Raw genomic sequence first — 202,127 nt, forward strand, 5'->3', positions numbered from 1 at the left:
GCACTTTGGGAGGCCGAGACGGGCAGATCACGAGGTCAGGAGATCATAGACCATCCTGGCTAACACGGTAAAACCCCGTCTCTACTAAAAAATACAAAAAACTAGCCGGGCGAGGTGGCTGGCGCCTGTAGTCCCAGCTACTCCGGAGGCTGAGGCAGGAGAATGGCGTAAACCCGGGAGGCGGAGCTTGCAGTGAGGTGAGATCCGGCCACTGCACTCCAGCCCGGGCCACAGAGCAAGGCTGTGTCTCAAAAAAAAAAAAAAAAATTAATTAATTTTACCTATTTCTTTTTAATTTTTAAAGTGACTACTAGAAAATTTGAAATTACACATTTGGCTCACATTTTTCCATTTGTCTACACTACTCTATGGTTTAAAATATGTGTCTTTGATTTATTATAATCTACTTTTAAATGTTGTAATGATATTTCACATATAATTTGAAACGCTTAAAGTAGTATTTTATTCCCCATTCTGTCCCTTGTGCTATTGTTGTCATACATTTTATTTCTGCATGTTATGAACCACACACTAAATTATTTTGATCTTAGAATTAAATTGTCCATTAAAGATCTTAAAAATGAGGGGAATAGTCTTTTTTATGTACCCACATACATACGATTTGCAGTACTCTTCATTCGTTTGTGTAGATAGAAGTTTGCAAGTTACACCATTTTCCTTATGTCTGGAGAACTTCGTTTAACATTTCTTGTAATGTAGACCTGCTTCTGCTTAATTTTCTCAGCTTTTGTTGATCTGAAGAAAAAGTTTTGATTTAGTATTCGTTTTTATCTTTTATTTTGATTTTTATTTTACTTTAAGTTCTGGGAATATGTACAGAACATGCAGATTTGTTACACAGGTATACCTGTGCCATGGTAGTTTGCTGCACCTATTGACCTGTCCTCTAAGTTCCCTCCCCTCACCTCCCAACTCCCAACAGGCCCTGGTGTGTGTCATTCCCCTCCCTGTGTCCATCTGTTCTCATTGTTCAACTCCCACTTCTGAGTGAGAACATGCGGTGTTTGGTTTTCTGTTCTTGTGTTAGTTTGCTGAGGATGATCGCTTCCAGCCTCATCCATGTCACTGCAAAGGACATAATCTCATTCCTTTTTATAACTGTATAGTATTCCACGGTGTATATGTACCACATTTTCTTTATCTAGTCTATCATTGATGGGCATTTGGGAGTTCCATGACTTTGCTATTATAAATAGTGCTGTAATAAACATACGTGTGCATGTGTCTTTATAGCAGAATGATTTATATTCCTTTGGGTATATACCCAGTAATGGAATTGCTGGGTCAAATGGTATTTCTGGTTCTAGATCCTTGAGGAATCGCCTTACTGTCTTCCACAATGGTTGAACTAATTTACATTCCCGCCAAGAGTGTAAAAGTGTTCCTATTTCTCCACAGCCTCGCCAGCATCTATTGTTTGTTGACTTTTTAATAATCCTCATTCTGACTGGCATGAGATGGTATCTCATTGTGGTTTTGACTTGCATTACTCTAATGATCAGAGATGTTGAACCTTTTTTCATATGTGAGTTGGCCCTGTAAATGCTTTCTTTTGAGAAGTATCTGTTCATGTACTTGACCTAGTTTTTGATGGAGTTGTTTCTTTTTGTAAATTTGTTTAAGTTCCTTGTAAATTCTAGATATTAGCCCTTCATCAGATGGGTAGGTTGCAAAAAATTTCAACCATTCTGTAGGTTGCCTGTTCACTCGTGATAGTTTCTTTTGCTGTGCAGAAACTGTAGTTCAATTAGATCCCATTTGTCAATTTTAGCTTTTGTTGCAATTGCTTTTAGTGATTTCATCATAAAATCTTTGACCATGCCTATGTCCTGAATGGTGTTGCCTAGATTTTCTTGCCCTTGTCTTGTTTCAGTTTTCAAAGGGAATGCTTCCACCTTTTGCACATTCAGTATGATATTGGCTGTGGGTTTGTCATAAATAGCTCTTAGTATTTTGAGACATGTTTCTTCAATACCTAGTTTATTGAGAGTTGTAAACATAAAGGAATGTTGAATTTTATCAAATGCCTTTTCTGCATCCATTGAGATAATCACGTAGTTTTTGTCTTTGGGTCTGTTTATGTGATGGATTACATTTATTGATTTGTGTGTGTTGAACCAGCCTTGCATCTCAGCAATGAAGCTGACTTGTTCGTGGTGGATATGTTTTTTGATGTGCTACTCGATTTGGTTTGTCAGTATTTTATTGAAGATTTTTGCATCGATATTCATCAGGAATATTGGCCTGAAGTTTTCTTTTTTTGTTGTGTCTCTGCCAGGCTTTGGTATCAGGATGATGCTGGCCTCATAAAATGAGTTAGGAAGGAGTCCCTCCTTTTCAATTGTTTGGAATAGTTTCAGAAGAAAAGGTACCAGCTCCTATTTGAACCTCTGGTAGAATTTGGATGTGGATCCATCTGGTCGTGGGCTTTTTTTGGTTGGCAGGCTATTAATTACTGCTTCAATTTCATAACTTGTTATTGATCTATTCAAGGATTTTACCTCTTCCTGGTTTATTCTTGGGAGGGTGTATGTGTCCAGGAATTTCTCCATTTCTTCTAGATTTTCTAGTTCATTTGCGTAGAGGTGTTTATGGTATTCTCTGAAGGTAGTTTGTATTTCTGTGGGGTCAGCAATGATACCACCTTTATCATTTTTTATTGTGTCTATTTGATTCTTCTGTCTTTTCTTTTTTATCAGTCGAGTTAGTGGTCTATTTTGTTAATTTTTTCAAAAAACAAAAACAGCTCCTGGATTCATTGATTTTTTTTGAAGGGCTTTTCGTGTTTCTATCGCCTTCACTTCTGCTCTGATGTTAGTTATTTCTTGTGTTCTGCTGGTTTTTTAATTAATTTGCTCTTGTTTCTCTAGCTCTTTTAATGATGAAGTTAGGTTGTCAATTTGAGATTTCTAGCTTTTTGATATGGACATTTAGTGCTATAAATCTCCCTCTTAACAGTGCTGTAGCTGTATCCTAGAGATTCTGGTACATTCTCTCTTTGTTCTCATTGGTTTCAAAGAACTTCTGGATTTCTGCCTTAATTTTGTTATTTACCCAGGAGTCATTCAGGAGAAGGTTGTTCAATTTCCATGTAATTTTGTGGTTTTGAGTTAATTTCTTAATCCTGAGTTCTAAATAGATTGCACTATGGTCTAAGAGACTTTTGTTATGATTTCAGTTTTTCCATTTGCTGAGGAGTGTTTTACTTCTAATTATGTGGTCTGTTTTAAAGTAAGTGCTACGTGGTGCTGAGAAGAATGTATATTCTGTTGATTTGGGGTGGAGAGTTCTGTAGATGTCTGTTAGGTTCACTTGATCCAGAGCTGAGTTCAAGTCCTGAATATCCTTGTTGATTTTCTGTCACATTGATCTAATATTGACAGTGGGGTGTTAAAGTCTCCCGCTATTATTGTGTGAGAGTCTAAGTCTCTTTGTAGGTCTCTAAGAACTTGTTTTATGAATCTGTGTGCTCCTGTATTGGGTGCATATATATTTAGGATAGTTAGCTCTTCTTGTTGAATTGATCCCTTTACCATTATGTAGTGCCCTTTTTTGTCTTTTTTTTAAATTTTATTTTATTTCACATTCCGGGATACATGTGCAGAATGTGTAGCTTTGTGTCATAGGTAAACATATGCCATAGTGGTTTGCTGTACCTATCAACCCATCACCTAGGTATTAAGCTGCACATGCATTAGCTATTTATCCTGATGCTCTCCTTTCTCCCACCCCCCATAGGCTCCAGTATGTGTTGTTCCCTTTCCTGTGTCCATGTTTTCTCATTGTTCAGCTCCCACTTATGAGTGAGAACATGCAGTGTTTGGAAAACTTTCAAACTCCAAAGCCATTATTTTCTACCACAACTCAGAAGAAGCTTTAATGAACAGTGAAGTGGCTTCTTGTTGTTGACTGTGAAATTTTGATCTTCCATCACTAATTACATACCACTTAAATATATTTTATTAGGTAGGTCAAACCCATTACAAGTACTATTTCTTAGACATTTAAAGTAGTATACATTTTTGCTAAATGGTGAAAAATTAAGTAATCACCTGAATGGCCTTCAGATTCCATGTGTCATTTTTTTCATGTTTTCACTATTGTTTTCCCCAAATTATTTCCTTTCAGCATTCCCATAAATGCAGCTGGCATGTTTTCAGATCCTTCAATGATATATTCCTGGTACTGTATTTGCCCCTCTGAGATCCATTTCAGCAAGTCCTTTAGAGCTTTTTGGTGGGCATCTCCTTGCCAACAGGTCACGATGAACCCTTCCATGTGAAGCTCCTGATAGATAACAATCTCTGGTGTTGGGCCTGGGGGAAGTGGGCTGGTGCCACCATGCCTGGCTAATTTTTGTATTTTTAGTAGAGAAGGGGGTTTCACCGTGTTGGCCAGGCCAGTCTCAAACTCCTGACCTCAGGTGATCCACCTGCCTCAGCCTCCCAAAGTGCTGGGATTACAGGCATTATATGTAGATATGCATATGTTATGTGTAGAGATAGCTCTATATATGGCAATTCTTCCAAATTTCTTCATCTGGGAGATAACAGTGTTTGAAAACTCTCCACTTACATTATCAAAATAACAATTATAACCATCAGGAAAGGCTTTCTTTAAATTCAAAGTTTCTTCAAAGACTCTACTGTCTTGTAGTTAAAGACAACATCAAATCCAAGCTTTTTAAGGTAGGCAATCTTTTCGTCAGACGCTACTGCTCCAACTATTTTGCAGCCCTTGAGCTTTGCAGTCTTCCCCAAAACAGAGCCCACAGCTCCAGCTGCTGCGTTAACCATCACTGTTTCTCCACCCTTCACACCACAGATGTCAAGTAGGCCAAAGTAGGCAGTCAGGCCTGTCATGCTAACTGTCCCCAGAGTCAGAGACAGTGGTACTGTGTCAGGCCACTCTGTTGGCAGCTTTTCCAGATCTTTTCCATCAGAAATGGAGTGTGCTGTTTACCCTGAAGGAGCCAGTACAATGTTCCTGTTGGTAAGGCTGCGTTTTCACTTTCCACAAATCTAGCCACTTGCTGACCCATCATTGTATCACCTTCAGTCTTTTGGCTGCCACTCTCGTGTAAGGGTCCACAGTGAGGAACAAAGCTTCAAGCAGGACATCTCTATTTTTTAAGGGTGAGAGCTCAGCGATCTTCAACTCAAAGTCACCATTAGTAGGATTGCCAACAAAGTGCTTCTTCAGGGTCCATCTCTTAACATGAACCATCCTGAAGCTCAGGAGCCCGAGGAGTCCACCGTCTGGGGATGGCGGCTGGGACTGCCTTCTTTGTCTTTTTTGATCTTTGTTGGTTTAAAGTCTGTTTTGTCAGAGACTAGGATTGCGACCCCTCCTTTTTTTTTTTTTTTTTTTTTTTTTTATCTTTCCATTTGGTTGGTAAATTTTACTCCATCCTTTTATTTTGAGCCAATATGTGTCTTTGCATGTGAGATGGGTCTCCTAAATACAGCACACTGATGGGTCTTGACTCTTTATCCAATTTGCCAGTCTGTGTCTTTTAGTTGGAGCATTTAGCCCCTTTGCATTTAAGGTTCATTTCTTTGTTTTGTTTTGGACAAGGTTTCACTCTTGTTGTCCAGGCTGGAGTGCAATGGTGTGATCTCAACTCACTGTAACCTCTGCCTCCTGGGTTCAAGCAATTCTCCTGCCTAAGCCTCCCAAGTAGCTGGGATTACAGGTGCCCACCACCATGTCCAGCTAATTTTTGTATTTTTAGTAGAGACAGGGCTTTCACAATGTTGGCCTGGCTGCTCTCAAACTCCTGACCTCAGGTGATCCACCTGCCTTGGCCTCCCAAAGTGCTGGGATTACAGGCGTGAGCCACCACTCCCAGCCAAGGTTAGTATTGTTATGTGTGAATTTGATACTGTCATTGTGATGCTAGCTGCTTATTTTGCACACTAGTTGATGCAGTTTCTTCATAGTGTCATTGGTCTTTATATTTTGGTGTGTTTTTTGCAGTGACTGGTACCAGTTTTTCCTTCCCATATTTAGTGTCTCCTTCAGGAGCTCCTGCAAGGCAGGTCTGGTGGTGACAAAATCCCCAGCATTTGCTTGTCTGGAAAGGATTTTATTTCTCCTTCGCTTATGAAGCTTAGTTTGGCCAGCTATGAAACTCTGGGTTGGAAATTCTTTTCTTTAAGAATGTTTGATATTGGCTACCAATCTCTTCTGGCTTGTAGGGTTTCTGCTGAAAGGTCTGCTGTTAGTCTGATGGGCTTCCCTTTCTAGGTGACCTGACCTTTCTCTCTGGCTGGCCTTAACAATTTTTCCTTCATTTCACCTTGGTGAATCTGACAGTTATGTGTCTTAGGGTTGATTTTCTCATGGAGTATCTTAGTGGTGTTCTCTGTATTTTCTGAATTTGCATGTTGGCCTGTCTTGCTAGGTTGGGGAAGTTCTCCTGGATGATATCCTGAAGTGTGTTTTCCAGCTTGTTTCTATTCTCCCCATCTCCTTCAGGTACTCCAGTCAATCATAGGCTTGGTCTTTTTACATAGTCCCATATTTCTTGGAGGCTTCATGTGCTCCTTTTTATTCTTTCTTTCTCTAATCTTTTCTGCATGCCTTATTTCAGCAAGGTGGTCTTCAAACTCTGATATCCTTTATTCCACTTGGTCGATTTGGCTGTTGATTCTTGTCTATGCTTCACGAAGTTCTCATGTTGTGTTTTTCAGCTACATCAGGTCATTTATGTTCCTTTTTAAACTGGTTATTCTAGTTAGCAGCTCCTCTAATCTTTTATAAAGGTTTTTTGCTTCTTTGCATTGGCTCAGATCATGGTCCTTCAGCTCAGCAGAGGTTTTTTTATCACCCATCTTCTGAAGCCTAGTTCTATCAATTCATCCATCTCATCCTCTGTCTAATTCTGTGCCCTTGCTAGAGAGGCACTGCAATCATTTGAAGGAGAAGGGGCACATTGGCCTTTTGGGTTTTCAGCATTTTTTCATTGATTTTTTTCTTATCACCATGAGTTTGTCTAGTTTCGATCTTTGAAGCTGCTGACTCTTGGATGGGGTTTTTGTGGGGACTTTTTTGTTGTTGATGATGCTGTTGTTGTTGCTTTTGTTTTTCTTTCAATGGTAAGGTCCCTCTTCTGTAGGGCTGCTGCAGTTTGCTGGGATTTCATTTCAGACTGTATTCCTCTGGTTCACTCCTGTGCCTGCAGATGTCACTCAAGAAGGCTGGAGAACAGCAAAGATAAGTGCCTCCTCCTTATTCTGGGACCTCTGACCTCAAGGGGCACCAGCCTGATGCCAGTAGGATCGCTCCTGTATCGGATGTCTGACAACCCGTTTCAGGGTCTCACCTTGTTGGGTGGCACAGGGAACAAGACCTGTTTAACCAAGCACTTTGTCCCTTGGTGGAGAGGGTGTGCTTTGCTGGGGGAAACCCACTCATCTGGGCTGCTGGGATGACTCAGAACTACCAGGAGGAAAGGTTAAGTCTGCTGGTCAACAGAGACTATGGCCACCCCTACCCCAAGGGGGTCAGGCCCAGGGAGATCAGGGTCCTGTCCTGGAGTCTCTGGCTGGAGTTGTTAGAGTTCCTGCAGGGGGACCCCACCCAGGCCTGAAGAGGCACTCTGGCCACAGTCTGCCACACCCAGTGTGTTGAGCTGTGGGAGACACCTCTTGGGACCAAGCTGTCCTGCCTCACTGGCTCCAGCAGTGGACAAGTGCAGCCTGGAGCTATAGAGATGGATGCTGCCCTTCTGCCACCCAGGGAGCTTAGTGTGATAAGCAGTTATGAGTCCTAGTGCTGGCTGCTGCCCCTTCCCCAAGGAGCTCAAATGGTGTAGACAGCAGGCAGCTGCAACTGTGGTGCTGGTCACCCCTCTTCCCTGTAACTTGGCAGGCTTAAGCAGATTCTAGCTGAGAGGGACCCTAGGCCCCAGTGGTGTGGGTTCGCGAGTGGGATCTTCCAATCCATGGACTGCACTGTTCCATGGAAAAAGCCGTTTCCCCAGCCGGGTAGCACTCTCACTTACCTCCACCCTTGGCTTGGGGCGTGGGGTCTCCCCTGCCCCGTGTGGCTCTCGGCTGTGCAGTCATACCACACTGCTCTTCCTTCCTTTCCATGGATCACACCAGCCCCTTAGTTCTGGTGAGACATCCTGTATACCTTGTTTGCTGGTGCAGGATTCACATGCTATTATGGTTCTTTCGTTGGGAGCCTCTGATCGCTGCTGCTTCTAGTTGGCCATCTTGTCCCCCAACTTAGTATTCATTTCTGAGCGATAATTTCACTGGATAGAAAATTGTGGGTAGACAAGGGTTTTGTTTTGTTTTGTTTTGTTGTTTTTGTTGTTTTGCGGGGGGTTGTTCTGTTTTGTTACCAGTACTTAAAAGTCACTGTCCCATTGTTTTTATATGTAAGTAATTTCTTATAAGAAATCCATACTAATCTTTTTCCTATGTGTATGCAATGTCTTTTTCTAGTTGTTCTGATATATGTAAAGTATCTTTTTTTAGTCAACCAGTTTTCTAGTTTTCAATAACTTGATTGTTGTATGCTTTGGAGTGGTTTGGGGTGTGTGTGTATGTGTGTCTCTTTCTTGAAGATTAGATTTTTTATTCTCTGTATTTATAACTTTCAAAAAAATTAGAAACTGTTGAGCCATTATTTTTCTGCCCCAGTCTGTCTCATCTCTTCTGAGACACCAAATATGTGTATACCATGTGCTTTAATATCCCCACAAGTCACTGAGACTTTATCAGTCTTCTTTTTCTCTTTGATGCATTTTGGATATATTCTATTGCTATGTCTTTAATATTTTCTTCTACAGTCTCTGACATGCCATTAGTCTTATCCAGTAAATTTTTTATCCTGGTGTTTTGTTACCTCTAGGAGTTCTACTGTGTCCATATTTATATCTTCCATTTATCTCATTATGTTCATGTTTATTTTATATTTTTGAACATATGAACATATTTATAGTATCTGTTTTAACATCCTTATCTACTAGTTCTATCATCTTTTTCATTTCTGAGTCTGTTTCTATTGTCTGCATGTTCTCTGGGTGACACGGTTTAGCTGTGTCCCTATCCAAATCTCATCTTGAATTGTAACTCTCACAATTCCCACATGTCATAGGAGGAGCCTGGTGGGAAGTTATTGAATCATGGGGGTGGGTCTTTCCTGTGCTGTTCTCATGATAGTGAATAAATCTCACGAGATCTGATGGTTTTAAAAACAGGAGTTTCTCTGCACAAGCACTCTTCTCTTGACTGTTACCATGTGAGACGTGCCTTTCACCTTCCACCATGATTGTGAGGCCTCCAAAGCCAAGTGAGACTGTAAGTCCAATAAACCTCTTTCTTTTGTAAATTGCCCAGGCTCGGGTATGTCTTTATCAGCAGTGTGAAAACGGACTAATACACCTGGTTATGGCCTTATTTTTCTGCCTAATGTTTAACACTTTTTATTAGACGTTGGACATTGTAAATTATATATGGCTGGTTGCTGGATTTTTTTTTTTTTTTGCATTAAAAAAAAAAGATTGTTGGAGTTTGTTCTCTCCAGCAGTTAAATTACTTGTGTTGTTTTATTCTTTTGAAAGTTGTTTTTAAGTTCTTTCAGGGTAAGTCTATAGTCTTCTTTATTCTAGGGCTAACTTGGCCCCACTTCCAAGGCATGGCCTTTCTGGGTTCTCTACTAAATGCTCTATATACTCAATGTGGTCTGTCTATCTTTCCAGTCTGGCTACTGGGAACTATAATAATCTCTAGCTCAGTGTGATATCTAGGAATATGTTTGTCTCCTTCCTAGCAGCTATTTTTTTTCCCACTGTTCTTGCCCAGCCTCATGGTGGTTTACCCTACCATTCACAGATTTCTATTGTTATTGATTCATAGAGACAACTATACATATATCTGGAAGTCTTCCTTCCTCTCTTTCTGCCTCCTCTTGGTTACTCTATGCCGAAATCCAAGCCCCCTTGAACTGTGGTCTCTCCTTTACTTAACTCAACAGTTTGTCATGATTTGTCTGGGTTCCCTGCTGGTGCCACAGTCCAAAAATTGTCTGTGAGAATAAAGCTTTGGTGCCTAAGGCTCACTATGTTTATTTCACTTCTTTCAGGTGTTATAGTTCTGAGCTTTCCATTTTCCAATACTTAAAAGCATTTTTTTCCTTGTTGTTTATTGGTCCAGTTTTCTAATAGTCTATAGTGGAAGCATAATTCTGGCCTCAATTACTTCCTCATGTCCAGAAGCAGAAGACACTTTACAATCTGCAAGCCATTTCTCATAAAGCCCACCCAACAATTTTCACCTACCCATCATTAGCTATAACTTAGTGACATGGCCACTGCTAGCAGCAAACATAGCTGGAATGTGTCATTGTTTAACTGGATACATTACACACACACACTAACAAACATCAGGGTCTTGTTTCATACTGGGGAAGAATAGATATCATGCTGCCAACTAGCACTTTCTGCTACAATTTTGTTTATCTTGTTTTTATCCATTACAATCAAACTTCTAAATGGATACAAAATGGTTTATGTAATATGGATGTATTATTTATTTATTTATTTATTTATTTATTTATTTATTATACTTTAAGTTCTAGGGTACATGTGCATAACGTGCAGGTTTGTTACATATGTATACTTGTGCCATGCTGGTGTGCTGCACCCATCAACTCGTCAGCACCCATCAATTCATCATTTATATCAGGTATAACTCCCAATGCAATCCCTTCCCCCTCCCCCCTCCCCATGATAGGCCCCAATGTGTGATGTTCCCCTTCCAGAGTCCAAGTGATCTCATTGTTCAGTTTCCACCTATGAGTGAGAACATGCGGTGTTTGGTTTTCTGTTCTTGGGATAGTTTGCTAAGAATGATGGTTTCCAGCTGCATCCATGTCCCTACAAAGGACGCAAACTCATCCTTTTTTATGGCTGCATAATATTCCATGGTGTATATGTGCCACATTTTCTTAATCCAGTCTGTCACAGATGGACATTTGGGTTGATTCCAAGTCTTTGCTATTGTGAATAGTGCCGCAATAAACATACGTGTGCATGTGTCTTTATAGCAGCATGATTTATAATCCTTTGGGTATATACCCAGTAGTGGGATGGCTGGGTCATATGGTACATCTAGTTCTAGATCCTTGAGGAATTGCCATACTGTTTTCCAGAATGGTTGAACTAGTTTACAATCCCACCAACAGTGTAAAAGTGTTCCTATTTCTCCACATCCTCTCCAACACCTGTTGTTTCCTGACTTTTTAATGATTGCCATTCCAACTGGTGTGAGATGGTATCTCATTGTGGTTTTGATTTGCATTTCTCTGATGGCGAGTGATGATGAGCATTTTTTCATGTGTCGGCTGTATGAATGTCTTCTTTTGAGAAATGTCTGTTCATATCCTTTGCCCACTTTTTGATGGGGTTGTTTTTTTCTTGTAAATTTGTTTGAGTTCTTTGTAGGTTCTGCCCTTTGTCAGATGAGTAGATTGCAAAAATTTTCTCCCATTCTGTAGCTTGCCTGTTCACGCTGATGGTAGTTTCTTTTGCTGTGCAGAAGCTCTTTAGTTTAATTAGATCCCATTTGTCAATTTTGGCTTTTGCTGCCATTGCTTTTGGTGTTTTAGACATGAACTCCTTGCCCATGCCTACGTCCTGAATGGTACTACCTAGGTTTTCTTCTAGGGTTTTTATGGTATTAGGTCTAACATTTAAGTCTCTAATCCATCTTGAATTAATTTTCGTATAAGGCGTAAGGAAAGGATCCAGTTTCAGCTTTCTACTTATGGCTAGCCAATTTTCCCAGCACCATTTATTAAATAGGGAACCCTTTCCCCATTTCTTGTTCCTCTCAGGTTTGTCAAAGATCAGATGGCTGTAGATGTGTGGTATTATTTCTGAGGACTCTGTTCTGTTCCATTGGTCTATATCTCTGTTTTGGTACCAGTACCATGCTGTTTTGGTTACTGTAGACTTGTAGTATAGTTTGAAGTCAGGTAGCGTGATGCCTCCAGCTTTGTTCTTCTGACTTAGGATTGCCTTGGCAATGCAGGCTCTTTTTTGGTTCCATATGAACGTTAAAGCAGTTTTCTCCAATTCTGTGAAGAAAGTCATTGGTAGCTTGATGGGGATGGCATTGAATCTATAAATTACCTTGGGCAGTATGGCCATTTTCACGATATTGATTCTTCCTATCCATGAGCATGGTATGTTCTTCCATTTGTTTGTGTCTTCTTTTATTTCACTGAGCAGTGGTTTGTAGTTCTCCTTGAAGAGGTCCTTTACCTACAAGATCCCTTGTAAGTTGGATTCCTAGGTATTTTATTCTCTTTGAAGCAATTGTGAATGGGAGTTCATTCCTGATTTGGCTCTCTGTTTGTCTGTTACTGGTGTATAAGAATGCTTGTGATTTTTGCACATTAATTTTGTATCCTGAGACTTTGCTGAAGTTGCTTATCAGCTTAAGGAGATTTTGGGCTGAGACGATGGGGTTTTCTAAATATACAATCATGTCATCTGCAAACAGGGACAATTTGACTTCTTCTTTTCCTAACTGGATACCTTTATTTCTTTCTCTTGCCTGATTGCCCTAGCCAGAACTTCCAACACTATGTTGAATAGGAGTGGTGAGAGAGGGCATCCCTGTCTTGTGCCAGTTTTCAAAGGGAATTTTTCCAGTTTTTACCCATTCAGTATAATATTGGCTGTGGTTTTGTCATAAATAGCTCTTATTATTTTGAGGTACGTTCCATCAGTACAGAATTTATTGAGAGTTTTTAGCATGAAGGGCTGTTGAATTTTGTCAAAAGCCTTTTCTGCATCTATTGAGATAATCATGTGGTTCTTGTCTTTGGTTCTGTTTATATGCTGGATTACGTTTATTGATTTGCGAATGTTGAGCCAGCCTTGCATCCCAGGGATGAAGCCCACTTGATCATGGTGGATAAGCTTTTTGATGTGCTCCTGGATTCAGTTTGCCAGTATTTTATTGAGGATTTTTGCATGGATGTTCATCAGGGATATTGGTCTAAAATTCTCTTTTTTTGCTGTGTCTCTGCCAGGCTTTGGTATCAGGATGATGTTGGCCTCATAAAATGAGTTAGGGAGGATTCCCTCTTTTTCTATTGATTGGAATAGTTTCAGAAGGAATGGTACCAGCTCCTCCTTGTACCTCTGGTAGAATTCAGCTGTGAATCCATCTGGTCCTGGACTTTTTTTGGTTGGTAGGCTGTTAATTATTGCCTCAATTTCAGAGCCTACTATTGGTCTATTCAGGGATTCAACTTCTTCCTGGTTTAGTCTTGGGAGAGTGTAGGTGTCCAGGAAATTATCCGTTTCTTCTAGATTTTCTAGTTTATTTGCGTAGAGGTGTTTATAGTATTCTCTGATGGTAGTTTGTATTTCTGTGGGGTGGGTGGTGATATCCCCTTTATCATTTTTTATTGCATCTATTTGATTCTTCTCTCTTTTCTTCTTTATTAGTCTTGCTAGCGGTCTATCAATTTTGTTGATCTTTTCAAAAAACCAACTCCTGGATTCATTGATTTTTTGGAGGGTTTTTTGTGTCTCTATCTCCTTCAGTTCTGCTCTGATCTTAGTTATTTCTTGCCTTCTGCTGGCTTTTGAATGTGTTTGCTCTTGCCTCTCCAGTTCTTTTAATTGTGATGTTAGAGTGTCAATTTTAGATGTTGCCAGCTTTCTCTTGTGGGCATTTAGTGCTATAAATTTCCCTATACACACTGCTTTAAATGTGTCCCAGAGATTCTGGTATGTTGTATCTTTGTTCTCATTGGTTTCAAAGAACATCTTTATTTCTGCCTTCATTTCATTATGTACCCAGTAGTCATTCAGGAGCAGGTTGTTCAGTTTCCATGTAGTTGAGCGGTTTTGATTGAGTTTCTTAGTCCTGAGTTCTAGTTTGATTGCACTGTGGTCTGAGAGACAGTTTGTTATAATTTCTGTTCTTTTACATTTGCTAAGGAGTGCTTTACTTCCAATTATGTGGTCAATTTTGGAATAAGTGCGATGTGGTGCTGAGAAGAATGTATATTCTGTTGATTTGGGGTGGAGAGTTCTATGGATGTCTATTAGGTCAGCTTGGTGCAGAGATGAGTTCAATTCCTGGATGTCCTTGTTAACTTTCTGTCTCGTTGATCTGTCTAATGTTGACAGTGGAGTGTTGAAGTCTCCCATTATTATTGTATGGGAGTCTAAGTCTCTTTGTAAGTCTCTAAGACTTGCTTTATGAATCTGGGTGCTCCTGTATTGGGTGCATATATATTTAGGATAGTTAGCTCTTCCTGTTGAATGGATCCCTTTACCATTATGTAATGGCCTTCTTTGTCTCTTTTGATCTTTGATGGTTTAAAGTCTGTTTTATCAGAGACTAGGATTGCAACCCTGCTTTTTTTTGTTCTCCATTTGCTTGGTAGATCTTCCTCCATCCCTTTATTTTGAGCCTATGTATGTCTCTGCATGTGAGATGGGTCTCCTGAATACAGCAGACTGATGGGTCTTGACTCTTTATCCAGTTTGCCAGTCTGTGGCTTTTAATTGGAGCATTTAGTCCATTTACATTTAAGGTTAATGTTGTGTGTGAATTTGATCCTGCCATTATGATATTAACTGGTTATTTTGCTCGTTAGTTGATGCAGTTTCTTCCTAGCCTTGATGGTCTTTACATTTTGGCATGTTTTTGCAATGGCTGGTACCGGTTGTTCCTTTCCATGTTTAGGGCTTCCTTCAGGGTCTCTTGTAAGGCAGGCCTGGTGGTGACAAAATCTCTAAGCATTTGCTTATCTGTAAAGGATTTTATTTCTCCTTCACTTATGAAACTCAGTTTGGCTGGATATGATATTCTGGGTTTAAAATTCTTTTCTTTAAGAATGTTGAATATTGGTCCCCCCCTCCCCCCGCCACTCTCTTCTGGCTTGTAGAGTTTCTGCGAAGAGGTCTGCTGTTAGTCTGATGGGCTTCCCTTTGTGGGTAACCCGACCTTTCTCTCTGGCTGCCCTTAACATTTTTTCCTTCATTTCAACTTTGGTGAATCTGGCAATTATGTGTCTTGGAGTTGCTCTTCTCGAGGAGTATCTTTGTGGCGTTCTCTGTTTTTCCTGAATTTGAATGTTGGCCGGCCCTACTAGGTTGGAGAAGTTCTCCTGGATGATATCCTGAAGAGTGTTTTCCAACTTGGTTCCATTTTCCCCCTCACTTTCAGGCACCCCAATCAGACGTAGATGTGGTCTTTTTACATAATCCCATACATCTTGCAGGCTTTGTTCATTTCTTTTTCCTCTTTTTTCTTTAGACTTCTCTTCTTGCTTCATTTCATTCATTTGATCCTCAATCGCTGATACTCTTTCTTCCAATTGATCGAGTCGGTTACTGAAGCTTGTGGATTTGTCACGCATTTCTCGTGTCATGGTTTTCATCTCTGTCATTTCGTTTATGACCTTCTCTGCATTAATTAGTCTAGCTATCAATTCTTCCACTCTTTTTTCAAGATTTTTAGTTTCTTTGCGCTGGGTACATAATTCCTCCTTTAGCTCTGAGAAGTTTGATGGACTGAAGCCTTCTTCTCTCATCTTGTCAAAGTCATTCTCTGACCAGCTTTGATCCATTGCTGGCGATGAGCTGCGCTCCTTTGCAGGGGGAGAGGCGCTCTTATTTTTTGAATTTCCAGCTTTTCTGCCCTGCTTTTTCCCCATCTTTGTGGTTTTATCTGCCTCTGGTCTTTGATGATGGTGATGTACTGATGGGGTTTTGGTATAGGTGTTCTTCCTGTTTGACAGTTTTCCTTCTAATAGTCAGGACCATCAGCTGTAGGTCTGTTGGAGATTGCTTGAGGTCCACTCCAGACACTGTTTGCCTGGGTATCAGCAGCAGAGGTTGCAGAAGATAGAATATTGCTGAACAGCGAGTGTACCTGTCTGATTCTTACTTTGGAAGCTTCCTCTCAGGGGTGTACTCCACCCTGTGAGGTGTGTGGTGTCGGTCTGCCCCTAGTGGGGGATGTCTCCCAGTTAGGCTACTCAGGGGTCAGGGACCCACTTGAGCAGGCAGTCTGTCCCTTCTCAGATCTCAACCTCCATGTGGGGAGATCCACTGCTCTCTTCAAAGCTGTCAGACAGAGTCGTTTGCATCTGCACAGGGTTCTGCTGCTTTTTTTGTTGTTGTTGTTTAGCTGTGCCCTGTCCCCAGAGGTGGAGTCTACAGAGACAGGCAGGTTTCCTTGAGCTGCTGTGAGCTCCACCAAGTTTGAGCTTCCCAGCGGCTTTGTTTACCTACTTAAGCCTCAGCAATGGCGGGCGCCCCTCCCCCAGCCTCGCTGCTGCCTTGCGGTTAGATCGCAGACTGTTGAGCTAGTAATGAGGGAGGTTCCGTGGCCGTGGGACCCTCCCGGTGTGGGTATAATCTCCTGGTGTGTCCATTTGCTTAAAGCACAGTATTGGGGTGGGAGTTATCTGATTTTCCAGGTGTTGTGTGTCTCAGTTCCCCTGGCTAGGAAAAGGGATTCCCTTCCCCCTTGCGCTTCCCAGGTGAGGCGATGCCTCGCCCTGCTTCAGCTCTCGCTGGTCGGGCTGCAGCAGCTGACCAGCACCGATTGTCCGGCACTCCCTAGTGAGATGACCCCAGTACCTCAGTTGAAAATGCAGAAATCACCAGTCTTCTGTGTCGCTCACGCTGGGAGTTGGAGACTGGAGCTGTTCCTATTTGGCCATCTTGCTCCGCCCCTCCTGTATCATTTATTTAAACATTTATCCTCTGTTAATGAACATTTAACTTGTCTAAAATTTTATTTATTTATTTATTTTTTTGCCACTACAAACCATACACTCATACGTACATAGACATATATATCTATTACATACTGGAGTGATATTAAAAATACCAGTAAGCAGTATGACGTGGAACTCAACCAAGCAGAAGTTTTGCTGGTTCAAATAGGACAAATGTTTACCATCTGTAAACAAATGGTATGGTCAGTCTGGTATTTAGTAATGAAAATCAGCTGTGCATACATCTGGCTAAGCATATCATTTACATACTTCTGCTTTTGTATCTATGTGATAGATTTCCAGAATTGGGAACACGTGGTGGAAGGGTATGTGTAGTTTAAATTTTAACAAATACTGTCAGATGGCCTTTTAAAAAGGCTGTAATACCTCATATTTCTATCAAAAATGTATAAAAGTAGCCCATCACCATCAACAGATTTTTGTCACTCTAAATTTTGTCAGTTTAAAGGTGAGAAGTGTACATTGTTACTTTAATATGCATCCTTCACTGCAAATGAAGCATAGCGACTGTTTATCTATTAGCCCTTTCTCCTCTCTCCTCCCTTTCTGCTCCTTTTTGCTCGCTTGCTCTCTGTTTTTCAAAGTTTATGGTGATGGGCGGAGCAAGATGGCTGAATAGGAGCAGCTCCAGTCTCCAGCTCCGAGTGCCAGCGACACAGAAGACGGGTGATTTCTCCATTTTCAACTGAGGAACGCAGTTCATCGCCAGCAACACATCAAAGCTGGATGGAGAATGACTTTGACGAGTTGAGAGAAGAAGGCTTCAGTCCATCAAACTTCTCAGAACTAAAGGAGGATTACGTACCCAGCACAAAGAAACTAAACATCTTGAAAAAAGAACGGAAGAATGGATAACTAGAATAATCAATGCAGAGAAGGCCATAAACAAACTGACAGAGATAAAAACCATGACACGAGAAATACATGACAAATGCACAAGCTTCCGTAACTGACTCGATCAACTGGAAGAAAGAGTATCAGTGATTGAGGATCAAATGAATGAAATGAAGCAAGAAGAGAAGTCTAAAGAAAAAAGAGGAAAAAGAAATGAACAAAGCCTTCAAGAAGTATGGGATTATGTGAAAAGACGAAATCTATGTCTGATTGGGGTGCCTGAAAGTGAGGGGGAAAATGGAACCAAGTTGGAAAACACTCTTCAGGATATCATCCAGGAGAACTTCCCCAACCTAGTAGGGCAGGCCAACATTCAAATTCAGGAAATACAGAGAACGCCACAAAGATACTCCTCCAGAAGAGCAACTCCAAGACACATAATTGCCAGATTCACCAAAGTTGAAATGAAGGAAAAAATGTTAAGGGCAGCCAGAGAGAAAGGTCGGGTTACCCACAAAGGAAAGCCCATCAGACTAACAGCAGATCTCTCGGAAGAAACTCTACAAGCCAGAAGAGAGTGGGGGCCAATATTCAACATTCTTAAAAAAAAGAATTGTCAACCCAGAATTTCATATCCAGCCAAACTAAGTTTCATAAGTGAAGGAGAAATAAAATCCTTTACAGACAAGCAAATGCTGAGAGATTTTGTCACCACCAGGCCTGCCTTAAAAGAGACCCTGAAGGAAGCACTAAACCTGGAAAGGAACAATTGGTACCAGCCATTGCAAAATCATGCCAAATGTAAAGACCATCAATGCTAGGAAGAAACCGCATCAACTAACGAGCAAAATAACCAGTTAATATCATAATGACAGGATCAAGTTCACACATAACAATATTAAGTTTAAATGTAAATGGACTAAATGCTCCAATTAAAAGACACAGACTGGCAAACTGGATAAAGAGTCAAGACCCATCAGTCTGCTGTATTCAGGAGACCCATCTCACATGCAGAGACATACATAGGCTCAAAATAAAGGGATGGAGGAAGATCTACCAAGCAAATGGAGAACAAAAAAAAGCAGGGGTTGCAATCCTAGTCTCTGATAAAACAGACTTTAAACCATCAAAGATCAAAAGAGACAAAGAAGGCCATTACATAATGGTCAAGGGATCAATACATCAGGAAGAGCTAACTATCCTAAATATATATGCACCCAATACAGGAGTACCCAGATTCATAAAGCAAGTCCTTAGAGACTTACAAAGAGACTTAGACTCCCATACAATAATAATGGGAGACTTCAACAACCCACTGTCAATATTAGACAGATCAATGAGACAGAAAGTTAACAAGGATATCCAGGAATTGAACTCATCTCTGCACCAAGTGTACCTAATAGACATCTACAGAACTCTCCACCCCAAATCAACAGAATATACATTCTTCTCAGCACCACATCGCACTTATTCCAAAACTGATCACATAGTTAGAAGTAAAGCACTCCTCAGAAAATGTAAAAGAACAGAAATTATAACAAACTGTCTCTCAGACCACAGGGCAATCAAACTAGAACTCAGGACTAAGAAACTCAAACAAAACCACTCAACTACATGAAAACTGAACAACCTGCTCCTGAATGACTACTGGGTACATAACAAAATGAAAGCAGAAATAAAGATGTTCTTTGAAACCAATGAGAACAAAGATACAACATACCAGAATCTCTGGGACATATTTAAAGCAGTGTGTAGAGGGAAATTTATAGCACTAAATGCCCACAAGAGAAAGCTGGCAACATCTAAAATTGACACTCTAACATCACAATTAAAAGAACTAGAGAGGCAAGAGCAAACACATTCAAAAGCCAGCAGAAGGCAAGAAATAACTAAGATCAGGGCAGAACTGAAGGAGATAGAGACACAAAAAACGCTCCAAAAAATCAATGAATCCAGGAGTTGGTTTTTTGAAAAGATCAACAAAATTGATAGACCGCTAGCAAGACTAATAAAGAAAAGAGAGAAGAATCAACTAGATGCAATAAAAAATGATAAAGGGGATTTCACCACCGACCCCACAGAACTACAAACGACCATCAGAGAATACTATAAACACCTCTACGCAAATAAACTAGAAAATCTAGAAGAAACGGATAATTTCCTGGACACTTAAACACTCTCCCAAGACTAAACCAGGAAGAAGTTGAATCCCTGAATAGACCAATAGCAGGCTCTGAAATTGAGGCAATAATTAATAGCCTACCAACCAAAAAAGTCCAGGACCAGATGGATACACAGCTGAATTCTACCAGAGGTACAAGGAGGAGCTGGTACCATTCCTTCTGAAACTATTCCAATCAATAGAAAAAGAGGGAATCCTCCCTAACTCATTTTACGAGGCCAACATCATCCTGATACCAAAGCCTGACAGAGACACAACAAAAAAACAGAATTTTAGACCAATATCCCTGATGAACATCGATGCAAAAATCCTCAATAAAATACTGGCAAACCGAATCCAGGAGCACATCAAAAAGCTTATCCACCATGATGAAGGGGGCTTCATCCCTGGGATACAAGGCTGGTTCCACACACGCAAATCAATAAACGTTATCCAGCATATAAACAGAACCAAAGACAAAAACCACATGATTATCTCAATAGATGCAGAAAAGGCCTTTGACAAAATTCAGCAGCCCTTCATGCTAAAAACTCTCAATAAATTCGGTACTGATGGAACATATCTCAAAATAATAAGAGCTATTTATGACAAAACCACAGCCAATATCATACTGAATGGGCAAAAACTGGAAGCATACCCTTTGAAAACGGGCACAAGACAGGGATGCCCTCTCTCACCACTCCTATTCAACATAGTGTTGGAAGTTCTGGCTAGGGCAATCAGGCAAGAGAAAGAAATAAAGGGTATTCAGTTAGGGAAAGAAGAAGTCAAATTGTCCCTGTTTGCAGATGACATGATTGTATATTTAGAAAACCCCATCGTCTCAGCCCAAAATCTCCTTAAGCTGATAAGCAACTTCAGCAAAGTCTCAGGATACAAAATCAATGTGCAAAAATCACAAGCATTCTTATACACCAGTAACAGACAAACAGAGAGCCAAATCATGAATGAACTCCCATTCTCAATTGCTTCAAAGAGAATAAAATACCTAGGAATCCAACTTACAAGGGATGTAAAGGACTTCTTCAAGGAGAACTGCAAACCACTGCTCAGTGAAATAAAAGAGGACACAAACAAATGGAAGAACATACCATGCTTATGGATAGGAAGAATCAATATCGTGAAAATGGCCATACTGCCCAAGGTAATTTATAGATTAAATGCCATGACCATCAAGCTACCAATGAGTTTCTTCAGAGAATTGGAAAAAACTGCTTTAACGTTCATATGGAACCAAAAAAGAGCCTGCATTGCCAAGACAATCCTAAGTCAAAAGAACAAAGCTGGACGCATCACGCTACCTGACTTCAAACTATACTACAAGGCTACAGTAACCAAAACAGCATGGTACTGGTACCAAAACAGAGATATAGACCAATGGAACAGAACAGAGTCCTCAGAAATAATACCACACATCTACAGCCATCTGATCTTTGACAAACCTGACAAAAACAAGAAATGGGGAAAGGATTCCGTATTTAATAAATGGTGCTGGGAAAACTGGCTAGCCATAAGTAGAAAGCTGAAACTGGATCATTTCCTTACTCCTTATATGAAAATTAATTCAAGATGGATCAGAGACTTAAATGTTAGACCTAAAACCATAAAAACCCTAGAAGAAAACCATCAGGACATAGGCATGTGCATGGACTTCACGTCTAAAACACCAAAAGTAATGGCAACAAAAGCCAAAATTGACAAATGGGATCTAATTAAACTAAAGAGCTTCTGCACAGCAAAAGAAACTACCATCAGAGTGAACAGGCAACCTACAGAATGGGAGAAAATTTTTGCAATCTACTCATCTGACAAAGGTCTAATATCCAGAACCTACAAAGAACTCAAATTTACAAGAAAAAAACCAACAACCCCATCAAAATGTGGGCAAGGGATATGAACAGACATTTCTTAAAAGAAGACATTCATACAGCCAACAGACACATGAAAAAATGCTCGTCATTGCTGGCCATCAGAGAAATGCAAATCAAAACCACAATGAGATATCATCTCACACCAGTTAGAATGGCAATCATTAAAAAGTCAAGAAACAACAGCTGCTGGAGAGGATGTGGAGAAATAGGGGCACTTTTACACTGTTGGTGGGATTGTAAACTAGTTCAACCATTCTGGAAAACAGTATGGCAATTCCTCAAGGATCTAGAACTAGAAGTACCATGACCCAGCCGTCCCATTACTGGGTATATACCCAAAGGATTATAAATCATGCTGCTATAAAGACACATGCACACGTATGTTCATTGCGGACTATTCACAATAGCAAAGACTTGGAATCAACCCAAATGTCCATCAGTGACAGACTGGATTAAGAAAATGTGGCACATATACACCATGGAATACTATGCAGCCATAAAAAAGGATGAGTTTGTGTCCTTCGTAGGGACATGGATGCAGCTGGAAACCATCATTCTCAGCAAACCATCCCAAGGACAGAAAACCAAACACCGCATGTTCTCACTCATAGGTGGGAACTGAACAATGAGATCACTTGGACTCGGGAAGGGGATATCACACACCGGGGCCTATTATGAGGAGGGGGAAAGGGGGAGGGGGGAGGCATTGCATTGGGAGTTATACCTGATGTAAAGGACGAGTTGATGGGTGTTGACGTGTTGATGGGTGCAGCACACCAACATGGCACAAGTATGCATATGTAACAAACCTGCACGTTATGCACATGTACCCTAGAACTTAAAGTATAATAATAATAATAATAATAATAATAATAATAATAAATTAAAAAAAGAAAACTGATACTAATACTTGTTAGATTACATTCTAAGACTTAGAATAATATTTTAATTTCAAAAATTATTTATTCTTGGGTGGCTATTAGGAGACAAAAATAACCAGATGTCTAAACAGAATATAAATGCACAGCTCTGTACCTAAAGAGTTCCATGTTTAACTAGACAATGCATTTTTGTATATATTTTAGTTTTTTGAATTTTTTGTTTGTTTTTGCTTTGTTGACACTATAGTCAAGATTGAAAAGGAAAAGTTGAAAGTTTTGCTTTTATGAATTTGGTAGGCAATGGAAATGACAAGTGTTGCTTAGAAACCTAAGTAACAATTGTTGCAGGGTGGTGTGGAAAGGTCTGTTCCAGTAAGCACGACATGCAGTCCAGCACTGCCCTCTCTCCTGAGCATGGCAGATTTAAGAGAATTCAGACAGAGCACACTTGTCGTGGAGCTGGGGTTTAATGAGGGACACTATTAGCAGTGTCTTCTCAGAAAGTCTTTCAGGCAGCCTCTGAGGGGTAGGCATCAGTCACAGAAGGTGACTAGCAAAAGCATCATGGCAGAGACCACAGGGTTAATGTAGTGAACATGGTGGATGGCAAGCTGGAATGAGTCATCCCAAGGGACCATCCGAAAGTAAGAAGTGGTGGCAGTGCCAAGAAACAAAATTCATGCTGGTGGAAATGCCATTTCATATAAATTAAAATACAGTAATTAAATTTAAGTTAAATATAGTTTATTTGAGCATTAAAAGAAAAGTAATTTCATACACATAGATTTTGATAACAGGACATGTAAAATCCATGTATAAGTGTGACTATGTAATATTTTCCATGAAAATAATATTTTTCTGTATACTATTTCATTACCTCCTTTTATTTTGCTTAGTAATATAATGTGAATATTATGCCAAATCATTAAATCTTTGAAAATTTAAATGCAAAAAAAACACTTTTTTTTTTTTGTCATACTCCCTTTATCTGAGACTCTGTTATCATTTTCTTTCATTTCAAAAGAAGACCAGACATTGGCTATAAATTTCAGTTTCCTCTTCTTACAAGATGTACAGTAGTCATATTCCTATTTTGAAATTTGCTGAGCTCATCCAAAATAGCCAGCAGTTACCTCCCTGCCTCTCAGGGCATCTTTCTCCTAGCGGTGGATATGTTTCTAAGGAAAGGGCAAGATATGTGTCAGCTCTCAGTAATTTAGTATCACAACCTGGTATATTTTTTTTCCATCAAAAGAGATTCATTTATTGAATTGTTTCTTAAACTGTAAATGTATACATGGATGTGCCAGGGAATAATAGAAGTCATAGGTTAAAGCTGGTGCAATTGTTTGGGTCATCCATTGTAATTTTGGTTGGTAATAAGAGGGTAGAGGAAAATAAAAAGGATACTTACAAAAAAAAAAAAAAGTTTATGGCTCCCTCTGGAGTCAATTACATAATCAATTTTTATAAATGTCTCATGGTATATAAAAAACTTGTATATTCTTTTTTAAGGTATGTTAAGTTCTATATATTATCTCTTAAGCCAAATTTTATTGTATTGCTCAATTTCTCCAAGTTCTTCTTTATCCATTAGCTGTAGCTAATTCTAAAAGACTTTTTTTTAAAATACACTTTAAGTTCTAGGATACATGTGCAGAATGTGCAGGTTTGTTACATAGGTATACACGTGCCATAGTGATTTGCTGCACCCATCAACCCGTCATCTACATTAGGTATTTCTCCTAATGCAATCCATCCCCTGGCCCTGCAACCCCCCAACAGGCCCTGGTGTATGATGTTCCCCTCCATGTGTCCATGTGTTCTTACTGTTCAACTCCCACTTATGGGAGTGAGAACATGCGGTGTTTGATTTTCTGTTCCTGTGTTAGTTTGCTGAGAATGATGGTTTCCAGCTTCATCCATGCCCCTGCAAAGGACATGAACTCATCCGTTTTATTTTGGATGCACAGTATTCCATGGTGTATGTGTGCCACATTTTTTAAATCCAGTCTATCATTGATGGGCATTTGGGTTGGTTCCAAGTCTTTGCTATTGTGAACAGTGCTGCAGTAAGCATACACGTGCATGAGTCTTTATAGAATGATTTATAATAATTGGGGTATATACCCAGTAATGGGGTTGCTGGATCAAATGGTATTTCTGGTTCTAGATCCTTGAGGAATCACCACACCGTCTTTGACAACGGTTGAACTAATTTACACTCCCACCAACAGTGTAAAAGCATTCCTTTTCCTCCACATCCTCTCCTTATGCTCCCACCAGCAGTGTAAAAGCTTCCTATTTCTCCACATCCTCTCCAGCATCTGTTGTTTCGTGACTTTTTAATTATTGCCATTTTAACTGGCCTGAGTGGTATCTCATTGTGGTTTTGATTTGCATTTCTCTAATGACCAGTGATGATGAGCTTTTTTTCATGTTTTTTGGCCGCATAAGTGTCCTCTTTTGAGAAGTATCTGTTCATATCCTTCACCCACTTTTTGATGGGGTTGTTTTTTTCTTGTAAATTTATTTAAGTTCTTTGTAGATTCTGGATATTAGCCCTTTGTCAGATGGATAGATTGCAAAAATGTTCTCCCATTCTGTAGGTTGCCTGTTCATTCTGATGATAGTTTATTTTGCTGTTCAGAAGCTCTTTAAATAGATCCCATTTGTGAATTCTGGCTTTTGTTGCCATTGCTTTTGGTGTTTTAGTCATGAAGTCTTTGCCCATGCCTGTGTCCTGAATGGTATTGCCTAGGTTTTCTTTAAGGGTTTTTATGGTTTTAGGTCTTACATTTAAGTCTTTAATCCACTTTGAGTTAATTTTCATATAAGGTGTAAGGAAGGGGTCCAGTTTCAGTTTTCAGGATATGGCTAGCCAATTTTCCCAACACCATTTATTAAATAGGGAAGCCTTTCCCCATTGCTTGTTTTTGTCAGGTTTGTCAAAGATCAGATGGTTGTAGATGTGTGGTGTTATTTCTGAGGCCTCTCTTCTGTTCTATTGGTATATATCTGTTTTGGTACTATATATTGGTATATATCTGTTTTGATACCAGTACTGTACTGTTTTGGTTACTGTAGTCTTGTAGTATAGTTTGAAGTCAGGTAGCATGATGCCTCCAGCTTTGTTCTTTTTGCTTAGGGTTGTCTTAGCTATACAGGATACAGGATATCATTGAATCTATAAATTACTTTGAGCAGTATGGCCATTTTCACGATATTGATTCTTCCTATCCATGAGGATGGAATGTTTTTCCATTTGTTTGTGTTCTCTCTTATTGCCTTGAGCAGTGGTTTGTAGTTCTCCTTGAAGAGGTCCTTCGCATATCTTGTAAGTCGTACTGCTGCATATTTAATTCTTTTTGTAGCAAATGTGAATGGAAGTTCCCTCATGATTTGGCTCTCTGTTTGTCTATTATCGGTGTATAGGAATGCTTGTGATTTTTGCACATTGATTTTGTATCCTGAGACTTTGCCGAAGTGGTTTATCAGCTTAAGGAGTTCTGGGGCTGCGACGATGGGGTTTTCTTTTTTTTTTTTTTTTTTTCCTTTGAGACAGAGTCTCGCTCTGTCACCAGGCTGGAGTGCAGTGGCACAATCTCCGCTCACTGCAACCTCCGCCTCCTGGGTTCAAGCGATTCTCCTGCCTCAGCCTCCCGAGTAGCTGGGACTACAGGTGCACACTACCACACCCAGCTAATTTTTGTATTTTTAGTAGAGATAGGGTTTCACCATGTTGGCCAGGATGTTCTTAATCTCTTGACCTTGTGATCCACCCACCTCAGCCTCCCAAAGTGCTGGGGATTACAGGCATGAGCCACTGCACTCAGCCGACAATGGGGTTTTCTAAATATACAATCATGTCAACTGCAAACAAAGACAATTTGACTTCCTCCCTTCCGATTTGAATAACCTCTATTTTTTTCTCTTGCCTAATTGCCCTGGCCAGAACTTCCAATACTATGTTGAATAGGAGTGGTGAGAGAGGACATCCTTGTCTTGTGCTGGTTTTCAAAGGGAATGCTTCCAGCTTTTGCCCATTCAGTATACTTATTGGCTGTGGGTTTCTCATAAATAGATCTTATTATTTTGAGATATGTTCCATCAATACCTAGTTTATTGTTTTTAGCATGAAGGGGTGTTGAATTTCATCAAAGGCCTTTTCTTCTATTGAGATAATCATGTGGTTTTTGTCATTGGTTCTGTTTATGTGATGGATTATGATGATTGATTTGTGTATGTTGAACCAGCCTTGCATCCTAGGGATGAAGCTGACTTGATCATAGTGGATAAGCTTTTTAATGTGCTGCTGGATTCGATTTGCCAGTATTTTATTGGGGATATTCGCATTGATGTTCATCAGGGATATTGGCCTGAAATTTTCTTTTTTTGTTGTGTCTCTGCCAGGTTTTGATATCAGCATGATGCTGGCCTCATAAAATGAGAGGGAGAAGTCCCTCTTTTTCTATTGTTTGGAATAGTTACAGAAGGAATGGTATCAGCTCCTCTTTGTACCTCTGGTAGAGTTCAGCTGTGAATCCATCTGGACCTGGGCCTTTTCTGGTTGGTAGGCTATTAATTACTGCCTCAATTTCAGAAATTGTTATTGGTCTGTTCAGGGATTTGACTTCTTCCTGGTTTAGTCTTGGGAGGGTATATACATCCAGGAATTTATCCATTTCTTCTAGATTTTCTAGTTTATTTGCATAGAGATGTTTATAGTAGTCTCTGATGGTAGTTTGTATTTCTGTGGGATCAGTGGTGATCTCCCCTTTATCATTTTTTATTGTGTCTATTTGATTCTTCTCTCTTTCCTTTATTGTTCTGGCTAGTGGTCTATTTTGTTAATGTTTCCAAAAAACCAGCTCCTGGATTCACTGATTTTTTGAAGGGTTTTTCATGTCTCTATCTCCTTCAGTTCTGCTTTGATCTTAGTTATTTCTTGTATTCTGCTAGCTTTTGAATGTGTTTGCTCTTGCTTCTCTAGTTCTTTTAATTGTGACATTAGGGTGTCAATTTTAGAACTTTCCTGCTTTCTCCTGTGGGCATTTAGTGCTGTAAATTTTGCTCTAAACACTGCTTTAGCTGTGTCCCAGAGATTCCGTTATGTTGTGTCTTTGTTCTCATTGGTTTCAAAGAACTTACTTATTTCTGCCTTAATTTCGTTATTTACCCAGTAGTAAATTTTTCTCTAAACACTGCTTCAGCTGTGTCCCAGAGATTCTGTTATGTTGTGTCTTTGTTCTCATTCGTTTCAAAGAACTTATTTATTTCTGCCTTAATTTCGTTACTTACCCAGTAGTAAATTTTGCTCTAAACACTGCTTCAGCTGTGTCCCAGAGATTCTGTTATGTTGTATCTTTGTTCTCATTCGTTTCAAAGAACTTATTTATTTCTGCCTTAATTTCGTTATTTACCCAGTAGTCACTCAGGAACAGGTTATTCAGTTTCCATGTAGTTGTGCAGTTTTGAGTGAGTTTCTTAATCCTGAGTTCTAATTTGATTGCACTGTGGTCTCAGAGACTACTATGATTTCCATTCTTTTGCATTTGCTGAGGAGTATTTTACTTCCAATTATGTGGTCAATTTAAGAATAAGTGTGATGTGGTGCTGAGAAGAATGTATATTCTGTTGATTTGGGGTGGACAGTTCTGTAGATAACTATTAGGTCCACTTGGTTCAGAGCTGAGTTCAAGTCCCAGATATCCTTGTTAATTTTCTGTCTTGCTGATCTAATATTGACAGTAGGGTGTTAAAGTCTCCCATTATTATTGTGTACGAGTCTACATCTCTGTAGATCTCTAAGAACTTGCTTTATGAATCTGGGTGCTCCTGTGTTGTATATATTTCGGAGAGTTAGCTCTTCTTGTTGCATTGATCTCTTTACCATTATGTAATGCCCTTCTTTGTCTTTTTTTATCTTTGTTGGTTTAAAGTCTGTTTTATCAGAGACTAGGATTGCAATCCCTGCTTCTTTTGCTTTCTATTTGATTGGCAAATATTCCCTCATCCCTTTATTTTGAGCCTATGAGTCTTTGCATGTGAGATGGGTCTCCTGAATACGGCACACTGATGGGTCTTGATTCTTTATCCAATTTGCCAGTCTGTGTCTTTCAATTGGGGCATTTAGCCCATTTACATTTAAGGTTAATATTGTTATGTGTGAATCTGATCCTGTTCTCATGATGTTAACTGGTTATTTTGCACATTAGTTGATGCAGTTTCTTCATAGTGTCATTGGTCTTTATATTTTGGCATGTTTTTGCAGTGGCTGGTACTGATTTTTCCTTTCCATATTTAGTGCTTCCTTCAGGGTCTCTTGTAAGGCAGGCCTGGTGGTGACAAAATCCCTCAGCATTTGCTTGTCTGGAAAGGATTTTATTTCTCCTTCACTTATGAAGTTTAGTTTGGCTGGATAAGAAATTGTGCATTGAAAGTTATTTTCTTTAAGAATGTTGAATACTGGCCCCCACTCTCTTCTGGCTTGTAGGGTCTCCACAGAGAGATCTGCTGTTAGTCTGATGGGCTTCCCTTTGTGGGTAACCTGACCTTTCTCTCCGGCTGCCCTTAACATTTTTTCTTCATTTCAACCTTGGTGAATCTCACAATTATGTGTCTTGGGGTTGCTCTTCTCGAGGAGTATCTTTGTGGTGTTCTTTGTATTTCCTGAATTTGAATGTTGGCCTGTGTCACTAGTTTGGGGAAGTTCTCCTGGATAATATCCTGAAGTGTTTTCCAACTTGGTTCCATTCTCCCTGTCACTTTCAGGTACACCAATCAATTGTAGATTTACTCTTTTCACATAGTCTCGTATGTCTTGGAGGCTTTGTTCATTCCTTTTCATTTTTTTTTTCTCTAATCTTGTTTTCACACTTTATTTAACTAACTTGATCTTCAATCTCTGATATCCTTTCTTCCGCTTGATCAATTCAGCTATTGATACTTGTGTATGCTTCACGAAACTCTCGTGCTGTGTTTTTCAGTTCCATCGGGTCATTTACAGGCTTCTCTAAACTAGTTATTCTAGTTAGCATTTCCTGTAACCTTTTATCAAGGTTTCTTAGCTTCCTTGCATTGGATTAGAACATGCTCCTTTAGCTCAGAGGAGTTTGTTATTACCCACCTTCTGAAGCCTACTTCTCTCAATTTTTTTTTTTTGAGACGGAGTCTCGCTCTATCGCCCAGGCTGGAGTGCAGTGGCCGGATCTCAGCTCACTGCAAGCTCCGCCTCCCGGGTTTACGCCATTCTCCTGCCTCAGCCTCCCGAGTAGCTGGGACTACAGGCGCCTGCCACCTCGCCCGGCTAGTTTTTTGTATTTTTTAGTAGAGACGGGGTTTCACGGTGTTAGCCAGGATACTTCTCTCAATTTATCAAACTCATTCTCTATCCAGTTTTGTTCCCTTGCTGGTGAGGAGTTGTGATCCTTTCAAAGAGAAGAGGCATCTGGTTTTTGGAATTTTCAGCATTTCTGCACTGGTTTTTCCTTATCTTCATGGATTTATCTACCTTTGATGTTTGATGCTGAGGACCTTTGGATGGGGTTTTTGCATGGGCATCTTTTTGGTTGATGTTGATATTATTGCTTTCTGTTTTATAGTTTTCCTTCTAACAGGCCCCTCTTCTGCAGGTCTGCTGGAGTTTGCTGGAGGTCCATTCCAGACCCTGTTTGCCTGGGTATCACCAGCAGAGCCTGCAGAACAGCAAAGATTGCTGCCTGTCCTTCCTCTCAAAGCTTCATCCCAGAGGGGCATGAGCCTTATTGTGAATACTGCTGTAATAAACATGTGAATGCAGGTTTTCCTTTGATGTATTGCTTTATTTTCCTTTGAGTAGATACCTAGTAGTGGGACTGCTAGATTAAATGGTAATTCTATTTGAGTTTTTTGAGAAATCTCCATACTGTTTTCCATAGTGGTTGTACTAGTTTACATTCCCAACCATAGTGAATAAGAGTTCCCTTTTCTCTGCATTCTTGCCAGTATCTTTTTTTTTTTTTTTTTTTTTTTTTTTTTTGTCTTTTTAATGGTAGACATTCTGACTAGGGTAAGATATTATCTCATTGTGGTTTTGATTTGCATCTACCTGATGATTAGTGATGTTAAGCTTTTTTTTTTTTTTTTTTTTTTTTTTTTTTTTTTTTTTTTTTTACCTCTTGACCATTTGTATGTCTTCTTTTGAGAGTTGTCTATTATGTCCTTTGCCCACTTTTTTATTCTTTTGTTAACTGTTGAGTTGTTCAAGGTCCTTGTGTATTCTGGATATTAGTCACCTGTCAAATGAATAGTTTGCAAATATTTTCTCCCATTTAATAGGTTGTCTCTTCACTCTGTTATTTGTTTTGCTATAAAGAACCTTTTTAGTTTAATTAAGTCCCATTTTTGTTTTTGGTTTTGTTGCCTGTGCTTTTGAGGTCTTAAGTCATACATTCTTTGCCTAGAACAATATCCAAGAGAGTGTTTTCCCTAAAATTGCTTCTAGTATTTTTATAGTTTTGGGTCTTATGTTTACAGTCTTTAATGCATTTTGAATTTACTTTATGTATGATGAGAGGTAAGGAGTCCAGTTTCATTCTTCTGCATCTGGCTATCCAATTTTCCCAGAACTATTTGTTGAAGATAGTGTTTCTTCCCCAGTGTAAGGTCTTGTTGGCTTTGTTGAAGATCAGCTGGCTGCAAATGCATGGCTTTATGTCTGGATCCTCTATTCTGCTCCACTGGTCTATGTGTTTATTTTTATACTAATACCATGCTGTTTTGGTTACTATAGCTTTGTAATATATTTTGAAGTCAGGTTATGTGATGTCTCCAGTTTTGTTCTTTTTTTAAATTATACTTTAAGTTCTAGAGTACATGTGCACAACGTGCAGGTTTGTTACATATCTATACATGTGCCATGTTGGTGTGCTACACCCATCAACTCGTCAGCACCCATCAACTCGTCATTTACATCAGGTATAACTCCCAATGCCATCCCTCCCCACTCCCTTCTCCCCACAATAGGCCCCAGTGTGTGATGTTCCCCTTCCCATGTCCAACTGATTTCATTGTTCAATTCCCACCTATGAGTGAGAACATGCGGTGTTTGGTTTTCTGTTCTTGGGATAGTTTGCTGAGAATGATGGTTTCCAGCTGCATCCATGTCCCTACAAAGGACACGAACTCATCCTTTTTTATGGCTGCATAGTATTCCATGGTGTATATGTGCCACATTTTCTTAATCCAGTCTGTCACAGATGGACATTTGGGTTGATTCCAAGTCTTTGCTATTGTGAATAGTGCCGCAATAAACATACGTGTGCATGTGTCTTTATAGCAGCATGATTTAAAAGGTATATACCCAGTAATGGGATGGCTGGGCCATATGGTATTTCTAGTTCTAGATCCTTGAGGAATTGCCATACTGTTTTCCACAATGGTTGAACTAGTTTACAATCCCACCAACAGTGTAAAAATGTCCCTATTTCTCCACATCCTCTCCAGCAGCTGTTGTTTCCTGACTTTTTAATGATTGCCATTCTAACTGGTGTGAGATGGTATCTCATTGTGGTTTTGATTTGCATTTCTCTGATGAGCAGTGACAATGAGCATTTTTTCGTGAGTCTGTTGGCTGTATGAAAGTCTTCTTTTGAGAAATGTCTGTTCATATCCTTTGCCCACTTTTTGATGGGGTTGTTTTTTTCTTGTAAATTTGTTTGAGTTCTTTGTAGGTTCTGGATATTAGACCTTTGTCAGATGAGTAGATTGCAAAAATTTTCTCCCATTCTGTAGGTTGCCTGTTTACTCTGATGGTAGTTTTTTTTTGCTGTGCAGAAGCTCTTTAATTAGATCCCATTTGTCAATTTTGGCTTTTGCTGCCGTTGCTTTTGGTGTTTTAGACATGAAGTCCTTGCCAGTGCCTATGTCCTGAATGGTATTACCTAGGTTTTCTTCTAGGGTTTTTATGGTATTAGGTCTAACATTTAAGTCTCTAACCCATCTTGAATTAATTTTCATATAAGGAGTAAGGAAAGGATCCAGTTTCAGCTTTCTACTTATGGCTAGCCAATTTTCCCAGCACCATTTATTAAATAGGGAATCCTTTCCCCATTTCTTGTTTTTCTCAGGTTTGTCAAAGATCAGATGGCTGTAGATGTGTGGTATTATTTCTGAGGGTTCTGTTCTGTTCCATTGGTCTATATCTCTGTTTTGGTACCACAGTTTTGTTCTTTTTGCTCAGGATTGCTGGAAAATAACTTTGAAACAAATTTTATATTTAGCCAATAATTTATTCAAATGTGTATGAATAGTAAAAAGATTCTGAGCTACACTAAGTTCCTAAAGTGGGGTGAAGGAGTGAGACATGTTAGCAAGGTAGTAAAGTGGTCCAGGCCAGCATCTGCTGGTTCTACTTCTCTTATTTAAATAGTTCCTCCAAAAATGTTTTTAAAATGAGTCCTTTGTGGCAAAACGGCTGAGACTTTTGGAGATGTCATTATATGTCTAGGTATGGGTTCTCACCTCTTCTACTTAGTACTCTCTGAACACTGTCAATTTGAAGCAGTTTATCTTTCTTTAATGAGAAATTTGTCTCCAATATTTATTCTAATAATTTTTCATCTCCATTTTAATCTTTCTGTCCTGTACAATGCTATTATCCAGATGTTATCATGTCTATCCTCCTATATATGCATTTTTTTATTTTCCTTTTCAAATTTGTTTAACTTGACATATAAAATTGTATTTATCATGTACAACATGATGTTCTTAAGTATATATACATTGCAGAATGGTTAAATCTAGATAATTAACAAATGCATTATCTCATATATTTGTGATGACAACACACCATCCATTCTAAACATTTTTCGATACATCATTAATGTCATCTTATTGTACATTAGCAAGATAATGCTGTACATTAGATGTCTTGAACTTATTTCTCCTAATTGTAAATATGTACTCATTGCCAACATCTCCCCAACTCCCCAAGCCCACTAACCACCCAAGCCTCTGGTAACCACCATTCTAGTCTCTACTTCAGAGATCAAATTCTTAAGATTCCATATATGAGGGAAATCACATGGTATTTTTCTGTGTCTGGTTTATTTTGCTAAACATACATCCTCCATGTTCATCTGTGTTGTCACAAATTACAGGCTGAACAGTAAGTATTGCATTGTGTATACATATATTTTCTTTATCTATTTAGCCACTGATGAACACTTAGCTTCCATATCTTAGCTACTGTGCATAATGCTGCAGTGAACAAGGGAGAACAGATATCTTCAGCATACTGATTTCATTTTCTTTGGATATAGACCCAGTAGTGGGATTGCTCAATCATATGCTGTCATATGGTAGTTTCGTTTTTAATTTTCTGAGGCACTTCCATACTGTTTTCCATAATGGCTGTACTAATTTATATTCCTACTTAATGGTGTGTAAGGGTTCCCTTTACTTCATATCCTTGCCAACACTTATCTTTTTTTGATAACAGCAATTCTAACAGGAGGTGATATTTCATTGTAGTTTTGATATGTATTTCCCTTATGATTAGTGATGTTGAGCATTTTTTTCATATACCTGTTGGTCATTTGTATGTCTTCTTTGAGAAATGTCTATTGAGATTTTTGGCCCATTTAAAATACCCAGTTATTTGATTCTTTCTATTGCATTATTTCAGTTCCTTATGTATTTTGGATATTAATCCCTTATCAGATACATACTTCGCAAACATTTTCTCCCATTTTGTAGGGTATGTCTTCACTCTGTTGATTGCTTGCTGTGCAGAAGGTTTGCAGTGTGATGTAATACCATTTGTCTATTTTTGCTTTTGTTACTTATGCTATTTAGGTCATATCATTGCCTGGACCAATGTCATGAAGCTCTTCCCCTACATTTTCTTTTAGGAGTTTCACAGTTTCAGGTCTTTAATCCATTTTGAATTGATTTTTTTTTTCTTATAAAAGATGAGAGAGAAGAGTTTAATTTCATTCTTCTGCATGTGGTATCCAGTTTTTCCAGCATCATTTATTGAAGACATGTCCTTTCCTCATTGTGTATTCTTGGTGCCTTTGTAAAGAATCCATTTACTGTAAATGCGTGAATTTATTTTTCATCTCTCTATTCCGTTTCATTGATCTGTGTCTGTTCTTATGCCAGTACCATGCTGTTTGAGTTAGTACAGCTTTGTAGTACATTTTGAAGTCAGATAATGTGGTATTTCCAGCTTTGTTCTTTATGCTCAAGACTGCTTTGGCTATTCAGGATCTTCTGTGGTTCAATACAAATTTAGCATTTTTTTCTATTTCACTTTGTTAGGGATTGCACTCAATCTATATATAGATTGCTTTGGGTAGTATAGACATTTTATAACAATATTAATTTTTCCAATCTGTGAACAAAGATTATCTTTATTGTATTTTCTTTAATTTATTAATGTTTTACAGTCTTTAGTGTAGAAATCTTTCACCTCCTTGGTTAAATTTCTTCCTATTTTTTGGTAGCTATTGCAAATGGATTGTTTTCTTAATTTTTTAGATAAGTTTGCTGTTACTGCATAGAAATTCTATTGATTTTTGTATCCCTCACCTTTACTGAATTTATTAGTCCTAACAGTTTTTTTGATGGAGAGTTTAGGGTTTCTTATATAAGATCGTGTCTCTGCAAACAGGGACAATTTAACTTCTTCCTTTCCAATTTCAATTACTTTTCTTTCTCTTGCTAGCACTTTTAGTACCATGTTGAATAGAAGTGGCCAACGTGAGCATACTTGTCTTGTTCCAGATCTTAGCATAAAGGGTTTCAACTTTTCCCCATTCGGTATGATGTTAGCTATGGGTTTGTCATATATGGTCTTTATTGTTTTGAGGTACAATCCTTCTATACATAATTTGTTTAGAGTTTTTATCATAAAGGATTTTTGAATTTTGTCAAATGCCTTTTCTACATCTATTGAAATGATTATAAGGTTTTTGTCTGTCATTCTGTTAACACTGTGTATCATTTATTGATTTGTGTGAATGGAACCACCCTCAAATTCCTGGGATGAATTGCACTTGATCGTGATGGATGACCCTTTTCATGGGTTGTTGAATTTGGTTTGCTAAATTTTGTTGTTGTTGAAGATTTTTACACCTATGTTCATCAGGGATATTGGCCTGTAGTTCTTTTTTTTTTTTTTTTTTTTTTTTGTTATATCCTTGTTTGGTTTTGGTATGTTTGACTTTTGGTATTGGGATAATGCTGACCTTGTAGGATAAGTTTGGAAGTATTCCATTTTCTTAATTTTTGGTACTAATTCTTTATAAATATCTGTTAGAATTCAAGAGTGAAGCCATCTGTTCCTGGGCTTTTCTTTCCTGGGAGGCTTTTTATTACTGGTTTAATCGCCTTGTTTTTTATTGGTCTGTTCAGATTTTTTTTTTTTTTTTTTTTTTTTTTTGAGACAGTGTCTTGCTCTGTTGCCCAGGCTGGAGTGTTCTGGTGTGATCATAGCTCACTGCAGCCTCAAACTCCTGGGCTCAAGCAGTCCTCCCTCAGCCTCCTGCGTAGCTGGCACCACAGGTGCGAACCACCACACCCAACTAATTTTTCATTTTATTTTTAGTAGAAACAGGGTCTTATTCTGTTGTCCAGGCCAGTCTCTCACTTCTAGGCTCAAGTGATCCACCCACCTCAGCCTCCCAAAATGCTCAGATTACAGGTGTGAACCACTACACCTGGCCTCTAATCAGATTTTTTGTTTCTTTATAATTCAGTTTTGGTAGATTGGATGTGTCCAAGAATTTGCCTATTTCTTCATTGGCATATAATTATTCATAATAGTTTCTTATGAGCCCTTTTTTTTTTTTTTTTTTTTTTTTTTTTTTTTTTTTTTTTTTTTTTTTTTTTTTTTTTGAGATGGAGTTTTGCTCTGTTGCCCAGGTTGGAGTACAGTGGTGCAATCTCGGCTCACTGCAACCTCTGCCTCCCAGGTTCAAGCAATTCTTCTGCCTCAGCCTCCCAAGTAGCTGGGATTACAGGTACCGACCTCTATTTTTAGTAGAGATGGGGTTTCAGCATGTTGGCCAGGCTGTTCTTGAACTCCTGACCTCAAGCGGATCTGCCTGCCTCAGCCTCCCAAAGTGCTGGGACTATAGGCATGAGCCACCACGCCCAGCCTGATCCCTTATATTTCTGTAGAATCAGTTGCAATGTCTCCTGCATCTCTGATTTGGAGTCTTTTTTCTCAGTCCAGCTAAAGATTTATCTTTTCAAAAACCAACTCTTCATCTTGTTGATCTTTTATAATTTTATTTTTGTTTTTTGAGATGGAGTCTTGCTCTGTCACCCAGACAATCTTGGCTCACTGCAAGCTCCGCCTCCTGGGTTCAAGCCATTCTCTTGCCTCGGCCTCCCAAGTAGCTGGGACTACAGGCGCCTGCCACCACGCCTGGCTAATTTTTTGTATTTTTAGTAGAGACAGGGTTTCACTGTGTTAGTCAGGATGGTCTCAATCTCCTGACCTCGTGATCCACCTGCCTTGGCCTCCCAAAGTGCTGGGATTACAGGCATGAGCCACCGCACCCGGCCAATCTTTTGTAATTTTTTAAGTCTCTATTCCATTTATTTCTGCTCTGATCTTTATTATTTCCTTTCTTCTACTAATTTTGTGTTTAGTTTGTTCTTTTTTCTAGTTCCTTGAGGTATAATACAATATTACATTGCTGGAGATCTTCCTTCTTTTATGATTAGGCACTTACTGCTATACATGTACCACTAAGAACTGCTTTTGCTGTTATTCCATGGGTTTTAGTGTGTGTTCATTTTCATTTGTCTCAAGAAATTCATTCCTCTTTATTTCATTCCAGCCTAGGAAACAGAGTGAGACTCTATCTCAAAAAAAAAGGGGGAGGAGGGGGCAGGCGTGGTGGCTCATGCCTGTAATCCCAGCAGTTTGGGAGGCCAAGGCGGGTGGATCACAAGGTCAAGAGATCGACTATCCTGACCAACATGGTAAAACCCTGTCTGTACTAAAAATACAGAAATTAGCTGGGGATGATGGCACATGCCTGTAGTCCCAGCTACTTGGAAGGCTGAGGCAGGACAATTGCTTGAACCTGGGAGGCAGAGGTTGCAGTGAGCCGAGATCGCACCACTGCACTCCAGCCTGGTGACAGAGTGAGACTCCATCTCAAAAAAATGAATAAATAAAAGGGGGCAACTGCTAGTCTGACACCACGAAAATGTTTTTTTCCATATTCTCATTTTAAGATTTAAACTATAATTAAGATTAGAGTTTATTATAGTCCCCAAATTGATAGCCAGTTATTTCCATACAATTTCAACTCAACAAAGATTTGAGTGTCAGCTTATTGGTTTGAAATTTTTCTAAGTATAGACTCATATTTTCTTGACTTTTAATACATTTTTCTTTACCTTGTAACAAGCCTACAACTTCTTTTATTTTTTGGCCCCCAAAAAACTATTTTCTATTAAGTTAATTAACCCTTTAAAAATATAGCTTCAATCAGTCCTTTTTTCTCAAAGACCTCGCTGTCTAGGCGAGGGTTAAGTAAATACACTGATGAGAACATAGGGAGCTATGTAAGTGCTATAAACCCAGGTATCATTGGTAGCCCTGCGAGATTACAATTTAGTGGGAATGTAGAAAATGCCTTTTTCTGGGTTATTAAAGACTAGATTTGATAGGGGATGATGGATGCTGGGAAAATAATTTAGAGGAGTAAGGCAGTCGAGGAAGAGGCACCAGCATAAGGAGACACACCAGCATGAGCCCAAATGAGAAACTGCAGATGTCTTTTGGAAACAAGAAGGCAGACTGTGTTGAAAAGTAAGTAATGCTAGAGTGAGTTTACACAGTCAGCCCTCTGTATCTGTAGCATCTACATCTATGGATTAAACCAACTGTGGATGAAAAATATTTTTTAAAAATTACATCTGTGCTGACCATGTACAGACTGTTTTCCTTGTCATTATTTTCTAAACAATACAACTATTTACATAGCATTTACATCTTATTAGGTATTATAAGTAATCTAGAGGTGATTTAAAGTATACAGGAGGATGTGAGGTTATATGCAAATACTATGCCATTTTGTATTTAGGATTTGAGCATCCCCAGATCTTGGTATCCATGGGAGGTCCTGGAACCAATTCGCCATGGATACTGCTTCAGTTAGTCAATGGGAAAACAGAAAACACAGATGTAGAAATAGTTTGGGGCTCAAAAATGGCTGATTCAAGCTGTATTTTTAAAGGGTTAATTAATACAGTTTTTATGGGGCAAAAAATGAAGTTGTAGGCTTGTTATAAGACAAATGTATTAAAAGTCAAGAAAATACGAGCCTATACTAACAGAAAAATTTCAGCAGACTTAAGGTCCTCACTGTCTCAATAAGTGGGATTTTTATGCTCATGGTTAGGATGCACAAAAGCTGATGTTTAGTCTACAAAAGTTCATTGGTGAATAAAAACTGGTATCATCCTCCTGGCTCCATCCTCAGAGGGGACAATGAGATGGCATCAAAGATATGGTGTGGAAGAAAGAGAACAAGCCCTTGGGGTAAATAGAATAGATAGCTTCTCTCATTTTACCTTCCCAGAGAATGATACCTCTTTGATAGAAAGAATGGATTATAAAAAAAATAGGACAGATTTCTGAATACGTAGTAGGACAGTGTTTTTGACTCTGAAGAGTTAAGAGAGGTGGGCAAGCAAATCAGGGCACTGCCACTGAGAAGTGACCCCACACTGAAGGGAGAATGTGCTACATGGGTTTTCTGATCTTCCTCCGTATTGTTTATGCCCAGCTTACCAAAAGACCAAGGTTCATGGGTCAGGGACTACATCCAGAGAAAAATCCCACATGACTGGAGCATGGTAGACAGAATAGGGGGGGTTCTAATCTTGCTTCCAGTTGTAGGCAAGACTTAAGATACAAATCTTAAGATAAAATCTTAAAGTTGTTATAATAATCTACATGTTAAGGATGGTGGAAATAGTAGTGGATAGGAGGCAGTTAAAATCGATGCAAGTTTTGGGAGAAAAAAATTTAAGGAATGCTGAATTTTCGATGAAATAGGTCTTCAGCACGATGCTATATTACTGAAGGGTGAATATGTGAGAAGAGAGTCAGAACAGGAAAATGCAGGTACCACCTTCCTTAGAAGACCATGGTCCTGGCTGTGAGTCCAACAGCCAGGGTTCCCCACATCAAAGCCCAGGACTGAGACTTCTCATGAGGTTTCCATAGCACTCTAGGTGTTGATGGCCTCAAGTCAGCAGAAATGATGCTGGGTGAGGACACTCAGCCAAGACTGAGACACACACAAGTGTGAAAAGCCACGATTTAGAGTCTTCCCTCCATGACTCCTTCTCTGTTGGTTCTTGGTCTCCTGCCCTCCCCAGTATCATCAGTCATGCTGTGATGGGATTGCACCCTTTTCACAATTCCCTTATTCCTTGAAGCTGAATTGGATTTGGTGGCTAGGAGAAAAAAGATCCTATGGTTTTTCTGAAGTCACATTTGACAAGCTCTAGATCAATGTATTTTTTCTAGATCTTGATGTTGTGCAGTGCAAAAAGGAGAAGGAGGTACACTATTTGTCTGGATAAAGAATCTCACTTCTCAGTCTCTCTTCCTGGGTCCTTTCTTTTTGAAGGCATGAACTGGCTGAAGGTGCTTCCTGCTCCCAGAGCCACTCTGTTCTGTGACCTTTCATGTCTCCTTAATCCATACAGCCTTTCCCTCTATAAAGTAATCATTCTGGTAGAGGAGAAGAAAACTAGATATAGGGGGAAAGAAAGCAATAAAACCATTAGGAATAGGTAATTTATTATTATGCAACTAGCAAGCTGGGGTCAAAGGGCTTTCCCAAAAAAGTTGTGTTTCCCTATATTACAAGTGCCAAAACAGAGCAAAACATCCAGGAGAACCACATTGAAACTCAGAAAAGAGACAATTTTTGAGGCCCACCAGATCCTGATTCCATTTTGAAATATTCTATTGCAGTAGTTCTGGGTAAATATTAGCTGGTTGCTAAAGACAGGATCTGAGGCTGGGCCAATTGTTAAGGCACCAGCTGTCTTGAGGAGGAAGATGAGGACTGTGAATGAAGGACGACAGACTTGCTTCTAGGAAAATAATATCTGATAAGGATGGTCAAGGAAGATACATGTCATCACTTTAAAACTAACTTTACCAAAACAACTAGTTCTCTAGTAATCATTGAAATAACTGTTCTAGAAGTAGTACGCTTTAATTCTCTTTCACGATATCATAAATACTTTCAATATTGTTAGTACTTATTGCTGCTATTGTTTTCGGGGTACTAAAACTCTTTACGTACTGCTCGAATTGTGCAAGCACATAAAAGCTGGCTTCTCTACTAAGTTTTTATAGTGATTTAAATATCTTGAAGACCATCACTGAGTGAATTTCAGTCAAATATCTAAGTAAAAAGATGGAGTTTCTGTGTGATTATAGCACTTGGGGGTCAATTCTGCTTTATCTAGTAATTTTGGGACTCAGTAAAATAGTTCAAAATATGCTAACTTATATAGCAAGGAGGTCACTAGAGGAAAACACTAGTCTAACTAAAGTAGATCATGACTTCATGGTTAAAATAAATGTCATACTGCCTTTTAATAATACATCAAAAAAGTTCAGGAATAAAATAGTTCACTTATTTGTTTGCTTAACTATTCATTAAAATGAGCAGTGTGAAGTTCTTAGAATTATGCCTTGTTCCACAGACCTGAAGGATCTCTAGAGAAGTCATGTGACTCAATATGTTACCAAATTAACAATTGCTCAATTAATTCTCCCCTTCATGTATCTTTTAATTTATCTGCTAGCATCCAGAAATGCTTGGATGTGTTGATCTTGTTGGGTATTCATATTTGATATACACAAGTTAGAAAGCGCTACTTACTTTGTCTCACTGAAGAGGGGGAGAGTAAAGACTGTGGCAAGAAGAAACTTGGCCTTGGATTAAGTAGTGACACCAGAAAATGAACACATTTTCCCTCTTGGTTTGGGAGAACACACAATTAAGATCCCAAAAGGAGGTTTTGGGAGCAAGATGGCCGAATAGGAACAGCTCCAGTCTCCAACTCCCAGCGCGAGCGACACAGAAGACCGGTGATTTCTGCATTTTCAACTGAGCTTTGAAGAGAGCAGTGGATCTCCCAACACAGAGGTTGAAATCTGAGAACGGACAGACTGCCTGCTCAAGTGGGTCTCTGACCCCTGAGTAGCCTAACTGGGAGACATCCCCCATTAGGGGCAGTCTGACACACCACACCTCACAGGGTGGAGTACACCCCTGAGAGGAAGCTTCCAAAGTAAGAATCAGACAGGTACACTCGCTGTTCAGCAATATTCTATCTTCTGCAACCTCTGCTGCTGATACCCAGGCAAACAGGGTCTGGAGTGGACCTCAAGCAATCTCCAACAGACCTACAGCTGAGGGTCCTGACTGTCAGAAGGAAAACTATCAAACAGGAAGGAGACCTATACCAAAACCCCATCAGTACGTCACCATCATGAAAGACCAGAGACAGATAAAACCACAAAGATGGGGAAAAAGCAGGGCAGAAAAGCTGGAAATTCAAAAAATAAGAGCGCATCTCCCCCTGCAAAGGAGCGCAGCCCATCACCAGCAACGGATCGAAGCTGGTCAGAGAATGACTTTGACGAGATGAGAGAAGAAGGCTTCAGTCCACCAAACTTCTCAGAGCTAAAGGAGGAATTACGTACCCAGCGCAAAGAAACTAAAAATCTTGAAAAAAGAGTGGAAGAATTGACAGCTAGACTAATTAATGCAGAGAAGGTCATAAACGAAATGACAGAGATGAAAACCATGACACGAGAAATACGTGACAAATGCACAAGCTTCAGTAACCAACTCGATCAACTGGAAGAAAGAGTATCAGCGACTGAGGATCAAATGAATGAAATGAAGCAAGAAGAGAAACCAAAAGAAAAAAGAAGAAAAAGAAATGAACAAAGCCTGCAAGAAGTATGGGATTATGTAAAAAGACCAAATCTACGTCTGATTGGGGTGCCTGAAAGTGAGGGGGAAAACGGAACCAAGTTGGAAAACACTCTTCAGGATATCATCCAGGAGAACTTCCCCAACCTATTAGAGCAGGCCAACATTCAAATTCAGGAAATACAGAGAACGCCACAAAGATACTCCTCCAGAAGAGCAACTCCAAGACACATAATTGCCAGATTCACCAAAGTTGAAATGAAGGAAAAAATCTTAAGGGCAGCCAGAGAGAAAGGTCGGGTTACCCACAAAGGGAAGCCCATCAGACGAACAGCAGACCTCTCAGCAGAAACTCTAGAAGCCAGAAGAGAGTGGGGGCCAATATTCAACGTTCTTAAAGAAAAGAATTTTAAACCCAGAATTTCATATCCAGCCAAACTAAGATTCATAAGTGAAAGAGAAATAAAATCCTTTACAGATAAGCAAATGCTTAGAGATTTTGTCACCACCAGGCCTGCCTTACAAGAGACCCTGAAGGAAGCACTAAACCTGGAAAGGAACAACCGGTACCAGCCATTGCAAAAACATGCCAAAATGTAAAGACCATCAAGGCTAGGAAGAAACTGCATCAACTAACGAGCAAAATAACCAGTTAATATCATAATGGCAGGATCAAATTCACACACAACATTAACCTTAAATGTAAATGGACTAAATGCTCCAATGAAAAGACACAGACTGGCAAACTGGATAAAGAGTCAAGACCCATCAGTCTGCTGTATTCAGGAGACCCATCTCACATGCAGAGACATACATAGGCTCAAAATAAAGGGATGGAGGAAGATCTACTAAGCAAATGGAGAACAAAAAAAAAGCAGGGATTGCAATCCTAGTCTCTGATAAAACAGACTTTAAACCATCAAAGATCAAAAGAGACAAAGAAGGCCATTACATAATGGTAAAGGGATCCATTCAACAGGAAGAGCTAACTATCCTAAATATATATGCACCCAATACAGGAGCACCCAGATTCATAAAGCAAGTCCTTAGAGACTTACAAAGAGACTTAGACTCCCATACAATAATAATGGGAGACTTCAACACTCCACTGTCAACATTAGACAGATCAACGAGACAGAAAGTTAACAAGGATATCCGGGAATTGAACTCATCTCTGCACCAAGCGGACCTAATAGACATCTATAGAACTCTCCACCCCAAATCAACAGAATATACATTCTTCTCAGCACCACATCGCACTTACTCCAAAACTGACCACATAATTGGAAGTAAAACACTCCTCAGCAAATGTAAAAGAACAGAAATTATAACAAACTGTCTCTCAGACCACAGTGCAATCAAACTAGAACTCAGGACTAAGAAACTCAATCAAAACTGCTCAACTACATGGAAACTGAACAACCTGCTCCTGAAAGACTACTGGGTACATAACAAAATGAAAGCAGAAATAAAGATGTTCTTTGAAACCAATGAGAACAAAGATACAACATACCAGAATCTCTGGGACACACTTAAAGCAGTGTGTAGAGGGAAATTCATAGCACTAAATGCCCACAAGAGAAAGCAGGAAAGATCTAAAATTGACACTCTAACATCACAATTAAAAGAACTAGAGAGGCAAGAGCAAACACATTCAAAAGCTAGCAGAAGGCAAGAAATAACTAAGATCAGAGCAGAACTGAAGGAGATAGAGACACAAAAAACCCTCCAAAAAATCAATGAATCTAGGAGTTGGTTTTTTGAAAAGATCAACAAAATTGACAGACCGCTAGCAAGACTAATAAAGAAGAAAAGAGAGAGGAATCAAATAGACACAATAAAAAATGATAAAGGGGATATCACCACCGACCCCACAGAAATACAAACTACCATCAGAGAATACTATAAACACCTCTACGCAAATAAACTAGAAAATCTAGAAGAAATAGATAATTTCCTGGACACTTACACTCTCCCAAGACTAAACCAGGAAGAAGTTGAATCCCTGAATAGACCAATAGCAGGCTCTGAAATTGAGGCAATAATTAATAGCCTACCCACCAAAAAAAGTCCAGGACCAGATGGATTCACAGCTGAATTCTACCAGAGGTACAAGGAGGAGCTGGTACCATTCCTTCTGAAACTATTCCAATCAATAGAAAAAGAGGGAATCCTCCCTAACTCATTTTATGAGGCCAACATCATCCTGATACCAAAGCCTGGCAGAGACACAGCAAAAAAAGAGAATTTTAGACCAATATCCCTGATGAACATCGATGCAAAAATCCTCAATAAAATACTGGCAAACCGGATTCAGCAGCACATCAAAAAGCTTACCCACCATGATCAAGTGGGCTTCACCCCTGGGATGCAAGGCTGGTTCAACATTCGCAAATCAATAAACGTAATCCAGCATATAAACAGAACCAAAGACAAGAACCACATGATTATCTCAATAGATGCCAAAAAGGCTTTTGACAAAATTCAACAGCCTTTCATGCTAAAAATGCTCAATAAATTCGGTATTGATGGAACGTACCTCAAAATAATAAGAGCTATTTATGACAAACCCACAGCTAATATCATACTGAATGGGCAAAAACTGGAAAAATTCCCTTTGAAAACTGGCACAAGACAGGGATGCCCTCTCTCACCACTCCTATTCAACATAGTCTTGCAAGTTCTGGCTAGGGCAATCAGGCAAGAGAAAGAAATCAAGGGTATTCAGTTAGGAAAAGAAGAACTCAAATTGTCCCTGTTTGCAGATGACATGATTGTGTATTTAGAAAACCCCATTGTCTCAGCCCAAAATCTCCTTAAGCTGATAAGCAACTTCAGCAAAGTCTCAGGATACAAAATTAATGTGCAAAAATCACAAGCATTCTTATACACCAGTAACAGACAAACAGAGAGCCAAATCATGAATGAACTTCCATTCACAATTGCTTCAAAGAGAATAAAATACCTAGGAATCCAACTTACAAGGGATGTCAAGGACCTCTTCAAGGAGAACTACAAACCACTGCTCAGTGAAATAAAAGAGGACACAAACAAATGGAAGAACATACCATGCTCATGGATAGGAAGAATCAATATCGTGAAAATGGCCATACTACCCAAGGTTATTTATAGATTCAATGCCATCCCCATCAAGCTACCAATGAGTTTCTTCACAGAATTGGAAAAAACTGCTTTAAAGTTCATACGGCACCAAAAAAGAGCCCGCATTGCCAAGACAATCCTAAGTCAAAAGGACAAAGCTGGAGGCGTCACACTACCTGACTTCAAACTATACTACAAGGCTACAGTAACCAAAACAGCATGGTACTGGTACCAAAACAGAGCTATAGACGAATGGAACAGAACTGAGTCCTCAGAAATAATACCACACATCTACAGCCATCTGATCTTTGACAAACCTGAGAGAAACAAGAAATGGGGAAGGATTCCCTATTTAATAAATGGTGCTGGGAAAATTGGCTAGCCATAAGTAGAAAGCTGAAACTGGATCCTTTCCTTACTCCTTATACGAAGATTAATTCAAGATGGATTAGAGACTTAAATGTTAGACCTAATACCATAAAAACCCTAGAAGAAAATCTAGGTAGTACCATTCAGGACATAGGCATGGGCAAGGACTTCATGTCTAAAACACCAAAAGCAACGGCAGCAAAAGCCAAAATTGACAAATGGGATCTAATTAAACTAAAGAGCTTCTGCACAGCAAAAGAAACTACCATCAGAGTGAACAGGCAACCTACAGAATGGGAGAAAATTTTTGCAATCTACTCATCTGACAAAAGGCTAATATCCAGAATCTACAAAGAACTCAAACAAATATACAAGAAAAAACAACCCCATCAAAAAGTGGGCAAAGGATATGAACAGACATTTCTCAAAAGAAGACATTCATACAGCCAACAGACACATGAAAAAATGCTCATCATCACTCGCCATCAGAGAAATGCAAATCAAAACCACAATGAGATACCATCTCACACCAGTTAGAATGGCAATCATTAAAAAGTCAGGAAACAACAGGTGTTGGAGAGGATGTGGAGAAATAGGAACACTTTTACACTGTTGGTGGGATTGTAAACTAGTTCAACCATTATGGAAAACAGTATGGCAATTCCTCAAGGATCTAGAACTAGATGTACCATATGACCCAGCCATCCCACTACTGGGTATATACCCGAAGGATTATAAATTATTCTACTACAAAGACACATGCACATGTATGTTTACTGCGGCACTATTCACAATAGCAAAGACTTGGAATCAACCCAAATGTCCATCTGTGACAGACTGGATTAAGAAAATGTGGCACATATACACCATGGAATACTATGCAGCCATAAAAAAGGATGAGTTTGCGTCCTTTGTAGGGACATGGATGCAGCTGGAAACCATCATTCTTAGCAAACCATCACAAGAACAGAAAACCAAACACCGCATGTTCTCACTCATAGGTGGGAACTGAACAAAGAGATCACTTGGACTCGGGAAGGGGAACATCACACACTGGGGCCTATCATGGGAAGGGGGGAGAGGGGAGGGATTGCATTGGGAGTTATACATGATATAAATGATGAATTGATGGGTGCTGATGAGTTGATGGGTGCAGCACACCAACATGGGACAAGTATACATATGTAACAAACCTGCACGTTATGCACATGTACCCTAGAACTTAAAGTATAATAAAAAAAAAAAAAGAAAGAAAAAAAAAAAAAGATCACAAAAGGATACATGTAAGTTGGGATGCCTCTTGCAGCCAGATGTTTCCGAATAAGTCGCTCAGTACCATACCAGTTAAAACCTTTCGTGGCATGTCCAATACGTGGAAGATGAACACTTGCTATTATGAAGAGAAGAACAGATGTCTTCACTCATCAAAAATTGATTGATGGGTATAAAATATACATGGGAGAAAATAATTATTGACTATCTCACTCAAAGCACATAATTATAATGTCAAAAATATTCTGCGGGAAGAATTGTAATAAGAAAAATTAAATTATTCTGTTGAACACAAGGACCCACAAGTTCTAGAAATACATACAATGGAAATAGATTACGATTGGTGGAGGCAAAATTAAAATAAGCAAAGATTCTCTAACAAGCCAACCAATTCAATAAGCTCTGAGACACACTAGGTTTGGAAACAAAACTAAATTCAATTTTTGTTGAAGAACTGTCTGTTACTGGGAACTGTGATTAAATAAACAGCATTTACCAACTACATATGACCAAGTTGCTTCATGTCTAGTCCTCTGCCTCCTCATCTGTAAAATCATGATAAAAATACCCAGGGAATGGAGACGGCCTATAGAGATAACCAACATTAAAAGTGTTTTGGAAAGGACGGCCATATGACTACAAGATGGTGGGGTGATCACTTCTGTGGTTTGCCTTTGCCATGCATATTAAGTGGGGTCTTGAAAAGTCCTATCAAAAGTCATATCACATGCCTAGAAACAAATTCATCTACTCTTGAGCACAGGTGAAAGAGCCTACCTTTCTTCTTCTTTGCTGCTAAAAATATCTTCTTCAGGCCCTCTTCTAGTGCTGCCATCTTAATGCCAGACAGGACATTGGAGCGATCACGATGCTGAGCCACAATCAAGGCCAACTGGAAAGAACCTCCATCAGATGACCAACCCGACATGAGACAGCCATACCATCAACCAAGTGACTGCCCATGGAGGCGGCACAGCCCTTGATGGGTCACTGGGCCTTGGCTCTGTCTCTTTCAGATGCTGTGTCTGAACAGCAATGTCCTAACTGTGTGTGTGACTTCACATGCCATCGTAATTCTCACTTGGTGGTCACTTTATACAGGCATTTCTTCTTCTTTTTAAAGTATGTTAAAACCAGAGAATGAGTCCAAAACATATACTTTCCAAAAGTTCTCAAGGGTAAAAAAAAAAAAAAAGAATTTTTCTGAATTGTAGGCATGGAAAAGATCTTAGAGGCTCCTGTATCCCAGCCCTTTGATGCCTGAGTCAGCTCCACAACCCCCAGGACAAGCAGTCATTCCATCTCTGTTTGAACAATTCCCATGAGGACAAAATGCCAAGTATCTCTCAACCATCCTAACCTAAGTGGGCAGAGCTGGAGAGTGTCAAGGGAGCTTCCGGGATAACATCATCACAGTCGTATCATAGACATGGTGCTCTACTCACTGTAAACAGTTTTCCTGAATCACTGGATTCTGAGTTTCTCATGAACAGACACTTTACTTTTCTCCTTTTTTAGCATTTTAGAAGTTACTGAAGGAATGACTCTACAGGAACCACTTTGCTGTTAGTCACTGTGTAGTTTGGATGTTTGTCCCCCTCCAAATCTCATGTTGGGATGTAATTCCCAGTGTTGGAGGTGGGGCCAAGTGGGAGGTATTGGATCATAGGGTGGATCCCTCATAGATGGCTTAGTGCCATACCCTTGGTGATGAGTTCCTGCTCTGGTAGTTCACATGAGATCTAGTTATTTAAAGCAGTGTGGCACCTTCTCCCACTCTCTCTTGATCCTGCTCTTGCCATGTGTAATACACTAGCTCCCCCTTTGCCTTCAACCATGACTGTGAGCTTCCTGAAGCCTCCACCAGGAGCAGATGTCAGTACCACACTTCCTGTACGGCATCAGAACCATGAGCAAATAAATCTCTTTTCTTTATAAATTACCCAGTCTCAGGGAATTCTTTTATCACAATGCAAAAACAGCCTAACACAGTCACACAGACAGCAACCTCAAAAGGATGAGTCTCTCTTTTGGCCTGGTTTTGAAATTTCTTCTTAATTCTGGCTTAAAATTTGAATGTGAATTCAGGCCTTGGAGAAAGCCAGTTAGGTGGGGTAAATCAAACTCACTACAGGCATCCCAAGATGCCTAAGATGCAGAAGGATTCTGAGGTGGGCACAGAATACATGTATTAGTTCCTCTCCCCTGCTTTATTATGGCTGACTAGAAAACACAATCTTTAACAGAAATTTTCACATAATAAGAAATGAAACCCTCAGAGTTCTGAGTCATGCCTTCTTACTCATGCAGTAAATGTTTATGGAGCATTTCTTACGAGCTAGTACTATGTAGGGTACTGAGGATAAAAACACAAACAGAAACCCTGTACTTAGTTGGGGTCTACTGTCTGGACAGTGCTCCGGGGACGGATGGATGGAAGCCTGGGGACACGGGAAGTGCAGTGAAGGCTACAGCCCAATCTGCTTGTTATGGGCTGAACTGTGTCCCCACCAAATTCATACACTTGAAGCCCTAACCTGTGGTACCTCATGTTGACTGTATTTAGAGACAGGGTCTTTAAAGGGGCAGTGAAGTTAAAACAAGGGTTTAGGGTGGCGCCTGATCCATTGTGAGTGCTATCCTTATAAGAAAGGAAATCTGGACACACAGACACCAGGGCTGTGCATGCACAGCAAGACAACCGCCATCTGCAAGCCAAGGAGAGAATCCTTGGGAGAAACCAAACCTGCCGACACCTTGATCTTGGACTTTCAGCCTCCAGAATTGTGAGGAAATACATTTCTGCTGGTTAAGCTACCTAGTCTGTGGCTTTTTGTTATGGCAGCCCTAACAAACTAATACACTAGTAGAGAGGCCAATGGGGGCAGGGGACACTTCAAGAGAAGTTGATGTGAGTCCACTTTTAGTTCTGAAAAGAGATGGGTTTTACTTACCAAATCTTGCCCTTTGTTTCTTGATTCTTTATCATCAACAGGAAATAAAAGGACACCTCCCAAACTCAAGTCTGAGGTAAAACAGAAAGGAGAAACATAAAGAACACCAAGTTCACTAAGGAATGAATCCTCCTTGTATCTTGCCTTCATCAAATTCAGTTGAGTTTCAGGACCCACCTTCCTACATAGCCCTTTCTCACTTTCCTGGCCTCAGTCAACCTCTTAGCTGGGTACTCACCTGCTTCACTCCTGAATTTTTATGATCTCCTAATTTAATGCTCCTCAAACGTTAACAACAAAGTACCCCTATAGACATCAGAAAGTGAATACAAAACCCAGAGGCAGCTGGGGGGCTTTGGGGAGGGAGCATTATGAGCTTGAAACTCCTTTGGTAGTTTTGTGCTTGTCTTAAATCATTCAAATTATTACATTCTACTTTATCTGTATCTGTTTGTATATTTTCCTACTCCATCCAAATCAAATAAAACTGATAGTGAAGAAAAATGCGCTAATTTAATTCTATGGCTTTACATAAGCTGATGTGAAAGCAGTTAGAATCAAAATAGAGATACTTGTGTTAAAAACTCTAACAAATATGGCTGGGCACAGTGACTCACGACTATAATCCCAGTGCTCTGGGAGGCTGAGGTGGGAGGACTGCTGGAAGCCAGGGGTTCCAGACTAACCTGGGCAACAAGGCAAGACCCAGTCTCTACAAAAAATAAGAAAAAATTAGTTAGGTTTGGTGTTGTGAACCTGTAGTCTTAGCTACCTAGGAGGCTGAGGCGGGAGGATCGCCTGAGCCTGGGAGGTGGAAATTGCAGTGAGCCAAGATTGTGCCACTGCACTCCAGACAGTGAGACTCCATCTCAAAAACAAAACAAAACAAAACCTTTGTTTTTTACAGACACTGTCTATTGGTTAGGTTGATACCAGTTTGAACGTTTTGTTCAGTCATTCTAAAATACTGGTTGTGCTATGCCATCCTTTTGATCAAATACCCCAAAAACGACCAATTAGATAAGGTTCTGCTCAGAATGGCATCTCCCTGGACAAATCATATGAGGTCTTCAGGCCCAAGCCTCCGGTGAAAACAAAACTCTCCTCTATTCTTCTGCCTCAACCCTCCACTCTGGCCCGCCTGGCCTGTACACCATCCTCCACACAAAGGAACGGGGTAACTGCCGAGGTCCTTCAATATCCACACACGAGGAATAGTAGGTGTGGTAATGAGCAGTTGGGAACCCTCTTGCCATTTCACTCCACCTACTCAAATTCGACCCACCTTTCCAGGCCCAGGACCTCCACGAAGCCTTCCCTGGGAATTCTAGTCTACAGTTTCATCTACTTTGCTGCACCCTGCTTCAATCCTTCTTCAGAGAAAACTGCACACTCCCATCTCCATTTCCTTACTGAGCACTCAGGCCTTAAGTCCGAGCTTCCCACTCTCCTCAAAGTGCTCCAAGGTGAGCAACCTTGGGTCAAATCCATGGCCTTTTCCCAATTCATCCTCACTTCAGTGTCTGACACCATGAACTTCTTTGCCTTCTTGACATACTTTCCTCCCTTGTACCTCAAAATACTACACAAGGTTCCCTAATTTTCTGACAATTCCTTCTGTCAGAAATTCCATCTTCTTGTCTCAAGTCCTAAGTGGAGGTGTTTTCCAGGTCTGTTCTCTGCCTCTCATTTCTCCACCCTCTCTCCCACATGGTTTCAAACACAGACTCTAAACAGGGACTCCTCAATCTGCACCACCAGGTCTGACCTTTCCTAGGTTTTGCTTTGCCAGCTGCCCAATCAGCATCTAGATCTAGATTGACTATTTCAACACACATTAAACCCTTCTTTCAGTAACTTGTTTTACTAGAAAAAGTAGTCATTCTAAGTTCTTATATCCCTTTCCACCATAGAGAACTGGGCAGAATTAGGATAAAACAATCTCTAAGGAATCTGGGGGGCCCTTCTCTATCAGACAAGGTCCTTCAATCTCCAGAAAATAACCACAACAATAATTTTATTCCTCTTGTCACTTTTTTATTTCCGGATGTAAAAGGAGGTGCCTTTTTCCCTTCTCCATGCCAAGGGACAATATTGTTCAGGCTTCTAAGTTCCCCTGGCACCAAACAGCTTTATTTCTGTCTCCAGGGAGTGTTATACCCCAGGTTGTGCTGACCTCGAAAAACATCTTCATTCCCCTCAGCACCAAACCAAAGCTCTTGTCAGTATTTTAATGGTATGTCTGATTTCTCTCCCACAGGTCTTTTTCTTGAGACAGTCTTGCTCAGTCACCCAGGCTGGAGTGCAATGGCATATCTCAGCTCATTGCAACCTCCACCTCCCAGGTTCAAGTGATTCTTTTGCCTCAGCCTCCTCCTGAGTAGCCGGGATTACAGGCATGTGCCACCACGCCTGGCTAATTCTGTATTTTTTTTGTAAAGACAGGGTTTTGCCATGTTGGAGAAGCTGGTTTTGAATTCCTTGCCTCATCTCAGCCTTCCAAAGGGCTGAGATTACAGGCATGAGCCACCACACCCAGCTTCCCATAGATCTTTGATGTTTCCATGACATATTCCTTCATCTTTATTCCAATACTTTTTTTTATGAGACAGGGTCTCACTCTCACTCAAGCTGTAGTACAGTGGTGCAATCACAGCTCACTGCAACCTCAATCTCTTAGGCTCAAGTGATCCTCCCACCTTGGCCTCCCAAGTAGCTGCAACTACAGGCGTGCACCACCACATCCAGCCAATTTTTAAATTTTTGGTAGAGACAGGATCTCACTATGTTGCCCAAGCTGGTCTCAAACTCCTGGCCTCAAGCAATCCTCCTGCCTCGGCCTCCCCAAGTCTGGGATTACAGGCATGGGCCACTGCGTCCGGCCCATTCCAATATTTTAACATGTATGCAGGGATGGACATTTTTCAGAATACACACATTCATTATGCTCACTACAGTTCCATGAAGTAGGCAGAACAAGTATTATTCACAAATCACAGATGAGGAAACAGGTACAGAAAAGGTAAGGGAATGACTTGAAGTCACAGAACAAGTAGCTAATTTATGACAGAATTCAGTTCCCAATCAGTTATTCTGATTCCTTATCTAGTGCTATGTAACCCTCACGATACAGTCTTAGGCGTCCTCTCCTCTCTTACTCCACCCGTAACCTTTCCCTCTGCTTTGCTTCTTACCTTTCATTTTCCCAGCCAGCTCATATATTTTTCTTGGCTCAGCAGATCGTTTTTCCAGAGCTGTAAATAAACCACCTCTGCCCCAATGGCCAGAGTCATCTGATTGAAGAAAGAGAAGATTTTCATCTATAGGAGGTAAAGTCCAGTCCCCAATTTAGAACAACAAAGGCACACAAAAGGGACTTGTGGAAGAATGATTTTTCAAAGGGAAGAAACAAAATATCTTATCTCCTAGGAATATCACAGGTTGGACTTCCCAAATATGTTTATGCTTTCTGGAAGATATAGCTGGGGCCATTATAATAGGAAAGCATCTCAAAAATTAGTGTTCTCAATGAGCAAAATCTCTGTGGTGCATCTGTGATTCCTGGGAGATGACTGCGGAAGGACAGAGAGTAGATGGAACATTACAGAGAGAGTAGAAGCAATGGTTATGCAACAGCACACAGGCAAGGTTATAAAACAGCATACAGGAAAGGTTAAATGATTTATTCAAGCTGGTACTAACAAAGCTGCTTAGTATCTTAGCATTTATAGGCGTTCATTCACACTACAAACGTTGGGTAGCATGTATTACATGTAAGGCATTGTTCTAGGCACCAGAGTCATAGCAGCGAACAAGAAAAAACCCCTGCTTCCATGAAGTGTATTTTTAATGCAATGCAACAGTCAAATAAACAAATATGTAGGTAATATGTCAGGTGGGACACGTGTGATACAGGAAAATATGGGAGAAGGGACAGAGAATAACAGAGGGAGGATGGGGCCTGTTTTATATGAGGTAATCACACAAGACCTCTCTGAGAAACAGACATTTGAACAACATTTGATGTGGTTATTTGGGAAGAAACGGTTTTAGGCAGATGAAGTAAAAAGCACAAAAGTCAAGCAAGGGAACAAGCTTGAAGTTTTGCTTTTTCTCAAAGGATTTGTTTGTCTTGTCAATGCTGCTTCACTTCACCCTCTTAAAAACCTTGTGCAGAGGTTAAGGCAGATACTGTCCCATTCTATGGATAAGGAAGTTGAAGTTGAGAGACTGGGTAACTAAACCAGGTAAACGAGAGAGCCAAGAGTGAAATGATTCTGGAATGTCTCCTGACTTTAAAATTCACACTTTTTTGACCACGCAATACTACACTGGGACCACCACCCCCGGGTCAGGGTTCTGCCCCATCCTCCCCAGCTCTTGGCACCATAAGGATTGAGGCCCCCATCCTCAGCCCATACCACTTCTCGTACCTACGCAGTGCACGATGAGAGCATCCTCGGCCCCAGCCTGAGGGTGGGTGACATCACCACTAACGTACTTGAGGGAGGTAGCATCTGGGTCTTGGTAATCCAGCTCAGCAGAGCTCTCATCTTCCCCATTCTCAAGGTCCTCTGGCTCGCTCTCCTCAGAGGGCAGGCAGAAGGACTGGTAATGGTTGGATTCCCACCAGGCCATCCTTTAGCAGGCCAGAAAGAAAAGGAAATTAACCCAGACAATCACAATTTCCCTTGGAGCACATTTTATACTGCTGTTCACAAACAATATCTGCCAAGTAGAAATGCAATTAGAAACTCACTCTGATTGAAGTTTTCTACCTATTTGTAAACAAACAAGTCTTACTGATTAGGCTAACTGCTTCCCGACTACAGTTCAATAATGAGCACTCACTGAATGTTCCTGTTTTTAAGAACATGACTAAAAGAGACTGTTCAAGTAAACTACTCGTTGTCAGACAGCTACAATAAAATCTTAAAATTTTCTGGTTTTGGCCAGGCATAGTAGCTCATGCCTATAATCCCAGCACTTTGGAGGTCAAGGCAGAAAGATAGGTTGGGCCCAGGATCTTGAGACCAGCCTGGGCAACACAGTGAAACTCTGTCTTTACAAATAATAAAAAAAAATTAGCCAGGCATGGTGGCACACACCTGTGTTCCCAGCTACTAGGGAGGTTATAGTGGGGAGATCACTGAGCATGGGAGGTTGAGGCTGCAATGAGCTGTGACCGTACCACTGTACTCCAGCCTAGGTGACAGAGCAAGAACCCATCTCAAAAAAAATAATTTCTGGTTTCAATGGAATGCATCTTCCCTGCCTTACGCACTGTGACTTTTCACTTACATAGAGGAAATGTTTTTTAAAAGTATTCTGTTACCAATAGGAACCAGCTTAAAAGACATTTTCTGTATTTTTAAAGTGATGTTCAGCTGTAGTCTCACTATACAATAGTGACTCCTTCAACTGTGGTCCCCAGCTTGGTTAACGCAGACATACTTTTTCTTATGTTCAGCCTCTTCCTTTTGCCTCTTCTTCTCCTCTATCAGTCTCCTTCTCTTGGCAGCAGCTTCTTGTCTTTTCTTCTGTCTGTCCTCCAGCTCTTCTGAACTCAGAACCTGCTTCCTTTTGTTAGATCCCTCCACAAGGCCTGGGATGAGAACCTAGAGGAGGAACAAGATCCATCACCAGGGTCAAGAAGATTCCTCCCCAAGTTTCATTATCTCTAACGCACACTGTACATTAGCGACATGCTTAATATTCCACAGAACACTGCATCTCCACCCACCCTGCATGGTGGGAACTGGAGGGAAAGCACTTGGAGGCACTGTTCATACTACACACTTCACAGGCACAGTGGTCAGGATACCATGCTGAAAACTCAGCCATAGCATTGGCATGGTTGAAACAGTCATTCTGATTCATTTCATTAGGAATAAGGTACTTCAGAAAAGTAACTTTTTTCCTTGACTAAAAGCATACCCTACAGGATGCCACTTCACTCATTTTTAATGGAAATCTTTCTGCAATGTATTATATAGTTTTTTAAGACTATATTTCAACATCATGATTATCTTAGTGATAGTTAGCATTTAATGAACACACATCTGCCAAACACTGTGAACACTACATGTATCATTTATGATTGCCATCCTCTTATTGCCATAGGGTCATCATTACCAACAGCAGGATATGGTATTTTGGTATAATATAGGGATGCCTTTAGGGGTGACTTAGATGGACAAGGCTGCTTTCCCCTGCATTAAATCGTACAATATATTCTCTCCTTTGTAATGTTTTTTATGCTGACTTTCTGACATAGTTTTTATACTAGGGTATAGTTATTATATTAACATTTCAACAAACACATACTTATTTCTTGACAAATCATCCTAAGAGAACAAAATGACGCCAGCATCATTTTTTTGTTTGTTTTGTTTTTTTCGAATGAGAGTTTGGAAGAACAACTTTTAAATAAATTAACAGTTCTTACACTGCCTTTATTTCGGAGTGATCGGCCCTCTTGACTAGTTTTCTCCAAAAGGGTTTTCTGAAGGTTTATCAGTTGTTCAAATGATTTTCTGTCTTCCTTACTGGGCTCTTTAGAATAATCTTTACCTTCAAATAAGTACATATGATTTTCTAACAACATAAAACACAAAGAGAGAAATGTTAGATACCAAGGAAAAATAGATTAATGCTATTCAAAACAATAACTAGAGTGGACAAGAGAACAGCCTATATTCTAAATGGGCTAAGTCTGGATGAAGGTTATTTCATTTCCCATCCCACTGACACTGAAGAATGTGGGTTCTACATGGGGATCCCATGTGTTTACTTTTCCAAGGGGAAAGCATGCCTTAAGGCCCTTTCGTTCATCCCTAGATGGTTTGTGAATCTCTGCTGGATTCCTCCATTCATTGCTCATTCATTCATTCCCAACTATTCCTCAGCACAAGTCTCATTGACATTAAGATCATCTAATAAAATCTATACTTTTTTTATTCCAAACACACTTTTAATATTCAACTCAGCAAATCTATGAGAGAATGAAGAATCACAAGAATAATCCCTTGGATTTACAATATTCTTTACAGATCTCAGCAAGCATCTTCATCATGATCCTCACCACAATCCTGGTATAACTAATCCTACTTTTGAAAGGGAAAACTTTCTGCTCAGGCAGAAATTAAGGGACTCTGTAATTCTCACTAGAAGAGGCGGGATCTTCTGATTCTAAGGCCAGTGTGCTCTTTTCAGTATATAACTGTGTCTCTAGAAGAGTGGAGAGATAGGCTAGCAAATAATAATTGTGGTAATAACAATAACAGTGAAAACAATAGTGTCATCTTGAATAGTACTTCATGCTGTCAGATCAGTTTCACAACTATTATCGTGTCTGATTGTTTCAACTGTGTAAAAGAGTAAAGCAGGCATTAATAGGACCATTTTACAGATGAGAACACAAAGGCTCAATGAGGTGGAGTGATCTGCCAAGATCATGAATCAAGTGATTAAGAAAAGTTAGGACCAGCCAAGACTAGCAACCACAGATAGGTAAGATAAATGATTCAATAGGGAAGCGTCTTTAGTAGCACATGTTACCAAATAACGTATTTTCACAACATTTGTGAAATCCGCTATAAGTATGTTTTCCCTAGAGAGTATGAAAGCAAAACATTTTCATTCTCAAGAGATCAATTGCTTCACACTTGTACCCAGATCTAACCAGCTGTAATTCTAATTGGCATTTGCTAATTAAATCAGCAGGGGGCTTTCAATGAGGCACTCTATCAACAAGCAGAAAAAAATAGAGCTGAGAAGTGTCAAACATGATCAACATATGTAGCTTCATACTGCATGTGAGTCTCAACTTCCAAACATGCTTTTTTAAAAAAAACCCTGGCATTCAAGATAAAGCAACCCTGTTTTTTATTTAATTCTGACTGGGGCCACGTTAATTACCAGTCTTTCCTATCCACTTACATTCTTAGTAATCATGCTCCCTATCTTCATTCTACCATCACAAGCCTAGACACGCATCTCTGTTCTACCAGGAGAATCATTTACCACAGAGCAGACCCATACCCATTCATCAAAGAGAAAATTCCAAAGTTTAATACAACTGGGGATTTTTCCTGGCAGTTGGACTGTCTAAAAAAAGTAAAATTATTTTGGGCAGTTGGATTGACTGAGAAATATAATTATCTTTCCGGAAAAGAGTGTGACTTTATTTTGTTCTAGTAAACGTTAGGAAAATAAGCTGAAATTATCCAGATCAGTACAGAACTGAGTGTAAGTGTTGCTATTTAATATAATCAATTATAACTTAAAAATATGATCACATGCATCTATTTCTTCTCTCACTTGAAACCACCAAGTGACAGTTAAAGGAAATTTAAAAAAGATATATGAGGCAATGGTGGATGAAAAAGTTCAATAACCTTTTGGAAAATGCAAAGTAGCTGGAGGGATAATGACAGATTAAGAAGAGCCATGGAAACAAAACACAGGTGCCTAGCCAAGGGCTCATTAGGAGTCTAGAGACCCTCTCAATCCCCGAAGAGCTTAGGACTTATAAGCACAGAGTACTGCAAAGGGGGGAACTGAGAGAAGATGTGCACCCCAGGGAGCAGGAGTGCCATGAGCCCTTGACTCACCCTGCCTTTTCAGTTTGAGCAACCAGATGAACTCCATTCTCACCTCTCCCAGGGAAAATACTAGAGGATTGGTCTAAGGAGAAAATGGGCTGCCCAGTGAAAAGATGTCAAATATGGATCAGGGAAGGTGCCCTCCACGTAAAAGCTGACTCGCCAACCAGGAATAAGGCCCCAGGGCCCATGCACCTGCCCATGCCAGAGCAGCCATCAGCTTTGTGGCACTTCATCAGCACATGTGATCAGACAGCCAGGGAATACCAGACGGTTGGGGAAACTATCGATGAGAATAAGAGACCCCCAAACAAGTTTTCTTTTTTAGAAAAAGAGGTACCATGGTGACTATAGCTAATGATGACATATTGTATTCTTGAGAAATACTAGGAGGGTGGATGTTAAGTGTTCTCACCACAAATGTATAACCATACGAAGTGATGTATGTTCATTAACTAGATTTACGATTCCACAATGTACATGTGCTTCAAGAAATCATGTTGTACATGATAAATACAATTTTATCTGCAAATTTCAATGAATAAACAAATATATATATGTGGTTTTTTTTAAAAAAAAAAAAAGAAGGAGAAGTAAAACTCAATGCAGTGGGAAGAAAAATATTTTTTAAAAAGATATAATAAATATCCTCCCTGGAATACATATTAAAAAGCCATAATAAATGTCCCCAGAGAAGACAGTATGTCCTTGAAATGAGAACAGAGTACAATTAAAACAATAAGCAGAGAACAAGAAAGAGTTCTTGAAGAATATGAACAAGATATTTTTATAAAGAATTTTAAAAACATAAAAAAAGTCAAAAAGCAGTTTCCTATAAAACAATGCCAGCTGCCCAAATTCCAACTTTTCCACCTATCCTACAAAAACTATACAGATCAACAAGGAGAACAAAGCCGCCCCAATCCATGCCTACTACACTAGGAGTCAGAAAATACTACACACTTCAACTTATGGAAGTAAGAGAAATGAACCCCCAAAACTAGCTGAGCCAGCTCCAAAGCCCACACTAGAGTAGACAGTCAGGCAGAGACTATGCAGAGGAGAGGGCAGGGGGGTTCTGGAAAGGTCAGAGATAAAATTTACCCACAAAAGAGGGTCACATTCCAAGTGGCAAGATGATGAGGATAGGTCTGAGACCTGGTGGATCACAGAAGTGGCTACTGAGAAACTGAACAGAAGGGAAGGTATGAAAACACATGCAGCCAGGAATTTGGGAAGGCATTGCTTCTGGCAGGGAGAGAGAGACAACTTAGAAGTGGGGAGACATCCTTTGACAAGTTTGTGGTAAAACGAAAGAGAAAGCAAGTGATGGAAATTCAAAAGAGAAACAAAAGAGAACTGCAAAACCAGAAATCATGCCACTACCACTACCCAACATGAAAAGGAGCTACCATCTAGTCAAGAAACAGCACTACTCTCTATTATTGAAAGAAAGCACTGGTGAATTAAGAAGCCTAGTAAGACTCCCAAACCTCTCACCCCAGTCCATACTGAATCTCTGCTGCAGCTGGTCCAGAAAAATAAGTCATTTCAAAATAACTACAAGATGCCAGGGAATGCCTCTACAAAGTTACCATGTGAAAAATTACTTCAAGTCAGAAATTTAAATACTCAGAATAGAAAAGAAGAAAATGACAAATGCTGACCAAATTCAGAAAAGAAAATTTAAGAGAAAGGCAACCATCTCCTACATCTCATGGCGTATTGTGGAAATTAAATGGAGAAAGCACATGACAAAGTCCACACTGTTGATGAACACAAAGTAAATGCTCAGTGTTAGCTGCAATGTAACAAACAAGTAATTCTCCTGTTTAGAAGAGGAATGACTATGTGCAGAGCATCATACCAAGGATGGTAGAGGCTTTACTAACAAAGGAGAAGATGCTTGCAACCAAGGGAGGAGAGCAACAAATTCAAAGCCTTAAGATTGATACTATCATAAACATTAATACTATGATTTTGGTTCACAGTTCAGCTACAAGGGTAGAGCTACACAAATTTCCAGTTAGTCTGGGTACAGTTCTTGCATCAAGCAAGTCTTAAACAGTGTTGACAATAGGGTAGGGTAGAAAAAAGATGCCCCAGAGAGCAGCATCCAAAACTTTCCATGGGGACGTGAGCTCTAGCTTGGGGTGGTTGTGCCATTTGCTCTGCTCTAACCTCTGACTTACTTCCTTCCTCTTGCTCTCTTATCCCTCCTTCTGCTGCAGGCAAGGCATCAGAGACCCACTGGCCATCTTTTGTTTCTCCTAGGATGGACTCCAGGTCTATTTCATCCATGGTACTCCCCTCAGAGGCAAGCAGTTTATCCAAACCGAATTTGAGTATCTCACTCAACTTGAATAGAGGAAACAAAAAAGTCCAGTAAGTTCTCATGAAAAGAAACATTAGGATATCAGTGATTGGCTAAGTGGATTAATGACACCAGGCACAGTCCTTCTCTAATGAACAAGCAGCCTTTCTGCTGTCCCCATCATAGATGGTAGCAGCCAGGGACATTTCATAGTTGGAGGATGGGTAAGCAGAGAGGTGATAAATGATTATCGGAGGTACTTTGACAATTCTGCATAAAAACAAAAAAATATATATAAGCCTCCAATTTTTTTGAAGAATAACAGTAACTTCCTGCATTTTCTACAGCACCTCTCACTGATTCTTTTTCATAAGCATTCCCAGCAGCCACTTGAGGTCAGAGACCCTGTTAGCTACTTTCCGACCTCTCCACTGCCAGACTCCTTAGAAAGGGAAGGTTACACTGGGAACTTTACCTCTACCATGAACTGACTCCTTTTCTTTGGCAATTTGTTTTCCTAATGCAGTGGTCTATGGAAAACACCTTGGCAAAGACCAGTAACAACTTCTGACCACCAGACTCGAAGGCCTTTTCTCTGTTTGAATTTTTCTGGATGTTCCTCTGGCATTGCACTATCCTGCTTCTCTTCTCTCGTCCCTCTCTGGAGTACTGTCAGCCTATTGCCTATGGCTATAGGAACCACACAGAAAGCATAGACCATTTTTCCTGGCTTTCACTTGCTACTTTCAACTTTGCACCTCCCTAAGTACTAACTCTGAGATCCTGACCCAAGGTGGATTCCAACCTTGGGCCCTTGTTCTCATCTTGCCCTTTTAGACTGGGTTAATTATCTCTAGATCGTCTATTTTGTGAGTAACTTGGAAATCTTAAGGTATTCTGTAATAGCTTGAAAAAACAATAGACAGCTCACTTAAGTATGAATGTACCTAGATGTATTTATATTTACCCTCCATATACATAACCAGGATGACTGGCTTTGGCAGCTGGTACCAAGAATAGTAGGAAGTCAACTATTTATGGTAAGAATTAGTCCATACTGGGACTCTCCCTTCAACCCCCTTGTACTTATGCTCACCTCCTGGCTCTCCCTTATTATTGCTCACTTGCAATGTGTCTTAGTCATTAAGGAAATTACATGTGTTTTTATGAGAAGCTGTATATTACAGTAATTAAGGGCATGTGCTCGGAGGTTAGAGAGTGCTTGGATAGGAATCCTAAATCTGAATAACCTTGGGCAAATTACTTAAGATGGGGATAAAGGTAGTGTCTATCTCATCCTGCTATTATTCTTATTTACTGAAACAACTGGAAAAGAGCACTTCAGACAACACTCAGCACACAGCATCCAATAAGTGTTCACTATACCTGCATGTGCCTGCCTGCAGGTGTCCTCCCTGCAGGATAAAAAACCTGTTTCCTTTCAGGACTTCAGAACTCCACACCTACTGCTTAGATTTACCAAATCAGAACCACATCTTTTATTTTTGGTTTTCTGGTATTCAAAAAAAAAAAATTCCGCCAGGCACAGTGGCTCATGCCTGTAATCCCAGCACTTTCGGAGGCCAAGGCGGACAGATCACGAGGTCAGGAGATCAAGACCATTCTGGCCAACATGGTGAAACCCCATCTCTACTAAAAATGCAAAAATTAGCTAGGTGTGGTGGTGCATGCCTGTAGTCCCAGCTACTCAGGAGGCTGAGGCAGAATTGCTTGAACCTGGAAGGCGGAGGTTGCAGTGAGCTGACATCGCGCCACTGTACTCCAGCCTGGAGACAGAGCAAGACTCCATTGCAAAAGAAAAAAAAAAAATCCCCTGCTTTCCTTCTAGGCAAGGGCATCGGGTTATTACCTTTGCTTTTGGCAACCACAAATAACTCATAGCATCTGCTTGGGGAAGAGATAAATCTGACATTAGAGTCAGAAAGTAACTTTCTGATAACTATGAGCTGGGCAAGAAGTCCAATAGAGTCCCTCTCAGCCAACAGTCCATGTTCCCACTAGTATGTGGCCCCATGGGGTGGAAGTATGTCTACACCTTTCACAGTGATGTGTCCAGCAGCCCACATCACAAGATACCCCGCACTGGACCCCTGGAGCTCCCTCCATTGGGAGAGTGCAAACAACCTAAGACATCCTTCCTCCTCTAACAAGAGAATGTGGGCCTTCTGAGGCTCTGTCATTTATCCCTTCACCATGCCCAGCAGTGCCCTTCTCTCTCTTAAGGTTCTATGAAGAACTGTTCTGTGGAAAACTGCATTTAAGGGTGTCTACAGCATATCTCTACCTCTCTCTCAAGCTTTCATCTCACATTTGCAATTGTCTCTTAGACAATGTGAAAACAAAACGTACAGCCTGCCCTATCACCATTATGGTTAATTAAGCATGCATGTGACATGGAGTCAGCAACAAAAGGAAAGTCAGAAAAAGAAAAAAGTCACACTTACCCCCTAAGATAAACAAAGAACAAACAAATAAATAAAACCCAGGGTTACTCTTTCTAGTTCTAGTCCCAAAATTAATAAAACCTTGAGCCTTTCCTGTAATTACTGACTACCTAATAAAAACAACAGGATCCCTGACTTTTGCAACACTGATATGTAGAGATATGCATTGCCTTTGCAGATATGGTAACCATGTGAGAAAACTGCTGTTTTTAAACCCATGCTCAGACTAATTACAAACTTAGTAACTGCTTCTAATATTGTGTAATTTTTTCTCTCTTAAACACTTAAATTTTTTGATAGTCTAGTCCTTTCCAAGCCTAGTCTATCTTGCAAACTTTTGCAAATAAAATTCTTTCCTTTTGTCTGAGTCTGCCTCTAACGATAGTTTATGTTTATATTGTATTGTTACTGCACACTCTGACTAAAGCCTAAATTATCTTTATCTTCCTAAAACTCTGCCCTACCTCCTATTTTCCTTTCTACTCTCCTCATCATAGGGGCTTAAAACCTCACAGACATCTTTGAGTTTTCTATCTCCCTACTGTTGAGACCCACCTCTAAACAGTAGCCAACTCCTGTCCTTCCTTCTTTTGCAATGTTTCTAACACCAGACTCTCCCACTGATGCTGCCCTTGACAGACATTTATTACTCCCTTCATACCTGCATCTTTCTAGTATCCTGGGAGTTGGTTTCTTTGCATCCAGCCCCTCATCCTTAGGGCAAAAACAAAGGATCCAGGAAATATTATGAGTTCTAATTTTAACCCAAGGGCTGCTACAGAATAACTCTAAGTCCTCTTCCAAAAGAGAGCTCTAAAATTTTCCAATCCAGTGTCTGTCTCCCATCCAGTATTCCCTTCTTCAAGCAAATTACCTCCAGTTCTTTCCCCCATTTTTTTCTATGGCACAATTTTGAATTCCTGATCTCATTCGCCCTCTTGTGAGTATGAAGTAATGGAAGTCACTGATCAAAGGGTCTGGGATTAAGAAGGAAGTACAGAATTAATTGTTATTGACTATGCTGAGTTATTTTAACTAATTCTCTTAATAGCCCTCTGATGTAACCCGTGGTGTCTTTATTTTTAGAAATGCAAAAAGAGTAGATCTAAGAGGCTAAGAAAGCTGCTCAAACACAAACAGCCAAGAAGTGATGAGGCTTGGATCTGAATTCTTAAGTTCCTACAGACCCTGCACACAGCCAGCACTGTGGCAGGTGTGAGGGAGGCCAAGGAACAAATGTGTAGCTGGGGAGAGTGGCTGATGAGTGCTGGTTCTTTTCATTTACATTCTTCTCTACAAAGGGTACTGGCATATTCCAAAGTGAAGAACAATATATCATATCATACCTGGAGGTCAGCATCAGCAGAGGGTTTCTGGGCTCCCAGAGTAAAATGGCCTCCTTCTATGATCATGTTGGTGAGCTGCAGTTTGGAGGCTGCTTTCCTATACACTATTTCTTCCACAGTGTCTCGGCCAATCAGTCGAATAACTTTAACAGACCTGGACATAATTCAAACGAGGGTAGTGTGCTATAAAGGTCTGCAAAGCTGGGCAAAAGTATGCAAGGTAAATACATCTAAAAGCAAACAAAACCAAATACCATATTCAGGGTACGATGAAAGGGAGATTGGTTCATTTGGACCTGAGCACTTGTTAGAGGAACTTGCCTGAAATTCTCTCTGAACCATTTCAAGAGAGTCCAGGAAAGAATGATGGGGTAACCATGACTGGGACTCCTTATGTGTGGCCAAGGAAAATCTCTGGAAGATCAAATTATCCTCAAAGGGTAACATCTATTTTTTATTTTTTAGCTAAGCTCCATAGCCCCATAACCCCATTTTTTAACTGAGTTAGACCTAACTCAAGAAGGATGAGTTAAATGACTTCTAAAGTTTCCTTCTAATCCTTTCACGGTTTGATTTTGCTCTTTCCCATAAAGTCAGTCCGGACTGATAATGTGACCCACCCAATACTACCCTAGGAGTCAATAGCACAGACGGGCTAAAACCTGTCGCCAGGACTATATTCTTCACCTTTCTCACAACCCGGAACTGCTGCTGGGCAAGCCAAGGAAGCAGAAAAAAAAATCACTTACTTGTTTTGGCCAATTCGATGAGCCCTGGCAGCTGCTTGCAAGTCATTCTGAGGATTAAAGTCACTGTCAACAAAAATCACAGTATCTGCCGCTGTTAAGTTCATGCCAACTCCACCTGAAAACAATGCAAAAAGGAACGTAATCAGCAGCACACAGACGAGGAGCTAGAAAATAAGCCTAAGACTAGAGTGGGTCAGACTGATAAACTGAAATCAGTCAAAACAATTGGCTTCATCCTCCAAATGGACCCACACCCCCAACTCCAGAGCCCTGTTCTAGCAGTGGGAAGTGCTACCTGACCTCTTATTGCCTGAAGGGAAAATTTTTATGACTGAATGAAACAGAATGAGTGGAGCAGGGGCAAGTGGCAAAAGTGGATACTTAAATCAGTGCCATGGAGCCACTTTATCTCTTCTGCTTAAAAACCTTGATTAGGTTTTGATTAGAGTAGTCTGAGGAAAAGGACACATGCTCTTCCAGAAAACAGATCTAAATATGAGAAGTCTGCAGTGTGCACTGTCAAGAGAAGAGCACCAAATGTCTCTTGCAAGTTACAACTAGGAAGAAAGATCTCTGATAAAAAGTTAATGAGAAGAGGGGATGATATTATCCTCACGAGCAGAGTGGGAAACCACCTCCCTCTGATTAGGGAAAACTCCAGTGAGTCTTTTTTGTACTTGTTTCCACATTAATCAAAGAGAAAGTAACAAAACCAACAGCAAGACAAGAACACTCCATGGAACAACTTGCTGGTCTTTCTTCAGTGCTGCAGGAAGAGAGCTGAGGAGGTACCTTGAGTTACAGGAATTAATTAAGAGAACCATGAAGGTAAATTGCAGCCTTCTCTTTGATTAATGTGAAAACAAGTACAAAACAGACTCCCTCTTGCCAGGGTCGTTAGAGCTTGTTGCCGAAACAAGCAAGTCTGAAAGGGCTTGTTCCATGAACCTGAATTAAGGACTAACTTTTGAGAAGGACTACTGACCATAAGCTGGATCTCCAGACAAATCAGGGAGGAATATTCTAATTAAAGTCTTCATATCAAGTTGAAGTTGGAACAAGGAGGTAATCATGACCGATTACCGAGAGATGCTAAATTATACCTAATAATAATGATAATGTCACTTATGCTATGCTTACTACTTGCCAGGCATTATTCTAAGCACTCTCTCTATATTAACTCCTTTAACCCTCACAACAACTCTGTCGGGAAGTTGAGTAGTTGCTACGATTATCCCCACTTTATAGATGTTGCAAGGGAGGGTAAGGGACTTCTCTGAAGTTGCAAGGCTAGAAGGTGAAGGAGCCAGGATTCATTCCCTTGCAGTCTGGGTCCAGAGCCCATGATTTTATCCACTGTACTGTAATACTTTTCAAGCGCTTATTTCATTTTAAAATGTGTTCCATAAAATTATCTTCTTGAATTCATGTTGTCTAAGTGCAGCTCTTCTTCACTGAGGGGTGAGATTTTTATAAATAAGCTACACCCACATCCATGAATAGGAACATACACATGAGCTATCACTGCCATCTGGTGGCAATATGATTCAATCACAGAAATACTTGAAAGTTGGAAGGAAACCTGTTAAATAAATGAAAATACTGCAAAACTACAGCAAAACTGTGATAGCAAACACGACAGTCAGTGTTTGGAAAAGGCTAATATCCAGGACAGCTTCAGCCCCCAGAAGATCTACTCTGAGTCCTCCAAGGAGATTAACTGAAAAGCAGAGATGTCTTTTTTCCTAATTTTAGACATTTCAGACATAATGCTGCTCTCTGAAGATGACGAAATCATTAAAGCATAAATAAAACTGTCTTCCTGACAGTGATGATGCACTGCCTGATTCTTTCAGTTTCTCCTGAGACTAACCCCGAGGCAACTGATCACATAAGAAAATGGCTGAGATTCTGTGTGCAGTCTATGATCTTGGAAGACTGAGGCCAAATGAGTATGTTATTAATTTTATTAGCGAGATAAACACAGGTGAAATAATCTCCTTATAATCAAAAATTGTATCTAACACTTCTTTCACATACCCTTATAGTACTAGGCATTTATAAAGCTTTCTAAATAAGACTGAACTCTCTTTTTAGAAAAATATCAATCTGTCTTTAACAGTGGACACACATCCCTTTCATGTTACTGCATGTACTCCATCCAGATTTATGTCTACAAAACTAAGATAATGAAACTAGGATCCTATGAGTTCAAAACTAAGGTCAGCTTACTCCAGGACATGAGAATAATTTCTTATTTTATTTTTAAGATACAGTCTCATTCTGTCACCCATGCTGGAGTGCAGTGGTGGTGTCTTGGCTCGCTGCAACCTCCGCCTCCTGAATTCCAGTGATTCTCTTGCCTCAGCCTCCCTAGTGGTTGGGATTACAGGCACACACCACCACATCCAGCTAAGTTTTGTATTTTTTTTAGTAGAGACGGGGTTTCACCGTGTTGGCCAGGCTGGTCTCAAACTCCCGACTTCCAGTGATCCACCCACCTCGGCCTCCCAAAGTGCTGGGATTACAGGCGTGGGCCACTGTGCTGGCCTCTTTTTTTTTTCTCAGACACCACAATGACTTAGAGAATCATTTCATCTCCAAGAGCTTATTTCAAATTATGTAACATATTATGAAAGCACTCTGTAACTGGTAAAGCATTACAAATGTCGTAATATTAATGATTTAAGTCATATATGGACAATGTCATAAATAATTCTAAAAAGTTGGTAGTTTCAACATAATCACATTTTTAAACAACTAGATTTTTGTTAAGCTTTTCAACACTATTCCAGAGGAATAGTCCAGAGGAAGGACAACTAGCAGATAAATTCACGGTTGGGAAGAAGAGCTACTTCCACTGAATGTAAATGAAACATTCCACAAAATTACAGAAACCTTTCAGGACATTCCCAGGTCAATGGTCAAAGCAGATTAAAATTACTTTCCAATAACCCCAGGTTTCAGCCTTGCTTCTTTGATGAGATGACAGTTTGGACAGGGTGGATAGAAAAGAGCACCATGCTTGAAGTCCAGTACCTTGTTTTACATTCAATAATAACCTCACCTTTCAGAGAATTAAGGAAAAAAGTGTACTAACAGTTGGGATATACTACTACTCTATTATCCCTCATTTGTCTGTTTCCATCAATGCCTTTGCAGCCTACCTGCCCTAGTACTCAGGAGAAAAACGAAAATGGGCTGCTGTCCAAAGTTCTTAATGGCCAAGTGTCTCTCTTCTCCTCTCACAGAACCATCCACACGCTCATAGCTGTAGCCTTTACAGAGAGAAAGAAAAACAGAAATCTTAACCCTTTTCAAGTAGTCTTTGGGGAATAAAAAATTAAGCCCAAAACCAAAGGCCAATTTTGTCCCTTTGCATATACAGGCACGACCCTACTTTAAGCAAATCCCATGGGAAAAATTTAAACTAACAGGGACAATTATCATTTTACAAAAGAACTCACCATAACATACTCCTCTGGATTTTTTAAGTACATGCAGTTGAAGTCGTTGGCACTTACGGAATTAATACTCAGTTTTGACTATTCTCAAGCAACCCTGAGCATCTATCCTGTATGGCAGTTGCAATTTTGCTGAGACATAATTCTTATGCAAACAGAAGACAAGCGCTTGGAGGCAAGTGAGGGAGCCCTTCTAACGGCCCAGCAATCTGCCTTTCAAAGAGACTTTAGAGTTCACCACCTGTCTCCGTGCATCCATGTGTGGAAGGGGAGCTACAAGCTCAGGCTGTTTGTGCATCTGGGGGCCCCTCAATAGCCAGTGGCATATGCCAACGGCATTTCTGCAAGTGTCCGCTGGACCAGACTCAAGATACTGCGGAACTCAAGACGCCCGGTCTGAACTACTTTTCTAAATTGTAAGGTCTGGAGCTGATACTTATTCAACACTGGGCTCAAGATCAACTCATATTAGAGGCTTTTCTCATCATCTCACACAAATCTTATTACATATTAAACAGACTTCCCAGGTAATAACCAACATTCTTTATTATCTATATAGAAAAAGTTGCTCTTACTTTTCCCTTGGCTTATCTGGTATCTCTATAATTTCAATATTCACCTTTTCACTGATCATGAATAAGTGCCCAACTGTTGAGGTGAATGTTACAAGAGACTAAAAGCTCTAGTCACCGAAACTGTATCATACATTTTCAAAAACACAACATTTCCACAACATTTGCTCTACAGTCCATAATTTTAAACCACGTGACTGACGGGAAAGTGGGTGTTTACTTCTGCCCACGTGCCTCTTCTCTGCTGTCCATCCCTGCCTTCACATATCACTCTCCTCTCGCCTTACTTTTGATTTTTTGGTTCTGAGTAATGTTCTCACCCTGCTTTCCTTTGTAGTATTCTGATATCCTATATTATTCTTCATGAACCTATCCGGACTATTAAGTCTAACAGAGCCTTAGGTAATGTAGTGGCCAAAAGGTGTCACCTCTGTAATCCATATAGTCTTGGAGAATATCCAACATCTGGGTCATTTGGGAGAAAAGTAAAACCCGATGGCCCCTGGCAAGAAAAAGAAAAGGAAACACTGCCAAGTCTAGTGGTATTTAAGGTCAATTTCCCTCAGGCAAAATTTACCAAAGAATACAAGTTCATAAATAAATACCAAAGTAGAAATATAAATGTCATATGACTTATAGACTGCCTCAGAAACTCCAAATGTTTTCTATGAGAGTACACCTCCACAGGTCGCTGTATCCCTCAGAGCAGTCATCCTCAAACTAGAGTGGAGATTATTCCCAGGGGACATGTCTATGCAACAGGGGATATAAGCCCTAGAATAAACAAGGTGCCTCTTTCTGGAATGTGACTTTGCTCAGTGGAAAGAAATATAAGCTTTCACTTTAGTAGCAAAATAAATACAGATATGTGAAGAGTAAAATGCAAAATTCAAACGCACAAAAAAAAAAAAAGAAAGAAAAACTGGAGACTCTGAAGAAAGCTGTGGTTAGTCATCTACAACTCTTCCCTGTCGGGGGTGTAAAGTTACTATCCTCTCATCTACAGCTATATGGGTTGAGAAGTCTGAGACGCATTACTTTAGAGAAGCAAGGGGTAAGTGACGTCTCATCTTCCATAATACATGAGAAAATTTTTATATAGTGAGAGGAGAGAAGAAAGGAGGAGGCAAAATGATGGAGTAAGTCAAGAACAAAGTCAGGCTTAGAGTCCCTTGTTACTTGTTGTTATTTTAAATGTGCATAAACAAGGAAGCACAGCACTGTCAAAACAACATTCTCATTATAAAAACTTATTTAATCTGAGCTTGCAACAAGTGTAAGAGGAACAATTATGGGAAACTTTTTCAAGATTCAAGCCCCAAATGGGTAGAGAAAGCATTGAACCTGAAAACCTCAATTCTAATCTCATTTCTGCCATTTGTTGGTGGCTGTGTAATCTTGGGCAAGTCATATAACCTTTTTGGGTCTGAGAAATAAAAAACTGGCCAGAAGGCATTTATAGGTCCTTCTCCAACTCTGACATACTTACAGCAGATATATGAGAACCAATTAAATACAGCAAGACATTATTTAACTTGCACATTCCTAAAGCTGAGCAATTTTGCCAAATTCAAAGTTTTGTATTAGTTCAGCCCATACCTAAGACAGTCATCCCAAAGGGATAATTTTGAAACCCATGGGAATCTGGGCTTTTCCTAGATTTCTCTAGAAAGACAGAACTCTGATGCCTAGGAGGATTAGGCATAAGCTGAATACATGGCTGCTGAACACTAACTAAACCTGGTCTTTTTTTTTTTTTTTTTTTTGAGATGGTGTCTCACTCTGTCACCAGGCTGGAGTGCAGTGGCGTGATCTCGGCTCACTACAACCTCCACCTCCCAGGTTTAAGCGATTCTCCTGCCTCAGCCTCCCAAGTAGCTGGGACTACAGGCACAAGCCACCATGCTCAGCTAATTATTTTTAGTAGAGATGGGGTTTCACCATGTTGGCCAAGATGGTCTTGATCTCTTGACCTCATGATCCGTCCACCTAGGCCTCCCAAAGTGCTGGGATTACAGGCGTGAGCCACAGCGCCTGGCTCTAAACCTGGTCTTCTAATGTGTAACTCATGTCTCTGAGAAAGTCCTTCAAGTTCCTCTTGAGTTTAAATCAAACCCCACAGGTTAACAAAAATGAATGTTTACTGAGCCTTCATTATGTGTCAATTCAATGCAAGTTACTAGCAGGCAACTATAAAAGAAATGCTCAGTGTTGTCTCTGTCCTTGTGGAGCCAAACAATATATAGTTGGAGTGATACGGTAAACATATACCAATTAACCAGACAGTAGATTAAGGCAGCACATTGCCAAGTGCTGGATTAGGATCAAAGTGCTGTAGAAATTCAGGAAAGGAAAGAATGATTGTGGAAGGGATAAGATGGGGTGGGATAGAATGGGGTGGGAGCGTAGCCCTAGAGAAGGCAGAACCTGATTCAGCATTAAGAAAAAAAAAGAAAACTGGAATTGGCCTGAACAACCCAGTGAGTTCCTCAATAGTCAAGTCTTAACAGTCGTTAGCTCAGAGCAGCAAATGTGAACCTACCCAGAATACAGGAATGCTAGTAGCTTATCCAGCAGGTGAAGCTTCCCACTGGCCTCAATCAGGTGGTCTCCAACTTCAAAAGGCTCCGGCTCCACACCTAGAAAAGAAAGAAACCACTCCCAGTAATGTGCCCTCAGTAAGGGCAGAAGCCAATAGCTAGGCTACAGGAAGAAAAGCCAAAAGCTCCTCATGTAAGTAGTTGTTTGCATGATGATCTCAGTCCTGTTTAACACCAATTACAGAGCCTGGCACATCCAACAAGCCTAATAAACATCTATCTAAGGAATAAAACCACTCTGCAGGAAACTGAGGCATAAGAAGATGCTAAAGGTCAAGAAGACCCAAAACTGAAATCTTGAGACTCACTGTATAAAATAAGTCAAGATGGCAGTCAGAATAACCTGGAGGGTTTCTTTCAAAACCTATGTGTTCCCAACACCCCCTCCTCTTAAAAAAGTTCTCATACGCACCTACTTGAGATTTTGTACAATCTTTAAACAGTTGGTAGCACTACTTGGCAGAGATTCCCTTAAAATGACTGCAGCAAGCCCTCTGTACTGATCCTATCTAGAGTCTCAGTGGCCACAGGAGTGCCTGCTCCAAGGGCTACCAATCAGGGAATCAAAAAAGCCCCAGTCTGAAGAAAAACAAAAACACCACACATCAAAATTCCTAGGATGCAGCTAAAGCAGTGCTCAAGGGAAAATTTACAGAGGTCTATATGATGAAGTGGAAGCAACAAAGGAGACTGAGAAGGAGCAGATGGAAAAGATAAAGTATACCCTAGAAGCTGAGGGAGGAAAGTGCTTCAAGAAAGAAATGATCAGCTGTGCCAAAGGCTTCTGAGAAGGTAACTGAAATGTGAACTGACAAATAACCATTGGTTGGGCAACAGGGAGATCATTAGTGAACCTGGAATAGTGGTGAGGAAAGGCTGACTGAGTCAGTTCAAGACAATGGGAAATCTAATCATGAAGAAATGATTTTTAAAAACCTAGATTATCATGCATTCCACAAAACCACTGGTCTTGACTCTTCAGGTCATGAAAGAAAAAAAAGGGGGGAAAAACACTGAAGAATGCTTCTAGATTATAGAAGAACAAAGAGACATGGCAAATGCAATGCAGAGTCTGCAGGGTCTAGGACTGGACCATGGATTTAACAAAAAAAAAAAAAAAACATACCCAGAAGGGATGTTACTGGGACAACCAAAGGTATCTGAACATGAACAATATACGAGTTAACACCAATACAGAGAAATTGAGAATAAACAAAGTAGACAAAGAAAGTATATGCAATTATTTCGAAGAATTTTGGTATGATTTGGCCACAGAAACATTACCAAAGAATAATGTGGGGGGAAAAGGCACTGCCTCACCATCAAACAAATATGGGTGATCCACACACTTTCGAAGCTGGGACAAGATGTTCTGTAGTTTCACTTTCTTTGCCGTCTCATTTTCAAATGCATCTGAAATTTAAAAAAAGAGAGAGGGAAAGAGACAGATGGCCTACTGAACAAAAAAAAAACCAAAACCCTGAGTTTTTATAAATAACCTTAATCATTTCAATTATATCCTTCGAACCTATACTAACCTCCCAAATTTCACTGAATTGTATGGAGAATTAACAGCATGTTCACATAAAATTTTGTTAACCATTTTGTTTTAAGAAAGACCCTCCACTATAAATTGAACTCAGGAGTACTCTGTTACTCTTTAGCGAATTCTAAATGTTCTTTAACTGTTGTGGCGTCAAGGGACAAAAAAATGCAAATTGAGAAATTATTTCATTTGTCTCTCCTTTGCCACTTCCAATTCCTCCCAGTGAGTTTGATTCAACAAAAAAGTTTTGCACTCTCTTAAATACAGCAGTTCCCCCTTATCCATGGGGAATATGTTCCAAAACCATCAGTGGATATCAGAAACCACGGATAGTACCAAACCCTGTATGTATTCTGTGTTTTTTCCCATACATACATACCTATGATAAAGTTTAATTTGGCACAGTAAAAGATTAACAATGACTCATAATAAAATACAACAATCATAACAATATACCACTATTCACAATGTTACAGACAGAAGATTTGTTCTTAGCAATCTCAGCATATAATTGTTTTTCATTTTTTTATTGAGAACTTTAACCTTTTTTGCTTAAAGGAAGCACTTTATGGCTTCTTTAGCATATCCAAAATGCAGGCATCACTACTCTTGTGCTTTGGGGCCATTTGTAAGTAAAATAAAGGTCACCTGAACAAAAGCACTGTGATACCATGACTATCAGACTGATGACAGAGCAGGCTACTAACGCTGATGGCATGGATCCACAGAACAAAAGGAGGATTCATGTCCTGGGTGGAACAGAATGAGATTTCATCATGCTACTAGCCACAGAGTTTGAATTAAAATTTATGAATTATTTTTGGAATCTTCCATTTAATACTTTCAGACTGCAGTTCAGTGCAGAACTGAAACCTTGGAAAGTAAAACCGCAAATGAAGGCGGACTACCGTATCTCACAGGGTGGGAGGATGAAAGGCATGACTGGGACACCTGGAATGTTTGCTTAATTACAGGCACTAAGAAAAACTGAGTGAGGGGAGAAAAGGAAATTTCACAACTGCAACAACCAAGGCTGAGTTAACATTTAAGATGCTCCGCCACCGTCCTACTGTAGCTGACCATAATTATTCAGAATACAAAATTCCATCCCATATTGGGATCATACAAATGAGTGTGATTATAAAATATTTTACTACATGAAATCATATCCTCATTTAGTTTTTAAATTGACAAATGCCCTCTGATTACCTAGGTCTTTCATCAAAATGGCCTTGTAGTATTTCTTCTGCAATGCTGACATGCCATGGTATATCACTACTTCTGTCTTCTTGGGAAGCTCTGTAGCTACGTCAGCTTTCACTCGCCTCAGAAGAAACGGCTGTAAGAGTTTGTGCAGTTCACTTGCTATATAAGAAAAAAAAAAATACAAGAAGTGTCGCACAAAAGTAGAACCAAGGCAATGAACTACGAGAGAACTTAAAGGAATTTATTTTTGTTTCTCATTTCACGCTTATTCTGCATTCTAGGCCAGTATGGTCATTTTTTATAGTATTTCTTCCTTCATTAGGATCTTCTTTTTTCTGGAATCATGACTGGTTCTTAGTCCAAGATCTAGGAACACTCAAAATAACTTGATTCTTACTTATCTCATTTGCACAAAGCTCTTTTGTTTCCAGAGTATTTTTGCATTTAATCTCATTGATCAGCAAAACAGCTTAGAAATTTCAAGTGAGGAATACTGTCCCCATTTTCATAGCTAAGTGAGGCTCAGAAATTAGGCAACATATCCAAAGTCACACAGCTGGATGTGAATGTGGCCAGCATTCAAATTTGGTTCTTTGACTTAAAAATCCCCTACTCTTTCCCCAGGTGTCTTGAAATTCAAAAATTATTCTAAATTAGAATTATACTACCTTTAGGATTGCCAGATATGCAAATGGAAATACAGGTGCCCAGTTAAATCTGAATTTCAAATAAATAATGAAAAACTTTTTAACACAAGTGTGTCCCATGTAATACAAGTATGTCATGCATTTGACCAGAAGTCTTATATTTTATCAAGTAACCTAAAACATGGGAGTAATCAGAGCAGGTTCACCAGGTAATCTTCAGTCTGTGGTCTGGGGATATTTGCTGTGAGAAGCCCCCTCAAATTCACACTTACCTAGTACATACAAACTCACTAGTTGGCATACCTCCCATCTGTCTTGAAAAATCATCCCAGGATAGTATCAAAGGGATATATAGATAATCCTCCAACACAGAGGGGCAAAGATACAAGAACAGAAGACTACAGCTCTTGGCTGTATGAATGAGGAAGGGTTCCCATCCCAGAATTCTGGTTTTGGTGCAGCATTAAAAGAAATACCAGTGCTGTAGAATGCTGAACAGTAGTTTGGGACTACAGCACCCACATACTCTTCTCCCTCAGGAAGTGACACATAAAGTTAACAAAGTCTTTATAGAAATTACAAGTTGGGAAAAAAAAGTCTACAAATCAGCAGGCACTTTCTATTTCTTCCAAAAATGAACTAAAGAAGCCCTACTGCAAAATCACATAGCAAACAATTAAGACAGTCATGAATAGCAGACAACTGGGAACAACATGTGTGATCTCACGTCTCCCTAGTATCTGCAGCTCTCTGTCTCCCTGGAAGGTGTCCTCTGGTCATCAGTTCTCCTTCTTTTCTACCTATAACCATTATGCATGAGGATGGTTTCTGTGCCAAGACTTCTTGGGGATGATTTGTTGGAAAGGAACTTGCCTGACTCAGACTCTTTCTCAATATCCTGGTAGCGCTGAACAAAATCTCCCACCTCTTCCTTGGAAAAGAGATCAGGCTCCACAAAACTGAGGAGGGAGTAGAGCTCTTGGAGGCTGTTCTGGATGGGAGTTCCGGTCAACAGGAGACTGAAGACTACTGAGAACTCAAATACACAAATAAATAAAATAAATATTCCGTAACACTGGAATGCAAGGCTGAGTTACCCATCACAACCTTTACCCACACAGAGAGAGGCATGATTTAATGGAATGACCAAGGCGACATGAAAGCAGATGGCTCAGGTTCAAGCTGCATACTAGCTGTTTGATGCAGGAAATAATACCTCTTCAGTTTCAACTATAAGAAGGGGATAATAATCCTGTGAAGAAAATACTGTTATATGAGGATATAATAATGCTTTGTGAATTCTGAAGTACTGCATGAGGATTTAATATGGCTGTTATTATTCAATTTATGTGGGGATTCAAACTATGTGTTACTGCCTGTGTGGGGGAGTCTACTGAGGTATCTGAGACACAATGCACATGCTCATGCAGTTTGAAAACCCAACACTACAGCATCAGGCCCCATCACTGAAAGCAAGAAGTAAGATTTATAATAGGAAGCTGTCCTTTTATAAAATTTAATAGTGCATCAGATGCAAGATGTCAAGATTTCTGGATGTTTCTGGACATAGGATGACAGAGAATCTCAAATGGAAAAAAAATTTCTTAAATTTTGAACAACAGAGAAGAACATAAAGAACAATGTTAAGTTCTTTATGACAGATGAAGTAGAAGGTTAGGAAAAAGAAGAAAAGATATTCGGTCAAGCAAAAGATATTCTCTAAGCTGACATTCACAAGAACTTACACCAGTAGAATTAAATAATACATCAAAAGGGGGAAGCCACATCTCGACATCTTGAGTATGTATATCATTTTTTTTCTTTTGTTGAGACAGGGTCTTGCTCTATCACCCAGGCTGGAGTACAGTGGCATGATCTCGGCTCACTGTAACCTCCTCCTCCCAGTTCAAGTGATCCTCCCACTTCAGCCTCTGCAGTAGCTGGACCACCACACTCAGCTAATTTCTTAATTTTTTTGTAGAGACAAGGTCTCACTATGTTGCCCAGACTGCTCTTGAACTCTTGGGCTCAAGTGATCTTCCTGCCTCGGCCTCCCAAAGTGCTGGGATTACAGGTGTGAGCCATAACACCCAGGCTGTTTTAAATGTCAAAACATAGTATGTAAATGTATATATATACACATATATATACACACACGTACATACACAAGTGTACTGTATTTTGATATTTAAAATAATATACATTTTGACTTCTTAAATATTATATGCATATATACACTACTTTTTGGGTATATACACACAGCAAAGATTATGGCAGCATATACACCATTAAAGTGTTAATGTAGGAGTAGGATTACTGGGATATTTTCCTTTTCTTCTTGTCTTTCTATATTTTGATTTGGAGGGGGTCATAGGAAGACACTGCTTTTATAATATAAAAAATGATAAATGAATAACACAATCAATGAAAACATACGTCAACAATTTTTTTTTTGCCATCTCCCTTTTTTGTTTGTTTCTTTTTAAATGTCTAATCAATGTCTACCCATTCATGCTTGTTCTGCTTGTTAGGTGATGTTTTTGTAGTATTTCAAGTATGGGAACTTGTCAAAAGAAATGTTTCCAAAAATCAATTCACATTCTTACAATATGTGTTCACCAAGTAAAGAGCTGAAGTAAATGAAGGCTGTGAGGTCACAAAGGAAACCACGGCTGCTAGTCACTACAGGTAACTTAACCTATGACACAAATTAACATTTTGATTCAGTTAGGTCCATTTTGGGATCAAAATTATAACTGGGTAAAGATTAAGAGACTGTCTCTACTTGTAAATAGTATTTTGTAAGCTTTTTTGTGTGTGAATAAAATACTTTGCAAACATTTTCCATGTTATTAAATATTCTTCTACATAATTGTTCTTGGTTGCCCTACCCTTTGCAAATGCACTGTGTGAATGTAGCATAAATTGTACAACCAATTCCCTGTATTTCACATTTAGGTTGCTTCCAACTTTTATAAACTGAAAACAATATTGGGGGGGGGGGAACCAACAGCAGTATCCCCCTCCCCATCTCTCAGTCCAATAAATAAATGTATTTTCTTTCCAACCAACTAGTTATCTGCAACCCAAGCCTCATCTAAAAAGGAATGCTTAGATGACCCAGAACCATTTCTTCACTTAATCCCTTTGAGCCTTAGTTTCCTTACGAATAACAAGAAAAGGCTCTGGGGCCAGCAACAGAACTTAGCTTCCTCGCTCAATGTCCAGGTTCTTTTACTATGCCAGCTTCTCTCCTCCCATTGTAAATTAGTAAACTGGCACAGTGGTTTATGAAGTCATCTTTTATAAGGTTAGATGCCAGGATATGACAACTGCTATGGATTGAATGTGTTTCCTCCAAAATTCAGGTGTTGCCAATGTGACAGTATTAAGAGGTAGTGCCTTTAAGAGGTGGTTACTTCATGAGAGCTTTTCCCTCGTGAATAAGATTCAGGCCTTTATTTTTTTTAAAAAAGTGTCATGCAGCATTTGGATAGCTTGCTCTTCTGCTCCCTCTTGCCTGTTCACCTTCTGTCATGTGAGGATGCAGTTAAGAAGGTTCTTGCCAAATGTTGGCACCTTGATTTTGGACTTCCCAGCCTCTAGAACGGTAAGAAGTAAATTTCTGCTCATATGAATTACCCACTCTGTGAAAAACAGACCAAGACAAGCTCTCAGAAGGAGATACTCTTAAAAGTCCCTACAAAGAAGGCAAAGGACACCAGGGATAGAGGGGGCCCCACCAGGGGACAGTAACATTTGAGACTGGGCTAATAATACACAGTGATCATATCTACATTAAGACTCTAAAAACTGCAACTTTTAGGCCAGTAAATATAGAATTCGTATCTAAGACTTTCCTCCAAATGACCTCTAAATTTATCAATTGGTTTATTATAGGACAAGGAATAAACTTCAATTATCATCACAGAAATTAACATATATGGTCTCACCAATGAACAAACCTTTACCAAGTCAGTAAGAAGAAGGGTATTTCACATTGCACTGACTCCTCAGAAAAAAGGACCAATCTAGGCTACAATGATATTTCTCATCTACTTTGCGAGAATGATGCAAGAGATCCAGAGAAAGGAATGAAAGCAAGTGTATTATGCTCAAAAGTAGGACAAAGACAAGAAACTGGAGGTAATATTCAATAACATGTAATTGGTCTCTTTATGACCCCAGGTGAACTATCAAATTTTTTCAACAGGTAAATTGGGGGGAGGGGTACATGTCTTGATATATCTACTATTGCACAGAGAAGAATCATAAGATTTTTTAAAAGAAATTGTCCCTTTGAAGATGATCAAAAGAGAGTTGAAACATTTCTGAAATAAAATGCATTTTATTGGGGTAGGGTTCTTATTCACCAGATATTAGTAAACCTATCTCCTATATAAAAGAAAGAAGAAGTTAGGCCACATTCAGTACTACTTCTGTCTTCCATAAAATGTTTAGCCCTGCGGAAATCGAACTCGAAAAAAGGTTTCAATTTAATTGACTCTATATAGGCCTAAACTAGTATTTTTTTAAGAGAGTTATGAAGAAAAGATGAATATGTGGAGCACAGAGAATTTTTAGGGCAGTTCAAACTACCCTGTATGATACTATAACAGTAGATATCATGGTATTGTACATTTGTCCAAACCTACAGAATGCACACCACCAAGAGTGAACCCGAATGTAAACTATGGACTTTGGGTGATAGTGATGTATCAATGTAGGTTCATCAGCTGCAACAACTGTGCCACTCTGGTGGGGTATGTTGATAACGGGGGAAGCAGTACATGTGTGGGGACAGGGGAGAGCTGTACATGTGTGGGGACATATGCATGGGAAACATCTGTAGTTTCTGTTCAATTTTGTTGTGAATCTAAAATTACTCTAAAATATCATGTCTATTTTACAAGAAGAGGTTATATAAAAACTAAGGCTACACTGTAAGTTTACCTCTGACAAGGTCTTATGCAGCAGGGAGCTTTGGTTTTTCAACCTGTGAGCTTCATCCACAACAAGAACACTCCAAGGGAATCTGTGAGAGAAAACCCAAGCTTTCAGTTTTGTGTAATTTAAACACATATTTCACAATCAAAAGTCTTACTACAAAACTGTGCCTGTTATTAAAAAGACTAACAGTAAGCCCCTTCTATTACAAATGCTACCAAATTACCTTCCTATCTGAGAGGCTACCATGTGCATAATACAATATCTGGATAAGGCAGTAAAACTAAGGGATTTTTTTTTAACAAAATGGGAAAGACCTATGAAGAAAGGAAGAAGCCAGAGACAGAAAGGAAAAGGAAACATTTATGATCTATTACTTTGTACCAGACACTGACCTCAGGGCTTTATGTGTTATTTAGTCCAAAAGAATATAGCAGGCAGACGATTGTGCTCATTTTACTAACAAAGACACTAAAGTTCAGAAAGGTTAGGTGACTTGGTGGAGGTCATAAAGACAGAGCTGACGTTCAAACACAGAAGAAAAAAATCAAGAGAAGTGGTGTTGCAGGAACTTAAGAAATGTGACTTTAAAATGGGGAAGTGGTGAACAGAGTCAAATCTCACAGAGATGTCCAGGAAGACACATCCACTGAATTTGTTGACATGGAAGTCATTAGTGGCTGCTGCCAGAGCACGTCTTATAGCATAGTGGGTCACATCAGCAATTTCTCAAGAAGTTTCAGTCATAAAAGCAAATACTTTGACAAACACTACTGGGAAGCTATTTTTAAAAAATTCAAAATACAGAAGAAGATTTATGTGGAAATTTTTCAAGTTGTATTATTTAAAACAGCAAAAATGGAAAAATAACCTAAATGTTCAATAATAGATGGTAAAATATCACATGGCATTTTAAATAATAAATATGATTATGTTGCAATTTAAAAGGCCTATAGAATAATAAAAAGATACAAATATCATATATCCTCTTTTACAAATGTAAAAGTCATGCAAAAGATAATAAAGTGGAGGCCGGGCGCGGTGGCTCAAGCCTGTAATCCCAGCACTTTGGGAGGCCGAGACGGGCGGATCACGAGGTCAGGAGATCGAGACCATCCTGGCTAACACAGTGAAACCCCGTCTCTACTAAAAAATACAAAAATCTAGCCAGGCGAGCTGGCAGGCGCCTGTAGTCCCAGCTACTCCGGAGGCTGAGGCAGGAGAATGGCGGGAACCCGGGAGGCGGAGCTTGCAGTGAGCTGAGATCCGGCCACTGCACTCCATCCTGGGCGACAGAGCGAGACTCCGTCTCAAAAAAAAAAAAAAAAAAAAAAAAAAAAAGATAATAAAGTGGAAATTATAGGATGTTTACTTTTTATTTTGATTATAAACATTCTGGAATCCCATTACTTTATTTTCATATTTAAAAAGCTAAATGTATATGCCGGTAAAACAGAGTATTAGAAAAACAGTAGGTATGGAAAGGAAAATTCCCCCCAAATTAGAGAAAGATCTTGAGCAGAGGTTCACCTTACAAGGAGGAGGCCCTCTTCCTGAGGCTACAGAGAAACTCCAGAGGACAGGCGGGGAGGAACAGAGGTGCCTACTACACTACCATTCACCTACTGAGAGGAGTGAGTAGAGGGAGGACTGAAGGTCCAAAGAGAGTGCAGGAAGTCAGAGAAGGCTGGGTGGCATGAGCAGAGGATGCATTTAAGGATGGTAAGAAACAAGGGCCCAGATGAAGTTGCACAGTGGTCATGAGATAAGGTATGGAAGTTTCTCTAGGATGGTGCCTGGCTCTGTTTGAATTAGCTTTCAAAACAGATTAGGTTCTATTCCCTTGTGAAGAACTAGACATTTAGGTCTAGTTTAGACATTAGGTCCAAAAAATGCTTGTTCAGTGGGAACAGGCTATAGAGAGGTGGATTTTGGCTCGTGAAAGGAAGTGGGTCAAATCCCTCATCAAAGGATACTCTAAAGGATGTTCCCTGAAGAGGAAAAGATGGGTGGAATTCCAGCACTGAATGGAAAGTCTGATGAGGTAAATTCTGATCCTCTTGATCCAAAGATTTTCACAAGTCTATTGTCCAAAACATTTCAAATTTTTCATATTTGTAACATGCACAGCCTTAACTCTTCATAATAAATCTTTTTAGGGCAGAGATGATATTACACTTCCTTGCTATTCTCAGAATGTACAATATGGTAATAAGCAATATAACCTTCCAAATATATTGAAAGAATATATCTATGTTGTTGGGATTCATACTACAAGACAGCATTATAAATATCCCTCTGTTACTTAGGTTCTTCAATCTACCTGAAAATGCATTGAAAACAACAAATGATCTGAAATAGAAAGATTCTATTTCTGCTGAATAAAGTAGAACTCCAGTACAACTAGCTATTTTGAGAAGTTCTCTTAAAAAGAGGCTCCACAGCATCATATGCTGGGTTTAAATGTCTGCTTTGCTATTTATCATCAGCAACGTAACCTTGGATGGGTTACCAAATCTCTTACTTTCCTCGCCCATAAAATGGATGATAATAGCTGCCTTGTAGGGTTTTCATGAAGATTAAATGGGATAATTTATGTAAAGTACCCAACAACATTTATGTCCCAATTTTACTGTCTTTTGAGACTTCCCATATATTGCTATGTATTATGGATATCTGTACACTTCTTATCCCTCCACTGGAGTTTATGTCTTCTTAGGGTAGCTCTATGATTTACTTTCCTGATAGTGCCAATAACTTTCAGAACAATGTCCTTCCAGTGAGTGACTTTCAACAAAAATAATAACAAAAAATTGTTATTAAGTTGAATATTAATAACAAAAAGAGAGGGAACGTGTATCTTCTTAAGAAAAGTAAGATAATATGCTCACTTATATGAAATACCGGATCGAAGTCATGAAATCTATGACCTGGCCCCTAGTATTTCAAAATAACACGAAAATAGAAATCCAACTCACAGGAACCTGGATGAGAAATAACATTTAAAATATTGATAAAATACTTTTAAAACAAAAATTTTTGAATATTAAAATACAGAATATCCACCTAACCATGTCATAACCACAGAGGTTATACAGAATGACACCCTGCCAACATATCTTTCTTACCTAAACTCTAGCCCTTGTTTAATTTGCATTTTAACTGTTATCTTGACATGATTCTACCATTCCCATTATCAGGTGGTATTGAGAGTTAAATCTGAGTTTCCAATTTCATGGGCCAACATGAGGTCTAAAAGTTAACTAATTAGACGTACACTTTAAACTCACTTTCTAAAATGTTAATTCCATAGCACTGATTGCTACTTTAGGTTACTTCCAGCAAACAGCTCAAATGAGTCTCCTTCTATATTGCAGTAAAATCTCCCAATGGTAGTACTGAAAGGGGTCTATGCAAGTTTCATGTAAAGAGCCTAATATCTATTAACCATACAAAGTATGTTTGATCTCATTTAATTTTCATAACAGCTATTTGAGTTAAGAAACAATTATCCCCATTTTACAGATGAAGAAGCTGAAGTTCATGGAGATTAAATAACTAACCCAGGACACACAGCTATTAAGTAGAGGACTGTAACATGGGGACTCCTGCCATGCCGCCTACCCATAAAGAGAACTAAGACGTACCAGACATGCCAGGAGAGGCAAAGTACTAAAACGTGAAGGAAAGACATGACATTCACGATCCATTCAACGCAAGTTCTTAAATAGTATAACCTACTCACGATTTTAGAAATGATGCATCTTTCAAGCAAATCTGAAAAATTAGGAAGACATTATAAAGGCTGGCATTGATAAACTCTGATATTGATAAGCTAGTTTTCTGTGAACTCTCTTAAACTACAGGATTTATCTAAGTCTCATTTGTTCATTAAGCAAAAAACATTCTGAAAATAAGTTCTAAGTAGCGTCATCTTAAAAACAAAGAGAAGAAAAGCCTGATTAAGTGGAAGGTCAGCGGCACACACTGTCTTAGACTGAAGAACGAGGATTTAAAATAAGGTGGCCCAAGCTGTCTTCCATTCCTATCCTCCAGTAACAGACATGATTCCTCAGTCCACAAAACCCTTTCCCCTGCCTGCCTGCCTGCCTGCCTGACTTCTGTTCATCAACCAAGAGGCAGCTCAATTGCCACCTCCTTGAGAAGCCTTCCCCCTTGATCCACCAAGAAAGGAAAAGATTGAACTAATTTGAAGCACAATGCTCCTTCACTTCTTTTGGTCACAGCCCTCTTTTGAGACTCTGATGAAGGTAGACTCCCTGCCAGAAAAGTGTGTGCTCTCAACAAAACTTAAATATAATTTCAGCAGACTCTACAAATTCTAAGGTCATAGGTTAGGAGTTCTTGCTATAGAGAAACGAATGAATACCTCGTAGGTAGTCAGTAGCACATGAAAATGTGACTCCTGTTTCAGGTCTTGCTGAAGGCAGGCTCTTTCCTCCTTGCTGCCTGCGTATGTTACACAGGAAAGACCTGGAGCAAATCTGAATCCAAGAAAAGAAGTAGACGAACGTAAACACTAGATCCATGTGACAGCATGTACATATCTGGAAAATTACATTTCATGGGAGGACTGCAATGTGCCGACCTCATGAGGTCCTACAACCAGAGTCTTAGGGCTCTGAATCTTATCTAAAGTAATGGTTGAACCTCAGAGCAAGTTCCTATGTGAACAGGTAGAGGGATCAGATCTAAAAAGGTCTTGTGCTGACTCTAAAAATAAAACGATCTCTTCCACATTAGTTACTTGCTACGTCACTGTGAAAAATAGGCCGGGCACAGTGGCTCACACCTGTCATCCCAACACTTTGGGAAGCTGAGGCGGGCAGATCACATGAGGTCGGGAGTTCGAGACCAGCCTGACCAACATGGAGAAACCCCGTCTCTACTAAATATACAAAATTAGCTGGGTTTGGTGGTGCATGCCTGTAATCTCAGCTACTTGGGAGGCTGAGGCAGGAGAATCATGTGAACGCCGAAGGTGGAGGTGGCGGTAAGCCAAGATCGTGCCGTTGCACGCCAGCCTGGGCAACAAGAGTGAAACTCCATCTCAAAAGAAAAAAACAAACAAAAAACAAAAACAAAACAAAAAAATGGCTTCTAAGTTCAATACTTACTATAAACGATTACTGACCTTTAAATTGCCAATTACTCTTCCCCTATTATATCCTCAGTGTCTACCTACACTGCATAAGTTCAAAGTTTTCTGGAATAAACTTACTAATTACAACAATAGGTTGTTTTATCATATTTTATAAATCATCCAGAAAAAAAAATCTTAATCAAGATAAACAATAAAATTTCAGCTACATCTACCGTGTACCTCTGCATTTCTTCTTTCCAATTGCTCAAAACAGACAAGGGACAAAGAATCAGAAATGGTCCTTCATCATTTAATCTTCCTGTCAAATAAATGAAGAGAGCAATAGTCTGGAACACAGAAAAAGAAGGCAGTTTTGATCACATTTCTCCATGAGAAACAACCATGAAGTTCCCACAACCCTGTAGGGAACACACACTCTTGTGTAAGACTTGTTTTACAAAGAAATATTGTACAATCTTCTGCACATTAGGAGAGTAATCCATTCGTAGAGCATAATCATGTAAGCCTCAATATACTTGCCACGGAAATTTATGGAACTCAATTACTTCAGTAGTTAACAAGCAATGAGGCTCAATGTTTAGGTAATTGAACCTCTACTGTAAAGAAAAAGTCAGGAAAGACAATAAAAATCAATGAAAATCCAACTGATGACCAAGATCTGCAATACTCTGAAAATATTAAGCAAGAAGTGCCAAGATATGACTGTAAAAACCACCAATCTCATGGTGGCCCTCTGCTGCCTGCCAGGCTTTCCCGAGGGAGGATGCTTTCCTTCCTCTCTCACTTCCTCCCACCTTCCCCTACTGTTTTCCTTTCTTCCATATGTATTTACAGGGTGTCGTCTATTTGTTAGGCACTGTTCTATACACCAGTGATACAACAGTGAACAAAACAGACAAAACGCCCAGCCCTCCTGGAGGACACACTCTAATGGGGAAAACAGACAATACATGATCCTCCTAAGCTTAAGGAAGGGTATAAAATGGAAATACTGGTAAAGGCAAATGAGCATACTTCAGAAGATTCTAGTACACACTTATGACTTGAATGTTGCTGTAATATACAGAGAAAATGACCCATTTTAAAACAAAAATGTGTCAACAGACTCCATCTTCAAAGGCTGAGCTATTTCGGAGAAAAATCTGTCCTAAGGATATAATTCAAAATCCTGAGAAAGCTACAAGCACAAGAATGTTCCATCAAGATTAAACAGCACAAAAAGAGGAGGAATCATCATTTCTCATCTATAGAACATTTAAGTAAATTATAAATTCTCTTGATGGAATATTATGCAATGTTGATAATGATTGTGAAGAATATAACAAAGTAAAACATTATAGTGACACTGTTAGATTAACAAAATACAAACTATATACGCACTATAATTTCAACGACGGGCTGGGTGCAGTGGCTCACACCTGTAATCCCAGCACTTTGGGAGGCTGAGGCAGGAGGATCACTTGAGCCCATAAGTTCAAGGCCAGCCTGGGCAACATAGTAAGACCTCATCTCTACAAAAAAAGTTAAAAATAAGCTGTGCGTGGTGGCACGCGCCTGTAGTCCCAGCTACTCAGGAGACTGAGGATTCCTTGAGCCTGGGAGGCAGAGGTTGCAGTAAGCCAAGATCATGCCACTGAATTCCAGCCTGGGTGACAGAGCAAGACCCTGTCTCAAAAACAAAAGTTCAATCATGCAAAACATTCATTGCAACTCATGGTTATGGTTAGAGTGCTTACATTACAGGGTGGTAGTTAGTTTTTATAACAGAAATAATTTTCTTTTTAAATTATCTGTTTTCTCAGCCCAAACTGTGCCTGGAACCATTCTTTACTAAGTGACTTAACGAATTAAAACCATTCAGTCTAGCTTTCCCTGAGGATGCAATTTCGAGAAAGTTTATCTTTTATTCTATAATCCAGGTATGTCTACAAAACAAGTGTGGAGTCACTAGTGAATTCTAGCAAGAATTTAAGGAAGAAATTACAGCAATTCTACATAAACTCTTCCAGAAAATGGAAGAGAAGGGCATACTTCTCAACTCATTCTACAAGGCCAGTTTTACCCCAATACTAAAATTAGATAATGACACTACAAGAAAATTACAGACCAATGTCTTTCATGAACATAGATGCAAAAAGTCTAAACAAAATTCGAGCAAAACAAATTTGAGGTGGTATCTTTTTAGAGAGCTTAAAGCAGAGCTATGTGAACATCTGAGGAAAGGACAAGTAGCATTTGCTGGCCCTGAATAAAGTCAACAGGACAACTGCAATGACTGAGGCAGAGAAGACTACAGGAAAGGCCCTTTCCCGGTACAAAAGCCAGTTAGCCTGGATCGCAGGGACATCTGTGAAACTAAGCTTTGTTTTAGCTCCAGAGCTCTCAACTCCAGAATGAGTTATAAGGAGGTACCGCAGTGGCGGTGAGCAGTACTCGTCGCATAGTAACACACCTGGCATGTCTTCCCCAGGCCCATCTCATCTCCCAGGATACAGCCATTCTGACAGTGGAAGCGCTGGGCAAGCCAGTTTACTCCTTCCAGTTGATAAGAGCGTAGGTGAATCCCTAGAAACAAAAAATAAAGCAAATCCGAAGAGCAGACATTTCAGCACATGCACAGGCAATGTTCTAAGAGTTTGAATGAGGAACACAGCCTAAATTCACATAACTCTAAACCTCACTGGCCATATCTTTTGCTGAGGAGTTATGGATATCTAAACATCTGCTGACTTCCAAACTACTTTTTGAGCAGACTTATTCACCTTTATATTCAAAGCCCCAAAGTAGCCCATCATTGTTACCTGATTCACTTGATAGATGAGAAAGTCAACTTGGGATCTGGCCTCTATACTGCCTGAGACTCACACCAGTGTCCATTCTGGGAAACGAGGCATTACTGATACAACTGAACAAAGAGCAACAACACATGGATTGTACATGTGTCTGCTTGCTTAACTGCACCCATTTAAATATGTCATCAATGCTAAAGGAAAAAATTTAGGACTACATTGAATAATGCTTCAACACAGAAGCGCTGTTTTTAAAAATGGAAATGATGTTTCACAAAGGGTGCTTAACTGTGTACAGGGATGGCAGAAAACATGTGAAATTAATATGGAGCTTACTGACTCTTTTTTCTCTTTCCCTTGGTGAAAAAAATCCAATTTCAAAGAATAGCCATATCTTGGGAAGGTGAAAAACCCTAAACATACTTTATATAAGAACTATTAGCAAAAACATAACTTTCTGGTTGAATTTATACCTTTAAAAAATCTTCAAAATATATATTAATTGTACAAAATTTTAAAAATAAGTTATTTTTCTTAGGCACTTACAAATACCAGAGGAGCAGTAAACACTTTACATAAATTACAGTATCTCAGGCCAGGTGCGGAGACTCATGCCTGTGATCCCAGCATTTTAGGAGGCTGAGGCGGGCAGATCACCTGAGGTCAGGAGATTAAGACCAGCCTAGCCAACATGATGAAATCCTGTCTCTACTAAATAATACAAAAATCAGCTGGGCGTGGTGGTGCACGCCTGTAATCCTAGCTACTTGGGAGGCTGGGGCAGGGGGAATTGCTTGAATCTGGGAGGCAGAGGTTGTAGTGAGCTGAGATCGCGCCACTGCACTACAGCCTGGGCAACACAGTGAGACTCTGTCTCAAAAAATAATAATAATAAATTACGGTATCTCATTTAATGCTTATAATGATCTATGGAGTAGGTATTATCCCCATTTTATAAATTAGAAAATTCAGAGATTTCTACTTCTGATGGGAGTATACTTGTTTTCCCTTATTCCTCTTGCTAACTACAAATAAAAACCCTAGACATGCTACAGAAAGCAAGCATAAAACTCTGAAAGCTGCCGGGCACGGTGGCTCACGCCTGTAATCCCAGCACTTTGGGAGGCTGAGGCGGGCGGATCACGAGGTCAGGAGATTGAGACCATCCTGGCTAACACGGTGAAACCCTGTCTCTACTAAAAATACAAAAAAATTAGCCGGGGTGGTGGCAGGCACCTGTAGTCCCAGCTACTCGGGAGGCTGAGGCAGGAGAATGCCGTGAACCCAGGAGGCGGAGCTTGCAGTGAGCCGAGATTGCGCCACTGCACTCCAGCCTGGGCTACAGAGCGAGACTCCGTCTCAAAAAAAAAAAACTCTGAAAGCTGCAGTGAAGAAGCAGATTGGCTAGGGACCTTGGGACCTGAGGAAGAACAGGGTAGTAAGTTCCCTGGAATTTGTTTTTGCTTTATATATCCCAGTCTGACAGGTCAAGAAATCAGCAAACCGGAAACACCAACTGATGTAGACCAAAACCAAAATCAGAACAACCCCCCTAAATTAATCTCTTCTCATGCTGCTAATAATACCTGAGATTGGGTAATTTATAAAGAAAAGAGGTTTAACTGACTCACAGTTCCACATGAATGGAGAGGCCTCACAATCATGGTGGAAGGCAAATGAGGGGCAAAGCCACATCTTACATGGCAGCAGACAAGAGAGCTTGTGCAGGGAACTCCCATTTATAAAACCATCAGATCTTGTGAGATTTCTTCACTACCACGAGAATAATATGGGGGAACTGACCCTATGATTCAAATATCTCCACCTGGCACCACCTCTGACACGTGGAGATTATTACAATTCAAGGTGAGATTTGGTTGGGGACACAGCCAAACAATCCCACCCCCACCCCTCACAAGCCTGCTCCTGCTAGAAAATGGCAGCCTAGCAAGACAGGAAACTTTTAGATAATAACTGCTCTATTCTAGTAAACAGCACAGGAATAAACCTGTGGTCCCCACCAGCAAAGGCCAAGTGGAAAGCACAGACTTCTCACCTATAGCTATAACGAGTGCCCCAGCACCCCAGCCAGGATGGTATAAGAGAAGGCCAAGTAGGGAGCTAGGATTTTTATCCCCACCAACCAGTAACAAGGCCCTACCCCTTGGTCTTCACCTGCAGGATCAGTAGAGACTTGGGAGGGAGCCACAGTTCCCACCCTCACCCAGCAGGAAGGAGGAGCCCCTTCCCAGTCCCCAGATGTGAGCAGAGGCTGAAGGGGGAGCCTGGACTTCTATCCCTACCTGGCAATAACAAGGCAGCAGACCCTCTTCCCCTGCCAGAGCAGCATCAGACAAAGACAGTCAAACAGGAGGTTTAAATATGATTTAAAAACACACACACACACACACACACACACGCCTGGCTCTAATTATTACAAAAGTCATTCATTATATCAAGAACTGGGAAGATTTTAAACTGAATGAAAAAAGATAATCAATAGGTGCCAACACCCAGATGACACAGACGGTAGAATTATGTGACAAAGACCTTAAAGCAGTAATGTTAAAATGCTTCAACAAGTAGTTATGGATGCACTTGAGCAACTGATAAAACAGAAAACCCCAGGTAAGAAACAGAAATCTCAGCAAAGAAATAAAAGATATAAAGAAAGACCAAGTGGAAGTTTTAAAACTGAAAAATACACTAACCAAAATAAAAGGCTACTGATGCTGTTGATGGCATCAACAGCAGAATGGAAGGAAGTGAGGAAAGAATCAGTGAACTCTACAGAACAGAAGTTAGAGAGAGATTACAATCAGAAGACAGAGAAAGCAGACTGAAAACAAATGAACCTCAGGGACCTTCAGGACTACCACAAAAGATCTTACATTTGTTCAATGGTGTCCAATAAAAAAAGGTGAAGGAGGATAGGGCTGAAAAAGTACTTAAATAAATAATAGCTGAAAACTTCCCGAATCTGGCTAAAGAGTTACAGTTTCAAGAAACTGAGTAAACTGCAAACATAACAAAATCCTGCCAGGCATGGTGACTCACCCCTGTAATGCCAGCACTTTGGGAGGCCAAGGCAGGCAGATCACGAGGTCAAGAGATTGAGACCATCCTGGCCAACATGGTGAAACCCCGTCTCTACTAAAAATAAATTAGCTGGGTGTGGTGGTGGGTGCCTGTAATCCCAGCTACTCAGGAGGCTGAGGCAGGAAAATCGCTTGAACCCAGGAGGCAGAGGTTGCAGTGAGCCAAGACAGCACCACTGCACTCCAGCATGGTGACAAGAAGAGTCTCTGTCTCAAAAAAAAAAAAAAAAAAAAAAAAAAATTCCAAAGAAATACACACCAAGGTATGTAATTATTAAAATGCTGAAAACAAAAGACAAAGAAAACATCTTAGATGCAGCCAAAAAAAAAAACCAAACACCACCTTACTTAAAGAGGAAAAACTATTCAAATGCAAGCAGATTTCTTGTCAGAAATCTTAAAGGCCAGAAAGAAATGGCACAACATGTTTCAAATATTGAAAGAAAAGAACTGCCAATCCAGACTCCTGTAATCAAGAAAAATAGTATTCAGGAATGAAGAGGAAATTCTCAGATGAAGGAAAACAAAGAGAATTTATCATCAAGAAACCTACCCTCAAAGAATGGCTAAAGGAAGCCCTTGGACAAAAAAGGAAATGATAAAAGATGGAACTTTGGAACATCAGGAAGAATGTGAGAATGCAGCATTCAAAAATATGTGTAAATACAATAGGTTTTCCTTTTCTTGAGTTTTTAAAATTACGTTTGACAGCTGAAGCAAAGATTATAACAGTGTGTGACGTGGTTCTAAAGGTATATAAAGGAAATATTTAAGACAATTATAAACAGAAGGTAAAGCTATAAATATAAAGGGAAGATAAATATTTAGGGAAGTAATGTTTATATAAAGGGAAGTAATGTTTCCGTACTTTACTCAAAGAGGTAAAATGACAGTATCAGTAGTCTGTGATTTTACACACACACACATACATTTATATACAATACCTGTAACAACCACTAAAAAGCTATACAACGAGATAAACTAAAAAACACTGTAAATAAACAAAACTAAAATTCTAAAAAATGTTCAAATAATTCACAAGAAGGCAAGAAAAAGAAAACAAAAACAGATAAATTAAAAACAATAAAAGTAAGATGGCAGAGTTAAGCTCAAACACAGTAATAATTACATGAAACATAAATGGTATAAGTATACCAATTAAAAGACAAAGACTTGGCTGGGCACAGTGGCTCAAACCTGTCATCCCAGCACTTTGGGAGGCTGACGCGAGAGGATCACCTGAGGTAGGGAGTTCAAGACCAACCTGGCCAACATGGAGAAACCCTGTCTCTACTAAAAATACAAAATTAGCCAGGTGTGGTGGCGCATGCCTGTAATCCCAACTACTTGGGAAGCTTAGGCAGGAGAATCACGTGAACCTGGGAGGCAGGAGGTTACAGTGAGCCGAGATCGTGCCATTGCACTACAGCCTGGGCAACAAGAGCGAAACTCCATCTCAAAAAAAAAAAAAAAAAAAAAAGACAAAGACTTCCAGAGTAGATTTTAAACATAACCTAATTATAAATTGTCTACAAGAAATTCAACCCAAAAATAATTAGATAAATAAGTGAAAAGTAAAAGGATGAAGTGGTAGACATAATAGTGGCCCTCACAAAGATGTCCAAGCCCTGACCCTGGCATCAGTGAGTATGTTACCTTACATGGCAAAAGGCACTCTAAACATATAATTAAGGCTAAGGGTTCTGAGATGGGAAGAGTATTCTGAATTATCCAGGTGGGCCTGGATAATGCAATGGACATACAATCTAATCACATGCATCATTTGGAGAATCTTTAACAGCTGTGGTTAGAGAGGAAGCTGGCTAGAGAAGGATCAAAGAGATGAAATGTTGCTGGCTTTGAAGTTGGAGGAAAGGGGCCAGGAGTCAAGTAATGTGGGCAGCCTCTGGATACTGGGAAATATATTCTCCCCTAGAGCCTCCAGAAAGGAATGAAGCTCTGCTGATACCCAAACACAGGAGAATACACATGTTTTTCAAGTGCCATGGACCGTACAACATATTCAGGGCCTGTCTTAGTTCATTTAGTGTTGCTATGGAATACTCGAGGTTGGATAATTTACAAATAAAAGAGGTTTATTTGGCTCATGTCTCTACAGACTGTACAAGAAGCCTGGCACCAACATCTGCTTCAGGTGAGGGCTTCAGACTGTTTCCACTAATGGCGGAAGGGGAAGTGGGGCTGGCATGTACAGAGATCACATGGTGAGAGAGGAAGAAAGGGGTGGGGGATGCCAGGCTCTTTTTAACAACCAGTTTTCTGGAAGCTAAAAAGTAAGAAGTTGCTCACTCTCTCTGCTCCCCGCTCAGGGACGCATTAATCTATTCAGGGAGGATTTGCCCCCATGACTTAAAACACCTTTCACTAGGCCCCACCTCCAACACTAGAGATCAAATTTCAACATGATATTTTGTGGGAACAAATAATCCATATCCAAACTAAAGGAGGGCCAGAAAACCTTAACACATTTAAAAGAACTGAAATTGTACAGAGTATGTTCTCTGACCACAATGTAATAAAATTAGAATTCATGGACAGAAACATTAGAGGCTAATCTCTCAATACTTGGAACCTAGACAACACACTTCTTTCTAAACAGTCCATCAAAAGAGGAAGTCTCCAGGGAAATAAATACACTGAACTAAATAAAAATGGAAATACAACATATCAAAATTTATGCAACAAAAATTAACTCAAAGTAGATCATGGACTTAAATAAGGAACTGTAAAGCTTTTAGGGAAAAACTCTTTAGGATCTGGGAGTAGGCAATGAGTTCTTATATTTGACACCAAACCACAAGAAAACTATCCATAAGAGAAAAAAATTGATAAATTGATAAATTTTAGCCAAAATTTAAAACTTTTGTTGTTGCAGGAACTCAGGGACCCCGAACAGAGGGACTGGCTGAAGCTGCGGCAGAAGAACATAAATTGTGAAGATTTCATGGACATTTATTAGTTCCCCAAATTAATACTTTTATAATTTCTTACACCTGTGTTTACTACAATCTCTGAACATAAATTGTGAAGATTTCATGGACACTTATCACTTCCCCAATCAATACTCTTGTGATTTCCTATGCCTGTCTTTAATCTCTTAATCCCATCATCTTCATAAGCTGAGGAGGATGTATGTTGCCTCAGGATCCTGTGATGATTGCGTTAACAGCACAAATTGTAGAGCATGTGTGTTTGAACAATATGAAATCTGGGCACCTTGAAAAAAGAACAGCATAACAGCAATGTTCAGGGAACAAGAGAGATAACCTTAAACTCTGACTGCCGGTGAGCTGGGCGAAACAGAGTCATATTTCTCTTCCTTCAAAAGCAAATAGGAGAAATATCGCTGAATTCTTTTTCTCAGCAAGGAACATCCCTGAGAAAGAGAATGGCCCCTGAGGGTAGGCCTCTGAAATGGCTGCTTTAGGGGTGGCTGCCTTTTAAAGTCGAAGCCGAAGCGATGAAATAAGCCCCAGTCTCCTGTAGTACTCCCAGGCTTATTAGGACAAGCAAATTCCCACCTAATAAATTTTGGTCAGACAGGTTGTCTGCTGTCAAACCCTGTCTCCTGCTAAGATGTTATCAATGGCAATGCATGCCCAAAACTTCATTAGCAATTTTAATTTCACCCCGTCCTGTGGTCCTATGATCTCACCCTGCCTCCATTTGCTTTATGATATTACCTTGTGAAGCATGTGATCTCTGTGACCCACACGCTATTCGTACACTCCCTCCCCTTTTGAAAATCGCTAATAAAAACTTGCTGGTTTTACGGCTCAGGGAGCATCACACAACCTGCCGACATGTGATGTCTCCCCCAGTCACCCAGCTTAAAATTTTCTCTCTTTTGTACTCTTTCCCTTTATTCTCAGACCAGACAATGCTTAGGGAAATAGAAAAGAACCCACGTTGAATATCGGGGGCGGGGTTCCCCCGATATTTTGTAAGACATATATCTGAGAAAATACCAGTATCTAGAGTATATAAAGACTAGAGTATGTCAAAATTCAACAGTGGAAAAAAACAACAAAGGATCCTATTTTAAAATGGGCAAAAGAAAGAAAAAGACATTTTATCAAGGAGGTTACATATTTCATTAGCCAATAGGGAAATTCATATCTAAGCCACAATGAGATACCATTACACATACATTAGAATAATCAATATAAAAAAGTGGCAATATCAAATGCTGGCAAGGATGCAGAGAATCCAAACTCAATCACTCATACATTGCTGGTGGGAATGTAAAATAGTACAGGTACTCTGGAAAAAGTCTGGCAATTTCTTTAAAACCTAAACATGCAACTACCATATGACCCACTCTCAGAACTCCTAGGCGTTTATTACAGAGAAATGAAGATTTATTTTCATACAAAATCTATACACAAATGTTTACAGTATCTTTCTTTTCTTTTTTGGCAATAGTCACAAACTATAAACAACTCAGATATCCTTCAGTGGGTGAGTGGGAAAACAAACTATGGTATACTGTGCTGTGGAGTACTACTCAGCAATAAAAAGAAACTATTGATAGACGCAACGACCTGGATGAATCTCCAGAGAATTATGCTGAGTGAAAAAAGCCAGTCCCCAAAGGCTACATGTTGTATGATTTTACTCACATATCATTTTCAAAATGACAAAATTATAGAAATGGAGAACAGATTAGTGGCTGCCAGGGGTTAAGAAAGTGGTGAGGTAGAAGGGAGGTGAGTATAGCTATTAAAGTGCAAGTTGAGGGATCCTTGTGGAGATGGAAAATGTTCTGGATTTGACTGTCCCAATGTCAATATCCTGTTGTGATAGCATACCATCGGTGCAAGCATACACAATGTGATAGTGTACCACACTGCAAGATGTGACCATGAGGGGAAACTAGGTAAAGGTTACATGGGATCTTTCTGTATTATTTCTTACAACTGGTGACTCATGCCTGTAGTCCCAGCTACTCAGAAGGCTGAGGTGGGAGGATCACTTAAGCCCAGCAGGTCGAGGCTACAGTGGGCCACGGCACTCCAGCCTGGGCGACAGAATGAGACCCTGTCTCAAAAAAAAAAAAAAAAAAGTTGAATTTTCAAAAATAATATGGAATTACATATTATTTAACAATACTTAACACTTAGGAGTCAACAGCAAAAAACAGAAATTACCCTTGGTAGGTTAGGCAGAAAGGGATGTAATACAGGGAAGTAGATTACCACAAAATTGTCGAAAGGCCTGGAGGAGTAACATCCAGGCTGATCTTCTGGGTGGAACTGCTAAATCAAGCACCTCAGAACAGGCACACCAAGGAATTATCTACCTCCATGACCTGGAAGCCAGGAACCAACCAGGAGGCCACCGTACCGTCAGCTCCAGGAACCTATCAACCATGATAACAAAATGAATGCTCTGTACCCCCCGCAGAGACCCATGAGGTAGTAGCCAAGAGGGAAGCAGAAAACCCAAACCCCTCTGAGTCCTTTCCCTCACTTTCCCCTTCCAAATCTCCCACAGTCATGTGCCTGGCTAAAGCCAAGTCACATTTACAACCAAACTACGGTGGGGTTTGGGAAAGGTAGTCTTTAGTTTTTTAACCTCCAGATGTAGTTTCTTTTGCCCTTCTGTCAGGGAGATGACAAGTAGTGAAACAGTAAGTAAAACAGCAAGAAGTAATAGGTCTGCATATTCCAGAAACGAAAAGGTCCTAAGGTAACTTCATGATCCAAAGATGAATATCCAAATGTCCATCAATATTGGTAACCAAATAAACATTAAATTAAACAATACAATAACATGTTAACTTCTGAAATTAGAAAATACTAGTGTTGCTGAGAGTATGGAGAAATAAGCAAACATTTTGCGTATTCTTTATTCTAGAACTAGTACCTTTCAGGAATTAAACGTCCATAGCTATATTTAGCTTGGTTGCAAGGATATTTATTAGTGTTACTTACAATAGCAAAAAAAAAAAAAAAAAAAAAAACAAGAACCTAAATAAATAAATAAATACCAAGAAGAAGGACTGTCTAAACTATGGTACATATACTCTAAACTATGTCTAAACTATGGTACATATATTCATATACTGAAACACTGTAACCATTAAAAATGATGTTGAAGAAGACTGAATGATAAGGAAAAAAAAGTTATGATTTCCCAAAAGCATGTACATGAAACTCCATTTTTGCACCTTCCCCCTCCACCGGAAAGTAAAGGAAATTATACAGGATAGAGAACATGTTAACAGTAAGGAGATTATGGAGATTAATATTTATTTTCTTTATGCATAGGCTATTTCCCTGAATGTTTTACTGAAAATATGTACTACTTCTGTAACCAAAAGAAAAAAAAAGCAGTAAGAATTTTTTTAACCAACTCATGAAGAATAGTTTCTCATAATACTAGTTTATTCTGGTAAATAGAAATAGAAATTACAAGCTATAATATTCAGTAGCTATTCCTTTGACCCTGCTTTTCTGTTTTCCTTCTCTCCACTACCAATTTATCCAAGCTGCCACATTTGCTTACTTAATTCTGAATTTACTCACTCCATTCCATCCACTCAAACTTGCAGCCTCTTGTCTCCTCATTTTCACTAAAACACCTGCCCATATGTACATTTCTCCCGGCATATTATCCCCGGCTAAGTATCAACTGGCACACTTTTCTGAGCCCTCTCTCACACAAGTTCTTCAAGAACCATTCCCAACACTTGCAAGGAAATAGGCAAACAACACAAACATCAACTTTAGTTAAGATAAAGTCAAACATAAAAAGACCAGTCGACAAGCTCGTACTTAAACTGGATACATACTCCTTACAGCCACAAATTCTTACAGACTCAGGGAATCAAGGGAGAGGTCTCTTTCTCGTCTGCATCCTCTCCATTCAACTTCATCCTTCTCTCTTCTAAGCTGAACACAGAACCGCACCTTTTGTTTCATTCCTAGAATGGCAAACCTCACTCTTTCGTGGTATTGAGCACTTAAATAAGTTATTGTTTATACTTTTAAATGCACTCTCACTAGTCACTCTAGGTAGGAAGGGTCCATATTTGTTTAGCTCATCTCTGTAGCCAATGCCTAAGAATACGCTCCCAGTGGCATTTAATCAGTAATGAAAAAACGACTGTATTATTATTACTGATGCACGATTCTGTTAATATAAAGCACACACTACGTTCCCCACTTGTAAATAAGGAAAACGAGGCTGGGGGGTTCAGCGGCGAGTCAGCACAGACCAGGGAGGAGAGCGGGGTCTGGGGCTGCAGGAAGTACCATCAGCAGTGCAGCTGCAGGGCTGCGGGGCCTGCAATGTTCGCGCTTTGCAGACTCTCCGCAAGGGCTAGTGTCAATAAATCGAGTTACGTGCAGTAGTGAACGGACAAGCTAAGTTGGCATATAGTACGTGGTTCAGTCAGTATTTATGAATGACTCGACACAAAAATAGCTTCATAAAACAGTGCTTTGAGTCTGTCCGCTCACTACCGCACGTAACTCGATTGGGAGAATTAATCAGTGGCGAATTCTCCAATAACTGCGCGCGCACAGTAAACGGAGAAGCTGAAGCTGGGAGATGAGTTGATCGTTTTACAGAAACAACCAATAAACTCCCCAGGCCAGGACCCAAACCCACTGTAATAGCAGCTGGAAGCCTACATCCTTGGTGCACCAGGCCGTCCAACTCGTCATCGGAGGCCTGCAGGTGGCGCTGATCTCACCATGTTTCCCCTCCACAGGCCTGGGGGCCCGGCCCGGCTCCTGGGACTGCGACCTCATTCATCCCGCGTCCGCCACCCCGCGCGCCGCGCAGGCGGGGGACGTGGCCAGCAGGCCCGGGCGCGGTTTCTCTCCGCCCACGGCAGGAGCAAAGGAAGGCCCTGGCGCCGGCGGGTAAACAGCCCACCGGGCGGCCCACGCGCTGCGCCTCTGGCCCGCAAGAGGCAATCCCAACAGGTTGGCCCGCCTAGGCGAAGTCCGCCCGGAGCCCGCTCACCTGTCAGCCCCCACTGCAGTAAGTCCTGCTCCTGCATCCGCGCCCGCGCCGCCTCGGCTCGGCCCTCAGTATGAAGCCACAGTAAGAAGCCAGGCGCTTGGCCCCCGCGGCTGGCAGCGCCCGCGCGGTCCATCAGGCCAGTAGAGGCCCCGCCCCGCGCGCCCCTGCGTGCAGTTCCCTCCCAACCTCCCCAGCGCGCGGGGGCGAGCGGCGGCGCGCTGGGGCCCACCTGCGAGCCAGGCGCCGCCAGAGGGCGCGTCCTGCCAAGATTTCTGGAGCGGAGCTGGTGCAATTACTCTCCGGCTTAGGCAGTTTTTGCAGTGCGGAGTGGAAGGGCCGCCCAGTTCTCACTAGTTATGCTTCCGAAGCGCTAGGCGTCTGATGACGCGCAGGGCGTCTGGTTGCCTGAACTGCCCGTCAAGGAGGTAGCATATGCTCTTCATTCATTTATTATTTAATCAACATCAACCTTCATGTGTCAGATACTTCCGCTGAGCCCTGGGGATTGTAGAAGTGAGAAAGACTTGTTCCATGCCCTCCAGTGATTCATGATAAGATCAAACTGTCCTTGATCGGTTTACGTCGTGCTAAGTTGGTTTAGTCCCTGAAATCCATTTCTTACTGCCTGTGACCTGTAGGCCAAAATTGGGAACCTCTGAATAGTAGTAAATTAAAATCACCAAAGACGTCATTGTTGCAGTGGGTAATCTCGAGTGCATTATGGCGAGCAGATTGAGGCAATGTGTTCAGTGACTCAACATCAGCTTTGAGTAGTGGATTTATGATGTACTACATCACTAATATAAATATGATAATAACAAAACAGCTGCATTTATTGATGAAGTTCTAGGTGGTGTCCTAAGGGCATTAAGTATGTTTTCTTATTTAACCCTCACAATAATCAATAATTAGGTGTTATAATTGTCCTCACATTGTAAATGAAGATATTGTGACTTGTAATTGGCAGTACTGGAACAGGAATGATATTATTCTCTGGCTAATGTCATTAGAATAGTATTCTCATTTAGGTTAATCTTGGTGCTTCCTTCTTCAGTAAACTCATGTTAAAGTTGCACCCTCCATTATTCTCATCTTCCCCTAAAACAAAAGGGAGAAATTCGTTCTGAGCTACAAAAGGGATGACTTCAGTTTGGTTTATTCATAAAAACTCAAGCAAAGCCCTGTTTTATGAAGCTATTTTTGTGTCTTGAGTCATTCATAAATACTGACTGAATCACGTATTATATGCCAAGCACTCTTTATGGTACTAAAGATGGAGGCCACTAATCTCCTGGAGCTTATATTTTAAAAGGAGGAGACAAGCAATAAATAAAAATCAGGTAGGATTAATGCTAAGAGAAAAGTAAAACAGAGTCAAATATTGGGGCAACAGTAATTTTGTACAGCAGCTTTCCTGCTTGGGTGTTTTCTCAAAACAAACCTGAAGACAGATTTATATCCTTTGGTGGCTTCTCCAGAGGGACCTCTGTCCTATGTGGCTGCTCATGAGTGGTTTTTGCGTCTTGGTCTCCATGTTTGACTTATTTCCTCCCCTCAAGATTCTACCAGTAGACTTACCTGCTAAAGCAGCCATATCAAGCACTTGCCACTTAAATACAAGCCTGTTTATTATTTTTAACTTTAAGTACGTTTGTTGTAACAGAATACCAGATGATACAGTCCTAGTTATAAGCTAAGTAGACTGTTGGTATACTGAGTCTGGTACCTAAAATACAGCTAAGAAAGGTAACAGGGACTCCAGGTCTGCCAGTGAGGTGACACATAGAAAGGTTTAGCTCTGAATACTGTATGAAGAGATCTGTAGATGATCAGGATAGAAGCAAGGAGGCAGTTTGGAAACTATTGCAGTAGTCTGGACAACAAGTTGATAGTTTTGGGGCCAGCATGGTGATAGTGGAGTGGTGAGTAGTGGTGTGATACTAGATATTGAAAAGATAGAGCCTATAGGATTCACTGATGGAGCGTCTGGTAGAAATGGAAAAGCAATGGTTGGTTTCAGGGATGTGGCCCAAGCAACTAGTGGGGTGTGTTGGATTTGTACCAACAGTTGGGCACATAGTATGCACTCAATAAATATTGTTGAATGTTTGAATGAGGTGCCTGTGGGACAATTTTAAAATCTAGGGCATATGATTGTTATAACCTTGAAGTACAGAGAGTGCATTTCACAGATGGGCAAACCAAGGCACAGAAAGTTTAGGAAGTTGGTCCAGTGTTTTCTAATGAGTCATCATTAACTACCAGAAAAAAATTTAGTCTCAACTCATTTTTCATTCATTGTTCAGGTTATACAATCATGCTGTTTTTGTTAATTATTTGTTCTATTCCTCCACAGAAAAGATATGTCCTTTGGCAACAGCAACTCCGTAAGATTAATGCTAACTTAGCATGTTAGCATTACCAAAACAAACATTACCAAAACAAACATGGATTAAGCACAGATTAAGAAACAAGTTACATTTGTTGTTCCATTATGTCCTTGCTCTGTTAGGTAACATCAGGGCACCAGTTGGAAGCACCTAGTGAGTCAGATATGGAAATCGGATAAAAGCTGTGAACAAAGTGAACGTTTATTCAGACCTCTTGAGTAAATGAACTTGGAACTTTGGGCTTAGGTTAGAGTTAGGTCAGTGCCCATGGGTGGAAAATTTTTGTGCTGGGATGAAAAAGACTTGGGTTTTCTTTCTTGCGAGAAATGAAAAACTGTATTTTGACTTTTGATGCCAGTATACCTCTTTGTCATGAAATAACATGTAATAAATTTAGAACCTAGAAAGCCAGGGAAAATATACCAGAGTATAGAAGTATAGAAAAAAAAGTAAGTTGGTTTCATAGGACTCTTGCCCAGTCGCCTCAGAGAATTGCCACTCCCTTTTACTATCAAAGGTAAGGTTGTAAAACAGGAATATTTTCAAGTAAATCTTTGAGAACATTGTTTAGAAATTGTAGGCATCAAAATTTGCCCACAGTCTTTTTGTTTGAAAGGATGGTGTTTCCCTTTTTAACCAGATGCCTTTTGACTGTCATGCCATGCCATCACATTGGTCATATAGAATTTCATTCTTTATCTTCTCCAGCCAGCAGCACAACATTTATGCAATCTACCTGGCTAGTCCCTGAAAGCTTTTGAGTTTGCCAGCTCTGGAAATTTAACTTTTGTGACATATTGATGGCACTGATGGCCTGTCCAGAGCAGCTGCTCTCATGAAGCCAGCTGCAATGGGGGTGGCACACCAGGGCTGCCAGCTCCATGGAGCCAGGGGAACCAGGAGCAGGTGGAAGCCCTGCCTCCTTCTGAGTTGACAGGGCAGGAGCTCCCTGCTCCCCAGGCGCAGCTGGGCTGCCCAGCTGCAGCTGCAGACCTAGGCATCCCTGTGCTCTTTGGGGCTGAGAGCAGGCAGGAGCCCTCCCCTCTCAGGCACAGCTGCAGCTACCCGAGTCATGTCCACCAACTGGGCCTCCCTGTGCTCTTGGCGGCCTGGAGCAGGCAGGAGCCCCATCCTCCTGGGTGCAGCTATAGCTGCTCAAGCCACAACTGCAGACCTGGTCATCTCTGCACTCCTGGGGGCCCTGGAAGGCCCCTCCTGTTCCCGCAGGCTAAGAGGTGTCTGCTCCCATTGCTGGCCTCTCCCTGCTCCCAGCACCCACTCCATTCCGAGAGCAAGGTTGGAGCTGAGGCTGGGTGCTGTCGCAGCCTGGCTGGGTGTGCGCCCACTCCAGGCAGCACTGACATGTCGCTTTGGCCCCCTCTGGACTTTGAGTGCCAGCATGGGAGGGAGGCCGAGGAGGTGCTGAGCCTCTGTGCTTGCCTGCAGGTGCCCCTTTGCACGAACAGTCTGGGTGCTATGAATGGCAGCAGGAGGCAGGCTCCTGGGAGGAAGGGAGCAGGTCACTGGTGAAGACGTACCCTCAAGCTGGGTAGGGCCTGAAGCCTGGAGGCTGGGATGCTGGTCCCAAAGACAAGAGTGAGAACTTGTGGTGTTTTATCTGGGTGCCTATGGACCAGTAGGTGTGCACTTCCTCTCCTCTGAGGCCTGTAAAGGCCCCAGACTCAGTCAGACTTGAGACGATGGGATGACCGGCCGCAAAGAGGAGCTACCCACCCCAGGAGCTACCCATCCAGGAGACTCAGTGGGTCTCCTCTGAGCTGTTCTGTCACTCAGTAAAGTTCTTCTTCACCTTGCTCACCCTCCACTTGTCCACTTATGTCATTCTACCTGGACACAGGACAAGAACTCAGGACCCACCAAATGGTGGAACGAAAAGAGTTGTAACACAAACAGGGATGAAACATGCCCATTGTTTGCCACATTGTGGGCAATAAGAACAGAAGAGAGAAGGAGAGAGGAGCTGCAGCCCTCTGGGAAGCCTAGACCTAGGAGCTCACCAAGCCAGGGCTGTGACACCCTCTTTGGGGTTCTGTAGCTCCTGGCATCTCCAAGCTTCCAGGCACCACTGCATTCCCCAGTGCCAGCCATGAAAGCTGCTTGTGGTACACCTGGTCCAGCTGCAGCCTCACAGGGAGTCAGTGCCCATACTGGCACCTGGAGCTGCCCACCTTACCACAGCTGGCATGCCTGGCTGTGCGCAGTAGCTGGACCCCACGTTTGCTCACATACCCCTCTCTGCTCTGCATCTGGCTGGCCCTTGGCAGGCATGGGATCCAGGCTGGTAGCACGAGCCAAGTGCAGCCTGCCAGGCTGAATGGACCGAACAAGCCCAACAGGCTCGAGCAAAACTTGTGCAAAAGCACCAATGGCCACAGAGGTTTCTGTCTGACAAGGCAACACCCCAAGAATCCTGGGACAATGGGGAGAGGTTGTCTCGATAATATAACCATATCAAGCCAAAATGTTTCTCGTGATTCAGCCTACTCTAAAATACTTTTAGGCAATGTAAAATTATGACCCTAAGAACTCTCTATGACCTTCTTCCTCCTCTGATTGACAAGAATCCAAAGCCATTTTTTTTTTTTTGCCCTAATCCTACAAAGCCTGGGTTTTAGGTTTGAAAAATGAGCATACCTGTTCTGGGTTCTGTTGCACATGTATCTATCCCTGAGGCATAGTTATAACTTTGATGCAAGGAAGTTCCCCCACCTCTATCCCCTCAAACTGCTCAAAAATGGCATGTATAATTTGTCTTCCTAATTAGAGGGTTTTAACAATCAGAGTGCTTCTGAAAGGCCCATAATGCATAGTAAATTATGAGGATAATAGTAGCTATCCTATAATGCTGTTGTAAAAATTAAATGCAACTTTTTTTTCACAAGAAACTAAATACAAATTTGAAAGTCCAAGGTATTGTGAAGGATCAAAAACCTTTACTTGGGAATGAGCCTGGGGGTCACTCAAGTATCCGCATCTCATCAGTGGAGACTTAAGAAATTGGAAGTTATCCCTCATTATTGAGGTTCCATGGTAATCTCATTTGCTTGGGGTGTCTACAGGCATAGTGTTTTCCCCATATGTGTGGCCCACAGATATGGGTCATATCATAAAGGTAAACAGAAACACACACACACAGTGGGATATCTACTCCATGGTAGGCTCTAACCAGCTTTGATAGATTGTATTACTGTTCCTAACTATCCACTTTCTCTCCATAAGATGGTTATACATTTATGCCCTTAGTTATATGAGTTGCAGTGCTTCCTAATAGGAAGAACCCCTGTGATTTGCCTTGGCCAGTGGAATATGAGTGAATGTGATTTACCCTAGCATATGAGTTGAAGCTTTAAATGTGCTTGCCCAGATTGTTCCTGCCCTCTGCCCTGGAAGCTATACAAATGAAATAAGGGCCATGCTGGTTAAAATCTTTCCTAATTTTTTCATGTCAGTATAAATTCATCTCGTTAAATATGTAATATAGTTCTTCCCCATCTTGATGAACATTTATGAAGTCATTTTAAATTTTTCACTATTATTCCATAAATATAGACAATTGTTATTTGTCAATTCAAAATAAATTAGTGGGCTGGGCGCAGTGGCTCACGCCTGTAATCCCAGCAGTTTGGGAGGCCGAGGCGAGCGGATCACGAGGTCAGGAGATCGAGACCACGGTGAAACCCCGTCTCTACTAAAAATACAAAAAGTTAGCCGGGCGTGGTGGCGGCGCCTGTAGTCCCAGCTACTCAGGAGGCTGAGGCAGGAGAATGGCGGGAACCCGGGAGGCAGAGCTTGCAGTGATTCGACATCGCGCCATCGCGCCCTCCAGCCAGGGGGACAGAGCAAGACTCCGTCTCAAAAAAAAAAAAAAAAAGTGGCCTCCATGGAGCTTGCAATGAGCCAAGATCATGCCACTGCACTCCAGCATGGGTGACAGAGTGAGACTCTATCTCAAAAAAAAAAAAAAATGGCCTCCAAAAGAGACCATTTGCTGAATGAATATAGGCAAAATGCAAACGTAATAGAATTGGAAAACAGGATAGCATCTGAGTAGAAGTGAGACTGTATTGTTTGAAAGCTCTTCCTGGGTTGGACCTTTGCAGAAACTCTGCAAACCCAGTTCCACATGCATGTGCATCCATACCCATACACTCCTTCAAAAGCCTCATATGTTATCTTGGAATTAGTCATTGTTATTTCTCACTCATAATATTGCTCTTTTGTAATAGCATGAGTAACTGAGTTGAGTCTATATATTAATTTGGGTATATCAAGTTATTGGTCAATGAAGAAATTGACTCACTTGCAAATTGTCAGCTAGCTGCGAGAGAGAAAATTTGAGTCAAGGTTTAAAACATTGTATAAGTAATTTTAAAACAACACAAAACATATTTGCTACATTCAAAAGCAATTGATTATAAGACACAATTGAAGTAGGGGGACATTAAAATAAAATTACATTGTTTACTAGATTTTAAAAGTAATTCTTGCATTATTTGTCAAACTGATTCAGTAGGAAAAAATTAATACTCAGTTTATGAAAGTATTCATGTTTTCCTTTAGGCATTTCTTCTAGTGCATTCAAAATTATCCAATTTACAAATAATTCATTTTAAGTTAACGTCCAGCATATAAAATGGTTGTGTTAAAACACTGTCTTCAGAATTTTACTTTTAAAACATACTATTTTAGTATAAATTCACATTTATAGCTGAACGCTTTTGTGAAAGATATTAGTCTTTAAAATATTTTACAGCTGGCCCTGTTGGCTCATGCCTGTTATCCTAGCACTTTGGGAGGCCAAGGCAGGTGGATCACTTGAGCCCAGGAGTTCAAGACCAGCTTGAGCAACATAGTGAAACCTCATTTCTACAAAAAATACAAAAATTACCAGATGTGGTGGCACACAGCTGTAGTCCCTACTCAGGAGGCTGAGGTGGAAGGATTGCTTGAGCTCAGGAGATAAAGGCTGCAGTGAGCCATGATTTCACCATGCACTCCAGCCCAAGTGCCAGAGTGAGACCCTGTTTCAAAAAAAAAAAAGTTTGACAGCTCCAAAACATATTCATGTTAATTAGAGTCCGCTAAGTTGCTATAAATACAACAAAAAATTCAGTGGCACAAACAAAATATCAGTTGCCTCATGTAAAAGTCCAAGATTAGCAGGTGCAGATTAGAAGAGCAAAACTGACTCAGGGAGTGGTAGAAGGTGAGCAAGGATCCAAGGCATGAGTCATAATCCATGCCTCTTACAACCCCTCACGTCTGTCAAATAGAACCCTTGGCGGGATGGGCCCTTGTTCTAGCCCAGTGCCTGAAATCTTGTTTCTATTATATTGGTGGTTCTACATGACTTTATATTTGAAAAGTTATATTTTAGAAGTGGATATTTTGTATTTTTGGTTACTCATACAACTGTAGGAAAGCAGTATTAAAAATACTTTTATTTCATTAAAATTATCTGCTTATGTTTTGGTCTCTTCCACTAAACTGTAAGCGCCTCTGAGTAGGAAACAATGCATTCCTCACTATATTCCAGCACTCAGCTCAGTGCACGGGGATTTAAAAGTAAATTTCTACCAGAAGTAGAGATTCTTAGATCCAGATTGTGAGGAGGGGAGGAGAGAGGTATAGGCGAGGCGGGGGCGGAAGCGGGGGTAGGGTCATCTGTTTGAACAGATCACCTGAAGGGTAGGTGTTCACTTAAGCATTTGGAGCAGAACTTGCTTTGGGGTTGTTGACAGTTTCCTTTTCACTAGAAAGTGTTTGTCAGTTTAAGGCAAAAACCAGGAAGTTAAAAGTGGATGCAGAGGCGAGCACAGATGGGGCTAGGGGGCACTCTGTTTTCAGAGAAAGTAGTTGAGAGTGCTGGCAACAGCAGCTGAAATACAAAGAAGTTGTAGGATTAACTTTTTCGCCCAAAGCAGCTTCAGCCCACGTTTCATTCCCATTAAGGGAGGGAGAATGGGTGCCGCTGAGTGGGCGGGGAAGTAGTCTCTGAAAGGAGGTGGAGCGCTACAGCCCCTCCCCGTTGGCTCTTGCTGTTTGTATACTGTTGGTTTATACTAATTTGACAACAGCCGGCTATTGAGTCGCCTCTTGATCGCAGCTGAAGGATCTGTTGAGGGCTTCAGGAAAGGCGGTGAGATCCGGTACCGCAGCAGAGCACTCTCGGCTCTGGGTCTCGCAGGCGCAGGACTCCCCCATGCCAGCAGAGCGATTTCCTCTAGTGAAGAAGACCGTCGAATCTGTCCTCCTCAAGGCAGCTCTTGTACAGAATTTATTCGAATGCCATGGCCAAGGTCTTCCTTGAAAAATGTTGACCGATGTGTGCCTTTTGTCTTTTGTCATCCTTTCTTTAGGATAGGCGACATTGACCCACGGTGAAGATCTCTGGAGACCATGGCTAAGAAAAGAATTGCTGTGATTGGGGGAGGAGTGAGCGGGCTCTCTTCCATCAAGTGCTGCGTAGAAGAAGGCCTGGAACCTGTCTGCTTTGAAAGGACTGATGACATCGGAGGGCTCTGGAGGTTCCAGGTACATACATCTCCTAGTCCCTTAATACTTGAAACCCTCCCTGCAACTAGGTGCATACTACAGTTTATCTTAACAGTGTCAGGTGGCCGGCGCGGTGTCTCACGCCTGTAATCCTAGCACTCTGGGAGGCCGAGACGGACGGATCACGAGGTCAGGAGATCCAGACCATTCTGGCTAACACGTGAAACCCCATGTCTACTAAAAATACAAAAAAATTAGCCGGGCGTAGTGGCGGGCGCCTGTAGTCTCAGCTACTCGAGAGGCTGAGGCAAGAGAATGGGGTGAACCCGGGAGGCGGAGCTTGCAGTGAGCCGAGATTGCACTCCAGCCTGGGTGACAGAGCGAGACTCCGTCTCAAGAAAAAAATAAAATAGCCGGGCGCGGTGGCTCAAGCCTGTAATCCCAGCACTTTGGGAGGCCGAGGCGGGCGGATCACGAGGTCAGGAGATCGAGACCATCCTGGTTAACCCGGTGAAACCCCGTCTCTACTAAAAAAATACAAAAAAACTAGCCGGGCGAGGTGGGTGGTGCCTGTAGTCCCAGCTACTCGGGAGGCTGAGGCAAGAGAATGGCGTGAACCCGGGAGGCGGAGCTTGCAGCGAGCTGAGATCCGGCCACTGTACTCCAGCCCGGGCTACAGAGCGAGACTCCGTCTCAAAAAAAAAAAGAAAAAGAAAAAAGGAAAAGAAAAAAGATAGTTGTTGGGTGCAGCACACCAACATGGCACAAGTATACATATGTAACAAACCTGCACGTTATGCACATGTACCCTAGAACTTAAAGTATAATAATAATAAGGCCGGGCGCGGTGGCTCAAGCCTGTAATCCCAGCACTTTGGGAGGCCGAGACGGGCGGATCACGAGGTCAGGAGATCGAGACCATCCTGGCTAACACGGTGAAACCCCGTCTCTACTAAAAAATACAAAAAACTAGCCGGGCGAGGTGGCAGGCGCCTGTAGTCCCAGCTACTCGGGAGGCTGAGGCAGGAGAATGGCGTGAACCCGGGAGGCGGAGCTTGCAGTGAGCTGAGATCTGGCCACTGCACTCCAGCCTGGGTGACAGAGCGAGACTCCGTCTCAAAAAAAAAAAAAAAAAGTATAATAATAATAAATTAAAAAGATAGTTAAACTTATTATATTCCAAAGAATACCAGCCACCTTTATTGATCTCCAAACTGACATGCATTGGGTTTGCTGAGTTTGCTTTTATTTTTATTTTTTCATTTTTCGAAGGATAATTTTTATTCTTTTTATTTACAGAAAATTCAGCAGTGTACATTTAACCCAGTTTAGTGGCAACTTCTTTCACCTTTCCCTTTTCCAGCTTAGTGATTCAAGCGACAGATTTAGGACCCAGGACATTGCCTCATCAGTGGCAGCGAATCTCATCATATCTGTCTATGTAATTGGTTCTGAAAACTGCCACCAACTTAGCCACATCTCCTTTGTCTTCCTAGTAAACCTGTGTGAAGGCAACGTCGTGCAGGTCTTCCCGTGGACTAGACATCTCAATCTTAACTTGCCCCTGATAATGCAGTAAGGGACCCCCATTTTGGGACACAGGACAGGCAGGAAGACAACCAGCACGATGGGATCCGCATCATGTGCCATCACCACCAGCTGAGTCAGCTGAGTCTTCTTGTTCTCCACCAAGGTGGTGATTGTGTTAACCCCTGCTGGAGAGACGGGTGGTGTCTGGGTGGGTATCCCCTTTGCCAGCAGCTTTCTTCACAGTTCAGGACAGCAGTCTCTGCTTCTTCTCTCGTTTTGTCTCTGGTCTGTGCTTGTGGGCCCGCATAAGCAGTCAGTAGCTGTTTGGCAGTGCAAGACCTGGGTGAACTGGTTAATGGCGGGAAGTGCTTTCAGCAGCTTATAGAAGGATAGCTCTTTGCTGCTGCAACCTGATACAGGGGGGCCATTTGACAAACAGGGTGAGGTCCCTTTGGGGCTGGATGTCCTGTCCAATGCCAAAATTCTTAGGCTTTTTCTCAAACAGAGGATTCGCAACATTTTTGGCTTTCTGCTTCTTCACCACAGCAGGGGTGGGGGCCGCCTTCTTTCCCTTAGCCTTCTTTCCTATTGGTATCTTGGGTGGCTAGAGGAGAACAGGTTTGCTTTTAAGCTAGCTTTCTGAACAGTGAATAGTATTGAGGTGCCCTAGATAAGTTTTACATTTCATATTTCATAAAAACTAACAGTGTTGGCCAGCTACATAAAAGTGGCTTTATAGCGTTTCTTAGTTGAACAGAAATACAATCCTCTTGCACCCTGACTCTGTTTTGGGGACTAATTTTATGTGACAATGGTCCTTATTCATATCTGGAGTGGATCCCCTTGGCTGACCTGCATACCTATATCATCATCAGTCTTGGACATGGGCAAAAGCCCATTGTTTTTAGTAAACAGAAAATTCTACTCTTAAGATCTGGCCACAATATGGTAGGGAGGTTAAGAATGCAGTCTTAGGCTCAAACGTTATTTCTGTCACCTACTAGCAGTGTGACCTTGGGCACATCATTAAGCCTCTCTATACCTCTGTTTCTTCATCTTTAAGAAGTGGATAATAATAGTATCCACTTTATAGAGTTATTGTCAGGAGTAAGTGAATGGATAATTATGCCAATCACTTACAACAGTGCCAGGAACGTAGTGCTACATGTTGGTTATTCAGTAGGCCTAGGATGGGACTCACACATGTGGTGTCTTTACTAAGCATCTTAGCCAGGTTTGGCAGTTACTGAAAAGGCATGAAATCAATTAAGGATGGGAGGAGGTTGGGAGGGCATCCATCACCCTGTCTGATTATCAAGTTTCTGGTTTTTATCTCCAATGTGGTTTAAAATTATTATCTGCTAAAGACTTAATGTGGAGGTTTTTCTTCTGATTATCCATTTGGCAAAATTTTAACACTTTATAAACTGCTTCCTTGAAAATAAATAAGCTGTGTTTCATCATAATGCTCTGACCTCTGTTACAACAGACCACACCTGTGGTTCACCATTCTATTTCTAGAGCCAAGCATGTATTCTATCTCCATTTTTTAAAGTTCCCCAAATGATTCCAATGTGCAGACAAGGTTAAGAATCACAGTTCAAAGAGAGTTTCTATTCCGTGGGATTTTGAGAATCTGACAGAAACAGTAGCCCCAAACTGTCCTCATTCCTCCCATTTAAATTTTTCTTCTTTCTTCTGTTCTTATTACTTCTTCCAATCCCATCAGTTCCAGTTACCCCAACTTCCATCCCCTGCTCTCTCTCTTTCTTTTTTTTTTCTTTTTTTTTTCTTTTTTAGACAGAGTCTCACTCTGTTACCCAGGCTGGAGTACAGTGGCGTCATCTCAGCTCACTGCAACCTCTGCCTCCTGGGTTCAAGCGATTCTCATGCCTCAGCCTCTGAAGTAGCTGGAATTATACACATACTACCATGCCTTGCTAATTCTTGTATTTTTAGTAAAGATGGGGTTTCATCACGTTGGCCAGACTATTCTCGAACTCCTGACCTCAAGCTCACCTCGGCCTCCCAAAGTGTGGGGATTACAGGCATGAGCCACCGTGCCTGGCCTCGCTTTTCTTACACAGACTTCCTGATCAAATAAATGTGTGAGCCTTGTGCCTAGGTAGGAAATATAATCAGTGTATAGAATTTGTAGAGGGAAGATTTATTCATCAATGGTAGAAAACTGTAAAATCCAGGAGCAGAAGCTTCCTTTTCTTCTACTCAGTAACCCAATACTGCTCTGTGCTCACTCTTTTGTAAAGCAGTGGATTGGCACAGTGATAAAACTTACCTAAGGTCCAGTTGGGTGGTTCGAAGGACTTGAAGGATTTTGTTGACATAGGATAACGCTTTGTTGTGGTTAGTGATTTGAAAAAGAGTTGAAATATAGGAGTACCTCAAAGAGGTGAGATCTGTCATTCGTTTCACTCACTGATCCCAACAGACCTGCTGTGGAAAGCATGGCTCTACCCTTTGTAAACTTTGAACTTTTGGAATACAGGTACAGACTTGCATTTATCAGTACCTCATAAAGTATTTTATTACAGAGGGACTTTATAAATATCTCTTGAATGAATAAATGAAATAAAATTCAGAAGTTAGGAATGTGCCTCCCCTGTTCTCCTTACAAACAAACATCTTAATTCCAAAATGACCCTACCATTCATTAATTTACCTTAATTTAAAAAAGATATACTTGTGTACAAACATATTTAAACAAACTTTTAATTTTAGAACAGTTTTAGACTTACAAAATTTATTAGGAAGATAGCACAGAGAATTACAGTACACCTCATGTCCAGTTACCCCATTATTAACATCTTATATTAGTATGATACATTTGTAAATAATTAATGAACCCATATTGATGCATTATTATTAACTGAATTCCATAATTTACTCAGATTTACTTAGTTTTTCCTAGTGTCCTTTTTCTGTTCCAGGATCCCACCCAGGATACCGTATTACATTTAATAGTCATATCTCCTTAGGCTCTTTTTGGCTATGAAATTTCTTAGACTTTCCTTGTTTTTGATGCCCTTGATAGTTTTAATGATTACTTACTGGTCAGATATGTTGTAGAATATCCCTCAGTTGGGATTTATCTGATTTTTTTCTCATGGTTAAACTGCAGTTATGAATTTTGGGGAGGAATATTATAAAGGTAAAGTGCCATTCGCCTAACCTCCCATCAAGGTTACATACTATCAACATTATACCCACGGTTTTTCTTTTTTTTTTTTTTTTTTGAAACTTAAAACTCATTTTATGTTACTGTAAGTAAGAAATTAGCATTCAATATATGCCAAAATATATCTTTGTTGAAGTGTAAGTTTGTTTCACTTTTCTATTTTTCGTTTTCCAACTTTTATTTTAGGTTCAGGAGGTACATATGAAAGTTTGTTACAAGGATAAATTGTATGGGGCTGGGATAACTGCTAGCCATATGCAGAAGATTGACACTAGATCCCTTCCTTTTGCCATATGTGAAAATCAACTCAACATGGATTAAAAAGTTAAATGTAAAACCTCAAACTATAAAAACCCTAGATAATATCACTATTGATGTTAACCTTGATGTCCTGGCTTGAAACAATGTTTGTCAGTTTTTGCTGACACTGTAAAGTTGCTCCTTGTTTTTCCCTTACCATACTGTGTTCTTTGGAACAAAGCCACTGTACACGGCCCACAATTAAGGATAAAGTCTTCTCTTCTAGGCCTTCAGTCTTTCCATATGAACTTTAGAATTCATGTGTTAACTTGGATTCTAAAATAGCTTGCTGGGATGTTGATTGGGATTGCATTGTATCTGTAGGTCAAGTTGGAAAGAACTGACATCTTAACAATATTTAATCTTCCAGTCTACAAATCGGAATATCTCTCCATTTATTTAAATCTTAGACTTTCTTAATCTGTGTTTTATAATTCATGCTTATAAATCCTATACTTTTTTTTATATTTATACCTACGTATGTAATTTTGGGGGCATTATTATAGATGGAGTTTTTAAAATTTCAAATTCCAGTTGTTTATTCTGGTATATAAAAAAGCAAATGGCCGGGCATGGTGGCTCATGCCTGTAATCCCAGCACTTTGGGATGCCAAGGCAGGTGGATCACGAGGTCAGGAGATAGAGACCAGCCTGGCCAACATAGTGAAACCCCATCTCTACTAAAAATGCAAAAATTAGCCAGGCATGGTGTCATGCGCCTGTAGTCCCAGCTACTCAGGAGGCTGAGGCAGGAAAATCACTTGCATCTGGGGGGCGGGGATTGTGGTGAGCCAAGATTTTGCCACTGCAGTCCAGCCTAGGCAATAGAACTAGACTCTGTCTCAAAAAAAAAAGCAACTAAGTTTTGTATGTTAACCATGTATCCTGCAACCCCACTGTACTCACTTGTTGGCTCTAGGATTTTTTTTTCTTTCTTTCTCCCTTTCCTTCCTTCCTTCCTTCCTTCCTTCCTTCCTTCCTTCCTTCCTTCCTTCCTTCCTTCCTTCCTTCCTTCCTTTTTTTAATTCTTTGGGATTTTCTATGTAGACAGTCAGGTCATCTGCAAATAAAAAGTTATCTTTATTCCTTCCCAATCAGTATATCCTTTACTTTTCTTTCTTGTATTATTGTACTAGCTAAGACTTCTAGTACAATGTTCCATAGGAGTGGTGAGAGAGGACATCCTTACCTTGTTCCCAGTCTTAGGGGAAAAGTGTCTAGTTTCTCACTGTGAAGTATGATGTTAATTGTAGGTATTTTATAGATGTTCTTTATCAAATTGAGGAAGTTTCTCTCCATTTCTAGTTTGCTGAGAGTTTTTATCATGAATGGGTGTTGTACAAACAACATTTTAACAAAAAGAAAAGAAAAAGAAAGAAATCCTACTGCCTTAATAAATCAACTGGTTTTCTATATTTTCACATTTTTTCTATTTAAAATAAATAAAGTATACTCAAAAGAGACATGTCTAACAGGGAGAGATTATACAATTATATACCCACAGGTAGACACAATATTACATATTTGGTGAATAGAATGTAAATTAAATTTTACAATTACTTTTTTACTTGAAGTTATATCATAGGCCGTTTGTAACGTTCCTGCACAGACTTCAAAATCATAGTTTTTGGTGTCTCCAAATTCACTTTCCATAATTCATTAACTAATTCATTTCAAAGCATTTATTGCACATCCAGTACACACCAGGTCCATGATAACAGAGATTTAAAGAAGGATATGGCTACTCTCGGGTTTCTCACAGTCATGGAAACAAATGCTTGATAATATAGTGTGTTTAAGTTATCTTTATAGAAATATGAACAGAGAGTTTTGGGAGCTTGGAGAATGAATAGGGGAATCTAATTCCCTGGAGAAATTAGAAAAGTCTTCTTGAAGGAAGTGACATTTGATATAACTCTTGAAGGACAGGAAATTTTCCAGGTGAAGAAATAGTAATATGTACAGAGGTTTAAAGTTGTGCAAGAGCTTAGAGTGTTTCAGGAACAATTTAATGACTTAGAAATTTGAGATTAAATAAGGACAACACTGGATGAACATTAAAAGATAAACCGGGCTAGATTGTGAAATGTGCTAAATTTCAAAATAAGGAATTTTGTTTTCCAGATGGAATCAAGAGAAACTATTAAGCAGTGGAGTGGCAGGATCTACTTTGTATTTATCAGGATACCCATGGAGTGGCGTGGAAGATAAATTCTGCAGGTTGAGGCTGGGCGTGGTGGCTCACGCCTGTAATCCCAGCACTTTGGGAGGCTGAGGCAGGTGGATCACGAGGTCAAGAAATAGAGACCAGCCTGGCTAACCTGGTGAAACCCCGTCTCTACTAAAAATAAAAAATAAAAATTAGCCAGGTGTAGTGGCACGCATCTGTAGTCCCGGCTACTGGGAAGGCTGAGGCAGGAAAATCGCTTGAACCCAGGAGGCAGAGGTTGCAGGGAGCTGAGATAGTGCTACTGCACTCCAGCCTGGCGACAGAGCGAGACTCCGTCTCAAAGAAAAACTTTAAAAAATTCTGCATGTTGAGATACTGTAACTTACTAAACCATTCATCTGTTTTGGGAACATTTAACGTTGTTACTAATTAATTGCTATTTACGTTATACAAAAATATGTCTTTATGCATTTGACTTTATATTATTTTGCAGTTTTTCTTAGGACAAAATTTTGGGAGATACATGTGTCTTATTGAACTCTTTTTGAGATAAATGTTGATGTATATTATTAGTTTTGTTACGCATTTTGCGAAACTTACATCTTATTCTGTATATCCCTTTCTCAGTACAATTTGATATGCATCCATTAAACATTTATTGAGTGCTATGTATCATTGTGGATGCTGGGAGAAAAACCATGAGTACAATTCACGGGGCTTACAATCTAGTTGGGGAGATAAGGCATACACTACAAAACATTACGGAGGTCTTTGAATCCTAAGCTGAGAAATAGGAACTTTATTCTACAGGAAATGGGGCAACATCTAAAATTTTAATTAGGGCAGAGATGTAGTCCAGTCACACCTTAGAGAGAACACTTCAGCTGAAATAGGTAGGATAGTTTAGAAGAAGAGACTTCAAAGGAGACTTGTGAAAATGTTATTAGCAGTTAAAGAAATGAGATTTTGGATTATGGGTCAGAGAAATGGGAATGATCAATTTAGGATTCCTAGATTGAATAATTACGCAATAAAAATGGGAGAAAATCAATCCTAAAGGAGGACAAAGCCAACAAACACTCTCCTTTGTGGCTATTTAATGTTTCATAATACTCAATATTTCAATATCTGTTCATTTCTAGAATAAAAAGGGAGGAGGAGATCCAAATTGATTAAGGTGATTTTCCATAGTCAAAACAATTTTTGAAAATCTAAAAATTTGAAAACTCCTCATTTGTGAAATCTGTGACAGAATAATAGGCTGGGTAGATTGCATCATTGCATTACTTTATGTGATCACCACAACAATGCTATAAGGTAGTTAACAGGAAGGTTTTTTTTATTTTTATTTTTTTCTTGAGATGGAGTTTTGCTCTTGTTGCCCGGGCTGGAGTGCAATGGCACGATCTCAGCTTACAGCAACCTCCACCTCCCGGCTTCAAGCAATTCTCCTGCCTCAGCCACCCGAGCAGCTGGGATTACAGGCATGCACCACCACGCCCAGCCAATTTTGTATTTTTAGTAGAGACGGGGTTTCTCCATGTTGGTCAGGCTGGTCTTGAACTTCCAACCTCAGGTGATTTGCCCGCCTCGGCCTCCCAAAATGCTGGGATTACAGGCATGAGCCACCACGCCCATCCTCAATAGGAAGTTCTTGAGGATGCAAAGAAGTTTATTGTAGGGGAAAGAACACTGAATTGGGCATTAACGTCATCTAATGCAGTGCATCTCAGTTTGCATACGCATCTCAATCGCGTGAAGATTTTGCTAAGACGCAGGTTCTGATTCAGTAGGTCTGAGGTGGGGCCTGAGAGTCTGCATTTCTAACACAATCTCTCAAGTGAAGTCCCTGCTGCTAGTCTATAGGCCACACTTTGGTAGTAAGGATCTAGAGCAGTGATTCTCAAATTTCAGTTGTTTTGTTGGGCATTTAGCTTGTTTCATTTTTATATTATGAATAATGCTGGTATTAACATCCTTTAACATAAATCTTCCTCAGCAATGCTGAATATTTTTTTCAAAGGCTAGGTAAATTGCAAGGAGTTTCATATACATTTTAACACTGCTCTCCAGAAAACAATGTTGGAGATGTTATACTGTTTCCAGTACATGGAAACTGTTACACTCTTTCCTGTATACGTTCCCATTTTGCCTCACTGTTACTCATTTAAAAGACTATTACTCAATGTTAGTAACACTCTCTTCACATGTTTAGAACTTCAGCTGGGATAGAATAGAATAGGTAGAATTTCTGGGGACTGGCCACATACTTTCTGTCCCAGACATTCTCTTCATGTGGTGAGGCTGGACTTCCTCATGGTATGGTGGTCTCATGGTAGTTGGATTTCTCATATGGCTGCTAGCTTCTACCAGAGCGAGCTTTCTGAGACCCAGGCAGAATCTGCAAGGCTACTTATGACTTGGTCTTAGAAGTCATTCAGTGTCATTTCAACTGTATGCTGTTGTCAAAAGCAAGTCATAAAGATAACTGAGATTCAAGGGGAAGGGACTATATAAGGGCACAAATACTGGAAGGTGTGTGTGTGTGTGTGTGATTGACACTTCTTTCAGAAAGCTTTTTCAGAGGTTTATTGACTATTTATAAAACATGAAGATGATTCTCAAGTTGCTATGAATATTTTCTATTTATTGCAGGAAAATCCTGAAGAAGGAAGAGCCAGTATTTACAAATCAGTGATCATCAATACTTCTAAAGAGATGATGTGCTTCAGTGACTATCCAATCCCAGATCATTATCCTAACTTCATGCATAATGCCCAGGTCCTGGAGTATTTCAGGATGTATGCCAAAGAATTTGACCTTCTAAAGTATATTCGATTTAAGGTAGAAAATTGTGTGGATATCTTTGTGTTTGATGTTGTTTGCTAAGTAAATGAATAATGTGGTTTCAGTTACCAATGTTTACTTCTAAAGATTGGCTTGATTTGCACATGTATTTATCCTAGCCAGGGAAAAACTCCATTCTTTGCCCTCCTTGCTCCTCAAAAATATTCAAGGGATGGTCTCGCTTTCATATATTTGGCTGCAGATACAGGAAGCCACCTGGCAGAGTGTTTTCATCACCTTCATTTCACATTATTTGCACATAATTGCAATAAACAGATGAAGGGAATTGTTTTTCCCATTACAGAAGGGAACTGATAGGTATGGGAACTTTAAAACTTTCTGGTTCCACAGTCCTTTACTGCTTTGCCCTTTTGTACTTTCTGAAGCACTTTCCAATACATTTGTTTACATGAATATCATAAAACCCAGTGAAGTATAGTTGTTGGGTAGTTAACTTTGGTGTAGAGGGAAGAACATGGAATTGCAGAACAAAAACCTGAATTCTGGTGCTTGCCCTACCACTAACTAACTTAGATGTTAGACAAGCAATTTCCTCAATTTCAATTTTTAAAAATTTTCTTGTTTATAAAACAAGATGACTGTACTAGATCACTTCCGTGGTTCTTTCCTGCTCTAAAGTATTCTAGGACTTTTCTATAATTTCTGGTCATGACCATAAAAGAACAGATATTTCTGACAGCTGGCAAAAAGCCCAAACCTTCTGCCTTCTGATCATCCTGCTAACTCATGCCTTTTTCTACTTAACGACAATAAGAAAATGAAAACATAGTGAACTTCTAAAGTAAGTCATTTACATTCCATTGGTGCTTCTCTTCATTTGTTTAAACAATACTTATTGAACAAATTTGTTATCATACTAAGCATTGAATATGCAAAGACAGAAAAGAGAAATCAGTAACTTTATAGTTTAGTTAATGGGTAACAAATGAAGAAAAATTTTATTATAAATATAATAAAAATAAAGAGTTACATGAGGACAAACGCTAGAGATCTATACGTTGCAGTTCAGAGGAGAGATGTTGAACCCAACAGGACAGGTTCCAGGGAAGTTTTCTTAAAGGAGAAGGGTGAGTAGGAGTCTACCAAATAAGGAATAAAAGGGTTATCTAGGCAGAGGCACCAGCCTGTGTAAAAGAACATGACAGAGGAACTATAAATAGTGCTGGATGGCCAGGGCATGCAGGGGTGGTCTCTCTCTCCCTCTCTCTCTTTTTTTTTTTTTTTTTTTTTTTTGAGACAGAGTCTTGCTCTGTTGCTCAGGCTGGAGTATAGTGATACAATCTCGGCTCACTGCAACCTCCACCTCCCAAGTTCAAGCAATTCTCCCACCTCAGCCTCCCAAGTAGCTGGGATTACAGGCACGTGCCACCACACCCGGCTAATTTTTGTATTTGTAGTAGAGACGGGGTTTCGCCGTGTTGGCCAGGTGAGTTTTGAACTCCTGACCTCAGGTGATCCACCTGGCTCAGCCTCCCAAAGTGCTGGGATTACAGGTGTGAGCCACCGCACCTGGCCAGGGGTGGTGTCTCTATTAGTCCATGAAGACCTTATGGTCATAGGCCCTTAGAAGCACATACTGTTTCTTTAACCTAAGTAGAGTAACCCATATTTATTATTTTTATAAAGTTAAAAATCGTAACACTATCCTGTTTCATAGCCTCTTTCTTTATAGTTCCTTGTAAAATGGGTATTTATGGGAGCTAAAGGGAGATTCACTTATATAAAATGAGAGCCACTGAGGTGTTTTTCTACCCTGCCAGGAAAAGGAGCCCTATAGCTCAGTCACTTGTTTAAAGGTGGCCAGAAGAAGAGAACCTGGGGTAAGAAGACATCAGGAGATCTCAGGACATATAGGGATCAGGAGAAGAATAGGCATTTAGTGCATGGAGTATCATAAAAACACAGGAGAAGCCCAGGCTTTCATCAGGTGTTACAGTGCCTTAGGACATGGACCAAGAGACCTAGTGACTTGCACTTTTCTAGAAGAGGAGGATACATTAGCCTGCCAACACTATGTTATTTTTTCCTGTCTTGGGGAAGTTTTCTCATTCTGGCCACAGCCCAAAAACAAAACAGTTCTTATTTGTGGAATATGAAAATCAAATATCCCTGCATGGGTCCTATTATGTGATAGTACCTGTGATATCAGCCCTTTGTGTAACACTGCAAGGAGAGCCATGTCAGGGATGTCCCTGTGGTTATCACTTTTCTTTTCAGACCACTGTGTGCAGTGTGAAGAAGCAGCCTGATTTTTCAACTTCAGGCCAATGGGAAGTGGTCACTGAGTCTGAAGGGAAAAAGGAGATGAATGTCTTTGATGGAGTCATGGTTTGCACTGGCCATCACACCGATGCTCATCTACCTCTGGAAAGCTTCCCTGGTGAGCAACTTACCAGGAAGGAAGACCTTTGACCCATGCCTGTGACCTGACCCCTGAGGAATGGGAGGATTGTAGTCTGAGTAATTCCTACTTTGGAATGAAGTAAGACTTACCCTAATTCTTCTTGTTCCCCAGAAAGATGTTGGGGTAACTTGTATTATTGTCATTTTTGTAATTTTGGAGATTAGAGTAAAATTTGAGATCTCTTTAGTTTTACAATGACTTTAGTTTTTCTAAGTATCAAAAGGAAGAATGTGGAGTTCTTGAGGAGCATTAGGCTAAATGAGGAATTTTTCAGCAATAAACAGAAATATTGAGTTTCTAAGGAAGGAATGAAAGCTTGAAGAATTTCAGTCTTTGGCCTGGATTTTCATTTTTAAAAAAAGTACTCTGTATACTCTAAAGTATATAAGAATATATGTGCTGTAAGCGAAATGGGAGTAGGTATTTAAGGGGATGAAAAGACAAACGAGAATGGAGGTTTTCTGAGGCAGTTTATATTCATAGTCTCTAAATCCAAAATACAAACACATCCTGAGTTAAGCAAAGTATCTATGACAAGGAAATCACAAGGTACTACTCTGAGGTTACAGGGGAAAAAAAACAGGCAAAAATACTGAGAAAGGCAAGAAAGTAGCTGAGTAAAGAGAACACTTGGAGAATATATGCTTAAACTTAAGTCTGCAAAAAGACCAAGTGACTTGACAAATGATATCCATCATATAAACCATTACCCAATAATTATTTTCCCTTCTCTTGCAGGAATTGAGAAGTTCAAAGGGCAGTACTTCCACAGTCGAGACTATAAGAACCCAGAGGGATTCACTGGAAAGAGAGTCCTTATAATTGGCATTGGGAATTCTGGAGGGGATCTGGCTGTAGAGATTAGCCACACAGCCAAGCAGGTTTGAATCACTCCATTATTTACTTTGTTTAACTCTAGCTTCAGTTTCTCCAAGGAAGCTGCAGGTGGGCCCAACAGAGAGTAGGAATACCTGCACATAGCCCATCAGTGCCAGTGGCAAATGTAGGGCTTGGTTTCATTACCTCAGTTGGCAACATTGTGATTGATGCTAATAGAGGAGTTAAGGCTACCAGTTAGAGTTCCATTATGCAGCTGGCCTCACACCAAGGAACTGGATCGGCTAAAGTCTGGGCTCATTATCCTAATCAGGCATCTTCTTAGAGTGTGCCTCTGGCTTTGATAAAGACCAAGTAATTGCTGGAGGTTGTTAGAGAGCAGTATTGAGAGTGAGGATCTTCTGTTGGCCAGCAGAAGTGCTATGTTCTTATATAAAGGAAAACACGCTGTGATCATTAGAAACTTTTCACTCATAGGATAGTGGGTGAATTTTCCTTTACACTCCCCAAAAAGAAGCAATCTTATCTTCCCAAAGACAATGTGGGTATCCGTATAGCGTCCAAACCGTAGCACATGCAAGCAGCTTGCCCCAGCCTTTGCATACAGTTAGGTAACTCAGAATAATATTCATTCTAAAGCAATTATATCTCCTTGGCTTTTTGTTTTGTTTGTTTTGGTTTTTGTATAGCAGATTTTGAACTGAGAAGCAAGTGTCTTCACTATGAATTCCTGGAAAAAGACACGCCAGTATTGTATTTTGTTATTAATGTCTTTATTGAATTAAACTCTATTGGCAATAGGTAAACATCTTGGTTGTTCTTTAGTAACTTTAACTAAGCCGTGCTTCTCTACAAAGATGTTTTAAATTGTTTTATTTTATTTATTTTTTTTTTTTTGGAGACAGAGTCTCGCTCTGTCACCCAGGCTGGAGTGCAGTGGCCAGATCTCAGCTCACTGCAAGTTCTGCCTCCCGGGTTCAGGCCATTCTCCTGGCTCAGCCTCCCGAGTAGCTGGGACTACAGGCGCCTGCCACTTCGCCCGGCTAGTTTTTTGTATTTTTTAGTAGAGACGGGGTTTCACCGTGTTAGTCAGGATGGTCTCGATCTCCTGACCTCGTGATCCGCCCGTCTCGGCCTCCCAAAGTGCTGGGATTACAGGCTTGAGCCACCGTGCCCGGCCCTATTGTTTTATTTTAATGAGAAGCTTAGTGCTACAATTCTGTTAAATGACTCTTACTCAGCAACTTTGTTGGAAAAACACTTCTTCTCATTACTATCCTCATCTATAACCACAAAAATTATTTCATATGTTACTTCATGAATTAATTCAACAGACATTTATCAGGAAATAACAATATAAAAACAAGGATAAAAATAATTAAAGTAATTATATAAACAAGGGTTAAAACGTGTGTGGGTGTTATGGTAGAAGAATGTGCAAAAAAGAAAGAGTGGGGACCCATGGCAAGAGCTTTCTTTAATATCATTGGCTTGTCAAATGGGCAGTTCTAAGGGATCTTGGCCTTACCTGCCCTGGGGAACTGCAGGTTGCCAAATAACAAAGCATTTGTGCATGGGTACGGATGAGGTGGCTGTGTCTGTGAGAAAGCCTGGGAAAATGCAAAGGAAAACTATGTCTGCATAGCAGAGGCAATACTGTCACACCACTAATGCAAGCTGAAGAAACCCAATTGCTGAGTTCTAACTTTTTGCTTTACTTGTAAATTGTATTCATGAAGATTTGTTTATAAATCAAACATTTTAAATGGACCTATCTGTTTCAGTGTATCATGGAAGTTTTTCATATAATTCTTGTGGATGCTTTTGTAAAGAGAAAACATTCCTTTCTTTCAATATTAATTTCATATAAGATTACATTGATTAAAGAATTTTCCTTATATATCTGATTTGTAAATGTTATTTGCTTAAAACAAGGTATAAATGGAAAACTGAAATAAGAAATATGACAGCAGTTAAGCACTTATCAAGTGTTTACTATATACCACACCTTTTACAAAAACACTTCTTAGTTATCACAACAGCCTTGTGATCTATGTATTATTGTTACTACTTCATAAATATGAAAACTTTTAATTAGGGCTCTGAGTGTTTTCGTTACTCATCAGAAATTATATAGCCGACACACAAAACTGTTCAATTTCTAAGACCATATATGCTCTTTCAACTGTGACTGTGGAAGTACATAATTATCACAGCGCTTACAGTCACCATAGGGAAGATAAGATTTGTGAAGTAAACAATTATCCCTCTGTAGACAGGTCATCTTAGACAAAAAGACTACGAAGCAATGTACTTATATAACTAACCATCTGGAAGCCATCTCCAGACAGTTTCTTAATGTAGGAAAAGTGATTCCTTTGCCAGGTAACTGAATATCAAATCTTTATCAGCTCTGAACATGGACTTTAGCCAGCGGAGGACACAGAAAGACTGACTAGCTTCCTGTTGTTCTACTAGCAATCTTATTTTTCTCCATTAAATAATCAGTCAAACATTTCTTAAGCACAGGCTTTGGAGTTAGTCAGACCTGGGTTGGAAATTCAGCTCTGCCACTTACTAGCTCTGTGATCTCAGGCAAGTTATTCATCCTTTCCATGCCCCTCATCTATAACATGGGTGTAATAATACTTGCCTCAAGAGGTGGTTGTAATATAGATGAAGGACCTAGCACAATGACGTAAAGGTCACAAATCCCAGTAAACAGAAGTGATGATAATCTGCTGTGGATGTGTAGGCTTTATCTCCTACCCTTGAGAAAACACATTTGAAGAGACAGAAATTAAGAGTGTAGAAAGTTTAATATCAATAAAAATGATAAATAGCAGGAGTTTTTGTAATAATGCAAATAATGTCAATGGCAAAAGAATGAGGGTTTTAGATTAAATGGTCTCCAGCTGCTTTCAACTTTACCAGTACATGATTTTTAATGAGTTCCACAGGTGATAAGTGCTAGAGAAGTTCAGAGGATGGGGAGAAAATTGTCAGCCTGAATGGTCACTGGTGTCTTCATGGAGGAGGCAGTCTTGATCCGGGTCTTTAAAATGAACAGGATTTGGAGAGTTAAGAAGAGAGAAGGCATTTCAGGCAGGCATAATGGCACTAAACAGAAATACAATGGTGGATTAGAGCAAGACATATTCTTGGACAGTAGATACACCAATTTAATTGTAAGTTTAGTGTTTGGGAAGGAAAATGGCAGGAAACAAACACAAAAACCCACAAAGATTATGCAGGGATTAAAAAGCCAGACTAATGAGTTTGAACTGATTCTTGAAGAAAATGGGGGTGCTTTTGAAAGTTTATGAATCTGAGTGACTAAAGCAAACAATTTCTTCCATGCCCCAGGTTTTCCTCAGCACCAGGAGAGGGGCATGGATCCTGAATCGTGTAGGGAACTATGGATATCCTTTTGATGTGGTGTTCTCTTCTCGACTTACATATTTTCTATGGAAGATCTGTGGCCAATCATTAGCAAACAAATATATGGAAAAAAAGATGAACCAAAGATTTGACCATGAAATGTTTGGCCTGAAGCCTAAACACAGGTATGTTCCCAGGATGGGAGTGCAGGGATAATGGCCAAAGCACAAGCATAAGGACTCTTCACACTGGCTAAGAGTAGAGCTACCTCTACTCATACATTAAGAAAACCCATAGTGGCTGGGTGTGGTGGCTCATGGCTGTAATCCCAGCACTTTGGGAGGCAGAGGCGGGTGGATCACCTGAGTTCAGGAGTTTAAGACCATCCTGGCCAACATGGTGAAATCCCATCTCTACTAAAAATACAAAACTAGCCAGGCATGGTGGCACCTGTCTGTAGTACCAGCTATTCAGGACGCTGAGGCAGGGGAATCGCCTGAGCCCTGGAGGCAGAGGTTGCAGTGAGCTGAGACTGTGCCACTGCACTCCAGCCTGGGTGACAGAGTGAGACTCTGTCTCAAAAAAAAAAAAAAAAGAAAAGAAAAGAAAGCCTATAGACTCATAGAATCTGAAATCAGATTTCTAACTTGTACCCACAGATGTCCAAGATCTATTGGTCTGTGGGTTTTTAGTCTAGAATTCTCTTTGGCAGTAACGCTTTTCTCATTCCCCCAGGTATCAGTTCTTTTTGCATGATGCCCAGCGACAAAATGGGAGCTGAGGGCAATGCATCATTTACTCATTGAGTACCTGTTATGAGCCAGGCATCATACATGGGCATGAAATACAGAGAGAAAAGACATAACAGTAATAGTAATAGAAATAACACTCACCTTTCTGAGGACCTTCTATAAGATAAGCACAGTGCTAAATGAGTTACATGCAGTATCTCACTTAATCCTTACAATAGCCCTATAAGTTGGCACTGTTTTTGTTTCACAGTGAGGAGGTTAATGCAAACCTACTCCAAAGGCTGAGGAAGCTGAGAGACTGAAGAAAAAGCTGACAGATTCAGTTTCTTAGAAACATTTTATAGGGACTTACAAACAGAAGCCATGTCTGTCTCAGGCAGTGGTGAGACAAGATGGCAGATCCCCACACCATTACCTCCCGACCCAAGGATTATATACATTAGGGGAGGGGCACACATACTTCAGAGCGAGTGGGTAGGAGTTTGCCCTAAGAGTGGGATTTACGGTAAGTACATGCTATTAAACAACAGATTAACTGGAAATCTCAGAGGTATTCCTGGAACCAGGGTTGATCAGAAGTCAATATGGTAGATTAGCTTCTAAGATGGAGTTGCTTTGGCCTCCACAATTTTTTATCTACATTTTACAGATATAAAAACTGAGATGTAGAAAAAGTAAGTAATTTTCCCGAGGGCAACAGAAATAATAAATGGCAGACTCAAGAAATAGATCTTACCTTAAATACTCGAATAGAAGAAAGAGGACAGAGTATAATGAAGAAATACATAGAGCGCTATGAAAGTACAAAGGATGGGGTCCTCACAGAACCAGGGAGGGAAAACATTTCTAGAGGCTGATTCTAAATTTATTTTCCCTCCAACTTTTTATTTTTGAAAATGTTCAGATCTACAGAAAAGTTGCAAAATGATAAGTACAAGGAGCACCCATATACCCTTCACCTGGATTCACCTGTTAAGTTTGCTATATTTGCTTCCTCTCTTTCCCCCTCTCTGTAGATACATCCACACATATAGGGCATACATACACAAGTACATTTTTTTTTCTGAAACCATTTGAGTACGTTACAGTCATTAAGGCAGTTTAAATACTTCAGTGTATATCAAATAAGAAAAAGGGCATTCTCCTACATAACCATCATATAATTATCACACCTGGGAAATTTAACATTGATAAAATACATTAATACATTGGCAATATCCCCAGTTGCCCCAATAATATTTTTTATAGTTTTTTTTTTTTTTTTTGAGACGGAGTCTCGCTCTGTCGCCCAGGCTGGAGTGCAGTGGCCGGATCTCAGCTCACTGCAAGCTCCGCCTCCCGGGTTCGCGCCATTCTCCTGCCTCAGCCTCCCGAGTAGCTGGGACTACAGGCGCCCGCCAGGTCGCCCGGCTAGTTTTTTTTGTATTTTTAGTAGAGACGGGGTTTCACCATGTTAGCCAGGATGGTCTCGATCTCCTGACCTCGTGATCCGCCCGTCTCGGCCTCCCAAAGTGCTGGGATTACAGGCTTGAGCCACCGCGCCCGGCCTTTTTATAGTTTTAAAAAATCTTTTTAAATCTAGTGTCCTGTCAGGTCATCAATTACACCATTACATTTAGTTGTCATGTCTCTTTAATCTCTCTTAATCTGAAATAATTCTCTCTTTGACATGGGCTTTCTTTTTAAGAACCCAAGGCATTGTTTTGTAGAGAGTCTCTAAATTTAGACTTGCATAGTTTTCTTCCTTTCTCATATTCAGGTGAAATGTTTTTGACACATACACTACATAGGGGATGCTGGTCTTAGGGGGTCATATCAAGAGTCACATGATGTCAGCGTCTCTCACAGTAATTATGCTAAATTTGACCACTTAGATAAGGTGGTATAGATACCACCAAGTTTCTCCACTATAAAGATATTTTTTCCCTTTGAAATTAATCAGTGTGGTGACATTTGGAGACTGTGTTTCCTAAAAACCTTTCACCTGTCGGGCACGGTGGCTCAAGCCTGTAATCCCAGCACTTTGGGAGGCCTAGACGGGCGGATCACAAGGTCAGGAGATCAAGACCATCCTGGCTAACACAGTGAAACCCCGTCTCTACTGAAAAAAATGCAAAAAACTAGCCGGGCGAGGTGGCAGGCGCCTGTAGTCCCAGCTACTCAGGAGGCTGAGGCAGGAGAATGGCGTGAACCCAGGAGGCAGAGCTTGCAGTGAGCTGAGATCTGGCCACTGCACTCCAGCCTGGGCAATAGAGCAAGACTCTGTCTCAAAAAAAAAAAAAAAAAAACCTTTCACCTAATTATTTTAGCATGCATGTTTTTGGTGGTTGCAAAATAAATTGAGGCTTTGTTGAATAATAGGAGATAGCCAAACAAATAGAGCAAGGGAATAGCATTGTAATTATAAAAACAAAGTCTTGGAACAGCAAAAAATACATAATGGTCCGGGACCTGCATGTAGTCTGGAATGGCTGGACTATATAGCAAAGATGGAAGAGTGACTGAATGTATCTCTAGGTTCATTAGGCATGACAACCTTTGCTCTAGTACATAAAAAGTATGTAATGAAGACAGTCCAAAGCCATTCAAAGATTTAGGCAAGTGAGTAACATAATAATACATATATTTTAGAAAGACCATTTTGAAAATGGTGTGGGAGTGGGATGGGACAGGAGGTCCTAAAGACAATTGTATCATCTGGTTGAGATAAAGAGTAGATAAAATTATTCCGGGGATGTTAAGAGGAAAAAGGGAAAAGGCTTGGTGACCAGATATAAGACTCATGGTTTTGTGGGTTGGGCAACTATATGGATGGATGGTGGTATTGCTGGTGAAAAGGAGTAGGTTTGGAGAAAATGATGAAATCATTAGGTTGGAATGCAGAACACAATCGACCTAGTGTCAAAGCATAACTAAATGCAACAAACCAGTAGTGGTAATTTAAACATATAAAATTCCTGAGGCCAGGATAGCTCCATCTGAAGATGAGTTAATTTAGTATTCAGGCATTAAGACTGCTTTTTAGGCCAGGTGCCGTGGCTCACACCTGCAATCCCAGCACTTTGGGAGGCCGAAGTGGGAGGATCACAAGGTCAGGAGTTCGAGGCCAGCCTGGCCAACATGGTGAAACCCCGTCTCTACTAAAAATACAAAAATTAGCCAGGCATGGTGGCAGGTGCCTGTAGTCCAAGCTACTCAGGAGGCTGAGGTGGGAGAATCACTTGAACCCGGGAGGTGGAGGTTGCAGTGAGCCAAGATCGTGCCACCACACTCTAGCTTGGGCAACAGAGTGAGACTGTATCTCAAAAAAAAAAAAAAAAGACTGCTTTTTAGAAAGATCCACGATACTAGGAACCAGCCTTATTATTATTAAAAGTAATGGCAAAAAAAAGCAATTACTTTTGCACCAACCCAATGTTTCCAGTATCCATATCCTACGCTGTCCCTAGGAAACAATAACAGGCCCAAACTATACCAATATAATTCATTGAAAACAGCTTTGAGATAAATTCTAAAATCCTAGGCTGTGTATCATTGGACAAGTCACGTAATTTTTCTAGGCCTCAATTTCCTCATTTATAAAACCAGGATAATGACACCTGTTCTGCTTCCTTCATAGAGTTTTGTGAGAGTCAAATAAGTTAAAGCATGTAAAAGCCACTTACAAACTAAGTTGGTACATACATGTAATTTATTATACAATTTGGAACACAGTGGCCTAAACCTAGCTCTTGAGCCTTTGAAACTGGAAATGAGACTGAACAGAATGTTGACAGCTTAGTTCTGTCAGACTTCTTGATATGAGGATACAAACTATTGACCTGTGGCCTTATCATATCACACATAGAATATTACTGTTACTTGAGAAATCATATATCCACTCCTCAAACAACACTCTTCCTTCACCCCTCCAACACTGTCCCTTTCAGTGCATCCAGGGTCCAACTTAGCTCTGATCTTCATCTGTGCCAACCTAGTATAAATTAGACCCTTCCCAAACTTCATGCATAGACCAAGGGGAAGATTATTGGCATACTGTTTACCTCCACCAAAGCAAAATTTTACTTATATGGTACTGATTTCTCTTTCTCTCATTTCTCCTTCACTTGATCTTTGTCACCACTCACAGAGCTCTGAGTCAGCATCCAACCGTAAATGATGACCTGCCAAATCGTATCATTTCTGGCTTGGTGAAAGTGAAAGGAAATGTGAAGGAATTCACAGAGACAGCTGCCATATTTGAGGATGGCTCCAGGGAGGATGACATTGATGCTGTTATCTTTGCCACAGGCTATAGCTTTGCCTTTCCGTTTCTGGAAGATTCCGTCAAAGTGGTCAAAAACAAGATATCCTTGTATAAAAGGGTCTTCCCTCCTAACCTGGAAAGGCCAACTCTTGCAATCATAGGCTTGATTCAGCCCTTAGGAGCCATTATGCCCATTTCAGAGCTCCAAGGACGCTGGGCCACTCAGGTATTTAAAGGTAAGTGACCATGCAAATAGACTACTTAATTACTTGGTGATATGTTTACCTCTGTTTAGATACTTGTTTCTAAATAGCTAGAGATAGCATGTATGATTACAACAGTGCCTAGCACAAAGTTAGTACAGAAAAATTTATTTTTGAGTGTATCTAAAGTAGCAATTTATAACCATGGACATACATCATACCTGGGAAATTTTTCCAAGCTATGCATGCTTTGAAACCATCCTTGCTGATGCTTATTTAGTTAGCCTGGGGTGGGGCAGTCATAACATCTTTGAGAAAAATATTGCCCAGTGATTCCAATGTGTACTCCAAATTAGAATTTACTCATCTAGATTTTAGGCAACTGGCATATATTTATGAAGTAAAATAGTTTTATCTTCTTTCATTATAGATAAAATGAAATATAGAAATAGTATGACTTGCTTTCGGCCAAAAATTAAGACCTGATTGGAGACTAGTCAATAATGTAGGATATTCAATCTCCCAAATTCTCACTTTTCTCCTTTTATGTCCCCTCTTTCAGTTTTGGCTAGGAATATATGAAAAAAATAATGGGGAATAGGTTTCATATGAGTCAGTAGAATGCTATAGCTTCCAAATAAATAATTAAATCTAGCATCATTAAAAAACTATAATGTCCTAGAACATTACAACTGTTGTTCTCTAAACTGGCCAGACCACACCTAATGATACATTTTAAAAGTGAAGCTGGAGTGCGTTAAATAAGGAGAGAGATTAAAATGGTTTAAGGGATCTGAAAACATGCCATCTGAAGTACATGTGAAACAGCTGGAGAGAGATTTAGCCTGGAGAAGATAAACTTCAGGAGAGATATGAGAATTTCCTTCAAATATCTGAAGGGAAGGCCCATGAAAGAAGGATTAAATTTACTCAGTATAGCTTCAAAGGGTCAAACCAGAATCAAGGAGTCAAATCTTAAGGGTTACCATTAATGGTATCAGCTTACCATTAAGAAGAAAATCCAAAACCTTTTTCCTATCAGCCAATGCCATTTCATGATGGAACCGGCTGCCTCTGAAATTCTAAGCAGAATAGGAAAAGGATGCCAAATGACTGAATACTCACTGGGCTGGGCGGGATGGGGGAAGGTATGGAGTAGATTCAAGCCTCAGGATAGAGAGAAACAAGGTGATGTTTAAGGGTCCTTCTAAAGAAGAAATTCACTGATTCTATGGTTGTTATAACAAAATTTGCTATTGTTACTAGCATTTAATTAAAACTCAGAGTTCCTGTTGGAATTACACCTTTTTTGTTTTCCCTAGTGAAAATCTTCACAGTTGCAGAGAAAAAAAGAACCAATGTTATTAGAGTTGATAATTCAACAACTTTTCTAAATTTCCCCAAATTTCTATTACTTCCATTCCTATCCAGCAGATTATGTACTACCTGAGAGCACTATACAAGTAGTCAAACACAAATAGCCCATTAGGTTGGCCTAATTCTAGTCATATTAAAGTGATCTTTTAATTGGGTCAATTACATAAGGGGAGAACAGTTCATTAAAACAGGCCACAGCATCTTAGTATACTTTAAGCAACTGGGACTCTTTTCTAAGACCAAGTGAATTATTGAGAGGAAATAGAGAAAATGAGTATTTGCAAGAGTCTGCATTATGGCTATGAGATTAGGGGATCTTAGGGAAAATGTACAAAAAGCCCAGCTTCCTATGGTAGCAGAAGCCTAGTGCTAATTCCTCCAGCTTTCTTCTAACACCTGGAAGGAAGAAATCTTCAGAATTCTGTAACTTTACCAGACTTCCAACAGGAACCCTGGGTTTTTTATTCTGTCCATGACCAATCTGTCTGCCTCCCACATTCTTGCCTTTCTCTTCCCTGAATTATCCCTTCACTATGCCAATTTTAAACCCTTTGGATTAGCTTGTTTTTCCCATTTTTTCATGTCTGCCCAACAAAGCCTGCATCCTTCCTTGTCTGTCCCCTATCAAGCCCCATTTTCCTTATTCTTCTGTTCTCTGGAATTATTGTTTTGTCAAGAAAATATTCTACTCTTTTCTAGAACACTGAATTTACTTCCTTGCCTTGACTGAAATGAAACGTAGTTTTTTTCATTGCTTCTTTTGCAGCCCTTGCAAGTGTTTTATTTTCACTCAGCAACTTTCTTTCCTTGAAAACTATATCAAGTTACACCAAATCTCTGGATCACAAGAAGGCATTATGTCATAACCTGGCATTCAAGATCCTCCACAAATTGGATACAACCTCCAATTTCAGGCCCATCTTTTTTTTTTTTTTTTTTTTTTTTTTTGAGACGAAGTCTCGCTCTGTCACCCAGGCTGGAGTGCAGTGGCACTATCTTGGCTCACTGCAAGCTCCGCCTCCCGGGTTCACGCCATTCTCCTGCCTCAGCTCCCAAGTAGCTGAGACTACAGGCACCCGCCACCACACCCAGCTACTTTTTTTGTATTTTTTAGTAGAGATGGGGTTTCACCGTGTTAGCCAGGATGGTCTCAATCTCCTGACCTCATGAACCACCCATCTCGGCCTCCAAAAGTGCTGGGATTACAGGCGTGAGCCACCACGCCTGGCCTCAGGCCCATCTTTCACTAGTCTTTACCATACTTCCTACAATACTCTAAATGCATTGGATGACATACCCACTAAGCAGCAAACACAGCAGGTACCCTTGTACCCTGTGCTTTTGCTTCCACTGTCCTTTCTCCTTGATATGCCTCCCTTTACTTTTTATTTGTATAGGAAAAGCCTATGCATATTTCTTCCCTCCCTTCGTAGTATAGTGATAGCTCTTTAAGTAAAGGACTCATGTTTATTTGCCTTTGTATTGCAAGTCTAGACCAGTGCCTAGCACATAAGAGGTATCTAATAAACGTCTATTCTAATAAATGCCAGTTTAGCCTTGAGGTAAATGAAATTCTAAATTCTGATGTAGAAATTTCTGATCTGAGGATCTCAGCTTCTGCGCTACCTTAGCCAATTTCCAGTTATGTTAAAAGCCTGAACTGGACTGAAATTGCAGAATTTCAGAGCCAGATCTCTTTTCTCTCGTAACATCAGCTATACATTGAAATATGCAGGGGCAAGTCAGGAGTACACAGATACAACCTGCTTTAGGCTGACAGCAGACTGAAGGCCTGCTACCACAGGACTATAATTCAGGCTCTCTTCCTTCCCACCTTGTCTTGGAACCCTTGGAAGATCTCTGAACTTCAGTTCTTCACTGTTCTTCAACATTCTTCAGATAACATATACTGACCTCTTAGTATGTACCAGGCCCTTTGCTAGGGGCTGGAGATGCAAATATGACCAAACAGAAAATCCCTAACTTTCTGGAATGCAGAGTCAAGCAAGGAAGACTGTATTAGTCCATTCTCATGCTGCTATAAAGAACTGCCTGAGTCTGAGTAGTTTCTAAAGGAAAGAGGTTTAATTCACTCACAGTTCTGCATGGCTAGGGAGGCCTCAGGAAACTTACAATCATGGCAGAAGGCACCTCTTCACAGGGTGGCAGGAGAGAGAATGAGTGCTGAGTGAAAGGCAAAGCCCCTTATAAAACCATCAGATCTTGTAAGAACTTACTCACTATCATGAGAACAGCATGAGCAGCCTGAGGGTAACCACCCCATGATTAAATCACCTCCCACCAGGTCCCCCCCATGACACATGGGGATTATGGGACCCACCATTCAAGATAAGATTTGGGTGGGGACACAGCCAAACCATATCAAACACAGACATGTAAACAGACACTTAATGATTTGTTCATTCAGCAGTTATTTAACTAGACCCTAAACAAGTGCTCCAGTAGCAATGCAGAAGAGCTGCCATGGGAGCAATGGGTAGTAAGTACCTAATTCTCCCTACAACTACATAGGAATTTACTAAAAGAACAGGGAAATAATGACCGTGGAGGGGAAATAATCACTACTGTTTATGCAAAGTTAGATAAAAGTGACAGAACAAATAGAGTTCTGGGAACTGCAAGTTGTTCAGAATGCTGGTAAATAAAGTGTTATAGGAATGAAGGAAAATGAAACTAGACATATTTACAGGGAATATCAAGAAGTTTGCATTTAAGGTACATAGTGGAGAACCACTGAAGGATTTTAGCTGGAAGAGGAGTCAAACCAGATGTGCAGTTTAGAAGATACGTTAGAGAGGAGTGAAATGGGAAATAGGTCAGTAAGAGCCTGTGGTAAAAGTCTCAGTAAGACATCATGAGGGCTTTAAACCAAGGCAATGACAATCTAAAGGAATTGGAGAAGCCAGACTTAAATGAAATTTCACAGGCAAATCTGAAGAATTTGGTGACAGAAAGCATACTGGAGAAGAGAGACAGAAAAGAATCTGTTCAGGTGTTGAGGCCATTCATTTGAATTGGGAATCTAAGATGGGGAGCAAAGACCTGGAGGGAGATAAGAAATATGGTAAAGCTAATATGTCTAAACAAGGAAACATTGCAAAACAAAATTTATGAATTAAGACATAACTGTACCACAGGGTATATAGGTAAAAAGATGAATACATCTTTTTAAAATTTTTTAATTTTTAAAAATTTTTTCACCCCATGAGATCTAGACTAAGATGTATATACATCTTTATCTATCTATAGACAGAGAAATATATAGGATTTTTTGTTGTTTTTTTTCCTGTCTTTTATGAATTGGGTATCTCCCACAATCAAGAAATACACCTCCTCCTTCATGTGTCTAGCTAATAGAAGTAAAACTTGTGGTTGTGGAGAAGTAATTTGGAAATTGACTCTCAAAATGCATTTCTTGAATATCTGAACAGACCTGTGATTAATCTGAAATGAAGCATTTCAGTGTTTCCTAATTGATTTATGAAGATAAGTAATAATTCCCATGGCTAAAATGTAAAAACACATGGAAAACCACAGAAGGCTATTTGAGAGTGATGAACTTCTGAGTTCCATATTTTAAGAGGGATACACCAGGATAGTTATTAGAGTATGCTTAGTGAAGGGCAAGCAAGATGGCAGAGAATGTGAAACCCGTTATATGGGAAACATGTACTGTTTAGCCTGATAATGAGAAGACTTAAAGGAGTTATGACAATCATTTCCAAATGTTTCAAGAGCTGTCATGTATTAACATTAAACTCTGTGGCTCCAGAAGGCAGAGCTTGGTCAGTGGTACCAATGCAGAGTCGGATCTTGGGGTCAATAAAAATAATAATGTTCCAGCAGCTAGAGCAGTCAAATAATTGTATAATCACCTCAGATATAATTATTATAGATACCCATCACCAGAGATGTTTAAAGAGGAATGAGATAACCACAAGGTTAGAGTACTTGTAGAAAGAACACTTGTATCAGGTAAAATATATTGCCATTCTGAAATTCTATATTCCCCAATTTTATGGAGTGACACGTTAGGACTGGATGTGGCCAAAATCTTCTACATGGCATAGTCCCTAGTTATAGGGGCATACAACTAATTCTTTAAGCTTAGCATTGTTCATACTGACTTAAATACTATTTAGCCTTTGTCTAGCCCTATCCTTGGTGTATAATTCCTACAACTGGAACTGTGTATGCATCATACTTAAATTTATCAGTCAAGATTAGGTATTATGAGTTCCCCTTGGCCTTAACCCCTACTCTTATCAAAGAAACATGTTTAGAAGATGAGGCTTATCTTCCACAGGACATTAGGCATAAAAAGAGATTTTTTATTTTGGCTGGGCGCGGTGGCTCACGCCTGTAATCCCAGCACCTTGGGAGGCAGAGGCGGATGGATCACCTGAGGTCAGGAGTTCGAGACCAGCCTGACCAATATGGTAAAACCTCGTCTCTACTAAAATTACAAAAAAAATTAGCTGGGTTTGGTGGCATGCACCTGTAGTCCCAGCTACTCAGGAGGCTGAGGCAAAGGAATTGCTTGAACCTGGGAGGCAGAGGTTGCAGTGAACTGAGATCACACCACTGCACTCCAGCCTGGGTGACACAGCGAGAGTCCGTCTAAAAAAAAAAAAAAAAAAAAAAAAAAGAATTTACTTTTACTCCTTCTCTTTCTGTTGATATAAGGCCCCTTTGTTATCAAGAATACAGGTGCAGGTGTGTTTCCCCACTCCCCTGCCCCTTTAACTTTGTAACTGATTTTCCATATACTTTTAAGGCCATTTTCTCATGTCCATATTTCATTTCCCAATTGAAAGACTACATCAGGAAGGAGGCAGGTATTGGTTGGAAGTCAGAGTAGGGGAACTCTCTTCCGAAGACAAAGGAGAATAAGTAGAGTAAGCTACAGATGTTAATATTACATTGTGGTGGTGGTGGTAGAGTAATGATCAAGGGAATTGTAACCTCCTTGAGTATAGGAAACTATCCTGTATTTCTTTGAATTCTCCATAGCGTAGTAATTGTTTATAGGATTAGTGTTCCTACTGAGGTAATTTTACAGTTAAAATTTTAATTTTTATCTTTAGGGCTAAAGACATTGCCCTCACAGAGTGAAATGATGGCAGAAATATCTAAAACTCAAGAGAAAATTGAAAAAAGGTAAGAAAATCTCCCAGGAAGATATATGGTTACATTTCTACTTATTTCTTAATAAGAGAAATATTGTACTATATTTAACTTCCTGTTAGCTTGAGGATTTAGATTCTATTATGAAGAAAAAAGGAAAAATAGTTTGTGACAATAGAATAGAGAAATAGCACTAGTAGTCTAAATATGGATAAGAAAGGAGAGAAAAGTTTTAGGTGTCTAAAATCCTATGTTTAATGCCTTAAAAAAAGTCACATCGGAAAACACATGTGGAAATAAAATCAGAAGGCAGAAGGTGTATTATTTTTGTGAGGATTACTTGAAGTGCTAGTAGACTTGCCAGAGGAAGGAAGAGTGACAGTGAATGAATGAGAGGTAGCTATGGGTGAATTACAAATCTGTAGGTAGATTTACAAGTCTGCAGTGGCCGCTTTGCTGGCTATGCTCATGTGACAGACAGCACACTCAAGTCACAGTGGCTCATGGTATGAATAGTCCATGTGAGTTGAGAACATGGTAACAGCTAACTGCTTAGTGTTTTGGTGAACACAGTCATTTAGCAGTCTGAATTTCAGAACTTAAGCTCAATTGCTGGGTGTTTTTTATTTGGACAAAGTGAAAATTGATGGTAAGTCTCTAAATTTGTGTGGAAAACTGAGAGACAATCGTTCCAGGCCTAAAGAGGTGGTTTTCTTCAACTGATTCTACTAGCATAACTTTCCCTCATGCAGGAGGAGGAAAAAGTTTTTATTTAATTCCATTACCACTTCCAGGTGCTCTCCTATTTTCCTCCTTCCTTTCACTGCCAAACTTCTGCACTAAATTTTCTAAATTCTCACCTTTTGCTCCCTCCTAAGCCTTTTGCATTAACTTCCATCCTTACTCCTTAAACTGCCCTTTTTATTTTTATTTATTTATTTATTGAGACGGAGCCTCACTCTGTCACCCAGGCTGGAGTCAGTGACACAATCTTGGCTCACTGCAACCTCCGCCTCTTAGGTTCAAGCGATTCTCCTGCCTCAGCATCCTAAGTAGCTGGGACTACAGGTGCACGCCACCAAACCCAGCTAATTTTTGTATTTTTAGTAGAGACGGGTTTCCTCCATGTTGACCAGGCTGGTCTCAAACTCCTGACCTCGTGATCCACCTGCCTCAGCCTCCCTAAGTGCTGGGATTACAGGCGGGAGCCACTGTACCTGGTCGGAAACTGCTCTCTTAAAGGTCACCTATGATCAGCTTCATTTTCCTTCTTCTCACTACTGAGTTTGGTGCTTTTAAACATTTCTTCCTTCTTGGAGTGCTTTCTTTTCTGGCTCTGAAGTATCTTACTTTAACTTTCCTCCTCTCTTTCCTTTGACTTATTTTTGTCTAAACACCTTCTGACCCTGAGTAGTCAGTAACCCAAGGATATAATGAACCTCTTTTGTGAAACCTTCATGAATACTATAGCTTTTTTTTTTTTTTTTTTTTTGAGATGGGGTCTCACTCTGTTACCCAGGCTGTAGTGAAGTGGTGTGATCTTGGCTCACTGCAACCTCCACTTCCTGGGGTCAAGCAATTCTCCTGCCTCAGCCTCCCAGGTAGCTGGGACTGCAGGCGCGCTAACAACGCCCGGCTAATTTTTGTGTTTTCTATAGAGATGGGGTTTCACCATGTTGCCCAGGCTGATCTCGAACTCCTGAGCTCAAAGTGATCTGCCTGCCTCAGCCACCCAAACTGCTAAGATTACAGGCGTGAAACACCACGCCCAACATCATGAATAGTATAGATCTTGACCTACTATTATAGGATAAATAAATGCATGCTTACAAACCCTTAAGCCAACATATTGTTCATAAGGGAAAGCTCTCAAATTTTTTACAGTTTTACCTTTTTCTCTCCTAAACTTCGTCCCATTTCAATAAATTCCTACCTTGACCCTCTATCAGGTCCTCTGAAATTCCATCGCACAAGTTCTACCTCAAATTTATTTTCTATCATTTTTTTTCCTGTCCCTATTCCTGGATTCTTCAATCTCAACTGGCTTGATTTGGCTTTTCTCTTCTTCTCTGTCCTACAGTTCTTTCTTTTCATTACAGAAAGTAAAAAGTGAGGCCGGGCGCGGTGGCTCAAGCCTGTAATCCCAGCACTTTGGGAGGCCGAGATGGGTGGATCACGAGGTCAGGAGATTGAGACCATCCTGGCTAACCCGGTGAAACCCCGTCTCTACTAAAAAATACAAAAAAACTAGCCAGGCGAGGTGGCGGACGCATGTAGTCCCAGCTACTCGGGAGGCTGAGGCAGGAGAATGGTCTGAACCCGGGAGACGGAGCTTGCAGTGAGCTGAGATCCGGCCACTGCACTCCAGCCTGGGCGACAGAGCAAGACTCCGTCTCAAAAAAAATAAAGAAAGTAAAAAGTGAAAGTCACTCATTAGCTCACCAAATCCCACTCCACCACACAGATATCACTGTTAATCAACCACATTTTCCCCCAAAAAGTCGTTTTTAAGTCTTTAAATCTGCACTTGGTGTAATCATTTCATTCGTCTCCATTTGGAGGGCTACTTCCTCTTGTGAAGTAAGTCACTCTCCCTCATCCTTTCAGGATTCCAAATTAACATTGGCCCTGGGAAGTCTTGCCCTGTGGACCCTGTCACCATTCCCTCATAAAATAATTGAGGATGCCATACTTGAGAATTTTTGTGATGGGTTTTCTCTTTCTCCTAACATCAGAGTCCTTTGTATCTGGATGTGCTATACTTGTCCCTCATCTTATCTGTATCTTTCACATCCTTCAAGAACCTAACAATTACAGCTCTCTTTTAACTATCCCCTCTCCACATTCCTATTTAGCAGTCTGAAACCACTCAGAAGTCTCTGCTTCATGTTTATCTGTTTTATCTCCTTTTGTAGATCCTAAGATCCTTAAGGACAGTGGCAAATGTTTTATCTTTCTTCTCTATATGCCACAGCTCCTAGTCCGATATTAAGCGAATAGCAGGCACTCAGAAGGCAGTAATTGATTGACTGACTGATTGAATTATTGCTAGGCCATGGTTTCTGTCTTTTCTACTTTAGGTATGTGGAGAGCCAACGCCATACCATTCAGGGAGACTACATAGATACCATGGAAGACCTTGCTGATTTGGTGGGGGTCAGGCCCAATCTGCTGTCTCTGGCCTTCACTGACCCCAAGCTGGCATTACACTTATTCCTGGGACCCTGCACTCCAATCCACTATCGCCTACAGGGCCCTGGAAAGTGGGATGGGGCTCGAAAAGCTATCCTCACCACAGATGATCGCATCAGGAAGCCTCTGACGACAAGAGCAGTTGAAAGGAGTAGTTCTATGACTTCAACAATGACAATGGGCAGGTTTATGCTAGCTCTTGCCTTCTTTGCTATAATTATAGCTTATTTCTAGTTGTCCTATTGTCACTGCCCTGTTTTTCATTGGGCAGCTTATCTACAGATGCCTTCAGAATCTGACAAGATTGACTCTCAGTTTCATATTGCCCAGAAATCTACTTTAATGTCTCTTTCAAAAGCATTAATTCACTTTCCTTTTTCCTACAATGAAACCTGTTTTTCATCTGTAGTAACTCATGATCCATCACTCTTCCTTGTGGTAATCCCCAGACTGTGAGCTCAGGTACTCTTTTAGTCATCTTTGTATGTCTTTAACACAGTTCTTGACATGTGGTAGATGCTTCATAAATGTTTGTTGTTTATCAAATTTTATGGTGGGGAGAGTAAGTCAGCATCTGTGTAAAATCACTTACTCCACGTAATTCTTCTTCTGATAGGATTTGATTTTCTATTAGAAGCTTAATTTTTGTTTTTTTTTTCATATTATAACTAAATGTTTCCTAAGAGATAAGAGAAATAATGTTCTTACAATAGTTGTATGTATCCAAGATAAGACATAGATGCTTAAGACGTTTTGTTTCACTTGCTGTTCATTAGTGTACTTGATACATGGTCATTTTTAGCCCTTTTCCTTAGGGACCATGTCTTTATTTTCTCAATAAAGAAATTACTTTCAACTTTGTAGGCTCACAGTCATTCAGATAATCTACCATCTGCCAATGAGATCAACTTGGTTGAGAATTTTGGGATTTTAAATTAGCTGTCCTACCTTCTTAAATCTCTTTGTTCCCATATTAGGATCCAACACAACTTTATCTTAGGAAATATGATAAGTAGCTTCCAACTGTTGTAGTGTGGTCTACAAATGTGATTTGATTCATCTTCCCCCACTCTAATTTTCTCCCCTTTTCTCCTCCCTTACATGGAGTCTAAGTAATAAGTATTTGAACAAGTCATTTATGTATTAAATTAGAATTGATATTAACTAAATGTATGAACATTCTGCTTATACCAGTTTTTCTCATGTCATAAAGTGTAGTTCTGAGAAACAGAGCAAATGAAATGCAAAGCAGGGACTTAGGTTTACATCCTAGTGCCACTGATGATTCTGTTTTCTCATCTGTGGAAGTTTCACTGTCCTTGTTTCATGGAGAAATTAACTAAGTGTCAGCTGTCAGGCACACTGAACTCAGGTGATATTCATAAATAGCTCTTGTACAATATGTTTGTATTTGGATTGCTGCTTATTACTTAACAACAGGATAAATCTGAACAATGGAAAAGAACAACATTAGAGATTATTGTCTTTCCAAATACAAACACATGTAAGAGAACCAGAAATGTGAGAACTACAACGTCTTCTTGTTTAAGCATTTGGACAATTGCCTACCCTTTCACCGAATTTACCTGTGGAATGCCTTTTGAGAGTTAGAACTGAGAATTGGTATTACTTTTCAGGTCTTTTGCTTTCCGTAATCCTTGTGATACTGGAGATTTATCATCTATTAAAATGGACCTAGTATTTTTAAATCTGCAGATCAAAAGCAAATTGAATGTCTCTTGCTTCCTTTTAATTTCTTTTAACATATAAATTCGTTTATCTTTTAGCATATAAATTTGTTGAATTAACAGCCCTTTCATAATATAATTCCTAGTTATTGGCAACAAGTACACCAGTTTCTTTTTAAAATTAGGAGTATGTAATTCTAAATTAATTGATTCTCTCATTATACATATTATATGTAAGGTTACAAAAAAAATCATTGGTTAATGATTTTTTAGCTCAACCAAGCTAAAAGTAAGATGTGAACAGGAAATTGAACTAAAAACAACTTAAGATACAAAGCTCTTGTTACTGATAATGTCTAATAATATTCATCAGTTTACCATATCTTGCTCTTACATTAAAATGTTCTATCATTTTCCTAATTATTTTAAAGCCGATTACAAATATATATATATATATATATTGTTGTAGTGCCAGAAAATAAGGAAGTGCTCAAAAAGCAAACTCAATGGCATATGTCAAAGGGACATAAGAGCCATCTCAAAGTGGTCCCAATGGCCAAAGCTAGAATAATTTGAGCAATAAAATAACCTAGTATTGAATTATAACATAAAATATGAAAAATGCCCATGAGTTCATGCTGATATAAATAAATGATTGAATAAATTAATAAATGGGGGCCGGGCGCAGTGGCTCAAGCCTGTAATCCCAGCACTTTGGGAGGCCAAGACGGGCGGATCACGAGGTCAGGAGATCAAGACCATCCTGGCTAACACGGTGAAACCCCGTCTCTACTAAAAATACAAAAAGCTAGCCGGGCGAGGTGGCGGCGCCTGTAGTCCCAGCTACTCGGGAGGCTGAGGCAGGAGAATGGCGTGAACCCGGGAGGCGGAGCTTGCAGTGAGCTGAGATCCGGCCACTGCACTCCAGCCTCGGCGATAGAGCGAGACTCCGTCTCAAAAAAAAAAAAAATTAATAAATGGGGTAGAATAGATGAATCTCCCATGAAGAAGAATTCCAAATAACTTATGAACTCTGCCCTCAAGGATACGGAGCAGAACTTCCTACTTCTCCAGTGTGAGCTGAATAGTGACTTCCTTCCAAAAATTACGTATGAAAAGGGAGAAAATAACTTCATAGTGGAGAAATCTGATAAACACTATCTCAGTTAGGTGATCAAGATTAACACTAACAGTAATAAGTCACATTGATAGTATGTACCTTTGAGATGAAGTGATAAGAAGGCCACTTTACCTCTCTGTGATATTCCTCTCAAAAACCATAATCCAGTCTAACCATGAGAAAAATATAAGACAAACCCAAGTTGAAGAATATTCTACAAATACCTGACTACCTCAAAACCGTCAAGATCATCAACAAAGAAAGTCTGAGAAATTGTCCCAGAATAAAGGGGCCTAAGGGGACATGACATCTAAATGTAATGTAGTATCCTGGATGGGCTCCTGCAACAGAAAAAGCACTTTAAGTAAAAATTAAGGGAATATTAATAAAGTATGCATTTTGGTTAATAATGTATCAATATTGGTTTATTAGTTGTGACAAATGTACCACAGGAATGTAAAATGTCAACAATAAAGGAAATTGGATGTGAGGTATATATATGAGAATGCTGTATTATTTTTGCAACTTTTCTTAAATCTAAAACTCTTATAAAATTTAAAAATGAAGAAATGTGGAGTTCTTATTATTATTTTTTGGCTCAGGATTTGACCCAGAGCTATGGTCTGGCAGAATTTTCTCAGAGGAGGAATACTGGCTAGTACCAGTCATTCAAATTACTATGTTTTTCTATGATTTCTCCATAAATTAAGTTGCTTTAATAATGCATAATATAACTTAATGCAGCAGTTTTGCTTCCTTTGCTGAGTAAGTATGGACTATAATTATAGAGAATGTAAAATGGTGATACAAAGTCAAAATACACAACTTCTTAAAATCACTTAGATATGTTCTTTCTTGAAGCTGTGCACATTAAGCCAGCAGACCCCACTAGCAAATTTATGGTATGTTGATGTCATGTACATTCATAAATAAGATTATTTTACTTAATACTGGGCCCGTTACTTTTGTTAGGAATAATACGGCATTTAAACAACCTCCAGACTGCCTAATGGAATTTCTCAGAGCGCCAAGTTTTTCCATGCTTTTATATACATTCTTGTGCTGTACTTTCCTCTTGATAAATTCTTCACTGGCCCAGCTGGATAACACCTATACCATTGTCCTGATTCAGGTCATCTGTTATCTCTTCAGGGAATATCTTTCTGACCCTCAGTATGAAATAGGTCACCTTCCTCTGTGCTCTCATTACAACTGGTGTCCTTCTCTGTCCGGAGCCGTGAGGCCCGGAAATTGCCGCGGCCTCTGTTGCTTAAGCTCCGCATTGCAGAGACAAGATGGCGCACTTCCTGGTTCTTCATCATCAACTTTTCCTGTGCGCGCGAACTTTTCCTGTGCGCGCGTAGATAACTTCCCGCGCCCAGGAAAGACTAAGTCTACCGAGCATGCGCCTGGTGACATCTCTCATTATTCTCCTCCCTGCCTGCTCTGCGGCACTTCCTCTTCCCTGCCAGCCTATATAAGGCATTGCACTGCCGCCATTAAACGAGACTTGATCAGGATACTGTCTTGTCTCCATTTCTTGTGTCTCTTGTCTCTCTAAATTCCCACCCCCTCCTCCAAGGTCTGTGTTAAGGATCTCGCTGGCCGGGACACGTGGCGCCCAAACGCGGGGCTTGGATACGAGGGAACTATGTGAGGAAGAGGGCGCATAGAAAGGCCGGTGACTGGCCGGGCGCGGTGGCTCAAGCCTGTAATCCCAGCACTTTGGGAGGCCGAGACGGGCGGATCACGAGGTCAGGAGATCGAGACCATCCTGGCTAACCCGGTGAAACCCCGTCTCTACTAAAAAATACAAAAAAACTAGCCAGGCGAGGTGGCGGACGCATGTAGTCCCAGCTACTCGGGAGGCTGAGGCAGGAGAATGGCCTGAACCCGGGAGGCGGAGCTTGCAGTGAGCTGAGATCCGGCCACTGCACTCCAGCCTGGGCGACAGAGCGAGACTCCGCCTCAAAAAAAAAAAAGAAAGGCCAGTGACTAAAGTGAAAGAAAAATCCCTCCAACCGTCGCGGGAGCCTGCTGCGTCGAAGTTGAGGGTAAGTTACACGCCCAAAATGGGACAAGAATTAAGCCAGCATCAAATCTACGTAGGACAATTAAAAGAGGCTTTAAAGACACGGGGAGTAAGGGCCGGGTGCGGTGGCTCAAGCCTGTAATCCCAGCACTTTGGGAGGCCGAGACGGGCGGATCACGAGGTCAGGAGATCGAGACCATCCTGGCTAATACGTGAAACCCTGTCTCTACTTAAAAATACAAAAAACTAGCCGGGCGATGAGGCGGGCGCCTGTAGTCCCAGCTACTCGGGAGGCTGAGGCAGGAGAATGGCGTAAACCCAGGAGGCGGAGCTTGCAGTGAGCTGAGATCTGGCCACTGCACTCCAGCCTGGGTGGCAGAGCAAGACTCTGTCTCAAAAAAAAAAAAAAAAAAAAAGACACGGGGAGTAAAGGTTAAAAGTGGTGACTTATTTAGATTTTTTGATTTTGTGAAAGATACCTGCCCTTGGTTCCCACAGGAAGGAACCATTGATATAAAAAGATGGCGGAGGGTGGGAGACGCCTTTCAAGATTATTATAATACCTTTGGGCCAGAAAAAATTCCTGTAACCGCCTTTTCCTATTGGAATTTAATCAAGGATCTAATAGATAAAAAGGAGGCTGATCCACAAGTAATGGCTGCAGTCGCCCAGACTGAGGAGATTTTAAAGGTCAGTTCTCAGACCGACCTCGGGAGCCCCCCGCCAGACAAAGAAGTAGATCTTATTTCTCTTGAAAGTGATGACGAGGGGGCCAAGGCTCCTTCTGTAAAAGACAAAGTGATGCTAGGCGAGAAAAGGCCCAAAAAATACCCAATTCTGCAAACATCATAAAAAGATAAAAGTAACGACAATCCTGACCTTTCAGATGTAAATTGGGATGACTTAGAGGAAGAGGCAGCTAGATATCATAATCCTAACTGGCCTCCCTTTTTCTCGCGTCCGCCTCCCTATAACGGGACACGTGGCGCTTCTGCACCCAACGTAATGGCGGTAGTCAATCCAAAAGAGGAACTCAAAGAAAAAATCACTCAGCTTGAAGAGCAAATTAAGCTAGAAGAGTTACATCAGTCACTAATCACTAGGCTGCAAAAATTAAAAACAGGAAATGAGAGTGTAACTAATTCAGAGAATATGGGAGGCTTCCCTCGCCCACCTCAGCGGCCTGGACAACATGTCCCAAAAGGAAGATTTTCTACTAGCCGAGACAGGGAAGAATCCTCGCCTAAAGATATCTTCCCGGTAACTGAAACTGTAGATGGACAGGGTCAGGCCTGGAGGCATCATAATGGATTTGATTTCACTGTCATAAAAGAATTAAAAACTGCTGTTTCTCAATATGGAGCTACTGCTCCATACACTCTTGCTATAGTAGAGTCTGTGGCCGATAACTGGCTTACTCCAACAGATTGGAACACACTAGTCAGAGCAGTCCTCTCAGGGGGAGATCATTTGATTTGGAAATCGGAGTTTTTTGAAAATTGCAGAGATACAGCCAAAAGAAACCAACAGGCAGGAAACGGTTGGGACTTCGATATGTTAACTGGCTCGGGTAATTATACCGACACTGATGCTCAGATGCAATACGACCCTGGACTATTTTCACAAATCCAGGCGGCCGCTACAAAAGCCCAGAGGAAACTCCCTGTTAAAGGAGACCCAGGAGCTTCACTCACTGGAGTCAAGCAGGGACCTGATGAGCCGTTTGCAGATTTTGTACATAGGCTCATAACAACCGCAGGAAGGATTTTTGGTAATGCCGAGGCGGGTGTAGATTATGTTAAACAATTGGCTTATGAAAATGCCAATCCAGCTTGTCAAGCGGCAATCCGACCTTATAGAAAGAAAACAGACTTAACTGGATATATCCGTCTCTGTTCAGACATTGGGCCCTCCTATCAACAGGGTTTAGCAATGGCCGCAGCTTTCAGTGGACAAACGGTAAAAGACTTCCTTAATAATAAGAACAAAGAAAAGGAGGGTGTTTTAAATGTGGCAAAAGGGGACATTTTGCAAAAGATTGCCGCGGGGATTCAAATAAAAACTCCGAAGCAAAGGTTCCAGGCCTTTGCCCAAGGTGTAAAAGAGGAAAACATTGGGCTAATGAATGTAAATCTAAAACTGACAGTCAGGGAAATCCTTTACCATCCCAACAGGGAAACGGGATGAGGGGCCAGCCCCAGGCCCCGAAACAAGCTTATGGGGCAGTCAGCTTTGTTATAACCGTAACCTTGAAGTGGCTGGCTGCACTGGTACAACAGGCCAGCCTGTCTGCTGGAATACTCATACCCCTCTCCATACCTCTGACGGAGGGGGCCCACAAGATAGGGTCCGGGAAATTATGGTGCACAAAAAACTTGAAGAGTTGCAAAAATCTCTATATCCAGAAATTCGCTACCACCCTTTGGCTCTGCCCAAAATCCGAGGGAAAGAAAAAATTGATGCCCAGACTTTTTTTTTTTTTTTTTTTTTTTTTGAGAAGGAGTCTCGCTCTGTCACCCAGGCTGGAGTGCAGTGGCCAGATCTCAGCTCACTGCAAACTCCGCCTCCCGGGTTTATGCCATTCTCCTGCCTCAGCCTCCCGAGTAGCTGGGACTACAGGCGCCCGCCACCTCGCCCGGCTAGTTTTTTTGTATTTTTTTAGTAGAGACGGGGTTTCACCGTGTTAGCCAGGATGGTCTCGATCTCCTGACCTCGTGATCCACCCGCCTCGGCCTCCCAAAGTGCTGGGATTACAGGCTTGAGCCACCGCGCCCGGCCCGATGCCCAGACTTTTGACCTCCTCACTGCTACTCATAATCTGCTCAATAATTCCAACTCTAGTCTAGCCAATGACTGCTGGCTATGTTTACCGTTAGGAGATCCTGTTCCTCTTGTCATACCCAGCAATGACTTAAACTATACATCCAATACTTCCTGCACCATAATTCCTCCCCTTCAAGTGAAGCCCCTAGAATTTTCTAACTCCCCTTGCTTCTACTCCCCTTTCCTCAATAACACCTACGACATCGATGTAGGAATCGTTGAATTCAATAATTGTTCTATCACAACAAATATTTCCCAATCGCTGTGTGCCCCAAACAGTTCAGTTTTTATATGTGGCAATAATAGAGCGTATACCTATTTGCCTGTAAACTGGACAGGACGTTGTGTCTTAGCCACTCTTCTGCCAGATATAGACATTATCCCTGGAGATGAACCTGTACCTGTTCCAGCTATAGATCCCTTTTTGGGAAGAGCCAAAAGGGCAATACAATTTATCCCCTTACTTGTAGGATTAGGCATCACTACTGCCGTAACAACTGGGGTTTCAAGCCTAGGGGTCTCTGTTACTCAATACAGCAAATTGTCTCGCCAATTGATCTCAGATATGCAGGTCATCTCAAGTACTATACAGGATCTACAAGATCAAGTAGATTCCCTGGCAGAAGTAGTGCTCCAAAATAGGAGAGGCCTAGATTTATTAACTGCCGAACAGGGAGGTATCTGCTTAGCTCTACAGGAAAAGTGCTGTTTCTACGCCAACAAGTCCGGGATCATCAGAGATAAAATCAAGCGTCTACAAGAAGACCTAGAAAAACGATGAAAAGAAATGACTGATAACCCGTTTTGGACTGGGTTCCATGGACTCCTCCCCTATATTATACCGTTCTTGGGCCCCCTGCTTTGCCTATTGCTCTTACTCTCTTTGGGACCTATAATCTTCAATAAGCTCATGACATTCATTAAGCAACAAATCGAGGCCATCCAAGCCAAACCCATACAGGTCCATTATCATTGCCTTGAACAAGAAGATCACGGTGGTCCATACTTACGCTTGCCGTAAACCACCTTCCCTGTGCGCTGAACTGGACAGCCAATGACGGGTAAGAGAGTGTCATCTCTCACTAACCTAAGACAGGAGGGCCATCATAGCTACTGCCTAATCCCATGACGGGTACCAGTGAAGAGATGTGTCACTCCAACCTAAGACAGGTGCAGTTCCCGAGGGACTATCTTCTAGTCACTAATAATATAAAAAAGGAGGACCTGTCCGGAGCCGTGAGGCCCGGAAATTGCCGCGGCCTCTGTTGCTTAAGCTCCGCATTGTGGAGACAAGATGGCGCACTTCCTGGTTCTTCGTCATCAACTTTTCCCGTGCGCGCGAACTTTTCCCGCGCGTGCGTAGATAACTTCCCGCGCGCGCGTAGATAACTTCCCGCGCCCTGGAAAGACTAAGTCTACCGAGCATGCGCCTGGTGACATCTCTCATTCTCCTCCCAGCCTGCTCTGCCGCACTTCCTCTTCCCTGCCAGCCTATATAAGGCATTGCACCGCCGCCATTAAACGAGACTTGATCAGGATACTGTCTTGTCTCCATTTCTTGTGTCTTTTGTCTCTCTAAATTCCCACCCCCTCCTCCAAGGTCTGTGTTAACGATTTTTTTCAAAGAGCGCAGTATGGCAAGGAGGAAGAACACTACCTCAAGCAGTTCATCAAGGCTAACATCCCTAGTAATGGGACACTTCTCAATTACATTTTATGAATAGCCTTATCATACTATATAAGAATAGTTGGTTCTCTCACCTGTTTCCTCCTTGAACTAGTAAACTCCTTGATGGAATACATTTTTTACTTAATCTGTGTGTTCCTAGTGCCTGATGTAGTGGCTGGAACATAGTAAGACCTCAGTAAGTTAAGAATTAATTAAATGAATACATTCAATATGGGAGGTAGATGACTTTTGAAGGATTAAATCAAACAGTGAATAATTTTAAAAAGTGATGAAGGAGATTAAAGGGTGATTAACATTTTGAAATGTCTGCAGGACAAGCATGCTCTTCCAAAACATATTCTGAGTCACTGATCTAAATCAGTTTGTTATCTTTAATGTTCAGTTGTGGTTTAAAACACAAGTGTTATGTCCTTGTCTATAATTCATTTCCTCAATCAAACACAAGACATAAAAAGCCAAGATCTTAGTACAAGAAAGAAGGTAGGGTACATATATGTCATCCTTGACCCTCATGCTGCCCTAATTTCACTGCTGTTCTGTGGGGAAAAGAAAGAGATCAGCCTGTTACTGTGTCTATATAGAAAGAAGTAGACATAAGAGACTCCATTTTGTTCTGTATTTGAGATGCTGTTAATCTGTGACCCTACCCCCAACCTTGTCCTTGCAAGAGACATATGCTGTGGTGACTGAAGGTTTAATGGATTTTGGGCTGTGCAGGATGTGCTTTGTAAAACAAGTGCCTGAAGGCAGCTTGCTGGTTAAAGGTCATCACCATTCTCTTTATCTCAAGTACCCAGGGACATGTACACGGCCAAAGGTCGCAGGGACCTCTGCCTAGGAAAGCTGGGTATTGTCAAAGGTTTCTCCCCATGTGATAGTCTGAAATAGGGCCTCGTGGGAAGAGAAGGACCTGATCGTCCCCCAGCCCGACACCCGTGAAGGGTCTGTGCTGAGGAGGACTAGTACAAGAGGAAAGAAGGCCTTTTGGCGGTTGTTGGCAGTTAAGATAGAGAAAAGCATCTGTCTCCTGCCTGTCCCTGGGCAATGGAACATCTCGGTGTGAGACCTGATTGTATGCTCCATTTACTAAGATAGGAGAAAACCGCTTTAGGGCAAAAGGTGGGACTTGCTGGAGCAATGCTGCTAAAAGGTTTATGGAGATGTTTGCATATGCATATCAAGGCACAGCATTTTCCTTTGAACTTATTCATGTCACAGAGATCTTTATCCATATGTCTTACTGCCGATTTTCTCCCTACAATGATCCTATTGTCCTGCCACTCCCTTATCTTTAAGATGGTAAAGAAAATTATCAATAAATACTAAGGGAACTGAGACCAGTGCCGGGGCCGGTCCCCTGGGCCCACTTTTTCTTTCTCTATACTTTGTCTCTGTGTCTCATTTCTTTTCTCAAGTCTCTCGTTCCACCTAAGGAGAAACGCCCACAGGTGTGGAGGGGCAGGCCACCCCTTCACTGTTCTGCCTTGCTTTCCCAAATTCCCCAGCTCCTTTGAAGCATCCATAACTTCTGATTGAAGTTATTTGCAGAATTGTTGACTCCCCTTCATTCAGTAAAGATTTTAGCACCAAGCGCTCTGCCTCTCCATAATATAAAACTACTCCTTAACACTGAGGTAGGTAATACTTTCACCAATCCAATGTCTTAGTCAGGATTAGCTTCAGTTACATTTAACAGAAAAACCGCAAATAACAATAACTTAAATAAGATTTAAGTTTATTTTCCTCTTACATTAAAAAAGTCTGGAAGTAGATAGTCCTGAGATGATATAACAGTTCTTCAGCTTCTCTTTCTGCTCCACTATCTTCAGCATGTACCTTATACTTCATGGTCCAAGATGGCCACTGTAGCTATAGCCATTATATGGACATTCTACACAGAAGGAAAGAGAAATGTAACAAGGGCACGCCCCTTTTCTTTTAAGGAGACTTTACAAAAGTTCCACATAACATTTTCACTTAGTCTTATTGGAAGAACTTAGTTACATATCTAGCTACTGGGGAGGCTACAAAACATGTCTTTATACAGACAGGCAATATGCTCAGGAAAAAAATCAAGGTTCTGTTATTAAGGAGGAAGAGAGAATAAATGTTGAGGTAGATCTCTAACACTCTCTGCTATCTGGCCCTTTAGTTATGTGATCTTCCTACTCTAGTGATTTTATAATCTACCTCATCTCAATTACCTATACCCACATGGACATATCTAAGACATTGTCATGAATAACTGTAACACCACTAAAGTCTCCATTTCAAGCATCCCGCTCTCTAAAACTCTATCCTGCCTTTTCAGTTCACTCACTCTGGTACTCCAACTCCAGCAGTTCTTTGACTCCACTGAGCTTCCCATCAACCTGCTGTCTTCATTTCCCAGCCCACTTCATTTAAAATGCATGGTCCAACATTATAATCACACCCTACCATACACTCTCAATTCCTTTGTTGCTCTCCTCCATACTTGCTTAGCTAAAAACTTCATCTTTGGTTACATGCCTGCATCAAAACAGCTAAACATGACAAGAGAAAAATACCAGTATGGTGACTTGCCTTATCTTAAATTCATAACCACCGAACATAGGTAGGCCTTCAGTGCTACTGCCAATCACACTTCATTTTTCTAGACAATTCTCTATCCCATCCTTCTAGTTGATTATTGCGTATCTCCTATCTCCTCAAACCTCAAATATGTTGTCTCCTTTCCTCACAGTCAGCTAATCATCTTACTTCTTTTTTTCTCTAGGAAAATGGAAACAATCAAAAGACTTTCACATATCTTCACTCTGTGATGAGGCTTTTAGTGGGGGCTAGTCACATAGGCACCATCTGCTTAGCACATACCAGAATTCCAGGCTGCCAGAAGAAAAGCAAGTGTTCAGCATAAATCACATTGTACAAACAGTGTAGAAAAAGTGAGCCATTCTTATCAGTTAAGGTGGTAAGAAACCTCCCAAAATCCAACTTCCCAGATCCCACCCACGGGCCAAACTTACAAGCTAAGCAGTCACAAGCATGCAGTTGTGCTCTAATTCCCTGAGGGGGCAGTAGCTACATAAATTATTTGGAATTCTGTGTGAGAGATTTGTTCCCCCACATCCTAGTTGCTTTTAATTGTTTATTTTTTAGGTACGGGAAGTATTATTATGGTTCTAAGAGTCAGCTAACTCCTTTCTGCACAATGCCTTTTACTGGGGATCTTGAATACTGGTCTCTAGACTCTTGCCTAGCCCGCGTTTCTCAAAATGTGGTCCTTGAGGCAGAAAATCAGCCTTGCACTTGATACAAGTCCTCAGGCCCCACTCCAGACTTACAGAATCAGAAACTCTGGGCACAAAGACCCGCAATCTGTATATTTGACCCTCTAGGTAATTGTGATGTATGGTAAAAGTTTCAGAACCACTGATTTAGTTAAAAGGAGAGGTGGACCTGAATCTGTTCTGTCAGGCCTCTCACTGATCCTTAGGCCTTTATTGTACTCTATTATCTGCTAGTACCAATAGCTTCTGACTTGTGAAAATTGGCTGGGTAGGAGTAGAAATGGCATGGAGCTGGGGTGTGTTCAAACTGGCATCTTTCTTTCTCTGAGAATTTTAAATAAACTTATTTTAAGGCTCTTTTCAGGCCAGACATGGTGGCTCATGCCTATAGTCCTAGCACTTTGGGAGGCCAAGGAAGGTGGATCACGAGGTCAAGAGATCGAGACCATCCTGGCCAGAATGGTGAAACCCCACCTCTACTAAAAAGTACAAAGATTGACTGGGCGTTTTGGCACGCAACTGTGGTCCCAGCTACTTGGGAGGCTGAGGCAGGAGAATTGCTTGAATCCGGGAGGTGGAGGTTGCAGTGAGCCAAGTTCGCACCACTGCACTACAGCCTGGCAACAGAGCAAGACTCCATCTCAAACAAAACAAAACAAAAAAACAAAAACAAAACCCAAACAAACAAACAAAAAGCTCTTTTCAGAGTCTTTTCTATTTTCAAATGCATATTCGCTCATTTGAAGAATCTTCCGACTATAGATCATGACACCAGACTTCCTCACTGGTATAATTCCTATTTTATAATAATAAAAAAAATTATTTTTATTACGTTAGTGATTTTTAAGACTTCTTATTTAGAAATGATTTCAGTCTTCCACAAAAGTTACAAAAATAGTAGAGTTCTTATATATTCTTTACCAGGCTCCCTAAAGAGAATATTTCACACAACATTATGACAATTATCAAAATAAGAAAATGAACACTGATATCATACTATTAAGTAAATCATGGACCGCATTCCTATTTTACCACTTTTCTACTAATTTAGTTTTTGTGTTCCAGGATCAGATTCAGGGTCCCATTTTGCATTTAGCTGTTAAGTCTCCTTAGTGTCCTCTAATCTTTGTCAGTTCCTCAGTCTTTTGTTCATTCAGGACTTAGGCACTTAAAAAATAAGGAAGTTTCATACTCAAGTTGGATTTAGTTTAACCTAATGTTCTTTTTCCATCCTGGGATTCCAGTCCAGGATACTACATTACATTTAGTCATCACCAGGCTCTTCTGGACTATGACAGTTTCTTATACTTTGCTTGTTTTTGGTGGCCTTGATAGTTCTGAAGAGTACTGGTTAAGTACTTTGTACTTAATTTGAGATTGTCTGATATTTCTTCATGATTAGGATGGGGCAATGAGTTTCAGGGAGGAAACAGAGATCAAAGATCAAATGCTATTCTCATCATATCATATCAAGGTTACATGCCACTAATGACATTACTAGGGATGTTAGCCTTGATGAACTGCTTGAGGTAGTGTTCTTCCTCCTTGCCATACTGCGCTCTTTGAAAAAAATTTACTAAGCTCGACTCACGCGTATGGGGTGGAGAATTATGTTCCATCTTCTCAAGGGTAGAGAACATAAATTTTTGAAATTTTTCAGTATGAGAATTATCTCCCAATTACTTGTTTCTTCAATCATTTACTTGTATCAGTATGAACTCATGGATCTTATTTTATAATTTGGGTTATAATCCAATGCTGAATTACTTATTTTTTGAATTATTCTAGCTTTAGCCATTGGGAGCTCTTTTAGTTGGCTCCTATGTCACTTTGATATACCATCAGTTTTTTGTGTCTTTTTAAAGCACTTGTTTACTTCCTGGCACTATAAGATGTTTCAGACTCATCTTGTATATCCCCTGCCCCAGTCCTAGAATTAGGCATTTCTCTCAAGGGCTCTGGTTCCTTTTGTTGGAGAACAGTATTAGAAACCAAGAACTGTATGCTGGGTGTGCTCCTTGCTTCTGCTTGTCATTGCTTCTAGGCCTTCAGAAGACAGAACTTGGAAATATATGTGTGTATAGTAATGTATTACACATGAATCCACATGTATTTTTAAGTATTTCTATATTTACTGATCTGTATCTATATTAAGCTAAACATTTCATATTGATGCCTCCTACCCTAACCCAGGATTTAATGATCACATGCCTAATCCTCTCATTTTACAGATGAGAAAATTTATGGCTAGAAAAAGTACTTGCCCTACATCAAATAATTTTAGAGTTGGCAGCCTCTTTGCACCAAATTAATACTCATATGGTGATGATATATACATAGTAGATACATAGTTAATGAAGATGCTACTTGAGTTACTAATTATTCCAATAATGTATGTCTATAGTTTTAGAGGAAATTTTCAGTGAATATTTAGTCACAGTATCACTATAGACCATATCTATCTAGAGTTGTAGTAGTTTCCTTCGAGATTTCAAGAGTGCGTGCTCCTCTAGAGCAGGGGTGGCTCAGCAAAAGCTCAACAAGTATTGGGGCCCTCAATCAAGGTTTGTTGAAATAAATGGACTATACTTATCACTTCAAGAAATACTGACTAAATATTTAACCTGCACCTCATTTATAAAATGGAATATCATTGATCATATCTCTTCTGCTTACCCTCATAGGGTGGTTCTAAGGATCACATGATAGAATTTACATGCAAATCCTTTGGAATCTGAAAGGAAAAAGTATGATACTATTTGGGGAAAATTCTGTACCTTTGAATTGGGTCTATCTTCTTTTAGGTGAGCAGAATCACTACTATTTCTCTGCCTGTATAAAAACTATAAAAAGATTAAAATCAATGGTATTTGTTTCAAAAATAATTAGTTTACCCAATGGTTGAGAAGTCTCTTGTGTATAAACGCATATCTTTTGCTAACGCTGATTTTATTTTTTTTATTTTTTTGTTTTTTGAGACGGAGTCTCGCTCTGTCACCCAGGCTGGAGTGCTGTGGCCGGATCTCAGCTCACTGTAAGCTCCGCCTCCCAGGTTCACGCCATTCTCCTGCCTCAGCCTCCCGGGTAGCTGACTACAGGCGCCGCCACCTCGCCCGGCTAGTTTTTTGTAGTTTTTAGTAGAGACGGGGTTTCACCGTGTTAGCCAGGATGGTCTCGATCTCCTGACCTCGTGATCCGCCCGTCTCGGCCTCCCAAAGTGCTGGGATTACAGGCTTGAGCCACCGCGCCTGGCCGCTAACGCTGATTTTAGTAAGTTTTTTTAATTTAGGCATAATTTTCATACAATAAAAACTTACTTTTTTATTGTACAGTTTGGTGAGTATAAATAACTCCACTATAATCAAGATCTAGACCTGTTCCATAACTCCCCTTCAAAATTTCTTCATGCCATATTGTAGTCAATCACTCCCCACCCCCATCCCCAAGTCCTGGCAAACACTGATCTGTTTTCTGACCGTATAGTCTTCCTTTATCCAGAATGTCATATAAGTGGAGCCTGGCTTCTTTTACTTCCCATAATGCATTTGAGATTCATCAATATTATTGTATGTATTGAGTTATACATCTTTTTATTACTGAGTAGTATTCCATTTATAGCTATGCTACATTTTAATTATTGATTCACCAGATGTATTAGCCTATTTTCACACTGCTATAAAGACATACCTGAGACTAGGTAATTTATAAAGAAAAGAGGTTTAATTGACTTATAGTTCTGCATGGCTGGGGAAGCCTTCGGAAACTTAGTTATGGTAGAAGGGGAAGCAAGCTCGTCTTATGTGGCAGCAGGTGGGAGTCAGTGAGTGTGTGTGAATGAAGGAGGAACTGCCAAACACTTTTAAAACCGTCAGCTCTGGTGAGAATTTATGCACTATTCCAAGAACAGCATGGGGAAAACCGCCCCCATGCTCCAATCACTTCCCTCCCTTGACATGTGGAGGTTATAGGTCCCTCCTTCAACACATGGGGACTACAATTTGAGATGAGATTTGGGTGGGGACACAGAACCAAACCATATCACCAGGTGAAGGACATTAATGGTTTTTTTTTCCATTTTAGGGTTTGTGTTTTTCTATTATATGAATAAAGACATATATGTGCTTATAGGTTTTGTGTGAACTTGTTTTTCTATCACTTGGATAAATACCCAGGAGTGGGAATTACTATGCTACATGATTAAGTAAATGCTTAACTTTAAAAAAAAAGATCAGATTGTTTTTTTGAAACAGTAACCATCAAGATCAGATGTTATACCTATCCTTGGTCATAAATGGAGGATGAAACTTGGTGAGTGGAGATGGGAATATAAGCCTCCAGATGCCCAATTTAACCTGTCATCCAGTTCTGTAAAATCAATACACTCTTCCCTCATTCTCACATCCTCACCTCTCAGAGGAAGCGAGATCTCTTTAGCAGTGTGTGTAAATGCTTGCATGTGAGGTTACCCATGTTATTTTCCTGTTTATTAGGCAGAATGGTCGATCTGAGGAGACCAGGGCAATGACATCCTAGACACAGTAACATCAGGACAACCCCCACCAATTACTTTTCCTATGACCTCCTTCTTTTCCTTCCCTTTAGAAAGAAGAGCACTGGGGTGACAGCAATAAATCTAAAGGGAACAATTATACTGATACTGGTTAAGAAGATCTTGTATCTTTACCTACTTATTCCTGAATCTAAGAAAAAAAAAGGAATTTGGGACTAAGGAGAATTCATTCTTCCTACAGTGTCATATTACATTTGTTCTGTGTCTAAAACATGCAATATTCAAAATTGACTTTTATTATTAACTGTTGAGTAACTTACAAATGTTGTTAGAGCAGAGCAGGGCAGAACAGTGTCATGATAATCTTCCAAAGGAGATAATACAAAAGTCATTTCCATTTAGCTGTGTAAAAACAGTTTATTTCTCTCCTTCAGTTTTCCATTGGCTAACATACTTTGTTTCTGCTAAGCTGATTTGACTACTGCAAGGAAATACATACCAAGGACATATTACTTGGCATGGTGAAACCACGTTGGGGTCAGAAAACTGAATACTACACAAGTCAAGGTTTAATGTATTACACCTTGAAGGGCCTTGCTTCAGTGTCCTATGGTAAGGAATTGAGGGGTGGAGGGAGAAAGGTAGGGATAACCAAAAAGGATGTACTCAGACAGTAAAGATTTCGGAGGGGTGAGCAAGAAGTTGCAGTAAAATCGTACCTTTTTTTTTTTCTTCCTGTAAACTGTCTTTGGTTTATGAGCCAAAGAATGAGTTTATAAGGGGGCAGAGCAAAGAATGGGGTAGTAGTGAATTTGTTGTACTTAAGTGGGCTGTCAACTTCATAATATAAAAATGAACTTTTCAACAAATAGAGCTGCTCACTCGGAAAGGGTGGCCTATGTAACTTGGGGTTCCCCATCATTGGCGGTGTTTCAGCCTAAGTGGCATATCTTGTTAGAAATGTATTACAGTAAACAGTATTCCTGTATCCTTCATTCCGCAAATGCAAAAGCCTGCTCTGTACAAGGTATATGCAGAATATGAAAAGGTATCAAATCTGGATCTGCTCTCTGCCAGCTGTCAAAGCATTGCTTCTCACACACGTTAATGTGATCCTGTTAAAATGCAGATTCTGAACCCTGGGGATGGGGCCTGATTCTACATTTCTAACAGGCTCCCAGGTGATGCCAACGCTGCTGGTCTGTGTAACACAGATAAACGTTTCTAGTAGAGAAGGAGACATGCAAATACTTATAATACAAAGGTAAGTACCTTAGGGCTTCCACTAATTTTCATAAAAAACCTGGATCCCTCCCAACCCTAGGACTGCCTTTGCCCTTTTTATACCTTTAGGGTTCCTTCTGATGTTTTCGTTGTTGCTATCTTCCTTGAATTTTATTTCTTCTGAGGTTTCTCACTGCGTATGGTGTTTCTTAGCCTAGGAAAGCCTTTTCGTTATTCTCCTAAGACTAACATTTTACTAATTTGTCAAAGTCTAGCTCCTAAATACGCCATCTTGAATTCTTCCCTGCAACCCCAGTCGGGCTGACAGCTCCTTCCTTGTCTCTCCTCATTGAGCAGGTTTTTCTTGTGGGGGGTGCGGGGGGCGGGGGGAGGGCGGAGGGACGGAGTGTCGCTCGGTCGCCAGGCTGGAGTGCAGTGGTGAGATCTCGGCTCACTGCAACCTCCACCTCCCGGGTTCAAGCGATTCTCCCGCCTCATCCTCCCCAGTAGCTGAGACTTCCGGCGCGCGCCACCACGCCCAGCTAATTTTTGTATTTTTAGTAGAGACCGGGTTTCAACTTGTTGGCCAGGATGGTCTTGATCTCCTGACTTCGTGATCCGCTCGCCTAGGCCTCCCAAAGTGCCGGGATTACAGGCGTGAGCCACCGCGCCCGGCCAGAACAGTTTTAACCTCCAGCAATGGCCACTGCTTCCTTCTGCCTGCAGTTGGAAGTCAGTTTCAGTTTTCTTATTCCCTATAAGGAACCCACCTCTCCCGTCGCCTAACACACAGATGCTGCCCAGAAAACGTGCTGGCGCACCTCAGGCTGGGTAGAAAGCCGCGCCGCTCCTCCCGGTACCGAGCGCCAAAGCCCAGGGAGGCGGCCTCCGAGTGTCCTGTGGGTACGTCCCTTCCGCCGGGTAGTCTCAGAGGCCCAGCGCTCCAATGATCCCGGGTGCAGTCCCCCCAGGAGGCACAGGCCCTGCCTGGCGCCCCCTCCTGGCGCTGGAGGCTGCGTGCGACTGCCCACCATCGAGGCGGCGGCGGCTAGAGAGGCCGGCGGGCCCGGGACACCGAGGCTGCAGGCCGCAGGGAACGCGCACGGGGCCGAGTCCGCGCCGCCCGCCTTGTAGCCATTTTAGGAGGAATCGCTGATCGCCAGCGAGGGGTGCGGCTTCAATTTCAATAACTTTATTGGTGGCCTGATCTGCAGAACAGTCATCACTTCAGTGGCCCCTGGAGGAGGGAGCGCATCGCCCGAGGTGACTGGGGTGGGGGCGCCCCTGGCAGTGAGCGCGGGGACGCGGGGGAGTCCCGATAGCTTGTTTCCCGACTAGGGGCAGCGAGGGCACTAGGGTATTTGCTGGCATTCCCGCAGGCCAGGAGGGAGAAGGCTCCGGGGCTTGGCTTCCCTGGGGCGGGGAAATCCCTTGCCCTGTCCCAAGGCGCATGGGCGGGGCCGGGGGGGCGCCCCTGACGCGGCTGCTGAGGTGTTCCCAGCCCGGTGTGGTTCTCCGCGGTAGGTGGTCCCCGACAAGCTGCAGCCATGGGAAACACCACCAGCGACCGGGTGTCCGGGGAGCGCCACGGTGCCAAGGCTGCCCGCTCCGAGGGCGCAGGCGGTCATGCCCCGGGGAAGGAGCACAAGATCATGGTGGGCAGTACGGACGACCCCAGCGTGTTCAGCCTCCCCGACTCCAAGGTAAGGGTCCCACGCCCGCAGTTGGTGGCAGTACTGCAGCGGGTTGATTTCCGGGCTCCTCTTCCCTTTCTTGGTTCTTTTCTGCCGCGCCGAACGGGGCTATGGTTTTTTGAATTAAAAGGATTTTTCGGGGACAGAGGTGTTGGATGGTAATTCCTCTTGCAGTGCCGCCTCAAAATAGGATAAAGAGGCGGAGTTCTTGTTTTCCTGGTGTTCTGACTAATCTGTTGGCCACATTTTTAGGATGGGGACAATAGACATCCCCGATCCTTGGTTCTTCCTAACATGCACGAGTGGCTCTCCTCTATAGCGTTGCCGAATTTGTAGTTTGTTAGCCCCAGAGGACAACTTCAGAGGGTAGGTTGCACGAGTTGCTAACCATAGGTGGTAGTTTCTCACCTTTGCCCTGAGGTGGCTACATGAAATTCTTTTTCTGAAAATTTCTATGTATCAATATCATTTTTGCCCTTCTAGCAGCTCTGCACTTGTGATCTTCCCTTTTGGCACGGCTGTAAGCAGCAACTACTTGCTTATTGAATACTTTCCCCTAGTCTTGGGGATCAATTAAGGACATCATTTGGTTGACTGCTTAATTTTTGTCCCATACTTTATAGTTGTGGCTGAGGCTGTGCCTCTTTCACGCCCCGCTGCTGCTCCGCAGGTGGAAGAGCCAATGATTCCACGACTTGTTTACTCCCCAGTAGTACTTCAAAATGTTGCGTGGCTAAAAAACGACAACCCATAGCTGCCTTGAAGACCTTGCTCTCAATTCCAAGGACTTTCAGGAAGATCCAACTTGTTTTTTCACTCTGTAAAGAAAGGACAGATGGAGCTGATAGCAGCAATTACCATTCTAATGTTTCTAATCGCTTTTAGAGCTGGCAGCATGAAATACAGGTAGTTTCTCCAGGTAGACTGACTGGATGAGATAGAAAAATGGAGGGCTTGAGGAGATTGGGGTGTATTTGATGTTTCCTATCATTTCGTCACTTCCCAGGGAACTGGGGCTTTAGAGAGTGAATAGAGTATTATTTGTCATATTGTTAGCACGTGGAATTTGGATTCCATGATTTATTTCCTTGGATCTCAATTGATAACATCATCACAGCCAGGCGCGGTGGCTCACGCCTGTAATCCCAGCACTTTGGGAGGCCGAGGACATTGGATCATTTGAGGTCAGGAGTTCGAGACCAGCCTGACCAACATGGTGAAACGTCGTCTCTACTAAAAATACAAAAAAAATTAGCTGGGCGTGGTGGTGCATGCCTGTAGTCCCAGCTACTCGGGAGGCTGAGGCAGGAGAATCGCTTGAACCTGGGAGGCAGTGATTGCAGTGAGTGGAGATCAAGTCACTGCACTCCAGCCTGGGCGACAGAGTGAGACTCTGTCTCAAAAGAAAAGAAAAAAAAAAAAAAAACCAACCAACCATAATCACAGAGAAGTGAGAGTGATTAAAAGGAGCACTTATTGGGGTTTATTCTCCATTCTTATTTGGGCTACCTACAAGCCATCTGAATTTACTTATTCAAAGCTTTCGAAAGATGATCTGCCTCATTATATTTTTACCCTTTTCCTACGCTGATGACTCAGGATTTAAATACAGTGTATTTGTTGAACTGTGACTGCAGTAATTGGTGTCCTGATTAAAAGCCAGGTTGCTCTGTCTGAACTGGGGCCTATTTTGTATTATTCTTATCTCTCACATCAGTCTTGGTATTTGTGAATTAAGAAAATTATTCATATAATTTTCAGATGGTCTGAAAATTAGTTCAGATAATTCCTAAGGTCTCATTTAAATCTAAAATTTTATAGTTCTCAATCTACCCTCTTTACTTCTAACCTCAACATTTTACTTAAACATCAAACTGTAGTTCTAATTGTTGTTTTGCCTCTTTTCCTGGTAGTTTTGCTGAGTAACTTGGAGTAAATAATCTTTCTGCTAGTCAGCCGCATTCATTCCTACTACAGAAATGTCATGTCATAAGTGGAAGGGCTTTCCTCCAAAGCTAGGCATATTAATAGTTTGTAGCTTTCAAATTCTAAACTGAAAATCCTGTCATAAAAGTAACTGATAGAAACAGTGGTAGGGGGGCCTACTTTGCTTGAATGCCTGCCTTTTTCAGTGGACTAGTTCAGTGGTTCTCAATCCTGTTTGCACGTTAGAATCACCTCAGATTTCTTTAAATACTTTTTGGAAAATTTTAAACATTATCAAAGTAGGGGGAGACAATATAATGACATCTATATACGTGCCACCCAGTTTGAAGAATGATCAGATCTTGAATGAACATGTAACATCTATACCCCAGTCCACTATTCCCCCACTAGTTATTTTGAAACAAATTCCCAGACGTTATATCAAATATTATTTTATCTGTAACATTTTAGGATGTACCTCTAAAGATGAGGGTTTTTTGTTTATTTTAACATAATCACGGTATATCTGGGAAGCTTTTTTTCTTTATTTTAACGTAATCCCAGTATTATCTAGAAAGCTTTTTAAAAATAGATTCCCAGATCTTATATCAGAATCTGAGGGTTATTCTTAGGCATATGTCAAATTCTTGATTCTAACGCAGCCAGTTAGGCCAGGGTGCATCGTTCTGATAATATGTAGTTTTCTCTGAAGTCAATTCCTTATGTGAAAGTCCTTTCAATTATCTTTCTCTATTTACTTTGGATTATCCTGCTACTGATGTCTTATACTGTAGTTCTGAGGAATATCAAGAGAATGTATGGAAGGGAAACTGTCAACCATTTTGAAAAGAAAGCCCAAATGAATAAGCTAGTCCTTTTTAATAAAAAAAAAAAAACCCACATTATTCTATTTAGTAATATTTAGGCTTAATACTATACAGTCTTCTTCACCAAAGTCTCTTAAACCAGTCTAAAACAGGGGTCAGCAATCTTTCTGTAAAGGGCCAGATAGTAAACAGTTTAGACTTTGTAGACCATACAGTCTCTGTTATAGCTACACAATTCTGCCACTCTAGCATGTAAGCAGCTATAGACAATATAGGTAAGCAAGGCAGGTATTTTGGTTCAGACCTCTAGTCTCAGCTTCTCTGGAAACTATGGCTTGAGCCCAGGAGTTCAAGGCTGCAGTGAGCTATGATCACACCACTTACTGCATTCCAGCCTGCGTGACAGAGCAAGGTCCTTTCTCAATCAAACAATCAATACAATAATAGGTAAACAAATGGGTAGAGCTGTTTTCAAATAAAACTTGATAAAAGCATCTAGCTCACTGGCTGGCTGCCAATTCTTGGTCCAAAGGATAGTAATGAAAAGAAACAGGAGTTACTGTTTTTACAATCCCACAAACCTCATTTAATAAGAGAGCTACTTTTGATAAAGGAAATTGTATTTTTGATCTCTTGCTCCTTGAGGTTCTAGAATTTTTATTCCTACTCCTGAAATAATTAGTATAAACCTGGGATAGGGGAGTAAGTAAGATTTCATAGCCACTTCTCAAGTTTTAAGAAATCAGTGATCTGGTTTTTGAATTTTTGATGTTTCTTCTTTTTGTAACTTGTTAGCTGAAATAGCGTTTATGAATTACTTATAAACTAGAATTTTGATATCTCTAACTTCCATTACAACTGGTAATTGAGGACTATTCATATTTGCCTATAAAAGTATATGACTGACTTAATTATTTTTTACAGAACCATACTTTGTTTTCATTTTTTTTTTCTCTTAAAAAAGACTCAGTAGCGGGCCGGGCACGGTGGCTCAAGCCTGTAATCCCAGCACTTAGGGAGGCCAAGGTGGGTGGGTCACGAGGTCAGGAGATGGAGACCATCCTGGCTAACACGGTGAACCCCCGTCTCTACTAAAAATACAAAACCTAGCCGGGCAAGGTGGCGGCGCCTGTAGTCCCAGCTGCTCGGGAGGCTGAGGCCTGAGAATGGTGTGAACCCGGGAGGCGGAGCTTGCAGTGAGCCGAGATCGCGCCACTGCACTCCAGCCTGGGCGACAGAGCAAGACTCTGTCTCAACAAATAAAAAATAAAAAAATAAGAAAGACTCAGAAGCATATCATAATTGCCTGCCTGTGAGTTAAACTAGTGGTAGGGAGTTAGTTTTTTTTCTTTTTCTTTTTTTAAAGGGAGAGTCTAAGGCTGTGAAAGGGTGAGTGATACAGGTAGACTCAAAAGTTAGGCTTTAATTTAGGCAGTGCTTGAGCATAGGCCATTTGACCATTTTTGGTCCTAGATGAGTTCTTTTTCTATAATTTGTTCAAACTCTGATTTAGTTGCTAATTTTGGGGTTTATATCCTTAGCTAAAGCCTAGCCCCCTTCTCTACTCTAGGAAGGAGAGTGACCTTTTTAGAATTCTTGGGTCACAGTTTATTCTAGGGATGACCTACTCCTTCTTACAGCTCCCTGGGGACAAAGAGTTTGTATCATGGCAGCAGGATTTGGAGGACTCCGTAAAGCCCACACAGCAGGCCCGGCCCACTGTTATCCGCTGGTCTGAAGGAGGCAAGGAGGTCTTCATCTCTGGGTCCTTCAACAATTGGAGCACCAAGATTCCACTGATTAAGAGGTGACAAGTATCTTGGTTGAATCTCAGGGTCCAGGAATAGAGACCTGATTTCTTTTCTCAGAAGAGAGACCCAGCTGGACTACTTTTCTCCACCTGCTAAGGACTCTCTCTAGAACATGCCCTTTTCTGTGGCCACTTAGTATATCTGTGGGATTTTTTTAACCTCATAGTGAGTCAGAGGTGTTTTATCCCTTAGAATTTCATTGCCTCAGAGGGATTCATAATAGCTTTGTGACTACATTCTTTAGGACTATGTCATACAAGTCCTGTCTATGCTTGTGGGAAGTCTTCTGTAACTGGCTGAGTCTTGTTGCTCTGACTTCTGCACTAAAGCAAAACACATTTTGAAGTTCTAGGTAGTCATGTTATTTGTTGCTTCCAAAGCAATAATGAATGATTTAACTGGTTGTCAGAATGAGCCTTTGGATGATAGTTCATTTTCCAGAAAAGGTTCACCAAAACAAAGTACCTTGAGGCACTTCTGTATCCTGAACCTACCTATCTCATTTGCACTGGTGAGGAACTTGTTCTACTGAAGCAAAATAGTTATACTAAGGTGAACCATTTGAGGGGATTAATGTTTTTATTATTCTTTTCCAGATATTGGTTAAGAACTAACGTTGTTGGGAGGAGCTGGTAAATACATGTCCAAGATGGTACAGAAAAGGAGAATGGGTTTATATGTTGTTTTTTACACCAGGGATACAAGGCTTAGGAATCTGGGAAATTATTCGTATGATACTATGATTGCCATTTGTTTTTTACATTCAGTCTTCTAAAAGAAACTTGGCCTGTTTGCCTTTCTTTTTTCTTCTGTAGCCATAATGACTTTGTTGCCATCCTGGACCTCCCTGAGGGAGAACATCAGTACAAGTTCTTTGTGGATGGACAGTGGGTTCATGATCCATCAGAGGTAAGGCCTTGATCTCCAAGGGTAACCACTGACTTAGCAGTCTCATTTTAGCTGTCATTTCTGTCAAGACTGATGGGCAACAGCTCCTCTACACTGGAGGATTTCTCTCTTGATAAAACGTGGAGGTGCTGAGTACAATCACATGTAAATTTTAGTAAAAAAGGAAGGTTGGATGGGAGAGATAGATTTGAAAGACTCATTAATTCTTTGTATTCACTGTTTCAGCCTGTGGTTACCAGTCAGCTCGGCACAATTAACAATTTGATCCATGTCAAGAAATCTGATTTTGAGGTGTTTGATGCTTTAAAGCTAGATTCTTTGGAAAGTTCTGAGACATCTTGTAGAGGTAATTTTGTAGTATTTACTCTCTCTTGCTGTGTCTTTCTTGTAATGTATGTTCCTTCCTAAAAGTTGTTTATGTGTGTGTTTATATATATATATATATAGAGAGAGAGAGAGAGAAAGGGAGAGAGAGTGGGGGGTGGGAGGCAAGAGAGAGACAGAGATATTTCTCCTATAAACATTTAAGTCTTTTCTTTGCAGCAAACATACACACACACACACACACACACACACACACACACTGTAACACAAGTCTCATGATACAATGTTTACCTTATTACATGTGATACACTCTATTTTCCATGTTATCTTTTATAACCACTAATGGGCTACAGCCTATAGTTTGAAAAGCTGTTTCTAGTAATATTTCAAGTTTTCCACTGACCTTTGATGATATTACTCAGAAGAGAAGATACATGTATGTAGTTTGTTGGGTATGCCCCATCTTAATCCTGCCAGTTTGAGAGCTCAGTTAGCAGTTTCATGATTTTATGAGGCCCAAAAAGTGTGGGGGAAAAAAAAAAGGTTAAAAAAAAGAAAAGAAAACCAACAGCCTAGGCAATATGGCAAGACCCATCTCTACAAAAAATTTTTAAAAATTAGCCGAGTGTAATGGCACAAGTCTGTGGGCCCAACAACTTGGGAGGCTGAGGCGTGAGGATTACTTGAGCCCAGGAGGTTGAGGCTGCTGTGAACTATGTTTGAGCCTCCGCACTCCAGCCTGGGTAATAGAGTGAGATCCTGCCTCAAAAACAAGACAACCACTGCCCCTGCCCCCCGCCCCCCTCCCCGCGACAATTCTGTTGTAGATAATTGAAATGTTGTAAGTTTTTGGTTAAAAAAAAAAAAAAATCTTTGGTAGCGGAAAAGATCTTTATACTTTTATTTCCTATAATATTACTTGATCCAAGGCCTTCATCTCTACTTAGAATTGCTATAGTATCAGAGAATGTTTTGCTAACCACACTTGTAGTTACCATTTTTTTACTTTACAATAAGAGCTAAGACTATCTAAAGAATTGTGCACTGTATTCCCAGTGAGCACACTTCTCTCTAATGAGTTCAAAGCCTACCTCTGCTACTAAGTAGTTTTGCTATCATGAACAAATCTCTCAACCGTTTTCATTCTGAGTTTCTTCACAGTAAAACCAGGGACTTATCCTTTCAGTGATTCTCAGCTGAGGAGGCACAATACCTTAAGTGGAACATATTTGAATTTCAGGGGAGAAGGGTGGCTTTGCTGTTTCTAAAGGAAATTATTGCCTGGGCACAGTGGCTCAGGCCTGTAATCCCAGCACTTTGGGAGGCCTAGGTCGGGGGATCACCTGAGGTCAGGAGCTCGAGACCAATATGGCTACCATGGTGAAACCCTGTCTCTAATAAAAATACAAATTAGCCAAGCGTGGTGATACACGCCTCTAGTCCCGGCTGGCTACTCAGGAGGTTGAAGCGGGAGAATCACTTGAACCTGGGAGAGGGAGGTTGCAGTGAGCTGAGAAGGCGCCACTGTACTCCAGCCTGGGTGACAGAGTGAGACTTTGTCTCAAGAAAAAAAGAAAAAAGCCTGGCACAGTGGCTCATGCCTGTAATCCCAGCACTTTGGGAGGCCGAGGCGGGCGGATCATGAGGTCAGAAGATCAAGACCATCCTGGCTAACACGGTGAAACCCCGTCTCTACTAAAAAAATACAAAAAATTAGCTGGGCGTGGTGGCCGGCGCCTGTAGTCCCAGCTACTCGGGAGGCTGAGGCAGGAGAATGGCCTGAACCCGGGAGGCTGAGCTTGCAGTGAGCCGAGATCACGCCACTGCACTCCAGCCCGGGTGACAGAGCGAGACTCCGTCTCAAAAAAAAAAAAAAAAAAAAAAAAAAGATTTATCAATAGTGTAATAATCTATTGAGGAAAATTTTGAAAATGTTGTTTTCATCATATAAGCTCAGAAGGTTAAACTGGACATTATTTTTGACTGGTAGGACAATAATCTAAAAGGGTTTAAAAATGCCGATTTAGATTATGAGGATACTTGTGACTAATTTTTGTATTATATGATTCTGGCTAAGTAACCAGTAAATAATAGACATGTAATCATAATTATATAGAGAGGAAACTAACATACTTTTGATATTTCCCTCTTTCCCCTAATTTCCCAATCTATTGAGGTAACGCTTATAATCCATTTTTTACTGGGAATCTACAGATAATGGATTTTAGTCTGCCCTCATTTACTATCTAGTCATGTATGTAACTTTAGGCAAATAACCAATTTGTATTCATTTTTTTTCTGGTGAAAAGGCAATAAAAACTATTTTGTGCATTTCCCAAGGGTATTTTGTGGATCATGTAACAAAATAACAAAGCATAATACTTTGTAAAGTTTCAGGTTCCATATGTTTTAAAGATAGTATTTATTATCAGAGTATTCTACTTTTTTTCCTTTTGCCTTGTATGTGTTTTTTTATTTTTAATTGACACATAACAATCGTACATATTTGTGAGATACAATGTGATGTTTCAATACATTTCATATGTGTAATGATCAAGTCAGGACAATTAGCGTATTCATCATCTCAAACATTTGTCATTTCTTTGTGGTGATAACATTCAAAATCCTTTCTTCTAGCTATTTTATTTTGTTACATTATTGTTACCTATATTCACTCTACTGTGCAATAGAACACTGGAACTTAGTTCTTACAATGAATTTGGTGGCTCACACCTGTAATCCTAGCACTTTGGGAGGCTGAAGTGGGAGGATCATTTGAGCCCAGGAGTTTGAGACCAGCCTGGGCAACATAGTGAGGCCCTCTCTCTACAAAAAAATCAAAAAATTAGCTAGGCATGGTGGCATGTGCCTTTAGTACCAACTACTCTGAAGGCTGAGGTAAGAGGATCGCTTGAGCCCAGGAGGTCAAGGCTGTAGTGAGCCGTGATCAAGCCACTGCACTCCAGCCTAGGTGACAGGGCAAGACCCTGTCTCAAAAAAGAAACAATACTGGCCGGGCGTGGTGACTCAAGCCTGTAATCCCAGCACTTTGGGAGGCCGAGATGGGCGGATCACGAGGTCAGGAGATCGAGACCATCCTGGCTAACACGTTGAAACCCCGTCTCTACTAAAAAAAAATACAAAAAACTAGCAGGACAACGTGGCGGGCGCCTGTAGTCCCAGCTACTCCGAAGGCTGAGGCAGGAGAATGGCGTAAGCCCGGGAGGCAGAGCTTGCAGTGAGCTGAGATCCGGCCACTGCACTCCAGCCTGGGTGACAGAGTCAGACTCCGTCTCAAAAAAAAAAAAAAAAAAAAATTAAATAAAAGATACTATCATAATATATTTCTCTTCATTTTAGTATGTTTCCTTCTATTCTTGTCTGCATACTTTTTTCATTTTTTTGGAGGTGTAATTTATACATCATAAAATTAACTCTTAAATTGTACAACTCAGTAATTTTTAGTATACTCAGAGCTGTGTGATTATCACAGCTATCTAATTCCAGAGTATTTTTATCACCTGCAGAATAAACCCTGTACCCATTAGCAGTCACATCTCATTCCCTCCTCCCCTCCGCCTCTGGCAACCACAAATCTTGCTGTCTTAAGGATTTGCCTGTTCTGGACTTTTCATATCAGTGGAATCCTACAAATTGTGGTCTTTTGTGACTTGCTTCTTAGCATCGTGTTTTCAGGGTTCATCCATCTTGTAACCATGTATCAGTACTTTGCTCTTTTTTATGGCTGAATAAGAGCCCATTGTATGGACATACTCTGTTTATCCATTCATTAGTTAATAGACATCTTGATTGTTTCTACTTTTTGGCTATTATAAATAATGCTACTATGAACATACAAGTTTTTGTGTGGACATATGTTTTCATTTCTTTTGGGTATATACCCAGTGTATAATTGCTGGGTCATGTAGTAACTTTATGTTTAACTATTTGAGGAACTGCCAAACTGTTTTCCAAAGTGGCGGGACTACTTTACATTCCCTCTAGCAGTGGGAATAGTGTGAGCGTTCCAATTTCTCCATTCCTTTGTTGACACTTGTTACTGTCTATCTGTTTGATTTTAACTGTCCTAGTGAGTATGAAATGGTAGCTTATTATGGTTTTGATTTGCATTTCCCTAATGACAGTTACATACATTTTGTCCTTATTGTTGCAATCATTATTGTATTGGTAGTCTTAGGGGTTTATAAACTTGTTGTTTGGCTGGAAAAAAAAATCTAATCTTTTCCCATTGTTTGAAAGTTACAAGGCATCTTCACATCCATTATCTAATTTGATTTCCTCAAAAACATCATGAAATAGGGCAAATATTATTTTTATTTTATGAAGAAACTGACCATTATGAAGGGATTCTTCCAAGGTCCTACAACTGATAAATGTAATAGCTCTTCCTTGAGCCTGGGTCTTTGAGTCTTTATCTCTTTGTCTCCCAAATCATGTTGCCATGTTGAGGAGCTTCATGGTTTATGTCCAGGGGACTCGGATTTTTTCTCTGGTTACCTTACAGCTGTAGATCCCACAGGTCACAAGTTTGTGATCCAGGACTTCTACTATATTTAATGTTAGCTGTCATGTATTGATAACTTTTTCCATGCATTCTTGCTAATTCTCCAACTCTTTCTCATATTTGTATAAATATCTTTCAGACCTTTCCAGCTCACCCCCAGGGCCTTATGGTCAAGAAATGTATGTGTTTCGATCTGAGGAAAGATTCAAATCCCCACCCATCCTTCCTCCTCATCTACTTCAAGTTATTCTTAACAAAGACACTAATATTTCTGTGAGTATCCTCAGTATTACTGGCGCATCTGGGAGTGTCTAGGACCATTTGGACCAAAGTTCAGAGATCCTGGAGGTTAGGATGATTACAGAGGTGTGTTGAGATTACAAGTCATACACATATCAGTAACATTACAGATTGCCTTTTTCCAGTGCTGAGTCACAGCTGCTTCAGCCACTCATATAAAAAATCGTAGTTGTCTCCTCATCGTTATAAAATCAGGATCAGAGCTATGGACTTCTATTTGAGCACAGCATGAAGGAGTAGTTATCATTTGGGGATGTACAAAAGAATTATAAAAGTTTTTTTGTATATAATTTATGTCTCTATTCAATCTACTTGATTCCTACTATGATTATTTTTGCCTTGCATTTTGCCACAACTCTTCCTTGTGTGTTGTGGGCAAGATTTTCATTTTAACTCTCTTAAGGAAGATTAGTAGATGCTGAGGCATAAGATTTCTGCCCTGGACTGGTAATTTTTCTAATTTTCTGTAATAGGATTTTATTATTGATACATAGTAGAGTGGGTACATTATTGAAAAGAGCGCATTCTAGTTTAAATTTCTCAAAGAGCTCTGAGGAAGAGTAAGCTGTTTGGTTTGTCTGTGCCTTAATTTCATTTAGTAATTTTTTTCTCTCTCTCTTAGTGTGACCCAGCCTTACTCCCTGAGCCCAACCATGTTATGCTGAACCATCTCTATGCATTGTCCATTAAGGTGAGTGGTGGCCCCGGCTCTTCACAGAGCTCCCTGGAATGAGAGGTCAAGGGTAACATATGTTCTCAGTGGTTACTTTCTCTGCTATTTCATTGAAGCTGAAACTGGCAGTAATGATCAAATTATAGAAGAACTCTCTTTTTTTAACTAATAGGTTATTTGTTTTAAAATCTCAGTCTCTGTGTTCTGGCTGGCTGAATTGCCTTCTGATAGGACTTTTTTGCTGCCCAGTTATTTTTTGGGTGGCTAGAGTCTTTCCACCAGCTATTTACTTAAGTTTGAGTTCATAGCATAGGATTTATTCTGCAGAAAAAGCAGGTTTAGCTTCTAGTTCAAAGAATGCTTTAATGTGATATTAAGGCTTTCACTTTTTTGAAGGTGGAATTGAGCTACTTTCAGGTGCCTCATTCATATATACTCAGGTGCTTGCATCTCTTCTATACACGAGTTAAAGGAGAGATGTGACCAGATTTGCCCTGTCTCTTCAACTCTAGAGTCCTCCTTGGTTTTTCTGCTGCTTTAGAGTCTGGGCTGAAAATAGCCATTCTTTTCTGTCTTGTTGTGTCTTTGTGGTTTGGCTATTGGAATAAAGTTATATAGCTCTGTGATTATCAAACCAGGCTGATTATCATCAGAGTCTCCTGGGGAAGATTGTAAAAATACAGATTCAGCAGCTCCATTCCTAGAGATTCTGAATAAGTGCATCTAGGATGGGCCCTATAGTTTTTTTAAGCTGCTTTTACTTGGATATATAGCTGGATTTGGGAAATCACTGATACAGCTAACAAATTATGTGGTACAATATAACACTTAAAAATATATTATTGAATTTAATTTTTATAATAACCTGGTAAGTATTATTTTTAACCCCTGTTTTATAGATAAAGAAACTAAGGCTCAGAGAAGGTCAAATTGCCAGTGAGTACCAGAGACAGGACTGCTGAGGTCCAATCCTCCTATGTTAACTTCATATTCTTTCCTATATTATCATTATGCCAGGTATTTCCAAGTAGGTTTTTCTCATTTCCACAAAACCTGTGGAAGTGTAAAAGTGAATTTTTTACCTGCCTTGCTTCTGTCGTATTTAGGCTTTGTGTCAACTCTGGAGTGTTAACGCGAGAAGCATTCATGGTGGATAATACCTTATAGGGGAAGGTAGAAGGATACACTTGTTCTTAATCGGATTTGCTTAGGTTCTTTGGGATCTGATGGATTTTGCCTCCTGTAACTGCTCGTTGGGTGTCATTTAATTTACCTAGGCTTGCCATCTCCTCCTGTGGTACATCTGTAGTCTGCAACACAGCCTGGGAAATGGTGCCTCTTGCTCTCTTCTTACTGGTTCTGACTCAGGTGAAGGTGTTGGTTGTTGTGGCTCATCTTGGTTCAGACCCATTCCTGATTCTCTCAGATTGTTTAGGCGGTTTGGAATTGATCCATTGGATTGGGTGTCTTTCTGAAGAGGATTTTGGCATCTACTTTGTTCGAGGATGGAGAGGGATTCCTAGGTTCCCTCTAAATCAGAGAGATCTTTTTGAATTCATCCCTGGCATTAAATGGAAATTAGACCTGCTTTGGGACTTGGAGATAGTTTTTCAGAAGGATTGTTTCTTTTTTTCTCATTGTCTTTAAGACTTTCTTCTAGAAATGGATGCCAGAATATTTCTTTCTTTTTTTTTTCCTTGCTAGTTTTAGGCCCAATATTAGAATTTAAAGTAGGGAAGGGAGCAAGGTAGGAGACTAATATTTCTTCAGCACTTTTATGTGTCAGAAACTATGTCAGATATTCTCATGTAATCATCAGAGCCACCTTAATGGTAGGTGTTATCTTTTGTAATGATGAGATAAAAGACTTGGACACACTAAGTAGATTACCCAAGGCCACAAGTAGAATGATGACAGGAGTCAGAATTGGAACTAAAACTTATCTGACCTCCTTCTCTCACATCAAACTATCTCTGTTAAAAGTGAGTGACTGAAGGACTGATGGCTGGGAAGAGCTACCTACTGTCTGAACTAATGAATTAGCTGCGTATGTTTCTTTTCTTGCAGGACAGTGTGATGGTCCTTAGTGCAACCCATCGCTACAAGAAGAAGTATGTTACTACTCTGCTATACAAGCCCATCTGAAGGGATCCCTTCTTGCCTCCAAGGATTCAGGAGAAGCATCTCCCTTGCCTTTCTGGACTGAACCAGTCTTACCTGAGACTGGAAGGCTGATTTGCTTTGAGGCTGATATGTGTGTTTCAGAGCCTCTGAGTAGGACGCTCTGCTTTTGCATTTGATTGCAGATGAGAGCTTTATGAGTTCACGGAATTTATTTTAAGAAAAAAAATATACATATGAGAAGAAGGTAAATGGAAGCCTCCTAGCCCCAGCTAGAAGTATTATTTCTGCCTATAGGTTTTCACCAAGACCTGTTTGGGGGCGCTGCAGGAATAACTATATAGGAAGCTTTTTCCTAAAACGAAAGAACAGCAAACTCTTAGGATCCTTGTTGGGCGGAGATTCTATCACTGCTACCTTGGCTCTCCAAGGAATGGGCTTGTGCTAGACCGCTGCCCTACTTAACAGCTGCCTAATTGCAAGGGCAGCTTTTCTTGCATGGGTTCTCTATATTCCCAGAGTATGTGGCACAATGTGTGTTGTTTATATGATACCAGATGCCCCACAAGAACCCGTTTTCCTCTCATTTCACATTCTTCCTTTAATAGCCTCCTTCAGATCCCATACCTGACCCCTCTCTAACACAAAACTCATTGGGTAAGTGACTGAAAAGTTTTGTGGCACCTGATCCAACCCAGACACTAGGCCTGTCAGAAGGTCCCTTTTTAGCCCAGCATAGGCGCAGGCCACTTTGTCGTGTTTGTTTTAACTTCTAAAGGAAATATGTCTCAGCATTATAAGAAAAGCAGAATGCAGAACATCTACTTTTTTGTTTTAGTTTGGTGCCAAGGCTCAGGCTGTATTGGCAAATTCCCGAAAGTTTTCACACTTTGCCTGGCCCTGCTTCTGTCTTTTCTCTCTCAGCAAACAGTTCTGAAGGTAGGAGTGGAACCAGGGAGTACTTTCATGTCTTTCATCCTTGAAAGATTTTTATGTGCCTGCATTTTTTTTTTTTTAATTAAAAAAAAATGCCTTTTCATTGGTCTTAAGAGACTGCATTGGAGAATTTCAGGCTTTTGATAAATGCTTCTTCAGATTTTTTTCTCTAGTCTAGCCTTCCACGTTCTTAGATCAATATGGCCAACCCTGTACACATCACTACACTAAACACTGCTCTAGATAAACTGCTCAAGTTCATTTCATTCATTTGATGCACCTAAAAGGTTCCCTCATTTTAAAGATTGTTAGGCCAAGAAGCAAGAAAGTATTCCTGGCATTCCCAACCATGAAAAGTATCGTTCTTTGCACCAAGTGTTAACAAAATCATTTTGTTCTCCTGCCTCTTCTTTTTAAAGGGTTTGATGATTAAATGGGGTCATTGAATTCCATTTGTGAGCTGAAAAGTATTCAATCCACTTTTGGGGTTCAGAGATAAAACATTTTTTCCCAAGTAGCTGGGGCTCTTCCATTTTACAGATAAGTCAAATAGTACTAAAGGAGGCTAAACTATTGATGAATGAGAGACTCCCTGACTGCTCAGATGAGCCTAGCCACACTGAAAGGGCACCTACAGGTCAGTTTAGCTACCTCCTGTCTTTCCCATGCAAAGCTGACAATGCAGTTGTCTTTGGACTTGTAGACCTCTTGGATTCCAGGTGTGATGGAGTAAAGTATGGGATTGTTGTTTTGCTGGGGTGCAAATAACTAAATGCTTTGGTGGTTAATTGCTAAGAGTAAATACTACTTTAACCATCCAAGGCTACCTTCTGCAGCAAAAGGCTTTTGTGGAGAACCTTTTATGTTCCCAACCACTTTTTGAATGGTGTGCCATTTAAAAATCCAGGCCAGATCCTATTATAACCAACTCTCAGGATTTACAGTCTTCAGTTGTACTAGAATTTTGTTTTTATCCAATACCCATTAAATAAGTGGGCCACTTAGGAGGATTCAAAATCTTGGTTGTTACATGAAGTTTATTATATTCATATTTCTTGTCAACAGTATTGAAACGTAATATCTATGTGTTCCTGTATGAAAATTTTTACTCCACACAGTAGAGTGGGACAGGAAAAGAGATCTCTTCAATTTCTCTCAGGCCTGAGGCTTTTGTGAAATGGGTCTGCCCCCAGTGACAGTAGGTTTTTTTATATATTTTTTTGAGATGGAGTCTCGCTCTGTCGTCCAGGCTAGAGTGCAGTGGTGCGATCTCAGCTCACTGCAAGCTCCACCTCCTGAGTTCATGCCATTCTCCTGCCTCAGCCTCCCAAGTAGCTGGGACTACGGGTGCCCACCACCACGCCCAGCTAATTTTTTGTATTTTTAGTAGAGACGGGGTTTCACCATGTTAGCCAGGATGGTCTCGATCTCTTGACCTTGTGATCCGCCCACCTCGGCCTCCCGACAGTAGATTTTGATGCTAGTGACCTTCAGATCTTTCTATCTGGAAATGTGCAGAGAGTGTCAGTTTCCCAAGTTCTGAGGTAACTCTCAGCCAGATGTGAAATGGGAGCCCACCAGCTGGTATAGAAGGGAATGGGTAGGAGGCACTGGGTGCTGACTCATTCAGCACTGGGTGCTGTCCCTTTTCTGTACTGCTAATACATCCCATGGTTTTGAGAAGCCTTATCTCAGTCTATGGAAGAGAGGGAGGAAGAGAAGGAAGTAACCCAAAGTACTACTCATTTGTCCTTGTGTGTTGATTAGTTAAAGGAATAATTAATTTTATGCTGAGGAGAGTTTGACAGATTTTGAAAACGAGTAAAGGCAAAAACATTTTTTTAGCCTTTATTTTGCCTGTTGGAATTTTACAGAGTCAAAGTAGGCAAAATAAGAAAATAGCTCTTCATGAGGGCTGACCCTTAAAGAACTGCAACATAGTTTTGGAATTGTGGGGAAGAGAAGAGTGACTGAGCTGAGGAGTAATAATAGGAGAATAAAGTCTTGAGTAACTTAGGACTGAAAATGTCCTCTTTTAAAAAGAAATTAAATCAGACACCACATGGTGGTGTCCTTGGATCTCACTGTACAGAATTAGCAGTGTATAACCATCTTCCCTTTGCATCGTGTTCCAATTCTCTCCTCTTTCCTTTCCATTCTGCTTTAAGCTCATTTGTCAGGCATACTTTACCAGAGTGTCAGACATTACGTAAAACACATACGTTAGCCATGCTGCTGGTAAGGAAAAATTCCACACCATGATTGTTAGCCTTCTTTAAGCTTGAAATTGAATGGCATTTAACCATTCTAGGCAACACCCCTGAAGGGCATACCTAACCTCAATAATGTTGGCTTTTTAAACATATGCTTGTATGGTAGAGAAACTTTGTAAAAGAAGAATCCAGGAGAAGTTTGTGAGGATCCTACAAACCCAGGCCCACTTACTTTGCTCCAATTCTTTCTAGTCTCTTGTAGATCTAATGGGTCTGGAATAAAAACTTTGAAAAGAATTAATATTCCATGTATGCTGCTGAAATGAAGTTAAGTTTAGAAAGAAGTGATACCTCTAGACTGGGTTTATATTAATCTGTGATATAAATGAAGAAGACATACTAATAGAACTCCCTGCTTTTAACTGGGGAAATAGGGCTTTAATAATTTTGACCTCAACTAAAAATGATATGCAATAGTCTATGTTTGTGTGTGTTTGAAATACATTCTGTTCTCAGAGATTTCTACATTCTCACGTTCTAGTGATTTGGGGTGTGGGCTTAATAGCAGATGTACAGTGTATTCCTGCATAATTCTGATTCACTCTTAAAGCCCAGTTCTTGCTGTCTTGTACCAGGGGTTGCTGACTCCAGTTACCCATGGAATGCGGGACCTGGTGGGGGTAGCAATTAGGGTCTTTCAAAACTCTTTGGATCTTAGCATTTGTCTCTCCTTAAGTGCCAGTCACAGTTGGATATGGAAGGACTGTAATTTCTGCAATGAACCCAAACTTTTAGAGTAAAAAGCCAAATCTTTTTTAAATTGTAAGAAAGAAGGGAAAAAAGAGAAAAACTCAAGTCTATTACTTGCCGTAACTACATTACAGTAATTACAGAACACATGGCAATTCTTAGCAATGGAATCCCTCTAGGATTCTAGTTTGGGCTTTGTCTGGATTTGCTTTTCTCAATTGTGCTTTGAAGTAAATAAGCTTTGTTATAAATTACTTTTTTATTAGTTCCAATATTAGTTGGAGTTAACTTGAATTGTATGTAGCACAGCACTTTTGCAGTGAGATTGGTGTGAAATACTAAACACTATGGATTTTGTAGGTGTCAGGTTAAATCATCAAGGGATACCTACATTAAGTAATATATTAGGTATTGATGATCTTACTTCTTTTCTGTTCCCCTCTACAAAACACTTACCTAACCCAGCTTGTGGTTTTAGGACAGCCAAAGCTCACTGTGGTTGGTTAGTCCTAATCGCTACACAGGTTTCATATATGAGACTTGTTTGAATTTTGGTAAATTGGAGCGTGTTGGTTGGTATTACACAACAGCATTTCAAATGAGTGCAGCTCTGTGTCTGTCAGAAAGGAGAGATAAGACTAATTTGAAGGGAATTCAATATGTGAGTCCTCTTTTTAATGGTGCTTTTTGTAACCTTTAATGCTGAGGTACAGAGCTGCTCTTCAATATTTCATAAAGGAGTGGCAGACAAGAGTGGATTTTAAAGCTGTTCTTCAAACGTAATTTGTCACTGACAAATTCTGACAAATTTGTCACTGACATAATTCTGACACACCTGGAAATTATATGATATGACACATACAGAAATGTGGGTTTTTTCCATAAAACTTTAATAAAAGTATTATACAGCAATAATATTTGAGTTATTGATTGATGACTGATTATGTTATCAAGGTCTGTTTGCCTTGGTGTCTCAGGGCCTAAAGAATGTAAACTGCAAGACAACACATTTGAAAGAGAGGAGTCATGGGGTAGGGGACACAAATGAAGTCCTTCTACCTATCACTTTTTCTCTTTTTGTTTCAGGCTATGCCAACATTAACTATAGGAACGCAGACTTCGTGATTTGTTTTTCAGCATTTTCTCTGCTGGCTGTACATTTAGCTATCATCCTGTACTGGATTAGCTGAGCTCTGATCAGACCAATGATTCTCATCCCTGCCTGCACATTCATAACACCTATGGGAGACTATAAACATTGATGGTCAATCCATTTCCACCCTAGTTAAATGGAAATCTCTGGTATGGGGTCCAGGTATCTGTATTTTTAAGTTCCCTCAGATAATGCTAATAGACATCTAGGATTGAGGACCGCTATCCTGGACCCTTCCTAATTCTCTTTCTCTGTCAGATTATATGCTTCATTATATATGAAAACATTGTATACTTTATTCTGACAGCAGATCGTTCACCTCGGATGGCCTTGTTCAGGGACATGATTAAAATTTATGTTTTCTGTTCCATCATTTCACAAGGTTTCTACATAGCTGCCCTCCAGACTTCCTTTTCCTAAAACAACCAAGCTGTTGTATTTTTGGAGCTCTAAAGAGTCAACTGAGTTGAACTAAGGGAGAAAAGAAACTGACAATGTGGACCATGAGAAGAATAGGGGAGTTGCTGAGGGGGAGTGGAAATGCAAGACAGAAGGACATGAAAGGAAGACCTGTGACAGTAGAAATCAACTAGAACAGTTCACCTCAAACCTCAATAGCAGGTCCAGAGATTGCCTCCAGGCTAGAGGTAAAAAGTGGGATATGGTGTGAACTCAGCCTCTGGAAGAATGGTCTCCTAAATATGAACCCCAGTCACTGAAAACAAAACAGCACCGGAATTTCACCAGGGTCCAAACTTGCACTGACGTGCTCTCTAAAGCGTTTATTTCTGGCTCACTTGGCTTGGAGTCTTGTAGTATCCCTTCCAAAGACGACCTTCTTCAGAACTGTATTGACAACTGTGACACAGGTGATTTGGGTACATCACGAGTCTCTTCCTCTCCCTACTCCTTTGTCCTCTGTGGTCACTGTTCATCCAGAATCACATATGCAGGTCTGGAGTACCACGCCCCTTTCTCTAACCCATTTCTTGGCTCCAGGGCACGTACATTGACTGAAGATGAACCGCTCTATGCTCTCCTGGCAGTTAGCAATCTCTCAGCACTTAGCTGTGCTCCAGAGGAGGCTTGAGAGTTCTCCCTTTTTATTGACTTCCTAAGTAGAAAGGCAAAGTTCTTTGTCAGAAGTTAGAAGGTTTAAGGTCTGTATGCCGGGTGATATTTTATTTTATTTTATTTTATTTTATTCTATTTTAATTTCAAATGTATTTATAATATACCAGAATGTTGAAAAGGTAGAGAGCTTAGTTTTGTTTTTCTTTTTCTCTTTTTCTTTTTTTCTTTTTTATTATACTTTAAGTTCTAGGGTACATGTGCACAACGTGCAGGTTTGTTATATATGTATACATGTGGCATGTTGGTGTGCTGCACCCATCAACTCGTCATTTACATCAGGTATAACTCCCAATGCCATCCCTCCCCCCTCCCCACGATAGGCCCCAGTGTGTGATGTTCCCCTTCCCGTGTCCAAGTGGTCTCATTGTTCAATTCCCACCTGTGAGTGAGAACATGCGGTGCTTGGTTTTCTCTTCCTGCGATAGTTTGCTGAGAATGGTGGTTTCCAGCTGCATCCATGTCCCTACAAAGGACACGAACTCATCCTTCTTTATGGCTGCATAGTATTCCATGGTGTATATGTGCCACATTTTCTTAATCCAGTTTGTCACTGATGGACATTTGGGTTGATTCCAAGTCTTTGCTATTGTGAATAGTGCCATAATAAACATATGTGTGCGTGTGTCTTTATAGCAGCATGATTTATAACCTTTTGGGTATATACCCAGTAATGGGATGGCTGGGTCGTATGGTATTTCTAGTTCTAGATCCTTGAGGAATTGCCATACTGTTTTCCACAATGTTTGAACTAGTTTACAATCCCACCAACAGTGTAAAAGTGTTCCTATTTCTCCACATCCTCTCTAGCATCTGTTGTTTCCTGACTTTTTAATGATTGCCATTCTAACTGGTGTGAGATGATATCTCATTGTGGTTTTGATTTGCATTTCTCTGATGGTCAATGATGATGAGCATTTTTTCCTGTGTCTGTTGACTGTATGAATGTCTTCTTTTGAGAAATGTCTGTTCATATCCTTTGCCCACTTTTTGATGGGGTTGTTTTTTTCTTGTAAATTTGTTTGAGTTCTTTGTAGATTTTGGATATTAGCCCTTTGTCAGATGAGTAGATTGCAAAAATGTTCTCCCATTCTGTAGGTTTCCTGTTCACTCTGATGGTAGTTTCTTTTGCTGTGCAGAAGCTCTTGAGTTTAATTAGATCCCATTCGTCAATTTTGGCTTTTGTTGCCATTTCTTTTGGTGTTTTAGACATGAAGTCCTTGCCCATGACTATGTCCTGAATGGTATTACCTAGGTTTTCTTCTAGGGCTTTTATGACATTAGGTCTAACATTTAAGTCTCTAATCCATCTTGAATTAATTTTCGTATAAGGAGTAAGGAAAGGATCCAGTTTCAGCTTTGTGCTTATGGCTAGCCAATTTTCCCAGCACCATTTATTAAATAGGTAATCCTTTCCCCATTTCTTGTTTTTGTCAGATTTGTCAAAGATCAGATGGCTGTAGATGTGTGGTATTATTTCTGAGGGCTCTATTCTGTTTCATTGGTCTATATCTCTGTTTTGGTACCAGTACCATGCTGTTTTGGTTACTGTAGCCTTGTAGTATAGTTTGAAGTCAGGTGGCGTGATGCCTCCAGCTTTCTTCTTTTGACTTAGGATTGTCTTGGCAATGCGGGCTCTTTTTTGGTTCCATATGAACTTTAAAGCAGTTTTTTCCAATTCTGTGAAGAAAGTGAAAGTCATTGGTAGCTTAATGGGGGTGGCATTGAATCTATAAATTACCTTGGGCAGTATGGCCATTTTCACAATATTGATTCTTCCTATCCTGGAGCATGGTATATTCCTTTTGTTTGTGTCCTCTTTGATTTCCCTGAGCAGTGGTTTGTAGTTCTCCTTGAAGAGGTCCTTTACATCCCTTGTAAGTTGGATTCCTACGTATTTTGTTCTCTTTGAAGCTATCATAAATGGGAGTTCATTCATGATTTGGCTCTCTGTCTGTTACTGGTATATAGGAATGCTTGTGATTTCTACACATTGATTTTGTATCCTGAGACTTTGCTGAAGTTGCTTATCAGCTTAAGGAGATTTGGGGCTGAGACAATGGGGTTTTCTAAATATACAATCATGTCATCTGCAAACAGGGACAATCTGACTTCGTCTTTTCCTAACTGAATACCCTTTATTTCTTTCTCTTGCCTGATTGCCCTAGCCAGAACTTCCAACACTATGTTGAATAGGAGTGGTGAGAGAGGGCATCCCTGTCTTGTGCCAGTTTTCAAAGGGAATGCTTCCAGTTTTTGCCTGTTCTGTATGATATTGGCTGTAGGTTTGTCATAAATAGCTCTTATTATTTTGAGATACGTTCCATCAATACCGAATTTATTGAGCGTTTTTAGCATGAAGGGCTGTTGAATTTTGTCAAAGGCCTTTTCTGCATCTATTGAGATAATCATGTGGTTTTTGTCTTTGGTTCTGTTTATGTGCTGGATTATGTTTATTGATTTGCGTATGTTGAACCAACCTTGCATCCCAGGGATGAAGCCCACTTGATCATGGTGGATAAGCTTTTTGATGTGCTGCTGGATTCGGTTTGCCAGTATTTTATTGAGGATTTTTGCATCGATGTTCATCAGGGATATTGGTCTAAAATTCTCTTTTTTTGTTGTGTCTCTCAGGCTTTGGTATCAGGATGATGTTGGCTTCATAAAATGAGTTAGGGAGGATTCCCTCTTTTTCTATTGATTGGAATAGTTTCAGAAGGAATGGTACCAACTCCTCCTTGTACCTCTGGTAGAATTTGGCTGTGAATCCGTCTGTTCCTGGACTTTTTTTTGGTAGGGTATTAATTATCACCTCCATTTCAGAGTCTGCTATTGGTCTATTCAGAGATTCAACTTCTTCCTGGTTTAATCTTGGGAGAGTGTAAGTGTCCAGGAAATTATTCATTTCTTCTAGGTTTTCTAGTTTATTTGCGTAGAGGTGTTTATAGTATTCTCTGATGGTAGTTTGTATTTCTGTGGGGTCGGTGGTGATATCCCCTTTATCATTTTTTATTGCATCTATTTGATTCTTCTCTCTTTTCTTCTTTATTAGTCTTGCTAGCAGTCTATCAATTTTGTTGATCTTTTCAAAAAACCAGCTCTTGGATTCATTGATATTTTGGAGGTTTTTTTGTGTCTCTATCTCCTTCAGTTCTGCTCTGATCTTAGTTATTTCTTGCCTTCTGCTAGCTTTTGTATGTATTTGCTCTTGCTTCTCTAGTTCTTTTAATTGTGATGTTAGGGTGTCAATTTTAGATCTTTCCTGCTTTCTCTTGTGGGTATTTAGTGCTATAAATTTCCCTCTACACACTGCTTTAAATGTGTCCCAGAGATTCTGGTATGTTGTATCTTTGTTCTCATTGGTTTCAAAGAACATCTTTATTTGTGCCTTCACTTCGTTATGTACCCAGTAGTCATTCAGGAGCAGGTTGCTCAGTTTCCATGCAGTTGAGCAGTTTTGATTGAGTTTCTTAGTCCTGAGTTCTAGTTTGATTGCACTGTGGTCTGAGAGACAGTTTGTTATAATTGCTGTTCTTTCACATTTTCTGAGGAATGCTTTACTTCCAACTATGTGGTCAATTTTGGAATAAGTGCGATGTGGTGCTGAGAAGAATGTATATTCTGTTGATTTGGGGTGGAGAGTTCTGTAGATGTCTATTAGGTCCACTTGCTGCAGAGTTGAGTTCAATTCCTGCATATCCTTTTTAACTTTCTGTCTCGTTGATCTGTCTAATGTTGACAGTGGGGTGTTAAAGTCCCGTTATTATTGTATGGGAGTCTAAGTCTCTTTGTAAGTCTCCAAGGACGTGCTTTATGAATCTGGGTGCTACTGTATTGGGTGTGTATATATTTAGGATAGTTAGCTCTTCCTGATGTATTGATCCCTTTACCATTATGTAATGGCCTTCTTTGTCTCTTTTGATCTTTGATGGTTTAAAGTCTGTTTTATCAGAGACTAGTATTGCAACCCCTGCTTTTTTTTTTTTTTTTGTTCTCCATTTGCTTGGTAGATCTTCCTCCATCCCTTTATTTTGAGCCTATGTGTGTCTCTGCATGTGAGATGGATCTCCTGAATATAGCAAACTGATGGGTCTTGACTCTTTATCCAATTTACCAGTCTGTGTCTTTTTTTTTTTTTTTTTAATTATACTTTAAGTTCTAGGGTACATGTGCATAATGTGCAGGTTTGTTACATATGTATACTTATGCCATGTTGGTGTGCTGCACCCATCAACTCGTCAGCACCCATCAATTCATCATTTATATCATGTATAGCTCCCCAATGCAATCCCTCCCTCCTCCCCCCTCCCCATGATAGGCCCCAGTGTGTGATGTTCCCCTTCCCGAGTCCAAGTGATCTCATTGTTCAGTTCCCACCTATGAGTGAGAACATGCGGTGTTTGGTTTTCTGTTCTTGTGATAGTTTGCTAAGAATGATGGTTTCCAGCTGCATCCATGTCCCTACAAAGGACGCAAACTCATCCTTTTTTATGGCTGCATAGTATTCCATGGTGTATATGTGCCACATTTTCTTAATCCAGTCTGTCACAGATGGACATTTGGGTTGATTCCAAGTCTTTGCTATTGTGAATAGTGCCGCTATAAACATACATGTACATGTGTCTTTGTAGTAGAATAATTTATAATCCTTTGGGTATATACCCAGTAGTGGGATGGCTGGGTCATATGGTACATTTAGTTCTAGATCCTTGAGGAATTGCCATACTGTTTTCCATAATGGTTGAACTAGTTTACAATCCCACCAACAGTGTAAAAGTGTTCCTATTTATCCACATCCCATCCAACACCTGTTGTTTCCTGACTTCTTAATGATTGCCATTCTAACTGGTGTGAGATGGTATCTCATTGTGGTTTTGATTTGCATTTCTCTGATGGCGAGTGATGATGAGCATTTTTTCATGTGTCTGTTGGCTGCATGAATGTCTTCTTTTGAGAAATGTCTGTTCATATCCTTTGCCCACTTTTTGATGGGGTTGTTTGTTTTTTTCTTGTATATTTGTTTGAGTTCTTTGTAGATTCTGGATATTAGCCCTTTGTCAGATGAGTAGGTTGCAAAAATTTTCTCCCATTCTGTAGGTTGCCTGTTCACTCTGACGGTAGTTTCTTTTGCTGTGCAGAAGCTCTTTAGTTTAATTAGATCCCATTTGTCAATTTTGGCTTTTGCTGCCGTTGCTTTTGGTGTTTTAGACATGAAGTCCTTGCCCATGCCTATGTCCTGAATGGTACTACCTAGATTTTCTTCTAGGGTTTTTATGGTATTAGGTCTAACATTTAAGTCTCTAATCCATCTTGAATTAATCTTCGTATAAGGGGTAAGGAAAGGATCCAGTTTCAGCTTTCTACTTATGGCTAGCCAATTTTCCCAGCACCATTTATTGAATAGGGAATCCTTTCCCCATTTCTTGTTTCTCTCAGGTTTGTCAAAGATCAGATGGCTGTAGATGTGTGGTATTGCCTGTGTCTTTTAATTGGACCATTTAGTCCATTTACATTTAAGGTTAATATTGTTATGTGTGAACTTGATCCTGTCATTATGATATTAGCTGATTATTTTGCTTGTTAGTTGATGCTAGCATTGATGGACTTTACATTTTGGCATGTTTTTGCAATGGCTGGTACTGGTTGTTCCTTTCCACGTTTAGTGCTTCCTTCAGGATCTCTTGTAGGGCAGGCCTGGTGGTGACAAAATCTCTAAGCATTTGCTTGTCTTTAAAGGATTTTATTTCTCCTTCACTTATGAAACTTAGTTTGGCTTCATATGAAATTGTGGGTTGAAAATTCTTTTCTTTAAGAATGTTGAAATTTCTTTAAGAATTGGCCCCCACTCTCTTCTGGCTTGGAGAGTTTCTGCCGAGAGATCTGCTGTTAGTCTGATGGGCTTCCCTTTGTGGGTAACCCGACCTTTCTCTCTGCCTGCCCTTAACATTTTTTCCTTCATTTCAACTTTGGTGAATCTGACAATTATGTGTCTTGGAGTTACTCTTTTCGAGGAGTATCTTTGTGGCATTCTCTGTATTTCCTGAATTTGAATGTTGGCCTGCCCTACTAGGTTGGGGAAGTTCTCCTGGTTGATATCCTGCAGAGTGTTTTCCAACTTGGTTCCTTTGTCCGCCTCACTTTCAGGCACACCAATCAGACGTAGATTTGATCTTTTCACAGAATCCCATATTTCTTGGAGGCTTTGTTCATTTCTTTTTCCTCTTTTTTCTCTACACTTCTCTTCTCGCTTCATTTCATTCATTTGATCTTCAATCATTAATACTCTTTCTTCCAGTTGCCGGGTGATATTTTAAACACAAACTAAGGTTTCACAGACTTCTCAACCACTCCTGAACTAATTTCCATTTACTACATCTTCCACAGCCCTCTTGCTAGTGACAACTTATGATGCGAACATTAGGTAAGGATATCGAACACCTGAAAGAGTCATGGAGATTACTACAGACCTGTATACCTGGATGGGGTTGAGGGGTGGACTCTGACTTCAGACCAGCTGATATTCAAAACTATAACCTACAACCCTAACTTATTTTTTGCGGGGCGACCTCTGTTATTGATTACAATAGTTGTGGATCACAATTACAGTTAGGTGTAGGGATTGGGTAGTGGAATAGGTGTTGGACTCAACAAGATCTTGGAAAGTATTTCTGGGGGTTAGAGGATAGGCTGAGAATATTACAGATGTTTGGAAACATTTGTGCCAACTTGAAGATGGTGTTTCTTTTTCTTTCCCAATTAGCGGAGCTGTGTTCTGTTGGTCATCTGGTAGAGTGATCAATCTAGAGTTAGAATATCTAGGAATGACATAAAGGAATATGACAGTCCAGAAATCTACCAGATTAAGAGCCAGTCTGAGCTCAGAAAGGATTTTGAGCCAAGGCATGGCATTTTATTTTTAGATGGAGCTGAACATTGTAATAGTAACCAGCACTAGATGAACTAAAGTTCAGGAGAAAAAGTGGAACTATCCAAGGTGAAGTGAGATTACTAGCCATTTTATCCCCTAGGCCCATTTGTTGACTCTATACATGGAGTAAGGACTGACCTTTGCCCAGACACAGGGTATTTGATGGGGTCAAATGACATTAACTACCAAGCACTGGATCCATAAGATATGGGAAACAAATGAGGTGAGCCCTTTAGTTGCCCAGCTTACTACTCTGGGAGTATTTCTGGATTACAACTGGAAAACTTAGTTTCTAGCCTGGTGAACTGCCTGAACTGAGAACATAAGTACAGAACTCAGAGGAGTTTTGCATAGGTAGTGGAGAACAATTAGCCTAAGACTGAATGCTTCTGGTAGGCAGAACCATGGCCTTCCAAAGATGGCTACATAGTAATTCTCAGAATCTATCATTATGTTAGGTTACATGCTGAAGGGAAACTAAGATTGCAGGTGGAATCAAGTTTGCTAATCAGCTGACCTTGAGATGGAAATATTACCCTGGATTATTTAGTTAGGCCCAATCTAATAAGTGCAAGAGGGAAGTCAGAGTGATAGGACATCAAAAGAATGTGACTTGCTGTTGCTGGCTTTTGAAGGTGAAAAAAACTATAAACCCAGGAATGTGGTAGCCTTAGGAACAAGGAAATGGATTCTCAGAGCCTCCAGGAAGAAACACAATGGCTTTATTTTAGTTCAATAGTCTTACTGACCCGTTTGGACATGGAAATACAGAAGTGTAAGGTAATAAATTTGTGTTGTTTTAAGTCACTAAGTTTATTGAAATTTGTCAACAGCAGTGACAGGAAATGAATACAACACGGCTATGGTCTGATCTAATATCTTAAATGCAAGAGCCATAGGATCAAGTTGTTTCCAAGTAACTTACCTGCATCCTAGAACAAAACTCAAGAATATTTATAGGAAAACAAAAATGTTCAGCACCAAACAAGAAAAAATTTACCATATCCAACTGAGGCATTCAAAAAAATAGAAAGTATCAAACTGTTATGAGAAAAAAAAATCTATCAATTGAAATTGACTCAGAACTAATACATGAGGATAGAAATAGCAGACAGTTGAAACAATAATAAGTTTATATGTTCAAAAGCTGGAGAAAAAAGCAAACTTGTTTATATATATATATATATATATATATAAATATGTAAGTATATTTTGTCACTTGTCTGAAAGACCCAAATTGAACTTTATAGATTAAAACTACAAATCATGAGAAGAAAAATAAACTGGATAGGATGAACATTAGATTAGACATTGCAAAGAAAGATTATACTTGAAAGATGTGAGAATAGAAACTACACAAAACTGAAAAAAGGCTTAAAAATGAACAACACGTCGGTGAATTGCAGAAAAACTTCAGGTGACATAATATTTGGTACTATATGTGTCCCCTCCAAAATTCATGGTGAAACTTAGTCTCCATTGTGGTGGTATTAATTGGGACCTTTTGGGAAGAGATTAGGTCTTGAGGGGTCCTCTGATGTGAATGGGATTACAGCATTCATAAAAGAGCCTTCACACAGAGTTTTGGCCCTTTTTGCCCTCTGCCTTCTACCATGTGAGAACACAGCAAGAAGCCACCATCTTGAAAGTGAAGAGCCACTCTCACCAGACGCCAGGGCCAGTGCCTTGATCTAGGGCTTCCCAGCCTCCAGAACTGCACAAAACAAATTTCTATTATTTCAAAATTGCATAGTCTGTGGTATTTTGTTATAGAAGCATAAATGGACCAAGACAATTGGAATACCTAAAAGAGGTAGGAGAGGAATAGAACACATATTAGTAGAAATAGCAACCCAAATTTCCCCAAATTTGACGGAACCTATAAAGCCACAGATCTAAGTAGCTCAATTAACCCCAAGCACAAGAAATAAAAAAATAAAACAACTAAATGAAGGCAAATCATAATAAAATCTCTCAAAACCTGTTAGAAAATTGTAAAAGCAGCCAGAGGAGAAACAGCTGCTAGTTATGTACAAAGGGAGAAAGATAAGGGTGATAGCAGATTTATCATCAAAACAATTATAAGCTAGAACACAGTGGAGCAACATCTTTTAAGTACTGAAAGAAACAAACAAAACCCTGCAACCTAGAATTATTTACCCAATGAAAATATGTTTCAAAAAATGAAGGTGAAATAAGAACTTACGTTAAAAATCTGAGGCCAGCCATGATGGCTCATGCCTGTAATCCCAGCACTTTGGGATGTTGAGGGAGGGAGATTGCTTGAGCCCAGGACTTTGAGACCAGTCTGGGCAATATAGCAAGACCCCATCTCTAAAAAAAAATTAGCCAGTTGTGGTGGTACACACCTGTGTTCCTAGCTACTCAGGAGGCTGGGGCAAGGGGATTGCTGTTGCTTAAGCTCGGGAGCTGGAGGTTGCAGTGAGCTATGATGCAGTGCACTGCAGCCTGGGTGACAGTGGGAATTTGTTTCTAACAAAAAAAAAAAAGACTGGCAGAGTGACTTTCATTTCTGGGAAGATGGAATAGGCATGCTTTTCCCTATTCCTCCCAGTAAGTAGAACTAAAACCCTGGAGATTTTCTATACAATTAACATAAGGAGACTCTGAAAGATGAAGAGAAAAGGGCATACTAACTAGAAGCTTCAGGATCCGAAAAATGACACAGTGAGTTGTCGGCTCTCTTTAGCCCATATGGACCAGGAAAGGGGCAGCCTAACAAGGGTCCACCTTCATTCTTTTGCATGTAGATATCCAGCTTCCCCAGAAACATTTGTTGAAAAGACTGTATTTTCCCCCATTGAATGATCTTGGCACCCTTGTCAGAAATCATTTGACCAAATATACAGGAGTTATTTCTGGGCTTTTTATTCTATTCCATTGGTCTATATGTCTTTGTGTTAGTATCCCACTGTTTTGATTACTTGAGCCTTGTATTAAATTTTGAAGTCAGGAAATGTGAGTCCTCCAACTTTGTTCTTTTTAAAAATTTTTTGTAGAGACAAATTTTTGCTATGTTGCTCAGGCTGGTCTTGAACTCTTGACCTCAAGCAATCCTCCTGCCTCAGCCTCCCAAAGTGCTGGGATTACAGACATGAGCCACCACACCCAGCTTGTTCTTTTTCAATATCGTTTTGTCTATTCAGGGCCCCTTAAGATTCCATATGAATGTAGGATGGATTTTTCTGTTTTTGCAAAAAAAAAAGTTGGAATTTTGATAGAGGTTGCATTGAATCTATATATCACTTTGGGTAGTATTGACATCTTAGCAATATTAAGTCTTCCAATCCATGAATATGGGAACTCATATTTCATGAGTTTTATTTTTTATATTTTTTTCTGCAATGTTTTGCAGTTTTCTTTAATATTTTTCTGCAATGTTTTGCAGTTTTCATTGTACAAGTCTTTCACTTCCTTGGCTAATTCCTATGTATATTTTTTGATGCTATTGTAAATAAAACTATTTTCTTAATTTCCTCCTTTGATTGATAATTGTTAGGATATAGTAACACAAATTATTTTTGGGTGCTATTTTGTGTCCTGCTACTTTGCTAAAGTCATTTATTAGTTCTAATAGATTTTTTGTGAAATCTTTAGTGTTTTTCTACATTTAAGATTATGTCACCTATGAACAGAAGTGATTTTACTTCTTTCTTTCCAATTTGAATTCCATTTAGCTCCCTGTATTCTTATCCCAGTAATCCTCTGGGAGATTCTCTACACTCTCTAAGGTTGTGGCAAAGACTCTTCCTTAGAGAAGACCCTGCCTTACACCATCCTTTCTTCGCTGAGACATCCTTCTGTGGATGAGAATGGGATGAGAATGTGATGAGCATGGGATTGCCCTTGAGAATTCTCACCACCTTCTGATTAGGAAAAAATGTCTTATCCTATGTGCCCTGTCCCTACCTTGCTATAATATTCAGAGGTTTGAACAATTCCCACATTCTGATAAAAGTATATTTTTGAGTGCTTATTTTCTACAGGTTTGAGGTCTTAAAGGAGATCTTATTCACTGACCTCTGTAACTCCAGTGCTTAGCATGGTGTCTGGAAAATTAATTACTCAATAAATATTCATGAGATAACATGTAAAACCCTTTGTAAACTGAACGTGCAGAAGAATATAATTATTACTATTTCTCTAGATGAAATAGTCCTTTTTCCTTAACCTCTCCAGGTCCTAAAAAGAACTGTTAAAGGTAAGTCTCTAACACTTCTTCAAGCATTTTTTATTCCTGCTAATCCAACAGTTGTTTCTTGGGCTCTGGGGTGTGGGGCAGAGGCTTCTGGCCACATTTTTCTCCTCTTTGCATTGTGCTCCCTGGCAGTAACGCGTCCCTATTTCAAGTTACAAGGTCCCATTCTTTTCCAATCAATGCCCTCGCTTTCACGGTAGACACCTGGCGAGGCTGTGCACTCATCTTTCATTGCAGGTCAGTCAATCGCATTGTGCGAGTTTGTGTCTGTTTTTCCACAATTTCAGCTTTTTGTCTACAGGATATAAGACTCTCACTCAGGGCAATGTTAGCAGATTTGAGGTGCAGTGTCTGTTTCTGAGGCTGGGAGACACAATCCCTGAGTTCATCATTTTCTTTCATCACTTTGTCCACTGAACTTAGGAGCAACTAACCAGCTTCATTATTTTCCTTAGTTCTTCACATATGGTCAAAGATATTATGTATAGAGTTACTAAACTCCTTGCCTCTCCTGAGCAGTGAATCAGGAGTGTCAAATGCATCTATTTTGCATAACTCTCTAAACTGTTTCCACTGAGGACTATCAGTGTTTTCCATACTATTAAAGTAGAGTCCTTAGCATTTTTGAGTCTAATAATATTAAGCAGCCAACTCCAGAAACCCCAAAACCAATGAAAAACTCTATCTTTAATATTCTCTTCCTCTAGAACCACCCCTGGTCGCAAAATCTGTATTAGTCAGGGTTCTCTTAGAGGAAGAGAACTAATAGGATATATGTATATTATATATATATATGTGTGTGTGTGTGTGTACAGGAGTTTATTATATATATAAAGGAGTTTATTAAGTATTAACTTACACAATCACAAGGTCCCACAATAGGCTGTCTGCAAGCTGAGGAGCAAGGAGAGCCAGTCCAAGTCCCAAAAGTGAAGAACTTGGAGTTCAATGTTCAAGGACAGGAAGCATCCAGCATGGGAGAAAGATGGAGGCTAGGCCCATCTCTCTCCTTTTCATGTTTTTCTGCCTGCTTTATGTTCACTGGAAGCTAATTAGAAGCCCACCAGATTAAGGGTAGGTCTGCCTTTCCCAGCCCACTGACTCAAATGTTAATCTCTTTTGGCAACACCCACACAGACACACCCAGAATCAAGACTTCTAATCCTTCAGTCCAATCAAGTTGACACTCAGTATTAACCATCACAGATGGGATCAGTTGTAATGTAGGAAGTGAAAAGTTATTTCATTGAACAGCCCCTAATAACTTCTGGAGAAAACATATTTGCCACTTGACCCTAATGATGGCTTTGAATACCAAAAAACAAAGAGAACCACTGACTTCCATTTTCTTTCAGAGACACGAGTCTTTTAATGCACTTAAAGTTGGAAAAACGGCTCTGCCTCTAGGGCCATGCAGTGAAACAGATTGCATGGTAGATGACATAGGCAAGAGCAAAATGGAGTTAATGACAATGGCCATAAGATGATGAAAAAAAAAAATTGGGGGCCTTTGAAGCAACAGATGGGCTGGCTCAGAGAAACATTGCACAATTGTAGAAAAACAACTTTTGCAAAATTTTCCACTCAATGGACACTACATATTTATTTTAGGATCTTCATTCTTTTTTTTTTTTTTTTTCTTTTTTTCTTTTTTGAGATGGAGTCTCGCTCTGTTGCCCAGGCTGGAGTGCAGTGGTGTGATCTCAGCTCACTGCAACCTCCACCTCCCAGATTCAAGTGATTCTCCTGCCTCAGCCTCCCGAGTAGCTGGGATTACAGGCATGCAACACCATACCTAGCTCATTTTTTGTATTTTTAGTAGAGATGGGGTTTCGCCCTGTTGGCCAGGCTGGTCTTGAACTCCTGACCTCAGGTAATCCACCCACCTCGGCCTCCCGAAGTGCTAGCATTACAGGAGTGAGCCACCACACCCGGCCGATCTTCATTCATTCTTTCAGACTGTCTACTTATTGGCTTGGGCCCACAATGGCTTTTCTGAGAGAGGTGAGGGATTAGCAAAACAGCACACACACACCTGAAAGAGTGAATTTCTAATTTTCAGACTTTAGTCTCTGATCGAACCAAATAATTCACTACTATAGATTTTAACTATTAATATTAATGATGCTCACAAATATACAGATGTAAGCACATCTTATATTAATAAGGTATGCTTTTAAAAAAATAAATGGTAGAACTGTAGTCCAGGGATGTTAATAAAAGTGACAAATAACATTACAACATTTATTTTTTTAAAAAGAAGATGAGGTCTTACTATGTTGCCCAGGCTGGTCTTGAACTCCTGGTCTCCAGTGACCCTCCCACCTCAGCCTCCCAAAGTGCTGGAATTACAAACTTGAGCCATCAAACCTGGTCCATATTATCTTTCCATCCAATAGGAAACAGGTAAAAGAAGGAAGAAGGCTGGCAACCCAATGTACAGAATCCTATGTAATATACATTCTGTTGATTGGTTGTAAATCAGTGGGAATAAATTTGTGTTTATACTGACTTTTGGGTTCTGTCATAGAGACAAAACATGGAGAAATAAAAAACTGGAGTAAAAGATAAATTCATTTGAGTGATAGGACTTTAGTAAACCACGGACAAACATTGAAGAAACCACCTCTAAAGCTGTTTGTGGGCCGTGTTTTAGCCTATCAAAGTTGAACTTCAGGAGAGATACATAATGACAAATGAATACTTTTGGTTTTTTGTGACACAGTCAAAAGACTGACTGGGAATGTGACCTTGTGATTCACCCAGGCGAGCAAACTTGACATGATTGGACATAAATCTAGGTCAATAACTAAAGAGGTACTCAAATGTGCTACACGTGTCAATTGTGACATAATAAACTGAAGGCCATTCACCCTCCCTTGAGGGACTGAGGCTGATACAGCAGGGGACCGCAGACTCCCCTGCAGAATCAGGGTCTTGATGCTCACATACTGAAGGGAGTAGATCCTACTTCACATGTGGAGTAGGATCTACTGGCTCCTAAGGCTGAGTATTCCACAAAGAAACCCTCTCAAGTCCATTATTATTAGTTATTTTAAAGATCTGGTCTCATTTTATAATAGATCACATCAGAAATAAGACTACTCAGGATCAGGTACCTACTCATGATAACTTGATGGATATATCACTGAAGACCATCCCAAAGTCTGACACTACGTAATGCTGGGATAGATTATTGAATACAAAATTTGAAAATAAGGGATAACATTGGCTTCTAAATTTTACAAATGTAACATTGCAGACAGACATGCACACGAGAAGCCCCATCAACTGCATAAGTACTCTCAAAGAAAACTTATTGGTAAACATACAGAACATTTCACGTGGATTGGTCCACAAGGTACAAACTCTGCCCAGCCTCAGAACTTCATATGGGTTGGGACATTCCTCTTCCTTGGGCTGATGATAAAGCTCCAAGTGAAATAAAAAAGATTCTTTTCACCTGGTAAATACACAAGACCCCAAAAATATTGTCACTGCCAAATGTAACTTGAATCCGAAAAACATTTGTTTCTAGCAGTATACAAGATCAATATACAAAAATCAATTCTATTTTGTGTAATTCCAATGCACAATTGAAATGTAGAAAGCAATACCACTTACAATAGTATCAAACATATAAAATACATAGGGATAAATCTGATTGAAAATTACAAAATGTTGCACAGAGAGCACAATGAATACCTAAAAACTAGAGAGACATTATTTGTTCATGGGTCAGGAGACTAAATAATATTAAGATGTCAATTTTCCCCAATTTGAACTATAAATTCAATGCAATTCCACTTGAAATCTCAGCAAGCATCTCTGGTAGAAATTGATCAGCTGATTCTAAAATTAGTATGAACTAGCCTAACCAAAATGCCTGTACAGTGAACAAACTTGGAGGACTAGCTCTATCTAATTTGAAAAACTATTACAGTAATCAAAACAGAATGGCACTGGGATATGATCAATAAAACAGATTGATAAAATAGGAAAAAAATATACAGTCCAAAAATAAACCAGTACATATCTGGAGAACAGATTTTTGACAAACATGAAAAAGAAAAATATATATTAAAAAATGTATAATCTTTCAACAAATGGTCGAGGATTTTTTTAAACAAATGAATATGACATATCCACTTGCATATAAAAATAAGTAAAAAATCAGATCCATGTGTCATTCCATATACAAAAATTAGTGTGTACCAGAGACTGGGAAGGAGAATGGACAGATGATAGGAGTTGGTTGGGGAGGTTGCAGTGAGCCAAGATTATGCCACTGCACTCCAGCCTGCACAACAGAGTGAGACCCTGACTCAGAAAATAAAATAAAATAAAATCATAATAAAAAATAAATGCCTACATTAAAAAAGAAGATCTCAAATAAATAACCTAACATTACACTTCAAGGAACTAAGAAAAGATCAAAATGAAATTAGCAAAAGGAAGAAAATAAAATTCAAAGCAGAAGCAAATCAATTAAAGAATAGAAAAGCTATAGAAAAATCGACAAAACTGAGTTAATTTTTCAAAAAAATAAAATTGACAAACTTTTAACTAGACTAAAAAAAAGAGGGAAGAGTTAAATAAATAGCATCAAAAATGAAAATGGAGGCATTTCAACAAATGCCTCAGAAATAAAAAGAATCATAAAGAACTATTATGAAGAACTATATACCAACAAATTGGATAACCTAGAAAAAAATGGATAAATTCATAGAAACATACAACCCACCCATATTCCATCAAGAAATAGTAGAAAGCCTGAACAGACCAATAACAAATAAAAAGATTGAAGCAATAGCCATAAACCTGCCAAAAAAGAAAAGCCAGGACCAGGACTCAGGACATAAGGGCTTCACAGATGAAATCTATTTGAACGTTCAAAAAATAATTATTGCCAGTTCTTCTTAAACTCTTCTCAGAGATAGAAATAGAGAGGATACTTCCAAAATCACTTTATGAGGCCAGTATCATCCTGATACCAAAGCCAAAGACACCAAAGGAAAAGAAAACTACAGGCCAATATCACTGATGAACACAGATAAAAAATCCTCAATAAAATACTAGCAACCCAAATTCAACAACACATCAAAAAGAATATATGTCTTAACCAAGTGGGATTTATCCCTGTGGTTGAAGTTTGGTGTCATATATGCAAATCAATGTGATACAGAATGAAAGATGAAAACCACATGATCACCTCAGTAGATCCACAGAAAGCAGTTGACAAAGCTCAGCATCCTTTAATGATAAAAACTCTCAACAAATAAGGCATAGATAAAAATTTCTTCAACATTATAAAGGCCACTTGTGAGAAGCCCACAGCGAACGTGATTATCAATCAAGATAAATGGAAAGCTTTTCCTCTAAGATCCAGTCCAAGTCAAGGATGCCCACTCTCACCATTTCTATTCAACATAGTACTGGAAGTACTAACAAGAGCAACCAGGAAAGAAAAAGAAATTAAAAGGCATTCACACCAGAAAAAAAGAAATGAAATTATTCCTATTTGCAGATAATATGATCCTACATGTAGCTACTTCTAAAGACTCCACAAAAAACCCTGTTAGAACTAATAAATGAATTCAATAAAGTCGTAGGATATAAAATTAACTAATAAAAAGCAGTTGGATTTCCATACATCAATAATGATCTATTCAATAAAATATCTAAAAATACAATTATGATAATATCAAAAAGAATAAAATCAGCAATAAGTTTAACCAAGGAGGCAAAAGACCTACACACTGAAAACTATAAAACATTGTTTAAAGAAATTGAAGATATGAATAAATGGAAAGATATGGTATGGAAGAATAAATATTGTTAAAACGCCTGTACTACCCTAATGTGGTCTACAAACTCAAAGCAATCCCTATCAAAATTCCAACAGCATTTTTCACAGAAATAGAAAAACTTCTAAATTTGTATGTAATCATCAAAAGCCCAAAACAGACACAGCAGTACTGAGAAAGAAAAGCAGAGCTGAAGCTTTCATACTACCTAGTTTCAAATTATATTACAAAGCTTTAGTAATCAAAACTGTATGGGACTGGCATTAAAATACACACAGAGACCAGAAACAGAATAGATAGCCCAGAAATAAATCCAGGTACATACAGTCTACTACTTTTCGACCATGCCCCCAAGTACACAAAATGGGGAAAGGATAGTCTCTTCAACAAATGGTGTTTGGAAAACTGGATATCCACATGCAAAAGAAGGAAATTGGACACATAAACAAAATACACAAAAATCAACTCAAAATAGAGTAAAGACTTGTGTGTAAAATGTGAAATCATAAAATTTCTAGAAGAAAACATAGGGGAAAAGCTCCTTGACATTGGTCTTGGCAATAACTTTTTTTGATAGGACATCAAAAGCAAAAATAGACAAGCAAATGGGACTGCACCAAACCAAATAGCTTCTGCACAGCAAAACAATAAAAATAAAATCAACAACATGAAAAGGAAGCCTACTCATTTGGAGAAAATATTTGCAGGACCATCTATCTGTTAAAGGGTTTGTATCCAAAATATAAAGAAGCACACAGAATTCAATCACAAATAACTTGACTAAAAATTGTACAAAGGAACTGAATAGATATTTCTCCGAAGAGGGTGTACAAATGGCCAACATGTATATGAAAATTGCTCAATATCACTAATCATTAGGGAAATGCAGGTAAAATCCACGATGAGGTTTTACCTCACACTTGTTAAGTTGGTGATTGTATGAAAGACAAGGGAGAAGTGTTGGCAAGGGTGGGTAGAAAAGGAAACATTTGTATACTGGTGGTGGAAATGTAAACTGGTGCAGGCCTTGTGGAAAACAGTATGGAGGTTTCCCAAGAAGTTAAAAATATAACCCAGCAATCCCTCTTCTGGTTATATATCTAAAGGAAATGAGATCAACACCTAGCGGAGGTATCTGCACTCCCATGTCCACTTATAAGTGAGAATATGTGGTATTTGGTTTTCTGTTCCTGCATTAATTTGCTTAGGAACATGCAATGTTTTTCTATTTCTCTTGTCTCTGATTTCTTTCAGCAATGTTTTGTAATTCTTGTTGTAGAGGGTCTTTCACTTCCCTGGTTAGCTTGTATTATTAGAAATATTATTATTTTCATGGCTATTGTGAATGGGACTGTATTCTTGTTTTGGCCCTCAGCTTGGATGTTATTGGTGTATAGAAATACTACTGAATTTTGTACATTGATTTTATATCCTGAAACTTTACTGAAATTGTTTATCAGTTCCAGGAGCCTTCGGACAGACTATGGGATTTTCTAGATGTAGAATTATATCATCAGAAAAGAGAGATAGTTTGGCTTCCTCCGTTTGTATTTCAATGCCTTTTCTTTTTCTTTTGCCTGATTGCTCTGGCTGGGACTTCAGTACCATATTGAATAGCAGTGGTGAGAGAGGGCATTTTTGGAGAAGTTAGAAAGATCTCAAATTAACAATCTATGGATCAACAACTCTGTGCTGAAAAGAAAAGCAAAAAAAAAAGAAAGAACATTAACAACGTAACATTACACCAAGGGGAATTAAGGAAAAAAAGGCAAACCAGCCCCAAAGTTAGCAGAAGAAAAGAAAACCAAAATCAGAGCTGAACTGAATAAAACTGAGATGTGAAACTACATACAAAACTCAATGAAAGCAATAAGAAAACCTACAAGAATTGAGTATATTCATGGAAACATACAATCCCAAGATTAAATCAGAAAAAAATAAAATAAAACCCAGGAATAGACCATAAGGAGTTCTGAAATTGAATTAGTGATAAAAAGCCTACCAACCAGAAAAAGGCCTGGACCAGACAGATTCATAGCTGAATTCTACCAGACATATAGAAAAGAGCTGATAACAATCCTACTGAAATTATTTTAAAAAGTCAAAGAGGAAGGACCCACCCTAACTCATTTTATGAGGCCAGCATCATTCTGATACCAAACTGGCCAAGACACACAACACACACACACAAATTTCAGGCCAATAAGCCTGATGAATATGAACACAAAAATCCTCAACAACTTCATTCCTGGGATGCAAGGTTGGTTCAACATATGTTATTTGATTCATCACATAAATGGAACTGAAATCAAAAACAACATGATCATCTCAATAGATAAAGAAAAGGCTTTTGATAAAATTCAACATTCCTTCATGTGAAAACTCTTGACAAACTGAACACCAAAGAAACATACCTCAACATAGTAAGAGCTATCTATGACAAACCCACAGCCAACATCATACTGAAAGGGCAAAAGCTGAATGAATTCCCCCTAAGAACTGGTAAAAGAACAAATTAATAAATTGAACTTCAACAACACTTTTAGAAAAATGCTCTTCAAAAGACATTTGTGACTGGACACGGTGGCCCACACCTGTAATCCCAGCACTTTGAGAGTCCGAGGCAGGTGGATCACATGAGGTCAGGCGTTTGAGCTCAGCCTGGCAAACATGGTGAAACAACTGTCTCTACTAAAAACACAAAAATGATTAGCCAGGCGTGGTGGCAGGCTGTAATCCCAGCTACTCGGGAGGCTAGGACAGGAGAATCACTTGAACACCCGGGAGGCAGAGGTTGCAGTGAGCCAAGATCATGCCCCTGCACTCCAGCCTGAGCAACAGAGTGAGACTCTGTCTCAATAAAAAAAAAAAAAAAAAAGGCATTTGTAAGAGAATGAAAAAGCAAGCCACACTTAGGAAAAGATATTTGGAAATTACATATCTGATAAAGAGCTCCTGTCTACAACACTAAGGGAACTCCCAAAGGTTATTAATAAGGAGACAAAAAAATCAAATTTTCAAATGAGTAAAAGATGTGTAAAGATACTTGGGCAAAAAATATATATATAGAAGGCACATAATAACATGACAAGGTATTCAACATCGTTAGTCATTAGGTAAATGCAAATTTAAACCACTGCATACCAAGTAAAATGACTAAAGTTAAAAAATTCACCATTCAGGCCGGGCGCGGTGGCTCAAGCCTGTAATCCCAGCACTTTGGGAGGCCGAGACGGGCGGATCACGAGGTCAGGAGATCGAGACCATCCTGGCTAACACGGTGAAACCCCGTCTCTACTAAAAAATACAAAAAACTAGCCGGGCGAGGTGGCAGGCGCCTGTAGTCCCAGCTACTCGGGAGGCTGAGGCAGGAGAATGGCATGAACCTGGGAGGCGGAGCTTGCAGTGAGCTGAGATCCGGCCACTGCACTCCAGCCTGGGCGACAGAGCAAGACTCCGTCTCAAAAAAAAAAAAAAAAAAAAAAAAAAAAAAAAAAAAAAAAAAAAAAAAAAAAAATTCACCATTCCATATACTGGCAAAGATGTACAATTTGGCAGCTTCTTAAAATAGTAAACCTGTACCTACCATATGATACTGCTATTACATCCAAATTAAAAGAAAGGATATGTCCATGCAAATTTGTTGATAGAAGCTTTAGTCTTAACACTAGAAGCCATCCAAATCCATGAACAGGTGAATGAATAAAATAAATTGTGATGCATCCATCACATGGGATATTACTCAGCAGTATAGCAGAGTGATCTATTGATACACCTGACAACGTGTCTACATCTCAAAATAATTATTCTGAATGAAAAAATCAAACCAAAATAATGTACATACTATATGATTCTATTTATAGAAAACTTTAGAAAATTTAAATTAATCTATTATGACAGAAAGACAACCAGTGGTTGCCTGAGGTGGGGGGAGAAAGGTGAAGAAGGAATTACTAGGGACACAAGGAAACTTTGGAGGTGGTAGATCTATCCTCTACGGGTTTTTTTTTTTTGTTTGTTTGTTTTGTTTGTTTGTTTGTTTTGAGACAGGGTCTGGTTCTGTCACCCAGACTGGAGGGCAGTGGCACAATCTTGGCTCACTGCAACTTCTGTTTCCTGGGCTCAAGCCATCCTCCCAACTCAGCCTTCCAAGTAGCTGAGACTACAAGCACATGCTACCATGGCTGACTAGTTTTTGTTTTTGTTTTTGTTTTTAGAGATGGGGTTTCACCATGTTTCCCAGGCTGGTCTCAAAATCCAGAGCTCAAGCAATCTGCCTGCCTTGGCCTCCCAAAGCGCCAGGATTACAGGTGTAAGCCACTGTGCCCGACCTATATCCACTATTGTGATTGCAGATGTATCAAACGTTTAAAATGAAACACTTTAATTATGTGTAGTTTCTTGCATGTAAGTTATATCTCAATATAGTTGTTAAAACAGTTTAAAATATTTTTTAAAAACTGTCATAGCTTGATTCAATAAATCTTTTTATACTTTAAAAAAACCCAACATAATACTCTATATTATCAGGACAAAAGAGAAAAATCATATGATTGCCTTGACATACACAGAAAAAGTATTTGGTAAAATTGAAAACTTTTTTCAACATGAAAAAATACAAACCCCTCAAAACTCTCTGCATAATAAGAACAGAAGGCAACACTTTCAACCCCACTAGGGCAAATTTGAAAAACCTACAGGTGACATTATATTGAATGGCATATGGTCAAATGCTTTTGTATAAAATCAGAGAAAAAAAGGTAGAATATCTTCTGTTACTCTTTCAATCCAGCATTATACTAGAGATCTTAACCAATGCAATGAAGTTAAAAAAAATAAAATAAAATAAAATAAAGGCATTGAAAAGACTGAAATGAAAGAATTGAAGCTGTCTTTATTCACAGATAGTGATTGGGTATGTAAACAATCCTAGAAATCTACAAAAATCTACAAAAACTAAGTTATTTTGGCAATGTATTGCCGAATATAAGTTCAATATAAATATAGTATGTTGTGTTTCTGTATATTAACAATGAGCATTTGGAAAATGAAATAAAAATACAATTTCATTTAAAGTAACTTCTAAATACATGATGTGCTTAGAAATAAATTCAACAAAATTTATGTAAGGCTGGTACTCTAAAAACTACCAACCATTGCTTTGAGACATTATAAAAGAACTAAATTAGTGGAGAGATAAACCTTGTCAAGAATCAAAAGACTTGTTATAGTTTAAAAGTCAGTTTTTCCCAAACTGATCTCTAGATCCAA

At 40.1% G+C, this 202,127-nt stretch overlaps 3 protein-coding genes and 1 pseudogene across 10 annotated transcripts; 2 read left to right on the forward strand and 2 right to left on the reverse strand.

Annotated features, from left to right (window-relative positions):
* Positions 1 to 4,107: 4,107 nt before the first annotated feature.
* On the reverse strand, positions 4,108 to 5,247 carry LOC104678680 (annotated as a pseudogene).
* Positions 5,248 to 40,391: 35,144 nt separating this feature from the next.
* Positions 40,392 to 99,926, reverse strand: CHD1L (chromodomain helicase DNA binding protein 1 like). 4 transcript variants are annotated; one of them, XM_010383992.2, is made up of 23 exons: positions 99,741 to 99,926; positions 88,308 to 88,420; positions 86,075 to 86,181; positions 85,121 to 85,235; positions 84,476 to 84,507; positions 80,737 to 80,818; positions 76,657 to 76,819; positions 75,140 to 75,295; positions 73,705 to 73,797; positions 72,327 to 72,423; positions 70,213 to 70,286; positions 68,916 to 69,026; positions 65,749 to 65,863; positions 65,000 to 65,153; positions 61,067 to 61,232; positions 56,717 to 56,865; positions 55,723 to 55,886; positions 54,702 to 54,907; positions 53,463 to 53,561; positions 50,269 to 50,339; positions 48,092 to 48,206; positions 47,324 to 47,432; positions 40,394 to 40,724 (listed from the first exon to the last, which is right to left on the reverse strand). In XM_010383992.2, exons 1-23 carry the CDS (start codon positions 99,871 to 99,873, stop codon positions 40,646 to 40,648), a joined length of 2,703 nt encoding a protein of 900 aa, XP_010382294.2. In that variant the 5' UTR covers positions 99,874 to 99,926; the 3' UTR covers positions 40,394 to 40,645. The 4 variants fall into 4 exon arrangements, 2 of the variants coding, with proteins under 2 accessions (XP_030792641.1, XP_010382294.2); XM_030936781.1 differs by lacking the exon at positions 48,092 to 48,206 and having other exon boundaries at positions 40,392 to 40,724; XR_004058944.1 differs by lacking the exon at positions 40,394 to 40,724 and having other exon boundaries at positions 47,401 to 47,432; positions 48,092 to 48,427.
* An 8,003-nt stretch (positions 99,927 to 107,929) lies between these two features.
* Positions 107,930 to 141,973, forward strand: FMO5 (flavin containing dimethylaniline monoxygenase 5). 4 transcript variants are annotated; one of them, XM_010383996.2, is made up of 9 exons: positions 107,930 to 108,290; positions 108,511 to 108,685; positions 118,498 to 118,686; positions 120,928 to 121,090; positions 121,853 to 121,995; positions 125,318 to 125,517; positions 130,214 to 130,566; positions 137,019 to 137,091; positions 140,139 to 141,973. In XM_010383996.2, the coding sequence occupies exons 2-9, from the start codon at positions 108,551 to 108,553 to the stop codon at positions 140,482 to 140,484; spliced, it is 1,602 nt and encodes a 533-aa protein (XP_010382298.1). In that variant the 5' UTR covers positions 107,930 to 108,290; positions 108,511 to 108,550; the 3' UTR covers positions 140,485 to 141,973. The 4 variants fall into 4 exon arrangements, with proteins under 4 accessions (XP_010382298.1, XP_010382299.1, XP_010382300.1 ...); XM_010383998.2 differs by having other exon boundaries at positions 108,034 to 108,410; XM_030936783.1 differs by lacking the exon at positions 107,930 to 108,290 and adding an exon at positions 110,143 to 110,384 and having other exon boundaries at positions 108,559 to 108,685.
* A 15,815-nt stretch (positions 141,974 to 157,788) lies between these two features.
* Positions 157,789 to 175,672, forward strand: PRKAB2 (protein kinase AMP-activated non-catalytic subunit beta 2). 2 transcript variants are annotated; one of them, XM_010384000.2, is made up of 8 exons: positions 157,789 to 159,872; positions 160,134 to 160,312; positions 164,697 to 164,863; positions 165,683 to 165,776; positions 166,002 to 166,122; positions 170,765 to 170,898; positions 171,548 to 171,616; positions 173,666 to 175,672. In XM_010384000.2, the coding sequence occupies exons 2-8, from the start codon at positions 160,157 to 160,159 to the stop codon at positions 173,741 to 173,743; spliced, it is 819 nt and encodes a 272-aa protein (XP_010382302.1). In that variant the 5' UTR covers positions 157,789 to 159,872; positions 160,134 to 160,156; the 3' UTR covers positions 173,744 to 175,672. The 2 variants fall into 2 exon arrangements, with proteins under 2 accessions (XP_010382302.1, XP_030792644.1); XM_030936784.1 differs by lacking the exon at positions 157,789 to 159,872 and having other exon boundaries at positions 159,964 to 160,312.
* The last annotated feature ends 26,455 nt before the right edge of the window (positions 175,673 to 202,127 follow it).

Source organism: Rhinopithecus roxellana, chromosome 8, assembly GCF_007565055.1.
Source record: "Rhinopithecus roxellana isolate Shanxi Qingling chromosome 8, ASM756505v1, whole genome shotgun sequence".
NCBI classification, from domain to species: domain Eukaryota; kingdom Metazoa; phylum Chordata; class Mammalia; order Primates; family Cercopithecidae; genus Rhinopithecus; species Rhinopithecus roxellana.

Excerpts from the sequence above, each read along its gene's own strand:
- PRKAB2 (XM_010384000.2), top strand. The coding sequence starts at position 160,157 with ATGGGAAACACCACCAGCGACCGGGTGTCCGGGGAGCGCCACGGTGCC. Across the intron at positions 160,313-164,696 it reads TCAGCCTCCCCGACTCCAAG|CTCCCTGGGGACAAAGAGTT; the intron begins GTAAGGGTCCCA and ends TCCTTCTTACAG. Across the intron at positions 171,617-173,665 it reads TCTATGCATTGTCCATTAAG|GACAGTGTGATGGTCCTTAG; the intron begins GTGAGTGGTGGC and ends CTTTTCTTGCAG.
- FMO5 (XM_010383996.2), top strand. The coding sequence starts at position 108,551 with ATGGCTAAGAAAAGAATTGCTGTGATTGGGGGAGGAGTGAGCGGGCTC. Across the intron at positions 118,687-120,927 it reads TAAAGTATATTCGATTTAAG|ACCACTGTGTGCAGTGTGAA; the intron begins GTAGAAAATTGT and ends TTTTCTTTTCAG. Across the intron at positions 121,996-125,317 it reads TTAGCCACACAGCCAAGCAG|GTTTTCCTCAGCACCAGGAG; the intron begins GTTTGAATCACT and ends TCCATGCCCCAG.
- CHD1L (XM_010383992.2), bottom strand. The coding sequence starts at position 99,873 with ATGGACCGCGCGGGCGCTGCCAGCCGCGGGGGCCAAGCGCCTGGCTTC. Across the intron at positions 85,236-86,074 it reads TGGAAAGAAGAAATGCAGAG|ATTTGCTCCAGGTCTTTCCT; the intron begins GTACACGGTAGA and ends TCTTGGATTCAG. Across the intron at positions 48,207-50,268 it reads GAAACAAAGGGCAAGATTTG|TTGGCCTTGATTGTGGCTCA; the intron begins GTAAGTAAAACC and ends GGTTCTTTCCAG.